General features: G+C 31.8%; 8 protein-coding genes across 8 annotated transcripts in view; 3 read left to right on the top strand and 5 right to left on the bottom strand.

The window, feature by feature from the left end:
* The window catches only part of LOC130894220 (potassium voltage-gated channel protein Shaw), a 122,158-nt gene extending 51,299 nt beyond the window's left edge, over positions 1 to 70,859 (bottom strand). Inside the window, exons 1-7 of the mRNA XM_057800866.1 lie at positions 70,518 to 70,859; positions 16,897 to 17,107; positions 16,681 to 16,798; positions 13,132 to 13,326; positions 12,856 to 13,079; positions 5,033 to 5,558; positions 4,779 to 4,974 (exon numbers count right to left, since the gene is read on the bottom strand). Coding sequence (XP_057656849.1) covers positions 4,779 to 4,974; positions 5,033 to 5,558; positions 12,856 to 13,079; positions 13,132 to 13,326; positions 16,681 to 16,798; positions 16,897 to 17,105 — 1,468 coding nt within the window. The 5' untranslated portion in view covers positions 17,106 to 17,107; positions 70,518 to 70,859. The remainder of the gene's footprint in view (positions 1 to 4,778; positions 4,975 to 5,032; positions 5,559 to 12,855; positions 13,080 to 13,131; positions 13,327 to 16,680; positions 16,799 to 16,896; positions 17,108 to 70,517) is intronic.
* Positions 70,860 to 73,532: 2,673 nt separating this feature from the next.
* On the bottom strand, positions 73,533 to 97,396 carry LOC130894244 (juvenile hormone esterase-like). The gene is made up of 10 exons (XM_057800912.1): positions 96,853 to 97,396; positions 94,747 to 94,954; positions 94,404 to 94,689; positions 94,112 to 94,297; positions 93,841 to 94,031; positions 90,249 to 90,417; positions 89,647 to 89,825; positions 87,232 to 87,385; positions 73,918 to 74,050; positions 73,533 to 73,823 (listed from the first exon to the last, which is right to left on the bottom strand). The coding sequence occupies exons 2-10, from the start codon at positions 94,951 to 94,953 to the stop codon at positions 73,634 to 73,636; spliced, it is 1,695 nt and encodes a 564-aa protein (XP_057656895.1). The 5' UTR covers position 94,954; positions 96,853 to 97,396; the 3' UTR covers positions 73,533 to 73,633.
* An 808-nt stretch (positions 97,397 to 98,204) lies between these two features.
* LOC130893987 (uncharacterized) lies at positions 98,205 to 100,448 on the bottom strand. The gene is made up of 4 exons (XM_057800458.1): positions 100,213 to 100,448; positions 99,147 to 99,362; positions 98,904 to 99,055; positions 98,205 to 98,586 (listed from the first exon to the last, which is right to left on the bottom strand). The coding sequence occupies exons 1-4, from the start codon at positions 100,339 to 100,341 to the stop codon at positions 98,307 to 98,309; spliced, it is 777 nt and encodes a 258-aa protein (XP_057656441.1). The 5' UTR covers positions 100,342 to 100,448; the 3' UTR covers positions 98,205 to 98,306.
* Positions 100,449 to 102,019: 1,571 nt separating this feature from the next.
* LOC130894070 (ubiquinol-cytochrome-c reductase complex assembly factor 1) lies at positions 102,020 to 105,939 on the bottom strand. Its single transcript, XM_057800632.1, has 5 exons — positions 105,698 to 105,939; positions 105,321 to 105,503; positions 105,020 to 105,259; positions 104,763 to 104,957; positions 102,020 to 102,183 (listed from the first exon to the last, which is right to left on the bottom strand). Exons 1-5 carry the CDS (start codon positions 105,746 to 105,748, stop codon positions 102,103 to 102,105), a joined length of 750 nt encoding a protein of 249 aa, XP_057656615.1. The 5' UTR covers positions 105,749 to 105,939; the 3' UTR covers positions 102,020 to 102,102.
* Positions 105,917 to 116,586, top strand: LOC130894069 (uncharacterized). The gene is given in 12 exon segments (XM_057800631.1): positions 105,917 to 105,944; positions 106,493 to 106,615; positions 106,617 to 106,671; positions 107,033 to 107,191; positions 107,906 to 108,205; positions 108,260 to 108,532; positions 109,400 to 109,540; positions 109,599 to 110,085; positions 112,431 to 112,637; positions 112,750 to 112,961; positions 113,022 to 113,351; positions 115,854 to 116,586. Coding segments are annotated over 11 exon segments (2,874 nt in total). The 5' UTR covers positions 105,917 to 105,944; positions 106,493 to 106,499; the 3' UTR covers positions 116,448 to 116,586.
* A 1,833-nt stretch (positions 116,587 to 118,419) lies between these two features.
* Positions 118,420 to 122,170, top strand: LOC130893895 (juvenile hormone esterase-like). The gene is made up of 11 exons (XM_057800336.1): positions 118,420 to 118,721; positions 118,883 to 119,081; positions 119,368 to 119,493; positions 119,551 to 119,710; positions 119,870 to 120,055; positions 120,221 to 120,417; positions 120,469 to 120,637; positions 120,890 to 121,068; positions 121,477 to 121,630; positions 121,730 to 121,865; positions 121,948 to 122,170. The coding sequence occupies exons 2-11, from the start codon at positions 118,884 to 118,886 to the stop codon at positions 122,114 to 122,116; spliced, it is 1,674 nt and encodes a 557-aa protein (XP_057656319.1). The 5' UTR covers positions 118,420 to 118,721; position 118,883; the 3' UTR covers positions 122,117 to 122,170.
* Positions 122,171 to 123,306: 1,136 nt separating this feature from the next.
* On the bottom strand, positions 123,307 to 216,399 carry LOC130893996 (TWiK family of potassium channels protein 7-like). Its single transcript, XM_057800476.1, has 6 exons — positions 216,228 to 216,399; positions 210,160 to 210,370; positions 128,714 to 128,890; positions 124,187 to 124,432; positions 123,823 to 124,126; positions 123,307 to 123,763 (listed from the first exon to the last, which is right to left on the bottom strand). The coding sequence occupies exons 2-6, from the start codon at positions 210,368 to 210,370 to the stop codon at positions 123,364 to 123,366; spliced, it is 1,338 nt and encodes a 445-aa protein (XP_057656459.1). The 5' UTR covers positions 216,228 to 216,399; the 3' UTR covers positions 123,307 to 123,363.
* On the top strand, positions 150,959 to 154,566 carry LOC130893997 (lipase member H-A-like). The gene is made up of 4 exons (XM_057800477.1): positions 150,959 to 151,076; positions 153,193 to 153,591; positions 153,676 to 153,951; positions 154,327 to 154,566. Exons 1-4 carry the CDS (start codon positions 151,013 to 151,015, stop codon positions 154,551 to 154,553), a joined length of 966 nt encoding a protein of 321 aa, XP_057656460.1. The 5' UTR covers positions 150,959 to 151,012; the 3' UTR covers positions 154,554 to 154,566.
* Positions 216,400 to 216,798: the final 399 nt, after the last annotated feature.

Raw genomic sequence — 216,798 nt, 5'->3', positions numbered from 1 at the left:
GTTTTGCAAAATAATCTTTTACAAAAAATTATGTTAATTATACACTTTCGCGGTCACCCGGTTTTTTGGTTAGGTTAGGTTAGGTTAGGTTAGGTTAGGTTAGGTTAGGTTAGGTTAGGTTGGCTCTAGAAAATCGAAAAATGGATGGATTTTAATGATCTTGGTCTCAAAATGTTCCATTTTACGGCGGATTTATAAAAAAAATTAGTAGAAATAACTGGAATAAAAATTTTTCATAGTTTTACTGTTTTAAATCGTAAAAAAAACGGTTTTGCAAAATAATCTTTTACAAAAAATTATGTTAATTATACACTTTCGCGGTCACCCGGTTTTTTGGTTAGGTTAGGTTAGGTTAGGTTGGCTCTAGAAAATCGAAAAATGGATGGATTTTAATGATCTTGGTCTCAAAATGTTCCATTTTACGGCGGATTTATAAAAAAAATTAGTAGAAATAACTGGAATGAAAATTTTTCATAGTTTTACTGTTTTAAATCGTAAAAAAAACGGTTTTGCAAAATAATCTTTTACAAAAAATTATGTTAATTATACACTTTCGCGGTCACCCGGTTTTTTGGTTAGGTTAGGTTAGGTTAGGTTTGGTTAGGTTGGCTCTAGAAAATCGAAAAATGGATGGATTTTAATGATCTTGGTCTCAAAATGTTCCATTTTACGGCGGATTTATAAAAAAAATTAGTAGAAATAACTGGAATGAAAATTTTTCATAGTTTTACTGTTTTAAATCGTAAAAAAAACGGTTTTGCAAAATAATCTTTTACAAAAAATTATGTTAATTATACACTTTCGCGGTCACCCGGTTTTTTGGTTAGGTTAGGTTAGGTTAGGTTGGCTCTAGAAAATCGAAAAATGGATGGATTTTAATGATCTTGGTCTCAAAATGTTCCATTTTACGGCGGATTTATAAAAAAAATTAGTAGAAATAACTGGAATGAAAATTTTTCATAGTTTTACTGTTTTAAATCGTAAAAAAAACGGTTTTGCAAAATAATCTTTTACAAAAAATTATGTTAATTATACACTTTCGCGGTCACCCGGTTTTTTGGTTAGGTTAGGTTAGGTTAGGTTAGGTTAGGTTAGGTTAGGTTAGGTTGGCTCTAGAAAATCGAAAAATGGATGGATTTTAATGATCTTGGTCTCAAAATGTTCCATTTTACGGCGGATTTATAAAAAAAATTAGTAGAAATAACTGGAATGAAAATTTTTCATAGTTTTACTGTTTTAAATCGTAAAAAAAACGGTTTTGCAAAATAATCTTTTACAAAAAATTATGTTAATTATACACTTTCGCGGTCACCCGGTTTTTTGGTTAGGTTAGGTTAGGTTAGGTTAGGTTAGGTTAGGTTAGGTTAGGTTGGCTCTAGAAAATCGAAAAATGGATGGATTTTAATGATCTTGGTCTCAAAATGTTCCATTTTACGGCGGATTTATAAAAAAAATTAGTAGAAATAACTGGAATGAAAATTTTTCATAGTTTTACTGTTTTAAATCGTAAAAAAAAACGGTTTTGCAAAATAATCTTTTACAAAAAATTATGTTAATTATACACTTTCGCGGTCACCCGGTTTTTTGGTTAGGTTAGGTTAGGTTAGGTTAGGTTAGGTTGGCTCTAGAAAATCGAAAAATGGATGGATTTTAATGATCTTGGTCTCAAAATGTTCCATTTTACGGCGGATTTATAAAAAAAATTAGTAGAAATAACTGGAATGAAAATTTTTCATAGTTTTACTGTTTTAAATCGTAAAAAAAACGGTTTTGCAAAATAATCTTTTACAAAAAATTATGTTAATTATACACTTTCGCGGTCACCCGGTTTTTTGGTTAGGTTAGGTTAGGTTAGGTTAGGTTAGGTTGGCTCTAGAAAATCGAAAAATGGATGGATTTTAATGATCTTGGTCTCAAAATGTTCCATTTTACGGCGGATTTATAAAAAAAATTAGTAGAAATAACTGGAATGAAAATTTTTCATAGTTTTACTGTTTTAAATCGTAAAAAAAACGGTTTTGCAAAATAATCTTTTACAAAAAATTATGTTAATTATACACTTTCGCGGTCACCCGGTTTTTTGGTTAGGTTAGGTTAGGTTAGGTTGGCTCTAGAAAATCGAAAAATGGATGGATTTTAATGATCTTGGTCTCAAAATGTTCCATTTTACGGCGGATTTATAAAAAAAATTAGTAGAAATAACTGGAATGAAAATTTTTCATAGTTTTACTGTTTTAAATCGTAAAAAAAACGGTTTTGCAAAATAATCTTTTACAAAAAATTATGTTAATTATACACTTTCGCGGTCACCCGGTTTTTTGGTTAGGTTAGGTTAGGTTAGGTTGGCTCTAGAAAATCGAAAAATGGATGGATTTTAATGATCTTGGTCTCAAAATGTTCCATTTTACGGCGGATTTATAAAAAAAATTAGTAGAAATAACTGGAATGAAAATTTTTCATAGTTTTACTGTTTTAAATCGTAAAAAAAACGGTTTTGCAAAATAATCTTTTACAAAAAATTATGTTAATTATACACTTTCGCGGTCACCCGGTTTTTTGGTTAGGTTAGGTTGGCTCTAGAAAATCGAAAAATGGATGGATTTTAATGATCTTGGTCTCAAAATGTTCCATTTTACGGCGGATTTATAAAAAAAATTAGTAGAAATAACTGGAATGAAAATTTTTCATAGTTTTACTGTTTTAAATCGTAAAAAAAACGGTTTTGCAAAATAATCTTTTACAAAAAATTATGTTAATTATACACTTTCGCGGTCACCCGGTTTTTTGGTTAGGTTAGGTTGGCTCTAGAAAATCGAAAAATGGATGGATTTTAATGATCTTGGTCTCAAAATGTTCCATTTTACGGCGGATTTATAAAAAAAATTAGTAGAAATAACTGGAATGAAAATTTTTCATAGTTTTACTGTTTTAAATCGTAAAAAAAACGGTTTTGCAAAATAATCTTTTACAAAAAATTATGTTAATTATACACTTTCGCGGTCACCCGGTTTTTTGGTTAGGTTAGGTTAGGTTAGGTTGGCTCTAGAAAATCGAAAAATGGATGGATTTTAATGATCTTGGTCTCAAAATGTTCCATTTTACGGCGGATTTATAAAAAAAATTAGTAGAAATAACTGGAATGAAAATTTTTCATAGTTTTACTGTTTTAAATCGTAAAAAAAACGGTTTTGCAAAATAATCTTTTACAAAAAATTATGTTAATTATACACTTTCGCGGTCACCCGGTTTTTTGGTTAGGTTAGGTTAGGTTAGGTTAGGTTAGGTTAGGTTAGGTTAGGTTGGCTCTAGAAAATCGAAAAATGGATGGATTTTAATGATCTTGGTCTCAAAATGTTCCATTTTACGGCGGATTTATAAAAAAAATTAGTAGAAATAACTGGAATGAAAATTTTTCATAGTTTTACTGTTTTAAATCGTAAAAAAAACGGTTTTGCAAAATAATCTTTTACAAAAAATTATGTTAATTATACACTTTCGCGGTCACCCGGTTTTTTGGTTAGGTTAGGTTAGGTTAGGTTAGGTTAGGTTAGGTTAGGTTAGGTTGGCTCTAGAAAATCGAAAAATGGATGGATTTTAATGATCTTGGTCTCAAAATGTTCCATTTTACGGCGGATTTATAAAAAAAATTAGTAGAAATAACTGGAATGAAAATTTCTCATAGTTTTGCTGTTTTAAATCGTAAAAAAACGGTTTTGCAAAATAATCCTTTACAAAAAATTATGTTAATTATACACTTTCGCGGTCACCCGGTTTTTTGGTTAGATTAGGTTAGGTTAGGTTAGGTTGGCTCTAGAAAATCGAAAAATGGATGGATTTTAATGATATTGGTCTCAAAATGTTCCATTTTATGGCGAATTTATATAAAAAAATACGAAAATTAAAAAAAATAAATATTTTTTACAGTTTCATGACTTTAAATGCAAAAAAATGACTTTCTACATATAATCCTTCGTAACTGTTTCTGACGTCGTGGAATCAAGTTCGTATATTTTTTTTCGCAATATACATAAAAAAATGAATATTTTGAAAAAAAAAAGTTTTTCTACTATTTAAGGTTTAAAACTAATAAAAATCGCAAATTCAGCCACTACGCCCGTGTTTTTCATAAATTCGTCGTAAAATGGAACATTTTGAGACCAAAATTATAAAATTTATCTATTTTTCGATTTTTAACGGTCCAAAAACTATTAACATTGAAGAATATAGTACGAAACTATTCATGAAAATTGATTGTTTTCCATCGATTTCATTTTAAGCTATAAAAACTGAAAAAATCATTCTTTTTGGATTTTTTTTTCAAATTGTTCATTAATTTATGTAGAATACAAAAAAAAATTAAAGAACTTTATCTGATAATGAGATAATTTTTTGTAAAAGATTATTTTGCAAAACCGTTTTTTTTTACGATTTAAAACAGTAAAACTATGAGAAATTTTCATTCCAGCTATTTTTAGTAATTTTTTTTATAAATCCGCCGTAAAATGGAACATTTTGAGACCAAGATCATTAAAATCCATCCATTTTTCGATTTTCTAGAGCCAAAAAACAGTTTGATACAAATAAACTTGCAGTCTAAAATATAGTCAAAATTTGAATATTATAAGGAAAAACTCAAATTTAGAATATCCAAAAGTCAAACAAATTGATAAATATTCCGAAGATATGTTATTATGAAGACATACCAATTCGATTATCGTTTTGTCCATGTCAAGTTGGGAGTTTTCTTTTCGAAAGGTATATCAAAAATTGATACTCACCCATTTTTGGAAGCGGCGCTCCCAATTTGTTCTCCATAGGATTATTGGCGGTATTAAGAGAAGGATTTTTTTCTTTGGCCGTTGGACCAATAGAACCAGTTGTTACCGGAACACCAGGTTGACCTGGTAACCGTGGACCTCTCGTCGGTTCCACGGGAAGAACTCTTCGACGTTTTTTCGGGAGTTTTGCTCGAGCCTTAAAACTCGAAGTTAACCGAAACACAAAAAAAAATATGTTTCCAATTGGTACTTACCTGGGTGTGGCTGTAGTACATGGCGAAATTTGATACGATGACTGGTACGGGAAGGGCAATCGTCAATACACCAGCTAAGGCACACAAAGCACCGACAAACATTCCGATGTATGTTTTGGGTACCATATCTCCATAACCGACCGTGGTCATGGTTACCAAAGCCCACCATAAACCCAAAGGTATGCTCTTGAAGTCATTATCTGGATTAGTTTGGATCCGTTCGGCGTAATAAACTAAACTAGCGAAAATCACTATTCCTAATACTAGAAAAAACACCAACAATGTGAGTTCTTTAGCTGACGCTCGGAAAGTTTGTATGAGTATCTTCAAACCTGATGAATGTCGAGTTAATTTAAATAATCTCATTATACGAATAATGGAAAAAAATTCCATTATGTCTGCATTATCCACGTGGGAAGCTATACGTCTTAACACCAAGTCGATGTAGAAGCTGGCGGTTGCTATGTAATCTATGATGTTTACAGATGAGTTGATGAACTCCCATTTGTTGGGACTGGCTATGAATCTGACAGAAAAAAAATTATTTTTCACAAAAAATTCCAGATCAAATGTATCGTTTCCGAAAAAAATCTAATTAGACGCTTTTTTTCGAGAAACTAATTGAACTTTTTGAATTCCTCGTATACAAAAACGTTTTGTACAGAATTTTAGAAGAAACTAAAACAATTTTTGCTTATTTTTTTATTTTTCCACAACAATGAGGCCCCTCGTTGAAATCAGAAATTTTGTTACATAACCTCAAACTCTACGTTATGTAATTCGCTTTATACGATCACGATTAAGCTGTTGTATTTTTTTTGTGATCGTATCAACGTTTTTCTTTCGATTTTTATGTATCACAACGTTGCCATGTCACAATTTTAGATACAATAAATTTAAATAGTGATAGTTGTCAAGAAAAAATTACTCAAATTTTAACCCTGTATATTTCTTTCAATTATGGAACTCAATGAATCTGATATAAACGGTCATTTAGACACATTTTTTCTCAATCGATTCATGTTAAAAATAAATCGATATCTCGAATGGTTTCGGAAATATCGAATTTTTTATACAGACATGTCAAATTTTTTTTGGATTTTTTTAATTTTAGACAACGCTAAAACTATACATTTATTGTGGAGATATGCGAAAATTTATGCAATATATGCAACGTTTCTCTTTTGATTTTCATGTATTACAACGTTGCCATGTCACAATTTTTAATATAATAAATTTAAATAGTGATATTTGTCAAGAAAAAATTACTCAAATTTTAACTCTGTATATTTCTTTCAATTATGGAATTCAATGAATCTGATATAAACGGTCATTTAGACACATGTTTTCTCAATCGATTCATGTCAAAAATAAATCGATATCTCGAATGGTTTCGGAAATATTGGGTTTTTTATACAGGCGTGTCAAATTTTTTTTGGATTTTTTTAATTTTAGACGACGCTGAAACTATACATTTATTGTGGAGATATGCGAAAATTTATGCCATATATGCAACGTTTCTCTTTTGATTTTCATGTATTACAACGTTGCCATGTCACAATTTTTAATATAATAAATTTAAATAGTGATATTTGTCAAGAAAAAATTACTCAAACTTTAACCCTGTATATTTCTTTCAATTATGGAACTCAATGAATCTGATATAAACGGTCATTTAGACACATGTTTTCTCAATCGATTCATGTCAACAATAAATCGATATCTCGAATGGTTTCGGAAATATTGAGTTTTTTATACAGGCATGTCAAATTTTTTTTGGATTTTTTTAATTTTAGACGACGCTGAAACTATACATTTATTGTGGAGATATGCGAAAATTTATGCAATATATGCAACGTTTCTCTTTTGATTTTCATGTATTACAACGTTGCCATGTCACAATTATAAATACAATAAATTTAAATAGTGATATTTGTCAAGAAAAAATTACTCAAACTTTAACCCTGTATATTTCTTTCAATTATGGAACTCAATGAATCTGATATAAACGGTCATTTAGACACATGTTTTCTCAATCGATTGATGTCAAAAATAAAATGATATCTCGAATGGTTTCGGAAATATCGAATTTTTTATACAGACATGTCAAATTTTTTTTGGATTTTTTTAATATTAGACAAGGCTGAAACTATACATTTATTGTGGAGATATGCGAAAATTTATGCCATATATGCAACGTTTCTCTTTTGATTTTCATGTATTACAACGTTGCCATGTCACAATTTTCAATATAATAAATTTAAATAGTGATATTTGTCAAGAAAAAATTACTCAAACTTTAACCCTGTATATTTCTTTCAATTATGGAACTCAATGAATCTGATATAAACGGTCATTTAGACACATGTTTTCTCAATCGATTCATGTCAACAATAAATCGATATCTCGAATGGTTTCGGAAATATTGAGTTTTTTATACAGGCGTGTCAAAGTTTTTTTGGATTTTTTTAATTTTAGACGACGCTGAAACTATACATTTATTGTGGAGATATGCGAAAATTTAGCAATATATGCAACGTTTCTCTTTTGATTTTCATGTATTACAACGTTGCCATGTCACAATTTTTAATATAATAAATTTAAATAGTGATATTTGTCAAGAAAAAATTACTCAAACTTTAACCCTGTATATTTCTTTCAATTATGGAACTCAATGAATCTGATATAAACGGTCATTTAGACACATGTTTTCTCAATCGATTCATGTCAACAATAAATCGATATCTCGAATGGTTTCGGAAATATTGAGTTTTTTATACAGGCGTGTCAAAGTTTTTTTGGATTTTTTTAATTTTAGACGACGCTGAAACTATACATTTATTGTGGAGATATGCGAAAATTTAGCAATATATGCAACGTTTCTCTTTTGATTTTCATGTATTACAACGTTGCCATGTCACAATTTTTAATATAATAAATTTAAATAGTGATATTTGTCAAGAAAAAATTACTCAAACTTTAACCCTGTATATTTCTTTCAATTATGGAACTCAATGAATCTGATATAAACGGTCATTTAGACACATGTTTTCTCAATCGATTGATGTCAAAAATAAAACGATATCTCGAATGGTTTCGGAAATATCGAATTTTTTATACAGACATGTCAAATTTTTTTTGGATTTTTTTAATTTTAGACAACGCTGAAACTATACATTTATTGTGGAGATATGCGAAAATTTAGCAATATATGCAACGTTTCTCTTTTGATTTTCATGTATTACAACGTTGCCATGTCACAATTTTTAATATAATAAATTTAAATAGTGATATTTGTCAAGAAAAAATTACTCAAATTTTAACCCTGTATATTTCTTTCAATTATGGAACTCAATGAATCTGATATAAACGGTCATTTAGACACATGTTTTCTCAATCGATTGATGTCAAAAATAAAATGATATCTCGAATGGTTTCGGAAATATTGAGTTTTTTATACAGGCATGTCAAATTTTTTTTGGATTTTTTTAATTTTAGACGACGCTGAAACTATACATTTATTGTGGAGATATGCGAAAATTTATGCAATATATGCAACGTTTCTCTTTTGATTTTCATGTATTACAACGTTGCCATGTCACAATTTTCAATATAATAAATTTAAATAGTGATATTTGTCAAGAAAAAATTACTCAAACTTTAACCCTGTATATTTCTTTCAATTATAGAACTCAATGAATCTGATATAAACGGTCATTTAGACACATGTTTTCTCAATCGATTCATGTCAACAATAAATCGATATCTCGAATGGTTTCGGAAATATTGAGTTTTTTATACAGGCGTGTCAAAGTTTTTTTGGATTTTTTTAATTTTAGACGACGCTGAAACTATACATTTATTGTGGAGATATGCGAAAATTTAGCAATATATGCAACGTTTCTCTTTTGATTTTCATGTATTACAACGTTGCCATGTCACAATTTTTAATATAATAAATTTAAATAGTGATATTTGTCAAGAAAAAATTACTCAAACTTTAACCCTGTATATTTCTTTCAATTATGGAACTCAATGAATCTGATATAAACGGTCATTTAGACACATGTTTTCTCAATCGATTGATATCAAAAATAAAACGATATCTCGAATGGTTTCGGAAATATCGAATTTTTTATACAGACATGTCAAATTTTTTTTGGATTTTTTTAATTTTAGACAACGCTGAAACTATACATTTATTGTGGAGATATGCGAAAATTTAGCAATATATGCAACGTTTCTCTTTTGATTTTCATGTATTACAACGTTGCCATGTCACAATTTTTAATATAATAAATTTAAATAGTGATATTTGTCAAGAAAAAATTACTCAAACTTTAACCCTGTATATTTCTTTCAATTATGGAACTCAATGAATCTGATATAAACGGTCATTTAGACACATGTTTTCTCAATCGATTGATGTCAAAAATAAAACGATATCTCGAATGGTTTCGGAAATATTGAGTTTTTTATACAGGCGTGTCAAATTTTTTTTGGATTTTTTTAATTTTAGACAACGCTGAAACTATACATTTATTGTGGAGATATGCGAAAATTTATGCAATATATGCAACGTTTCTCTTTTGATTTTCATGTATTACAACGTTGCCATGTCACAATTTTTAATATAATAAATTTAAATAGTGATATTTGTCAAGAAAAAATTACTCAAACTTTAACCCTGTATATTTCTTTCAATTATGGAACTGAATGAATCTGATATAAACGGTCATTTAGACACATGTTTTCTCAATCGATTGATGTCAAAAATAAAACGATATCTCGAATGGTTTCGGAAATATCGAATTTTTTATACAGACATGTCAAATTTTTTTTGGATTTTTTTAATTTTAGACAACGCTGAAACTATACATTTATTGTGGAGATATGCGAAAATTTATGCAATATATGCAACGTTTCTCTTTTGATTTTCATGTATTACAACGTTGCCATGTCACAATTTTTAATATAATAAATTTAAATAGTGATATTTGTCAAGAAAAAATTACTCAAACTTTAACCCTGTATATTTCTTTCAATTATGGAACTCAATGAATCTGATATAAACGGTCATTTAGACACATGTTTTCTCAATCGATTGATGTCAAAAATAAATCGATATCTCGAATGGTTTCGGAAATATTGGGTTTTTTATACAGGCGTGTCAAATTTTTTTTGGATTTTTTTAATTTTAGACGACGCTGAAACTATACATTTATTGTGGAGATATGCGAAAATTCATGCAATATATGCAACGTTTCTCTTTTGATTTTCATGTATTACAACGTTGCCATGTCACAATTTTTAATATAATAAATTTAAATAGTGATATTTGTCAAGAAAAAATTACTCAAACTTTAACCCTGTATATTTCTTTCAATTATGGAACTCAATGAATCTGATATAAACGGTCATTTAGACACATGTTTTCTCAATCGATTCATGTCAAAAATAAATCGATATCTCGAATGGTTTCGGAAATATTGAGTTTTTTATACAGGCATGTCAAATTTTTTTTGGATTTTTTTAATTCTAGACAACGCTGAAACTATACATTTATTGTGAAGATATGCGAAAATTTATGCAATATATGCAACGTTTCTCTTTTGATTTTCATGTATTACAACGTTGTCATGTCACAATTTTTAATACAATAAATTTAAATATTGATATTTTCAAAAAAAAAAGTTACTCAATCTTTAACCCTGTATATTTCTTTCAATTATGGAACTCAATGAATCTGATATAAACGGTCATTTAGACACATGTTTTCTCAATCGATTCATGTCAAAAATAAATCGATATCTCGAATGGTTTCGGAAATATTGAGTTTTTTATACAGGCATGTCAAATTTTTTTTGGATTTTTTTAATTCTAGACAACGCTGAAACTATACATTTATTGTGAAGATATGCGAAAATTTATGCAATATATGCAACGTTTCTCTTTTGATTTTCATGTATTACAACGTTGTCATGTCACAATTTTTAATACAATAAATTTAAATATTGATATTTTCAAAAAAAAAAGTTACTCAAACTTTAACCCTGTATATTTCTTTCAATTATGGAACTCAATGAATCTGATATAAACGGTCATTTAGACACATGTTTTCTCAATCGATTCATGTCAAAAATAAATCGATATCTCGAATGGTTTCGGAAATATTGAGTTTTTTATACAGGCATGTCAAATTTTTTTTGGATTTTTTTAATTCTAGACAACGCTGAAACTATACATTTATTGTGAAGATATGCGAAAATTTATGCAATATATGCAACGTTTCTCTTTTGATTTTCATGTATTACAACGTTGTCATGTCACAATTTTTAATACAATAAATTTAAATATTGATATTTTCAAAAAAAAAAGTTACTCAATCTTTAACCCTGTATATTTCTTTCAATTATGGAACTCAATGAATCTGATATAAACGGTCATTTAGACACATGTTTTCTCAATCGATTCATGTCAACAATAAATCGATATCTCGAATGATTTCGGAAATATTGAATTTTTTATACAGGCTTGTCCAAATTTTTTCGAAAAATGCATACTCTTTGAATTATTGATTTTTTTGTAAAAAATTTGACCCCTGCAGACCCTTATAAATTTTTTTTTTACGAGGATACCCTTAAAGATATGGAAATGATTTCTAATCGCTTGGTTTAAGCAAGGTCAGACGCATTTGAATCTATGTTGGAAAATTTTTCATTTTATACAGGGTGCGTATAAAAAGTGTTCAAAGTTTAACTTCATAAATTTCTTTATTTTTGTAAATAGAACCACCCGGTTTCTTCCATTTGAATGCATTCAGGAGTGAAAAATAAGGCAAATTTACAGAAAACGTTTAATATCTGGATAACGCTAAGTTTCAGTATTTTATAACCGATGAATGGGTTTAATAACCGAGTTTAAAATTTAATTATAGATTTAGGTACCTGAATTTTCATTATAAGCAAATTTGAGGCGTGCTGAATAGAGGGTTTGCGAATTTTTTTGTATAACCCCCCTGGTAGGGCTGAAAAAAAATTTAAAGTGTTTCTTATAATTTTTGAAAAAGTAGAAAAAGTTAGAAGTTTTAGCACTAAAATGGCCCTTTGATTGTAGTGATATTTACAAAGTTATAGGGTGGAATATGAGGGTTGGAATTACCGCTGAAAAACTGCGTTTTTCTCAATATGATTAATATCTTAAATTTTTTTTCGAGAAAACATTTTTGACGAATTAATTTATTTTAAATCCGTAATTTTCATCCCTCAAGCTCCAGCCACCCTAATCTTGTAAATATTAGTGAAACCTGAAAACTTCGAGGGTTATTTTTGTGGAAAATTATGAGATTTACAACTTTGATTCAAGGTTTTTCTATAACTCTCGATTTTTTTTTCGAAATTTAGGAAAAACCGATGGAATGATACCAAAAAAGTTGGACACTTCGACGTAAAAGGAAATTTTTCTAAACGCAGTTAACAAGCATTCGAAATTTGTCTTTTTTGAGTTGATTCTCTTTCGTTTTGGCTCGTAGGAAACAATTTTAGTCAACAAAGTGAAAAAATTATAGGAAATTTCCCGTAATATGGGATTCCAATGGTAGAAAAAGACGCGGTAGGCCTAGGCAAAGACCTAAAGCAGAATCGGACTTATAAACTGACAAGATTAGACAGAAAATAAGCTAAAATTTGTAGATATGAATCAATTGGACTGATCCGCCCCAACTAGAGGATGTAGAAACCTCTGTTTGAGGCGAAATCCTCTATTATAACATGGGGAAACTACATGTAAACGTTGTCGGTGGATGACACGAATAGTTAACTCACCTTACAAAAATTTCGAAAGTGAACCAAGCGTTGCAAATGCATTCGATGTAAAAGAAAGCGATGTGCGCGTCCGTATCGACTTTATCGAAATAATAGTTGGTACCGTTTTCCGGTGTACGCACGCTTACCAACCTGATAGACGGTACTTTCATGTCGGGGTGAGTTTTCAAACAAAACGACAGTATAGAAACGCATATGAAGAATACTGACACAACTCCAATTACCTAAAAAAAAAACTTGTCAGTTTTTGGCGAGTTTTTCAGTTTTTTTGCTTACTTTTGCCGCTGTAGATGAATAAGGTTCATCGAATAACGACCAAATTTTCGGTTTAACTATCTGCCACCAAGATAAAGTCCCTCTATAATAATCTTCTTCGAATCCGAATTTTCTTGCTATTTCTTCGTCGCTAGGTTTTTCTGTATCTAAATCTAACCTATCTAAAACCGCCAAAGTTTCTTGGGTATCCCTGTGCTACAGAAAACACGTTCAAAAACTAGTTCTAAGAGTCAATTCTATACAGGGTGTCCCACGACGAGTTTAAACTATATGGCAAAATACTCATAGTAAAATCATGAAGTCGACTGTAACTTTGTTATTTTGAATAGAACACCCTGTATGTTAATACATTTATGAAATCTACGTGAAATTTCAATACACTTTTGTCTGAAAACTTTTTTCGAAAAATGTATACTTTTTGAGTTATTGATTCTTTTGTAAAAAATTTGACCGTTGCAGACCCTTATAAATTATTTTTTTACGAGAATACCCTCGAAGATATGAAAATGGTTTCTGTTCGGTTGCTTTTAACATGGTCAGACGTATTTGAACCTATGTTGGAAAATTTTTCATTTCATACAGGGTGTGTATAAAAAGTGTTCAAAGTTTAACTCCATAAATATCAAATTTCTTTATTTTTTTAAATAGAATCACCCAGTTTTTTCCATTTTAATGCATTTATTCTGAAGGTATGCGAAAATTTATATAATTTTATGTATTTTGTATCGAAAAATCCGAAAATCATATTAGTTCCCAGATCAAATCTACCGCTTTCCAGAAAATCCAATTTACATCAATTTTCCGCATATAATATTTTTTTTTTTCAGCAACTGATATCCTTTTTGAACCACTCGTATAAAACAAAATGATTCTACATAAATTTAACAGAATCTGAAACAATTTTTTCTTTTTTTTTCACAACAATGAGGTCCCTCATTGAAATCAGAAATTTTTTTACATAACCTCAAACTCTATGTTATATAATTCGCTTTATACGATCACAATTAAGCTGTTGCATTTTTTTTCTGATCGTATCAACGTTTTTCTTTCGATTTTTATGTATCACAACGTTGCCATGTCACAATTTTAGATACAATAAATTTAAATAGTGATATTTGTCAAGAAAAAATTACTCAAACTTTAACCCTGTATATTTCTTTCAATTATGGAACTGAATGAATCTGATATAAACGGTCATTTAGACACATGTTTTCTCAATCGATTCGTGTCAAAAATAAAACGATATCTCGAAATGTTTCGGAAATATCGAATTTTTTATACAGGCGTGTCAAATTTTTTTTGGATTTTTTAATTTTAGACAACGCTGAAACTATACATTTATTGTGAAGATATGCGAAAATTTATGCAATATATGCAACGTTTCTCTTTTGATTTTCATGTATTACAACGTTGCCATGTAACAATGTTAAATACAATAAATTTAAATAGTGATATTTTCAAAAAAAAAAATTACTCAAATTTTAACCCTGTATATTTCTTTCAATTATGGAACTCAATGAATCTGATATAAACGGTCATTTAGACACATGTTTTCTCAATCGATTCATGTCGAAAATAAAACGATATCTCGAATGGTTTCGGAAATATCGAATTTTTTATACAGGCGTGTCAAATTTTTTTTGGATTTTTTAATTTTAGACAACGCTGAAACTATACATTTATTGTGAAGATATGCGAAAATTTATGCAATATATGCAACGTTTCTCTTTTGATTTTCATGTATTACAACGTTGCCATGTCACAATGTTAAATACAATAAATTTAAATAGTGATATTTTCAAAAAAAAAAATTACTCAAATTTTAACCCTGTATATTTCTTTCAATTATGGAACTCAATGAATCTGATATAAACGGTCATTTAGACACATGTTTTCTCAATCGATTCATGTCAAAAATAAAACGATATCTCGAATGGTTTCGGAAATATTGGGTATACAGGCGTGTCAAATTTTTTTCGAAAAATGCATACTCTTTGAGTTATTGATTTTTTTGTAAAAAATTTGACCGTTGCAGACCCTTATAAATTATTTTTTTACGAAGTAACCCTTGAAGATATGAAAATGGTTTCTGGTTGCTTGGTTTAAACAAGGTCAGACGTATTTGAATCTATGTTGGAAAATTTTTCATTTTATACAGGGTGTGTATAAAAAGTGTTCAAAGTTCAACTCTAAAATTTACAGAAAACGTTTAATATCTGGATAACGCTAAGTTTTAGGTATAGGAAAGTATACATGAATTTGCCTTATTTTTTATCTCTGAATGCATTAAAATAGAAAAAACCGGGTGGTTCTATTTAAAAAAATGAAAAAAATTTGATATATATGAATTTAAACTTTGAACACTTTTCATACACACCCTGTATGAAATGAAAAATTTTCCAACATATGTTCAAATACGTCTGACCATGTTAAAAGCAACCGAACAGAAACCATTTTCATATCTTCGAGGGTATTCTCGTAAAAAAATAATTTATAAGGGTCTGCAACGGTCAAATTTTTTACAAAAAAATCAATAACTCAAAAAGTATGCATTTTTCGAAAAAAGTTTTCAGACAAAACTATACTAAAATTTCACGTAGATTTCAAAAATATATTAATATACAGTGTTCTATTCAAAATAACAAAGTTACAGTCGCCTTCCGGTAGAACCGGAAGTCAGCGATCTTTAAAAATATTTTAGTTAAAAATATCGTGTCCGAAAACCCAAACGTAGAAATTTTTGATGATTTTACTATAAGTATTTTGCCATATATAGATAGTTATAACTCATCATGGGACACCCTGTATATATATATATATATATATATATATATATATATATATATATATATATACTACTGGTCAAAAGTTTTTGCCCACCTTGTAGTTTGCGTAACACACAACAAATAAAATAAATACCTGGTATTTAGTCTTCTACCTCCAAACCATCACCGAGCCTCCGCCATACTTGCAAGTTTTAACTTGTCGCACTCACAGACAAAATATAAACTTGCCCTCGTATAACAAATAATTTTTTTGAGACACAGACCCACCATCACTTGACAATATGAAAGAGAAATTTGTTTCATTTTGAAATTTATCGAAGAAATTACGGGGTGGACAAAAACTATTGACCTATAGTGTATATACAGGATGTACCAATATTATGAGAATCTTAAATATATGGGCTATCTTTAGATATTATTAAGAAAAATGATAAGTTACACATTTTAATATTATTTCGTTATATACAGAGTGTTGTATAAGTACGTTACAATCCTCACGTGTTTCTTTTATAGTACATATAAGAAAAAAATTCTTTTCAACCTTAAATTAATTATTTCCTCATTTGTATACGAGGTGTATACGTTTTCTTTAACCTTTTTTTTATAATATCAAATAATTACATAAACTATAATTTTTTTAATTACTTTTAGGACGTTCTGTATGTCTATTTGATAAAAACACATGTATACCGGTTGTCTCACGAAATAAAATAACAGAAATTGTTTTATTCGAACGTTCTAGATGATTTTATATTATAATTACCTGCGTGTAGGTCATCCAACAACAAGGTTCTACTTGATTGGCATCCAATCCCCAAAATTCCAACTCTTCTTCGAACAACGGTCCGCAAACGTCAGATGGATAATGCAATTTACCCGTTCTGTAATTAAAATTTATTTTTTGAATTTACACACATTCGAAATGACCCTCGTATCTACAAGTTACGTAAACAGAAACAAATAGAAGTAGGACTCTTACCGATAATAATTCAAAACTTGCGCAAAAACTCCTGGGTGTCTATCGAAGAAGAATTCGTTGAGTATAGGGTCGTAATTACCTAGGGCTTCTGTAAGCCTCGAAAGTCTGGTGGCAGGTATTTTCTTGAGCGTTGCTTTGTACGTTTCGTGTCGAATACCACCGACGTTGAGAACGACGCGGTTTTCCGCGTCCATGTTACTGGAATTCATTTCTGGAATAAAAAAAAATGTCACTTCTAGTCTGCTATAAACCAACAATGAGGTATTAAAAGTTTTAGCACGTTCCAAATAAATGCATTGCAGAATTACTGATAAACGATGTAAAATACTACACTTGACAAACAAGATTCTTAAAGATCTAAATTTCTTTAAACAATTTTTTTCATTTTGATAACCCGCCAATGTTTTCTCTCCCTTGGGGATTAATTATGAAATGAAAGGAAACGTGTGTTATGCCCACGAGCCAGTGTCAACACAGATGGGCCCGTCGATAGCCTCAAGATAAAATTTTCCATTGTTACGAGCTTGCTATTCTTCTTTTTTTCTATTACGTTCGACTGTATGGATAAAATTTTCTTTTATATTAAAATATAGGTTAGGTTAGGTTTAATATAATCTATACTATTTGTCATTATTCTACAGATTAAAACCTCCCAAAATTTTTCTTTATGCCCGCTCCAGACTCTCACGATACGCCTCCTCGATACAAATCTTGGCGAGTGAACATGAACACTCTCGATTTATTCAGTTGCTCGCTTCGTTTACTGCGAAATGAATAATTCAAGTGACGTTTATACCTTAAAAGGATTTATACTCCACCTTAAATAAAAAAATTTAGTACTTATGTTTGTTCCTTTATACACCTACATATCAAGGAACGATTTGTTTGTGGGATTGTGGCAGTCAAACGTGAAAGTGTACTCTTTTTAATATGTATATTCGGAGCTTTTCAATATGTGGTCGATATATTCTAAAAATCGGAATATATAATATAAAAAGTGTTTGATTGTCACAATCCCACAACAAATACGTTTAAAAACTAGTAGACATGAATTTTTTCCAATTTAACTATATTATTTAATGCTCTACGTATCCGATCTTATGCCCTATTTATTTTATTTTCATACTCGTCCTTTCACTCTGAATTTCCTCAACTTTGTTGCTTGTGTCTCTGTCTTTGGTGAAATATTCTTGATACTCAATCATATTAATTCTTCGTTCAGTTGAATTTTTTACTTGTCTTTCTTTTATATGTTTCTGGTACTAACAGGTACCCCCTCCCCTCTACTCTATATGTCTAATTTTATTTTTATTTTATTAATTTTCGTTTTGTTTTAGTCACTATTATGCCTAGATAATATTCTTCAGTTTAATTGTTGACGTCATATTTTCTTAGAACTTCCATCAACATAATTATTCAAATAACCTTGTATATCTCTATTATAAATACGTATATAATTTGTTTGTCTTTATATATACATCGGTATATTATAATAAAATATTGTAACTATTAGGTATATATGTTGTTTATGTTACATGCATGTCGGTATATTATAACAAAATAGAATGACATACAAAACTTTTATTGCTAATATCTTAAACCATAGATCTATACATATTCTTTTTATATTGTACAAGTATATTTAGGGTTGTGAAACAGTCAATTACCATGTCCGTTGACGTGGTTAACCTAAAATTAATTGCAGTAATTCGATCTGATTGTACCTCGCTGATGAATCTAGCTATTTAGTCCAGTCAAATTAGACTTGTTTCAGAAGAAAATTAATACATGGATGCCACATGTTTTTTCTTGTTCACTACGATTACTCTGAAAAATGAAGGTCATAAATTTTGATGGAATTGTTTGTATCACTATTTAAAGGAACAAAATTAGGTTTTTATTATTTTTTGGAAAAAACTAAGGCTCGAATTAATTTTGTCAATTAATCACGTTAAAACGGCTAAATTTTAGCTTTTCAATTTATTATGTATTGAAAAAATCCATTTTACAACAACATACATACATTTTTCCTCCAAAATGATTTTTCTCAAACCAATTTGACTGGACTAATTAATAATCAGTTGGCAATTGTAATTTGCTATACAACGAATCAAATTTGAATTTAATAACGTCAATCATGCGATTTGAAATTCATCCTTATTTCATTAAATTATTTTAAACTTACATTATATTTATTATTATCGGTATATTGGAAGGAAAACGATTGGCAACATCGTACATTTCTATCTATGACTGTTATGTGGTGGTACGCTTGCGTTTCTACGCCAATTGTAGTTACTGAAAAAATTACCACGTGGCAACGCTGGGTACGAGTATACACGATCTATGGTCATTACTGTGTTTGCATATTTCATGCTAGTTTCAAAGGCATGTGATTAAAGATTTTATTGTTTGGAAGTTGTGGACATTTCAACACAAAGATTATGCTCGGTACAATTCTCATGCATCTTTAATAAAGTTGAGATAAATGGGAAACTGTTGGAAGAAATGTCAACGTCTTTTTTTTTTTAAATAACTTTCGAACTAAACATTTTTAGTGTTTTTTTTTGAGGTATTAAAGTGCTGAAAGTTCAGGGAAAAGTAGGGATTACGATGTTTTTTATACAGGCCAAAATCGGGTGATATCAGATAAATAGTTTACATAAAATAAAGTAGAAACGTACACAAAAGAAATGGAAACGTTATTTAACTCTATTTGAAGAATTTAGCTGTTTTTTTTCCATACTTTAGCATATATGATCGATATCTTAATTTCTATTTTTTCTTCTATTCATAAATTTAGATATGTCGGTCAAAAAATGTATGAGTTATGATTTTTTTTTTAATTTTTCGTTTTTTTACCATTTTCTCAGAATCTACTTATCCAATAAAGATGTTAAACCTCTCATTTTGTAGGTATTTTCATTGTCTAGAACTGATACTAATTAATCATTTCGATTGCTCTAATAAATTTAGAGTTTTGATAGAGAAAATGCATTTTTCGCATTAAATTGATTAAAATACTAGTTTTTTGTCAAAATAACGCAAATTTGCATCAATTCATTTTGGCCTAATCCTGTATACTCTTCTATATGATTCGTATATCAATGAAAAAGATTCTTATTACATTTAAAAAACTGCAAATATGAAAAATAATGAAATAATTTTTATATTCAATCATATTCTAGTGCTGTTTTACAAAGAATAAAAAAACCAGATGCTTCCAATATAAATATGCTTCTGGCTAAATTCCAATTTCGTCCGCTACATCATAATCACTTTGGATTTTATAAAAATATGAAATTGCGTTCCGTTTTGGTTGCCTCGATTTTTCATAAACCTGTTTTCACTTGTACTGCAACGAATTTGACGCTCCAGGTCAAAGAAAAAAAATTAAACACGAAATTTCACAATATCTCCAATCTCTTGCAAAAAAAAACAATTAAGGCCAGCATAGTATGAATGCACTCTTCCGGTAGTTATTGACCCGCCCTCGTATCTAAACTATCAAAATCTTCAAATAATATTGCGTTGTTGCCATATAAAACGAAACAGATTTTTAAAAGAGGTATTTTTATATAACATACCCTGTATAATATTTGAGCATTATTAATAGATAAAAAGAACTTTATTATAGAGAAAATTCTATTCATATTTGTGCTACACTAAGATAAGTCTTTTATTCTTATAGAAACTTTCATACATTGATCAGCTTCTACACGTGAATGGATCAAATATATTTCCGTATGGAGCTTTTATATTTCAAGATACGGTTTCAATGCTTCTTGTATATACGGATTACTTTTTTAGTTTCTCATTCGAATTTGAAATATGATATGGACTTATACCTAGATGTTAGTTTAACAAAAGATGAGAAAATCGAAATTATAGGGAAAAATTCATCGATTTATGAAATATAACTAACACAAATTGTTTTTAGGCTATTAACCCCGAAGACGTCAACTTAACTATGTACATAGTTGCCAGGTCGTGAAAAAAGAAACCAAACAATATCAATAATTTCCAATATAAAATTTTATATTGGAAATTAATCTAAAGCAGTGATTTCAAGATATTGATAATACTTCATATTCTCATAGCTAAATAACTTCAAAATCAATATCCTTTTTATTAAATTACTACAAATGTAGTTTCCTCCATTTTGTTTCACCACAAACTATCTCTTTGTTTATTACAAACTTTTCAATCGATAGGTATTATACTAACTTCCCGTTAATATTTTGGCTTAAATTTTACATTCTCACTTAGTTCTCATGACAATGAGAATATGAATCAATTAAAATATCCAACAATTAAATATTCAATTAATTATAATTAATAAATTAAATTTATTTATATTTGTTCGTTCAGTATTCCGTCCGTCCTATTTGAGTGACCGCATACATTTAGAAAAATTGACCTCCATAATGTTATGGCGAATACAAAAATTCATTTATAAAAAAAAAAACCAAAGCTAAAATTGAAAAATAAGTACAGGATCCGTAACGGTTCTTATACTATATTAGTCGTATGTATGAAATTTATTTGCCCCATAACTCATATTAGTAGTGAAAATGGAAATATTTACGCACACGATAAAGAAACAGTAGCTATATCGTCCAATCTTTGATATGTTTTTGGGTACACTGAACCAATGTTGCCATATTATAACTAAAATTAACGAGAAAATGTAACACAAATACGCTTCCTAATAGAAACTAATTCTTATTCCTTTATAATTAAGTCTAATACTAAAATATAACAGATTTGTTAAATGTATATTGAATTCAATGAAAACGTAAGATTTTTATTTTGAACGTAACAACATGGCAACACTGAAATATAATTAAGAACGCGCGCTAGCGCTGCTAAAAGTTCTCGTGTCTTGTACAGTCTTGTGCAAGAGATTTATCCCAATTCGATTTTGACCTTTACACATTTTATTATGGAAACAAAATAACTAAATTTTGTACCAATTTAAAATACGTACGTTAAATAGATAAGTACGGAGTAAATGATTTGTGAATGGACAAACTTTTTGATGCTAATGTACCAAATGTGTTAAAATGTTAAATCTCTCTTTAGACACAACGCTTCTGCTTGGAACAGAATATCAGTACACATTTTACTATTGATATAGATCAATGGTTGGGTGTGTAATGTACACATTAAGCTTCTAACGTGATTCAGAATATGCAAACTATCAGTTACAAGGTGTTTATTGAAATTGAAGAGGTTTTTGTGTTAATTTGAATTATTTATGATTATCTTCATAATTTTTTACAAATATTTAGTAGAATACATATAAAAATCAACATGGAAACTTTTTAAAATTAAATAAACGTACTACTGGATGTGATAGGGATTTGGTGATTAATGATAATCAGTTGAAATAATAATGTCTCTGTAAACGCTATAGGACGTTTAAATAAATTTTCTAATATACTGAAACTTTAATATCTACAGAGTGCAATGACGAAATAGTACAAAAGGAAATGAAAATGTTGTGGCGTAACTGGTATCATTGAAAAACGATTGTACCATCTTGTTCTATCAAAATGATAAATGATCCATCTGATTGTTATAGCATATCTCATTACGTAACAAAAACTTTATTTTGGATGGTCGCCAGAGCTTTTAACTAAATTAAATCACTCAAGTTTTCTATTTGAATTTAATATTGTTTTCGTGTTAATATCATTTGTTTTCGTAAAAACTTTTTCAGTGAACATCATACAGTGTGGATCGTTTAAATTAGAGAAACGTGAAAAAAATCTGATTTTAACAGTGTTAAATAATAGGGTTATAATATACTTATAGAGTTAGTTATATAAAAGCATTGTTAGGTTGATTTTTTGTTATGAGATAATTGCGTTACTAGGTAGGACAGAGTAGACTGAAGGTCATTCGCTGTAGTTGGATGTAGAAGACTAGAAAAGTTGTTGGTAGCTCCTCAAAGACTGTTCAGTATTTCGCAGTTTCGAGTATATGTGTTTAATTCAAAAACTACCGAACGGATTTTCACGTAGTTTTCACTAATAGATAGAGTGATTCAAAAGGAATATTTTTATGTATGATAAGTCAAGGTTCCGTGGAAATTAGTGGAGATATCTACATTTTATTAAACAAAGATCTATGCAGCCTCGGCGGTTTCGTATATTCGTGTTTAATTCAAAAACAACCGAACGGATTTTCACGTAGTTTTCACTAATAGATAGAGTGATTCAAAAGGAATATTTTTATGTATAATAAGTCAAGGTTCCGTGGAAATTAGTGGAGATATCACATTTTATAAAACAAAGATCTATGCAGCTACGGGGGTTTCGTATATTCGTGTTTAATTCAAAAACAACCGAACGGATTTTCACGTAGTTTTCACTAATAGATAGAGTGATTCAAAAGGAATATTTTTATGTATAATAAGTCAAGGTTCCGTGAAAATTAGTGGAGATATCTACATATTATTAAACAAAGATCTATGCAGCTACGGCGGTTTCGTATATTCGTGTTTAATTCAAAAACTACCGAACGGATTTTCACGTAGTTTTCACTAATAGATAGAGTGATTCAAAAGGAATATTTTTATGTATAATAAGTCAAGGTTCCGTGGAAATTAGTGGAGATATCTACATATTATTAAACAAAGATCTATGCAGCTACGGCGGTTTCGTATATTCGTGTTTAATTCAAAAACTACCGAACGGATTTTCACGTAGTTTTCACTAGTAGATAGAGTGATTCGAAAGGAATATTTTTATGTATGATAAGTCAAGGTTCCGTGGAAATTAGTGGAGATATCACATTTTATAAAACAAAGATCTATGCAGCTACGGCGGTTTCGTATATTCGTGTTTAATTCAAAAACTACCGAACGGATTTTCACGTAGTTTTCACTAATGAATAGAGTGATTCGAAAGGAATATTTTTATGTATAATAAGTCAAGGTTCCGTGGAAATTAGTGGAGATATCACATTTTATAAAACAAAGATCTATGCAGCTACGGCGGTTTCGTATATTCGTGTTTAATTCAAAAACTACCGAACGGATTTTCACGTAGTTTTCACTAATAGATAGAGTAATTCAAAAGGAATATTTTGGTGTATGATAAGTCAAGGTTCCGTGGAAATTAGTGGAGATATCTACATATTATTAAACAAAGATCTATGCAGCTACGGCGGTTTCGTATATTCGTGTTTAATTCAAAAACTACCGAACGTATTTTCACGTAGTTTTCACTAATAGATAGAGTGATTCAAAAGGAATATTTTTATGTATGATAAGTCAAGGTTCCGTGGAAATTAGTGAAGATATCTACATTTTATTAAACAAAGATCTATGCAGCCTCGGCGGTTTCGTATATTCGTGTTTAATTCAAAAACTACCGAACGGATTTTCACGTAGTTTTCACTAATAGATAGAGTGATTCAAAAGGAATATTTTTATGTATAATAAGTCAAGGTTCCGTGAAAATTAGTGGAGATATCTACATATTATTAAACAAAGATCTATGCAGCTACGGCGGTTTCGTATATTCGTGTTTAATTCAAAAACTACCGAACGGATTTTCACGTAGTTTTCACTAATAGATAGAGTGATTCAAAAGGAATATTTTTATGTATAATAAGTCAAGGTTCCGTGGAAATTAGTGGAGATATCTACATATTATTAAACAAAGATCTATGCAGCTACGGCGGTTTCGTATATTCGTGTTTAATTCAAAAACTACCGAACGGATTTTCACGTAGTTTTCACTAATAGATAGAGTGATTCAAAAGGAATATTTTTATGTATAATAAGTCAAGGTTCTGTGGAAATTAGTGGAGATATCTACATATTATTAAACAAAGATCTATGCAGCTTCGGCGGATTCGTATATTCGTGTTTAATTCAAAAACTACCGAACGGATTTTCACGTAGTTTTCACTAGTAGATAGAGTGATTCGAAAGGAATATTTTTATGTATGATAAGTCAAGGTTCCGTGGAAATTAGTGGAGATATCACATTTTATAAAACAAAGATCTATGCAGCTACGGCGGTTTCGTATATTCGTGTTTAATTCAAAAACTACCGAACGGATTTTCACGTAGTTTTCACTAATAAATAGAGTGATTCGAAAGGAATATTTTTATGTATAATAAGTCAAGGTTCCGTGGAAATTAGTGGAGATATCACATTTTATAAAACAAAGATCTATGCAGCTACGGCGGTTTCGTATATTCGTGTTTAATTCAAAAACTACCGAACGGATTTTCACGTAGTTTTCACTAATAAATAGAGTGATTCGAAAGGAATATTTTTATGTATAATAAGTCAAGGTTCCGTGGAAATTAGTGGAGATATCACATTTTATAAAACAAAGATCTATGCAGCTACGGCGGTTTCGTATATTCGTGTTTAATTCAAAAACTACCAAACGGATTTTCACGTAGTTTTCACTAATAGATAGAGTAATTCAAAAGGAATATTTTGGTGTATGATAAGTCAAGGTTCCGTGGAAATTAGTGGAGATATCTACATATTATTAAACAAAGATCTATGCAGCTACGGCGGTTTCGTATATTCGTGTTTAATTCAAAAACTACCGAACGGATTTTCACGTAGTTTTCACTAATAGATAGAGTGATTCAAAAGGAATATTTTTATGTATAATAAGTTAAGGTTCCGTGGAAATTAGTGGAGATATCACATTTTATAAAACAAAGATCTATGCAGCTACGGCGGTTTCGTATATTCGTGTTTAATTCAAAAACTACCGAACGGATTTTCACGTAGTTTTCACTAATAAATAGAGTGATTCGAAAGGAATATTTTTATGTATAATAAGTCAAGGTTCCGTGGAAATTAGTGGAGATATCACATTTTATAAAACAAAGATCTATGCAGCTACGGCGGTTTCGTATATTCGTGTTTAATTCAAAAACTACCGAACGGATTTTCACGTAGTTTTCACTAATAAATAGAGTGATTCGAAAGGAATATTTTTATGTATAATAAGTCAAGGTTCCGTGGAAATTAGTGGAGATATCACATTTTATAAAACAAAGATCTATGCAGCTACGGCGGTTTCGTATATTCGTGTTTAATTCAAAAACTACCGAACGGATTTTCACGTAGTTTTCACTAATAGATAAAGTGATTCAAAAGGAATATTTTGGTGTATGATAAGTCAAGGTTCCGTGGAAATTAGTGGAGATATCTACATATTATTAAACAAAGATCTATGCAGCTACGGCGGTTTCGTATATTCGTGTTTAATTCAAAAACTACCGAACGGATTTTCACGTAGTTTTCACTAATAGATAGAGTGATTCAAAAGGAATATTTTTATGTATAATAAGTCAAGGTTCCGTGGAAATTAGTGGAGATATCACATTTTATAAAACAAAGATCTATGCAGCTACGGCGGTTTCGTATATTCGTGTTTAATTCAAAAACTACCGAACGGATTTTCACGTAGTTTTCACTAATAAATAGAGTGATTCGAAAGGAATATTTTTATGTATAATAAGTCAAGGTTCCGTGGAAATTAGTGGAGATATCTACATTTTATTAAACAAAGATCTATGCAGCTACGGCGGTTTCGTATATTCGTGTTTAATTCAAAAACTACCGAACGGATTTTCACGTAGTTTTCACTAATAAATAGAGTGATTCAAAAGGAATATTTTTATGTATAATAAGTCAAGGTTCCGTGGAAATTAGTGGAGATATCACATTTTATAAAACAAAGATCTATGCAGCTACGGCGGTTTCGTATATTCGTGTTTAATTCAAAAACTACCAAACGGATTTTCACGTAGTTTTCACTAATAAATAGAGTGATTCGAAAGGAATATTTTTATGTATAATAAGTCAAGGTTCCGTGGAAATTAGTGGAGATATCACATTTTATAAAACAAAGATCTATGCAGCTACGGGGGTTTCGTATATTCGTGTTTAATTCAAAAACTACCGAACGGATTTTCACGTAATTTCCACTAGTAGATAGAGTGATTCAAAAAGAATATTTTTATGTATAATAAGTCAAGGTTCTGTGGGAATTAGTGGAGATATCTACATTTTATTAAACAAAGATCTATGCAGCTACGGCGGTTTCGTATATTCGTGTTTAATTCAAAAACTACCGAACGGATTTTCACGTAGTTTTCACTAATAGATAGAGTGATTCAAAAGGAATATTTTTATGTATAATAAGTCAAGGTTCTGTGGAAATTAGTGGAGATATCTACATATTATTAAACAAAGATCTATGCAGCTTCGGCGGATTCGTATATTCGTGTTTAATTCAAAAACTAGCGAACGGATTTTCACGTAATTTCCACTAGTAGATAGAGTGATTCAAAAGGAATATTTTGGTGTATGATAAGTCAAGGTTCCGTGGAAATTAGTGGAGATATCTACATATTATTAAACAAAGATCTATGCAGCTTCGGCGGATTCGTATATTCGTGTTTAATTCAAAAACTACCGAACGGATTTTCACGTAATTTCCACTAGTAGATAGAGTGATTCAAAAGGAATATTTTGGTGTATGATAAGTCAAGGTTCCGTGGAAATTAGTGGAGATATCTACATATTATTAAACAAAGATCTATGCAGCTTCGGCGGATTCGTATATTCGTGTTTAATTCAAAAACTACCGAACGGATTTTCACGTAGTTTTCACTAATAGATAGAGTGATTCAAAAGGAATATTTTTATGTATGATAAGTCAAGGTTCCGTGGAAATTAGTGGAGATATCCACATTTTATTAAACAAAGATCTATGCAGCCTCGGCGGTTTCGTATATTCGTGTTTAATTCAAAAACTACCAAATGGATTTTCACGTAGTTTTCACTAATAGATAGAGTGATTCAAAAGGAATATTTTTATGTATAATAAGTCAAGGTTCCGTGGAAATTAGTGGAGATATCTACATATTATTAAACAAAGATCTATGCAGCTACGGCGGTTTCGTATATTCGTGTTTAATTCAAAAACTACCGAACGGATTTTCACGTAGTTTTCACCAATAGATAGAGTGATTCAAAAGGAATATTTTTATGTATAATAAGTCAAGGTTCTGTGGAAATTAGTGGAGATATCTACATATTATTAAACAAAGATCTATGCAGCTTCGGCGGATTCGTATATTCGTGTTTAATTCAAAAACTACCGAACGGATTTTCACGTAGTTTTCACTAGTAGATAGAGTGATTCGAAAGGAATATTTTTATGTATGATAAGTCAAGGTTCCGTGGAAATTAGTGGAGATATCACATTTTATAAAACAAAGATCTATGCAGCTACGGGGGTTTCGTATATTCGTGTTTAATTCAAAAACTACCGAACGGATTTTCACGTAATTTCCACTAGTAGATAGAGTGATTCAAAAGGAATATTTTTATGTATAATAAGTCAAGGTTCTGTGGAAATTAGTGGAGATATCTACATATTATTAAACAAAGATCTATGCAGCTTCGGCGGATTCGTATATTCGTGTTTAATTCAAAAACTACCGAACGGATTTTCACGTAGTTTTCACTAGTAGATAGAGTGATTCGATAGGAATATTTTTATGTATGATAAGTCAAGGTTCCGTGGAAATTAGTGGAGATATCACATTTTATAAAACAAAGATCTATGCAGCTACGGCGGTTTCGTATATTCGTGTTTAATTCAAAAACTACCGAACGGATTTTCACGTAGTTTTCGCTAATAGATAGAGTGATTCGAAAGGAATATTTTAATGTATAATAAGTCAAGGTTCCGTGGAAATTAGTGGAGATATCACATTTTATAAAACAAAGATCTATGCAGCTACGGCGGTTTCGTATATTCGTGTTTAATTCAAAAACTACCGAACGGATTTTCACGTAATTTCCACTAGTAGATAGAGTGATTCAAAAGGAATATTTTTATGTATAATAAGTCAAGGTTCCGTGGAAATTAGTGGAGATATCACATTTTATAAAACAAAGATCTATGCAGCTACGGCGGTTTCGTATATTCGTGTTTAATTCAAAAACTACCGAACGGATTTTCAAGTAGTTTTCACTAATAGATAGAGTGATTCAAAAGGAATATTTTAATGTATAATAAGTCAAGGTTCCGTGGAAATTAGTGGAGATATCACATTTTATAAAACAAAGATCCATGCAGCTACGGCGGTTTCGTATATTCGTGTTTAATTCAAAAACTACCGAACGGATTTTCACGTAATTTCCACTAGTAGATAGAGTGATTCAAAAGGAATATTTTTATGTATAATAAGTCAAGGTTCCGTGGAAATTAGTGGAGATATCTACATATTATTAAACAAAGATCTATGCAGCTACGGCGGTTTCGTATATTCGTGTTTAATTCAAAAACTACCGAACGGATTTTCACGTAGTTTTCACTAGTAGATAGAGTGATTCGAAAGGAATATTTTTATGTATGATAAGTCAAGGTTCCGTGGAAATTAGTGGAGATATCACATTTTATAAAACAAAGATCTATGCAGCTACGGCGGTTTCGTATATTCGTGTTTAATTCAAAAACTACCGAACGGATTTTCACGTAGTTTTCACTAATGAATAGAGTGATTCGAAAGGAATATTTTTATGTATAATAAGTCAAGGTTCCGTGGAAATTAGTGGAGATATCACATTTTATAAAACAAAGATCTATGCAGCTACGGCGGTTTCGTATATTCGTGTTTAATTCAAAAACTACCGAACGGATTTTCACGTAGTTTTCACTAATAGATAGAGTAATTCAAAAGGAATATTTTGGTGTATGATAAGTCAAGGTTCCGTGGAAATTAGTGGAGATATCTACATATTATTAAACAAAGATCTATGCAGCTACGGCGGTTTCGTATATTCGTGTTTAATTCAAAAACTACCGAACGGATTTTCACGTAGTTTTCACTAATAGATAGAGTGATTCAAAAGGAATATTTTTATGTATGATAAGTCAAGGTTCCGTGGAAATTAGTGAAGATATCTACATTTTATTAAACAAAGATCTATGCAGCCTCGGCGGTTTCGTATATTCGTGTTTAATTCAAAAACTACCGAACGGATTTTCACGAAAATTTCACTAATAGATAGAGTGATTCAAAAGGAATATTTTTATGTATAATAAGTCAAGGTTCCGTGAAAATTAGTGGAGATATCTACATATTATTAAACAAAGATCTATGCAGCTACGGCGGTTTCGTATATTCGTGTTTAATTCAAAAACTACCGAACGGATTTTCACGTAGTTTTCACTAATAGATAGAGTGATTCAAAAGGAATATTTTTATGTATAATAAGTCAAGGTTCCGTGGAAATTAGTGGAGATATCTACATATTATTAAACAAAGATCTATGCAGCTACGGCGGTTTCGTATATTCGTGTTTAATTCAAAAACTACCGAACGGATTTTCACGTAGTTTTCACTAATAGATAGAGTGATTCAAAAGGAATATTTTTATGTATAATATGTCAAGGTTCTGTGGAAATTAGTGGAGATATCTACATATTATTAAACAAAGATCTATGCAGCTTCGGCGGATTCGTATATTCGTGTTTAATTCAAAAACTACCGAACGGATTTTCACGTAGTTTTCACTAGTAGATAGAGTGATTCGAAAGGAATATTTTTATGTATGATAAGTCAAGGTTCCGTGGAAATTAGTGGAGATATCACATTTTATAAAACAAAGATCTATGCAGCTACGGCGGTTTCGTATATTCGTGTTTAATTCAAAAACTACCAAACGGATTTTCACGTAGTTTTCACTAATAGATAGAGTAATTCAAAAGGAATATTTTGGTGTATGATAAGTCAAGGTTCCGTGGAAATTAGTGGAGATATCTACATATTATTAAACAAAGATCTATGCAGCTACGGCGGTTTCGTATATTCGTGTTTAATTCAAAAACTACCGAACGGATTTTCACGTAGTTTTCACTAATAAATAGAGTGATTCGAAAGGAATATTTTTATGTATAATAAGTCAAGGTTCCGTGGAAATTAGTGGAGATATCACATTTTATAAAACAAAGATCTATGCAGCTACGGCGGTTTCGTATATTCGTGTTTAATTCAAAAACTACCAAACGGATTTTCACGTAGTTTTCACTAATAGATAGAGTAATTCAAAAGGAATATTTTGGTGTATGATAAGTCAAGGTTCCGTGGAAATTAGTGGAGATATCTACATATTATTAAACAAAGATCTATGCAGCTACGGCGGTTTCGTATATTCGTGTTTAATTCAAAAACTACCGAACGGATTTTCACGTAGTTTTCACTAATAGATAGAGTGATTCAAAAGGAATATTTTTATGTATAATAAGTTAAGGTTCCGTGGAAATTAGTGGAGATATCACATTTTATAAAACAAAGATCTATGCAGCTACGGCGGTTTCGTATATTCGTGTTTAATTCAAAAACTACCGAACGGATTTTCACGTAGTTTTCACTAATAAATAGAGTGATTCGAAAGGAATATTTTTATGTATAATAAGTCAAGGTTCCGTGGAAATTAGTGGAGATATCACATTTTATAAAACAAAGATCTATGCAGCTACGGCGGTTTCGTATATTCGTGTTTAATTCAAAAACTACCGAACGGATTTTCACGTAGTTTTCACTAATAAATAGAGTGATTCGAAAGGAATATTTTTATGTATAATAAGTCAAGGTTCCGTGGAAATTAGTGGAGATATCACATTTTATAAAACAAAGATCTATGCAGCTACGGCGGTTTCGTATATTCGTGTTTAATTCAAAAACTACCGAACGGATTTTCACGTAGTTTTCACTAATAGATAAAGTGATTCAAAAGGAATATTTTGGTGTATGATAAGTCAAGGTTCCGTGGAAATTAGTGGAGATATCTACATATTATTAAACAAAGATCTATGCAGCTACGGCGGTTTCGTATATTCGTGTTTAATTCAAAAACTACCGAACGGATTTTCACGTAGTTTTCACTAATAGATAGAGTGATTCAAAAGGAATATTTTTATGTATAATAAGTCAAGGTTCCGTGGAAATTAGTGGAGATATCACATTTTATAAAACAAAGATCTATGCAGCTACGGCGGTTTCGTATATTCGTGTTTAATTCAAAAACTACCGAACGGATTTTCACGTAGTTTTCACTAATAAATAGAGTGATTCGAAAGGAATATTTTTATGTATAATAAGTCAAGGTTCCGTGGAAATTAGTGGAGATATCTACATTTTATTAAACAAAGATCTATGCAGCTACGGCGGTTTCGTATATTCGTGTTTAATTCAAAAACTACCGAACGGATTTTCACGTAGTTTTCACTAATAAATAGAGTGATTCAAAAGGAATATTTTTATGTATAATAAGTCAAGGTTCCGTGGAAATTAGTGGAGATATCACATTTTATAAAACAAAGATCTATGCAGCTACGGCGGTTTCGTATATTCGTGTTTAATTCAAAAACTACCAAACGGATTTTCACGTAGTTTTCACTAATAAATAGAGTGATTCGAAAGGAATATTTTTATGTATAATAAGTCAAGGTTCCGTGGAAATTAGTGGAGATATCACATTTTATAAAACAAAGATCTATGCAGCTACGGGGGTTTCGTATATTCGTGTTTAATTCAAAAACTACCGAACGGATTTTCACGTAATTTCCACTAGTAGATAGAGTGATTCAAAAAGAATATTTTTATGTATAATAAGTCAAGGTTCTGTGGGAATTAGTGGAGATATCTACATTTTATTAAACAAAGATCTATGCAGCTACGGCGGTTTCGTATATTCGTGTTTAATTCAAAAACTACCGAACGGATTTTCACGTAGTTTTCACTAATAGATAGAGTGATTCAAAAGGAATATTTTTATGTATAATAAGTCAAGGTTCTGTGGAAATTAGTGGAGATATCTACATATTATTAAACAAAGATCTATGCAGCTTCGGCGGATTCGTATATTCGTGTTTAATTCAAAAACTAGCGAACGGATTTTCACGTAATTTCCACTAGTAGATAGAGTGATTCAAAAGGAATATTTTGGTGTATGATAAGTCAAGGTTCCGTGGAAATTAGTGGAGATATCTACATATTATTAAACAAAGATCTATGCAGCTTCGGCGGATTCGTATATTCGTGTTTAATTCAAAAACTACCGAACGGATTTTCACGTAATTTCCACTAGTAGATAGAGTGATTCAAAAGGAATATTTTGGTGTATGATAAGTCAAGGTTCCGTGGAAATTAGTGGAGATATCTACATATTATTAAACAAAGATCTATGCAGCTTCGGCGGATTCGTATATTCGTGTTTAATTCAAAAACTACCGAACGGATTTTCACGTAGTTTTCACTAATAGATAGAGTGATTCAAAAGGAATATTTTTATGTATGATAAGTCAAGGTTCCGTGGAAATTAGTGGAGATATCCACATTTTATTAAACAAAGATCTATGCAGCCTCGGCGGTTTCGTATATTCGTGTTTAATTCAAAAACTACCAAATGGATTTTCACGTAGTTTTCACTAATAGATAGAGTGATTCAAAAGGAATATTTTTATGTATAATAAGTCAAGGTTCCGTGGAAATTAGTGGAGATATCTACATATTATTAAACAAAGATCTATGCAGCTACGGCGGTTTCGTATATTCGTGTTTAATTCAAAAACTACCGAACGGATTTTCACGTAGTTTTCACCAATAGATAGAGTGATTCAAAAGGAATATTTTTATGTATAATAAGTCAAGGTTCTGTGGAAATTAGTGGAGATATCTACATATTATTAAACAAAGATCTATGCAGCTTCGGCGGATTCGTATATTCGTGTTTAATTCAAAAACTACCGAACGGATTTTCACGTAGTTTTCACTAGTAGATAGAGTGATTCGAAAGGAATATTTTTATGTATGATAAGTCAAGGTTCCGTGGAAATTAGTGGAGATATCACATTTTATAAAACAAAGATCTATGCAGCTACGGGGGTTTCGTATATTCGTGTTTAATTCAAAAACTACCGAACGGATTTTCACGTAATTTCCACTAGTAGATAGAGTGATTCAAAAGGAATATTTTTATGTATAATAAGTCAAGGTTCTGTGGAAATTAGTGGAGATATCTACATATTATTAAACAAAGATCTATGCAGCTTCGGCGGATTCGTATATTCGTGTTTAATTCAAAAACTACCGAACGGATTTTCACGTAGTTTTCACTAGTAGATAGAGTGATTCGATAGGAATATTTTTATGTATGATAAGTCAAGGTTCCGTGGAAATTAGTGGAGATATCACATTTTATAAAACAAAGATCTATGCAGCTACGGCGGTTTCGTATATTCGTGTTTAATTCAAAAACTACCGAACGGATTTTCACGTAGTTTTCGCTAATAGATAGAGTGATTCGAAAGGAATATTTTAATGTATAATAAGTCAAGGTTCCGTGGAAATTAGTGGAGATATCACATTTTATAAAACAAAGATCTATGCAGCTACGGCGGTTTCGTATATTCGTGTTTAATTCAAAAACTACCGAACGGATTTTCACGTAATTTCCACTAGTAGATAGAGTGATTCAAAAGGAATATTTTTATGTATAATAAGTCAAGGTTCCGTGGAAATTAGTGGAGATATCACATTTTATAAAACAAAGATCTATGCAGCTACGGCGGTTTCGTATATTCGTGTTTAATTCAAAAACTACCGAACGGATTTTCAAGTAGTTTTCACTAATAGATAGAGTGATTCAAAAGGAATATTTTAATGTATAATAAGTCAAGGTTCCGTGGAAATTAGTGGAGATATCACATTTTATAAAACAAAGATCCATGCAGCTACGGCGGTTTCGTATATTCGTGTTTAATTCAAAAACTACCGAACGGATTTTCACGTAATTTCCACTAGTAGATAGAGTGATTCAAAAGGAATATTTTTATGTATAATAAGTCAAGGTTTCGTGGAAATTAGTGGAGATATCACATTTTATAAAACAAAGATCTATGCAGCTACGGGGGTTTCGTATATTCGTGTTTAATTCAAAAACTACCAAACGGATTTTCACGTAATTTCCACTAGTAGATAGAGTGATTCAAAAGGAATATTTTTATGTATAATAAGTCAAGGTTCCGTGGAAATTAGTGGAGATATCTACATATTATTAAACAAAGATCTATGCAGCTTCGGCGGATTCGTATATTCGTGTTTAATTCAAAAACTACCGGACGGATTTTCACGTAGTTTTCACTAGTAGATAGAGTGATTCAAAAGGAATATTTTTATGTATGATAAGTCAAGGTTCCGTAGAAATTAGTGGAGATATCTACATTTTATTAAACAAAGATCTATGCAGCTTCGGCGGATTCGTATATTTGTGTTTAATTCTAAAATTACCGAACGGATTTTCACGTAGTTTTCACTAATAGATAGAGTGATTCAAAAGGAATATTTTTATGTATAATAAGTCAAGGTTCCGTGGAAATTAGTGGAGATATCACATTTTATAAAACAAAGATCTATGCAGCTACGGAGGTTTCGTATATTCGTGTTTAATTCAAAAACTACCGAACGGATTTTCACGTAATTTCCACTAGTAGATAGAGTGATTCAAAAGGAATATTTTTATGTATAATAAGTCAAGGTTCCGTGGAAATTAGTGGAGATATCTACATATTATTAAACAAAGATCTATGCAGCTTCGGCGGATTCGTATATTCGTGTTTAATTCAAAAACTACCGAACGGATTTTCACGTAGTTTTCACTAGTAGATAGAGTGATTCAAAAGGAATATTTTTATGTATGATAAGTCAAGGTTCCGTAGAAATTAGTGGAGATATCTACATTTTATTAAACAAAGATCTATGCAGCTTCGGCGGATTCGTATATTCGTGTTTAATTCAAAAACTACCGAACGGATTTTCACGTAGTTGTCACTAGTAGATAGAGTGATTCAAAAGGAATATTTTTATGTATAATAAGTCAAGGTTCCGTGGAAATTAGTGGAGATATCACATTTTATAAAACAAAGATCTATGCAGCTACGGCGGTTTCGTATATTCGTGTTTAATTCAAAAACTACCAAACGCATTTTCACGTAGTTTTCACTAGTAGATAGAGTGATTCAAAAGGAATATTTTTATGTATAATAAGTCAAGGTTCCGTGGAAATTAGTGGAGATATCACATTTTATAAAACAAAGATCTATGCAGCTACGGCGGTTTCGTATATTCGTGTTTAATTCAAAAACTACCGAACGGATTTTCACGTAATTTCCACTAGTAGATAGAGTGATTCAAAAGGAATATTTTGGTGTATGATAAGTCAAGGTTCCGTGGAAATTAGTGGAGATATCACATTTTATAAAACAAAGATCTATGCAGCTACGGGGGTTTCGTATATTCGTGTTTAATTCAAAAACTACCGAACGGATTTTCACGTAATTTCCACTAGTAGATAGTGTGATTCAAAAGGAATATTTTTATGTATAATAAGTCAAGGTTCCGTGGAAATTAGTGGAGATATCTACATATTATTAAACAAAGATCTATGCATCTTCGGCGGATTCGTATATTCGTGTTTAATTCAAAAACTACCGAACGGATTTTCACGTAGTTTTCACTAGTAGATAGAGTGATTCAAAGGGAATATTTTTATGTATAATAAGTCAAGGTTCCGTGGAAATTAGTGGAGATATCACATTTTATAAAACAAAAATCTATGCAGCTACGGCGGTTTCGTATATTCGTGTTTAATTCAAAAACTACCGAACGGATTTTCACGTAGTTTTCACTAGTAGATAGAGTGATTCAAAAGGAATATTTTTATGTATAATAAGTCAAGGTTCCGTGGAAATTAGTGGAGATATCACATTTTATAAAACAAAGATCTATGCAGCTACGGCGGTTTCGTATATTCGAGTTTAATTCAAAAACTACCGAACGGATTTTCACGTAGTTTTCACTAGTAGATAGAGTGATTCAAAAGGAATATTTTTATGTATAAAAAGTCAAGGTTCCGTGGAAATTAGTGAAGATATCACATTTTATAAAACAAAGATCTATGCAGCTACGGCGGTTTCGTATATTCGTGTTTAATTCAAAAACTACCGAACGGATTTTCACGTAGTTTTCACTAGTAGATAGAGTGATTCAGAAGGAATATTTTTATGTATAATAAGTCAAGGTTCCGTGGAAATTAGTGGAGATATCACATTTTATAAAACAAAGATCTATGCAGCTACGGCGGTTTCGTATATTCGTGTTTAATTCAAAAACTACCGAACGGATTTTCACGTAGTTTTCACTAGTAGATAGAGTGATTCAAAAGGAATATTTTTATGTATAAAAAGTCAAGGTTCCGTGGAAATTAGTGGAGATATCACATTTTATAAAACAAAGATCTATGCAGCTACGGCGGTTTCGTATATTCGTGTTTAATTCAAAAACTACCGAACGGATTTTCACGTAGTTTTCACTAGTAGATAGAGTGATTCAAAAGGAATATTTTTATGTATAATAAGTCAAGGTTCCGTGGAAATTAGTGGAGATATCACATATTATCAAACAAAGATCTATGCAGCTTCGGCGGATTCGTATATTCGAGTTTAATTCAAAAACTACCGAACGGATTTTCACGTAGTTTTCACTAGTAGATAGAGTGATTCAAAAGGAATATTTTTATGTATAAAAAGTCAAGGTTCCGTGGAAATTAGTGGAGATATCACATTTTATAAAACAAAGATCTATGCAGCTACGGCGGTTTCGTATATTCGTGTTTAATTCAAAAACTACCGAACGGATTTTCACGTAGTTTTCACTAGTAGATAGAGTGATTCAGAAGGAATATTTTTATGTATAATAAGTCAAGGTTCCGTGGAAATTAGTGGAGATATCACATTTTATAAAACAAAGATCTATGCAGCTACGGCGGTTTCGTATATTCGTGTTTAATTCAAAAACTACCGAACGGATTTTCACGTAGTTTTCACTAGTAGATAGAGTGATTCAAAAGGAATATTTTTATGTATAATAAGTCAAGGTTCCGTGGAAATTAGTGGAGATATCACATTTTATAAAACAAAGATCTATGCAGCTACGGCGGTTTCGTATATTCGTGTTTAATTCAAAAACTACCGAACGGATTTTCACGTAGTTTTCACTAGTAGATAGAGTGATTCAAAAGGAATATTTTTATGTATAATAAGTCAAGGTTCCGTGGAAATTAGTGGAGATATCACATTTTATAAAACAAAGATCTATGCAGCTACGGCGGTTTCGTATATTCGTGTTTAATTCAAAAACTACCGAACGGATTTTCACGTAGTTTTCACTAGTAGATAGAGTGATTCAAAAGGAATATTTTTATGTATAATAAGTCAAGGTTCCGTGGAAATTAGTGGAGATATCACATTTTATAAAACAAAGATCTATGCAGCTACGGCGGTTTCGTATATTCGTGTTTAATTCAAAAACTACCGAACGGATTTTCACGTAGTTTCCACTAATAGATAGAGTGATTCGAAAGGAATATTTTTATGTATGATAAGTCAAGGTTCCGTGGAAATTAGTGGAGATATCACATTTTATAAAACAAAGATCTATGCAGCTACGGGGGTTTCGTATATTCGTGTTTAATTCAAAAACTACCGAACGGATTTTCACGTAGTTTTCACTAATAGATAGAGTGATTCGAAAGGAATATTTTTATGTATAATAAGTCAAGGTTCCGTGGAAATTAGTGGAGATATCTACATTTTATTAAACAAAGATCTATGCAGCTACGGCGGTTTCGTATATTCGTGTTTAATTCAAAAACTACCGAACGGATTTTCACGTAGTTTTCACTAGTAGATAGAGTGATTCAAAAGGAATATTTTTATGTATGATAAGTCAAGGTTCCGTGGAAATTAGTGGAGATATCACATTTTATAAAACAAAGATCTATGCAGCTACGGCGGTTTCGTATATTCGTGTTTAATTCAAAAACTACCGAACGGATTTTCACGTAATTTCCACTAGTAGATAGAGTGATTCAAAAGGAATATTTTTATGTATAATAAGTCAAGCTTCCGTGGAAATTAGTGGAGATATCACATTTTATAAAACAAAGATCTATGCAGCTACGGGGGTTTCGTATATTCGTGTTTAATTCAAAAACTACCGAACGGATTTTCACGTAATTTCCACTAGTAGATAGAGTGATTCAAAAGGAATATTTTTATGTATAATAAGTCAAGGTGCCGTGGAAATTAGTGGAGATATCTACATATTATTAAACAAAGATCTATGCAGCTTCGGCGGATTCGTATATTCGTGTTTAATTCAAAAACTACCGATCGGATTTTCACGTAGTTTTCACTAGTAGATAGAGTGATTCGATAGGAATATTTTTATGTATGATAAGTCAAGGTTCCGTGGAAATTAGTGGAGATATCACATTTTATAAAACAAAGATCTATGCAGCTACGGCGGTTTCGTATATTCGTGTTTAATTCAAAAACTACCGAACGGATTTTCACGTAGTTTTCGCTAATAGATAGAGTGATTCGAAAGGAATATTTTAATGTATAATAAGTCAAGGTTCCGTGGAAATTAGTGGAGATATCACATTTTATAAAACAAAGATCTATGCAGCTACGGCGGTTTCGTATATTCGTGTTTAATTCAAAAACTACCGAACGGATTTTCACGTAATTTCCACTAGTAGATAGAGTGATTCAAAAGGAATATTTTTATGTATAATAAGTCAAGGTTCCGTGGAAATTAGTGGAGATATCACATTTCATAAAACAAAGATCTATGCAGCTACGGCGGTTTCGTATATTCGTGTTTAATTCAAAAACTACCGAACGGATTTTCAAGTAGTTTTCACTAATAGATAGAGTGATTCAAAAGGAATATTTTAATGTATAATAAGTCAAGGTTCCGTGGAAATTAGTGGAGATATCACATTTTATAAAACAAAGATCCATGCAGCTACGGCGGTTTCGTATATTCGTGTTTAATTCAAAAACTACCGAACGGATTTTCACGTAATTTCCACTAGTAGATAGAGTGATTCAAAAGGAATATTTTTATGTATAATAAGTCAAGGTTTCGTGGAAATTAGTGGAGATATCACATTTTATAAAACAAAGATCTATGCAGCTACGGGGGTTTCGTATATTCGTGTTTAATTCAAAAACTACCAAACGGATTTTCACGTAATTTCCACTAGTAGATAGAGTGATTCAAAAGGAATATTTTTATGTATAATAAGTCAAGGTTCCGTGGAAATTAGTGGAGATATCTACATATTATTAAACAAAGATCTATGCAGCTTCGGCGGATTCGTATATTCGTGTTTAATTCAAAAACTACCGGACGGATTTTCACGTAGTTTTCACTAGTAGATAGAGTGATTCAAAAGGAATATTTTTATGTATGATAAGTCAAGGTTCCGTAGAAATTAGTGGAGATATCTACATTTTATTAAACAAAGATCTATGCAGCTTCGGCGGATTCGTATATTTGTGTTTAATTCTAAAATTACCGAACGGATTTTCACGTAGTTTTCACTAATAGATAGAGTGATTCAAAAGGAATATTTTTATGTATAATAAGTCAAGGTTCCGTGGAAATTAGTGGAGATATCACATTTTATAAAACAAAGATCTATGCAGCTACGGAGGTTTCGTATATTCGTGTTTAATTCAAAAACTACCGAACGGATTTTCACGTAATTTCCACTAGTAGATAGAGTGATTCAAAAGGAATATTTTTATGTATAATAAGTCAAGGTTCCGTGGAAATTAGTGGAGATATCTACATATTATTAAACAAAGATCTATGCAGCTTCGGCGGATTCGTATATTCGTGTTTAATTCAAAAACTACCGAACGGATTTTCACGTAGTTTTCACTAGTAGATAGAGTGATTCAAAAGGAATATTTTTATGTATGATAAGTCAAGGTTCCGTAGAAATTAGTGGAGATATCTACATTTTATTAAACAAAGATCTATGCAGCTTCGGCGGATTCGTATATTCGTGTTTAATTCAAAAACTACCGAACGGATTTTCACGTAGTTGTCACTAGTAGATAGAGTGATTCAAAAGGAATATTTTTATGTATAATAAGTCAAGGTTCCGTGGAAATTAGTGGAGATATCACATTTTATAAAACAAAGATCTATGCAGCTACGGCGGTTTCGTATATTCGTGTTTAATTCAAAAACTACCAAACGCATTTTCACGTAGTTTTCACTAGTAGATAGAGTGATTCAAAAGGAATATTTTTATGTATAATAAGTCAAGGTTCCGTGGAAATTAGTGGAGATATCACATTTTATAAAACAAAGATCTATGCAGCTACGGCGGTTTCGTATATTCGTGTTTAATTCAAAAACTACCGAACGGATTTTCACGTAATTTCCACTAGTAGATAGAGTGATTCAAAAGGAATATTTTGGTGTATGATAAGTCAAGGTTCCGTGGAAATTAGTGGAGATATCACATTTTATAAAACAAAGATCTATGCAGCTACGGGGGTTTCGTATATTCGTGTTTAATTCAAAAACTACCGAACGGATTTTCACGTAATTTCCACTAGTAGATAGTGTGATTCAAAAGGAATATTTTTATGTATAATAAGTCAAGGTTCCGTGGAAATTAGTGGAGATATCTACATATTATTAAACAAAGATCTATGCATCTTCGGCGGATTCGTATATTCGTGTTTAATTCAAAAACTACCGAACGGATTTTCACGTAGTTTTCACTAGTAGATAGAGTGATTCAAAGGGAATATTTTTATGTATAATAAGTCAAGGTTCCGTGGAAATTAGTGGAGATATCACATTTTATAAAACAAAAATCTATGCAGCTACGGCGGTTTCGTATATTCGTGTTTAATTCAAAAACTACCGAACGGATTTTCACGTAGTTTTCACTAGTAGATAGAGTGATTCAAAAGGAATATTTTTATGTATAATAAGTCAAGGTTCCGTGGAAATTAGTGGAGATATCACATTTTATAAAACAAAGATCTATGCAGCTACGGCGGTTTCGTATATTCGAGTTTAATTCAAAAACTACCGAACGGATTTTCACGTAGTTTTCACTAGTAGATAGAGTGATTCAAAAGGAATATTTTTATGTATAAAAAGTCAAGGTTCCGTGGAAATTAGTGAAGATATCACATTTTATAAAACAAAGATCTATGCAGCTACGGCGGTTTCGTATATTCGTGTTTAATTCAAAAACTACCGAACGGATTTTCACGTAGTTTTCACTAGTAGATAGAGTGATTCAGAAGGAATATTTTTATGTATAATAAGTCAAGGTTCCGTGGAAATTAGTGGAGATATCACATTTTATAAAACAAAGATCTATGCAGCTACGGCGGTTTCGTATATTCGTGTTTAATTCAAAAACTACCGAACGGATTTTCACGTAGTTTTCACTAGTAGATAGAGTGATTCAAAAGGAATATTTTTATGTATAAAAAGTCAAGGTTCCGTGGAAATTAGTGGAGATATCACATTTTATAAAACAAAGATCTATGCAGCTACGGCGGTTTCGTATATTCGTGTTTAATTCAAAAACTACCGAACGGATTTTCACGTAGTTTTCACTAGTAGATAGAGTGATTCAAAAGGAATATTTTTATGTATAATAAGTCAAGGTTCCGTGGAAATTAGTGGAGATATCACATATTATCAAACAAAGATCTATGCAGCTTCGGCGGATTCGTATATTCGAGTTTAATTCAAAAACTACCGAACGGATTTTCACGTAGTTTTCACTAGTAGATAGAGTGATTCAAAAGGAATATTTTTATGTATAAAAAGTCAAGGTTCCGTGGAAATTAGTGGAGATATCACATTTTATAAAACAAAGATCTATGCAGCTACGGCGGTTTCGTATATTCGTGTTTAATTCAAAAACTACCGAACGGATTTTCACGTAGTTTTCACTAGTAGATAGAGTGATTCAGAAGGAATATTTTTATGTATAATAAGTCAAGGTTCCGTGGAAATTAGTGGAGATATCACATTTTATAAAACAAAGATCTATGCAGCTACGGCGGTTTCGTATATTCGTGTTTAATTCAAAAACTACCGAACGGATTTTCACGTAGTTTTCACTAGTAGATAGAGTGATTCAAAAGGAATATTTTTATGTATAATAAGTCAAGGTTCCGTGGAAATTAGTGGAGATATCACATTTTATAAAACAAAGATCTATGCAGCTACGGCGGTTTCGTATATTCGTGTTTAATTCAAAAACTACCGAACGGATTTTCACGTAGTTTTCACTAGTAGATAGAGTGATTCAAAAGGAATATTTTTATGTATAATAAGTCAAGGTTCCGTGGAAATTAGTGGAGATATCACATTTTATAAAACAAAGATCTATGCAGCTACGGCGGTTTCGTATATTCGTGTTTAATTCAAAAACTACCGAACGGATTTTCACGTAGTTTTCACTAGTAGATAGAGTGATTCAAAAGGAATATTTTTATGTATAATAAGTCAAGGTTCCGTGGAAATTAGTGGAGATATCACATTTTATAAAACAAAGATCTATGCAGCTACGGCGGTTTCGTATATTCGTGTTTAATTCAAAAACTACCGAACGGATTTTCACGTAGTTTCCACTAATAGATAGAGTGATTCGAAAGGAATATTTTTATGTATGATAAGTCAAGGTTCCGTGGAAATTAGTGGAGATATCACATTTTATAAAACAAAGATCTATGCAGCTACGGGGGTTTCGTATATTCGTGTTTAATTCAAAAACTACCGAACGGATTTTCACGTAGTTTTCACTAATAGATAGAGTGATTCGAAAGGAATATTTTTATGTATAATAAGTCAAGGTTCCGTGGAAATTAGTGGAGATATCTACATTTTATTAAACAAAGATCTATGCAGCTACGGCGGTTTCGTATATTCGTGTTTAATTCAAAAACTACCGAACGGATTTTCACGTAGTTTTCACTAGTAGATAGAGTGATTCAAAAGGAATATTTTTATGTATGATAAGTCAAGGTTCCGTGGAAATTAGTGGAGATATCACATTTTATAAAACAAAGATCTATGCAGCTACGGCGGTTTCGTATATTCGTGTTTAATTCAAAAACTACCGAACGGATTTTCACGTAATTTCCACTAGTAGATAGAGTGATTCAAAAGGAATATTTTTATGTATAATAAGTCAAGCTTCCGTGGAAATTAGTGGAGATATCACATTTTATAAAACAAAGATCTATGCAGCTACGGGGGTTTCGTATATTCGTGTTTAATTCAAAAACTACCGAACGGATTTTCACGTAATTTCCACTAGTAGATAGAGTGATTCAAAAGGAATATTTTTATGTATAATAAGTCAAGGTGCCGTGGAAATTAGTGGAGATATCTACATATTATTAAACAAAGATCTATGCAGCTTCGGCGGATTCGTATATTCGTGTTTAATTCAAAAACTACCGATCGGATTTTCACGTAGTTTTCACTAGTAGATAGAGTGATTCAAAAGGAATATTTTTATGTATAATAAGTCAAGGTTCCGTGGAAATTAGTGGAGATATCACATTTTATAAAACAAAGATCTATGCAGCTACGGCGGTTTCGTATATTCGTGTTTAATTCAAAAACTACCGAACGGATTTTCACGTAGTTTTCACTAGTAGATAGAGTGATTCAAAAGGAATATTTTTATGTATAATAAGTCAAGGTTCCGTGGAAATTAGTGGAGATATCACATTTTATAAAACAAAGATCTATGCAGCTACGGCGGTTTCGTATATTCGTGTTTAATTCAAAAACTACCGAACGGATTTTCACGTAGTTTTCACTAGTAGATAGAGTGATTCAAAAGGAATATTTTTATGTATAATAAGTCAAGGTTCCGTGGAAATTAGTGGAGATATCACATTTTATAAAACAAAGATCTATGCAGCTACGGCGGTTTCGTATATTCGTGTTTAATTCAAAAACTACGGAACGGATTTTCACGTAGTTTTCACTAGTAGATAGAGTGATTTAAAAGGAATATTTTTATGTATAATAAGTCAAGGTTCCGTGGAAATTAGTGGAGATATCTACATTTTATTAAACAAAGATCTATGCAGCTACGGCGGTTTCGTATATTCGTGTTTAATTCAAAAACTACCGAACGGATTTTCACGTAGTTTTCACTAATAGATAGAGTGATTTAAAAGGAATATTTTTATGTATAATAAGTCAAGGTTCCGTGGAATTTAGTGGAGATATCACATTTTATAAAACAAAGATCTATGCAGCTACGGCGGTTTCGTATATTCGTGTTTAATTCAAAAACTACCGAACGGATTTTCACGTAGTTTTCACTAGTAGATAGAGTGATCCAAAAGGAATATTTTCATGTATAATAAGTCAAGGTTCCGTGGAAATTAGTGGAGATATCACATTTTATAAAACAAAGATCTATGCAGCTACGGCGGTTTCGTATATTCGTGTTTAATTCAAAAACTACCGAACGGATTTTCACGTAGTTTCCACTAATAGATAGAGTGATTCGAAAGGAATATTTTTATGTATGATAAGTCAAGGTTCCGTGGAAATTAGTGGAGATATCACATTTTATAAAACAAAGATCTATGCAGCTACGGGGGTTTCGTATATTCGTGTTTAATTCAAAAACTACCGAACGGATTTTCACGTAGTTTTCACTAATAGATAGAGTGATTCGAAAGGAATATTTTTATGTATAATAAGTCAAGGTTCCGTGGAAATTAGTGGAGATATCTACATTTTATTAAACAAAGATCTATGCAGCTTCGGCGGTTTCGTATATTCGTGTTTAATTCAAAAACTACCGAACGGATTTTCACGTAGTTTTCACTAATAGATAGAGTGATTCGAAAGGAATATTTTTATGTATAATAAGTCAAGGTTCCATGGAAATTAGTGGAGATGTCTACATTTTATTAAACAAAGATCTATGCAGCTTCGGTGGTTTCGTATATTCGTGTTTAATTCAAAAACTACCGAACGGATTTTCACGTAGTTTTCACTAATAGATAGAGTGATTCAAAAGGAATATTTTGGTGTATGATAAGTCAAGGTTCCGTGGAAATTAGTGGAGATATCTACATATTATTAAACAAAGATCTATGCAGCTTCGGCGGATTCGTATATTCGTGTTTAATTCAAAAACTACCAAACGGATTTTCACGTAGTTTTCACTAATAGATAGAGTGATTCGAAAGGAATATTTTTATGTATAATAAGTCAAGGTTCCGTGGAAATTAGTGGAGATATCTACATTTTATTAAACAAAGATCTATGCAGCTTCGGTGGTTTCGTATATTCGTGTTTAATTCAAAAACTACCGAACGGATTTTCACGTAGTTTTCACTAATAGATAGAGTGATTCAAAAGGAATATTTTTATGTATAATAAGTCAAGGTTCCGTGGAAATTAGTGGAGATATCTACATTTTATTAAACAAAGATCTATGCAGCTTCGGTGGTTTCGTATATTCGTGTTTAATTCAAAAACTACCAAACGGATTTTCACGTAGTTTTCACTAATAGATAGAGTGATTCGAAAGGAATATTTTTATGTATAATAAGTCAAGGTTCCGTGGAAATTAGTGGAGATATCTACATATTATTAAACAAAGATCTATGCAGCTTCGGCGGATTCGTATATTCGTGTTTAATTCAAAAACTACCAAACGGATTTTCACGTAGTTTTCACTAATAGATAGAGTGATTCGAAAGGAATATTTTTATGTATAATAAGTCAAGGTTCCGTGGAAATTAGTGGAGATATCTACATTTTATTAAACAAAGATCTATGCAGCTTCGGTGGTTTCGTATATTCGTGTTTAATTCAAAAACTACCGAACGGATTTTCACGTAGTTTTCACTAATAGATAGAGTGATTCAAAAGGAATATTTTGGTGTATGATAAGTCAAGGTTCCGTGGAAATTAGTGGAGATATCTACATATTATTAAACAAAGATCTATGCAGCTTCGGCGGATTCGTATATTCGTGTTTAATTCAAAAACTACCGAACGGATTTTCACGTAGTTTTCACTAATAGATAGAGTGATTCGAAAGGAATATTTTTATGTATAATAAGTCAAGGTTCCATGGAAATTAGTGGAGATGTCTACATTTTATTAAACAAAGATCTATGCAGCTTCGGTGGTTTCGTATATTCGTGTTTAATTCAAAAACTACCGAACGGATTTTCACGTAGTTTTCACTAATAGATAGAGTGATTCAAAAGGAATATTTTGGTGTATGATAAGTCAAGGTTCCGTGGAAATTAGTGGAGATATCTACATATTATTAAACAAAGATCTATGCAGCTTCGGCGGATTCGTATATTCGTGTTTAATTCAAAAACTACCAAACGGATTTTCACGTAGTTTTCACTAATAGATAGAGTGATTCGAAAGGAATATTTTTATGTATAATAAGTCAAGGTTCCGTGGAAATTAGTGGAGATATCTACATTTTATTAAACAAAGATCTATGCAGCTTCGGTGGTTTCGTATATTCGTGTTTAATTCAAAAACTACCGAACGGATTTTCACGTAGTTTTCACTAATAGATAGAGTGATTCAAAAGGAATATTTTGGTGTATGATAAGTCAAGGTTCCGTGGAAATTAGTGGAGATATCTACATATTATTAAACAAAGATCTATGCAGCTTCGGCGGATTCGTATATTCGTGTTTAATTCAAAAACTACCGAACGGATTTTCACGTAGTTTTCACTAATAGATAGAGTGATTCAAAAGGAAAATTTTTATGTATAAGTCAAGGTTCTGTGGAAATTAGTGGAAATAATCACATATTAGACTCAGGACGAGAAAGAATCTGTGAAAAAAGGACTCTACAACAAACCAAAAGGTGAAAAGGAATGTTAAATTAACGTGAACAGTTTGGTCCGAAGAATATAAAAGTGACTTTCCGTATTTTATAAAAGCTAGGTTAGGTTTCGCGATATCTTTTTTTATAGGTATATTTGTTTGTGGAAATAAAGTTTTTATGTTTTTTTCAATAAAATCTTCTAAATTGAAACATACTTCGCCTACTTTTACGCCCAAATCCAATTTTAATGGCCTACAAACATTCCCGTCTGTCATTCTAAACCCGTTTCTCAAAGTGATAATACATTTAAAAGGAGTTGAGCTTTCAGAAATGGCTTTATCTTCGAGGGAGCTTACTTCGGTATAAAGTATCTACGAGTTCATATACAGAAGCAGCGATTATTTTGATACAATCTTAATCTATTTGTTTATTTTACGTTGTTACAACATTTCATTATGATTAACATCATTCCAGTAATGCTTAAAATTGAAATACAAAATTTCCCATTGTTTCAAATCCTTTTAACATCCGTTTTACGCTCTATTAAATCTGGCAACGTTGATTTAATGTGAGACTCAATCGTAAGATGTGACTCATACTTTGATTAATCTGTTGAACCCGACGGTTGAATCATAATATACTTCAAAAACGTATCGCTATTAACACGATAAACTTTAAAGCTCGAATTTACTAAATATTTACATACAAGATGACAATCCCTGTAGGAAATTTTTACTTCAAGGTTATGTCATCCTACGCTATAAGATTTGAATGAAAAACAACTTACAAACTGTCCCTCGTAAAAGTATGTAACGTGATAACACATATTTTTCTATATGACTAGAAAGATTATGTATGCCGATTAACACCCTGTATAATAAAATTCGATATACATCCAATGCTCCTGCTTCATACTTTGAACTCGCTATTAAATATAAATATATCAACAGAACGCTCTTTCGAAGCTAAAATCAGGAATAAATTCCTGTCAATTATTCATCTGATTATTATTATTCTCTATGTTTATTATCTATGTTATAAAATATGTCAAATTTTATAAATTATATAAACTCGTAATTAGAGTAGATATTGTGTGTTTTTTTGTTCACTGTTTTTAGTATATTATTAAATAATAAAAATATGATCGAATATTTATTAAAAAAATTAACACTTGTTATAAATATTCTCTAATTGATTTTTTATTACAACAGTTCTTGAATGATATCTATTCAATATTTGTGAAAAGACAAAGCAAATAAAAAGGAATTTCCACTTAGGAATCACTCCAGACAAGAGTAAGTGCTTCCCATTATCGTGCATCGGTTATACACACCTCTCACACCGACCGGCAAATTAACCGGACGTACCGAAATTTAATTTAAGTTGATTACAACTTTTTTTTGATTTTATACGTTATTTATTACCAAATTTTGAGGTTTATTGTTATTATAACACTTTTTGCGATCTCATGCTTCTAAAATATTGATCCGATTATTTTTGTTTATGACGACATGACACATTTAGGATAACTTGTAGCGTTAAATCAAGATTTGTTTGATACTAGTAAGCGAGAGAAATTAGAGGAGCTTAGGAACCGGAAATTTCCGGATTAAACAGGATTTTGTTCAACAGATTCGCTCTGCCACTGAAATACTAATTACTCATTTACTAATCCCAAAAAGGTGGGATTCACATAGAAACCGAGTAAATATGTTAGATGAAACTCGCGTATGGAAATGAAAGAGGTTAAGTGCGGGTAAAAATTAAATTATCGCTTTTTATGCTATTATCTAATTAAATATGAATCATAGAAATTAATTTTTCGAATTATCATTCACGAAACGCAACATATGTCAAGTTTAAAACGTTCCGCGTGTCGTTTTATATAAAACGTCAGCTGTCAATATTAGTAATGTGTTCTGTGTCATACCAGACAATAAAAATTTAATATACAAAAATATTTTTTTGGACAGCCGGATTTTTTTACGAGTTCTTAGGCGATATTTTGATTTTATACTAAAAATATATGAAAACAAACTTTGAAATTTCATCTCATCGTGTTAAAAAGACTAATATTGCAATGAAAATCTCTATCAAAAACCCAAACAAAAAGTTGGATATAGTTAATGACTCATTGTCCTTTTTTTTCGACGAAATGACTCATCGATCCGTCCTAGTGAAATCTCGAAAAAAAAAAATACAAGAATAGGGCCATTAACGGAAAGTGTTATGTAATTACTTCAGACTTAGACCGGGCTTATCGTCTAACAGCTTTTCACAGCAGTAAAGACAAAATTGTCCGGTCGAAATAACAAAAATTGACATAGAGATGAATTCCAGTGGACATCTGGAGTTTACCAGATCCCGTAAAACCACATGAGTAACGATTTTACCACACGTCGAAACTTCTAGAAAGTTATTTATAAAAATAAACACAACGAATAATTTTTATTTTCTGCTATGTTTAGTCTAATTTTACCGGACTATTATATGTATCTTTCGAGAGTTCTATTTTATATAAGGCACGTAGTAAGTCAATTTGCTCCTTTTTTACAACGTTTCGAATGTCGAGTAACTATTTTAATCATCAGACTGTATATTACGTAACAACCAAGATTCTAATTTTGTTTGAAGTAAACTAAATAATTAATTAACAAAATTTCTAGGGACTGACTAACGATAAATCATTTGCTCAATGAAACGTTTATTCTGACGGTTCAGTTAGTCTGAGGTGGGTTGAAGTTCACAATAAAATTAAAGATTCATTATACATAACGATAATGTACGAGGGGACTTTGAAAATAGGTCAAATTGAATACTAATAGTTGCTGATAACGATTATATACAAGACAAAGATAATGAAAATATGGGAGGAAATTGACCTCAAGAAGAAAGGGTAAACAACGATGGTCAAATTAAACAGCCAATGATAAGAAAAATACTGATGAAAGAGTTAAATCAGTTCGTAGAGTCTGGATTGAGGATAATTTACGCTGGAAACTCAAAATTATACATATATACAAAATTGTATCCCATAAATTCGATGTTTTGACTGTTCAAAAACGTTTTTATTCGAATTGATGTGTGAGAACTGTTATTATCGTGCTATGGTAGTAAATTTAGTCGTTACTGATGGTGTAAATACTAACGAAACATCATAATAACGAAACTTTTGTATTGATAAATGAATTGAAACTTCCGAGTTCTAATAAAGGTATAGTGTTTCCATCGGAACGAATTGTTTCGATTAAGAAATCAATTTTTCAACTTTCTTATCCCGATATTTCTTTCCGACTGTTTTATTAGATAAAATTTTTCTTCTATCTCCATTTTCATTCATATAGAAATCAATGTTTTCCTTCCTGGAGTGAGGGTCCGTAATGAAAAGTGACATTTCTGCGGCAAGACACGTCGAGTTTATGGTTCAATATGCGACTCCGTAAAAGCAGATGTTAGAATAAAATGAAAATAAGTAATATATGTGTCAGTTGTTGAGAAGAAAAATGAAATATTCAATTGTTTCTATACGAATGTCACGCGGCCGAAAAATTTCGCAAATACCAGCACAAATTTTGATACAAACGACTTCGCAGCAATCGCAGTTCAAATCCTTGCAACAGTTTCTCGATAAAAATGCATTTGCATTTATAGCAATTAGTGAAAGTGCAAAACTTAATTCGGTTCGTAGAGTCTTGATTGATGATTATTTAGGCTTGAGACTAAAAATTAGCACTGCACTTAAAGCGATTAGTGAAAGTGCAAAACTTAATTCGGTTCGTAGAGTCTTGATTGATGATTATTTAGGCTTGAGACTCAAAATTAGCACTGCACTTAAAGCGATTAGTGAAAGTGCAAGACTTAAATCGGTTCGTAGAGTCTTGATTCATGATTATTTAGACTTGAAACTCAAAATTAGCACTGCACTTGAAGCAATTAGTGAAAGTGCAAGACTTAAATCGGTTCGTAGAGTCTTGATTGATGATTATTTAGGCTTGAAACTCAAAATTAGCACTGCACTTGAAGCAATTAGTGAAAGTGCAAGACTTAAATCGGTTCGTAGAGTCTTGATTGATGATTATTTAGGCTTGAAACTCAAAATTAGCACTGCACTTGAAGCAATTAGTGAAAGTGCAAGACTTAAATCGGTTCGTAGAGTCTTGATTGATGATTATTTAGGCTTGAGACTCAAAATTAGCACTGCACTTAAAGCGATTAGTGAAAGTGCAAGACTTAAATCGGTTCGTAGAGTCTTGAATGATGATTATTTAGGCTTGAGACTGAAAATTAGCACTGCACTTAAAGCGATTAGTGAAAGTGCAAAACTTAATTCGGTTCGTAGAGTCTTGATTGATGATTATTTAGGCTTGAGACTCAAAATTAGCACTGCACTTAAAGCGATTAGTGAAAGTGCAAGACTTAAATCGGTTCGTAGAGTCTTGAATGATGATTATTTAGGCTTGAGACTCAAAATTAGCACTGCACTTAAAGCGATTAGTGAAAGTGCAAGACTTAAATCGGTTCGTAGAGTCTTGATTAATGATTATTTAGGCTTGAAACTCAAAATTAGCACTGCACTTGAAGCAATTAGTGAAAGTGCAAGACTTAAATCGGTTCGTAGAGTCTTGATTGATGATTATTTAGACTTGAAACTCAAAATTAGCAGTGCACTTGAAGCAATTAGTGAAAGTGCAAGACTTAAATCGGTTCGTAGAGTCTTGATTGATGATTATTTAGACTTGAAACTCAAAATTAGCACTGCACTTAAAGCGATTAGTGAAAGTGCAAGACTTAAATCGGTTCGTAGAGTCTTGAATGATGATTATTTAGGCTTGAGACTCAAAATTAGCACTGCACTTAAAGCGATTAGTGAAAGTGCAAGACTTAAATCGGTTCGTAGAGTCTTGATTAATGATTATTTAGGCTTGAAACTCAAAATTAGCACTGCACTTGAAGCGATTAGTGAAAGTGCAAGACTTAAATCGGTTCGTAGAGTCTTGATTGATGATTATTTAGACTTGAAACTCAAAATTAGCAGTGCACTTGAAGCAATTAGTGAAAGTGCAAGACTTAAATCGGTTCGTAGAGTCTTGATTGATGATTATTTAGACTTGAAACTCAAAATTAGCACTGCACTTAAAGCGATTAGTGAAAGTGCAAGACTTAAATCGGTTCGTAGAGTCTTGAATGATGATTATTTAGGCTTGAGACTCAAAATTAGCACTGCACTTAAAGCGATTAGTGAAAGTGCAAAACTTAATTCGGTTCGTAGAGTCTTGATTGATGATTATTTAGGCTTGAAACTCAAAATTAGCACTGCACTTGAAGCAATTAGTGAAAGTGCAAGACTTAAATCGGTTCGTAGAGTCTTGATTGATGATTATTTAGGCTTGAAACTAAAAATTAGCACTGCACTTAAAGCGATTAGTGAAAGTGCAAAACTTAATTCGGTTCGTAGAGTCTTGATTGATGATTATTTAGGCTTGAGACTCAAAATTAGCACTGCACTTAAAGCGATTAGTGAAAGTGCAAGACTTAAATCGGTTCGTAGAGTCTTGATTCATGATTATTTAGACTTGAAACTCAAAATTAGCACTGCACTTGAAGCAATTAGTGAAAGTGCAAGACTTAAATCGGTTCGTAGAGTCTTGATTGATGATTATTTAGGCTTGAAACTCAAAATTAGCACTGCACTTGAAGCAATTAGTGAAAGTGCAAGACTTAAATCGGTTCGTAGAGTCTTGATTGATGATTATTTAGGCTTGAAACTCAAAATTAGCACTGCACTTGAAGCAATTAGTGAAAGTGCAAGACTTAAATCGGTTCGTAGAGTCTTGATTGATGATTATTTAGGCTTGAGACTCAAAATTAGCACTGCACTTAAAGCGATTAGTGAAAGTGCAAGACTTAAATCGGTTCGTAGAGTCTTGAATGATGATTATTTAGGCTTGAGACTAAAAATTAGCACTGCACTTAAAGCGATTAGTGAAAGTGCAAAACTTAATTCGGTTCGTAGAGTCTTGATTGATGATTATTTAGGCTTGAGACTCAAAATTAGCACTGCACTTAAAGCGATTAGTGAAAGTGCAAGACTTAAATCGGTTCGTAGAGTCTTGAATGATGATTATTTAGGCTTGAGACTCAAAATTAGCACTGCACTTAAAGCGATTAGTGAAAGTGCAAGACTTAAATCGGTTCGTAGAGTCTTGATTAATGATTATTTAGGCTTGAAACTCAAAATTAGCACTGCACTTGAAGCAATTAGTGAAAGTGCAAGACTTAAATCGGTTCGTAGAGTCTTGATTGATGATTATTTAGACTTGAAACTCAAAATTAGCAGTGCACTTGAAGCAATTAGTGAAAGTGCAAGACTTAAATCGGTTCGTAGAGTCTTGATTGATGATTATTTAGACTTGAAACTCAAAATTAGCACTGCACTTAAAGCGATTAGTGAAAGTGCAAGACTTAAATCGGTTCGTAGAGTCTTGAATGATGATTATTTAGGCTTGAGACTCAAAATTAGCACTGCACTTAAAGCGATTAGTGAAAGTGCAAGACTTAAATCGGTTCGTAGAGTCTTGATTAATGATTATTTAGGCTTGAAACTCAAAATTAGCACTGCACTTGAAGCGATTAGTGAAAGTGCAAGACTTAAATCGGTTCGTAGAGTCTTGATTGATGATTATTTAGACTTGAAACTCAAAATTAGCAGTGCACTTGAAGCAATTAGTGAAAGTGCAAGACTTAAATCGGTTCGTAGAGTCTTGATTGATGATTATTTAGACTTGAAACTCAAAATTAGCACTGCACTTAAAGCGATTAGTGAAAGTGCAAGACTTAAATCGGTTCGTAGAGTCTTGAATGATGATTATTTAGGCTTGAGACTCAAAATTAGCACTGCACTTAAAGCGATTAGTGAAAGTGCAAAACTTAATTCGGTTCGTAGAGTCTTGATTGATGATTATTTAGGCTTGAAACTCAAAATTAGCACTGCACTTGAAGCAATTAGTGAAAGTGCAAGACTTAAATCGGTTCGTAGAGTCTTGATTGATGATTATTTAGGCTTGAAACTAAAAATTAGCACTGCACTTAAAGCGATTAGTGAAAGTGCAAAACTTAATTCGGTTCGTAGAGTCTTGATTGATGATTATTTAGGCTTGAGACTCAAAATTAGCACTGCACTTAAAGCGATTAGTGAAAGTGCAAGACTTAAATCGGTTCGTAGAGTCTTGATTCATGATTATTTAGACTTGAAACTCAAAATTAGCACTGCACTTGAAGCAATTAGTGAAAGTGCAAGACTTAAATCGGTTCGTAGAGTCTTGATTGATGATTATTTAGGCTTGAAACTCAAAATTAGCACTGCACTTGAAGCAATTAGTGAAAGTGCAAGACTTAAATCGGTTCGTAGAGTCTTGATTGATGATTATTTAGGCTTGAAACTCAAAATTAGCACTGCACTTGAAGCAATTAGTGAAAGTGCAAGACTTAAATCGGTTCGTAGAGTCTTGATTGATGATTATTTAGGCTTGAGACTCAAAATTAGCACTGCACTTAAAGCGATTAGTGAAAGTGCAAGACTTAAATCGGTTCGTAGAGTCTTGAATGATGATTATTTAGGCTTGAGACTCAAAATTAGCACTGCACTTAAAGCGATTAGTGAAAGTGCAAAACTTAATTCGGTTCGTAGAGTCTTGATTGATGATTATTTAGGCTTGAGACTCAAAATTAGCACTGCACTTAAAGCGATTAGTGAAAGTGCAAGACTTAAATCGGTTCGTAGAGTCTTGAATGATGATTATTTAGGCTTGAGACTCAAAATTAGCACTGCACTTAAAGCGATTAGTGAAAGTGCAAGACTTAAATCGGTTCGTAGAGTCTTGATTGATGATTATTTAGGCTTGAAACTCAAAATTAGCACTGCACTTGAAGCGATTAGTGAAAGTGCAAGACTTAAATCGGTTCGTAGAGTCTTGATTGATGATTATTTAGACTTGAAACTCAAAATTAGCAGTGCACTTGAAGCAATTAGTGAAAGTGCAAGACTTAAATCGGTTCGTAGAGTCTTGATTGATGATTATTTAGACTTGAAACTCAAAATTAGCACTGCACTTAAAGCGATTAGTGAAAGTGCAAGACTTAAATCGGTTCGTAGAGTCTTGAATGATGATTATTTAGGCTTGAGACTCAAAATTAGCACTGCACTTAAAGCGATTAGTGAAAGTGCAAAACTTAATTCGGTTCGTAGAGTCTTGATTGATGATTATTTAGGCTTGAAACTCAAAATTAGCACTGCACTTGAAGCAATTAGTGAAAGTGCAAGACTTAAATCGGTTCGTAGAGTCTTGATTGATGATTATTTAGGCTTGAAACTAAAAATTAGCACTGCACTTAAAGCGATTAGTGAAAGTGCAAAACTTAATTCGGTTCGTAGAGTCTTGATTGATGATTATTTAGGCTTGAAACTCAAAATTAGCACTGCACTTGAAGCAATTAGTGAAAGTGCAAGACTTAAATCGGTTCGTAGAGTCTTGATTGATGATTATTTAGGCTTGAAACTAAAAATTAGCACTGCACTTAAAGCGATTAGTGAAAGTGCAAAACTTAATTCGGTTCGTAGAGTCTTGATTGATGATTATTTAGGCTTGAGACTCAAAATTAGCACTGCACTTAAAGCGATTAGTGAAAGTGCAAGACTTAAATCGGTTCGTAGAGTCTTGATTCATGATTATTTAGACTTGAAACTCAAAATTAGCACTGCACTTGAAGCAATTAGTGAAAGTGCAAGACTTAAATCGGTTCGTAGAGTCTTGATTGATGATTATTTAGGCTTGAAACTCAAAATTAGCAGTGCACTTGAAGCAATTAGTGAAAGTGCAAGACTTAAATCGGTTCGTAGAGTCTTGATTGATGATTATTTAGACTTGAAACTCAAAATTAGCAGTGCACTTGAAGCAATTAGTGAAAGTGCAAGACTTAAATCGGTTCGTAGAGTCTTGATTGATGATTATTTAGGCTTGAGACTCAAAATTAGCACTGCACTTAAAGCGATTAGTGAAAGTGCAAGACTTAAATCGGTTCGTAGAGTCTTGATTCATGATTATTTAGACTTGAAACTCAAAATTAGCAGTGCACTTGAAGCAATTAGTGAAAGTGCAAGACTTAAATCGGTTCGTAGAGTCTTGATTGATGATTATTTAGACTTGAAACTCAAAATTAGCACTGCACTTAAAGCGATTAGTGAAAGTGCAAGACTTAAATCGGTTCGTAGAGTCTTGAATGATGATTATTTAGGCTTGAGACTCAAAATTAGCACTGCACTTAAAGCGATTAGTGAAAGTGCAAAACTTAATTCGGTTCGTAGAGTCTTGATTGATGATTATTTAGGCTTGAAACTCAAAATTAGCACTGCACTTGAAGCAATTAGTGAAAGTGCAAGACTTAAATCGGTTCGTAGAGTCTTGATTGATGATTATTTAGGCTTGAAACTAAAAATTAGCACTGCACTTAAAGCGATTAGTGAAAGTGCAAAACTTAATTCGGTTCGTAGAGTCTTGATTGATGATTATTTAGGCTTGAGACTCAAAATTAGCACTGCACTTAAAGCGATTAGTGAAAGTGCAAGACTTAAATCGGTTCGTAGAGTCTTGATTGATGATTATTTAGGCTTGAAACTCAAAATTAGCACTGCACTTGAAGCAATTAGTGAAAGTGCAAGACTTAAATCGGTTCGTAGAGTCTTGATTGATGATTATTTAGGCTTGAAACTCAAAATTAGCACTGCACTTGAAGCAATTAGTGAAAGTGCAAGACTTAAATCGGTTCGTAGAGTCTTGATTGATGATTATTTAGGCTTGAGACTCAAAATTAGCACTGCACTTAAAGCGATTAGTGAAAGTGCAAGACTTAAATCGGTTCGTAGAGTCTTGAATGATGATTATTTAGGCTTGAGACTAAAAATTAGCACTGCACTTAAAGCGATTAGTGAAAGTGCAAAACTTAATTCGGTTCGTAGAGTCTTGATTGATGATTATTTAGGCTTGAGACTCAAAATTAGCACTGCACTTAAAGCGATTAGTGAAAGTGCAAGACTTAAATCGGTTCGTAGAGTCTTGAATGATGATTATTTAGGCTTGAGACTCAAAATTAGCACTGCACTTAAAGCGATTAGTGAAAGTGCAAGACTTAAATCGGTTCGTAGAGTCTTGATTGATGATTATTTAGGCTTGAAACTCAAAATTAGCACTGCACTTGAAGCGATTAGTGAAAGTGCAAGACTTAAATCGGTTCGTAGAGTCTTGATTGATGATTATTTAGACTTGAAACTCAAAATTAGCAGTGCACTTGAAGCAATTAGTGAAAGTGCAAGACTTAAATCGGTTCGTAGAGTCTTGATTGATGATTATTTAGACTTGAAACTCAAAATTAGCACTGCACTTAAAGCGATTAGTGAAAGTGCAAGACTTAAATCGGTTCGTAGAGTCTTGAATGATGATTATTTAGGCTTGAGACTCAAAATTAGCACTGCACTTAAAGCGATTAGTGAAAGTGCAAAACTTAATTCGGTTCGTAGAGTCTTGATTGATGATTATTTAGGCTTGAAACTCAAAATTAGCACTGCACTTGAAGCAATTAGTGAAAGTGCAAGACTTAAATCGGTTCGTAGAGTCTTGAATGATGATTATTTAGGCTTGAAACTCAAAATTAGCACTGCACTTGAAGCAATTAGTGAAAGTGCAAGACTTAAATCGGTTCGTAGAGTCTTGAATGATGATTATTTAGGCTTGAAACTCAAAATTAGCACTGCACTTGAAGCGATTAGTGAAAGTGCAAGACTTAAATCGGTTCGTAGAGTCTTGAATGATGATTATTTAGGCTTGAAACTCAAAATTAGCACTGCACTTGAAGCGATTAGTGAAAGTGCAAGACTTAAATCGGTTCGTAGAGTCTTGAATGATGATTATTTAGGCTTGAAACTCAAAATTAGCACTGCACTTGAAGCGATTAGTGAAAGTGCAAGACTTAAATCGGTTCGTAGAGTCTTGATTGATGATTATTTAGGCTTGAAACTCAAAATTAGCAGTGCACTTGAAGCAATTAGTGAAAGTGCTAGACTTAAATCGGTTCGTAGAGTCTTTTTAGTTTTCCATCGAATTTCGCTGTTTTTCCACCTTTCTCAAAAATTTGAGGCTTAGTTCTCAATCAAAAGAAACAAAACCTGCAACGCAGCTGCGACCGCGGACTCACGGTCACGTACAATCGATTGCAAGCTAGTTTCATTCGAATCACCTCGTATACTGCTCTCCCCTGTTATACGTTGCCAAATAGTTGCAAGATTTGGTTAGGTTGTAATCTTGATGAAAATCCTGGTAATTCTCACTTGGAAATCATGTTGTATCAAAAATAGCACTAAAAAGAATCAAAGCTCAGTTCAGCCACTACTTTCGTCAGTTTTAGTTCCATGTGACTTTTTCTTTATTCCGAATCTCAAAAATTACCTTTGGGAATTACCTTTAAGCTACGACGCTGTTTTTGTTCCATTGTGAGCAAATTCGGTACCCATTTTGCGCACAGCTTCATCATGTTCGAATTTTCAGTTAATATGCGATGTACTGCACTTTTTGAAATGTCTACTATGTCGCGCACTTTCAGTTCACCATCATCCTGTACCACTTTCAAACTTGAAACATGTGCTGTACAGGTTATGTTATATTTTCAAGTAACTACCGCCATCTCTAGGTCAGACCAAGTACTTCTGCGAACACCAATAACAAAACAAACTAAGTAGACGTTTTTTTTTTAATTCAACTCAATTAAGTCCCGACCACTCTATTTGCGTTCTGAGGCAGGGTGAAGGATCTGAAGTATTTGGAAATTCAAACCGAAATTCCCTTGGAGAAAAGAAAACGTCAGGAGAACTTCGAGCTGTTCGAGTGAATGAAATTAAACCCTTAAAGAAAAATACAGACCAAATTCTATTTTTTATTATCTAGTATTTGGATAAACACTTTTTATAGGTCTAGGTAGAAATTAAGAACCAAAACAAGTGGATTTGATTGATGAGTGACACTTATAGTTAATTTTTTCAATGTTATCTGTCAAATTTTTATGTATATCTGACAAACAGATTATTCTTAATACTCATTTATAAAGATTTGTCATTGTCACAACGGAATTAGTCCAATTTGTTTATCTGGAAACGATATTCATTAGAAAATTACTCACGTGCGGGAAGCCCTAATCCAGAAAACATTAAATTAGTAGAAAAAATTTAATACAAGTGAATAATTAAGTGTTTAAGTGTAGTGAATAGTTAAGTATTCAAGTGTAGTGAATAATTAAGTGTTCAAGTGTAGTGAATAGTTAAGTGTTCAAGTGTAGTGAATAGTTAAGTGTTCAAGTGTAGTGAATAATTAAGTGTTCAAGTGTAGTGAATAGTTAATTGTTCAAGTGTAGTGAATAGTTAAGTGTTCAAGTGTAGTGAATAGGGCATAAATAAATTAAATATGTATAAATTCATCCCACCGAGTTTGTGATTAACTTTATTTTTATAAAAAAGAAGAAACTTTCGGTATGTATAATGATGTTAACTATCTCAATATAAATTATCGAAGAAAATCACTGCAAAATCAGCGCTCGCTTCATTAAACTACTAGAAATCATATGAGAACCGGCTTATTCGACAAATTATAGATTTTCGTTATAACAGAACCGGGCCGGCTTCACAGTGCATGTCGTGGACGAGTTCGCAACAATATTTTTATAACCACACTACGTATTACGTGGTTTGACATGCCGAAGCGTTTATATTACGTTAGTAAGTATCAATTTCGATTCAATCGATTAAAAATCTTCGAAAAATTCGACAAATTATAGATTTCCGTTATAACAGAACCGGGCCGGCTTCACAGTGCATGTCGTGGACGAGTTCGCAACAATATTTTTAAAACCACACTACTTATTACGTGGTTTGACATGCCGAAGCGTTCATATTACGTTAGTAAGTATCAATTTCGATTCAATCGAATAAAAATCTTCGAAAAATTCGACAAATTATAGATTTCCGTTATAACAGAACCAGGCCGGCTTCACAGTGCATGTCGTGGACTAGTTCGCAACAATATTTTTATAACCACACTACGTATTACGTGGTTTGACATGCCGAAGCGTTTATATTACGTTAGTAAGTATCAATTTTGATTCAATCGATTAAAAATCTTCGAAAAATTCGACAAATTATAGATTTCTGTTATAACAGAACCGGGCCCGGCTTCACAGTGCATGTCGTGGACGAGTTCGCAACAATATTTTTATAACCACACTACGTATTACGTGGTTGGATATGCCCAAGCGTTCATATTACGTTAGTAAGTATCAATTTCGATTCAATCGATTAAAAATCTTCGAAAAATTCGACAAATTATAGATTTCCGTTATAACAGAACCGGGCCCGGCTTCACAGTGCATGTCGTGGACGAGTTCGCAACAATATTTTTAAAACCACACTACTTATTACGTGGTTTGACATGCCGAAGCGTTCATATTACGTTAGTAAGTATCAATTTCGATTCAATCGAATAAAAATCTTCGAAAAATTCGACAAATTATAGATTTCCGTTATAACAGAACCAGGCCGGCTTCACAGTGCATGTCGTGGACTAGTTCGCAACAATATTTTTATAACCACACTACGTATTACGTGGTTTGACATGCCGAAGCGTTTATATTACGTTAGTAAGTATCAATTTTGATTCAATCGATTAAAAATCTTCGAAAAATTCGACAAATTATAGATTTCTGTTATAACAGAACCGGGCCCGGCTTCACAGTGCATGTCGTGGACGAGTTCGCAACAATATTTTTATAACCACACTACGTATTACGTGGTTGGATATGCCCAAGCGTTCATATTACGTTAGTAAGTATCAATTTCGATTCAATCGATTAAAAATCTTCGAAAAATTCGACAAATTATAGATTTCCGTTATAACAGAACCGGGCCCGGCTTCACAGTGCATGTCGTGGACGAGTTCGCAACAATATTTTTAAAACCACACTACGTATTACGTGGTTTGACATGCCGAAGCGTTCATATTACGTTAGTAAGTATCAATTTCGATTCAATCGATTAAAAATCTTCGAAAAATTCGACAAATTATAGATTTCCGTTATAACAGAACCGGGCCGGCTTCACAGTGCATGTCGTGGACGAGTTCGCAACAATATTTTTATAACCACACTACGTATTACGTGGTTTGACATGCCGAAGCGTTTATATTACGTTAGTAAGTATCAATTTCGATTCAATCGATTAAAAATCTTCGAAAAATTCGACAAATTATAGATTTCCGTTATAACAGAACCGGGCCGGCTTCACAGTGCATGTCGTGGACGAGTTCGCAACAATATTTTTAAAACCACACTACGTATTACGTGGTTTGACATGCCGAAGCGTTCATATTACGTTAGTAAGTATCAATTTCGATTCAATCGATTAAAAATCTTCGAAAAATTCGACAAATTATAGATTTCCGTTATAACAGAACCGGGCCGGCTTCACAGTGCATGTCGTGGACTAGTTCGCAACAATATTTTTAAAACCACACTACGTATTACGTGGTTTGACATGCCGAAGCGTTCATATTACGTTAGTAAGTATCAATTTCGATTCAATCGAATAAAAATCTTCGAAAAATTCGACAAATTATAGATTTCCGTTATAACAGAACCGGGCCCGGCTTCACAGTGCATGTCGTGGACGAGTTCGCAACAATATTTTTATAACCACACTACGTATTACGTGGTTTGATATGCCGAAGCGTTCATATTACGTTAGTAAGTATCAATTTCGATTCAATCGAATAAAAATCTTCGAAAAATTCGACAAATTATAGATTTCCGTTATAACAGAACCGGGCCCGGCTTCACAGTGCATGTCGTGGACGAGTTCGCAACAATATTTTTATAACCACACTACGTATTACGTGGTTGGATATGCCCAAGCGTTCATATTACGTTAGTAAGTATCAATTTCGATTCAATCGATTAAAAATCTTCGAAAAATTCGACAAATTATAGATTTCCGTTATAACAGAACCGGGCCCGGCTTCACAGTGCATGTCGTGGACGAGTTCGCAACAATATTTTTATAACCACACTACGTATTACGTGGTTTGATATGCCGAAGCGTTCATATTACGTTAGTAAGTATCAATTTCGATTCAATCGAATAAAAATCTTCGAAAAATTCGACAAATTATAGATTTCCGTTATAACAGAACCGGGCCGGCTTCACAGTGCATGTCGTGGACGAGTTCGCAACAATATTTTTAAAACCACACTACGTATTACGTGGTTTGATATGCCGAAGCGTTCATATTACGTTAGTAAGTATCAATTTCGATTCAATCGAATAAAAATCTTCGAAAAATTCGACAAATTATAGATTTCCGTTATAACAGAACCGGGCCCGGCTTCACAGTGCATGTCGTGGACGAGTTCGCAACAATATTTTTATAACCACACTACGTATTACGTGGTTTGATATGCCGAAGCGTTCATATTACGTTAGTAAGTATCAATTTCGATTCAATCGAATAAAAATCTTCGAAAAATTCGACAAATTATAGATTTCCGTTATAACAGAACCGGGCCGGCTTCACAGTGCATGTCGTGGACGAGTTCGCAACAATATTTTTAAAACCACACTACTTATTACGTGGTTTGACATGCCGAAGCGTTCATATTACGTTAGTATCAATTTCGATTCAATCGAATAAAAATCTTCGAAAAATTCGACAAATTATAGATTTCCGTTATAACAGAACCGGGCCGGCTTCACAGTGCATGTCGTGGACTAGTTCGCAACAATATTTTTATAACCACACTACGTATTACGTGGTTTGACATGCCGAAGCGTTTATATTACGTTAGTAAGTATCAATTTTGATTCAATCGATTAAAAATCTTCGAAAAATTCGACAAATTATAGATTTCCGTTATAACAGAACCGGGCCCGGCTTCACAGTGCATGTCGTGGACGAGTTCGCAACAATATTTTTATAACCACACTACGTATTACGTGGTTTGACATGCCGAAGCGTTTATATTACGTTAGTAAGTATCAATTTTGATTCAATCGATTAAAAATCTTCGAAAAATTCGACAAATTATAGATTTCCGTTATAACAGAACCGGGCCCGGCTTCACAGTGCATGTCGTGGACGAGTTCGCAACAATATTTTTATAACCACACTACGTATTACGTGGTTGGATATGCCCAAGCGTTCATATTACGTTAGTAAGTATCAATTTCGATTCAATCGATTAAAAATCTTCGAAAAATTCGACAAATTATAGATTTCCGTTATAACAGAACCGGGCCGGCTTCACAGTGCATGTCGTGGACGAGTTCGCAACAATATTTTTAAAACCACACTACGTATTACGTGGTTTGACATGCCGAAGCGTTCATATTACGTTAGTAAGTATCAATTTCGATTCAATCGATTAAAAATCTTCGAAAAATTCGACAAATTATAGATTTCCGTTATAACAGAACCGGGCCCGGCTTCACAGTGCATGTCGTGGACGAGTTCGCAACAATATTTTTATAACCACACTACGTATTACGTGGTTTGACATGCCGAAGCGTTTATATTACGTTAGTAAGTATCAATTTTGATTCAATCGATTAAAAATCTTCGAAAAATTCGACAAATTATAGATTTCCGTTATAACAGAACCGGGCCCGGCTTCACAGTGCATGTCGTGGACGAGTTCGCAACAATATTTTTATAACCACACTACGTATTACGTGGTTGGATATGCCCAAGCGTTCATATTACGTTAGTAAGTATCAATTTCGATTCAATCGATTAAAAATCTTCGAAAAATTCGACAAATTATAGATTTCCGTTATAACAGAACCGGACCGGCTTCACAGTGCATGTCGTGGACGAGTTCGCAACAATATTTTTAAAACCACACTACGTATTACGTGGTTTGACATGCCGAAGCGTTCATATTACGTTAGTAAGTATCAATTTCGATTCAATCGATTAAAAATCTTCGAAAAATTCGACAAATTATAGATTTCCGTTATAACAGAACCGGGCCGGCTTCACAGTGCATGTCGTGGACGAGTTCGCAACAATATTTTTAAAACCACACTACGTATTACGTGGTTTGACATGCCGAAGCGTTTATATTACGTTAGTAAGTATCAATTTCGATTCAATCGATTAAAAATCTTCGAAAAATTCGACAAATTATAGATTTCCGTTATAACAGAACCGGGCCGGCTTCACAGTGCATGTCGTGGACTAGTTCGCAACAATATTTTTATAACCACACTACGTATTACGTGGTTTGACATGCCGAAGCGTTTATATTACGTTAGTAAGTATCAATTTCGATTCAATCGATTAAAAATCTTCGACAAATTATAGATTTCCGTTATAACAGAACCGGGCCGGCTTCACAGTGCATGTCGTGGACGAGTTCGCAACAATATTTTTATAACCACACTACGTATTACGTGGTTTGACATGCCGAAGCGTTTATATTACGTTAGTAAGTATCAATTTCGATTCAATCGATTAAAAATCTTCGAAAAATTCGACAAATTATAGATTTCCGTTATAACAGAACCGGGCCGGCTTCACAGTGCATGTCGTGGACGAGTTCGCAACAATATTTTTAAAACCACACTACGTATTACGTGGTTTGACATGCCGAAGCGTTCATATTACGTTAGTAAGTATCAATTTCGATTCAATCGATTAAAAATCTTCGAAAAATTCGACAAATTATAGATTTCCGTTATAACAGAACCGGGCCGGCTTCACAGTGCATGTCGTGGACTAGTTCGCAACAATATTTTTATAACCACACTACGTATTACGTGGTTTGACATGCCGAAGCGTTTATATTACGTTAGTAAGTATCAATTTTGATTCAATCGATTAAAAATCTTCGAAAAATTCGACAAATTATAGATTTCCGTTATAACAGAACCGGGCCCGGCTTCACAGTGCATGTCGTGGACGAGTTCGTAACAATATTCTTATGGAAGATTCAATGTTAGGCTAATAACTCATGGACTGCGCTACTTATTACGTGGTTTGACATGCCGAAGCGTTCATATTACGTTAGTAAGTATCAATTTCGATTCAATCGAATAAAAATCTTCGAAAAATTCGACAAATTATAGATTTCCGTTATAACAGAACCGGGCCGGCTTCACAGTGCATGTCGTGGACTAGTTCGCAACAATATTTTTATAACCACACTACGTATTACGTGGTTTGACATGCCGAAGCGTTTATATTACGTTAGTAAGTATCAATTTTGATTCAATCGATTAAAAATCTTCGAAAAATTCGACAAATTATAGATTTCCGTTATAACAGAACCGGGCCCGGCTTCACAGTGCATGTCGTGGACGAGTTCGTAACAATATTCTTATGGAAGATTCAATGTTAGGCTAATAACTCATGGACTGCGCTACTTATTACGTGGTTTGACATGCCGAAGCGTTCATATTACGTTAGTAAGTATCAATTTCGATTCAATCGAATAAAAATCTTCGAAAAATTCGACAAATTATAGATTTCCGTTATAACAGAACCGGGCCGGCTTCACAGTGCATGTCGTGGACTAGTTCGCAACAATATTTTTATAACCACACTACGTATTACGTGGTTTGACATGCCGAAGCGTTTATATTACGTTAGTAAGTATCAATTTTGATTCAATCGATTAAAAATCTTCGAAAAATTCGACAAATTATAGATTTCCGTTATAACAGAACCGGGCCCGGCTTCACAGTGCATGTCGTGGACGAGTTCGTAACAATATTCTTATGGAAGATTCAATGTTAGGCTAATAACTCATGGACTGCGCTACTTATTACGTGGTTTGACATGCCGAAGCGTTCATATTACGTTAGTAAGTATCAATTTCGATTCAATCGAATAAAAATCTTCGAAAAATTCGACAAATTATAGATTTCCGTTATAACAGAACCGGGCCCGGCTTCACAGTGCATGTCGTGGACGAGTTCGTAACAATATTCTTATGGAAGATTCAATGTTAGGCTAATAACTCATGGACTGCGCTACTTATTACGTGGTTTGACATGCCGAAGCGTTCATATTACGTTAGTAAGTATCAATTTCGATTCAATCGAATAAAAATCTTCGAAAAATTCGACAAATTATAGATTTCCGTTATAACAGAACCGGGCCCGGCTTCACAGTGCATGTCGTGGACGAGTTCGTAACAATATTCTTATGGAAGATTCAATGTTAGGCTAATAACTCATGGACTGCGCTACTTATTACGTGGTTTGACATGCCGAAGCGTTCATATTACGTTAGTAAGTATCAATTTCGATTCAATCGAACAAAAATCTTCGAAAAATTCGACAAATTATAGATTTCCGTTATAACAGAACCGGGCCCGGCTTCACAGTGCATGTCGTGGACGAGTTCGTAACAATATTCTTATGGAAGATTCAATGTTAGGCTAATAACTCATGGACTGCGCTACTTATTACGTGGTTTGACATGCCGAAGCGTTCATATTACGTTAGTAAGTATCAATTTCGATTCAATCGAATAAAAATCTTCGAAAAATTCGACAAATTATAGATTTCCGTTATAACAGAACCGGGCCCGGCTTCACAGTGCATGTCGTGGACGAGTTCGTAACAATATTCTTATGGAAGATTCAATGTTAGGCTAATAACTCATGGACTGCGCTACTTATTACGTGGTTTGACATGCCGAAGCGTTCATATTACGTTAGTAAGTATCAATTTCGATTCAATCGAATAAAAATCTTCGAAAAATTCGACAAATTATAGATTTCCGTTATAACAGAACCGGGCCCGGCTTCACAGTGCATGTCGTGGACGAGTTCGTAACAATATTCTTATGGAAGATTCAATGTTAGGCTAATAACTCATGGACTGCGCTACGTATTACGTGGTTTCAATTAAAAATCTTCAAAAAATTCGGTATATATTTCAACAATACCCTAGAGTGTAGCTGTTCGCTCGTCGTAAAGTTTCTTCATGCATATTTATAAAGGGGTGTTGTTTGTTTATGGAAAATTTACCTTTGTGACATAGGGATGACAGAATTAATTTCGCGAGACGTGGGCAAGCGATTCTGCAATTTTAATTTCATACGATTTCAACGATGGATATAAATTGTTTTGTCCCAACTATTTCTTATGAAATTCGTTCTAAAAGAGGATGTTAGACGCATATATAGATTGAAATTCACTTTATTACGTTTACCTAACACATATTGAACATATGAACATTTAAACTAACTTCATTAACTTACGAGGAGGGTTCCAAAAGTACTTGGTGCATAAAAATTTCGGAAAACGTTGTATTCATTGTTCAATGTAATCTCCTAGTAATTTCATACTCTTTTACCAGCGATGTTTAATAAGTTTTAAACCCAAAATAGCCATTTCTTCAAATCTGGAAACTGGAAATAATCCGAGGAAGCTAAATCTGGCAAATAGGATGCATGAGGTAGCAATTCAAAGTTTAATTCATCAATTTTGGCGATTGAAATAACAGATTTGTGAGTTGCTGCAAGGTCTTGATGATTCAACAATTTTTTCTTAGCCTAATGCGGCCGTTTTGGCTCGATTTTTTCGCTTAAACCTTCACACGATAGATTTTCCTTTTTCAATGGAAATTATCCCTCGCGCATTCCAAAAAAACCATAATTACGACCTTGCCTGCATGTGGAACAGTCTTTGCCTTATTTGGAGCTAGTTTAGTCAACGATATTCAACATTTCTGGAGTCGACACCTCATTTTGTCGACCACTGCGTTGCTGGTCTTCCCAGATCGTACAGTCTCGTCTAAACTTTGCTATTCAATATTATACTGTTGATAAGGAAGGATCAGTCTCATCCAGAGTAGAATCCAGTTCAGCTTTTTATATTGGTTGGGATAATGTCTTTCAAATGTTACGAATTTACTGAAAACGTTCAGTATTGGTACCAAACAAATACTAAACGAGATGGCGTCTTCAAACTTCAAGCAACGACCGCCATCTCTAGGTGAGAGCAGGTACTTCCGTGAACATCCTCGAATGACACTCGAAGCGTTTGGTTTATGTTTTTAATATAAAAAGACATTTTTGGTTGATTCCTTTACTAAATTTCCTTCAAATTTTTGTAATATCTTCGAGGTTCGTGTGAAAACGAAGAAAAAACACATACAAAAAGAAAATATAAAAGAACGAACCGGTAAACATACCAAAAATATGACGATATCGATTCCTTTTTGTTTCCTCGATGTTTTTCATGGTTTTTTCACAATTTTCGTGTTAATTTTTTTGTTGTTTCCTTATCTATTCGAAAATGGATCATTATGTGAGAACGATCGATTATTTTTTACGGAATCCATCATTTCGAAAAGTCGATTACTTCCTGAATCTTTCCCTTCTAATATAGAAACATCTTGTACCAATACAGAGATGTTTAGCTCAATATGAAGCTTCGATTTTCCAAAGAAAAGTAATTTGGGTAATAAGAAGATATTGTGAACCTCAATTTACTTTCTTTTTGCTACGAATTTCATCGCGTCTCTACTTCTACTCGGAAAGTTCGAACCGAAGTAATGAGATTGAAAAGAAACGCTCATATTCCAAAAATTATATTCCACAGTATTAAATTTCACGAAAATAAAATAAAATAAAAAAAATTCATGAATTCTTATCCTAGCATAGAAATAACATCGTCGAAGTTAAATTTTCAATTCGTTTGTCAGATTTGTTGGCTAAAAATAGTCCGATAGGGCCAGATATGGGTTATACGGTGGCTGTTCAATCTCCTTGAAGCATTACGGACTGGAGCATTTTCATTGGTAAACCAGAAGAATATGTCAAGCTTCTAGTTGTGTTTGAACCCTAAAAGTCAGTTTAATCGCAATCCCAAAACTTTTTTGGTACTTTTTGTAGTATTTGCAATCCGTCGAATCACTTGGGTGGGATAAAATTTTTAATATATCTATAAATACGGTAAAATCAACCGAAACAAGCTGCATCCAAGGCTACGTACACTAAAGCGACTTCAGAAACATCGAACAGCCACCATACACCTCTGATTTGGCTTATTTTTCTCTTATACCTCAAATAAATATAAATAATTTTTGATAGGCCCAATCCTTTACAAGATATCACCTTTAAAAGATTGTGATTAACATTGAGTCGTACACGTCTAGATGTGTGGTTCCAGAAGTGTCTGGTTTGACAAAAGATGGCGGTATTTGTTTGAAAATTAACAAAGTACTCAATCTATTAAATATCTGTTTCTAGTTTGAGCCTTAGCATAACCAATATCAAAATTGAATTAGATTCTACTCTGGGTGAGACTGTTCCTTCGTTATCAACAGTAAAGAATCAAAGTTTAGACGAGACTGTACATTAGGGAAGACCAGCAGCACAGTGGACGATCAAATTTCCGTTATTGCAATAGAAAAAATTGATGAATTAAAATTTGAATCTCCAGATCTGGATGGTTAGGTTAGGTTCCAAAATTTTTGTATTATATTTGTATTAATAATACCAATACCAACAGTTTCGATATCAAAGTCATCGTCTTCAGTGATACGGTGAACCAAGTCCTCGAAGACGATAACTAATTGAAACCCCTGTATAATTTTAACGAATGTGACATATCAAAAAAATAATTGGGTGTTATCACCATGGAAACGTTACACAAACAAACCAGTACCTAAAAAAAAATGATAAAACGTCAATTAACTGACCTTTCTTTTTTTATTATTATGCTTTTCGACTTTGTTAAGACCCACCAAACGTCTCATAACAGAACCATTTTAAATTCAACACTTTCACATATGATTAAACGCCGAACATATTTAAAATGGAATATTTCAATCGATTTCCAAAATAACGATGATATTTTGTAAAATTCAATAATTTGTAGGTTAGTATTTCGAGGTATATGCCATGCGGGTTCTCGATTACGGATTACCGTCATAAAAAATACGATAATTTCGGCGAAATGACATGAATTTTCGAATTTGATTCGTTTTGTTATCGGAAAGTGTTTCTATCGGACGACCGAAGCGAACTGAAGCTCAGAAAATACTAAAATAAGGGAAGTTGACGCATTCGGCAACACCCCTTTTCAGCTTGCGTGGAAATTATTGAAACCAACTCCGCGACGAACTTACAGCTCTTGTTATGCATTTCATATTTTTATACAACAAGAAAAGTACTCCTAGAATATTTTTTTATTCTATTATACAGATTGTCTCATCGATTAGAGCAATAAAAAAATACTATATAACGGAGATGAAGCAAAATTTTTCAAATTTTACACAATTAAATGCCAGAATCGAATTCCTCAACAAATTCTGTGCATTTTTTATTTGAGAAATTTCAGTCTATCTCTTCAAATAAGATATAGGGGAGAGTGGGAACTTTGTAATGTAAAAATACATTTAAGTCCGGTTCTGCTCAGCCGATTTTTATAAACTTGATATTGTTTGAAAGAACTTTTGTTCAACAATACAAAATATATAAATTAAAAGCGATTTAATTACCAAAATTTAAATACAAGCATAAAAATTAAAGTTCGTCTTTTAGAAATAAACTAAATTAACATTAAAACAAATCAAACCTTGTATCAATATCTTTTTTTTTACCAGAGATATCTCAAGAAATGTATAAACTACGGAAACTTTTGTTCGAATGTCTATTATACAGATTGTCTCATCGATTAGAGCAATGAAAACATACCATATAAAAGGAAAGGAGCTAAAGCGAAATTTTTCAAAATTTACCCTATTAAGTGATACTTTATATAGAATAATCGAATTTTTAAATAAATTTTACGCATTTTTTATTTGAGAAATTTCAGTCTATCTCTTCAAATAAGATATAGGGGAGAGTGGGAACTTTGTAATGTAAAAATACATTTAAGTCCGGTTCTGCTCAGCCGATTTTTATAAACTTGATATTGTTTGAAAGAACTTTTGTTCAACAATACAAAATATATAAATTCAAAGCGATTTAATTACCAAAATTTAAATACAAGCATAAAAATTAAAGTTCGTCTTTTAGAAATAAACTAAATTAACATTAAAACAAATCAAACCTTGTATCAATATCTTTTTTTTTACCAGAGATATCTCAAGAAATGTATAAACTACGGAAACTTTTGTTCGAATGTCTATTATACAGATTGTCTCATCGATTAGAGCAATGAAAACATACCATATAAAAGGAAAGGAGCTAAAGCGAAATTTTTCAAAATTTATCCCATTAAGTGATCCTTTATATAGAATAATCGAATTCTTGAATAAATTTTACGCATTTTTTATCTGAGAAATTTCAGTCTATCTTTTCAAATAAGATATAGGGGAGAGTGGGAACTTTGTAATGTAAAAATACTTTTAAGTCCGGTTCTGCTCAGCCGATTTTTATAAACTTGATATTGTTTGAAAGAACTTTTGTTCAACAATACAAAATATATAAATTCAAAGCGATTTAATTACCAAAATTTAAATACAAGCATAAAAATTAAAGTTCGTCTTTTAGAAATAAACTAAATTAACATTAAAACAACTCAAACCTTGTATCAATATCTTTTTTTTTACCAGAGATATCTCAAGAAATGTATAAACTACGGAAACTTTTGTTCGAATGTCTATTATACAGATTGTCTCATCGATTAGAGCAATGAAAACATACCATATAAAAGGAAAGGAGCTAAAGCGAAATTTTTCAAAATTTACCCCATTAAGTGATACTTTATATAGAATAATCGAATTTTTAAATAAATTTTACGCATTTTTTATCTGAGAAATTTCAGTCTATCTTTTCAAATAAGATATAGGGGAGAGTGGGAACTTTGTAATGTAAAAATACTTTTAAGTCCGGTTCTGCTCAGCCGATTTTTATAAACTTGATATTGTTTGAAAGAACTTTTGTTCAACAATACAAAATATATAAATTCAAAGCGATTTAATTACCAAAATTTAAATACAAGCATAAAAATTAAAGTTCGTCTTTTAGAAATAAACTAAATTAACATCAAAATAAATCAAACCATGTATCAATCTCTTTTTTTTTACCAGAGATATCTCAAGACTAAATACTCAATACTAAATTGAACGTTTATATGCAAAAATCAAGGTAAAACCACCTCATATGTCGAATAAAAAACCACTGTTTGACCAAGACAATGTACCGATCCACAACTCGATGGCAACGATGGTTGGAACTGGACCAATTGCTTCCTCATCCACCATACAGTCCAGATCTGGCCCCCAGTCGACTCAAATGAAGCAATTGCTGAAATTGAAGCTTGTTTTTGAGACAAAAGACAAATCCTTCTACGAGCACGGCATCCAGAAGTTGGAATGATTGTATGGCTCTTGAAGGAGATGATTGATGAAAATAATCGATTTTTTGCAAAAAAAAACGTGTTTTTCTCAGTTAGTCACACGATTTATTGATATTATACCACCAGGCTAGCGGGAAACCTCCAAAAAGACGCTCGGAAACACGAAAAAGTCACCAGATCAACTTTTTTGTTTCGATGTGCGAAGTCGTAATACCGGGAAAAAATTTGCCAAAATTTCCCGTTCGGCCGGAAATCTTTTCCAGACTTTTCATATTCGGATTCAACGACTTGGAAAACATAGATTTTGGGGGTGGTTTACCCTCGTTTACTTAAACCACTTGAAAATATTTTGTTTGAAGCCGAAAAATTGATGTAGGTGAGAATAATGGAGGAAATTAAAACCAAAAAATCATGTTCGTCAAAATTCGTATTCAAAAAATGCAAAATGATATACAATAACATTATGAACGTTTCGAGAAAATAAGTAATCCATCTTCAATCCACATAAATTCAATGACTATGTTTGTTTTTCTGGTACATACTCAACGGATACAATTTCTCCCATTCGCTATATCTTTCGTTATTAAGTTTGTTAAACATCGTTAATTTATTCCCGATATCCATGTACTTTTGATCGTTTAAATTGAACGGTTCCCATTTGACGTTATCTAATTGTTCAGACGGCGTCGGAATCGGATTCCTAAAAACCAGTGCGAAAATATTAACTACATAGTTTTGGTCCTTCGAGCCGGTAACTCGTCCCTTCTCCTCTTATCATTATTTTTACTACTTACCCGGTTTTAGCGAAATTTGCGTACATCTTAGTTAGTTTAGTAACCATTTCGATTTCCTGGGGGGAAGTTTCAGTAAATAGAGGAAATAATTTGATATAAAACAAGTAAATCAAATCATCGTGGTGAACAATACCTGAAAATCGATGTTTAGATATAAAAAATATTCAAAAAACTTGCTTTACTATAAGACAAACAAAGTTAATCAGGAAAGTTTGCAGGAAATTTAGTCACTATAGAAAATTCTTCAATATTAATGATTCAAATGATTGCCCCAAGCGATGTATTCATTAGAAAATGGATCGTAAAGCTTCAAGACACCATATCAATAATGGATGACCCAAAATCCGGGCATCCAAGATCTTCCAGAACGATCGAAAACGTATAGAGTGTTACTGAGTTTGTTCGTGACAAAAGCTGCAAATATTAGTGATTCAAATGAAGCCCTAAGCGTTCTACTGATTGGAAAATGGATCGTAATGCTTCAAGACACCAGATCAATAATGGATAATCCAAAATCCGGGCATCCAAGATCTTCCAGAACGATCGAAAACGTATAGAGTGTTACTGAGTTTGTTCGTGACAAAAGCTGCAAATATTAGTGATACAAATGATGCTCTAAGCGTTCTATTGATTGAAAAATGTATGGTAAAGCTTCGAGACACCAGATCAATAATGGATAACCCAAAATCCGGGCATCCAAGATCTTCCAGAACGATCGAAAACGTATAGAGTGTTACTGAGTTTGTTCGTGACAAAAGCTGCAAATATTAGTGATTCAAATGAAGCCCTAAGCGTTCTACTGATTGGAAAATGGATCGTAATGCTTCAAGACACCAGATCAATAATGGATAATCCAAAATCCGGGCATCCAAGATCTTCCAGAACGATCGAAAACGTATAGAGTGTTACTGAGTTTGTTCGTGACAAAAGCTGCAAATATTAGTGATACAAATGATGCTCTAAGCGTTCTATTGATTGGAAAATGGATCGTAATGCTTCAAGACACCAGATCAATAATGGATAATCCAAAATCCGGGCATCCAAGATCTTCCAGAACGATCGAAAACGTATAGAGTGTTACTGAGTTTGTTCGTGACAAAAGCTGCAAATATTAGTGATACAAATGATGCTCTAAGCGTTCTATTGATTGGAAAATGGATCGTAATGCTTCAAGACACCAGATCAATAATGGATAATCCAAAATCCGGGCATCCAAGATCTTCCAGAACGATCGAAAACGTATAGAGTGTTACTGAGTTTGTTCGTGACAAAAGCTGCAAATATTAGTGATACAAATGATGCTCTAAGCGTTCTATTGATTGGAAAATGGATCGTAATGCTTCAAGATACCAGATCAATAATGGATAATCCAAAATCCGGGCATCCAAGATCTTCCAGAACGATCGAAAACGTATAGAGTGTTACTGAGTTTGTTCGTGACAAAAGCTGCAAATATTAGTGATACAAATGATGCTCTAAGCGTTCTATTGATTGGAAAATGGATCGTAATGCTTCAAGACACCAGATCAATAATGGATAATCCAAAATCCGGGCATCCAAGATCTTCCAGAACGATCGAAAACGTATAGAGTGTTACTGAGTTTGTTCGTGACAAAAGCTGCAAATATTAGTGATACAAATGATGCTCTAAGCGTTCTATTGATTGGAAAATGGATCGTAATGCTTCAAGACACCAGATCAATAATGGATAATCCAAAATCCGGGCATCCAAGATCTTCCAGAACGATCGAAAACGTATAGAGTGTTACTGAGTTTGTTCGTGACAAAAGCTGCAAATATTAGTGATACAAATGATGCTCTAAGCGTTCTATTGATTGGAAAATGGATCGTAATGCTTCAAGACACCAGATCAATAATGGATAATCCAAAATCCGGGCATCCAAGATCTTCCAGAACGATCGAAAACGTATAGAGTGTTACTGAGTTTGTTCGTGACAAAAGCTGCAAATATTAGTGATACAAATGATGCTCTAAGCGTTCTATTGATTGGAAAATGGATCGTAATGCTTCAAGACACCAGATCAATAATGGATAATCCAAAATCCGGGCATCCAAGATCTTCCAGAACGATCGAAAACGTATAGAGTGTTACTGAGTTTGTTCGTGACAAAAGCTGCAAATATTAGTGATACAAATGATGCTCTAAGCGTTCTATTGATTGGAAAATGGATCGTAATGCTTCAAGACACCAGATCAATAATGGATAATCCAAAATCCGGGCATCCAAGATCTTCCAGAACGATCGAAAACGTATAGAGTGTTACTGAGTTTGTTCGTGACAAAAGCTGCAAATATTAGTGATTCAAATGAAGCCCTAAGCGTTCTACTGATTGGAAAATGGATCGTAATGCTTCAAGACACCAGATCAATAATGGATAATCCAAAATCCGGGCATCCAAGATCTTCCAGAACGATCGAAAACGTATAGAGTGTTACTGAGTTTGTTCGTGACAAAAGCTGCAAATATTAGTGATACAAATGATGCTCTAAGCGTTCTATTGATTGAAAAATGTATGGTAAAGCTTCGAGACACCAGATCAATAATGGATAACCCAAAATCCGGGCATCCAAGATCTTCCAGAACGATCGAAAACGTATAGAGTGTTACTGAGTTTGTTCGTGACAAAAGCTGCAAATATTAGTGATACAAATGATGCTCTAAGCGTTCTACTGATTGGAAAATGGATCGTAATGCTTCAAGACACCAGATCAATAATGGATAATCCAAAATCCGGGCATCCAAGATCTTCCAGAACGATCGAAAACGTATAGAGTGTTACTGAGTTTGTTCGTGACAAAAGCTGCAAATATTAGTGATACAAATGATGCTCTAAGCGTTCTATTGATTGGAAAATGGATCGTAATGCTTCAAGACACCAGATCAATAATGGATAATCCAAAATCCGGGCATCCAAGATCTTCCAGAACGATCGAAAACGTATAGAGTGTTACTGAGTTTGTTCGTGACAAAAGCTGCAAATATTAGTGATACAAATGATGCTCTAAGCGTTCTATTGATTGGAAAATGGATCGTAATGCTTCAAGACACCAGATCAATAATGGATAATCCAAAATCCGGGCATCCAAGATCTTCCAGAACGATCGAAAACGTATAGAGTGTTACTGAGTTTGTTCGTGACAAAAGCTGCAAATATTAGTGATACAAATGATGCTCTAAGCGTTCTATTGATTGGAAAATGGATCGTAATGCTTCAAGACACCAGATCAATAATGGATAATCCAAAATCCGGGCATCCAAGATCTTCCAGAACGATCGAAAACGTATAGAGTGTTACTGAGTTTGTTCGTGACAAAAGCTGCAAATATTAGTGATACAAATGATGCTCTAAGCGTTCTATTGATTGGAAAATGGATCGTAATGCTTCAAGACACCAGATCAATAATGGATAATCCAAAATCCGGGCATCCAAGATCTTCCAGAACGATCGAAAACGTATAGAGTGTTACTGAGTTTGTTCGTGACAAAAGCTGCAAATATTAGTGATACAAATGATGCTCTAAGCGTTCTATTGATTGGAAAATGGATCGTAATGCTTCAAGACACCAGATCAATAATGGATAATCCAAAATCCGGGCATCCAAGATCTTCCAGAACGATCGAAAACGTATAGAGTGTTACTGAGTTTGTTCGTGACAAAAGCTGCAAATATTAGTGATACAAATGATGCTCTAAGCGTTCTATTGATTGGAAAATGGATCGTAATGCTTCAAGACACCAGATCAATAATGGATAATCCAAAATCCGGGCATCCAAGATCTTCCAGAACGATCGAAAACGTATAGAGTGTTACTGAGTTTGTTCGTGACAAAAGCTGCAAATATTAGTGATACAAATGATGCTCTAAGCGTTCTATTGATTGGAAAATGGATCGTAATGCTTCAAGACACCAGATCAATAATGGATAATCCAAAATCCGGGCATCCAAGATCTTCCAGAACGATCGAAAACGTATAGAGTGTTACTGAGTTTGTTCGTGACAAAAGCTGCAAATATTAGTGATACAAATGATGCTCTAAGCGTTCTATTGATTGGAAAATGGATCGTAATGCTTCAAGACACCAGATCAATAATGGATAATCCAAAATCCGGGCATCCAAGATCTTCCAGAACGATCGAAAACGTATAGAGTGTTACTGAGTTTGTTCGTGACAAAAGCTGCAAATATTAGTGATACAAATGATGCTCTAAGCGTTCTATTGATTGGAAAATGGATCGTAATGCTTCAAGACACCAGATCAATAATGGATAATCCAAAATCCGGGCATCCAAGATCTTCCAGAACGATCGAAAACGTATAGAGTGTTACTGAGTTTGTTCGTGACAAAAGCTGCAAATATTAGTGATACAAATGATGCTCTAAGCGTTCTATTGATTGGAAAATGGATCGTAATGCTTCAAGACACCAGATCAATAATGGATAATCCAAAATCCGGGCATCCAAGATCTTCCAGAACGATCGAAAACGTATAGAGTGTTACTGAGTTTGTTCGTGACAAAAGCTGCAAATATTAGTGATACAAATGATGCTCTAAGCGTTCTATTGATTGGAAAATGGATCGTAATGCTTCAAGACACCAGATCAATAATGGATAATCCAAAATCCGGGCATCCAAGATCTTCCAGAACGATCGAAAACGTATAGAGTGTTACTGAGTTTGTTCGTGACAAAAGCTGCAAATATTAGTGATACAAATGATGCTCTAAGCGTTCTATTGATTGGAAAATGGATCGTAATGCTTCAAGACACCAGATCAATAATGGATAATCCAAAATCCGGGCATCCAAGATCTTCCAGAACGATCGAAAACGTATAGAGTGTTACTGAGTTTGTTCGTGACAAAAGCTGCAAATATTAGTGATACAAATGATGCTCTAAGCGTTCTATTGATTGGAAAATGGATCGTAATGCTTCAAGACACCAGATCAATAATGGATAATCCAAAATCCGGGCATCCAAGATCTTCCAGAACGATCGAAAACGTATAGAGTGTTACTGAGTTTGTTCGTGACAAAAGCTGCAAATATTAGTGATACAAATGATGCTCTAAGCGTTCTATTGATTGGAAAATGGATCGTAATGCTTCAAGACACCAGATCAATAATGGATAATCCAAAATCCGGGCATCCAAGATCTTCCAGAACGATCGAAAACGTATAGAGTGTTACTGAGTTTGTTCGTGACAAAAGCTGCAAATATTAGTGATACAAATGATGCTCTAAGCGTTCTATTGATTGGAAAATGGATCGTAATGCTTCAAGACACCAGATCAATAATGGATAATCCAAAATCCGGGCATCCAAGATCTTCCAGAACGATCGAAAACGTATAGAGTGTTACTGAGTTTGTTCGTGACAAAAGCTGCAAATATTAGTGATTCAAATGAAGCCCTAAGCGTTCTACTGATTGGAAAATGGATCGTAATGCTTCAAGACACCAGATCAATAATGGATAATCCAAAATCCGGGCATCCAAGATCTTCCAGAACGATCGAAAACGTATAGAGTGTTACTGAGTTTGTTCGTGACAAAAGCTGCAAATATTAGTGATACAAATGATGCTCTAAGCGTTCTATTGATTGGAAAATGGATCGTAATGCTTCAAGACACCAGATCAATAATGGATAATCCAAAATCCGGGCATCCAAGATCTTCCAGAACGATCGAAAACGTATAGAGTGTTACTGAGTTTGTTCGTGACAAAAGCTGCAAATATTAGTGATACAAATGATGCTCTAAGCGTTCTATTGATTGGAAAATGGATCGTAATGCTTCAAGACACCAGATCAATAATGGATAATCCAAAATCCGGGCATCCAAGATCTTCCAGAACGATCGAAAACGTATAGAGTGTTACTGAGTTTGTTCGTGACAAAAGCTGCAAATATTAGTGATACAAATGATGCTCTAAGCGTTCTATTGATTGGAAAATGGATCGTAATGCTTCAAGACACCAGATCAATAATGGATAATCCAAAATCCGGGCATCCAAGATCTTCCAGAACGATCGAAAACGTATAGAGTGTTACTGAGTTTGTTCGTGACAAAAGCTGCAAATATTAGTGATACAAATGATGCTCTAAGCGTTCTATTGATTGGAAAATGGATCGTAATGCTTCAAGACACCAGATCAATAATGGATAATCCAAAATCCGGGCATCCAAGATCTTCCAGAACGATCGAAAACGTATAGAGTGTTACTGAGTTTGTTCGTGACAAAAGCTGCAAATATTAGTGATACAAATGATGCTCTAAGCGTTCTATTGATTGGAAAATGGATCGTAATGCTTCAAGACACCAGATCAATAATGGATAATCCAAAATCCGGGCATCCAAGATCTTCCAGAACGATCGAAAACGTATAGAGTGTTACTGAGTTTGTTCGTGACAAAAGCTGCAAATATTAGTGATTCAAATGAAGCCCTAAGCGTTCTACTGATTGGAAAATGGATCGTAATGCTTCAAGACACCAGATCAATAATGGATAATCCAAAATCCGGGCATCCAAGATCTTCCAGAACGATCGAAAACGTATAGAGTGTTACTGAGTTTGTTCGTGACAAAAGCTGCAAATATTAGTGATACAAATGATGCTCTAAGCGTTCTATTGATTGAAAAATGTATGGTAAAGCTTCGAGACACCAGATCAATAATGGATAACCCAAAATCCGGGCATCCAAGATCTTCCAGAACGATCGAAAACGTATAGAGTGTTACTGAGTTTGTTCGTGACAAAAGCTGCAAATATTAGTGATACAAATGATGCTCTAAGCGTTCTACTGATTGGAAAATGGATCGTAATGCTTCAAGACACCAGATCAATAATGGATAATCCAAAATCCGGGCATCCAAGATCTTCCAGAACGATCGAAAACGTATAGAGTGTTACTGAGTTTGTTCGTGACAAAAGCTGCAAATATTAGTGATACAAATGATGCTCTAAGCGTTCTATTGATTGGAAAATGGATCGTAATGCTTCAAGACACCAGATCAATAATGGATAATCCAAAATCCGGGCATCCAAGATCTTCCAGAACGATCGAAAACGTATAGAGTGTTACTGAGTTTGTTCGTGACAAAAGCTGCAAATATTAGTGATACAAATGATGCTCTAAGCGTTCTATTGATTGGAAAATGGATCGTAATGCTTCAAGACACCAGATCAATAATGGATAATCCAAAATCCGGGCATCCAAGATCTTCCAGAACGATCGAAAACGTATAGAGTGTTACTGAGTTTGTTCGTGACAAAAGCTGCAAATATTAGTGATACAAATGATGCTCTAAGCGTTCTATTGATTGGAAAATGGATCGTAATGCTTCAAGACACCAGATCAATAATGGATAATCCAAAATCCGGGCATCCAAGATCTTCCAGAACGATCGAAAACGTATAGAGTGTTACTGAGTTTGTTCGTGACAAAAGCTGCAAATATTAGTGATACAAATGATGCTCTAAGCGTTCTATTGATTGGAAAATGGATCGTAATGCTTCAAGACACCAGATCAATAATGGATAATCCAAAATCCGGGCATCCAAGATCTTCCAGAACGATCGAAAACGTATAGAGTGTTACTGAGTTTGTTCGTGACAAAAGCTGCAAATATTAGTGATACAAATGATGCTCTAAGCGTTCTATTGATTGGAAAATGGATCGTAATGCTTCAAGACACCAGATCAATAATGGATAATCCAAAATCCGGGCATCCAAGATCTTCCAGAACGATCGAAAACGTATAGAGTGTTACTGAGTTTGTTCGTGACAAAAGCTGCAAATATTAGTGATACAAATGATGCTCTAAGCGTTCTATTGATTGGAAAATGGATCGTAATGCTTCAAGACACCAGATCAATAATGGATAATCCAAAATCCGGGCATCCAAGATCTTCCAGAACGATCGAAAACGTATAGAGTGTTACTGAGTTTGTTCGTGACAAAAGCTGCAAATATTAGTGATACAAATGATGCTCTAAGCGTTCTATTGATTGGAAAATGGATCGTAATGCTTCAAGACACCAGATCAATAATGGATAATCCAAAATCCGGGCATCCAAGATCTTCCAGAACGATCGAAAACGTATAGAGTGTTACTGAGTTTGTTCGTGACAAAAGCTGCAAATATTAGTGATACAAATGATGCTCTAAGCGTTCTATTGATTGGAAAATGGATCGTAATGCTTCAAGACACCAGATCAATAATGGATAATCCAAAATCCGGGCATCCAAGATCTTCCAGAACGATCGAAAACGTATAGAGTGTTACTGAGTTTGTTCGTGACAAAAGCTGCAAATATTAGTGATACAAATGATGCTCTAAGCGTTCTATTGATTGGAAAATGGATCGTAATGCTTCAAGACACCAGATCAATAATGGATAATCCAAAATCCGGGCATCCAAGATCTTCCAGAACGATCGAAAACGTATAGAGTGTTACTGAGTTTGTTCGTGACAAAAGCTGCAAATATTAGTGATACAAATGATGCTCTAAGCGTTCTATTGATTGGAAAATGGATCGTAATGCTTCAAGACACCAGATCAATAATGGATAATCCAAAATCCGGGCATCCAAGATCTTCCAGAACGATCGAAAACGTATAGAGTGTTACTGAGTTTGTTCGTGACAAAAGCTGCAAATATTAGTGATACAAATGATGCTCTAAGCGTTCTATTGATTGGAAAATGGATCGTAATGCTTCAAGACACCAGATCAATAATGGATAATCCAAAATCCGGGCATCCAAGATCTTCCAGAACGATCGAAAACGTATAGAGTGTTACTGAGTTTGTTCGTGACAAAAGCTGCAAATATTAGTGATACAAATGATGCTCTAAGCGTTCTATTGATTGGAAAATGGATCGTAATGCTTCAAGACACCAGATCAATAATGGATAATCCAAAATCCGGGCATCCAAGATCTTCCAGAACGATCGAAAACGTATAGAGTGTTACTGAGTTTGTTCGTGACAAAAGCTGCAAATATTAGTGATACAAATGATGCTCTAAGCGTTCTATTGATTGGAAAATGGATCGTAATGCTTCAAGACACCAGATCAATAATGGATAATCCAAAATCCGGGCATCCAAGATCTTCCAGAACGATCGAAAACGTATAGAGTGTTACTGAGTTTGTTCGTGACAAAAGCTGCAAATATTAGTGATACAAATGATGCTCTAAGCGTTCTATTGATTGGAAAATGGATCGTAATGCTTCAAGACACCAGATCAATAATGGATAATCCAAAATCCGGGCATCCAAGATCTTCCAGAACGATCGAAAACGTATAGAGTGTTACTGAGTTTGTTCGTGACAAAAGCTGCAAATATTAGTGATTCAAATGAAGCCCTAAGCGTTCTACTGATTGGAAAATGGATCGTAATGCTTCAAGACACCAGATCAATAATGGATAATCCAAAATCCGGGCATCCAAGATCTTCCAGAACGATCGAAAACGTATAGAGTGTTACTGAGTTTGTTCGTGACAAAAGCTGCAAATATTAGTGATACAAATGATGCTCTAAGCGTTCTATTGATTGAAAAATGTATGGTAAAGCTTCGAGACACCAGATCAATAATGGATAACCCAAAATCCGGGCATCCAAGATCTTCCAGAACGATCGAAAACGTATAGAGTGTTACTGAGTTTGTTCGTGACAAAAGCTGCAAATATTAGTGATACAAATGATGCTCTAAGCGTTCTACTGATTGGAAAATGGATCGTAATGCTTCAAGACACCAGATCAATAATGGATAATCCAAAATCCGGGCATCCAAGATCTTCCAGAACGATCGAAAACGTATAGAGTGTTACTGAGTTTGTTCGTGACAAAAGCTGCAAATATTAGTGATACAAATGATGCTCTAAGCGTTCTATTGATTGGAAAATGGATCGTAATGCTTCAAGACACCAGATCAATAATGGATAATCCAAAATCCGGGCATCCAAGATCTTCCAGAACGATCGAAAACGTATAGAGTGTTACTGAGTTTGTTCGTGACAAAAGCTGCAAATATTAGTGATACAAATGATGCTCTAAGCGTTCTATTGATTGGAAAATGGATCGTAATGCTTCAAGACACCAGATCAATAATGGATAATCCAAAATCCGGGCATCCAAGATCTTCCAGAACGATCGAAAACGTATAGAGTGTTACTGAGTTTGTTCGTGACAAAAGCTGCAAATATTAGTGATACAAATGATGCTCTAAGCGTTCTATTGATTGGAAAATGGATCGTAATGCTTCAAGACACCAGATCAATAATGGATAATCCAAAATCCGGGCATCCAAGATCTTCCAGAACGATCGAAAACGTATAGAGTGTTACTGAGTTTGTTCGTGACAAAAGCTGCAAATATTAGTGATACAAATGATGCTCTAAGCGTTCTATTGATTGGAAAATGGATCGTAATGCTTCAAGACACCAGATCAATAATGGATAATCCAAAATCCGGGCATCCAAGATCTTCCAGAACGATCGAAAACGTATAGAGTGTTACTGAGTTTGTTCGTGACAAAAGCTGCAAATATTAGTGATACAAATGATGCTCTAAGCGTTCTATTGATTGGAAAATGGATCGTAATGCTTCAAGACACCAGATCAATAATGGATAATCCAAACTCCGGGCATCCAAGATCTTCCAGAACGATCGAAAACGTATAGAGTGTTACTGAGTTTGTTCGTGACAAAAGCTGCAAATATTAGTGATACAAATGATGCTCTAAGCGTTCTATTGATTGAAAAATGTATGGTAAAGCTTCGAGACACCAGATCAATAATGGATAACCCAAAATCCGGGCATCCAAGATCTTCCAGAACGATCGAAAACGTATAGAGTGTTACTGAGTTTGTTCGTGACAAAAGCTGCAAATATTAGTGATACAAATGATGCTCTAAGCGTTCTATTGATTGGAAAATGGATCGTAATGCTTCAAGACACCAGATCAATAATGGATAATCCAAAATCCGGGCATCCAAGATCTTCCAGAACGATCGAAAACGTATAGAGTGTTACTGAGTTTGTTCGTGACAAAAGCTGCAAATATTAGTGATACAAATGATGCTCTAAGCGTTCTATTGATTGGAAAATGGATCGTAATGCTTCAAGACACCAGATCAATAATGGATAATCCAAAATCCGGGCATCCAAGATCTTCCAGAACGATCGAAAACGTATAGAGTGTTACTGAGTTTGTTCGTGACAAAAGCTGCAAATATTAGTGATACAAATGATGCTCTAAGCGTTCTATTGATTGGAAAATGGATCGTAATGCTTCAAGACACCAGATCAATAATGGATAATCCAAAATCCGGGCATCCAAGATCTTCCAGAACGATCGAAAACGTATAGAGTGTTACTGAGTTTGTTCGTGACAAAAGCTGCAAATATTAGTGATACAAATGATGCTCTAAGCGTTCTATTGATTGGAAAATGGATCGTAATGCTTCAAGACACCAGATCAATAATGGATAATCCAAAATCCGGGCATCCAAGATCTTCCAGAACGATCGAAAACGTATAGAGTGTTACTGAGTTTGTTCGTGACAAAAGCTGCAAATATTAGTGATACAAATGATGCTCTAAGCGTTCTACTGATTGGAAAATGGATCGTAATGCTTCAAGACACCAGATCAATAATGGATAATCCAAAATCCGGGCATCCAAGATCTTCCAGAACGATCGAAAACGTATAGAGTGTTACTGAGTTTGTTCGTGACAAAAGCTGCAAATATTAGTGATACAAATGATGCTCTAAGCGTTCTACTGATTGGAAAATGGATCGTAATGCTTCAAGACACCAGATCAATAATGGATAATCCAAAATCCGGGCATCCAAGATCTTCCAGAACGATCGAAAACGTATAGAGTGTTACTGAGTTTGTTCGTGACAAAAGCTGCAAATATTAGTGATACAAATGATGCTCTAAGCGTTCTACTGATTGGAAAATGGATCGTAATGCTTCAAGACACCAGATCAATAATGGATAATCCAAAATCCGGGCATCCAAGATCTTCCAGAACGATCGAAAACGTATAGAGTGTTACTGAGTTTGTTCGTGACAAAAGCTGCAAATATTAGTGATACAAATGATGCTCTAAGCGTTCTATTGATTGGAAAATGGATCGTAATGCTTCAAGACACCAGATCAATAATGGATAATCCAAAATCCGGGCATCCAAGATCTTCCAGAACGATCGAAAACGTATAGAGTGTTACTGAGTTTGTTCGTGACAAAAGCTGCAAATATTAGTGATACAAATGATGCTCTAAGCGTTCTATTGATTGGAAAATGGATCGTAATGCTTCAAGACACCAGATCAATAATGGATAATCCAAAATCCGGGCATCCAAGATCTTCCAGAACGATCGAAAACGTATAGAGTGTTACTGAGTTTGTTCGTGACAAAAGCTGCAAATATTAGTGATACAAATGATGCTCTAAGCGTTCTATTGATTGGAAAATGGATCGTAATGCTTCAAGACACCAGATCAATAATGGATAACCCAAAATCTCTTTCTCTTTCAGTTTTCTTCATAACTGAAAATACAAGTTTCTATTAACAGATAGTTACTACATCTAACCTATTAATCGAAAACTTTTCACCATTTTCGATATGAGTCAAACCAAACTTTTCTACAAGATAAGATCTTCTATTTTTTCGAGAAAATTCTTTGATGGAGTGGCGAGAAATCCCTTATTGGATCAAATCACTAGAAAACTTCCATTCAACGTTAACTTTAACACTGATTGCTATGCAATAGCTATCCAAGATGTTGGACTTCCATATTTGATTCAGAAAGTATAATAATTGTAAGATATATACTAAAATGAAGAAGAAATGTAATAGTCCAGGATATTCTGAGCTTATAACTGATCTATTGATTTCGTTGCTTTCGGAAAGCTGTCAAAAACCTTCGTTTTCTATTCAACGCGCACCAGTAGCTTCTCTATTAAAGCGGCAACGCTGTTGATACCACAGAAAGGTTCAGGTCCTACAAAGGCCTCTATTGTAGCAATTTTATCCGCTATTTGTGTGTCTCGCTCCTCTAGAAATTGAGCTGATGGTGAGCATATTGTTCGATTGCATGTTGGTGTTTTGCCCAAGCTTCCAGAAGGTTCTCAACATTTAAATCGAATGGTTGCTGCTTCAAATTGTCCGTAGCAAGTAAAAACGGAACAAAATTTTAAGATTGGTAGTAAAAACTCAAAATTTTACGCAATTGGGGTGAAATTATTGATGATCATAATATAATAGAATCGGTTATTACCATAAGGAACTGTGTTATTGCTTTCTGGTGTGTAGAAATGGCTGTAGCGTCCTTGATAATTGAACTGATAATAGTATACAGACGAATTACTGTATTCGGCAAATAATTTAACTGCCCTGTTAACCCCGAATCCGGTGAGAGCGTCCGAATATAACTGAAATAAAGACAAGAAGAAAATGTATTCGAATTTTCGAAACAAAACACGGTGGTTGATCCCCCAAGCGACGGTTGTTGTGATGACTATCGCTTAACATAACTAAATAAATAATTTTTTAATTCATAAATTGATTGAGAGATCAGCCGTTGTATATCAATAATTGGTTTACATATGATTTATAATGTAATACCACAATTATGAAGAGATTTTATAGGTCAGTGAAATTAGACGTTTAACTTGAAACAAATAATTTTTTTATTATTAAAAGAAGAAGAAATGAAAGTGAGTTGGTGCTCAATATCACAGTTATTTTGGCCTTGGTGATTTTTTAAAGAAGCATATGTTTTTCATTAATATTCGAGCAAATTTGAAACCCCGTATATCCAATACCGTGACCCCAACTAGCTCACTGATTTATTTCAATATACAACTAACCTTCAGCAACAATTCTCTAAAATTTTAGCTCAATAATTCAGTTATTTTGGCCTTGGTGATTTTTTAAAGAAGCATATGTTTCTCATTAATATTCGAGCAAATTTGAAACCTCGTATATCCAATACCGTGACCCCAACTAACTTACTGATTTATTTCAACATACAACTAACCTTCAGCAACATTTCTCTGAAATTTCAGCTCAATATACCAGTTATTATGGCCTTGGTGATTTTTTAAAGAAGCATATGTTGTTCATTAATATTCGATCAATTTTGAAACCTCGTATATCCAATACCGTGACCCCAACTAACTTACTGATTTATTTCAATATACAACTAACCTTCAGCAACAATTCTCTAAAATTTTAGCTCAATAATTCAGTTATTTTGGCCTTGGTGATTTTTTAAAGAAGCATATGTTTCTCATTAATATTCGAGCAAATTTGAAACCTCGTATATCCAATACCGTGACCCCAACTAACTTACTGATTTATTTCAACATACAACTAACCTTCAGCAACATTTCTCTGAAATTTCAGCTCAATATACCAGTTATTATGGCCTTGGTGATTTTTTAAAGAAGCATATGTTGTTCATTAATATTCGATCAATTTTGAAACCTCGTATATCCAATACCGTGACCCCAACTAACTTACTGATTTATTTCAATATACAACTAACCTTCAGCAACAATTCTCTAAAATTTTAGCTCAATAATTCAGTTATTTTGGCCTTGGTGATTTTTTAAAGAAGCATATGTTTCTCATTAATATTCGAGCAAATTTGAAACCTCGTATATCCAATACCGTGACCCCAACTAACTTACTGATTTATTTCAACATACAACTAACCTTCAGCAACATTTCTCTGAAATTTCAGCTCAATATACCAGTTATTATGGCCTTGGTGATTTTTTAAAGAAGCATATGTTTTTCATTAATATTCGATCAAATTTGAAACCTCGTATATCCAATACCGTGACCCCAACTAGCTCACTGATTCATTTCAATATACAACTAACCTTCAGCAACAATTCTATAAAATTTTAGCTCAATAATTCAGTTATTTTGGCCTTGGTGATTTTTTAAAGAAGCATATGTTTTTCATTAATATTCGAGCAAATTTGAAACCCCGTATATCCAATACCGTGATCCCAACTAGCTCACTGATTTATTTCAATATACAACTAACCTTCAGCAACAATTCTCTCAAATTTTAGCTCAATAATTCAGTTATTTTGGCCTTGGTGATTTTTTAAAGAAGCATATGTTTTTCATTAATATTCGAGCAAATTTGAAACCCCGTATATCCAATACCGTAACCCCAACTAACTTACTGATTCATTTCAACATACAACTAACCTTCCGCAACAATTTTCGAGAATTTCAGCTCAATATACTAATTATTGTGGTCTTGGTGATTTTTTAAAGAAGTTAGTTTTTCATTAATATTCAACATGTCTCTAAATGTGTTCGTTTACATTTTTTGGTTATATATAATAAATAAAAGTAAAGATAGTTATAGTGAATGAAAATTTAGTAATAAAAATCCTTCACGAGATAATACATATGATCAAAAAAGAACCAAAATTCATCTATCAAGCAATTTCTTAATTGAAATCAGTAACACCATCTTTTGGGGTAATTATAAATCACATATTATAGCTCCATCTATCAGTAAATCTTTTAAAACTCAATCTTAATGTTTTACAAAAATCTGTCATAATTCATGATCAAAATTGAGTATCATAAAACAAGTTTCAAGACGTAAAATATCTACAATTGTGGTAATTCACTATAATTTAATTTATTTCGAAATAAATACCTGTGTCAATTTGGCCAACTGCGTATTATCTACTGGTTTATCATTTAGATAATACGTTTTCAAAGTTTTACTGACTGTTTTCGAAAAATCGGTTTCTCTTTCATACAAAAATGCGATCGGCGCAATTTTTTCAAATTCCTCGTTCATATGTTTCGTTAAAGTTTGATTGTGGATAACATCTACAACATTTGCATCATTATAATAATTTTTTTTCCGCGTTTTGTTATAGTTTGTGACCGAATTTGACCAGGACTGATCACAAAAAAAACTTCCGGAATCATTCTAATGCAAACATTTCAATCCTCGGCTTGCATATATTCAATATTTTTAGTAATTGAGTTTTTATGACTCCAATAAACTCAAAACGAGAGTTTTGGAGTTTTGAAAAACTCACAAGGAGTCAAATCTGATTGAGTGATAACCGTTTGGTATAAAAATCAGTGGCAATTAGTTTGGAGTATGACGCGCTTTATCTTGGTGAAAAACCACATCAAAAAAGGTTGTACCAATTTAGGAATAAAGAAATTATCGATGGGATTTACGCGAGCAGTTTAAATATAATAATCCAGGTCAAATTCGATCAGATCATGATGCATACTCACTAAAAGCGATGTTGCTGAATTCGTCTTTGGTCTGTCCTGTTATGAATGGGATTTTCCTGAACTGTCCGTTGGTTATTAACTGTATAGGATGTGCTGGTAAGAATCTAGGTTGACCAAAATCTTGTTCGATTACCGGAGACCATATCAAAATTGGATCAGTACCAAATTCCTATTAAAAATATACCAACGACGATTTTTTTACAATTTGCAATAATAAAAGAAAATACGTCAAAATGAAACTTATAATACATATTTTCATTAGATCCGATCGTCCAGAACGCGCCGCGTCGGCAACAAAGCCCCGAATTAAGAATTTATTGTACGTTTTTCACATTGGTGGTTTTTCATTAATATTCGAATAAGTTTGAAACCTCGTATATCCTATACCGTAACCCCAACTAATTTACAGATTTTTTTCAACATACAACTAGTCTTCAGCAACAATTCTCTAGAATTTCAGCTCAATATACCAGTTATTGTAGCCTTGGTGATTTTTTTAAGAAGCATATGTTTTTCAGTAATATTCGATCAAATTTGAAACCTCGTATATCCAATACCGTGACCCCAACTAACTTACTGATTTATTTCAACATACAACTATCCTTCAGCAACATTTCTCTAAAATTTTAGCTCAATATACCAGTTATTATGGCCTTGGTGATTTTTTAAAGAAGCATATGTTTTCCATTAATATTTGAACAAGTTTGATACCTCGCATATCCAATACCGTGACCCCAACTAACTTACTGATTTATTCCAACATACTACTAATTTTCAGCAACAATTCTCTAGAATTTCAGCTCAATATACCAGTTATTGTGGCCTTGGTGATTTTTTAAAGAAGCATATGTTTTTCATTAATATTCGAGCAAATTTGAAACCCCGTATATCCAATACCGTGACCCCAACTAAATTACTGATTTATTTCAACATACAACTAACCTTCAGCAACAATTCTCTAGAATTTCAGCTCAATATACCAGTTATTGTAGCCTTGGTGATTTTTTTAAGAAGCATATGTTTTTCAGTAATATTCGATCAAATTTGAAACCTCGTATATCCAATACCGTGACCCCAACTAACTTACTGATTTATTTCAACATACAACTATCCTTCAGCAACATTTCTCTAAAATTTTAGCTCAATATACCAGTTATTATGGCCTTGGTGATTTTTTAAAGAAGCATATGTTTTCCATTAATATTTGAACAAGTTTGATACCTCGCATATCCAATACCGTGACCCCAACTAACTTACTGATTTATTCCAACATACTACTAATTTTCAGCAACAATTCTCTAGAATTTCAGCTCAATATACCAGTTATTGTGGCCTTGGTGATTTTTTAAAGAAGCATATGTTTTTCATTAATATTCGAGCAAATTTGAAACCCCGTATATCCAATACCGTGACCCCAACTAACTTACTGATTTATTTCAACATACAACTAACCTTCAGCAACAATTCTCTAGAATTTCAGCTCAATATACCAGTTATTGTAGCCTTGGTGATTTTTTTAAGAAGCATATGTTTTTCAGTAATATTCGATCAAATTTGAAACCTCGTATATCCAATACCGTGACCTCAACTAACTCACTGATTTATTTCAACATACAACTATTCTTCAGCAACATTTCTCTAAAATTTTAGCTCAATATACCAGTTATTATGGCCTTGGTGATTTTTTAAAGAAGCATATGTTTTCCATTAATATTTGAACAAGTTTGATACCTCGCATATCCAATACCGTGACCCCAACTAACTTACTGATTTATTCCAACATACTACTAATTTTCAGCAACAATTCTCTAGAATTTCAGCTCAATATACCAGTTATTGTGGCCTTGGTGATTTTTTAAAGAAGCCTATGTTTTCCATTAATATTCGAGCAAATTTGAAACCTTGTATATCCAATACCGTGACCCCAACTAACTCACTGATTTATTTCAACATACAACTATCCTTCAGCAACATTTCTCTAAAATTTCAGTTCAATAATCCAGTTATTTTGGCCTTGGTGATTTTTTGAAGAAGCATATGTTGTTCATTAATATTCGAGCAAATTTGAAACCCCGTATATCCAATACCGTGACCTCAACTAACTTACTGATTTATTCCAACATACTACTAATTTTCAGCAACAATTCTCTAGAATTTCAGCTCAATATACCAGTTATTGTGGCCTTGGTGATTTTTTAAAGAAGCCTATGTTTTCCATTAATATTCGAGCAAATTTGAAACCCCGTATATCCAATACCGTGACCCCAACTATCTTACTGATTTATTTCAACATACAACTATCCTTCAGCAACATTTCTCTAAAATTTCAGTTTAATAATCCAGTTATTTTGGCCTTGGTGATTTTTTGAAGAAGCATATGTTGTTCATTAATATTCGAGCAAATTTGAATCCCCGTATATCCAATACCGTGATCTCAACTAACTTACTGATTTATTCCAACATACTACTAATTTTCAGCAACAATTCTCTAGAATTTCAGCTCAATATACCAGTTATTGTGGCCTTGGTGATTTTTTAAAGAAGCCTATGTTTTCCATTAATATTCGAGCAAATTTGAAACCTCGTATATCCAATACCGTGACCTCAACTAACTCACTGATTTATTTCAACATACAACTAACCTTCAGCAACATTTCTCTAAAATTTCAGTTCAATAATCCAGTTATTTTGGCCTTGGTGATTTTTTGAAGAAGCATATGTCGTTCATTAATATTCGAGCAAATTTGAAACCCCGTATATCCAATACCGTGACCTCAACTAACTCACTGATTTATTTCAACATACAACTATCCTTCAGCAACATTTTTCTGAAATTTCAGCTCAATATACCAGTTATTGTGGCCTTGGTGATTTTTTAAAGAAGCCTATGTTTTCCATTAATATTCGAGCAAATTTGAAACCTCGTATATCCAATACCGTGACCCCAACTAACTCACTGATTTATTTCAACATACAACTATCCTTCAGCAACATTTTTCTGAAGTTCCAGCTCAATAATCCAGATAAGAATCATACCATACCATATAAAATTGGATCAGTACCAAATTCCTATAAAAAATATTCCAACAACGATTTTTTTATATAATTCGCAATAAGAGAAGATTTGCAATATTTTCATTAGATTCCGATCGTCCATAACGCACCGCGTCGGCAACAGAGCCCCTTTTTAAGAATTCATGGCACGTTTTCCATGGTTTTGATTTTCGATAGAAAAAACGGATAAAAATTTATGTTTACATCAATAGATTTCTCACACACGCAAATAAAAATTAATAAATCGTACACCAGCATTGCCAGATTTCAAAAATTGTTTTATAACTAACGACGTTTCGTTCCATTTCGGTTTTCATCATTTATGAAAAGAAACAATTATACCGGGTAAGCAATCAAAGTCTGTCAAAAGGCAGCCGACGGTTATAGGGAAGGGAATAGGAAGTGGAAATTTATTAATTTGACCACCAGGATGTCCACATTTAACTTGATTAGATTTCTATTTGTGGGGATTTCGTCTTCGTATGCTAAAACAACTTTTACAACGAAAAAATGTCCGTTAAATCGACTCAGTTTTTACCTTAAATTTAGGAAGCGATTCCCCGAGTTCGTTATAAGGTTTCGTTCTTAAACATTTAATTATATTAGCTGCAGAATCATCCGGACATCCCACCAATCGCGCTTGTTTCTTGGCCAACTCCAATTGGTTCGTAGGTAGAGGCCAGGCTCCTGTAGGCGAACCACTTAAAGCTGCCGCTTTGTGGAACAAGCCTATACGATTAACAAACAACTTTTATTATTTAAATCTACACTAAAATCATCGTCAACTTTTCTATATTCAAATAATTCACCTTGAGACATCGGGGAGACCATATGCAGCACCACGCTCCACGCACCTGTACCATAACCGAGGAGAGTCACTGAATTCGGATCACCACCGAAAGCTTCGATGTTTTGTTTGACCCAATTTAGGGCTTCGACTTGATCTTTCAATCCGTTGTTACCGGGAGCTTCTTTGTCTCCCAAACTTAAGAATCCTAAAAATATATATACAATCGATATTTCTGTGAAGCATTCTTCTTTCCATTAATGGATAACATTAGAAGAAGAAGAGGAAGCAGAAGAAGAAGAAGAATAACTCACCTAACGACCCTACTCTAAATGTTATCGTAACTAAAACAACTTCTTCGTCTAGAAGATAATTTGGTCCAGCCCAAGCGCTAGATCCTCCTAAACTGTAAAAACCTCCGGGGGGAATATAAACGATTACGGGACGTTTTGGTTTTTCACCCTCTGTCGGTAACTTGGTCGTATACACGTTAAGACTAAGACAATCTTCTGATACAGGTTCTGTGGAAGGTTGAGGACAAAGAGGACCATCTTTGGTAGCATCTAAAAGTCCTTCCCATTTTTCTACTCGAACTGGTGGCTTGGAAAAACACATAAATTATTTTCGTTCCATCGACGCCAAAATATTAACATTTACCTTAAATCTGAGTTCGTTGATAGGCGGCTTGGCGTATCTGATCCCTCTAAACGAAAATATTTGTTTACCAAGTCTGGAATGGATCACGGAACCTTTTATTTGACCCAAAGGTGTGTTTATCAATAGTTCTGAAATACTAGTTGGCTGTACAACCGCTATGCAAACGGCACAGCCTAGAAAGAACACCAAACCCAGTTGATGTTTCATACTGAAAAGAATTTGAAACTAATTACATATACAAATAACCTGAAATCATTACGATAATTATAAGAACTTATGATAAATACAGTGATTATGAAAGACCGTATGATGAATACAGTGATTATAAAAGAACTTATGATGGTCCAGCGATTATAAAAGAACATATGAGATTCTTACGGTGATTATAAAAAAACTTATGATGGTCCAGCGATTATAAAAGAACATATGAGATTCTTACGGTGATTATAAAAGAACTTATAATGAATATTATGATTATAAAAGCACTTATGAGGTAATTACGGTGATTATAAAAGAATTTTTGATGATTACAGTGATTATAAAAGAACTTATGATGAATCCAGTGATTCTTACAGTGATTATAAAAAAACTTATGATGAGTATGATGATTATAAACAAACTTATGGTGAATGCAGTCATTATAATATCACTTATGAGGTAATTACGGTGAATATAGAAGAATTTTTGATGAATACAGTGGTTATAAAAGAACTTATAATGAATACAATGATTGTATACGAGCTTAAAGTGAGTATGGTGATTATAAAAGTACTTGTGATGAATACGATGATTATGGCAAAATTTATAATGAGTACGGGGATTAAAAAAGAACTTATGGTGATTATAAAAGAACGTATGAGATTCTTACGGTGATTATAAAAGAACGTATGAGATTCTTACGGTGATTATAAAAGAACGTATGAGATTCTTACGGTGATTATAAAAGAACGTATGAGATTCTTACGGTGATTATAAAAGAACTTATAATGAATATTATGATTATAAAAGCACTTATGAGGTAATTACGGTGATTATAAAAGAATTTTTGATGATTACAGTGATTATAAAAGAACTTATGATGAATCCAGTGATTCTTACAGTGATTATAAAAAAACTTATGATGAGTATGATGATTATAAACAAACTTATGGTGAATGCAGTCATTATAATATCACTTATGAGGTAATTACGGTGAATATAGAAGAATTTTTGATGAATACAGTGGTTATAAAAGAACTTATAATGAATACAATGATTGTATACGAGCTTAAAGTTAGTATGGTGATTATAAAAGTACTAGTGATGAATACGATGATTATGGCAAAATTTATAATGAGTACGGAGATTAAAAAAGAACTTATGGTGATTATAAGCAAACTTATGGTGAATGCAGTAATTATAAAAGCACTTATGAGGTAATTACGGTGATTATAAAATAACTTTTGATGAATACAGTGATTATAAAAGAACTTTTGATGATTACGGTGATTATAGAAGAACTTATGATGAATCCAGTGATTCTTACAGTGATTATTAAAAAAAACTTATGATGAGTATGGTGATTATAAACGAACTTATGGTGAATGCAGTAATTATAATAGCACTTATGAGGTAATTACGGTGATTATAAAAGAATTTTTGGTGAATACAGTGATTATAAAAGAATTTTTGATGATTACAGTGATTATAAAAGAACTTATGATGAATCCAGTGATTCTTACAGTGATTATAAAAAAACTTATGATGAGTATGATGATTATAAACAAACTTATGGTGAATGCAGTCATTATAATATCACTTATGAGGTAATTACGGTGAATATAGAAGAATTTTTGATGAATACAGTGATTATAAAAGAACTTGAGGTAGATATATATATATATATATATATATATATATATATATATATATATATATATATATATATATATATATATATATATATATATCAACAATATTTCTTATGAACGTGATTGTAAGTGTTGTTGTAATGAAGTATTTGAAATATCGAGATGACAGGGTTATTTTTTTGATCTTATGATGCACCTAGGTGTGTGTTTTGTGTTCGTATAGAATATTAAAATCGAACTAAATATATCGACGTACCTTAGTGTTACTTATCCGCACATGGCACGCTTCTCAGTTACACTAAACTAGAATGAAATCAAATTGACGGTTTTACTTTTATAGACTAGGGCAACAATTCTGCGAGTAAATTTATAAATTATGGTGTTTATTTATTTAAATTGATTAAATGGTGTCTCCCAATGCCGTACATCGTTTAACGTAACTAGCAAACAAATAAAACAGTGTGATTTTATTATTTAATAACAATATATTTTATTAACGAGAGGAAGTTGGAAAAAATATGTCGAAATGAAAGATATTTCAGAATAAATGAAAATTCAAAGAGCTAGTCCTATATTATAAACAACAACCTACGTCACAATTCTACGTGCACTGAACATACAAATATATCTATGATCTTCTAAACTTCTATAACGCGCAGAATCGTTCGATTGAGCAGGATATTTGGTGTCGTTTACTCGATGGTGACATCACCGGAACTTGTGACGCGTTACCACAATCAAAACCATCGAATTCGTCTTACCTAACTACAAACATTTCGAGGAATCAAAAATTGACGGCTACTAATAGAGTTGTCAAGTGCATCATCGAAATCGATTTTCTCGTCACCAAACTGTGTCTACACTTATTACGAGACGAACTTGAACGTTTATCATTTGTATTACCACGTAATTTATCGATAATCTCATGAAATTTCAATTAATATTCAATTATCATATCTATTAGAAACTCTTTTCAAATAAATATTTATTTCTTTTAAACTTAAATGAATAATATTTCGGTTCTCCCTGTATATATTACAAATTACGACCTCGGTGAAATAATTTACTCATTTTATGCATGTAAAAAGTATCATCCTAAATTATTTCAAAGAACTAATTCAGTAACTTTCCAAATTGAAATAAATTTATGTAATTTGTTTACACGACTTCTGTAACTCGATTAAATAAATTGAATAATTGATCCCTTTATTACCAGTCAACGTATTTAATATAATAGATAAAATTTACATTTGGCAACCTCGCTTTCATATACGCCAAGTACTAAGCTGTAGAAATCTGTAAAAGAATTGAGTTTACGACGAATATGTTTATGAAATCGACGACAGATGGCTGGAGCTCTTGATCTTATCTAAATTACGAACTAATTTTATAATGAAAATTTTATTATTAGTGATGTGTATTTAAAACTTTTTGATAACAAGACGATCAGAGTTTGAGAACAATATTAAAAAATAAAAATCTAACACGCCATCTATTGATCGACAGTGTTTTTACTGTTCTATTTAGAAGTGAAAGGCCACTTGAAATAAAACACAGACGATATAACTATATTTTATTATTAGGTAGAAGAGGTGAATGAAAAGACAATTTAATTTCGATGTTTTGTATTAAAAAAAAAAGATTATCAATATAAAACCTAAAAAGAATAATATTTAAAAAAAAAACGATTTCTATCTATTCTCCATTTCTCTAATCATCATCGTCAATTATTATAATGTCATTACTTTCTTCTTCTCTATTACAGTTAGAATAGCTGTCGCTGTTATAAGTTGTATAATCAATAATTTTCACTGTATAATTTGGACACCTTTCCCTATTAACGATATAGTATTTTGGATAATTCTTTCCACTATCGGAAATAGTTGTTAACGTTGGAAAATAGTAACCGTAGACAGGAAGTGACAGAGGATGAGGTTTGATGAATATACAAAAATCTTTGAACGTTTGTTTCATTTCAACAAAAGCACAACTGTAAAAAAAGAAGAAGCGTTATAAAAAGAAAACGTAAATGTCGTTACTTCATTTTTTATTATTTAGCTTATTCATTGCTTAGTCTTTATTTCGACCATGAAAGAAATTTCTAGATTTTACTTTGTTTCATCGTTTTCGAATAAATCTTTTACTTATTTCGTTTCATATTTTCGTGCATGAGAAGTTACGTCTGCATCATGTTCGAACAATGTTGCCAGACTTATATGGAAATAAAGAAAATATAAGATTTAATATTAAAATCAAATTATTAATAATAAAATGGATATTAATGAAATTTTAATAAAATTAGCATACCTTAATACATTCACAAAAGTTGTATCTACATATCTGCTATCGGTAAATTGTTCGTTAGTCCAAAATTGTTTTAATTTATATTTAATAACAATTTCGAAATCATTTAATATTACATTATTCTCCTTGGGATAATGTATATCGATTTCCAAATCCTACAATAAGGATATAGAAAATTTCCATTCTCGATAAACATAACCTCAAACATTGAAAATTCCTCGTAATTGGATGTTATAAATAACTTACTGTAAATGTAATTTTAACGTGTTGAGCTTTGAAATAATACGGTTCTGATATATCTCTTAGATTAATCTGTGTTTTCGAGGTAAAATCATGAAGGCACGGTATTTCAAAAATACCGCAAACGCAAAGACTATGACCATTTTCCGTTTCGTAAAACGGCCAATAACCAACATTCGTGTAATACGCAGTCGGTAGAATTTGACTCAAAATATCCATAATCTGAAATACAATTTTATTATAAAAATATTTACGAGAATAGAATTCTAACTTTGAGGTTTCACAATAATCTAATTTCTCATTACATGCTAAACTAAAAAAATTATACGAGATTTAATAATCAACTATAGGCAACTAAACATACACTTGTGTATGGTGAATAGAATAATGTGAAATTAATACTAAATTAACATTTATTAATATTAACGATATTGATAAAAGAAGAAAATGAATGTCAAATTTATGACAGGAACGTTACCTAAAACTGTATATATATATACGATGTTGTCTAAATATACAATATATAATAAATTTCTAATATTAAAATACATTAGGTATAATTGTTACTCAATATTAATGTAAAATAATCAACTATATACTCGTCTCTTATAAATTTAATTAAATTACACATTGTTGAATATTTTAATTGTATTTAAAATCATTTTATACACGGGAAATATTTTTTGATCCGGCAACATAGCTAGACGACTTCTACGTCTACATATTTCATTCTCGGCGCATGCGTGGTGATAGGAAACATATCGAGTGATATTGAAACGTTGTCAGACTTTGAAAATAATAAGGAGAAACGTGAAATAAATAATATATAGAAATCGTGAAAATGTGATTTTAATATTAAGTTTTATAAAGGATAATGATCTACCTAATAATTTCCTTCTTTTTATGATTTTTTATCATGAAATTAAATTTTCTCGCGTCTTTAAATCAGTTACTTTTAGATATGATGATCTCAAATTAAATTTTGAGTATTTAATAGGAAAAATTTTTGTTAAAAACATGGTCGAAATATTTATTTACCATTTGCAGAATGATTTTAAGCCGTAATACTCACCCTATTAGGTCCACAATAAAACAAAAAAGTATTGCAAAGATGTAAAGCCACTTCGAGACCTTCCAATATTAATCTTTGCATTCGCAGCATATCTTCTCTAGAAGCACACCGTCGTTGTACGTGACTCATAGTTAATGAGATATTTATTACGCATTAAAGTTTAGTCCATCTAACACGACAATTGAATTCCAATGCTTTGCACTTCGGTTTTTAATAAACAAATTTTTTTATATAGTACGGTCAATAAATTTATTACTCCGATACGTATTTAACAGATATAAAGTAATTCGATGAACAGGTCTGTTTATAACCATGTTTTGTCTAGACTCTAAACGATCGTGTGAAAATAATTTATACAAAATGCTCGCTAAGCAATTTTTTTTAAAATTAGCTTTTGTTTTATTGAATATATGTTTAATATTAAAAAAAAAATGAGAAAATCATAATTTTTCATTTCAATTCTAATATAAATAATTCCAGCAGCAAATATTATATTTTTATTCAGTTGGTTAGAAAAATATGGCAACAGCGCTTTTTTTTATAAAAATCCGTAACCTATATGAATGCATAAAAGATGTCTGTTATTTCAAAGCCAACTAGAATTAACACGTGATTAGCTTTTACAATCTTTACATTTGTAATAAATATTGTAGCGGCGGAACCAATTCTAAATATATCTAAAGTGTATTTGAAATCATTACTCGTGTATTAGTGGAAATTATATTTTAAACTTTAGCAGTCATGTGGAGTCGATTTTCGGTGTTGTCAGATTTACTGTTGTTTAAAATTCAGCCAGAAACTTCAAGCTTTTTGTTTGAGATTTAATCAATTATATTCATAACTATTTATTAGAAAATGCTTATAACTTTATCACTTGACAGCAAGGAATTGGTAGCATTGCTAAAAGATAACCTAGAAGACGACAATTAAAATAATAAATTCACGTTAATAGATGTCAATCGACATCAAATAAAATAACAATTGACGTATATCGGCTTCAATGGACGTCAATCAACATGAATCGACAAAAATTGACTTAAAATGACCTCAATTGACATAAATCGATGACAATAGATATAAAAATACATTAATTGACAATCGAAATCAATCGGGTTGAAGGATTCGATAAAAATTGACGTGAAATAACCTCAGATGACATGAATTGACGTCAATCGACGTATGTCGACAACCGGAAAAATATTACAACGATGCAAAATATCTCTCTCGTACCTTTACAACTTTTTGAAGTTTATTTTTGTCTTTTTTTATAATAAAAAAAAATTCTACAAAACACGATTTTGAAACGGCTTTTTAAATATCTCGTTCTTTATTAAAAAATCATCTCAACCTAACTGGTTTTATGACCTCGATATATTTGGTTATACAGTATGCAAAAATCTATTTATTCTTCTAAATTTGACGTTAATAGATAAAAACCAATACTAAAACATCTGTTTCTTCTCCTAAACTATACATGTAATAGTACAAAAACATCTTTTTCTTCTTCTAATTCTTGTTATCGTGTTTATACATTGATAGGCGAAGAAACGATTCATTTTCAATAGATCAATAAATTTTATTTGATTATAAATATATTTTTGATAGTTTTGTAATTTTTTTCTAACAGGTTTTTAATAGAACTTGAAAAAAATCGACGGAACTCGCATTTAAATCAAGTAAGGCCGACCCTGTCCAATTTTCCGCTAACCTATAAAAATTAATTTATCATAACAATAACACTTATTTTGTTTATCTTTTTAAACACGAATAGTGCGAGGTGATAAAATATATAGAAAAGTCAAAAGGATAAAACACTATATTTATGAACAATAAATACAAAAAAATATTTACAATCACTGTATTAAATCTATTTTTTTTTTTGTAATGATATTAACTGTTCTCGATCGGTAACCAATTTATCGTATTTGCTTTAAATAAATTATCTTTGGATAAGCTATCCAAAACACACACCTGCAAAAAAAACGAAACAATATCAAACTATTAGTTATTTCAATGTTGCGTTGTTGCCGACTTTATATGTCTGCAAGTATTGGTGTATTGATGTATTCTATAACGATATATTTATATTATATATATATATATATATATATATATATATATATATATATATATATATATATATATATATATATTAGTAAAAACTTATTTTTTATTTTTTAGAGTCAAAATTTTATCAAAAATTTCTATCTATCTACCTATTGTGAAAGGTCTTGTTAAGTATGGCAACGTTACAATCTACAACCAAGATTCTCGTCTGATTCGATTGTTGCGTAGTTGCCGGTTTTATAAGTCGGTAAAAAGTATTTGGAAGAATTCGTTTAAAAAAAAATTTAATTTAGTATGATTGTATAACAAAATAATTATACAAACAGAAAAATTTTTTTGATCAAATTATTTTTTGGTTTATGCGTTCAAGTCCAAATTTTATTAAAAATTTCTATCTATCTATATATTGTGAAAATTTTTGTAAAATATGGCAACGCTACAATATTCAACAAGATTCTCGTTTGGTTCGATTGTTGCGTAGTTGCCGTTTTTATCCGTCTATAAAAAGTATTTGGAAGAATTGGTCTAAAAAAATGGAATTTATATCTATAATGACATATTTATATTATATGCATTAAATATAATTTTTTCAATGAAATTATTTTTCATTGTCCAATTAATTTGAAATTTTATTAAAAATCTGTATATAATCAAATTATATCAATATTGTGAGAATTCTTGTTAAATATGGCAACATTACAATATTCAACAAAAGATTCTCGTTTGAATTGGATTATTTCGTAGTTGCCTGCTATATCTATCTGTAGAAAGTATTTGAAAAAATTTGTTCTAAAAAAGATAGGTTTTAGTATATCCTTTTTAAATCATATAAATCAGAAAACATTTTTTTTGTTTGCGTGGTTGCCGGTTTTATTTGTCTATAAAAAGTATTTGGTGAAATTTATTTAACAACAAAAAGAGTTTGAAATACACCATAACGACAGATTTATATTATATGCATAAGAAAATGTTTTTGATCAAATTATTTTTTCTCAAAGTTGTGAAAATTCTCGTAAGTATGGCGACATATCAAAAGATCTAACAAATGAGGAATAAAAGAAATATAGATGAATTCAACACACTATGACAACACTGTTAAGTTTTAAACTATGACTTTTACTATCATGCGTACATTCTGTTTACAATGTTGCCAAACGATCCAAAAAATCAAAACAGTTCACTACTTAATTAGTATTTATGTAATGTAAGATTTTGTCTATATGTTGCAACCCATTGATATAACCTCAAATTACTTCAAAGTCAATGGTGGTTGAAATATCATGTACATAATATAATGGAAACACAAAATGAGAAACGACTTTAGGAAATTAAAAGAAAAGTATATAGAATAAATAAACTACAGGGAAAGAAACAATTTTGTGATCTTCAGATTATAAAAAAAGGGAATTAAAAAATGATTTATCAAAGTAGAAAAACTTCAGCACCAATTGAAGTAAGTGCTAATTTCTGGTGTTGCAAATATTCTAGTTTATGAGATAAAACGGAATTTCTATTTAATTGAATAATAGTGGAGAAAATTGATGAATTATGATATAAAAACACGAGAAATAGAATAGAATTTAATAGATAACAAATATGCACTCGAAAACTCAAATTACCACCAAATAAACAAGAAATTATTCATTATTTGGTAATTATTAACTTTAATGAACAAACGACATTATATTTGATGAAAAATATATATGTAAAATATACAGGGTTGATGGATATATACTAAAAATGATACAAGCTAAAATTTTCCAAACAAACAGCAAAGTTTCACTAATTTTGGTGTTTTTTCTCATTCCAGTGTTTTAACACGAAATAAATCAATTTTTTTCGTGGTTACTGGCTTGTTTAAATCTTCTTTTCCTTTCTGTATCTATAAGACTATAATCGACACTCTAATTGGTTATTTGGCATTGATATCTGCAGTTATACCATCCAATAGTTATTCGGAGGCACCAGGAGTCGACTTGTGTTCCAAATCAACAAGTATTCTCCACTGTTTTCGTCTCTCTTCCATTGTTTTTCATGTTTCACACTTTCGTTTGATTCATTTGCTCCATATTTTCATCACTTTTCCTTTTTCTTCCTTTTCTTTTATTTATTTCAAACATTTTCCTTTTCTTGGTTTCTCTTCAGTTCACATATACTGTCTCCTCACTGATTTCTTCTTCTCTACACTCCACATTTCCAATCTCCACTATTTTCCTCTCTTTTCCATTGTTTTTCATGTTTCACTCTTCTTCGTTCATCTTGGTTCATTAGTTACATGTTTTCATCATCTTTCTATGTTTCTCTGCTTGGTTCTTCTTCGGTTCACTTATTTATTCTTCTTCTTTCCATTATAAACTCGTCTTGGTGAATTCACTCCACTATTTTTTCTATAAATTCATTCCACTGTTAAGTTTCACTTGTTTTATTTTCATAAGAATCATTGTAAAATTATTTTTTTTAGTAAGGATAATTAGATAATTCACCTGTTTTCTAATATGGCGTACAAATTTATCCAAATTATGCGGATCTACATGTTCCATTTTGTAGAACCGTCTCCATATAGCCCCGGCTAAAACAATATCATCAGATTGGATCCCTTCGTCGTACGCAATGAAAGCGGCTTGCATCTGTTCTGATAATTCTTGTACTTGCGTTTTAAGACTGGACGTATTACCAGGCTGGAACAAGAGATAATTAAACTGTCTGAAAGGAAATTTAGATACACGACATAAAAACTCACCCCTAATTTTTTAATTCTTTGACCCACATCCGCCCACAAGGCTTCAATGATGGAATTCCTGAGAATTTTACCATCTTCACCCTCTGCCATGGCTCTAACAGACAACATCCAAACGTACAATTCAGTTATTGAAAACCAGGAGTAAAACGTATCGGGTAAATCAAATTCTTTAAAATATTCCATATAATCAATTTTATCGGCTATTTCCTCGTATAAAACGTATCCGCGAGCTTTTATTTTCTAAAAATTGATTTATTAAAAAGTTTTTTCGAGATAACGAACGCCGTTAACGAAATCTTACCATACTATCGAAGTTAACAAACGGTACTTTCTTAAGAAATTTTTTGAAAATACTATCTTCTTTTGAAACGTTTTTTACTTCGTAAGTTGAAATAAATTGCACATTTCGTTGGTTATAAACGTTATTATGTAGAATTTTATTACTGCAACATATTCTTGACGCGTTTTTTTGTAATGACCCATACTAAAATCATATCAAAATTAATTTATTAATAATTATTCATTACATTCATATTTTGTCATAATTATAAAAAAAAACAATTCTAAAGTAATGTATAACACAAGAAAAGTATTTACTTTAATAAATATTAAAAAAAAAATATGCTTCGAAAATTTATTTTTAGAAAAATTCTTTACGTAAATCAAGATATAACTTACCAATACAGTTCTGAGCCCCAATACGTGATTAAAAAATTTAATTGTATTCATTTTGATATATGAATTGTATTAAATAATGAATTATTTAAATAAATAAGTTGAAATTAAATTATTATTACATTTGGTATATTATAAGTAGTAACATAACCACACATTTTGATTCAATATTGGAGACGTGGTGCCATCTAGTGAAATTCACATTTTATTTCGTACTAATGGTAATGGTGGTTTGACGATTTTACAGCATGTAAGTAAATTATTAGTTTATTTTGTAATTTTCTTAACAAACCTTGATTTAATATCGTTTTTCGGTTTTTGTCTTTTATATCAATTGTTTATACGTTTATTATACAACTATAAGTATACGAACATTTTTATAATTTAAGGGAGAGACAGACAGCTTCTGATTATGACCTTCTTCACAAACATCATTGTATTTTTCCACAAATAAGTTTCATTATTATATTTCGTACTTACAACTTTCGATAGATAGGTTAGTGAAAAAATTGCCGGTGATATAACCAGAAGAACACCATAATTCATTTAATATATCTTATGCATATGGGAATTTCATTACTAATTCGCGAAACTATTTTTTTAAATATTATAAAATATACTTCTGAAGTAAAATATTCAAAGATTTTATCGTTTACAATACCACATATTACGAGCAGATAGTCGTGGTTTAAACTTATAAAGTTATTTAATTAATTGTTTTAGTTATTAAAATATGGGTTGAACAAGTATTTTATTTGCATAATATATAATATTTAGGTAATATTTGTTTTTATCTAGATAAAACATGACTAATAAGCAGACAAAAAAAGCCAAAAGGCCTCTACAGACCACTCTTGGTAAAGCCCCAGTTTCAAATGAAAAGGTAGAAATTGATTTATCGCTTATCAAAAAACCTATAGAAAAGCATTTATGGTCTACACCAAGTACTAAATTTATTGAAAACAGCTACAGAAGAAGTGAGTACATCCATTTTTATATATTTAAATCCAATTCTACACTGAGAAAAAAATAAATAAAGCCCTAAATCAACTTGGGTTTCGTTAGTTACAAATTCTCATTCTACCAACAACAAAATTGAACAATTTATGAAAGTAAATAAAAAAATAAACTTGTGTACTTTAAGTTTACTTACATTCATGTCATTTTAGTAAATCTATTAAATCAATCGTGGTTTGCTCTTGTGAAGTAATTATTAATCAAAATGATCTTCATATCGTCTTGTTTTAACAGTCTAAATGGTCATTTGTGCTCTAAATGTTAATTTTTTAGAAATAATTAAATGTTCTGTGATATAAATTGAGTCGTACTCTATTTAAGGTGAAAGATTACATCACATACGAATGTGATATAATGTACGAATGCCGTTTATGTAGAAGTATATTCAGAAGTATTGCCAATTTTATATTACACAAAAGGAACTACTGCCATATGAAATATAAGGCGTACCCTTCAAATTGTAGAGAAAGTAACCCAACGGTAAGTTCAATTTGTATCTAAAACATCTTCGCATTAAATTCTTATTTACAATTCGATTTTGAGGACATTTTAATTGAGAAAAATTTGAGCTCACAACAATATTTAGGGCTAAAATATAATTATCAAGCCAGGAAAACTACTATTCTATGTATATATATATATATATATATATATATATATATATATATATATATATATATATATATATATATGTATATATATATATATATATATGTATATATATATATATATATATATATATATATATATATATATATATATATATATATATATATACAAAATTCAACTCGATTCAATTTCAGTGGTCACATCCTTAAAAAATTATATTTAAACAGAAAATATACTGCTAGTTTGTCATTTTTAACAAAATTAAAGTTTTTTATTCATAGTAGTTCTAATGTACCAGCTAGTTATAAAGGAAAGCATGCAGGTGATGGGTGAACCTAAAATAACGAGGCTCAACACCTGTTATTGAAAAATTTAAAGAAAAACAGGAAATCACTCAACTAACTGAACTTGATTGTTATTTTTAACCAAATTATAGTTTCTTACACATAGTAGTTCAAATGTACCATCCTGTTATAGAGGAACAGATTCGTCTTTAGGCATAGTAGTTCAAATATATCATTCTGTTATAATGGAAAAGGTTTATATTTAGACATAGTAGTTCAAATGTACTATTTTGTTATGAAGGAAAAGGTTTATCCGCCTGAGCCTCCGGAAAGTATGCAGTTGATGGGTGAACCTGCAGCGACTAAAGGATTAATACCTGTTATTGAAAAATTGAAAGAAAAACAGGAAATCAAGCAATTAACTCAGGAACTTTTGAGCGCGGATCTATCCGCCCAAAAGAAAAACGAACCTACAGAAAATAGTACCGAAAACAGTATGTTACTGGAAAAGATATCCACCAACAACGCTGCCGTTTTTCAAACAGTATTACATAAGACGCGGCAACGGGAAACAACCAAACCGGAATTTATGAAAAAAGAGGTGAAAATTGAATTTTTTTTAAATCCAAAATTTTTTGTAATCTTTATTTTTTAGGTATTGGAACTGCATAAAATTTTAGATAGCGATAAAGCTGCTTTAGGAGCCGATGGAAAAATCTGTAGTTTCCAAACTGGCAAACTCAACTCCAATTCGATATTACCTAAAAACGAATTGATGTGTAGCGAATGCAACATCAAATTTTCCACAAGGAAAACCCTCAGTTTCCATTTGAAAACCAAACATAATAACAGCAGATTGGTTTACGTTTGCCCGGATTGTAAAGAAACTTATGCCAATGCATGGTCCGTCTACCGACATCTTTTTAAGGTACATATTTATGAATAAAATTGTGTAAATCATATATAATATACAGTATGTTTGAAAAAAGTACTTCTCCAGTCATTGGTATCTCAAAATATTTGGATAAAGATCCCTCAAGCGGTATTAGCAACTTTGAGGGTTAAAAATTTTGTTTATTCTTTCAAAACCCTTAAGAATTGATTAAAAAATTATCTAGAATATACAGGATGTCCGAAAAAAGTACTTCTCCAGGCTTTGGTATCTCAAAGTATGCTCGAAAAAAATTTGATATTGATCGATTTGGTTATATTATAGAAATTGTGTCATTTTTTAAAGATTAAATGAAAAATCCGAATAATTTTTGATTCCTCCAGGTCTTTTTGTTTCAAAATTCTTTGAAAATGTCACTAGAACTCACAATACCATTATTAAGGGGTGAAAAATTCGATTTTTCTTTCCAAAACATTCAGAGTTGGTTTAAAAATTAACTAGAATATACATACAGTATGTATAGAAAAAGTTATATATTGATCGTTGTGGTTATGTTATTGGAATTGTATCATTTTCTGAAGATTAAATGGAAAATTTATACACTTTCTGAGTCCTCCAGACCTTAGTATGTCGAAGCTCAGAGGAAATGTCATTTCGACTAACAAAACAATCATTGGGGGTAGAAAATTGATTGTTGTGGCTATAATACTGTAATTTTATCATTTTTTAAATATTAATTGAATAATCTCGATACTTTTCAACCCTTCCAGGCTTTAGTATTTTGAAATTTCAATAAAATGTCACTTTGAACAACAAAATCATTTTTGGGGGTGAAAAAAGTGACTTAAACAAACAAAACCACCATTTTTTAAAATATTTATGGTTCATTGACTTCTGTGGCAGGTTCATCGGAAATCTTCTGCTCAAGTAAAAAGATTAAGGGAACAAATCTACAACAGTGTAATCAGAAAGGATCAGGAATCTCACAAGAAGGTAGAAAAAAAAGAGTTTTCCAATCAGGATAAAGCAGACGAGGAAAATCAAGTAGATATAACTTAAAACTAAAAATTACCCGAATGTTAATAATTTTTTTCTTCTCCAGTGGTTGAACAACATCGAGGGCGATAACGATTTCCAGATGTGCGGTGGTTGCGGAAAGAGATTCGAAAGGAAAGCGGCCCTACATTCGCACGCCGCTATGTGCATCAAACGTATAGCTGTCTGTAACACCATCAAAGAAAACAACGCCAAGAAAAAAGAAGAATTACCCAAAGATACCAAAACGAAACTGAACAAAATCGAAAAAACCACCGATTCCCATCCCAAAGGAGCCCTAAAACGTAAACCGTACTTACTGAGGACCTACAAACAACCAGTCGAAATCCAAATCACCTGTGATACGAACCTCGCTCATAGAAATAGTGACGAATGTGATTTTTATGATGATAATAGTGTTAAAACTAACTGTGATTATTCGAAAGTTAAAACTCGTAATAACGCGACGGTTTCCGTGAAAAGTGAAGTTATATCATCCAACAATTTATATTCCGATAGTGAAAAAATGGAAACTTTGGAATCTCAGATTAACGGTAACTATTTTAATCAATTTAAACTAAAATTAAGAGTTATTTTATAATATATCAATTACCTCGTATTTTTTTTTCACTCTAGAATTGTGAAAAATCATCAATTCGTTTTTTTTTTACTAAAGGAAATTATGTCAATATTAAAAAAAGTCTTAAGGGTTTCAAATAGTCGTTTTGTATTTTAATTGTTTTCACAATACATAAAATCCCGCACGAAGAGATTTTTTTTCCCAATTTCCAATATTTTAGTATCCTTTAAGGTGCTCAAGCCTGTTAATGAATTGGGAAGGACATCCGTTTTCTGTTATTTCCATTGCTGGCTCGCAGACTCAGTAATTGTGTTCCTCTAACATCCCTATCATCTTGGGGCGATGTTCGAGGTAGCAGTGACCTTTCAGAAGACCTACCATCAGTTTTGTATCGTTTCTAGTCTGGCTCTGGCCCCAAGTATGGAGTTAACACTTTGTTTCTGTTAGCTGGTGTTTTTAGAGTACCCTTGGTTAATGGAGAAAATGTGATTTTGTTTTTTAGAGGGATTATTCTAAACACATATGTTTATAGCTAACAATTCTAACTAAAAAATGGTGTGTCATGTTCCTGGTGGTTTGGAGAGCTTGTCTTTTGGTCCTCAAATGCCCAGTAAAGCTCCTTGCTATATCTTCGTACCGTCTGGGTATCAGAAAAGTACATTTCGAGCTCGTATAAGATTTTTATTGACCCATGATTTGAGGTTATTAATTACCATTCCATCTGCTATGAATATGATCATTATTTTCTATATTTATCAATTCTAGAATCCTGTATTTAATTTCTCTGTCCGGATTATCCTTGCTAAATACCTGATTCATCACTCGTAAGTTGAAGGGAAGGCAGATTTTGTGTTATAACATCTTTTATTGAAAATATATTTTTGAAATTTTAAAGATATACTCTTACTATTAGAACTATTACATTTCAATTCAATTTCAATTTCAAAAAAAAATAATTTTTGGTGAGAATAAAAAAAATTATAAAACAATTTTTGATATAAATTCAGTGAAATCTATTTAAATGAGTCGCGAATATCTCAAAAACTCCAAAGTCTCAGCAGTTTTATATTAAATTTGTTATGCTTCCACATACTCGATGATAGTTTTCTTAATTTAAGGGATGATGTTGAAACGTTTCGATTATAGAGGTTTATTGATGTACCTCCATTTAACTGGACCCCAAATGTCTAAGAAGCTTCTGTTATGGATTATCATAATAAAATTTCAATAAAATTACATCAAATTACCTCCAATAGTAGAAATTTTTGACTTGTATCAACTTTTTCAAAATTTAACTTTTATAATTGTGACTTTGCACCTCAAATCTAGAGAATTTGTACTAAATCTGATATAAAATTCATAACTGGAAGGGAATGTTATCAAATAGCTCCAATTTTCGATTGTGATCTTCCCCAATGTTAAGAATGATATTGAAACATTTCGATTAAAGAGATTTTTTGATGTATCTCCATTTAACTGGGTCCTAGATGTCTGAAAAGCTTCTGTTATTGATATTTTAATAAATATTAATTTCTTTTACATAAAATTACCTCTGTCATTAGAAAATCTTTGACCCTGTTATATTTGATTGACCTTTTCAATTTTAGTAGCCAAAAAAGAAATCAAAAAGGACTTATGAAATGGTATATTAGAAAAAAACTCATCTTAAAAGTTTTTAAATCGAATTTGTTAAACTGTTCTCATCGAAAGTGATATTATTCGAAAGTTTAGTATAAAACATTCAGTTGCTCTTAAGCCCTCCACAAGTCCTGCGTCAGTTAAAAGTTCTATTTACTTGGAGACATGCTCTAACTAAATCATGAAACGCCATAAGGATTACCTTCTGTATGAATCCTTTCAAATTTCCAAGAATGTTTTATTATTTTCTTATTGAGGAGTCTACATGGTGTTCCAATATGAATATAGCATCAAGATTAACACTCGAAGCTCTCTCTCTCTCTCTTTTGGTTTCAATTGCATTTAAATAAATAAATTTTAAGGGATTTTTCTCCCTGCTACAATTGTTTTTAACCCTCCTATTGTACCATTTGATTTTTAATAAGGAAAAAAGTCTCGGTTTTGTGTTAATTTATTGAATGGAAAGAAAATTGTTCTAACTAACAACCATGACTCATTTTATACATTTTTTCATCAATTTTTAGACTGTTTTGTCAATATTTTTATTCTTTATCGACATACTTTTGAATAAATTTACAGATAAGTTAATTAATTAATAATTATGTACGGTTTTTATCGAATTAGGGAAATATAAATCTTCTTGAGGGGTAGTTCGGATAATGTTATTAATTTTTATTTTAGAAATCGAGCGGGATCACAGAATCGAGGTGATAAAAGAAGTTTCCCCTTCACAACTATCGGATACCAGTAGTAAAAATAGCTATAAAAAAGTAGGAAAAAGGGTATCGGATGAAGATATTTCAGACTCACAACAAAGTTATGATTCTAATGAAACTGACAAAGATTCATTGAATAATCAGAACGATACATTGGAATTTCAGTCACCAGGTAAGTTACATATAGATATACCATTTTTTGCTGTTATAATTGTCTAATTCGGGGCCATTTTTACCTGTCACCCCAAAACAGGCCCTGTATTATGAATATCAAATTTTTTCAGGAAAAATCAGTATAAGGAGTTTGGAGGAATTGAGAGGATTCCCTAAGGAAACAATCGATGAAGATACCCCCATTCTTGAACCCTCCAAACCAAATAAAAGTCCAAAAAGTTCCAAAAGGATGATAAAAAGGAAAAGAACACCTTCTTCGGATTCAGATCAGAATAATAAATCGTTCAAACAATCAGATTTCGACGTTCTACTAGACAAACAAGTAATTCTATTCAATTACCTTCAATTTATATAAAATTAAATATTTCCTTTCAAATTTTAGGATTTGAATTTCATGGCTAGGGCGTCTCCGTACATAGATCGAAAAAATTTAACCTGCAAATCCTGCCAGACACAACATCCTTCACTTTCAAAACTACTCTGGCACATGTCCGCTCATTTTTCTTGGTTCCGGTACCAATGTAGCAGATGCTCCTTTGTTTCGTTTGGTAAACCTGAATGTGCCAATCACGCTAAAAGTATTCACGATATTAGAGACGATGAAATAGCCAACGTAGTATTACCCATACCCAACTGGAAAACTCTCCTACTATCGAACGAATTCAAAGAACTTAACAGTTCCAGGGAATTAGGAGGAAAACTCACCGACGAGGTACGTATATTCACTCAAGTGTCCTTAGGACTCCTGTTAATATTCGTAAGCTGATTTTACTTGAACTGATTTCTCCAGTTGATCTTTTCTGGTTGATTATCCCAATAATTAGTTTTACCCATATTTATATTATTTCCTATTGTTCCGTAGCCGGTACCTCATATGGGTTAAGGTCCTACGAAGGATTTTTGTGTCCCTATTTTAGTTATTTCGTTCCGTAATCCATTGCAGGGTAACTTTATTTCTGTCTAGCTTGTTTAATTCCCAAACTAGTTTGGATTTTGTGATATTGGAGCTTAAAGCTTGGCTATCGGACGTGATGTTCTTTTTTATATTAAGCTGAATATGTTTTTCAATATTTTTGTTTGAAAAATGATCGATGTGTTTCACAGGCTTGCAGAGTATCCGGTACACTCCTATTCTTGTTTCTTCCTGCTATTTTATAACCATATTTTGAACCAGTTTCCTTCTACGGCTTGATATAGATGTGGTATTTTGTCCTGAAGTTTCATCAATAATTTAATGACGGTTTGTCCTTGTTATTTCTATTTCTGAACGTCCTGCGTTACTTTTTCATGTATTTTCCACTCGATTTTAACTATTAAAACATAATTTGAGATAATAAAATGATGATATATCATTCGAAATGTTTCACAATGAACGAATTCTTGTTGTATATTGAATAACAAATTTTTCATCTAAAAATCGTGAAATTGTTAAGTTTTTATTGTTTTTAAGCAATTTCCAAAAAAAGAAACAACTCAATTTTTATCTAATTATGATTACTTTTAGTTTTTAAATATGTATTGAATATTACAAACAAATATAAATCAAGTAATCGATGATTATTTACGATATTTTAGTCGTTTTTGTCAATTAGTTATTTCATTATCACTCACAATGTAGCTGGAAAATTTGTTACAGAAAAACGTTGAATAAATTTCTAATTTTTTTCTAAATAGCTTCGACTGCAATATCTTGAATTAAATCTGTGGTATTTATTTTTTAATTATAACCAAATGTTGTATAAACTATTCAATTTACGATTTCCTTTTCAGTATTTACTACAGTCTTTTTACTCTAAAATAGCTGCATTCTTCGCATTCTATTATATGAATTAATTGTTTATCAACTCGTTTTTTATTCGATTTCGACCTTTTTGTTCCTTTTAGATGCTTTTTTCTCTAAATTTATCTTTATAATAACGATATTAATTAGTTGTAATAATACTTTTAGGTTATGATTACTGTCATTAATAATAATCAATCTTGCCAACTTTCCAAACATAAATTTAACTATTCCCGATGTTGCCATATATAATTCTATATCGTGGATGCCTGGAAATAAATATTTTGTTCAAAATTCTTGCGATAATTCATAATCAAATAAATATACTTTAAGCTTATAAAGTCTGTCAACATTAATTCACTAAATCAAATGAATTTTACCGACCTTTGAAATATAGAGTATTTCTTTATATACCTTGCTACGTTTCATATTTTTTCGAAAACAATTAGAAATTAATAATTTTCTAATATAAAGTATTTTTATTCCTATAAAAAACAGTATATTACGTTTTTTACACTACTTAGTTTTGTTTAAAATTATTAAGACAATTCGTTATCGAATAATTGTACTTTGAGGTTATGAAGGTTGTCATTGATAATAATACACTGAAATAGATCAATTTCACCAATCGTCTGAACATAAATTTCACTGTACGCTTGTTGCCACGTTTAATTCATTTTCGGAAATAATTGGAAACACTAAAAAAATAAATTTTCTCAATCGTCTAACAATAAATTTTACTATATGCTATGTTACCAAGTTTAATTATTTTCAGGGTTGTTTCAGAAGATTTTTCAATTTCCATCTTGAAACTTCCTTTTTTTGCTGCTAAATTTTTTAAAATTATCAGGATAACATAAATTCGTTTTCGAATAATTATATTTTTAGGTTATATCTGGTGTCATCAATAATACATTAGAAAAAAACGATTTTACCAATCGTTTAAGAACAAATTTCACTATATGCCATGGTGCCACGTATAACTATTATTCGGGAATGTTTGGAAATATTAAGGCGAAATTTATTTAATATAAAATAGTTTGATTTCTCCGATATAGTAGTTTTTCATCAGATTTTTATATTTTTCATTTTGTTTTAAAATTATTTCCATAACATTAATTCTTTATGAAATAATTATACTTTCAGGTTATAATTGCTGTCATTAATAATACACAGCTTTTCATCAATTACATAAAAATAATTTCACTATATGCCATGTTGCCACTTTTAATTGTGTTTCGGAGATAAAAGGAAATTATTATTTTAAACGAAATTGTTGTGACAAAGTCTGTTTAATAATAATGAATTAACCCTACTATTTTTATTAAAATTGTTCGGATAAAATTTCCTTAAAAAGCAACTAAAACTTTTTTGTGATTACAAAAAAATGTTTTCTCCCTCCCAAAACAGGTTTTTTATAAAAAATCATTCCAGATAAACGTGAACTGCCAAGACGAACCGTCTGCGATTAAAAATAACGAAGAAGACGAATCAACAAATCTTCTAAATACGTTGTTCGTCGATTCGGAATCGGATCAGACGGATCTACAAGACTTGACGGATATTCGTTCGTTTTCTATGCCGAAAACGGACGAGGTATCGATAAAAAACGAAAGTATCGATATCACCGAAGACGATCACGAGAATTTCCAATTGGAAGTACCGGAGGAAATTTACACTTTGGACGTCTTCGAAGTGATAAACATCGACGCCATCGAAGACAAGGCAATTACTTACATAAAAGAAGAAATAGAGGACGTCAACGATGAAAGCGTAGTTCCGAATTGTTCGCGAGTTACACCGACGCCGCCGAACGAAGATTTACGCGGATTCGATAATTTGAATAAGATCCCTTCTAATAACCCTACTAACATCAGACCTACCAGGAATAGAATGCGCAGTATTAAAACCCTCCAAAACGATTTTTTCTACGATCTCGATAGGGCGAACAAACCTCCCGAAAGTGTGAGCAAAACGAACGGACCTGTCAGACAAAAGAAGAACCATCACGTCGTTAAAAAAGAATGAGGTTAGAAAAAAATTTTGTTTTTCGTATTTATTTTTCTTTTCTATATAAATATTTCTTGTTATTGGATACATATTTTGTTAATTTATTTTTTTATCAATTAATGTATTGTTCTTACTAAAATAAAAGTATAATACGGGGTATATTCGTTTTATTATTTTACCTACCTAAAATAATAAACAATGATTTCAAATTTTTGTCGTCCCTTCGTATTATTAAATTGGACGAGATTCATTATTATGGTATAGGCAACATTTAATGCACGAAGTAAAGGCAACATTTAAAACAAAGCTGAGTATAAAGAATTGTCTATCCATGAGATACCCAATTTCGCATTATAGAGAAATTGAGCAATGATGATATTGAACTATTGAATATCACGAGTGAATTTCAAATTCCAATTTTTATGGATATTCTTTTACTCAAAGTGGAAAAAAACTGATTTAAAACTGTAGAAATAGTCGATAAACCTTATAAAGCGGCAACCAACTATACGATTAACTCGTATATTGTATTGCCTACCCTGTAGTGATTTATATATATATAATATATATATATATATATATATATATATATATATATATATATAAAAATATATATATCTACTCGGTTAAATCATAAATTGAGAAAGGAATGATTAATTTATGTTACTCGTATTACGCTCAAGCACCAATTGGCGAATTTGAATTCATTTCATCATTAATAGATCATTATCCAGATAAAAAATTCCTATTCTCGTAATACGAAAGAAGTTGTATAGGCAACATTGATTACATATAGTATAAGGAATTGTCTACTTACCAAATGTTCAATATCGCTTTTTAAAAAGAAGATTTTTATTTTATGAGTAATATCAATAATGGAGTAAAATTGAATTCTGATTATAATGGACTTTCTTGTACTCAAAGAGAAAAAAAGTATTTTGAAACAGTGGAAATAGAAATCCTAATAAAGCGGCAACCAACCAACTATACCACATACTCGTATATTGTATTGCCTAACATCTAGTCATCGATACGCTCTTTAAGTATAATCATAGTTTAAATACTATACAAAAAATCTTTAATTTATGGTAATATTACTATGCAAAAGCACCAATTAGTGAATTAAAATTTTATTGTCATTATTTTCTTAATTAAATAATTTTACCGATATTAATCAAGCAGTTTTTCGAATAGAACAGTTTCAGTGGTTTCATCGTAATAATATGTCAATTGAATAAAGTAGTTTAGGCAACATTGAATACATTAAGTATAAAAAATTGTCTACTCAGATGATCGATTTCATTTTTAAAACAATTAATTTCATTTTATGATTAATTTTTCCAAATGGATTTTGTTTATATATTATATATTTATTCAATAATCATACAAATAAGTATTTAGATTGACAATATTTAACTTAAGTTTTATTTGAACATTGTGATAATAATAATGTGACCCTCAATATGGACTGTTAATTTCACCTCTAGATTACTAGTTTTCATATAAATAATGTTTTTAAACAACAATAAGTTTATACTGTTTATTAATTTTTATCTTGTTCTTTTGGGTTTTTCTAACTTAAACGAATAATTTACAACCGCAAACAAATAATAGAGTTAACCTAGAAACATCTTTGTAAATATTGGTTGGCAGACATCTAAATTTATTCATTGTTATAATCCGGGAGCTTACTTAAAAAACGACCATGAATTGACGCGAGGTGTTTTGTAAATATCGAAAACCACTTTTGATTATTAATAAAATATTGAATTTGTTTTTTTATGTTTTCAAAAGAAAAAACTCATTTATGTTGAAAGTCACCGACGGCAAATCGATCAACAAACAGCGGCATCAAACGGCAACTATGAAAGGTCTTATGTACTTCAATGTTTTTATTTTTGTAACAGCAAATCCCAACGGCAAACGAAAAGTCAAGTTTAAAAATATTACTCATATACTTATGCACTCAGAATATATCAGCTCTTGCACTATGAACGATATATATGTTTAAGCATTTCACTATTTTAAATAAATTCAAAGAATGTAAACTAATTTATTTAAAGATATGTAACAGGTTTTTCCCTTTTTAACGTAAATTCCATAATATTTTTGTTTATAAAAGAACGATACTTATGTGATATTGTCTTGAATTAAAAACTTACTGATTGAAAGGTCAAGCTTTTTCTGAATTTAATCACCGTTCCTACCGTTGATATACTCGAAAAACATAGCATCAAAATATCTATATAACCAAAGTAAATAATTTAATAGTCTGTCTTCATTATATTCCAAGTAAGTATAATTTCTATTTGAATAATTATTATTCTTTTATTATTTATTATAAATTAAATGAAAACCATCAGTTTTCAATTTTCTAGTTTGTTCTTTCAAATTATGGTCACCAATATTCCTTTGAAATACTTATAAATATTCAATTTTATTCCGTGTTCTAGAATGAAAGCTGTACTATTACTATTAAGTATTTTTTTATTCGTAAATGATTCAATATTGGAAGAAACTTCGAAACCAGTAGTCACTACACCTTTAGGAAAAATAAAGGGTACTTTAATTACTTCACGTCTTGGAAAAACTATATTTTCTTTTAGAGGTATACGTTATGCCAAAGCACCAATTGGCGATTTGAGATTTCAGGTAAATATCGCCTCCATAATTTTCTCAGTAAAATATTGTTACAAAAATACGTGTTTCTAGTATGTTTAATAACAATTAATTATTTATCTCTTGTAATAATTATATAGTAACATGAATACTATGTCATATGCAACTTTAAACACATAAAGTATAACAAATTGCCTAACTATCGGTCATAGTTTTCTATATATTTTACCCTTAGTTTACATTTATTAAGTTTAGAATATTATTATGAAGTGGAACTAAACCCTATTGACATTAATACGATTCTTATATTTATAAATAGCCTCCAGTTCCTGTAGAAAAATGGGACGGCGTTTATGACGCAACAAAAGATGGTCCGTCATGTCCTCAACCGACAACTGATCCAATTTCAGAAGATTGTTTGATATTAAATGTTTATTCTACCAAGGTACGAATTATTAAGAAGATATAAGATAAAAAAATTCTTGATAATCCACTATTGCAGCTACCAAACTCAAAAAATAATCCTAAGCGTCCAGTAATAGTGCACATATATCCTGGAGGTTTCTACAGTTCAACTTCGGTTAGTTTTTGGGCAGGTCCTCAATATTTCATGGATCAAGACATCGTTCTCGTCACTTTCAATTATCGAATAGGAAGTTTGGGTAAATTCTATACACTGTATAATGTAGGCAACACTTAATACTTAGTGTATGTATAATAAGTTTTCTGTTATTAAATTTAATTATTTAGATTCTCTTACATTTTAGATTATAAATTTTCATGTTTATTTTATTGATACCGAATTTTATTTTGAAATAAAGGATTCATAAGTACCGGAGATGAAGTAGCGCCAGGAAATAATGGATTGAAAGATCAAGTGGTAGTACTGAAATGGGTACAACAAAATATTGCATCGTTTGGTGGCGATCCGGATTCGGTTACAATACTTGGATACAGCGCTGGTGCTTGGAGTGTAACTTTACATATGGTATCACCGATGTCAGAAGGTAAACTAATATTGTTATCAAATGTAATTTGATAATAAAATTATGTGTATAACTTCGATTATTCTATATTTCGAGCATGCGTATTAAGAACGAAACAGAGACGGACTTAACAAATATTAAAAATAGATGGAGTTGATGAAATTGTGATTATTGAAAGTATTTTAGGACTATTTCACAAAGGTGTCTCTATGAGTGGGACTGTATTTGGTGCTTGGCCGATTCCCGATCATGGCCAGCTAGAACTTGCCAAAAAGCAAGCAAGATTCGTGGGCTGTCCCGAAAATACCACATCAGCAGATATTATTAAATGTTTGAAGACTGTATCGTATCAAGATCTAGCAAATTCACTCGTACAGTTCAGGGTAATAAATGAACATGATTTCTACTAGTTTTTTTCAAGTTTTCAATTTCAGGAATTCGGTTATGATCCAGTTTTAGTATGGTCTCCAGTAGTCGAACCGAACTGTGAACAACAAAGATTCCTTACAGATAATCCTACAAAACTTATAGTCACCGGAAAATTCAAACATATACCGTTTATCACAGGACGTACCACAGACGAATTCAATTATTTCGCTCTAAGTAAGTCAAGTACGACCCTGTGTTTAGATTTTATGATGACGTTATACCATAGAACTAAAAAGTTAAAGTACCTGTCAATATTAATAGCGATCGGAACGTATCAGAATTGTTTAGTAACAGTGTAGAGATGGGAATCACTTTTCGTATATAACATTCAATTATTTTTAAAATAGATTTGTAAAATTAATTCAAAATACATTTTTAATAAAATATGTAGGGTGTGATTAAAATAATATTTTATCGCCGTTCTAGATGTACTTGAAAATGACACCCTCACTCAAGAGATGAATAACGATTTCGATAGAATCGCTCCTATATCATTTCTTTACGAAAGAAACACCGATTTTTCAAAATACGTTAGTAAGAATCTCAGAAAATTCTATTTCCATGATAAAAAAATCGATAAAAGTCAAGAACAAGCTCTTAAAGACGTAAGTATAACAATTATCTCATAGTTTGCTGCACATTTTCACTCTATACAATTAATTTGTTTATTGATACGTATTCATAGTTGATTCTGCTTGTTCTACGGGACAGTCAGACCATTAGGTTAGTTAAGTGTTGCCAGATTTAAAGGAATTCTTTTTATATGTTGGATTTAGTAATATTGCTGCAAAATTGGAGAATTTTGTTTACATTTTAAAGATTGTTATGCAAAAGTATATTAATATTAATTTTATCAACAATTTTTTTTTAAATTAATTGATGCCGTGTAACCATATGAAAAATACTATTTCGCTACGCCACTGATATTAATTACAAATTGAATCTTTTGCCGCATTTTAATATTTATATTTTTTGGAATGTGTGTGGATGAATTAACATTTAATTGTTTTTAGTTGTATGAAGATTCGATAGTTGGTTTTCAAGCTCATAGGGCTGCCAAATTAATTGCCCAATATAACACAAAACCAGTTTATTATTACAGATTCAGTTACAGGGGAAGTTACAGCCATCTTTATCTACCAGGAACCAACGATACAGTACCATATGGTAAATTATATACACATTAAATTATCTATGGTTGTTGTTGTTGTTGTTAGTGCTATAATTTATTATAAAGGATTCGATGATCACTGAATAATATTTCAGGTGTAGTTCATCACGATGACTTAATTTATTTGTTTTACATTTCCAAACTGTTCCCGAAATTTAAGGAAAATTCACCTAAAGAAGTAGAAATGGTGGAAAAACTTACGTTATTGTACGCTAACTTTGCAAAAACTGGGTGAGCATCTATAAACACAATTTACACACTTCAAAGTTTAACATAACCTCTAAATTGGAATTAATATTAATTATAATAATAGCAATCCGACTCCGGAATCATCAACCACATTGAACGAGATAAAATGGCAGCCTTATACTCCACAAGATAGAAAATATTTAGATATTGGTGAAAAATTGATGATGAAGGAAAATCTTCTAGAGAATAGATTCCAAGAATGGGATCGTCTGTATCCAATTAATTATTTATGACGTTGTTACTAATATATTTATTATATTTTGATTGAAATAAAATTGTTTAATTGATTTGTGTGTCTTTATGTAATCACTATCATCAAATATACTTGTCACAAAAAAAACACAATTATATACAGGGTGAGCTACTAATACCTAATAATAATCTACAAATTTCGAACTTTAGAGGAGACACAAAAAACTTATTTGAAAGTTTATTTCTTACTTATAAGCAGATTTTTTTTTTAATTTAACGCTTTCAATTGAAATATGGAATAGCCGATTGATATTCAGCTAAGAAATATTTAAAAATACATAAGTAAGGTGCATTAATTTTTTTTTATTGAATCCAGGCAAATATCTTAGGTCCTTTACATAATAATGACAGGGCAGTTTTCTTTTCAGATAGTAACTATGGGGATTTCATCTTATGTCGTAATTCCTTCTCCATACAAAACGTTGGCAGAGAGTTGCCTTTTCATAATCCTTTTTTTTTGTAGCTCTCAATTGAGTATTCAGGTTATTGACTTTTTTCCTTCATTTTCTTCTAGCTTCCTACCTCCAATTCCCATAGAACAAGATATTCTTTATACAATGCTAAAACAGAAAGATTTTTGTGGTTATTTTATTGGGGGAAATAGGGGCATTTTATGTGTGTCATTGTTTACTTTTAGGAAAAGCTTTTATACTGGAAACATTATTTTTTTCAATCCGTTTTATTAAAAAGTATTAAAATCTTAATGTTTTATCATTATCATCATTATGTTTATGGAGCGGTTTTTTCTCGATTATGTGCGAGTAGAGATGAGAGAGAAAAGCACGTTAAGGTAGTTTTTTGGGGGCGATCGGGGCATATTTTGGTATAATGGCAATTTTAGGTCCTGCGGGAGAATTTTTCTTCTATTATTTGATTAAAATATTTTAAAATTATTTTATTATTATCACAAAGTTTACGAGGCAGAATTTTCTCCATTATATGAGAGATAGTTGCGTTATTGGGGGAGATGGGGGCAAGTTTCTGTGGGTAACGGTTTATTTTCGAGAATGGCTCATATATTGGACAAATTTTCAATTATCTGTCGGTATTTTTTAGCAGGAATATACTGCGTTCTTTCAAATATACAGTGTTGCAAATTTGTTTATCAAGACACAATTGCCGATTTTTTTTTTGTTTAAATCATCATTAGGTGAAAGAAAAAACACGCAAATAATTATAAATAAACTTTTTTTATTTCGAGTACAAATATTCGAATCACAGATATCGATTAATTTTTCATTATGCCCAAATTGTTCGCGATCTGTTTACATTTGAACGCGACCTCTTCTTGCACTAAACTGAAACACATCGCGACCACCACCAACCCCACCAATATGTAAACGCAACACGCTAATAATTGAATTTGAGTATAAAAATCCGAAGTTTGCGGTAAATTATCCCCGATACCGATAGTCGATAACGCTATGAAACAAAAATAGATGGCGTCGATGAAGCTACCGCTTGTCGTCGACGAGAAAGCGAACGCGCCGGCGCACACGTAAGCGACGAAAATCGCGAGGACCAAAAGAGCAGGCACTGACGGTGACGGCTGTAGACCAGACGTCGTTGTATCGTTATCTTGAGATCGCCATATTAGTGGTATTCTAGATGGTGTATCATGGGTGCAACTGAAACAAGAAATTTCAAAAATTTCATGGATACAGTTGATTATTTATATACAACTCACACAACGTGATCGTTTTCATCGGTATCATCGGCTTCTTCTAAATCGGAAGTTACGGCAATACCGACTATCGACGAGTTTCTAATCGGTATACCGTGATGCGCATGCGCAGCACAAACAGGGTTAGTGTTGTCGGCGAGGGTTTGTCGCACCGAACGTCCCCTCGTATTATTAGTTCTGACGGTGGCTAGAAGGGAACGTTTCGGTATATCAGATTGATCGATGTATTGAGTATGGGGATTCGGTCTGAAGTTGACGTGGTTAGGTGTGTTGTTGATTGAAGTCGTCGTTTGGATTGATGCAGTGTCTGAAAAAATTGACGCCGAATAAGACATAATTTTACTACTAAAGTATATATGGAAACTACCTTCATGTGATTTGCAGTAATGTTTTGTCGATGGGCTGGAAGGGGCTTTGTGATAACCTACGGAAGGATTTTTAACTAAGCTGTCGTTTGTTTGACAACATAACTTCGAATAACTTTTTTTTGCACCCGAAGCTAGTAAACTCCCGAAGGCGGAGAGTAGAATCAACATTAGGGGTACTCCAATTACAGCGTACATTATCGTAGCTAATTTACCTAAAGCTGTTTTGGGTGTTAACTTTCCATAACCTAAAAAAAATTCATATCTAAGCTATGAAGGTCATGAAGAGAAGTTTTTCTATTTTTTTTTCCTAAACCATAGGAGACACAAAAAAATTGATTAAATAAAAGTTGTAGATCATTAAATTTTCTACAAAAATTGTAACAATATTTTTTTCTGTTCGAATCACCGTTTACGAGATATGTATGCTAGAAAAATTATTCGGGTCATATGTGAAAAAATTTTTCCATTTTTTTTTAAACGGTCAGAGATATATAAAAATTTATTGAATAAAAGTTGTAGATCATTAAATTCTCTACAAAAACTGTAGCAATAATTTTTTCTGTACGTATCATCGTTTACGAGAAATTATCGCTAGAAAAATTATTCAAGGTCATATATAGAAAAGTTTTTCCAATTTTTTTCGTAAACGGTGAAAGATATGAAACAATGAGTTATATAAAAGTTGTAGACCATCAAATTTTCTATAAAAACTATCAATAATTTTTTCTGTACGTATCACCATTTTCGAGACGATGAATACTACAAAAATTATTCAGGTCATATGCAGAAAAGTTTTTCTCATTTTTTTCTCAAATGTTAAGAGATATAAGAAAATTTATTGAATAAAAGTTGTAGATCATTAAATTCTCTATAAAAAACGTATCAATAATTTTTTCTGTACGTATCACCTTTTACGAGAAATTAACGCTAGAAAAATTATTCAAGGTCATATATAAAAAAGTTTTTCCAATTTTTTCGTAAACGGTGAAAGATATGAAACAATGAGCTATATAAAAGTTGTAGACCATCAAATTTTCTATAAAAACTATCAATAATTTTTTCTGTACGTATCACCATTTCCGAGACGATGAATGTTAGAAAAATTTTTCAGGTCATATGCAGAAAAGTTTTTCTCATTTTTTTCTTAAACGGTAAGAGATATAAGAAAATTTATTAAATAAAAGTTGTAGATCATTAAATTCTCTATAAAAAACGTATCAATAATTTTTTCTGTACGTATCACCTTTTACGAGAAATTAACGCTAGAAAAATTATTCAAGGTCATATATAAAAAAGTTTTTCCAATTTTTTCGTAAACGGTGAAAGATATGAAACAATGAGCTATATAAAAGTTGTAGACCATCAAATTTTCTATAAAAACTATCAGTAATTTTTTCTGTACGTATCACCATTTCCGAGACGATGAATGTTAGAAAAATTTTTCAGGTCATGTGCAGAAAAGTTTTTCTCATTTTTTTCTTAAACGGTAAGAGATATAAGAAAATTTATTAAATAAAAGTTGTAGATCATTAAATTCTCTATAAAAAACGTATCAATAATTTTTTCTGTACGTATCACCTTTTACGAGAAATTAACGCTAGAAAAATTATTCAAGGTCATATATAGAAAAGTTTTTCCAATTTTTTTCGTAAACGGTGAAAGATATGAAACAATGAGTTATATAAAAGTTGTAGACCATCAAATTTTCTATAAAAACTATCAATATTTTTTTCTGTACGTATCACCATTTCCGAGACGATGAATACTACAAAAATTTTTCAGGTCATATGCAGAAAAGTTTTTCTCATTTTTTTCTTAAACGGTAAGAGATATAAGAAAATTTATTAAATAAAAGTTGTAGATCATTAAATTCTCTATAAAAAACGTATCAATAATTTTTTCTGTACGTATCACCTTTTACGAGAAATTAACGCTAGAAAAATTATTCAAGGTCATATATAGAAAAGTTTTTCCAATTTTTTTCGTAAACGGTGAAAGATATGAAACAATGAGTTATATAAAAGTTGTAGACCATCAAATTTTCTATAAAAACTATCAATATTTTTTTCTGTACGTATCACCATTTCCGAGACGATGAATGTTAGAAAAATTTTTCAGGTCATATGCAGAAAAGTTTTTCTCATTTTTTTCTTAAACGGTAAGAGATATAAGAAAATTTATTAGATAAAAGTTGTAGATCATTAAATTCTCTATAAAAAACGTATCAATAATTTTTTCTGTACGTATCACCTTTTACGAGAAATTAACGCTAGAAAAATTATTCAAGGTCATATATAAAAAAGTTTTTCCAATTTTTTCGTAAACGGTGAAAGATATGAAACAATGAGCTATATAAAAGTTGTAGACCATCAAATTTTCTATAAAAACTATCAATAATTTTTTCTGTACGTATCACCATTTCCGAGACGATGAATGTTAGAAAAATTTTTCAGGTCATGTGCAGAAAAGTTTTTCTCATTTTTTTCTTAAACGGTGAGAGATATATGAAAGTTTATCGAATGAAAGTTGTAGACCATTAAATTCTCTATAAAAAATGTATGGAATTTTTTTTCTTTATGAATAACCGTTTACGAGATATGTTGTTTCAAAAAGTTTAGTTCATTTTTCCCAGAATAACTAACAATAATTATATCCAGTAAATCTCCGAACTATTTTTAAATTTGGCAACGTTGTGGGCAAGTTAGTTAAAATTTACCGTAACATATCATGATAATATTTTTTAAAGTGAACATTCCAAATAAAAAAAAAAAGAATTTTTTTAATGTGCTATGAGCAGGACAATTTATTATCACATGTACATGCATTTTATATCTTTCGCACTTAATTAATGCAATAAACTGCATGTAATAAAATATTGTTTACGGCTCTTGCATAGCATTTTATGCTTCGTTCGTGCATTTTTTTTTCTATAATTGTATACTTATACTTTTTTAATAATGTTACTTACTGTAAAGGTTGGAATTCGTTCACTTCGTCGAAAGACTTGTTTTTCGATCTGTTATGTATTGTATAAACCGTAAAAATTGACATATATAAAAAAACATCGTAGCACTACTTTTTTCACACTCCACGTATCTTATATATAACTAAATAGTATTTTATTTATTATTTTACTTTCAACATGAAATATTTCGAAATTTAAAAATATTTGTTTGGTCCGCTGTATTAATTTGATTTGGTCTACTGTAATTACAATTTCATTGATAGCAAAGCAAGCGATTATTCACGTTTTGTTTTAGTAAATAAATTGGTAATTTATTCACTCCAGGTTAAGATTATTCCAATTTAACAACTAAAAAAGAAAAAGTGTTTGATTCCTATCAATAAAATCAAGTACATTTACGTATGAGTTTTATTGTTATACGCGGTAGTATTGTGTATTGCCTAACTAATAGGTCTAGTAAAAACTTTGACACGGTACGTTGTTGATATATTATATTGAACGCTAACTTCACTTTATGTATGCCATTTTGTATAAGAGACATATAACTTTTTCATATAACGTGGATTATTTATGATATTTTTGAATTTGTATTTCGTTAAAACTTTTTCTTTGTCAAACTAGACGAGGCGTTAAAACTTTGTCGAACGTGAACAAACTACCAAATAGTTTTTTGTCGTGAAATTGATTCCCAGATATTTTTTTATGTTCGAAAGTTCCAAATAAATCGAAAGTTGGTTGTAAACAACATTGTAACAAACGTGCTTGAAGAACTCTTATGAAAGAGATAAAAAAGAGGAAGAATAACAGTTACAAACGATGCTAGTATTAAAACTTATGAAACTAATAATTATCATTATTTTTTTTTTCTATTACAAGAAAAGCGTAATTAAAGTGTGAGGTTAGGGAAGAATTTGAGAGTACAGTGGCGTGCAGATATCAATAGATACAAAATTTATCGGTGCCCGTAGGGGTGAGAATCAGTGGCATGTAATTATGAAGGGATTAAAATATATTTCTTGGTTTTCTTTATATAATTCGAAGATATCGATTTCAAAATTTATAATTTTGAAAGGATAAAAATATATTTTTTGTTTTTCTAAATGATTCGAAAAAATAAATTCCAAAAGTACAGTAGCGAGCAGGATAGAAGGGTTAAAAATATATTAATTGTTTCACGTCGAGATAGAACCCTGCATATCCTAAAGGAAAAAATTTGGAGTGTACAGAGGCGTGTATATTTATAAAAATGTTTTATTAATTATTGAAAATGATAAAATTATTTGTCGAATAGGTTAAAAACAATTTTGGGGCCGTTGGAAATAAAAAATAAATAAATTAGTTCAAAAACAATAATCAATTAGCTACCGGGGTCGTTTAAAAACATTCTTTTTGCCTTTTGATTGTGATTTGGCATCACTGTTCACTATACTTGTTTATCTATCAAGTGTCAGCTGTCAATTAAACTATTACGTCATCAAACAATATATTACGGTTTAGAAAGAATGTTAAGGTATTTTTAAAATAATTTTTTCAAATTAATTAGTTATTTTTACATACTCACCGACAGTTGTAAGGATGGTTACGGAGTACAAAAGGGCTTCGCCGAAATTCCAATGCGGAGAATCTACATTTAGAGGATCCGTTAATCTTTTCGATTCCACTACGGCTCTTTCGAAACGTCTCAACTGTTCGGTTACTAATTTTGTCCAATTTTTTTCGTATAATACGTTGAGACGTTCTGTAACAAATAGAAAGAGCCTTAAATAATTCTATAACCACAGTAGAGGAAGTGAACCTCCTAAAAAGTGACTTTTCAGTCAAATCGTCCTCGTATATACGATCAAGCAATCACAATAAAAGACATGAGCATATAAATTCTTAGGTTAGGTTAGGAAGTGAAAAGATACTTTTCTAAATTTTCTAAAAAATATATATATAATAATGAAAAAACCCATACGATTGCAATTACAGTGAAGTGAAATGAAAACGTCATTTAAAATATCTGAATTTCTGTCGAAACATGCAAATTTTATACCATTATTTGACTAAGACTCTGTTAGAAAGCTTTTTAAACATTCCCCCGAGATATCTAATAGCTTCAAGACGGCTTACGAACTGTCTGAAAGCCAAGAATTATTCGGAACACTCAACAGGTCCCCTTGTAAATATTTATATATACTGGTTTGTATCTAAACTACCACCATGCAAATTCACGTTTGCGGATTTGCTTTACTGAGCTATTCTGTAAATGCTATCTCAAGAATATTAATTTAAAACAAGTCGAATTAAATATTTGAATAACGTTCAGTCGATAGTTTTGAAAACATAATTAACAAATTTAATTCAATAATTGAAGTTTTATTATACGTATAATCTATCAAAAAGACTAAAAACTAAATTCCGTTGTCATTTTTCACTACTTTCCCCTACTTGATCCATGTTAACCAAACGAAATTATAACAAATTCCCTAGATAGGCAACACACAATACTACTGCGTACATGTGCTCCCATACGTATAAGTAAAACTATATTTTTATCACTTGAATACAAATTATATAAATTTATTCTTTTAATTGATATTTTTATTACTAATACCAATTAAAAAGTTAGGTTATACTATGTTTACGCAACATTCTCATTAAGAGACATATTAAGTCAAATTTGATATTTAAATAACGTTCAGTGAATGGTTATGAAAATATCATCAACAGCATCGATTCATTGAAACTAATTAAATAATATTAAGTTTTATGCTCTATCTGTTTATATGTATAATCTATCAAAAAGACTTTATTATCGATTATTACATCTATAAAATTAAAATAAAGCTTCTAAAAGGTTAATGATTAAGTTACGTTCTCATTTTTCACTACTCTCCCCTATTTGGTCCAATTTAGCCAACTGTAATTTTTATAATAAATCTACTAGATAGGCAACACACAATGCTGCTGTGAGTATGTGCTCCCATACACTTAAGTGAATACATATTTTTAGACATGTAAAAGCTCAACGGCCCCTGTTATTTTATTATCCATATTATTATAACTACGGTTTTGCGTGGTAAAGTCATGTATATCAAATTTGTCAACACAAAAACACAATAAAGCTGTTTTCGTCTACTTCAATGCCCATTCTAGTGAAGCATGAAAAGAAAACCTGATTAATATTAATGAATGATTTATTTTCGTATTATTATAATGAAATTACTTGTATTAATATGTGAATAATACTTTGTATTGTGAATTATGCGATTAATATTTAATATAATTAAATATCAAATCATTTATTCACTAAAATATCTAAAAACTTATTTATTCAAGAAGATTTAATATACAATTAATCAGGACCTGTGAACTGGAATAGGAGAGGATCAGGACCATTTTCAACGCCATCTATGTTGCCGGTTTATATCTAAAAGCTTACTTTTTGGTGTTTTATTTTTGAATATTTGTCAGTCTGGATTCTAAAACTAAGTTGCAACCGTCATCGAGAAACAACCAAGATTATTGAATGAACGACGACCATCTGGCAAAGGTGTTAGATATTGTTTGTTTATTAGCTATTTGCATTTTTGTCCATCCAAAAGTTATTATTTGTTGCGAATTGTGCTGTCCTGTTTACTTAGTTAATATGAGTAAACGAGTAAAGGCCTGCTGTGTACCAGGATGCACGAATAAGCAAGCGATAAGGTGAGAGTAATATTTAGTATTTATCAACATATTGAAATCAAGTTCAAATCTATACGAGAATAACTCTTTTCTTCCTAACTTTATTAATTTGTATTTAGGAAATCATTTTGTTGAATGGTTAAATATGTTGAATGATTTTATCCTTATTTTACTTTTTTATAGACATTCCATTCCTACGAATGAAGACGTTTGCAGAATTTGGTTGCAAAGAATAAAAAACCCCAAGTTATACAGCAGATACAGTATTATCATCACATAGAATGTGTGATATTCATTTTGAACCAATTTGTAGAAACCCCAATGCCAGGTTGAAAAAAGTTTCACTGCTAACTCTACCTTTACCTGGTAAGTACTTATATTTACTGTGACAATAAACTTCTTATGAATCATAGAGAAAAGTCTTGTCACTCCTTATGTGGCAGGTTCCGTAGCGAAGAAATAATTTAAAAGTCTCAAATGCCACTTGTGCAAAAATATAATATTGTCAAACGAATTAATTAAGGCAAATTCATTAATATATTCTAGGGAACATGAAAAAAATGTTTTATATGCGCCTTCGGCAAAATTCTGATATATTTTTAAAAGTTTTTCTGATTAAATTTTCGAAAGATTGCCCCAGTTAATCAATCCGTTAGGCATAAAGAAACAAATATTTCGTTTGGAGGAAGTTTCCTCCTATTTTGCTCAGATCATAAGGATTATACAAATATGTTTGTAATTATTAGTTTTAACATATGCATCTTTCATTAAATAGGTATTATTAATAAAATTTTGAAGGGCAAAGATCAACAATATAAAGACTATGATGCGATGAATATGGTATATGTTAAATATAAGAAAAGCTGCAATAAAGACAACGGTAATCATTAATTATCCATAGTTATAAAATCAGTTTTTTATATACCATTGGATGTACTATGTACAAACAGAAACATGTTTTTAACACGCCAACATCTCACTGTTGACAGTCCTAAGCCTGCTAAAGCGTGAAGGAAAATTTTTTGTTTGTGGATATAGTTATAAAATGTCAAAAACAAAATAAAAATTATAATACTCATCCTGTGTTTCAATATTCCATCTACCTTTATCTTGTATAAACCATTTATTTGTGAAATTTAGATGGCGGGACTTGGTTGTCACATAAATTGTAAATGAAACTAAAATTTTTTACAAAATACTTCATTTAAATAGCATTTTAATTTCAGGTATTTCTATTTTCTTGTAAACAACAATATTTGAATTTGAAATGTTAGCAAAATTAAAGTATTTCGTATAATACTTTTGTTTCATTCACAATTTGATGCGACAACTAGCTTCGAGCATTTAAAATTACTCGAGTTATTTTTAAATTTCCCGCGAAATTAGCATGTATATGAACCTTAGATCAAATCTTTGATTATAGAAATCTTTTTCTTGGTACGGAGCCAATTCAAGAGATGCTGCTGCTAGGATCGAACTTTGTCATCAAATTTTTATACAGAGTGGCAGATCTATCGAGTATATAATCTTAGCAACTAATTGTCTACACTTCCGATCATAAACGAAGCGTTACGAATGTGAAAACTACATGCTTCTTTTAAACAAACTTCAAATAATTCCAAGCCCTCTTGCCAGATTTAGAAAAAAATATTCAATACTATTATTGAAATTTTTTCGTAATGAAGTGTTTTTTTTTATATACATATCAGTAAATGTTTTTATAATTGTGTAGAACCAAAGACGAAACATCAATTTTTTGTTTGGTTTATTTTGGAATGACTTTCATTCTGTGAATGACTGTTATTGTTTTCTCAATGTCAAAACTTTCACCTTTTGATATATTTTTTTTTTAATTTCGGAAATAATGTACGTACTATAGTGCAAAATTTGATAAGTAAGGCGATTGTGTAAATAAAGTAAATTTTTTAGTTGCCAAAAACGATTTGAGATAAATTTTTATGACTAATTGTGAAAAACGTTTGGCAACACTGTTTATCCAGTAGACAAAAAAGACTGATTTCGTTTCTAGTTTGTACTCTCAACTTAGTTGGGTGTCTATTAATGTCTATTATCAAAATTTTACATGTTGTGAGTATCTGAAACATGAAAAAAACTTACTATAATGTAATAGTTTTAATTTAACTGATACATTTCCATGTAAATATCAGTGTAAACGCAGCTGCTACCAACAAAACACGGCTTAATTTCGAATATGATTTACTGCGTGTTTAAAATTTATTATTATTGCTTAGGTATACATAATTTTGACAAGAAACTATATATTTTTAAGTAGATATAAATATTTTGTCAGTTTTAATGTAATTTGAAATAGGAGTTATCGCATTATAAAGCAGTTTATGAATCATTCGGTGTCGATTTCAATACACTCGATCGTAGCAAAACTAAATAGAAACAAAAGACGATGACACAACAGCTTCTATTTCGTATTCGTACATATATTTATCATATATTCTGTGTATTTACGCTTCATCTCCTACAACGAGCTTCGAATCACCTCGCGGTTCGTAATCGAGTGGGAATATTCGAAATGTCGGATGGAGCGTTGAACTGCAAGAACATGTGGAAATTTCACAAGTGTTTGTGATTATTCTCATAGTTCGGAGGAGAAGTACTTATACTTTTTTTATGTGTATGCAAAATGTGAAATGATAAACAATTTTTTAGTAGAAAATATATTGACGTGGTTGAAAACGTTTTTTTCTTTGCAAATTATGTTCACCACGTTATAGAACGTAAAATTCTCTACAATTTTGATGGCTACAAGTTGTTTGTACGGGCAAAAATGACAGGGAGTAACGGAAAATGATTGGTGGTTACAATATTTTCAAATGAGGGGTTGAAAACGTTTTTTTCATTGGAAATTATGTTTACCACGTTATAGAACGTAAAATTCTCTACAATTTTGATGGCTACAAGTTGTTTGTACGGGCAAAAATGACAGGGAGTAACGGAAAATGATTGGTGGTTACAATATTTTCAAATGAGGGGTTGAAAACGTTTTATTCATTGGAAATTATGTTTACCACGTTATAGAACGTAAAATTCTCTACAATTTTGATGGCTACAAGTTGTTTGTACGGGCAAAAATGACAGGGAGTAACGGAAAATGATTGGTGGTTACAATATTTTCAATTAAGGGGTTGAAAACGTTTTTTTCTTTGGAAATTATGTTCACCACGTTATAGAACGTAAAATTCTCTACAATTTTGATGGCTACAAGTTGTTTGTACGGGCAAAAATGACAGGGAGTAACGGAAAATGATTGGTGATTACAATATTTTCAATTAAGGGGTTGAAAACGTTTTTTTCATTGGAAATTATGTTTACCACGTTATAGAACGTAAAATTCTCTACAATTTTGATGGCTACAAGTTGTTTGTACGGGCAAAAATGACAGGGAGTAACGGAAAATGATTGGTGGTTACAATATTTTCAATTGAGGGGTTGAAAACGTTTTTTTCATTGGAAATTATGTTTACCACGTTATAGAACGTAAAATTCTCTACAATTTTGATGGCTACAAGTTGTTTGTACGGGCAAAAATGACAGGGAGTAACGGAAAATGATTGGTGGTTACAATATTTTCAAATGAGGGGTTGAAAACGTTTTATTCATTGGAAATTATGTTTACCACGTTATAGAACGTAAAATTCTCTACAATTTTGATGGCTACAAGTTGTTTGTACGGGCAAAAATGACAGGGAGTAACGGAAAATGATTGGTGGTTACAATATTTTCAATTGAGGGGTTGAAAACGTTTTTTTCTTTGGAAATTATGTTCACCACGTTATAGAACGTAAAATTCTCTACAATTTTGATGGCTACAAGTTGTTTGTACGGGCAAAAATGACAGGGAGTAACGGAAAATGATTGGTGGTTACAATATTTTCAATTGAGGGGTTGAAAACGTTTTTTTCATTGGAAATTATGTTTACCACGTTATAGAACGTAAAATTCTCTACAATTTTGATGGCTACAAGTTGTTTGTACGGGCAAAAATGACAGGGAGTAACGGAAAATGATTGGTGGTTACAATATTTTCAAATGAGGGGTTGAAAACGTTTTATTCATTGGAAATTATGTTTACCACGTTATAGAACGTAAAATTCTCTACAATTTTGATGGCTACAAGTTGTTTGTACGGGCAAAAATGACAGGGAGTAACGGAAAATGATTGGTGGTTACAATATTTTCAATTAAGGGGTTGAAAACGTTTTTTTCTTTGGAAATTATGTTCACCACGTTATAGAACGTAAAATTCTCTACAATTTTGATGGCTACAAGTTGTTTGTACGGGCAAAAATGACAGGGAGTAACGGAAAATGATTGGTGATTACAATATTTTCAATTAAGGGGTTGAAAACGTTTTTTTCATTGAAAATTATGTTTACCACGTTATAGAACGTAAAATTCTCTACAATTTTGATGGCTACAAGTTGTTTGTACGGGCAAAAATGACAGGGAGTAACGGAAAATGATTGGTGGTTACAATATTTTCAATTGAGGGGTTGAAAACGTTTTTTTCATTGGAAATTATGTTTACCACGTTATAGAACGTAAAATTCTCTACAATTTTGATGGCTACAAGTTGTTTGTACGGGCAAAAATGACAGGGAGTAACGGAAAATGATTGGTGGTTACAATATTTTCAAATGAGGGGTTGAAAACGTTTTATTCATTGGAAATTATGTTTACCACGTTATAGAACGTAAAATTCTCTACAATTTTGATGGCTACAAGTTGTTTGTACGGGCAAAAATGACAGGGAGTAACGGAAAATGATTGGTGGTTACAATATTTTCAAATGAGGGGTTGAAAACGTTTTTTTCTTTGGAAATTATGTTCACCACGTTATAGAACGTAAAATTCTCTACAATTTTGATGGCTACAAGTTGTTTGTACGGGCAAAAATGACAGGGAGTAACGGAAAATGATTGGTGGTTACAATATTTTCAATTGAGGGGTTGAAAACGTTTTTTTCATTGGAAATTATGTTTACCACGTTATAGAACGTAAAATTCTCTACAATTTTGATGGCTACAAGTTGTTTGTACGGGCAAAAATGACAGGGAGTAACGGAAAATGATTGGTGGTTACAATATTTTCAATTGAGGGGTTGAAAACGTTTTTTTCTTTGGAAATTATGTTCACCACGTTATAGAACGTAAAATTCTCTACAATTTTGATGGCTACAAGTTGTTTGTACGAGCAAAAATGACAGGGAGTAACGGAAAATGATTGGTGGTTACAATATTTTCAATTAAGGGGTTGAAAACGTTTTTTTCTTTGGAAATTATGTTCACCACGTTATAGAACGTAAAATTCTCTACAATTTTGATGGCTACAAGTTGTTTGTACGGGCAAAAATGACAGGGAGTAACGGAAAATGATTGGTGGTTACAATATTTTCAATTGAGGGGTTGAAAACGTTTTTTTCATTGGAAATTATGTTTACCACGTTATAGAACGTAAAATTCTCTACAATTTTGATGGCTACAAGTTGTTTGTACGGGCAAAAATGACAGGGAGTAACGGAAAATGATTGGTGGTTACAATATTTTCAAATGAGGGGTTGAAAACGTTTTATTCATTGGAAATTATGTTTACCACGTTATAGAACGTAAAATTCTCTACAATTTTGATGGCTACAAGTTGTTTGTACGGGCAAAAATGACAGGGAGTAACGGAAAATGATTGGTGGTTACAATATTTTCAATTGAGGGGTTGAAAACGTTTTTTTCTTTGGAAATTATGTTCACCACGTTATAGAACGTAAAATTCTCTACAATTTTGATGGCTACAAGTTGTTTGTACGGGCAAAAATGACAGGGAGTAACGGAAAATGATTGGTGGTTACAATATTTTCAATTGAGGGGTTGAAAACGTTTTTTTCATTGGAAATTATGTTTACCACGTTATAGAACGTAAAATTCTCTACAATTTTGATGGCTACAAGTTGTTTGTACGGGCAAAAATGACAGGGAGTAACGGAAAATGATTGGTGGTTACAATATTTTCAAATGAGGGGTTGAAAACGTTTTATTCATTGGAAATTATGTTTACCACGTTATAGAACGTAAAATTCTCTACAATTTTGATGGCTACAAGTTGTTTGTACGGGCAAAAATGACAGGGAGTAACGGAAAATGATTGGTGGTTACAATATTTTCAATTAAGGGGTTGAAAACGTTTTTTTCTTTGGAAATTATGTTCACCACGTTATAGAACGTAAAATTCTCTACAATTTTGATGGCTACAAGTTGTTTGTACGGGCAAAAATGACAGGGAGTAACGGAAAATGATTGGTGATTACAATATTTTCAATTAAGGGGTTGAAAACGTTTTTTTCATTGGAAATTATGTTTACCACGTTATAGAACGTAAAATTCTCTACAATTTTGATGGCTACAAGTTGTTTGTACGGGCAAAAATGACAGGGAGTAACGGAAAATGATTGGTGGTTACAATATTTTCAATTGAGGGGTTGAAAACGTTTTTTTCATTGGAAATTATGTTTACCACGTTATAGAACGTAAAATTCTCTACAATTTTGATGGCTACAAGTTGTTTGTACGGGCAAAAATGACAGGGAGTAACGGAAAATGATTGGTGGTTACAATATTTTCAAATGAGGGGTTGAAAACGTTTTATTCATTGGAAATTATGTTTACCACGTTATAGAACGTAAAATTCTCTACAATTTTGATGGCTACAAGTTGTTTGTACGGGCAAAAATGACAGGGAGTAACGGAAAATGATTGGTGGTTACAATATTTTCAAATGAGGGGTTGAAAACGTTTTTTTCTTTGGAAATTATGTTCACCACGTTATAGAACGTAAAATTCTCTACAATTTTGATGGCTACAAGTTGTTTGTACGGGCAAAAATGACAGGGAGTAACGGAAAATGATTGGTGGTTACAATATTTTCAATTGAGGGGTTGAAAACGTTTTTTTCATTGGAAATTATGTTTACCACGTTATAGAACGTAAAATTCTCTACAATTTTGATGGCTACAAGTTGTTTGTACGGGCAAAAATGACAGGGAGTAACGGAAAATGATTGGTGGTTACAATATTTTCAATTGAGGGGTTGAAAACGTTTTTTTCTTTGGAAATTATGTTCACCACGTTATAGAACGTAAAATTCTCTACAATTTTGATGGCTACAAGTTGTTTGTACGAGCAAAAATGACAGGGAGTAACGGAAAATGATTGGTGGTTACAATATTTTCAATTAAGGGGTTGAAAACGTTTTTTTCTTTGGAAATTATGTTCACCACGTTATAGAACGTAAAATTCTCTACAATTTTGATGGCTACAAGTTGTTTGTACGGGCAAAAATGACAGGGAGTAACGGAAAATGATTGGTGGTTACAATATTTTCAATTGAGGGGTTGAAAACGTTTTTTTCTTTGGAAATTATGTTCACCACGTTATAGAACGTAAAATTCTCTACAATTTTGATGGCTACAAGTTGTTTGTACGGGCAAAAATGACAGGGAGTAACGGAAAATGATTGGTGGTTACAATATTTTCAATTGAGGGGTTGAAAACGTTTTTTTCTTTGGAAATTATGTTCACCACGTTATAGAACGTAAAATTCTCTACAATTTTGATGGCTACAAGTTGTTTGTACGGGCAAAAATGACAGGGAGTAACGGAAAATGATTGGTGGTTACAATATTTTCAATTGAGGGGTTGAAAACGTTTTTTTCTTTGGAAATTATGTTCACCACGTTATAGAACGTAAAATTCTCTACAATTTTGATGGCTACAAGTTGTTTGTACGAGCAAAAATGACAGGGAGTAACGGAAAATGATTGGTGGTTACAATATTTTCAATTAAGGGGTTGAAAACGTTTTTTTCTTTGGAAATTATGTTCACCACGTTATAGAACGTAAAATTCTCTACAATTTTGATGGCTACAAGTTGTTTGTACGGGCAAAAATGACAGGGAGTAACGGAAAATGATTGGTGGTTACAATATTTTCAATTGAGGGGTTGAAAACGTTTTTTTCTTTGGAAATTATGTTCACCACGTTATAGAACGTAAAATTCTCTACAATTTTGATGGCTACAAGTTGTTTGTACGGGCAAAAATGACAGGGAGTAACGGAAAATGATTGGTGGTTACAATATTTTCAATAAAGGGGTTGAAAACGTTTTTTTCTTTGGAAATTATGTTCACCACGTTATAGAACGTAAAATTCTCTACAATTTTGATACCTACAAGTTTTTTGTATGAGCAAAAATAACAAAGATATTTGTCAGATAATTTAGGAAAATTATTATTACATATTTACAATTAGGTATTATGAAAGTTTTTTTCAAAATCTAGTTTTACCTTGTTATAAACGATAAATTTCCCCATAATTTTGATCTAAACAAGTTTTTTGTATGAGAAAAAACGACAGAAATATTTATTAGAGAATTTGGGGGTTGAGATATTTTCAATTAGGGACGGAGGTAATTTATTGTTTGCGAAAAAAAATTTTCATTTTTCGACTCATCCTCCCTAACATTCATAAATAGTGGTTGGAAAAGCAAAAATATCGATATTCAGACTACGTAACTCGTCTGAGTTAAATGCATAGGCATTCGGTAACTTTCAGAATACCCTCGTAATCATAACACAATATCAAGTATTTATTTTGGAAAATTTAAGCAACGATAACGTGTCATCGTATTCCTTTATATAAAAAAACAATTCAGAATCTCATATATTTCGACAGTATCTACTCTTTCTGCTCCATTAATTCAAATGAAAATTAGTCTCATTTTCGTTAGAGTTTCATTAATTTTCCCGATTAATTCTCCTACTTATCGAAATTGCGTCTGTTGTTCGTTTTATTTTTATTAAACTATGCATCCCAAGGATGATTCTAAATTTCATCTGAATAATTTTCTGCCAAATATTGCCAAGAAAATTGCCAAGAAACTTTTGTAAGGTTAGGTTAGGTTTTTTGATAAAAATAATGCATTTGCAAACTTTTCTCACAGAAACTCTTCTGCGCATGCGTCAATCATCATGACATTTCATACACAGATAGATCTTGATGAGATCAATCGAACAAAGTTATCCATGATTCGATATCTGTTGGCCTTCCTGGGATAATGGCCACTTCCGGTATTTCCGGAAGTAAATGTTTCCGCATAAAATATATTTGACAAATCGATTTCTCGTAGTCTATGTACAGATGATAGTCGTGGGGAAGCTTATCAATCTCTTACCATCGATTTTTTTATATACAGGATGGATTTATAGTAATAACGAAAAGCAGTCAAAAAAGAATCTTTATATACGAGGTATGTTCACAAGTAAAAAGTTCCGTTTAGTTGTAAATACTTATACAGGGTGTCCTACAACGAGTTATACCTATCTGTATAGGGCAAAATACTTATAGTAAAATCATGAAAATTTCTACGTTTGGGTTTTAAGATACGATCTTTTTAACTAAAATATTTTCAAAAATGACTAACTGCCCGTTCTACCGGAAGTCGATTGTAACTTTGTTATTTTCAGTATAACATCCTGTATATCAGTACATTTTTGAAATCTATGTGATATTTTAGTATACTTTTGTCTAAAAACTTTTTTCGAAAAATGCATACTTTTTGAGTTATTAATTTTTTTGTAAAAAATTTGACCCTTGCAGACGCTTATAAATTATTTTTTTACGACGATACCCTTAACGATATAAAAATGGTTTTTATTCGGTTATTGTTAACAAGGTCAGATGTATTTTAATCTAGGTCCAAAAATTTCTCATTTTATACAGGGTGTGTATAGAAAGTGTTCAAAGTTTAACTTCATAAATATCAAATTTCCTCATTTTTTTGAATAGAACCACCCGGTTTTTCCTATTTTAATGCATTCAGGGATAAAAAATAAGGTAAATTCGTGTATACTTTCTTATACTTAAAATGGCTCGTTCTCAATTTAATAACGAATAAATAAAATTTAGACTACACCTACATCTCTAAAAATAATACAGAAAACGGTAAGGTTTAGGTATAGGAAAGTAAACGTGCATTTTTTACTCCTGAATGCATTAAAATAGAAAAAAACGGGTGATTCTATTTGAAAAAATGAAGAAATTTGATATTTATGAAGTTAAACTTTGATCACTTTTTATACACACCCTATATATAATGAGAAATTTTTCAATATAGATTCAAATACGTTTAACCTTGCTTAAAGCAACCCAATAGAAACCATTTTCATATTTTTAAGGGTATCCTCGTAAAAAAATAATTTATAAGGGTCTGCAATGGTCAATTTTTTTACAAAAAAATTAATAACTCAAAAAGTATGCATTTTTCGAAAAAAGTTTTCAGACAAAAGTATACTAAAATTTTACGTAGATTCAAAAATGTATCAGTATATAGGGTGTTCTGTTTAAAGTAACAAAGTTACAGTCGACTTCCGGTAGTACCGGAAGTTAGTCATGTAACCTAACCTAACCTAACCAAACGTTTACAGATACAGAAAAATTATTTTTTATACGAAAATCTGCGAGTTGTTAATGAACTGATTTCAAAATAGATACTCCTTTTAAGTAATAAATCGTATATTCCAAAATTGAATAGAAATTTTTACTGAAACATATTTTCTTTAACCGATATAACCTCACAAGTTGTCAATAACATCTGGTACAAATCCGGTTGAAAAAGCGTTCACGGAAAATAAGTCGGACATCGTCGGAATCGTAAATCGACATCATCAATATCGAACTTTACCTCTACAAATAATATCAATCAAATGATAACATGACAGACAACCGAACAGGCACCGGTAATTGATTGCTTTCCGACTTGTTGATACTGACTTGTACCTAGAATGGAAAAAAAGCGAAACTTATCGAACGTATCGAACTCATTGAACATCGTTGGGAAAAGTTTTCTTTGTTAGGCCAAGTACTTCTGGGATTATCCTTGTAAAAGTCGAGATGTTTATGTTTTTAATCCTTCTACTTAGAAACCTCTCATATTTAGACAATTCCCGAACAATTTATTAGAAACAGGAACCTCAATTAACGTTATCTTAATGAGCAATCTTATATTCAACGTTCCTCAGATCATCGTGAACCGTTTTCCTTTGTTTCAAAGTTTTTTGGTTTAAACTTTAGACAAACACAAAAAAAATCCATATCTTAATCAAGTTTATTTACAAAATGACTCCAAAAAACAGACGCTGGTTCAAACTTTGTTTTTAACCACCTACCTCAAGTTCAACTAAGTTATAAAACTAAAAAAAAAAAACATTATTTGATACAAAAACTATCATGTATAATTTTTACGTCACTATTTTTATTAATTTCACGTTACTAATTTATGAAATTCAATAATTCTAACAAATATTTATTTTCGTTTTATTTGCCCATGATAATTTATAACAGTCGAACATTAACATTTGGTGTAATTGTTTCCATAATCGCCGAGTATAGGTTGAAACATGAACTATTCACACTCCTACTACCACAAGATGTTAAATAACCACAGTCACATAATATAAATCAGCCCGAAACGTTGCCGATTTTAAGTTTAAGTCGTATGACTGAAGTTAGGTTAGATACAGAAAATAATTTATTTTTATATTATTGTGTATTACAAAAAAACTGTATACAATGTGGCCTCGTCTTGAATTTAATATGAATACAATGATTCTTATTATCCCTACTTTACCATTAATACTATACATAGGTATAGAAAATATTGAATCATTATAATAATTTATCGAATTTAATAAATAAATTCTTCATTCTATAGTAAATATGATTGAAAAATAATCACAAAGCTTTGTTAGTTTTCTAAACATTAAAATACTAGACTTCTGTTTTGTCGAGACAATGCGGCAACATTGCTAACAATAGTTCGTTGTCGAACAAATTATGACTATTGGTGCTACAACCGCCATCCATACAGCGTCTATCGCTGGGTATTAACTTAATACGAGATATTCGCATTGATCATGATTAATTCATTCTAGCTTTTAAATCAATTCAAATTGCAATGTCATAATTCAATCAAGAAATAATTTTAAAACAAAATTGTTATAACACAATGTTTTACAGCAAGAATTTAGAGAACCAGATTATTTTATATATACGTATAGCAAACCTCAAAATTATTGTTTTGTTTCACGTATATTTATTTCCTAGTATAGAATATATTTAAAAAATTTCTATTTCGTTATTTTATATCAAGTTTCTTTTAAAATAAGCTTTTATATAACGATTTATTTGGAAACGATAAAATCAAAGATGGCGACGTGACGTCACTTATAATACATCGTAGTACTGAGCCGAAAATATTCCACCAAAAAAAATTGTATAAACCATTCAATTTAACACTCGAGACTGTTTCGGAAGTTATACCCCTACTAAAAAGTATATATTTCCATACAACAAGTTCTAAAACGGAAATTAGTCTGCAACATAATGTAATATCGATGAAATAAGAAAAACAAAACAATAATCGGCATTGGTGTCTATCCAAGTTGCGGACTTCAAAGGGTTCTCTACTAAGTAATTAAATTTTGATAAATATATATATATATATATATATATATATATATATATATATATATATATATATATATATATATATATATATATATATATATCTGGCGTATTACTAGATACAAAGTGGGAACATATTATTAGATGATATTTACTAGATATTACACCAGAGACTCTCAAACTGTTTTAGGAACGATTCAATTTTACATATTTATTCCGGATATTTCCTTATTTGTAAGATAAAGACTCTTTGTGGTCGAAATTCACCTCTACATTGTTGTTTGAGATGATTTTTGGAATTAAGATGATTTTTTATTTGATATAGAGCACGTAAAATCAAATTTGAAAAACAACAGAAGAACTAAAGGTTTCCCTTGACATAACATTCGATAATTCGTGTCATTAATAAAAAAAAACACATATTTATACCAAAAAAATCGATTTTATCGTCACCGTGGACCAGATCTGGACTATAAGGTGGATTAGGAAGCAATTCGAAGTGTAATTCGTTCAATTCAACCAGTGGATATTCCATGTTTATCCCAATATACTGAAGCTATAAATTTCCCAACTGACTATTTGTGTGTTTGGACGTGGTTTCCTGGAATAACCACCTCAATTGGTTGACCAGAACGTTCACCGTCATCGATGTCGATGTTCGACCACGTTTAAATCCAACAAATGGTTGTTTTCAATAAATCAGAGTCCAGATCACAGTTTTGAAGCCTTTGTTGAGCTTGTACAGTATTTTTTAGCAAGAATCAATGATTAAATAACGCAAATTTCATTTCCTGGGACGTTTTTTCTATTAAGTTCCCTCTATTCCAAATCTCCGATCCTCCCCATGTGACTTCAGTAGCAGATTTAAAGCGGGATAACCAACTGATGCTTCAGATATTATATTCTTGGATGTAATCCTCGGAGACGGAAGTGATAAATGACATTTCAATATATTTGAATGGAAATTTTCTTTCTAAAGGAAACTGTGACTAATATATATATTTTTTTCTTTGAAAAAGTTTTATCTAGTGGAAAGAATCTTCGAATTTATCATGTGACTTCACATTAGAACGAATCTCAATAAAATAAATCAGTTTTCAACTTTAGAAATTACCGCTCGATGAAATTTCGAAAACAAAAAATAAATTTTAGTTTAGTTTTTAACCCACCCTGTATACGGACGGTCGTTATATGTCGTTATAGTTTGAAACTAGAACTTACTACGCTAAATAAATAATTATTCATCGATTAGTAATTATATACAGGGTGTATATACATCTTTCCTATTTTTATTTATAAAAAAAATTGTTTTCTATTAAATGATCTTTCGATAACCCTCCAGACGACGTCAGTGGTTTTATGAATCTTAATTGGCAAGGACCTGCCATAAATTTTATTCCCTTATCCTTTATTAGATATGAATCCGAGGTAACTGAAGTTTATAAATCTCGCTCGGAATCTTCTTGTTGGAGAAGTCTCAAAAGTTAATTTTAATTAAGATTTTCGTTTATCGCGTTTGTCGTTTTAATGGAGAGTCAACCAGTTTCATTCTAAAGTCATTAAGTCGATAATTTAACTCATAAACAGGAAATATTTGTTGATTCATGTTGTAAACCTTTTAATACCGAAATAATTATTATAAAGTAACCGTTCCACTGGATTCCACCTCTACTAATTAGAATCGGAATACATAAATATCAAAATAAGTGTAAAAACTATGTCATTTGAACCCTTATAGAGATAAAAACACAAACTACAGAAATAATTTGTTTCCTAAAAACGAGTTAATTTAGTTAAAAACAATATTATAGGATAACAAAGTAACGCAATTTATAGTCAGACTTGAGCCCGAGACCGTTTGAATGCAAGACGACGACCTAACCGCGCGACTGTAACCGCATTTTTGTTACAAACTATTTTAATTCAATAATATTGGTGATAATATAATAAAACAATTTATTTTACACAATACACAAAATCCAAGTAAATTTTCCTAGCATTTAAGAAAATAATTTCTTTAAGCTTCATACGTAGAAAAATGGTTAATTTGAAATTGTGGATACCCCGAATGCCCTAACCTAACTCCGACCCTGTTCGTTTCTAATGTTGCTTCACGCGATATTAAGAGTTTGACCAATTTTTTTTTATCGAATCGTGTATTGTAATTAAAAGTGAGAAAAAGTTTACGAAATTTCAAGTTAATACATTGATTAGTTAAAAACATTCACGGTAGGCAATTCACTAAACACACACAAGCGAATATGGTGACGCGATGTTGCCACCTTTCGAATTTAAACATTTCATTACAAATTCTCGATTTAGGAAGTTATTTATTGTAAAATATATAAATATGATATTTATATAAAAATTTCCGTATTATTTCTGAGGCACTATAATAAAGAAACATCGGAGTTTATTTATAAAAGAGGGATATAAAAAGTGTCTTTGACCTGTCGGAAGTTGTGGTTCCGCCATTTTTTATCATTTAAGATATCTTTTATCAATGTTACCAACCTTTTAGTTGGTAACGTTCCTTTGATAACTAATTGAAATATACTGTAGGACCGTCATTAAAATTTTACGTTGAAAAAGTTAGATGTGTCTTTCCAAGCCCACTGTATACATATTCGAGTTTTAACTCACTAGATAATAAAACGTACTTGACTCAGTATCCCCATCTCTTTTACATTTAATCAAATTGATTTATTACTTTTTGTTTAAAGTCTATTTTCAGTTGATTCTGTTATATGTCCCGTTCCCTATGGTCCCTAATGTAGAAAAATATAAGGACTAAAATAGAATGGGCTAATAAATATACTACCACTAATAGTTATCTAGTAATTTGGCTTCTTACTGCCGAGTTAATTAAAATAACCCAAGTGGAAAATTGAATTCCTCAGAGAATTCATGGTTAGATAAAGAGAAATAAATAGATTACCTCCAGGACATTTTATAATGACTCATATTAAACAAATAACAAAGTAGAAATGATTTTTATACTACATATAAAAAAATTTAGGTATTTTATAAACGAATTGGCAACCCTGTCAGTTCTGTCTACAGCGCTCTAACAATGTCTATCGCGATATAGAGATGGACACGGAAAATACTAAAGTTACTAAATAACCAAATTAATAATTTTAATAAAAAAAAATAAAAAAATGAATATGGCAAACTTAAAATTAGGATTAGATTCGAGATATTGATATCAATATAATGAAAATCTCTAAAATAAAAATTAACCGCTTGGTGTAATCAAATTTTGTAGTTGATTGTGATAATAAAAAATTTAACATGTATAATGAAGAATTATAATCTGTTTAAATCAATTATTCACAAAACATATATATCCATTTATATCAATATCAATGATAAATACACATTATCAGAAGTATAAACGTATCTATGTATTCAATATACATTGTGTGCGAATAAGGAAAAAATCGTTCATAATTAAATGTTTTTCCACCCAAAGACAACTGTTATTTTTTAATCGAAATAAGTTCAAGTAGAAGCTCCCAACTCTATACTAGTGCATTCGTTCATTACAATCGACGTTATTAATAAATTTTAGAATGTAGAAATTTCAAATTTGCATTAAGAATGTGACTGTTGATTTCTGAATAACGGAATGTTGGGAAATAATAACGAAAACTGAAGAAAAGAGTAAAATATAACTGCTAAATAAGCTCATATTCCTTGGAAGAATGTCTTTAGAATTCTAAATCAAAACGAGACTTAAAATACAGTGAGATCTGCACGACTTTTTGTATATCTTAAATTTTATGCATCTAGAATATCGATGCACCCGGTATATTTTAAATTGGTAGTAATGAAACACCACCGTACGTTGTTTATGACAGTTTGATATCAGGAGTGCAGCCATGTTGAATGTTATTATCGTAATTGGGAATCGAATGGCGGTTATTGATGATGATGCAAAATGCCGTTAAATGCAACCTCATCGGAGGAGGAAATTAAATTTTTTAAATAGATTTGTTATGTAAATAAATAGAAACTACCACACACGATTTGATATAATCTAAAAAAATTGACTTGAATAAAAATTATGTAAAGGTCATAGAGATATATGTAATATCTCTATGGTAAAGGTAGATAGAAAGTTGAGATAACAACGAACGCCATCTCGTACGGAGTAGATAAACTAGACTGTATTATTGTTGAGGTACTACCATTGTTTTCATTTTTGACACTACATGCCACTATAATTTAGGAGTCGAATAACCTTGATATTGTTTACAAACAGTGGCGTACATATTTATTATTAATTAAGGTAAATATACATATTTTTTTTGTTATAGTAACAATATTAATATTTTTAAAGTGGTAAAATATAAATATCTACGCGGTATTGTGTCTAAATAAGTATTCTTGTTAACAAGCTTTGTGTTCAGTCGTCAGAAGGACTAGAATAGGACAATGACGTCCTTATCATTGTATACAGTGCTTATCTCGACAATTTCCTTTTCGACATACATTACGAGCGTTTGGTCAAGTGGTTTTTATGAATTTTAGCGTTGAAAGTGAACGATGAAAAGTGGAAATATTTCTAGGAAAACCGTAAAATAGAGAGTGTGGAGATATCTCGATGGATATGAACGTTTAGAGAAGCATTGAGATTTGTAAGGCATCAAGTTTATGAAAAAAATATGGCTATATATTTCTAAAAAGAGTACATAGACAAATAAATAGTCAAAAAAGGTTAATTGAAATTTCCAATTAATTTGTTATATGAATTTTTATGACGTTCCTCGTAGCAACAAAAATGAAAACTAATAATCGGAGGTCAATACGGATAGTTAGAATATTAGATTTATTTAACATGTCCTGATTCCGCAAAATATAAAATTCATTTCCAATTATTTTTGCTGTATCTACAATTTCAATTTACTCGTTTGAAACGGAAACAAAAATTTAATTACATAGTTGTAGCCAATCTAATAAATTGTAACATAAAAACAATTATCATTCGTTCGTTTTTAATTTAGTTTCTAGTGACTGTTTTTCAAAGTTTTTGCTCCATGAATTTTTATCTTGTTTGTGAGATACACGCAGAAAAAAACACAGATTTAATTGCATATTTTCACAAGGGAATACGGTCTTCTGTTCATCATCTACTAGTTTAAACATAAATTTTAAAAAAGAAAATAAATGTTCGCGGCAGTCAACGTGTTGAAAGAATCATATCGTGCTTTACAACCATCGTGAATTAACCACCATTTGTAACCACGATTATTTCGATCAAGCTTACTTCTTATTCTGAATATAATTTGTTGTTTGTTTGACAACTAGGTTATAAATTGTTTCAAGTACAATCTATTGCGGTCGACACGCAACACTTAATAATTCATCAGAATATTAACAATATTGTGACTTAATTCTCTACCTCATTATTTTTTCACTCGGAAGGACAATGTAAGATAACGTACCCATTAATTTGATATATGTATCGAGATAATGTAGTATAAACAAATATACAAAAAATACTTACTTGAATTTTTTTCGTAAGTTAATCAATTCCATGTTTAAATTTGGTAACTTTTTAATCGAAATAATAACACATTAAATAACACTACTTTCTCACTTCATAATACTACAGTTAAAACATAAATTTTCAAGTTGGTGATGACGGATTTCGTTAAATACACCAGTGTTGCCGGCTCTCAATAAATAAACATTTTAGTATTTATTATTTATAATACAATGAAATATTTATAGCCCGGCTTTAAATTATCTACTCATTTATCGTTTGTATTGTAATATATCTTAGTTTGACGGTTTCATTTTTGAAGATGATTTGAAAGCTTTGTTGTCGGTGGCTGCACCTCCAACGTAACGAATAAATAAATTCGATAACATGAAAGTTATTTATGGTATTTTTATACACCCAAACAACATTTTTTGATACATGTTTTAACTGGAATAATAACACAGTAAACAACACAAATATTTCATTACTTTCTCAGTTCATATACAGTTAAAACTTCAATCTTTAAGTTGGTAATGACAGATTTCGTGTTTCCTGTTCTCGTGAAAAAAACTTTCGTATTTATTATTTATAATACAATAAAATATTCATTGATATAAGATTTAATTTTAGTAAAAATAAATAATATTATCAGGAACTATATATACCAAAATAGAATCTGGTTATTTTGGTGAGAAATTAAATTCATATTTATATATATATTTAGAGTTTTATGTAAAACCGGCAACATCTGAATCATATATGATATTTCTTCTCCCATTAGTAATAAAGAGGGAAAAATGTTTTTTCCTCCTGTTATTGTGGAGTGTATTTAATTCATTTTAATTGGGTTACATTTTGTGGATTATTTCTTGTGGATTTTCCTAAACCCGCTGTCTTTATGATTGCGTCGCGGGATCGTTTCTCGAGAGCAACTAGTAATAAATTATATGAAAATATCTTACAGAAAATGGCGGTCGATGAAACGGAAAACTCATTCTGTAGTGTAACGCTTTTTTTTAATAATAAATCAGTGAAACTGGTAAATAAGTTTGTTAAAAACATTGAGTTTATAATGAAATACTCAAAAGAAAAATTGATTGTTAAAAAAGTGGATTTACCATAAACATTAGTGATTGTTTTTAAAAATGTGATCGAGATTTATGAAGGGTATGTATTATTTTATTTATTTCACTTTAAACATTTATATATATATACCGGGTGTTTGTTGTAGTTGTTTTGTTTTACATTATATGTACTTAACCATATTTTAAACGATCAGTAATATATTTTTTTACCAAAAAGAAAGGAAACCGTGAGCTTTCCGCATCGATAGGCCTTAGGGTGCAAACTATTACGATTTTTATCTCGTAAAATGGACCTACATCGAGTTTCTTTACTGAACGGAATTTTATGTTTGCTAAAAGACATTTTACTTATGGTAAATACATTTTATCGGAATTCAATCCTAGACTATGCATACCAAATAAGGGAGAGAGAAATATTTTCGATTTATTGCTACTTGTCTCTTATTTAGTTGCCGAAAGATTTACTGGGAAACAAAATCAATGGGTTTTTATGTATTTTTTATTTATTTTGCAATCTAGATCTTAATATGATACAAAAAAAGATGTTGATACATAAAAATGTGGATCTTAAGTGATCTATTTTATTTACACTAATTTTGAGGACCTTCAAAGAACGTACTCTGTTGTAAATAAATACTTAGATCAAATTTTTTGTTAATAGGTTCCTTATTAAGTGTACTTTGCAATAGTGGAATCAAATTTGGGAGCTTCGGTTCAGAATCGTGAAATATGGTTTAAAAGGCGTGTTTACAAATGTTTTTTTCATACAATCTTCAATTTTAGGTTATAATGTCATAATATGTCTCCTCTATTGATAATTTTTCGCAAAAGTTTACTTCATTTTGTAAAAGAATATTCGTGGTAGAAATCCGCGGTTAAATAATTGTCTATCTCTATTCAGGCAATCTTTATCTCTCTTAGTTTCGCGCATATCAATAAAATTTTATTCTTGTTTTGTTATTTTGATAACCATAACATCAGGGTCAAAATAATATATTTTTTATAACGAATTATTAGTTATATAACGTTGGAAATATTTTGTCCAGTTCATATAGTGATTCTATATAATCATGTGTATCCGTATATTTATCTATGTAACAATCGTTTCACAATTTTGTTGGTGCCATGTTGAAGGTAGGAAGTGGAGCATAATGATTTTCATAGTAAAATATACAGTGTGATATATTTAGTTTGAATAAAAGACATACGAAATAAGTTAATTTTCGATTTTAACCAACAATAAATCATAAACATTGAAATATTTAAGACAAATAAACAAAAATCAATTAATTTTTAGAATATTCAATTGTATTAACGTATATTAATCGATTTTTATCATTCTCTATTAGTTTATCACGGTGTCATTTGAACTACTATACGTATACCATGTGAATGGGTCAATGAAACTGGTTTATTTGAACTACTATACGGTCATTTGTTTTCTATCAAGTTGTAGAATGGTTATTTGATTCACGTTCAACTGCTTTCTGTCGAGTTGTCTACGGGTTATTTGAACTACTGTATGTTTTTATGTTTTATTTTATTTAGTCTAGAATTCTAGAACTAGTAATAACTGATTCGTAATCAAGTATGAACTGAATCGATGTGGGATTAAAAGTTTAGTATCTCGTTTTGTTTCGTGTAAACTCGACAACAATCGAGTATTAATTCGTGAATTAAAAGATAAAATCAAAATTTTGTATTTATGAAGTTACTGTGTTGTTAGTAGATTTTCATAAAATTAAAATTAATATGGTTGGTAAGTTTTATTTAATACAATGAGGTTACGAAAATAGTTTTATTAGATCAATGATTAAGATTAGATAATTAATATTCAGATATCGTTCATGTATTCAAGGTCGTATCTAATTATATTAAAAACTCAATAGATATATAGTGAGTGATTTTTCGAGGCAATTTCAGGAAGAATTCTAATTTAATATAGAACTCTATCAAATAAATTTCTTATAGTAGACAATAATAGATATATTAGAGCCGTATAATTCCTCTCAACGGCTGTATTTTGGATGACCTCCCCAAAAACTTCGATCCCTTGACATTGACAAGGAACAATTTTTGTAGCAAATATACTAATATTGGACGTCCTGCTTCCTTTTATACGTCATCATACTTTAGAAGTCCTCAATCGTTTCAAAAATCGATTTTCGTAAATAGAGATAAGTCACAAGGTGATAGATCAGGCTATTAGGGTGGCTGTAGTAACACTAGAAGTTAAAAATTGTAACTGTCGCCTCAATAGACACAATCTGCTAGATTTAGAAGATAATGCGACGTGTAGATTTCTTTGTAGAGTCTAAAAGCTACATTCAGGACTTTTTGAAAAGAGATCGGTTGTAAACAGGAATACTCAGGTCAATCTTGAATCTAATTCCCATAAACTTGTTGGCGCTTTATCCAAAATATATTGTTGAGTTTCGACAAGAAGAAAAAGTCACAGGGAATCGGATCTGGTTGAAAATTTGGCGTTCGTTCGAAAAATCATTCACGATCATGTTTTACCGTCTCCTATTCACATGCTTACTTTATTGAAACACTTTTACGAGTATTTAGTAGATTTTTTATCAAAAACCAGGTGTTTTTCGACGAATGAACTTTTTTTTGTTATATAAATCTGAGTCATTTTAATTAATTTATTAATTAGAGTGGATGGGGAGTTTGTACTGAATTTCGTTTCTAAATTTAAGCCTGTATGCTTCTTATACATGACACTGAATGAATCTAATATACGAGGATGGTTCCAAAATTACCTGGTCATATGTTTGAAGACGTTTTAAGGCTACATCGTTGTGTGATACTAGATTCTAATCTGTGTGAATTTGCTTCTTCGTTATCAACAGTAAATTATTGAGTAGCAAAGTTTAGACGAGACTGAACGATCTGGGAAGACCAGCAACGTAGTGGTCGACCAAATGAGGTGACGACTTCAAAGATGCTGAATGAATGAATATGGTACAACTGAAAATTTTAACTGTGGACAAGATGGGTGCCGCGTTTGGAACAAAAACAGCGTTTTACATCGAGTGTTTCGCTATATTTAACCCCTCGGATGATTTTCGGTTCCTGGACTTGAAAAATGGATATTTAGAGGAGCTCGACGATTCTTATTATAAAAACAGTGTATGGAGCTATATAATTATTTCTTTTTTGGACCAGGTACTTCTGGAACTATCCTCGTTTATATATCTATACATTTAAGAAGTGATGGTAATTTTTTTTTCCTAATTTTAAGATGAGGACGTCAAGGCGAATTACCGCAAATTACCAAAAGTTGATTTTTCCGTGGCTAATGCTAATAAAGATGATATTTTATACACTTTATTCACCAATTCGGAACCTACCACGGGGAAAAAATTAAGAGAAGATAATTCTAACGTTGAAATAATTGAAAAAAACATAACTACCGTTTTGATATTTCACGGTTGGACAACCGATGATAATTCGCCGTGGTTTAGACCACTCAGAGACGAATTTTTCAAAATTGGAAAACACAATATTATTTTCGTTAACTGGAGTAGAGCCGGGAACCAAAGTTACTCCATATCGTGTGCTAATGTTAAACTAGTCGGAATGTATTTAGCTCAATTTCTAATTGCATCTAAAGTCGATTTAGATAAGGTCCATCTGATAGGTGAGTCAAAAAGGCAACAAAACCTCATCAATCTCACGTAATATCAAATTTTCAAAACCTTCTCTGGTTAATTATACATCGTAGGTCATTCTTTGGGATCCCAATTAACCTCGTACATAGGAAAATCCGTGATATCTTTGGCTGATAAGAAAATTGGAAGGATCACTGCTTTGGATCCTGCCGGACCGATGTGGAGCCGCATGCTCGAGACGGAACGACTCAATAAAAACGACGCCGATTTCGTCGACGTCATACATACTGATATACAGATGTACGGGTTTACTGCGCCATGTGGAGACGTCGATTTTTACCCAAACGGGGGTTCGCATCAACCTGGTTGTCCTTCTAGACAATCGGATGGTGAGTTTTCGTAATAAACGGTCATAAACATAATTAACACTTTGACTTTGAGTTTGTTCGATATTTTTTGATATAATCCATCATTATTATCGAAAACGGGGTTGTGGTCATCGTAATCGACTACAATTTCATCTGTAGGAGATCTCGACTTGTACGCAGATGCTAATTACACGCACGTACTCGCGAATCCGATTGACTGCGCCAGTTATATTTTCGTTTTCGATATTAAACTCAAAATTACGATACTTTTACAGAGTTGAATGAACAGAATTAATTTCACAAGCCAAAATATGATCTTTTTGCGTATTAGTTTTTAGAATATTCTAGATTTTTTTCGTGTAACTAGCAGTTATGTTAATTAAACGTGTTTTTTAGACAATTGTAGTCATGCTAGATCGACATTGTACTTTATAGAGTCATTAACAACGAAAGTATTTGCAAAAGAAGCATCTTTTGAAGAAGACGAAACTTTTGAAGTCACCATTAGAGTAAAAGATGATGGAAAAGAAGTGGTATTTGGTCGACATGTTAATACTACAATGGAAGGTGTATATTATTTGAAAACAAATTCTCAAAAGCCTTTTTTGAATATTGAAAAATAAAAGTTTGAAAGTTTTTGTCATTTTTTTTCCAAAAAACACAACGCGTATTGAAATCATCGTTTTTTTAAGTGAAAGTGGGAAAGTGTATAGTGGAAAAGAGTGTTAAATATCACATCACAAAATATTATCATATTTTTGATACTTGGGTCCGGTTCTAACGTGGAAATTTGACATTATAGTCCTTAAAATGATCCTAAAATAAAAACAAACACAGAGCGCGTATTGAAATCATCGTTTTTTGAGGTGAAAGTGAAAAGTGTTTAGTGGAAAAGAGTGTTAAATATCACATCACAAAATATTATCATATTTTTGATACTTGGGTCCGGTTCTAACGTGGAAATTTGACATTATAGTCCTTAAAATGATCCTAAAATAAAAACAAACACAGAACGCGTATTGAAATCATCGTTTTTTGAAGTGAAAGTGAAAAGTGTTTAGTGGAAAAGAGTGTTAAATATCACATCACAAAATATTATCATATTTTTGATACTTGGGTCCGGTTCTAACGTGGAAATTTGACATTATAGTCCTTAAAATGATCCTAAAATAAAAACAAACACAGAGCGCGTATTGAAATCATCGTTTTTTGAGGTGAAAGTGAAAAGTGTTTAGTGGAAAAGAGTGTTAAATATCACATCACAAAATATTATCATATTTTTGATACTTGGGTCCGGTTCTAACGTGGAAATTTGACATTATAGTCCTTAAAATGATCCTAAAATAAAAACAAACACAGAACGCGTATTGAAATCATCGTTTTTTTAAGTGAAAGTGAAAAGTGTTTAGTGGAAAGGAGTGTTAAATATCACATCACAAAATATTATCATATTTTTGATACTTGGGTCCGGTTCTAACGTGGAAATTTGACATTATAGTCCTTAAAATGATCCTAAAATAAAAACAAACACAGAACGCGTATTGAAATCATCGTTTTTTGAAGTGAAAGTGAAAAGTGTTTAGTGGAAAAGAGTGTTAAATATCACATCACAAAATATTATCATATTTTTGATACTTGGGTCCGGTTCTAACGTAGAAATTTGACATTATAGTCCTTAAAATGATCCTAAAATAAAAACAAACACAGAACGCGTATTGAAATCATCGTTTTTAGAAGTGAAAGTGAAAAGTGTTTAGTGGAAAAGAGTGTTAAATATCACATCACAAAATATTATCATATTTTTGATACTTGGGTCCGGTTCTAACGTGGAAATTTGACATTATAGTCCTTAAAATGATCCTAAAATAAAAACAAACACAGAACGCGTATTGAAATCATCGTTTTTTGAAGTGAAAGTGAAAAGTGTTTAGTGGAAAAGAGTGTTAAATATCACATCACAAAATATTATCATATTTTTGATACTTGGGTCCGGTTCTAACGTGGAAATTTGACATTATAGTCCTTAAAATGATCCTAAAATAAAAACAAACACAGAACGCGTATTGAAATCATCGTTTTTTTAAGTGAAAGTGGGAAAGTGTATAGTGGAAAAGAGTGTTAAATATCACATCACAAAATATTATCATATTTTTGATACTTGGGTCCGGTTCTAACGTGGAAATTTGACATTATAGTCCTTAAAATGATCCTAAAATAAAAACAAACACAGAACGCGTATTGAAATCATCGTTTTTTGAAGTGAAAGTGAAAAGTGTTTAGTGGAAAAGAGTGTTAAATATCACATCACAAAATATTATCATATTTTTGATACTTGGGTCCGGTTCTAACGTGGAAATTTGACATTATAGTCCTAAAAATGATCCTAAAATAAAAACAAACACAGAACGCGTATTGAAATCATCGTTTTTTTAAGTGAAAGTGAAAAGTGTTTAGTGGAAAAGAGTGTTAAATATCTCATCACAAAATATTATCATATTTTTGATACTTGGGTCCGGTTCTAACGTGGAAATTTGACATTATAGTCCTTAAAATGATCCTAAAATAAAAACAAACACAGAACGCGTATTGAAATCATCGTTTTTTGAAGTGAAAGTGAAAAGTGTTTAGTGGAAAAGAGTGTTAAATATCACATCACAAAATATTATCATATTTTTGATACTTGGGTCCGGTTCTAACGTGGAAATTTGACATTATAGTCCTTAAAATGATCCTAAAATAAAAACAAACACAGAACGCGTATTGAAATCATCGTTTTTTTAAGTGAAAGTGGGAAAGTGTATAGTGGAAAAGAGTGTTAAATATCACATCACAAAATATTATCATATTTTTGATACTTGGGTCCGGTTCTAACGTGGAAATTTGACATTATAGTCCTTAAAATGATCCTAAAATAAAAACAAACACAGAACGCGTATTGAAATCATCGTTTTTTGAAGTGAAAGTGAAAAGTGTTTAGTGGAAAAGAGTGTTAAATATCACATCACAAAATATTATCATATTTTTGATACTTGGGTCCGGTTCTAACGTGGAAATTTGACATTATAGTCCTAAAAATGATCCTAAAATAAAAACAAACACAGAACGCGTATTGAAATCATCGTTTTTTTAAGTGAAAGTGAAAAGTGTTTAGTGGAAAAGAGTGTTAAATATCACATCACAAAATATTATCATATTTTTGATACTTGGGTCCGGTTCTAACTTGAAAATTTGACATTGTAGTCCTAAAAATGATCCTAAAATAAAAACAAACACAGAACGCGTATTGAAATCATCGTTTTTTTAAGTGAAAGTGAAAAGTGTTTAGTGGAAAAGAGTGTTAAATATCACATCACAAAATATTATCATATTTTTGATACTTGGGTCCGGTTCTAACGTGGAAATTTGACATTATAGTCCTTAAAATGATCCTAAAATAAAAACAAACACAGAACGCGTATTGAAATCATCGTTTTTTGAAGTAAAAGTGAAAAGTGTTTAGTGGAAAAGAGTGTTAAATATCACATCACAAAATATTATCATATTTTTGATACTTGGGTCCGGTTCTAACGTGGAAATTTGACATTATAGTCCTTAAAATGATCCTAAAATAAAAACAAACACAGAACGCGTATTGAAATCATCGTTTTTTTAAGTGAAAGTGAAAAGTGTTTAGTGGAAAAGAGTGTTAAATATCACATCACAAAATATTATCATATTTTTGATACTTGGGTCCGGTTCTAACGTGGAAATATGACATTGTAGTCCTAAAAATGATCCTAAAATCAAGAAGATGAAATACTATATTCGAATTTTGAGTCTTCTGGGCTAACACTGAATGATTAGAAACCGAAATACCACCACTGAAACCAGTGTTTTCCTGGGGGAATATTGGTGGAAGAAGACCAATAAAATTACCCTTAACATCTCCAGAGCTCACACCTACAAATTTTTCCCATGGACTTACTTAAGATTAAAAATTTATGTAGACGAACAGGTATTGTTAGTGAAATTCACGATTCGCATTAAGTATTGGTTAATCATCCACCGTATTTACCAGATCTACACCACATCGACTTTTTCTTGTTTCCCAATCTTAAAATTTCACATACAGATGACACATTTTTCACGAGTCGTACTTCACCAAAGTCCGATATCCTTGGCTTGAACTCTTTGATATCGTTAGGCAGGTTTTGGGGTTTGTCCGGGTGTTTAAACAGCGCTGTGGTCCGCAATTTCGTCCTCCTCCACACACCAGCGGCACTCAGAGTCATCTGTGATGCCCCTGGTGTCTTGTTTGTACATTAGATGAGCCTCATATACCAGATCAAACCAGAAGAAACGGTAAAAAGCAAGCATACGAGAAGAGGTGTTCCTCCCGTGTGGAGATGCTTGTGGATATTGATATTGAACGTCTGTAGGTTGTATTGATCGTGAAAGACGTGCCTTGGTAACTGATTCCACAAGATCCCCAATAAATTCACGATATGGGAGTATTGCAGACGAACTTGGTGTTCATGAACCACGTCTGGAAATACGATTCTAACTAGGATTATATTAGACAGCTAGGTAGAGCATTTGCCTTGGTGAAATCGGTTAAAACAGCTTCTGGTCAACTCTAGATCGCCTATAAGCCGATAAGTGCTTCGAGAGCTGAGCAAAGATGAACGAATCTGGGCTTGGAATTCGGAATTCCACCAAATAGCGATTGGGAAATTATCTAGGATGCTGAGGAACTTTTCTGGAAGAAGTTTTTCGTGTTGTGTCGCTAGTAGTCGAAGAGGGAGTTTCCTCTTGGGCTAATGGTGATCCAGGAGTGAGTGGAATTGTTTGAATCGATGGTACGAATCACATAGAGGCCTTGGAGGTCGTTCCCAATGGGCGTTGGTGTCAACTGGGGCTGAATCAACACTCGTAATTAACAGTACCCGAGATGGACAAGATTTAATAGCTCGTATACAAAATGTATTATTTCAAGCAACGCCTACTCGGTTTTGCTATAAATTTTCCAATTAATACTTTAAGATATTCTGGTGAATATTAAGAGACATCTCGAAAGTTAAATTATATCCCGTTCCAACCGGCAATTTTCGAGTAATTTGTAAAAAAAAAACGTGAACGGTAGAGAAAGCGCATACTCCCAGTTAAAGTAATTAAGAGACTGAAGTGCCAATTTAGGCAAAACATTAGACAGATAAAACTTCCACGTCCTCCTCTGTTGATGGGTTCCTCTGGGAAATCTCAAAGACATAATTTGGTATAGAGAGTGAACAGATTTAGATATTTTCAGTCATTGTGCTCGATTGATAAAGTAGAACGTGTAAAACGTAGATGACGATAAAATTCTATCTTGAATATTCGTTGTCTCAGATGAAATTGAGGAAAATTCAAAAATGATGGGAAACGAATTCTTTTATAGAAAATTTCCTTAGAAAAATATCCATTTACAACAAAATTATTTGGAATAAACAAAAGTTTAAAAAATAATATAAAATAACACTAATCAATACAATACAATACATACGAGGGAGGTTCAACCACCGCACCATATTTTTTTAAGTCTGGAAACAGAAAATAATCCGAAGGGTCTAAATCTGTCGAATAGAGTGCACTTTTTTCTTGTTTTCTTCGCTCAAATGTTGAAATAAGTTGGAATAATACTCGCCATTAAATTAACATCTTAAAAAAACAAGAAAACATCAGATCATATCCATTGAGATGAGAAACACCCTCTTTACAATCCCGATTTGTCTCCATGCGACAATTATTTATTTGGTAATGCATCTAAAAGTGTGTAAAGCTTTATAATTTACGATTTATATTTGAATCACCCTCCTATATACATTTCCGCAGACATTTATACTAATACCATGTGTATATTAACTATTTTAATTTTATCTTTTTATATTATAATTTTCACTATACGTTCTTAATTCTTATTGTTTGTTATCAATAGAATAAATAGCCGCAAGCAATGCCATCTGTATATCTCAATTGTAAATATAAGCAATCGATATTTCTGTAGTTATACAGGAAACTGTAAAATATTTATTTGTATAGAGATGCGTATTTCTACTTATCACTTACGTCAGTTAAAAAGTAACAGTTTTGTGAATAAAGTACATTTAATTTTCGATAAAAAACAAAGTACTCCCTGGATAGTTTGCGAAAAAACTATGACAAATCGAATTAGTTCAGAAATTAAAGTAATTCGATGCTTAACGTAATATTATAAATTTAAAGATATAATATCGTATTTTTCACTATACGTTCTTAATTCTTATTGTTTGTTATCAATAGAATAAATAACCGCAAGCTATGCCATCTATATATCTCAATTGTAAATATAAGCAATCGATATGTCTATAGTTATACAGGAAACTGTAAAATATTTATTGGTATAGAGATGCGTATTTCTACTTATCACTTACGTCAGTTAAAAAGTAACAGTTTTGTGAACAAAATACGTTTGATTTTCGATAAAAAAACTAAGTACCCCTTGGATAGTTTGCGAAAAAACTATGACAAATCGAATTAGTTCAGAAATTGAAGTAATTCGATGGTTAAAGTAATATTATGAATTCAAAGATATAATATCGTATTTTTCACTATACGTTCTTAATTCTTATTGTTTGTTATCAATAGAATAAATAACCGCAAGCTATGCCATCTATATATCTCAATTGTAAATATAAGCAATCGATATGTCTATAGTTATACAGGAAACTGTAAAATATTTATTGGTATAGAGATGCGTATTTCTACTTATCACTTACGTCAGTTAAAAAGTAACAGTTTTGTGAACAAAATACGTTTGATTTTCGATAAAAAAACTAAGTACCCCTTGGATAGTTTGCGAAAAAACTATGACAAATCGAATTAGTTCAGAAATTGATGTAATTCGATGGTTAAAGTAATATTATGAATTCAAAGATATAATATCGTATTTTTCACTATACGTTCTTAATTCTTATTGTTTGTTATCAATAGAATAAATAACCGCAAGCTATGCCATCTATATATCTCAATTGTAAATCTAAGCAATCGATATTTCTATAGTTATACAGGAAACTGTAAAATATTTATTGGTATAGAGATGCGTATTTCTACTTATCACTTACGTCAGTTAAAAAGTAACAGTTTTGTGAATAAAGTACATTTAATTTTCGATAAAAAACAAAGTACCCCTTGGATAGTTTGCGAAAAAACTATGACAAATCGAATTAGTTCGGAAATTGAAGTAATTCGATGGTTAAAGTAATATTATGAATTCAAAGATATAATATCGTATTTTTCACTATACGTTCTTATTAATTCTTATTGTTTGTTATCAATAGAATAAATAAGCGCAAGCTATGCCATCTATATATCTCAATTGTAAATATAAGCAATCGATATGTCTATAGTTATACAGGAAACTGTAAAATATTTATTGGTATAGAGATGCGTATTTCTACTTATCACTTACGTCAGTTAAAAAGTAACAGTTTTGTGAACAAAATACGTTTGATTTTCGATAAAAAAACTAAGTACCCCTTGGATAGTTTGCGAAAAAACTATGACAAATCGAATTAGTTCAGAAATTGAAGTAATTCGATGGTTAAAGTAATATTATGAATTCAAAGATATAATATCGTATTTTTCACTATACGTTCTTATTAATTCTTATTGTTTGTTATCAATAGAATAAATAACCGCAAGCTATGCCATCTGTATATCTCAATTGTAAATCTAAGCAATCGATATTTCTATAGTTATACAGGAAACTAAAATATTTATTGGTATAGAGATGCGTATTTCTACTTATCACTTACGTCAGTTAAAAAGTAACAGTTTTGTGAACAAAATACGTTTGATTTTCGATAAAAAAACTAAGTACCCCTTGGATAGTTTGCGAAAAAACTATGACAAATCGAATTAGTTCAGAAATTGATGTAATTCGATGGTTAAAGTAATATTATGAATTCAAAGATATAATATCGTATTTTTCACTATACGTTCTTAATTCTTATTGTTTGTTATCAATAGAATAAATAACCGCAAGCTATGCCATCTGTATATCTCAATTGTAAATCTAAGCAATCGATATTTCTATAGTTATACAGGAAACTGTAAAATATTTATTGGTATAGAGATGCGTATTTCTACTTATCACTTACGTCAGTTAAAAAGTAACAGTTTTGTGAACAAAATACGTTTGATTTTCGATAAAAAAACTAAGTACCCCTTGGATAGTTTGCGAAAAAACTATGACAAATCGAATTAGTTCAGAAATTGAAGTAATTCGATGGTTAAAGTAATATTATGAATTCAAAGATATAATATCGTATTTTTCACTATACGTTCTTATTAATTCTTATTGTTTGTTATCAATAGAATAAATAAGCGCAAGCTATGCCATCTATATATCTCAATTGTAAATATAAGCAATCGATATGTCTATAGTTATACAGGAAACTGTAAAATATTTATTGGTATAGAGATGCGTATTTCTACTTATCACTTACGTCAGTTAAAAAGTAACAGTTTTGTGAACGAAGTACGTTTGATTTTCAATGAAAATAATTAAGTAAACTTACGACAAATTGAATTAATTCAATAATTGTTTGGTTAATGTAAGATTATAAATCCACGGAAATGAAAAATATCAAGTAAACGACGTATATATATATAACCAAGAAAACACTTCCATATTTATACGTACATTTATATGTTTCCAACCGCGGATTGTTTACAGAAAAAAAGATGAAATAGCACCTTTTGGGATCACTTGTTGAATTCACTAAACGAATTTACATCGTACTTCAAAAGAGAATGATTTATATCGTAGGTAGAATTTCCTTTCCGTGTAGAAAGAATATAAATGCGATTTTCACTAGTCGAATCCGGAATATTGTTTGTTTATTCAAATTTCTCGAAGATAACGATGTTCACCGTTACAATCGCCTAAAAAATAACCTTTCGTAGTAATAAACTAGTAAGTAGGAGAGTTGCTAATAGATGGCGTCGACGACTAATTGGAATTTTCACGCTTTTAATTTATTTAGATAAATTTTTCTAAAAGGTTTGTTTGTATGTTAATAACAATATAAAATTTGACACTAGAGATACTTTTCAAAATATCTTTTTGAAGTAAATTGTTTCATAAAGAATAAAAAAATTGTAAACATTCAAAGTTACTATGTTGCCAAGCTTAATTCTAGCAATGATAAGTTTTTAATTTGAAATTGTAATATTGATTTTATAGTATAAAATGTATTACTAAGGGAAAATTCACATACAAAAAAGGATAAAAAGTATTCTATTTTTGTATTATTACGATTCTAGTGTAGAGAGAAATCTACGACTTGCTATTACGTCAAAGAGTACATCAAAATGGACGATGCACATTATCGTATAAATTTTATAGTTGAAGAAATCGTTATTTGTGGTTTTACTGTAAACTTATTTACAGTAATTTTGTTTTTTAAGTTATTAGAGGGTTTTATAGAAATATTTTTCTTCTTTCTACTATTTTATCTCGATTTTTCGATGAAACGAAATTTGCTAACCATTGTCGTAAAAAAAATTAATCAATCGCTAAGGAATTACATGGAATTGAATTACTTTTTTTCATTGAAAGAATTTGTTCGATAGAGGTGGGATTATTCCATTTTCTCTTTTGATGTTAAATAAAAGAATCATATTTTGGTTAATGATGTTCGATAAATCCCCAGCCCCAACATAAACAGGAAGACTGTTCAAAGACGTAAATCATATTAAGGGGTATTAAAAGGGATTTCCGCTACTCTCTCGAAATATTTTGCTGATGATGATTATTTTTGTTCGGATATATATATTTCTGTATTTTAACTTATTTATATAAAAACAAATTATCTATTTCGTCAGTGTAATTGTTAACTTGGCAACACTGTCATATCTACGTAACTGGTTAGGTTAGAAGAATCTAGAAATGTTTCTGTTCAAGGTTATTTGACTTATAAAGTACGAGAGATAACTGACAAAATAAAAAGAAGAAATTGAAACCTAAAATATTAGTGTAGTGTACGGTTATGTTAATTTAGTTTTCATGCTTGAAAGCATTAGATGTCTTAAAATAAATACAAAAAGTCCTTTAAAGTTTGAATTTATAGTGTTAAATTGTCGAGATATATACGCGGTAGATGAGATTTCAAAATATATAACGACTTGAAAGAAAGTAATCAAGAAATTCAATGTTTTGATGTCGGTGACTCATTACTTCATTTCTAAAAAATTCCAATTTTGGACTTGTACATCTAATTTAAATTTATTTTGAAAAGTATTTGATTATGAAAATTCCGTTTAAAATATACAGTGGGAAATACGAACTATAAATAGTTTTATTTAATTGTGATTTGAACTTTTAGTTACTTGTGATTCGAGTAGGTCAAATTGGACTAAATATAAAGGTAAGGTAGTTATAACAAAATCCATGATGGAATGGCTTGTACGTAGAATGTGATTAATGAAGTTTATTATACCTTTATTGTTTCCTCCGGCTTAATACGATGCAATTTAATTGTTGATTGGATTGTTTGGATTTTATTAATGTTCAATTAAACTGGTTTACATGTGGATACCATCAATATAGTCGATAATAATCTTTACTTTTGTTCCCCTGTAGAGATGGGAAGGTATATTATTATATTCAGTTATGAATTGGAACGAAATCTTTGCGAGCTAGATCATGAGCGTTTCCGTAGTGGAATTGTGGCAAAAATTAAACAACTGTACTAAATTTAATATATTTCTGAGCTTTCCATCATTTATGTATTCATTATCTAGATAGAAATCGTTGTCGTTTTATTGGTTAGAATTTAAATAACATTAAATTTTAATTGGCTATATCTTTATGGAATAAGCTGAATATTGGTTCGATTATAAATGACATTGAATTTAATAGGTTAGTTCGTTATGACAAAGTGAATTTTATAGCTTAGGTAACGTTAATTGGATGGCGACGGTGTTGAATTTCTTTTTTTAAAATCTAAAAAATTACACTAGGCTTATTTAAATTAGTTTTCTTACGATTGCATTGATTATTTTGGGTAATATATGTGGTTTCTAGAAAAAGAGGTTTTTGTAGTTTTTTTCAGTCGTCAAAACTTTGTGTCTATAATGGATATAATTTTCTGTCTCTCTCTCTGGATAGTCAAAATGTTTTGTTTAAAGGGTTATCGTCGCTGCAAATGTCATAAACAGTCTAGAAACTGTTCTTTGAAAACGTCTCTGCTTGTTTCTTGGTAATCTTCAGGGAAATCGTCTTCCAAATAGAGAAAATACGAAACAAATGACACCACTTAGTTGGTAAACTTTTGATAAGCCCTTGTCATTGGATTTCGGTTTTCTCCACGAATTCTTTCAAACTTGGCAACCGTGGTATCAATATCTGTTTGAGTTTGAAATTGAATATGAGCTTGGTTTAGGAGGTTATCGATTTCATCATATAATTGGGGTTTTGAAGTGGTTTTACATGATTTTACGAGACTTGACATTGTTTTTTACTATTTTTTTTGTTAATCGTTTTTTTTTCTTCAATTTTATGTGTATGTGGTTTTTTTTAAACAACATCGTAAATATGAAATCTCAATTTATCCATTATAAAGTATTTATAGAGACTATTTGATGCATATGTTACTTTTCGTTAAATTAAATAAAGATTTATTTGAACATCATCGGTATTATAAACTGAAAATATACGAATAATTTAATGTTCCCTCGTATATATTTTAATATTGGTTAGTGCTCATTGAGTATCTCTGGTTTATGACTATTCTGTGTTTTTTCTCCGTTATTTTCAATCAAACGCAGAAACTCATTGGGACATATTCTTTGATGTTGTTAATTAAATTCTATTCAAAAGACTTTACAAACAATACGTTCGATTTAGTTGGTTTTAAATAACTTTTTTCGAACGACTAGATTTTCCTCATAAAGATTTAGATGAGCAGCTATAAAATCTCTTTTTAATGTAAACTTCAATAATATTGAAATGGAAGTTTTTCATTTAGATCGGTGATTTCCAAAGTTGACTGACATTTTCTGTTCCTGTCCAAATTTTTCTTTATTAACCTTGAGTTATTACCCATTAAAATACACTCATGTACAAAAAAATCGACTCAGACGATACCCTTGAATCGTAAGTCACTGGTGAAACAAACTGAACACGAAATTGTATTATAACAGAAAAAAAAACAGAAAAAGAAACAGAAAAAACCAAAAATAAAACAAGAAAATGTATCCCTAAACCTGAAAAGAACTGTAGGACGACACCCCTTGAATCGTAAGTCACTGGCAAAACAAACTGAACACGAAATTGTATTATAACAAAAAAAAAAAAAAAACCGAAAAATAAACAGAAAAACCCAAAAATAAAACAAGAAAATGTATCCTTAAACCTGAAAACAACTGTAGGATGGCGAATAAACTGAACACGAAATTGTTTTATAACAAAAAAAAAAACAAAAAAAAACAGAAAAAACCAAAAATAAAACAAGAAAATTTATCCCCAAACCTGAAAAGAACTGTAGGACGACATCCCTTGAATCGTTAGTCACTGGCAAAACAAACTAAACACGAAATTGTATTATAACAAAAAAAAAACAAAAAAACCGAAAAAAAAACAGAAAAAACCAAAAATAAAACAAGAAAATTTATCCCCAAACCTGAAAAGAACTGTAGGACGACACCCCTTGAATCGTAAGTCACTGGCAAAACAAACTGAACACGAAATTGTATTATAACAAAAAAAAAAAACAAAAAAACCGAAAAATAAACAGAAAAACCCAAAAATAAAACAAGAAAATGTATCCCTAAACCTGAAAAGAACTGTAGGACGACACCCCTTGAATCGTAAGTCACTGGCAAAACAAACTGAACACGAAATTGTATTATAACAAAAAAAAAAACAAAAAAACCGAAAAATAAACAGAAAAACCCAAAAATAAAACAAGAAAATGTATCCTTAAACCTGAAAACAACTGTAGGATGGCGAATAAACTGAACACGAAATTGTTTTATAACAAAAAAAAACAAAAAAAACAGAAAAAACCAAAAATAAAACAAGAAAATTTATCCCCAAACCTGAAAAGAACTGTAGGACGACATCCCTTGAATCGTTAGTCACTGGCAAAACAAACTAAACACGAAATTGTATTATAACAAAAAAAAAACAAAAAAACCGAAAAAAAAACAGAAAAAACCAAAAATAAAACAAGAAAATTTATCCCCAAACCTGAAAAGAACTGTAGGACGACACCCCTTGAATCGTAAGTCACTGGCAAAACAAACTGAACACGAAATTGTATTATAACAAAAAAAAAAAAACAAAAAAACCGAAAAATAAACAGAAAAACCCAAAAATAAAACAAGAAAATGTATCCCTAAACCTGAAAAGAACTGTAGGACGACACCCCTTGAATCGTAAGTCACTGGCAAAACAAACTGAACACGAAATTGTATTATAACAAAAAAAAAACAAAAAAACCGAAAAATAAACAGAAAAACCCAAAAATAAAACAAGAAAATGTATCCTTAAACCTGAAAACAACTGTAGGATGGCGAATAAACTGAACACGAAATTGTTTTATAACAAAAAAAAACAAAAAAAAACGAAAAAAAAAACAGAAAAAACCAAAAATAAAACAAGAAAATTTATCCCCAAACCTGAAAAGAACTGTAGGACGACATCCCTTGAATCGTTAGTCACTGGCAAAACAAACTAAACACGAAATTGTATTATAACAAAAAAAAAACAAAAAAACCGAAAAAAAAACAGAAAAAACCAAAAATAAAACAAGAAAATTTATCCCCAAACCTGAAAAGAACTGTAGGACGACACCCCTTGAATCGTAAGTCACTGGCAAAACAAACTGAACACGAAATTGTATTATAACAAAAAAAAACAAAAAAACCGAAAAATAAACAGAAAAACCCAAAAATAAAACAAGAAAATGTATCCCTAAACCTGAAAAGAACTGTAGGACGACACCCCTTGAATCGTAAGTCACTGGCAAAACAAACTGAACACGAAATTGTATTATAACAAAAAAAAAAACAAAAAAACCGAAAAATAAACAGAAAAACCCAAAAATAAAACAAGAAAATGTATCCTTAAACCTGAAAACAACTGTAGGATGGCGAATAAACTGAACACGAAATTGTTTTATAACAAAAAAAAACGAAAAAAAAAACAGAAAAAACCAAAAATAAAACAAGAAAATGTATCCCTAAATCTGAAAACAACTGTAGGACGGCGAATAAACTGAACACGAAATTGTATTATAACAAAAAAAAACAAAAAAACCGAAAAATACACAGAAAAACCCAAAAATAAAACAAGAAAATGTATCCCTAAACCTGAAAACAACTGTAGGACGGCGAATAAACTGAACACGAAATCGTATTATAACAAAAAAAACAGAGCTGCTCAAGCGGTCACCCTATGGCGACGAGGTCATATAGTCAGCGAGAATCGGGCAGTGCGTTGAACCTGAATCGTTACCAAGAGATTGGTAACTTTCATCGAAGGTGCGATTCCAGAAAATACATTCCGGTAATCCAAGAAAGTTGTACATTGTTGAGAAATCAAGCCCTCCTTGGGGTTCAAGTTCAACAAGAACCTATAGAAACACGAAGAGTTGCCGGGCAGTTAGGAGAAGACTTAAGGTAGTTAACCTTGAGCCAAATAGATCAGATAGTATCCTCAAATCAACCCCGGCGAAAGCAGATTGTGCCTGCATGGTAATGAGTCTAACCGACGTCCAATGGGACTCCATTTTCAGACGAAAGTAGATTGTCGAGTCTATATAAGACCTGGAGAAAGATTCGCTTTTGGAGGAACCTCCTGGATGGATAGATAAACGATTGGAAGCTGTTATTGTGGTCAAAGGAGGAACCATTGAAACTGATGGCTTTGAGATGCTAAAATCAGAAGAAGAATTAGACGTTCGATCGTTAGTGTACGATTTGAAACGACTTTTTGCTCACTAGTTTACTTTGGAATGATTTGATCATTATTTCACGATGTATTACCATTTTATAGTGACGTATAATGACATAGAAGACTATGGAAATAAAGATAAAAAATATATTATTAAAAAACTGCTGAAACAGCGATGAAAATTCACATTCCAAAGTAGATGAATACGCGTTTCAAAATGAAAAGTTTTATTCTTTGTTACTGAAATCGTTTATATATATATATATATATATATATATATATATATATATATATACCGCGGTTGGTTTGTATCTAATGAAATTTTTGCTTTAGCGCCTCGCCTCAAAACGACCTCTACTAGCTGATTCATGTCCATTGTCAAAACTCTTTTATATTTTTTCAAAAATGAATTGCGAAATTGTTTTTTATAAATTCAATTCGACAACATCGATAATATATTTCATTACGGATAAACTCATACGTAAAGGCCTCGTATCTTCATGTACGCGTCAGTGACAAGTCTAAACAAGTTTCACATTAATATTGAACTCGTATTAGATCTCGAACCATCACTCAGTAGAGTTGTTTCGAAAAATTAGTTATAAAATTGAGAAGAACGGAACGGAGGTTGTTTCAAAAATTGAAAATCGTTTCTGCTCGATGTAACAACCTTAGTTACGAAGATGTCTTTCTGGTTTTATTTGAAGAAGACGACCGAGAGGCGTTTGATTGCAATCTCAACACACCACCGTCGATGAAACAAAAGTTGTTGAAGGTGAAGATCCACTTGATTCTTCTGTATGAAGCGGAGATCTGGCCAGAAACCTTGAGGATTGATAATACTGATACTCAGGTACAGACACCTCAGTATATCTACCATAACTTGAGTCGTTTTTCGTTTTTAATCACTACAGAAGGCTGTTGGACGACAATCAACTAAAGGAACCATTCGACAGATCCCACAACTGGATGTAATATCATCTTATCACCACAAATTAAATGACAGTAGATGATAATTTAAATCAAAGAGGAAACTTGATGTCATCGACTGTTGAGGCAACGTAATCCTCGAGGAAGTTACCTACTACTAGATGCATTATCACCCTAGTCCTTGGTTTGATTAAAATAACAGAAGATGGCGATTTGAAGCAAAGAGGAAACTTGATGTGATCGACTGTTGACACAGCGTAATCCTCGAGGAAGTTACCTACTACTAGATGTATTATCACATTAGTTCTTGGTTTGATTGAAATAACAGAAGATGGTGATTTGAAGCAAAGAGGAATCTTCATGTGATCGACTGTTGAGGCAGCGTAATCCTCGAGGTAGTTACCTACTACTAGATGTATTATCACATTAGTTCTTGGTTTGATTGAAATAACAGAAGATGGTGATTTGAAGCAAAGAGGAATCTTCATGTGATCGACTGTTGAGGCAGCGTAATCCTCGAGGTAGTTACCTACTACTAGATGTATTATCACATTAGTTCTTGGTTTGATTGAAATAACAGAAGATGGTGATTTGAAGCAAAGAGGAATCTTGATGTGATCGACTGTTGAGGCAGCGTAATCCTCGAGGAAGTTACCTACTACTAGATGTATTATCACCCTAGTCCTTGGTTTGATTGAAATAACAGAAGATGGTGATTTGAAGCAAAGAGGAATCTTGATGTGATCGACTGTTGAGGCAGCGTAATCCTCGAGGAAGTTACCTACTACTAGATGTATTATCATCCTAGTTCTGGGTTTGATTAAAATAACAGAAGATGGTGATTTGAAGCAAAGAGGAAACTTGATGTGATCGACTGTTGAGGCAGCGTAATCCTCGAGGAAGTTACCTACTACTAGATGTATTATCATCCTAGTTCTGGGTTTGATTAAAATAACAGAAGATGGTGATTTGAAGCAAAGAGGAAACTTGATGTGATCGACTGTTGAGGCAGCGTAATCCTCGAGGAAGTTACCTACTACTAGATGTATTATCATCCTAGTTCTGGGTTTGATTAAAATAACAGAAGATGGTGATTTGAAGCAAAGAGGAAACTTGATGTGATCGACTGTTGAGGCAGCGTAATCCTCGAGGAAGTTACCTACTACTAGATGTATTATCACCCTAGTCCTTGGTTTGATTGAAATAACAGAAGATGGTGATTTGAAGCAAAGAGGAATCTTGATGTGATCGACTGTTGAGGCAGCGTAATCCTCGAGGAAGTTACCTACTACTAGATGTATTATCATCCTAGTTCTGGGTTTGATTAAAATAACAGAAGATGGTGATTTGAAGCAAAGAGGAAACTTGATGTGATCGACTGTTGAGGCAGCGTAATCCTCGAGGAAGTTACCTACTACTAGATGTATTATCACCCTAGTCCTTGGTTTGATTGAAATAACAGAAGATGGTGATTTGAAGCAAAGAGGAATCTTGATGTGATCGACTGTTGAGGCAGCGTAATCCTCGAGGAAGTTACCTACTACTAGATGTATTATCATCCTAGTTCTGGGTTTGATTAAAATAACAGAAGATGGTGATTTGAAGCAAAGAGGAAACTTGATGTGATCGACTGTTGAGGCAGCGTAATCCTCGAGGAAGTTACCTACTACTAGATGTATTATCATCCTAGTTCTGGGTTTGATTAAAATAACAGAAGATGGTGATTTGAAGCAAAGAGGAAACTTGATGTGATCGACTGTTGAGGCAGCGTAATCCTCGAGGTAGTTACCTACTACTAGATGTATTATCACATTAGTTCTTGGTTTGATTGAAATAACAGAAGATGGTGATTTGAAGCAAAGAGGAATCTTGATGTGATCGACTGTTGAGGCAGCGTAATCCTCGAGGAAGTTACCTACTACTAGATGTATTATCACATTAGTTCTTGGTTTGATTGAAATAACAGAAGATGGTGATTTGAAGCAAAGAGGAAACTTGATGTGATCGACTGTTGAGGCAGCGTAATCCTCGAGGAAGTTACCTACTACTAGATGTATTATCATCCTAGTTCTGGGTTTGATTAAAATAACAGAAGATGGTGATTTGAAGCAAAGAGGAAACTTGATGTGATCGACTGTTGAGGCAGCGTAATCCTCGAGGAAGTTACCTACTACTAGATGTATTATCATCCTAGTTCTGGGTTTGATTAAAATAACAGAAGATGGTGATTTGAAGCAAAGAGGAAACTTGATGTGATCGACTGTTGAGGCAGCGTAATCCTCGAGGAAGTTACCTACTACTAGATGTATTATCACCCTAGTCCTTGGTTTGATTGAAATAACAGAAGATGGTGATTTGAAGCAAAGAGGAATCTTGATGTGATCGACTGTTGAGGCAGCGTAATCCTCGAGGAAGTTACCTACTACTAGATGTATTATCATCCTAGTTCTGGGTTTGATTAAAATAACAGAAGATGGTGATTTGAAGCAAAGAGGAAACTTGATGTGATCGACTGTTGAGGCAGCGTAATCCTCGAGGAAGTTACCTACTACTAGATGTATTATCACCCTAGTCCTTGGTTTGATTGAAATAACAGAAGATGGTGATTTGAAGCAAAGAGGAATCTTGATGTGATCGACTGTTGAGGCAGCGTAATCCTCGAGGAAGTTACCTACTACTAGATGTATTATCATCCTAGTTCTGGGTTTGATTAAAATAACAGAAGATGGTGATTTGAAGCAAAGAGGAAACTTGATGTGATCGACTGTTGAGGCAGCGTAATCCTCGAGGAAGTTACCTACTACTAGATGTATTATCATCCTAGTTCTGGGTTTGATTAAAATAACAGAAGATGGTGATTTGAAGCAAAGAGGAAACTTGATGTGATCGACTGTTGAGGCAGCGTAATCCTCGAGGAAGTTACCTACTACTAGATGTATTATCACCCTAGTCCTTGGTTTGATTGAAATAACAGAAGATGGTGATTTGAAGCAAAGAGGAATCTTGATGTGATCGACTGTTGAGGCAGCGTAATCCTCGAGGAAGTTACCTACTACTAGATGTATTATCATCCTAGTTCTGGGTTTGATTAAAATAACAGAAGATGGTGATTTGAAGCAAAGAGGAAACTTGATGTGATCGACTGTTGAGGCAGCGTAATCCTCGAGGAAGTTACCTACTACTAGATGTATTATCACCCTAGTCCTTGGTTTGATTGAAATAACAGAAGATGGTGATTTGAAGCAAAGAGGAATCTTGATGTGATCGACTGTTGAGGCAGCGTAATCCTCGAGGAAGTTACCTACTACTAGATGTATTATCATCCTAGTTCTGGGTTTGATTAAAATAACAGAAGATGGTGATTTGAAGCAAAGAGGAAACTTGATGTGATCGACTGTTGAGGCAGCGTAATCCTCGAGGAAGTTACCTACTACTAGATGTATTATCATCCTAGTTCTGGGTTTGATTAAAATAACAGAAGATGGTGATTTGAAGCAAAGAGGAAACTTGATGTGATCGACTGTTGAGGCAGCGTAATCCTCGAGGAAGTTACCTACTACTAGATGTATTATCATCCTAGTTCTGGGTTTGATTAAAATAACAGAAGATGGTGATTTGAAGCAAAGAGGAAACTTGATGTGATCGACTGTTGAGGCAGCGTAATCCTCGAGGAAGTTACCTACTACTAGATGTATTATCACCCTAGTCCTTGGTTTGATTGAAATAACAGAAGATGGTGATTTGAAGCAAAGAGGAATCTTGATGTGATCGACTGTTGAGGCAGCGTAATCCTCGAGGAAGTTACCTACTACTAGATGTATTATCACATTAGTTCTTGGTTTGATTGAAATAACAGAAGATGGTGATTTGAAGCAAAGAGGAATCTTGATGTGATCGACTGTTGAGGCAGCGTAATCCTCGAGGAAGTTACCTACTACTAGATGTATTATCACATTAGTTCTTGGTTTGATTGAAATAACAGAAGATGGTGATTTGAAGCAAAGAGGAATCTTGATGTGATCGACTGTTGAGGCAGCGTAATCCTCGAGGAAGTTACCTACTACTAGATGTATTATCACATTAGTTCTTGGTTTGATTGAAATAACAGAAGATGGTGATTTGAAGCAAAGAGGAAACTTGGTGTGATCGACTGTTGAGGCAGCGTAATCCTCGAGGAAGTTACCTACTACTAGATGTATTATCACCCTAGTCCTTGGTTTGATTGAAATAACAGAAGATGGTGATTTGAAGCAAAGAGGAATCTTGATGTGATCGACTGTTGAGGCAGCGTAATCCTCGAGGAAGTTACCTACTACTAGATGTATTATCATCCTAGTTCTGGGTTTGATTAAAATAACAGAAGATGGTGATTTGAAGCAAAGAGGAATCTTGATGTGATCGACTGTTGAGGCAGCGTAATCCTCGAGGTAGTTACCTACTACTAGATGTATTATCACATTAGTTCTTGGTTTGATTGAAATAACAGAAGATGGTGATTTGAAGCAAAGAGGAATCTTCATGTGATCGACTGTTGAGGCAGCGTAATCCTCGAGGAAGTTACCTACTACTAGATGTATTATCATCCTAGTTCTTGGTTTGATTGAAATAACAGAAGATGGTGATTTGAAGCAAAGAGGAATCTTCATGTGATCGACTGTTGAGGCAGCGTAATCCTCGAGGAAGTTACCTACTACTAGATGTATTATCATCCTAGTTCTGGGTTTGATTAAAATAACAGAAGATGGTGATTTGAAGCAAAGAGGAATCTTGATGTGATCGACTGTTGAGGCAGCGTAATCCTCGAGGAAGTTACCTACTACTAGATGTATTATCACATTAGTTCTTGGTTTGATTGAAATAACAGAAGATGGTGATTTGAAGCAAAGAGGAATCTTCATGTGATCGACTGTTGAGGCAGCGTAATCCTCGAGGAAGTTACCTACTACTAGATGTATTATCACCCTAGTCCTTGGTTTGATTGAAATAACAGAAGATGGTGATTTGAAGCAAAGAGGAATCTTCATGTGATCGACTGTTGAGGCAGCGTAATCCTCGAGGTAGTTACCTACTACTAGATGTATTATCACATTAGTTCTTGGTTTGATTGAAATAACAGAAGATGGTGATTTGAAGCAAAGAGGAATCTTCATGTGATCGACTGTTGAGGCAGCGTAATCCTCGAGGAAGTTACCTACTACTAGATGTATTATCACCCTAGTCCTTGGTTTGATTGAAATAACAGAAGATGGTGATTTGAAGCAAAGAGGAATCTTCATGTGATCGACTGTTGAGGCAGCGTAATCCTCGAGGTAGTTACCTACTACTAGATGTATTATCACATTAGTTCTTGGTTTGATTGAAATAACAGAAGATGGTGATTTGAAGCAAAGAGGAATCTTCATGTGATCGACTGTTGAGGCAGCGTAATCCTCGAGGAAGTTACCTACTACTAGATGTATTATCACCCTAGTTCTGGGATTGATTAAAATAACAGAAGATGGTGATTTGAAGCAAAGAGGAATCTTGATGTGATCGACTGTTGAGGCAGCGTAATCCTCGAGGAAGTTACCTACTACTAGATGTATTATCACCCTACTTCCTGGTTGAATGAAGATGACGAAATGGCAATTTAGATCGATTGATTTGATTGAAATAAATAGCAAAATGCATTAACTTCTAATGTAATATATTTCCAAACATTTCCACGGAAATTTTCTCATTTCAAACGTCAACATATCACTAGAAAACCATCGCTTTATCTACTATAAATGCTAGCGAAAGTTCCTGAAGACAAAATGGCGAATAATTTAATTATATTTTGTTGATAGACGATTTGAACGAAAAGTGTCAAATATCCTGATTGTTTTTCTTTGTTTTCGAATAGTTCCGTAATCTCATCATTTTACTAAATATTTTGTCGGGTCTACCGAATAAAACTCTATTAGTAACAAACGTCTTCTGAAAAAAAATCTATTTTTATTAATGAGTTTAGATTAGATACGAGTCTTTTTTGTAAGGCTTCTGGTTAATAATATCAAGTTTCTGATGTCTTATAAATGACAGATTTTAAGTCGAATAATCCCCTATTTCCTGTATATTGAATTCGTAGCAACTTGGGGTGGATGATATGGGAAATTCGTACTTAAATCAGTCTGTAAATTCACTTTTGTTTAACAATGTATGTATCAATTTTTTTGGCATACACTTTATATCTGTGAGAAGTTTGTAGATCCCTATTTGAATCAAATTTTCGATTATTTAACCTCAAAATCTCGAAATAAAAAAATCCACGCCAACTCCACAAAATTTTACAAATTGTCTACTAGTAGGAAAGTTTCTAATCAAATTTATCTTATAAATCCCCATATGGGCAACTTTACAAACATTTTTATATTAGAAAAGTTGCACTAAAGAAACTTTGTTAGGGTTTCGTTTGAATTTTACCGAAAACAAACATTTTATATAACGAAAAACTTGTACAACGCTTTTTTTAATTATCTTACATCATTTCCTATTATTTTCGAATTCTAGATGTGATCATAAAAGATTCAAACCTTCTATTGAATATCGAGTGCAACCAAAAAAAAATTTTGTCACAATTTTGACACCTGAAGATGCTATATGCTAGCAGATAGCACCACGAAGATCCCAGCACTACACCTGGGTGTGTATGGAATAGATTATCCATTATTATCCACAACAACTCAATCGAGTCGATGTCTGGCGACTATGATGGCCGAATCTTACTTCCAACTCCTTCCAAATACTCTTCACGCAGTTTCAAGGAATTCCTGGGATCGTTATCATGTTTGAAGATGAATTTTCTACCAATTAAGCGCTGACCACAACGCACTCCATTTTCCTTTAATAGTTTTTTTTTGGAAAATCCCAAATAATACCAAAACAACCCCAAAATCACATGTTTTGCTTAAAAAAATAGCACGTTGATGCGGGACTAAACTACAATCATAAACACCGAAGAAATAATTTACAGTTAAACTTGCTAGTTCTCGAGTGATTTTGAAATTCAAAAAAAAAAAATGGTTTTGGCGTGATAACTTTTGACCGGTAGTGTATAACTAACCGAACTGCGAGTTTTTTTTTCAGTGTATTAGAACAAACAATCCGACTGTATACTTGATATATAGAAAATAAACAAATACAGTCGAAAATAGGTCTAGCGAAAATGTGAATTTGTTTTATTATTTGTCACGTTGTCAAGTTTTTTCTTTAGAAAACTCACGCACTTTCATTTTTCACGCTCCGTCGACAAATACAAGCGATAGAAATATAAATAATACTATAAAGTATGAAAAATTGTTGTCGCTTTAATATTTTATCAAAATCGACAAAAAATAAACATTTTTTTAGGGTAATAGAGCGAATATTGATCGTACACTGTCAACAACAATGAAATTAGTACCAATTTGTTCTTAAATGAGTCTAAAACGATGTTGAGCTCACCGCACGTCTTTAGTACTCATAATGGCTCTGATATAAGTGGACAATTTTTAAATCGCCGTCATTTCTTTTTGTAACGCGCTTACGTCACCAATTCCGATCAATCAGGGCCAAAATCAAGACAATCTAATATCAAAAACATATAAAAGTGTTTGAGAAATGAGAAACTGAAAAAATTTCTATTCTAATCAATTCTACATGTATGTATGGAAATATTTATCTGTGGAAATGAAAATTTCACGTTATCTTCACATAAAACAGTCAAAAAAATAATTATTTTCGAATAATTTACTATTTATCCCATTTTTTTTTCAGTTTTTTTACGTTTAAATATAAAATCTAGTCCACTGATAAAGACCGTGAAGTCAGTCCTGTTTTAATTTGAAAATAAAATTTGGCAGATACCATTTAAATTGTCCTAATAAGGCTTTTTCGGTTGTTTACGTTATTCTAGAGATCTCAAGAATTCGAAAGATCTAGAATGTGATTATAATATATAAAACGGGAGATCCATCTGGACTATATCTTAGATAGACGTACCACCATGACGAAATTCTGCAAACTGATTGTTAACAATCTTGTGTGATGGTGTTTCATTACCGAAATTTCGATAATGCAATTTCTAAGAAGGTTTTTTCGTTTGTTGACGTTATTCTAGAGATCTCAAGAATTCGAAAGATCTAGAATGTGATTTTAATATATAAAACGGAAGTTTCATCACCAAAATTTCGATAATGCAATTTCTAAGAAGGTTTTTTCGTTTGTTGACGTTATTCTAGAGATCTCAAGAATTCGAAAGATCTAGGATGTGATTTTAATATATAAAACGGAAGTTTCATCACCAAAATTTCGATAATGCAATTTCTAAGAAGGTTTTTTCGTTTGTTGACGTTATTCTAGAGATCTCAAGAATTCGAAAGATCTAGGATGTGATTTTAATATATAAAACGGAAGTTTCATCACCAAAATTTCGATAATGCAATTTCTAAGAAGGTTTTTTCGTTTGTTGACGTTATTCTAGAGATCTCAAGAATTCGAAAGATCTAGGATGTGATTTTAATATATAAAACGGAAGTTTCATCACCAAAATTTCGATAATGCAATTTCTAAGAAGGTTTTTTCGTTTGTTGACGTTATTCTAGAGATCTCAAGAATTCGAAAGATCTAGGATGTGATTTTAATATATAAAACGGAAGTTTCATCACCAAAATTTCGATAATGCAATTTCTAAGAAGGTTTTTTCGTTTGTTGACGTTATTCTAGAGATCTCAAGAATTCGAAAGATCTAGAATGTGATTTTAATATATAAAACGGAAGTTTCATCACCAAAATTTCGATAATGCAATTTCTAAGAAGGTTTTTTCGTTTGTTGACGTTATTCTAGAGATCTCAAGAATTCGAAAGATCTAGGATGTAATTTTAATATATAAAACGGAAGTTTCATCACCAAAATTTCGATAATGCAATTTCTAAGAAGGTTTTTTCGTTTGTTGACGTTATTCTAGAGATCTCAAGAATTCGAAAGATCTAGAATGTGATTTTAATATATAAAACGGAAGTTTCATCACCAAAATTTCGATAATGCAATTTCTAAGAAGGTTTTTTCGTTTGTTGACGTTATTCTAGAGATCTCAAGAATTCGAAAGATCTAGGATGTAATTTTAATATATAAAACGGAAGTTTCATCACCAAAATTTCGATAATGCAATTTCTAAGAAGGTTTTTTCGTTTGTTGACGTTATTCTAGAGATCTCAAGAATTCGAAAGATCTAGAATGTAATTTTAATATATAAAACGGAAGTTTCATTACCAAAATTTCGATAATGCAATTTCTAAGAAGGTTTTTTCGTTTGTTGACGTTATTCTAGAGATCTCAAGAATTCGAAAGATCTAGGATGTAATTTTAATATATAAAACGGAAGTTTCATCACCAAAATTTCGATAATGCAATTTCTAAGAAGGTTTTTTCGTTTGTTGACGTTATTCTAGAGATCTCAAGAATTCGAAAGATCTAGAATGTAATTTTAATATATAAAACGGAAGTTTCATTACCAAAATTTCGATAATGCAATTTCTAAGAAGGTTTTTTCGTTTGTTGACGTTATTCTAGAGATCTCAAGAATTCGAAAGATCTAGGATGTGATTTTAATATATAAAACGGAAGTTTCATCACCAAAATTTCGATAATGCAATTTCTAAGAAGGTTTTTTCGTTTGTTGACGTTATTCTAGAGATCTCAAGAATTCGAAAGATCTAGAATGTGATTTTAATATATAAAACGGAAGTTTCATCACCAAAATTTCGATAATGCAATTTCTAAGAAGGTTTTTTCGTTTGTTGACGTTATTCTAGAGATCTCAAGAATTCGAAAGATCTAGGATGTAATTTTAATATATAAAACGGAAGTTTCATCACCAAAATTTCGATAATGCAATTTCTAAGAAGGTTTTTTCGTTTGTTGACGTTATTCTAGAGATCTCAAGAATTCGAAAGATCTAGAATGTGATTTTAATATATAAAACGGAAGTTTCATCACCAAAATTTCGATAATGCAATTTCTAAGAAGGTTTTTTCGTTTGTTGACGTTATTCTAGAGATCTCAAGAATTCGAAAGATCTAGGATGTAATTTTAATATATAAAACGGAAGTTTCATCACCAAAATTTCGATAATGCAATTTCTAAGAAGGTTTTTTCGTTTGTTGACGTTATTCTAGAGATCTCAAGAATTCGAAAGATCTAGAATGTAATTTTAATATATAAAACGGAAGTTTCATTACCAAAATTTCGATAATGCAATTTCTAAGAAGGTTTTTTCGTTTGTTGACGTTATTCTAGAGATCTCAAGAATTCGAAAGATCTAGGATGTGATTTTAATATATAAAACGGAAGTTTCATCACCAAAATTTCGATAATGCAATTTCTAAGAAGGTTTTTTCGTTTGTTGACGTTATTCTAGAGATCTCAAGAATTCGAAAGATCTAGAATGTGATTTTAATATATAAAACGGAAGTTTCATCACCAAAATTTCGATAATGCAATTTCTAAGAAGGTTTTTTCGTTTGTTGACGTTATTCTAGAGATCTCAAGAATTCGAAAGATCTAGGATGTAATTTTAATATATAAAACGGAAGTTTCATCACCAAAATTTCGATAATGCAATTTCTAAGAAGGTTTTTTCGTTTGTTGACGTTATTCTAGAGATCTCAAGAATTCGAAAGATCTAGAATGTAATTTTAATATATAAAACGGAAGTTTCATTACCAAAATTTCGATAATGCAATTTCTAAGAAGGTTTTTTCGTTTGTTGACGTTATTCTAGAGATCTCAAGAATTCGAAAGATCTAGGATGTAATTTTAATATATAAAACGGAAGTTTCATCACCAAAATTTCGATAATGCAATTTCTAAGAAGGTTTTTTCGTTTGTTGACGTTATTCTAGAGATCTCAAGAATTCGAAAGATCTAGAATGTAATTTTAATATATAAAACGGAAGTTTCATCACCAAAATTTCGATAATGCAATTTCTAAGAAGGTTTTTTCGTTTGTTGACGTTATTCTAGAGATCTCAAGAATTCGAAAGATCTAGGATGTAATTTTAATATATAAAACGGAAGTTTCATCACCAAAATTTCGATAATGCAATTTCTAAGAAGGTTTTTTCGTTTGTTGACGTTATTCTAGAGATCTCAAGAATTCGAAAGATCTAGAATGTAATTTTAATATATAAAACGGAAGTTTCATCACCAAAATTTCGATAATGCAATTTCTAAGAAGGTTTTTTCGTTTGTTGACGTTATTCTAGAGATCTCAAGAATTCGAAAGATCTAGAATGTAATTTTAATATATAAAACGGAAGTTTCATTACCAAAATTTCGATAATGCAATTTCTAAGAAGGTTTTTTCGTTTGTTGACGTTATTCTAGAGATCTCAAGAATTCGAAAGATCTAGGATGTAATTTTAATATATAAAACGGAAGTTTCATCACCAAAATTTCGATAATGCAATTTCTAAGAAGGTTTTTTCGTTTGTTGACGTTATTCTAGAGATCTCAAGAATTCGAAAGATCTAAAATGTGATTTTAATATATAAAACGGAAGTTTCATCACCAAAATTTCGATAATGCAATTTCTAAGAAGGTTTTTTCGGTTGTTTACGTTATTCTAGAGATCTCGAGAATTCGAAAGATCTAGAATGTGATTTTAATATATAAAACGGAAGTTTCATCACCAAAATTTCGATAATGCAATTTCTAAGAAGGTTTTTTCGTTTGTTGACGTTATTCTAGAGATCTCAAGAATTCGAAAGATCTAAAATGTGATTTTAATATATAAAACGGAAGTTTCATCACCAAAATTTCGATAATGCAATTTCTAAGAAGGTTTTTTCGTTTGTTGACGTTATTCTAGAGATCTCAAGAATTCGAAAGATCTAGAATGTAATTTTAATATATAAAACGGAAGTTTCATCACCAAAATTTCGATAATGCAATTTCTAAGAAGGTTTTTTCGTTTGTTGACGTTATTCTAGAGATCTCAAGAATTCGAAAGATCTAAAATGTGATTTTAATATATAAAACGGAAGTTTCATCACCAAAATTTCGATAATGCAATTTCTAAGAAGGTTTTTTCGGTTGTTTACGTTATTCTAGAGATCTCGAGAATTCGAAAGATCTGGAATGTGATTTTAATATATAAAACGGAAGTTTCATCACCAAAATTTCGAAAATGCAATTTCTAAGAAGGTTTTTTCGTTTGTTGACGTTATTCTAGAGATCTCAAGAATTCGAAAGATCTAAAATGTGATTTTAATATATAAAACGGAAGTTTCATCACCAAAATTTCGATAATGCAATTTCTAAGAAGGTTTTTTCGTTTGTTGACGTTATTCTAGAGATCTCAAGAATTCGAAAGATCTAGGATGTGATTTTAATATATAAAACGGAAGTTTCATCACCAAAATTTCGATAATGCAATTTCTAAGAAGGTTTTTTCGTTTGTTGACGTTATTCTAGAGATCTCAAGAATTCGAAAGATCTAGGATGTGATTTTAATATATAAAACGGAAGTTTCATCACCAAAATTTCGATAATGCAATTTCTAAGAAGGTTTTTTCGTTTGTTGACGTTATTCTAGAGATCTCAAGAATTCGAAAGATCTAAAATGTGATTTTAATATATAAAACGGAAGTTTCATCACCAAAATTTCGATAATGCAATTTCTAAGAAGGTTTTTTCGTTTGTTGACGTTATTCTAGAGATCTCAAGAATTCGAAAGATCTAGGATGTGATTTTAATATATAAAACGGAAGTTTCATCACCAAAATTTCGATAATGCAATTTCTAAGAAGGTTTTTTCGTTTGTTGACGTTATTCTAGAGATCTCAAGAATTCGAAAGATCTAAAATGTGATTTTAATATATAAAACGGAAGTTTCATCACCAAAATTTCGATAATGCAATTTCTAAGAAGGTTTTTTCGTTTGTTGACGTTATTCTAGAGATCTCAAGAATTCGAAAGATCTAGAATGTGATTTTAATATATAAAACGGAAGTTTCATCACCAAAATTTCGAAAATGCAATTTCTAAGAAGGTTTTTTCGTTTGTTGACGTTATTCTAGAGATCTCAAGAATTCGAAAGATCTAAAATGTGATTTTAATATATAAAACGGAAGTTTCATCACCAAAATTTCGATAATGCAATTTCTAAGAAGGTTTTTTCGTTTGTTGACGTTATTCTAGAGATCTCAAGAATTCGAAAGATCTAGGATGTGATTTTAATATATAAAACGGAAGTTTCATCACCAAAATTTCGATAATGCAATTTCTAAGAAGGTTTTTTCGGTTGTTTACGTTATTCTAGAGATCTCGAGAATTCGAAAGATCTGGAATGTGATTTTAATATATAAAACGGAAGTTTCATCACCAAAATTTCGAAAATGCAATTTCTAAGAAGGTTTTTTCGTTTGTTGACGTTATTCTAGAGATCTCAAGAATTCGAAAGATCTAAAATGTGATTTTAATATATAAAACGGAAGTTTCATCACCAAAATTTCGATAATGCAATTTCTAAGAAGGTTTTTTCGTTTGTTGACGTTATTCTAGAGATCTCAAGAATTCGAAAGATCTAGGATGTGATTTTAATATATAAAACGGAAGTTTCATCACCAAAATTTCGATAATGCAATTTCTAAGAAGGTTTTTTCGTTTGTTGACGTTATTCTAGAGATCTCAAGAATTCGAAAGATCTAGGATGTGATTTTAATATATAAAACGGAAGTTTCATCACCAAAATTTCGATAATGCAATTTCTAAGAAGGTTTTTTCGTTTGTTGACGTTATTCTAGAGATCTCAAGAATTCGAAAGATCTAAAATGTGATTTTAATATATAAAACGGAAGTTTCATCACCAAAATTTCGATAATGCAATTTCTAAGAAGGTTTTTTCGTTTGTTAACGTTATTCTAGAGATCTCAAGAATTCGAAAGATCTAGGATGTGATTTTAATATATAAAACGGAAGTTTCATCACCAAAATTTCGATAATGCAATTTCTAAGAAGGTTTTTTCGTTTGTTGACGTTATTCTAGAGATCTCAAGAATTCGAAAGATCTAAAATGTGATTTTAATATATAAAACGGAAGTTTCATCACCAAAATTTCGATAATGCAATTTCTAAGAAGGTTTTTTCGTTTGTTGACGTTATTCTAGAGATCTCAAGAATTCGAAAGATCTAGAATGTGATTTTAATATATAAAACGGAAGTTTCATCACCAAAATTTCGAAAATGCAATTTCTAAGAAGGTTTTTTCGTTTGTTGACGTTATTCTAGAGATCTCAAGAATTCGAAAGATCTAGAATGTGATTTTAATATATAAAACGGAAGTTTCATCACCAAAATTTCGATAATGCAATTTCTAAGAAGGTTTTTTCGTTTGTTGACGTTATTCTAGAGATCTCAAGAATTCGAAAGATCTAGGATGTGATTTTAATATATAAAACGGAAGTTTCATCACCAAAATTTCGATAATGCAATTTCTAAGAAGGTTTTTTCGTTTGTTGACGTTATTCTAGAGATCTCAAGAATTCGAAAGATCTAGAATGTGATTTTAATATATAAAACGGAAGTTTCATCACCAAAATTTCGAAAATGCAATTTCTAAGAAGGTTTTTTCGTTTGTTGACGTTATTCTAGAGATCTCAAGAATTCGAAAGATCTAAAATGTGATTTTAATATATAAAACGGAAGTTTCATCACCAAAATTTCGATAATGCAATTTCTAAGAAGGTTTTTTCGTTTGTTGACGTTATTCTAGAGATCTCAAGAATTCGAAAGATCTAGGATGTGATTTTAATATATAAAACGGAAGTTTCATCACCAAAATTTCGATAATGCAATTTCTAAGAAGGTTTTTTCGTTTGTTGACGTTATTCTAGAGATCTCAAGAATTCGAAAGATCTAGGATGTAATTTTAATATATAAAACGGAAGTTTCATCACCAAAATTTCGATAATGCAATTTCTAAGAAGGTTTTTTCGTTTGTTGACGTTATTCTAGAGATCTCAAGAATTCGAAAGATCTAAAATGTGATTTTAATATATAAAACGGAAGTTTCATCACCAAAATTTCGATAATGCAATTTCTAAGAAGGTTTTTTCGTTTGTTGACGTTATTCTAGAGATCTCAAGAATTCGAAAGATCTAGGATGTGATTTTAATATATAAAACGGAAGTTTCATCACCAAAATTTCGATAATGCAATTTCTAAGAAGGTTTTTTCGTTTGTTGACGTTATTCTAGAGATCTCAAGAATTCGAAAGATCTAGGATGTGATTTTAATATATAAAACGGAAGTTTCATCACCAAAATTTCGATAATGCAATTTCTAAGAAGGTTTTTTCGTTTGTTGACGTTATTCTAGAGATCTCAAGAATTCGAAAGATCTAAAATGTGATTTTAATATATAAAACGGAAGTTTCATCACCAAAATTTCGATAATGCAATTTCTAAGAAGGTTTTTTCGTTTGTTGACGTTATTCTAGAGATCTCAAGAATTCGAAAGATCTAGGATGTGATTTTAATATATAAAACGGAAGTTTCATCACCAAAATTTCGATAATGCAATTTCTAAGAAGGTTTTTTCGTTTGTTGACGTTATTCTAGAGATCTCAAGAATTCGAAAGATCTAGGATGTGATTTTAATATATAAAACGGAAGTTTCATCACCAAAATTTCGATAATGCAATTTCTAAGAAGGTTTTTTCGTTTGTTGACGTTATTCTAGAGATCTCAAGAATTCGAAAGATCTAAAATGTGATTTTAATATATAAAACGGAAGTTTCATCACCAAAATTTCGATAATGCAATTTCTAAGAAGGTTTTTTCGTTTGTTGACGTTATTCTAGAGATCTCAAGAATTCGAAAGATCTAGGATGTGATTTTAATATATAAAACGGAAGTTTCATCACCAAAATTTCGATAATGCAATTTCTAAGAAGGTTTTTTCGTTTGTTGACGTTATTCTAGAGATCTCAAGAATTCGAAAGATCTAGGATGTGATTTTAATATATAAAACGGAAGTTTCATCACCAAAATTTCGATAATGCAATTTCTAAGAAGGTTTTTTCGTTTGTTGACGTTATTCTAGAGATCTCAAGAATTCGAAAGATCTAAAATGTGATTTTAATATATAAAACGGAAGTTTCATCACCAAAATTTCGATAATGCAATTTCTAAGAAGGTTTTTTCGTTTGTTGACGTTATTCTAGAGATCTCAAGAATTCGAAAGATCTAGGATGTGATTTTAATATATAAAACGGAAGTTTCATCACCAAAATTTCGATAATGCAATTTCTAAGAAGGTTTTTTCGTTTGTTGACGTTATTCTAGAGATCTCAAGAATTCGAAAGATCTAGGATGTGATTTTAATATATAAAACGGAAGTTTCATCACCAAAATTTCGATAATGCAATTTCTAAGAAGGTTTTTTCGTTTGTTGACGTTATTCTAGAGATCTCAAGAATTCGAAAGATCTAGGATGTGATTTTAATATATAAAACGGAAGTTTCATCACCAAAATTTCGATAATGCAATTTCTAAGAAGGTTTTTTCGTTTGTTGACGTTATTCTAGAGATCTCAAGAATTCGAAAGATCTAGGATGTGATTTTAATATATAAAACGGAAGTTTCATCACCAAAATTTCGATAATGCAATTTCTAAGAAGGTTTTTTCGTTTGTTGACGTTATTCTAGAGATCTCAAGAATTCGAAAGATCTAGGATGTGATTTTAATATATAAAACGGAAGTTTCATCACCAAAATTTCGATAATGCAATTTCTAAGAAGGTTTTTTCGTTTGTTGACGTTATTCTAGAGATCTCAAGAATTCGAAAGATCTAGGATGTAATTTTAATATATAAAACGGAAGTTTCATCACCAAAATTTCGATAATGCAATTTCTAAGAAGGTTTTTTCGTTTGTTGACGTTATTCTAGAGATCTCAAGAATTCGAAAGATCTAAAATGTGATTTTAATATATAAAACGGAAGTTTCATCACCAAAATTTCGATAATGCAATTTCTAAGAAGGTTTTTTCGTTTGTTGACGTTATTCTAGAGATCTCAAGAATTCGAAAGATCTAGGATGTGATTTTAATATATAAAACGGAAGTTTCATCACCAAAATTTCGATAATGCAATTTCTAAGAAGGTTTTTTCGTTTGTTGACGTTATTCTAGAGATCTCAAGAATTCGAAAGATCTAGGATGTGATTTTAATATATAAAACGGAAGTTTCATCACCAAAATTTCGATAATGCAATTTCTAAGAAGGTTTTTTCGTTTGTTGACGTTATTCTAGAGATCTCAAGAATTCGAAAGATCTAAAATGTGATTTTAATATATAAAACGGAAGTTTCATCACCAAAATTTCGATAATGCAATTTCTAAGAAGGTTTTTTCGTTTGTTGACGTTATTCTAGAGATCTCAAGAATTCGAAAGATCTAGGATGTAATTTTAATATATAAAACGGAAGTTTCATCACCAAAATTTCGATAATGCAATTTCTAAGAAGGTTTTTTCGTTTGTTGACGTTATTCTAGAGATCTCAAGAATTCGAAAGATCTAAAATGTGATTTTAATATATAAAACGGAAGTTTCATCACCAAAATTTCGATAATGCAATTTCTAAGAAGGTTTTTTCGTTTGTTGACGTTATTCTAGAGATCTCAAGAATTCGAAAGATCTAGGATGTAATTTTAATATATAAAACGGAAGTTTCATCACCAAAATTTCGATAATGCAATTTCTAAGAAGGTTTTTTCGTTTGTTGACGTTATTCTAGAGATCTCAAGAATTCGAAAGATCTAAAATGTGATTTTAATATATAAAACGGAAGTTTCATCACCAAAATTTCGATAATGCAATTTCTAAGAAGGTTTTTTCGTTTGTTGACGTTATTCTAGAGATCTCAAGAATTCGAAAGATCTAGGATGTGATTTTAATATATAAAACGGAAGTTTCATCACCAAAATTTCGATAATGCAATTTCTAAGAAGGTTTTTTCGTTTGTTGACGTTATTCTAGAGATCTCAAGAATTCGAAAGATCTAGGATGTGATTTTAATATATAAAACGGAAGTTTCATCACCAAAATTTCGATAATGCAATTTCTAAGAAGGTTTTTTCGTTTGTTGACGTTATTCTAGAGATCTCAAGAATTCGAAAGATCTAAAATGTGATTTTAATATATAAAACGGAAGTTTCATCACCAAAATTTCGATAATGCAATTTCTAAGAAGGTTTTTTCGTTTGTTGACGTTATTCTAGAGATCTCAAGAATTCGAAAGATCTAGGATGTGATTTTAATATATAAAACGGAAGTTTCATCACCAAAATTTCGATAATGCAATTTCTAAGAAGGTTTTTTCGTTTGTTGACGTTATTCTAGAGATCTCAAGAATTCGAAAGATCTAGGATGTGATTTTAATATATAAAACGGAAGTTTCATCACCAAAATTTCGATAATGCAATTTCTAAGAAGGTTTTTTCGTTTGTTGACGTTATTCTAGAGATCTCAAGAATTCGAAAGATCTAAAATGTGATTTTAATATATAAAACGGAAGTTTCATCACCAAAATTTCGATAATGCAATTTCTAAGAAGGTTTTTTCGTTTGTTGACGTTATTCTAGAGATCTCAAGAATTCGAAAGATCTAGGATGTGATTTTAATATATAAAACGGAAGTTTCATCACCAAAATTTCGATAATGCAATTTCTAAGAAGGTTTTTTCGTTTGTTGACGTTATTCTAGAGATCTCAAGAATTCGAAAGATCTAGGATGTGATTTTAATATATAAAACGGAAGTTTCATCACCAAAATTTCGATAATGCAATTTCTAAGAAGGTTTTTTCGTTTGTTGACGTTATTCTAGAGATCTCAAGAATTCGAAAGATCTAGGATGTAATTTTAATATATAAAACGGAAGTTTCATCACCAAAATTTCGATAATGCAATTTCTAAGAAGGTTTTTTCGTTTGTTGACGTTATTCTAGAGATCTCAAGAATTCGAAAGATCTAAAATGTGATTTTAATATATAAAACGGAAGTTTCATCACCAAAATTTCGATAATGCAATTTCTAAGAAGGTTTTTTCGTTTGTTGACGTTATTCTAGAGATCTCAAGAATTCGAAAGATCTAGGATGTAATTTTAATATATAAAACGGAAGTTTCATCACCAAAATTTCGATAATGCAATTTCTAAGAAGGTTTTTTCGTTTGTTGACGTTATTCTAGAGATCTCAAGAATTCGAAAGATCTAAAATGTGATTTTAATATATAAAACGGAAGTTTCATCACCAAAATTTCGATAATGCAATTTCTAAGAAGGTTTTTTCGGTTGTTTACGTTATTCTAGAGATCTCGAGAATTCGAAAGATCTAGAATGTGATTTTAATATATAAAACGGAAGTTTCATCACCAAAATTTCGATAATGCAATTTCTAAGAAGGTTTTTTCGTTTGTTGACGTTATTCTAGAGATCTCAAGAATTCGAAAGATCTAGGATGTAATTTTAATATATAAAACGGAAGTTTCATCACCAAAATTTCGATAATGCAATTTCTAAGAAGGTTTTTTCGTTTGTTGACGTTATTCTAGAGATCTCAAGAATTCGAAAGATCTAGGATGTAATTTTAATATATAAAACGGAAGTTTCATCACCAAAATTTCGATAATGCAATTTCTAAGAAGGTTTTTTCGTTTGTTGACGTTATTCTAGAGATCTCAAGAATTCGAAAGATCTAAAATGTGATTTTAATATATAAAACGGAAGTTTCATCACCAAAATTTCGATAATGCAATTTCTAAGAAGGTTTTTTCGTTTGTTGACGTTATTCTAGAGATCTCAAGAATTCGAAAGATCTAAAATGTGATTTTAATATATAAAACGGAAGTTTCATCACCAAAATTTCGATAATGCAATTTCTAAGAAGGTTTTTTCGTTTGTTGACGTTATTCTAGAGATCTCAAGAATTCGAAAGATCTAGGATGTAATTTTAATATATAAAACGGAAGTTTCATCACCAAAATTTCGATAATGCAATTTCTAAGAAGGTTTTTTCGTTTGTTGACGTTATTCTAGAGATCTCAAGAATTCGAAAGATCTAAAATGTGATTTTAATATATAAAACGGAAGTTTCATCACCAAAATTTCGATAATGCAATTTCTAAGAAGGTTTTTTCGGTTGTTTACGTTATTCTAGAGATCTCGAGAATTCGAAAGATCTAGAATGTGATTTTAATATATAAAACGGAAGTTTCATCACCAAAATTTCGATAATGCAATTTCTAAGAAGGTTTTTTCGTTTGTTGACGTTATTCTAGAGATCTCAAGAATTCGAAAGATCTAGGATGTAATTTTAATATATAAAACGGAAGTTTCATCACCAAAATTTCGATAATGCAATTTCTAAGAAGGTTTTTTCGTTTGTTGACGTTATTCTAGAGATCTCAAGAATTCGAAAGATCTAAAATGTGATTTTAATATATAAAACGGAAGTTTCATCACCAAAATTTCGATAATGCAATTTCTAAGAAGGTTTTTTCGGTTGTTTACAATATTCTAGAGATCTCGAGAATTCGAAAGATCTAGAATGTGATTTTAATATATAAAACGGAAGTTTCATCACCAAAATTTCGATAATGCAATTTCTAAGAAGGTTTTTTCGTTTGTTGACGTTATTCTAGAGATCTCAAGAATTCGAAAGATCTAAAATGTGATTTTAATATATAAAACGGAAGTTTCATCACCAAAATTTCGATAATGCAATTTCTAAGAAGGTTTTTTCGTTTGTTGACGTTATTCTAGAGATCTCAAGAATTCGAAAGATCTAGAATGTGATTTTAATATATAAAACGGAAGTTTCATCACCAAAATTTCGATAATGCAATTTCTAAGAAGGTTTTTTCGTTTGTTGACGTTATTCTAGAGATCTCAAGAATTCGAAAGATCTAGGATGTAATTTTAATATATAAAACGGAAGTTTCATCACCAAAATTTCGATAATGCAATTTCTAAGAAGGTTTTTTCGTTTGTTGACGTTATTCTAGAGATCTCAAGAATTCGAAAGATCTAAAATGTGATTTTAATATATAAAACGGAAGTTTCATCACCAAAATTTCGATAATGCAATTTCTAAGAAGGTTTTTTCGTTTGTTGACGTTATTCTAGAGATCTCAAGAATTCGAAAGATCTAGAATGTAATTTTAATATATAAAACGGAAGTTTCATCACCAAAATTTCGATAATGCAATTTCTAAGAAGGTTTTTTCGTTTGTTGACGTTATTCTAGAGATCTCAAGAATTCGAAAGATCTAAAATGTGATTTTAATATATAAAACGGAAGTTTCATCACCAAAATTTCGATAATGCAATTTCTAAGAAGGTTTTTTCGTTTGTTGACGTTATTCTAGAGATCTCAAGAATTCGAAAGATCTAAAATGTGATTTTAATATATAAAACGGAAGTTTCATCACCAAAATTTCGATAATGCAATTTCTAAGAAGGTTTTTTCGGTTGTTTACGTTATTCTACAGATCTCGAGAATTCGAAAGATCTAGAATGTGATTTTAATATATAAAACGGAAATTTCATCACCAAAATTTCGATAATGCAATTTCTAAGAAGGTTTTTTCGGTTGTTTACGTTATTCTAGAGATCTCGAGAATTCGAAAGATCTAGAATGTGATTTTAATATATAAAACGGAAGTTTCATCACCAAAATTTCGATAATGCAATTTCTAAGAAGGTTTTTTCGGTTGTTTACGTTATTCTAGAGATCTCGAGAATTCGAAAGATCTAGAATGTGATTTTAATATATAAAACGGAAGTTTCATCACCAAAATTTCGATAATGCAATTTCTAAGAAGGTTTTTTCGGTTGTTTACGTTATTCTAGAGATCTCGAGAATTCGAAAGATCTAAAATGTGATTTTAATATATAAAACGGAAGTTTCATCACCAAAATTTCGATAATGCAATTTCTAAGAAGGTTTTTTCGGTTGTTTACGTTATTCTAGAGATCTCGAGAATTCGAAAGATCTAGAATGTGATTTTAATATATAAAACGGAAGTTTCATCACCAAAATTTCGATAATGCAATTTCTAAGAAGGTTTTTTCGTTTGTTGACGTTATTCTAGAGATCTCAAGAATTCGAAAGATCTAAAATGTGATTTTAATATATAAAACGGAAGTTTCATCACCAAAATTTCGATAATGCAATTTCTAAGAAGGTTTTTTCGTTTGTTAACGTTATTCTAGAGATCTCAAGAATTCGAAAGATCTAGGATGTAATTTTAATATATAAAACGGAAGTTTCATCACCAAAATTTCGATAATGCAATTTCTAAGAAGGTTTTTTCGTTTGTTAACGTTATTCTAGAGATCTCAAGAATTCGAAAGATCTAGGATGTAATTTTAATATATAAAACGGAAGTTTCATCACCAAAATTTCGATAATGCAATTTCTAAGAAGGTTTTTTCGTTTGTTGACGTTATTCTAGAGATCTCAAGAATTCGAAAGATCTAAAATGTGATTTTAATATATAAAACGGAAGTTTCATCACCAAAATTTCGATAATGCAATTTCTAAGAAGGTTTTTTCGTTTGTTAACGTTATTCTAGAGATCTCAAGAATTCGAAAGATCTAGGATGTAATTTTAATATATAAAACGGAAGTTTCATCACCAAAATTTCGATAATGCAATTTCTAAGAAGGTTTTTTCGGTTGTTTACGTTATTCTAGAGATCTCGAGAATTCGAAAGATCTAGAATGTGATTTTAATATATAAAACGGAAGTTTCATCACCAAAATTTCGATAATGCAATTTCTAAGAAGGTTTTTTCGTTTGTTAACGTTATTCTAGAGATCTCAAGAATTCGAAAGATCTAGGATGTAATTTTAATATATAAAACGGAAGTTTCATCACCAAAATTTCGATAATGCAATTTCTAAGAAGGTTTTTTCGTTTGTTGACGTTATTCTAGAGATCTCAAGAATTCGAAAGATCTAAAATGTGATTTTAATATATAAAACGGAAGTTTCATCACCAAAATTTCGATAATGCAATTTCTAAGAAGGTTTTTTCGTTTGTTGACGTTATTCTAGAGATCACAAGAATTCGAAAGATCTAGGATGTAATTTTAATATATAAAACGGAAGTTTCATCACCAAAATTTCGATAATACAATTTCTAAGAAGGTTTTTTCGTTTGTTGACGTTATTCTAGAGATCTCAAGAATTCGAAAGATCTAAAATGTGATTTTAATATATAAAACGGAAGTTTCATCACCAAAATTTCGATAATGCAATTTCTAAGAAGGTTTTTTCGTTTGTTGACGTTATTCTAGAGATCTCAAGAATTCGAAAGATCTAAAATGTGATTTTAATATATAAAACGGAAGTTTCATCACCAAAATTTCGATAATGCAATTTCTAAGAAGGTTTTTTCGTTTGTTGACGTTATTCTAGAGATCTCAAGAATTCGAAAGATCTAGAATGTAATTTTAATATATAAAACGGAAGTTTCATCACCAAAATTTCGATAATGCAATTTCTAAGAAGGTTTTTTCGTTTGTTGACGTTATTCTAGAGATCTCAAGAATTCGAAAGATCTAGGATGTAATTTTAATATATAAAACGGAAGTTTCATCACCAAAATTTCGATAATGCAATTTCTAAGAAGGTTTTTTCGTTTGTTGACGTTATTCTAGAGATCTCAAGAATTCGAAAGATCTAGAATGTAATTTTAATATATAAAACGGAAGTTTCATCACCAAAATTTCGATAATGCAATTTCTAAGAAGGTTTTTTCGTTTGTTGACGTTATTCTAGAGATCTCAAGAATTCGAAAGATCTAGGATGTAATTTTAATATATAAAACGGAAGTTTCATCACCAAAATTTCGATAATGCAATTTCTAAGAAGGTTTTTTCGTTTGTTGACGTTATTCTAGAGATCTCAAGAATTCGAAAGATCTAGAATGTAATTTTAATATATAAAACGGAAGTTTCATCACCAAAATTTCGATAATGCAATTTCTAAGAAGGTTTTTTCGTTTGTTGACGTTATTCTAGAGATCTCAAGAATTCGAAAGATCTAGGATGTAATTTTAATATATAAAACGGAAGTTTCATCACCAAAATTTCGATAATGCAATTTCTAAGAAGGTTTTTTCGTTTGTTGACGTTATTCTAGAGATCTCAAGAATTCGAAAGATCTAAAATGTGATTTTAATATATAAAACGGAAGTTTCATCACCAAAATTTCGATAATGCAATTTCTAAGAAGGTTTTTTCGTTTGTTGACGTTATTCTAGAGATCTCAAGAATTCGAAAGATCTAGAATGTAATTTTAATATATAAAACGGAAGTTTCATCACCAAAATTTCGATAATGCAATTTCTAAGAAGGTTTTTTCGTTTGTTGACGTTATTCTAGAGATCTCAAGAATTCGAAAGATCTAGGATGTAATTTTAATATATAAAACGGAAGTTTCATCACCAAAATTTCGATAATGCAATTTCTAAGAAGGTTTTTTCGTTTGTTGACGTTATTCTAGAGATCTCAAGAATTCGAAAGATCTAAAATGTGATTTTAATATATAAAACGGAAGTTTCATCACCAAAATTTCGATAATGCAATTTCTAAGAAGGTTTTTTCGTTTGTTGACGTTATTCTAGAGATCTCAAGAATTCGAAAGATCTAGAATGTAATTTTAATATATAAAACGGAAGTTTCATTACCAAAATTTCGATAATGCAATTTCTAAGAAGGTTTTTTCGTTTGTTGACGTTATTCTAGAGATCTCAAGAATTCGAAAGATCTAGAATGTGATTTTAATATATAAAACGGAAGTTTCATCACCAAAATTTCGATAATGCAATTTCTAAGAAGGTTTTTTCGTTTGTTGACGTTATTCTAGAGATCTCAAGAATTCGAAAGATCTAAAATGTGATTTTAATATATAAAACGGAAGTTTCATCACCAAAATTTCGATAATGCAATTTCTAAGAAGGTTTTTTCGTTTGTTGACGTTATTCTAGAGATCTCAAGAATTCGAAAGATCTAAAATGTGATTTTAATATATAAAACGGAAGTTTCATCACCAAAATTTCGATAATGCAATTTCTAAGAAGGTTTTTTCGTTTGTTGACGTTATTCTAGAGATCTCAAGAATTCGAAAGATCTAGGATGTAATTTTAATATATAAAACGGAAGTTTCATCACCAAAATTTCGATAATGCAATTTCTAAGAAGGTTTTTTCGTTTGTTGACGTTATTCTAGAGATCTCAAGAATTCGAAAGATCTAGGATGTAATTTTAATATATAAAACGGAAGTTTCATCACCAAAATTTCGATAATGCAATTTCTAAGAAGGTTTTTTCGTTTGTTGACGTTATTCTAGAGATCTCAAGAATTCGAAAGATCTAAAATGTGATTTTAATATATAAAACGGAAGTTTCATCACCAAAATTTCGATAATGCAATTTCTAAGAAGGTTTTTTCGTTTGTTGACGTTATTCTAGAGATCTCAAGAATTCGAAAGATCTAGGATGTAATTTTAATATATAAAACGGAAGTTTCATCACCAAAATTTCGATAATGCAATTTCTAAGAAGGTTTTTTCGTTTGTTGACGTTATTCTAGAGATCTCAAGAATTCGAAAGATCTAGGATGTAATTTTAATATATAAAACGGAAGTTTCATCACCAAAATTTCGATAATGCAATTTCTAAGAAGGTTTTTTCGTTTGTTGACGTTATTCTAGAGATCTCAAGAATTCGAAAGATCTAGGATGTAATTTTAATATATAAAACGGAAGTTTCATCACCAAAATTTCGATAATGCAATTTCTAAGAAGGTTTTTTCGGTTGTTTACGTTATTCTAGAGATCTCGAGAATTCGAATGATCTAGAATGTGATTTTAATATATAAAACGGAAGTTTCATCACCAAAATTTCGATAATGCAATTTCTAAGAAGGTTTTTTCGTTTGTTGACGTTATTCTAGAGATCTCGAGAATTCGAAAGATCTAGAATGTGATTATAATATATAAAACGGAAACGAAACTTTTTTTGAACTTACACACACATAAGCGTGAAATTTTGAACAGTTGAAATGAAACGGGACAGTATCTTTTCGGTAACGAAAAACTGTTGGAAAACGGAAGATTTCTTTGAAAATATTCACTAAATAACAATTTTTTCAATAATTTAACGTTTTAACAAAAATCAGTTCCTGTTTTTTGCATTTATAAGATTGACAGATAATTTTTAGTGGATTTGGTATTGCACAGTTGAATTCTCTCCATTAGTAATATGTCATTGTAGAAAGACATCCATTCAACATGTACGTTATTTACGTCGTAATGTCCCAGAATTTACATCGTTTATCACGTACCCTCTCAGTCCTTAGTCGTCGTTGAAGACGCGAATGTTTTGAATAATAATCGTTAGGAAAGGTGTGTGTGATTATTCAGTATTACAAAAGGGAAATACAGGACATCATAATTCAAATATTTAAAGGATTAACAGCAATAACAATAAGATTTAATATCTATACACAGACCCTGTGACAGTTAATTCCATAAAATATGATATTTATTTCGAAATACATTAAAATTCAAATGGTAACGTTATATTTAAAAAGAAAATAATAAATCGACGAGCTTATTTTGAATATTTATTGATTTCGTTTATAAAAAGTTTAGCAAGATACGAAGAGTGGCTATTAAATAACGAAACTAGCGTTTAAGCAACTACCGCCATCTCGATGTCAGGCCAGGTACTTCTGGAACCATCCTCGTAAGTACAGATTACCAAACATCGTAATTGATGTTAATACTTACAAAAACGTCGATTGACATCACGCTTTTCAGAGGATATGTAATTCAATATTCGTCGAGGCACTAGCCAGGAAAGTAGTTGATTTCTCTTTTGAAGAACGGTAAAATATATTTTCGAAATTATTTCAAAATTGAATAGTAGGAATCGTTCATTTTTTTATATTGTACACACTTCATTTACCATCGGAATCTATATTATCGGGGAGTAAGCTAGATTTTTACCTGAACGAATTAGAATTCGCTGGGGAATAATCACATGAACCAAATAGCGATGCTATTTGACGTTGTCTTCTGCTCAGGTCTCAAACTCGAACGAGGGTTGTTAAACCGCTCTGATGAGACGTAATAACGTCGAAACTAGTCAGTGGCTACAACCCCCCCCCCTTGAAACTGCGAGCAATCGATAATAATCGATTATAATTTCTTACTCGTAACTGAATACATTCTATTGGTAAATATACGACACAAAAAAGTTCGATATTCCAAAGAAAAAAATAGGAAAACGTGTTATCCAAATGAAAAATTAATATAACTCGTGGAAATGTTGTCGGTTCGGAAAAAGGCCATCTGATATTTGTATGTACCTTTCCCGGAGTGGACAAATTTTACTGAAAGAACGACAAAATGTCTGATTTATTAAACCCCAAATCGAATACGATAGCGAGGGACTGTCGTTCCTTTAGAAAACCAGTTGAAACTTGTTTACTTGGGATTTTTAAGAAGGAACCTCACGTTTTGAATACAAAAAGTAATCTCGAGTATATATCAGTCGATATTATTAAAATTTTGATGGTTTAACGAGATCAGTTCACTGCATCAACAACTTTTAGGAACTGATTGAATTTTCTTAATTAGCTGTAACTTTTTTGATCAAAATTGCATACTGAATAAATTTATTATATCCCTTTGAAAGTTGGGGGCTCGATTTAATGCGCACTTAAGTCATTAGAGGAATTTACATGAACATAAACTGGACATTCTGTTCATTGTCAACTGTTGGTCTTGTCGGCTGTTGTTCACAGTTGGTGGACGGTCCTTCAAAACCCTTCAAACTACCAAAAATCCATATCCTTTATAAAGCGAATCAAGCATCTTGCCTTGAACATTTCAAGGCTCGCCTAAAAGTTTGAACCTCGCACGTAATGGCGGCCAAAAGGCCAGTGACCAATCGAATTTCGTGTCTGTTTAATTGAAGCAGTTGATTGGTAAGTGAAGAAGACTAACAGGTGTTTTTGATCCATCTATGCTTAGAGCTACGTTGTTCGCCTAACCACCAATGGGTTTTGAGCCCAACCAATGTCGAAGTGAATACGTTGGACCTGATCTGTCGGCTCTGCAGATTGAGATAACAAATCTTTCGACGTTCGTCTGTTTTGTTGGACGAAAAATGCAGCAGAATACGAGAATTTATGGAAAATAGCGACACGTCTTTCCATTTTAAAACTTATGAATAGAAAGCTAACAAGTATTTTAACAATAAAAAATTTATATCAAATAGAAAAATGTAACGAATCATCTTTATTAAATTTTGAGTTGAATGAACATCAGATTGAAGCGACTCTTGTCAATTTCCACTGCCATTTTCGTTAGACTCTAATTCTCTCCTTGGAAATCTACCGTCGAATCAGCGATTCTTCGGAAGAAAAAGAAAATTTCCCTCAGCATTGACGTATATAACAGCTTTTATTAATGGATTTTTATTATCTGAGACACCGTTTGATAAGGAGCGTCTCTAAAGTCCAATCCAATGTTTACTGTGATAAAATCATTGTAAAATATTATCGTACTTCTTTGGAATTTCGTTATGGATCTAATAGATCAAGATCTGGACTAAACGGTGGATCTAGTACGAATTTAATACCACCAATCCGACTAGAATTTTTTCCTCACTTCTTTAAAACATTATAAGGATCTTATTAGGTTAAAACAAGCTCGCGAAATGAGTCCTTAAACCGGTCCTGTCCAGCTATAATGAAATTTTAAAATTAGGCGAATTCGCACGGCGCCTTTCATCTATTTTTCATGTAGCGCAGTAGGTTTTGTTTTAAATAAATAATCGTAGTGAAAATAATTATTTAAATGATATTTATAAGTAAATTAGTGTAAGTTAAGTGTAAATAAATTAAGAACGTAATAGCCAGTGTTTATCAATTCACTCCACGATTGGAAGGAGTGGAGATAAATACGAAAAACGTTCCGTAAGGAACCTCTTATATTGAAAAGAAAAATATTTTTACTTGCAACGCGTTAATAGCTTGCCTACGTCACCAGCGCCGATAAATTAGGGACAAAATCAAGACAATCTATCATCAAAAACATATAAAAGTGTTTAAGAACTAAAAAACTAAAAAAATTTATAATAATTCGAAAGTACAAACGTCTTCTATTTTAGATATGACGTATATAATCCATTCTACAATGTTTGTATGGAAATATTTATCTATGGAAATGGAAATTTCAAGTTATCTTCACATAAACAGTCAAAAAAATAATTATTTTCGAATAATTTACTATTTATCCTATTTTTTTTAAGTTCAAATATAAATATAAAAACTCGTCTACTGATATAGTCCGTGAAGCCAGTCCTGTTTTATTACAGTCTGTGTAAAGTAAAGCATTTTACAACAAAAAATAAATCAGTTGCGTTATTTGTGTTTAACAAGTGAATGACCATGAACTTGGAAAATCTCATCGAATTTCGGTGATCCATGAACAGGCGTTTGAGCAAAAAATTGAAATATGGGGCTTAAACTAATGGAGCTGAAATCCTAACGTGTATAACCGAACAAAGAAACCCCGAATTATCGTTTTTGTTTATGTAGATTTATAAAAAAAATCTACCAGGGGATAATAATATACGAGGGTTACCTTTCAAGTTTTCTCAATCGAATAATAGATGACGTAGTTAAACAGAAAATTACTGTCCAAAACGGCGATTTTTTAATATAATGAGATCGGTAACATTTGGAATAAACCTCGTATGTTATATTAACGAAAGTTATTTTTGGTTGTTTACTTTTATAATTAATTGTTTCGGTACATTATTTATAAATGCTGAGGTTATTGTATAAATGATGGAAATTAAGCGAATGAAAATAATTAAAACCAAATTTCATTTCTTGAACTCGTGCTAATTAATATTTAGATCGAGCTAATTGAAAATTCTACGAAATTTCGACTTTTACAACTTCAAATACAACACGAAGAAAGTATGAAGAAAAGCAAACATTAAAAACTAATTTCAAAAAGAGCTACTGAACTTTTGACGGTTTCTGTTATTTATATTGTCGTCGAAATAACCTTCGACAATTGGATTGATTTCCACTATCCAACTAAGGCATAATATCTACCAGGATGCAAAAAATTCTAAACACAATCAAAAACTGGAGTAATGGAAATCAATTGTCATTCAAACCCGATAAAACAATTTAATGATGGTTATGTTGTCATACAAGTGTCAAAATGTCATCATCGCACGAAAATTTTCATAATTCAACTCCATTTTTGATCAAAAATAAATGTTTCATCATCCCAAGTACGTTCAACGTTTAAACTGTCAAACTTCATAGTTTGACAGATTTGACATATCCACATCAGTGTTGCCATATTTAAAAGCAACCCACGTATACGGAATGTTATGTATTTACAGATGACCACAGCAAAGGTCTTTGTATCCATATCTCTCATTAAAACTCAAAATTATCAAAGCGTCGAAGCAGTTGTCGATAACGCGGTAGACAACGACAAGTTATAATTGGATGTGAATAATTCGAGCTCGACTGGTTTTGGTGTAAGGTGTTAGGTGTAACTCCTAATTAATTGTTATTTGCTGTTTCCGAGTTCGGAAAATATAACGCACATTACACAGAGTGTTTAAAGTTGTTTTCTATTCAAGGTTAATTTGATTTTACATCTAGTAGATGAACGGCCTTGTCCAGATAATAATAACCTTCGCCAAAAGGTCGATTCATCCACATCTGGAATTATCTTGTATTGTACCAGTTACCGAGCGTTATTGCCAAGAAGTATGTAAATATCTATGTTCCCTGTTCCCATCAACTCCTCAGGGTTCAGTTTCAAGTCCAAATCTTGTTTTTGTTCCACGAATTAATGGTAAATCCACTACCAAAGACAAGTTCTGGTCTGATGTGTACGTGTTCTGTTCCTTGGTCCACATACTGACGGTTGTACGAGTCGTATAATCGCTTTGGTTTGCCTTTCTGAAGGTCTTGTAGGCTGCACCTTTTCGAATCTATCTTCAAATTACGAAAACAACTATTCACTATTTAATTAATAAGTCGATTGGGGGATACCCAAACTCTTTAGTGTCTTATCATTAGTAATTGAATCCCACATAGGTGAAGCATAGAAGATCTGAGATTGAGCAACAGATACCAAGATACGTCTCTTGGAAGCTTTTGGGCCACCTACATTGGACATAAGATTGGATTAGGCGTCCAAGTCCAAGCACAACTTCTGTCTTCTTTTTGTTGAACAATTTGATACCATCAGAATTCCTAGATTTGTTTTATTTCTATTTAAATTTTTTATCTGAGGTATATTGTTCCAGTTTAGCTAGTATCATATCTAAGAGACGTTTAGGTCGATAAGAAGAGGCTTTTGATTGATTTCTACTATTCATTACTAGAAATTATTTGGAAAATGTAATCTGCGGTTTTTCTAAAGAGCAAACAACTACTTTCCTGGCTAATATCTCGACGAACATTGAATTAAATCTCTGAAAAGCGTTATGTCCACCAATTCCTGGCTAATACCTCGACGAACATTGAATTAAATCTCTGAAAAGCGTTATGTCCACCAGTATGTTCCAGTTTAGCTAGTATCATATCTAAGAGACGTTTATGTCGATAAGAAGAGGCTTTTGAATGATTTCTACTATTAATTACTAGAAATTATTTGGAAAATGTAATCTGCGGTTTTTCTAAAGAGCAAACAACTACTTTCCTGGCTAATATCTCGACGAACATTGAATTAAATCTCTGAAAAGCGTTATGTCCACCAGTTCCTGGGTAATACCTCGACGAATATTGAATTAAATCTCTGAAAAGCGTTATGCCCACCAATATGTTCCAGTTTAGCTAGTATCATATCTAAGAGACGTTTAGGTCGATAAGAAGAAGCTTTTGAATGATTCTACTATTCATTACTAGAAATTATTTGGAAACTGTAATCTGCGGTTTTTCTAAAGAGCAAACAACTACTTTCCTGGCTAATATCTCGACGAACATTGAATTAAATCTCTGAAAAGCGTTATGTCCACCAGTTCCTAGCTAATACCTCGACGAACATTGAATTAAATCTCTGAAAAGCGTTATGTCCACCAGTTCCTGGCTAATACCTCGACGAACATTGAATTAAATCTCTGAAAAACGTTATGTCCACCAATTCCTGGCTAATACCTCGACGAACATTGAATTAAATCTCTGAAAAGCGTTATGTCCACCAGTATGTTCCAGTTTAGCTAGTATCATATCTAAGAGACGTTTAGGTCGATAAGAAGAGGCTTTTGATTGATTTCTACTATTCATTACTAGAAATTATTTGGAAAATGTAATCTGCGGTTTTTCTAAAGAGCAAACAACTACTTTCCTGGCTAATATCTCGACGAACATTGAATTAAATCTCTGAAAAACGTTATGTCCACCAATTCCTGGCTAATACCTCGACGAACATTGAATTAAATCTCTGAAAAGCGTTATGTCCACCAGTTCCTGGCTAATACCTCGACGAACATTGAATTAAATCTCTGAAAAACGTTATGTCCACCAATTCCTGGCTAATACCTCGACGAACATTGAATTAAATCTCTGAAAAGCGTTATGTCCACCAGTATGTTCCAGTTTAGCTAGTATCATATCTAAGAGACGTTTAGGTCGATAAGAAGAGGCTTTTGATTGATTTCTACTATTCATTACTAGAAATTATTTGGAAAATGTAATCTGCGGTTTTTCTAAAGAGCAAACAACTACTTTCCTGGCTAATATCTCGACGAACATTGAATTAAATCTCTGAAAAACGTTATGTCCACCAATTCCTGGCTAATACCTCGACGAACATTGAATTAAATCTCTGAAAAGCGTTATGTCCACCAGTTCCTGGCTAATACCTCGACGAACATTGAATTAAATCTCTGAAAAACGTTATGTCCACCAATTCCTGGCTAATACCTCGACGAACATTGAATTAAATCTCTGAAAAGCGTTATGTCCACCAGTTCCTGGCTAATACCTCGACGAACATTGAATTAAATCTCTGAAAAACGTTATGTCCACCAATTCCTGGCTAATACCTCGACGAACATTGAATTAAATCTCTGAAAAGCGTTATGTCCACCAGTTCCTGGCTAATACCTCGACGAACATTGAATTAAATCTCTGAAAAACGTTATGTCCACCAATTCCTGGCTAATACCTCGACGAACATTGAATTAAATCTCTGAAAAGCGTTATGTCCACCAGTTCCTGGCTAATACCTCGACGAACATTGAATTAAATCTCTGAAAAACGTTATGTCCACCAATTCCTGGCTAATACCTCGACGAACATTGAATTAAATCTCTGAAAAGCGTTATGTCCACCAGTTCCTGGCTAATACCTCGACGAACATTGAATTAAATCTCTGAAAAACGTTATGTCCACCAATTCCTGGCTAATACCTCGACGAACATTGAATTAAATCTCTGAAAAGCGTTATGTCCACCAGTTCCTGGCTAATACCTCGACGAACATTGAATTAAATCTCTGAAAAACGTTATGTCCACCAATTCCTGGCTAATACCTCGACGAACATTGAATTAAATCTCTGAAAAGCGTTATGTCCACCAGTTCCTGGCTAATACCTCGACGAACATTGAATTAAATCTCTGAAAAACGTTATGTCCACCAATTCCTGGCTAATACCTCGACGAACATTGAATTAAATCTCTGAAAAGCGTTATGTCCACCAGTTCCTGGCTAATACCTCGACGAACATTGAATTAAATCTCTGAAAAACGTTATGTCCACCAATTCCTGGCTAATACCTCGACGAACATTGAATTAAATCTCTGAAAAGCGTTATGTCCACCAGTTCCTGGCTAATACCTCGACGAACATTGAATTAAATCTCTGAAAAACGTTATGTCCACCAGTATGTTCCAGTTTAGCTAGTATCATAACTAAGAGACGTTTAGGTCGATAAGAAGAAGCTTTTAAATGATTTCTATTATTCACTTCTAGAAATTATTTCGAAAGAGCAAACAACTACTTTCCTGGCTAATACATTCTTTTAGGTAAGCAGATTTCCGGTTGATATTCCTGTCAAAGCTTAACTGCCATCTATGGGAATGAAAATAACTATTTTCTATAGTTAATAGAGGAGAATATTATGTTGTTATTTATAGTTATGTGGAACGGAAACCTTGCTTTTGAGAGAACGCGTTTCTGTATACTGATGTGATTGTATTTAATCGGTATTACATATATATTTAGTTATATATTGATTACCAACTACCAGCATATCCCATTGCAACGAGAATTGAATAAATATGTTCGCGTCTTGGGTAAATATAGGTAAATGCAGTGGGAAGAGACATCTAGCGTTCACAATACATAATATTTATAATTGTCTATTAGTCCATTACCATTTTATTTTATTTAAAAAAAAATTGAAATATATAATTGGATTTGTAAATTCTACATTGATACTCAGCTTTTAAATTCCCCCGGGAATTTATTTCTGGACACAAAAAATAATCCGAAGGGACTAAATCTGTCGAATAGGGTGCCTGAGGTATCGCCATGATCTTACCTGGAGATGGAACGGTCTTTGCCTTCTTTGGAGTCGATTCTCCTTTCACCCACGTTGCATCCATTGTTATAAAATGAACCATTTCATGTCGACGATCGTCCAGGTGGATTTTCTTCAACATTTCTGGAATCGTCACCTCAAATGATCGACCACAGCGATGTTGTTTCTGTGTATACAAATGATGGTGTACCATTCAGAATTGACCGTTCTACGTTGCTCTAATGGAACGGTAGCATCATGTCAAGTTGTTCCGAAGTACCATCCGACCTATTTGCTTCGTGAGCGAACAATTTATTTCTATTTGGTATGTCTCGAAAGACCCAAACAATCAAGTGTTGTTTAATCTCGAGTTCACATACATGGATTAAACTATTACAAACAAAAGATTGAAAGAAAGAGGGAAGAAAAAATTACTTACTATTGTAAGCGACCTCAACGTCTTACTTAAGCGATTCTATATATCCTTTAAACACTTGAAGTTCCATTAACTTATCAAATCACTTATTTTTGTTTAACGACCATAAATATATTTGATTATAGCTGTATACAATAGGATTAGTATTTAAGTGAGCTTATACGCGCATAGAATGTTCTAAATAGCCTTGACATCCAACGATTTATTTATATTTTATGTTATTAAATAAAAAGTTCTTTCAAAGTTATGAATTCAGTTATTTACATCGTGCCTTTTTCATTTTTCGTATAAGGAGAAGTTTTTAAAACAAATTAGTCGATAAGCCCCGATACAAAACGGAGTTTTTTCTCGTAAAAAATGAAAGTTTTTAATCGTATATGATCACGTTGGATAATTAGAGACGTGGTTTTTCTTAATTAGACCCTTTTCCTTAATACCAGCAATAAAGATTTGGAAGGGCACTATAATTCACGCCAATCTGGATAATCCTAGAGGGAGTCCTTCGTAAACACATGCTCTTGATTAATTGATGGGTATTGCGGAAAAATTGTGTCCGCTTTCAGACAGAATTTGCCGTTATATACAAATTTTCTATATACGAGGTTTGGCTATTAAATAACGAGACTGTTCGCCTAGAGGGCGCCCTAGACGTGTCTATGCACGTCCAAAACACGTTTCCATCACTATTATAGTATTTGTGCAGTAGCGATTTGAAACGAACATGTTTTTTTTATCGTTAAATTGAAAAAAAACTCCGACTGAGTGCTATAAATTGTAGCATGAAGCCCAGATCGCTCTGAGAGTGTTTGAATTCCGGAAACAGTGACCAAAATCAACAAAATTGTACGTGCAGATTGTCGAATGAGCATCCGGACGATTGCTGAGGTTGTAAACGCCGATAAAGAAACGGTTAGAAAAATTCTGTGCAAAAAAATCTGCGTCAACGGGTCTGTTCATATTTCTCGTTTCGTTATCTAATAGCCAGACCTCGTAACTCAAAAATAGTTGGATAGAACATATGTATAATACACGACAGTAGACGTAAATGTAGTTTCGACGTGTTATTTATGTTTTTGTATGTATTTAATCTCATAAATGATAAAACAACCTTCCATAAATCCCGAGAGACATCTGTCTACAAAAAACAACAACTACAGCGGCTATATAGTTAGTCCCTTAGCTTGGTCTTGGATCTCGATTTAAGGTTATTCGCTCTGCATGGAGAAATAACAAGATAAGGTCCTTCAAATGACCACACTCGCTTAGTTTAGATAAGCAACTTTCTCTAATTACAAACCATATAATTCCAAGTAAGTTGGATATTTGAAGGAGGCTCGTAATTAGATTTAACAAGATTCGAATGTAGTCGAGATTTCAAACTAGTTAATTAAATTAACAATTTAATTACAATAATTAACTAAGAAGTGTTAAAAAAAAACAGAGAAACCAATCAGTGTTTCGCAACGATAGTCTGTACTAAGACAACTGTTGAACGGAAGTCAGCCATAATCAATCACTTAAACGTATTCGATTGCTAGGGATACCATGGATGGTTATGGAAGGAATTGACGCAATGTCAGTCACTTCTAGAGAAAGATTCAAAAGAATACGAACTAACTAAACGTCTTATTGCATATTGAACTTAAATTAGCATCAAATCCACGAAAATCAATCACTCGAGGTATTGATGGACAATCAAAGTAGTTTTGAAACTATGATATAGTAAAACAAAAGTTTCTGCCACTCTCCGATTGACAATCTTCGAAATCTCGATTCGTTGATATCTCGTACGCCTTAATAACAATCAATCACGATGATTTATTAACCATTTTCCATATTTCTCGATACGTCAATTAATTTAATTGAGTTCAATTAACTCCCGAAGAATTCGCCTGTTTGTAACACCAAATTAGCAAAGGGAAAGGAAATAATTAGTTATTTAAGTGTAATAAAACTGTTTTGTCACTTCTTGAAACATCCTTTTCCTTATAGAAGTTTCTTAATCCGACTGGCATGACGTAATAACTAAAGCAGCGGGAATCCCCGAGCTCTACTTGTAATCGTTACAGAGTCGGATTTGAAATTACATAATAGAATATAAACGTCACTTAATAAGTCGTGTGATTGACTTTGACAGATGGCTCCGACTTTGACAAATCCATATGACGTTTGACGTAGTACAAACTTTCAAAAGACTATGTGTGAAATTTCATGATTTGTCAGAATGTTCGCGCGTTAATTTATAAAAAAAATGCTGTCCAAGCTTCCAAAGTTTTATCAGGACTCTGCTTAATGGAAAGGAACTATTTTTTATTGGTTTGCTGAATTTAAACAAACACCAATGATGGTGAACGTTTTTGTCGTCGAATTGAAGTGATTACTCCACAAATTCGTTATATCGAATCAGATTTTTAGCGTCGATAATGGATGTATCATGGAACCATCATTACCCTCTGGTATTAAAACGATCATCATTCAAGTGGACTACAGTTGGTGAACTAGGTCCAAAGACAAAACAGTCAGTTGGGAAGGTTATGGCTTCAGTATTTTGGAGTGCGCGTGGAATATTGTTCATTCTATTTCTAAATGAGGGTTTTTGGGCAGTTTTTATGCAAAAATCAAGAAAAAACCACCTCATAAGTCGAAGAAAAAACCACTATTTGACCAAGATAATGTACCGATTAACAAGTCGATGTTAACGATCATTCATCCACCATATAGTCCAGATCTAGCTCCCAGTTGACTCAAATGAAGCAATTGCTGAAATTGAAGCTAGGCAAAAGACAAGCACGGTATCCAGATGTTGGAGAAGCGTTGGAATGATTGTATAGATCTTGAAGGACATGATTGATGAAAAAAAATAATCGAATTATGACAAATTTTTCTTATTCACGCGATTTATTGAGTGATATGTTAATCGTGGTAATAAAGATCCCCGACTCTTTTTTAGGAATTAAATAAGGGCGAGGAAATATTTTTAGAAACAGTTCATCTTGGTCGGAATGACGGAAAAGTCATTGCGCGAAAATGAAATTGTACTTGTAGGGAATATTAAACGTATTTACCGAATTTCATCAGAACGTTAGGACGGGCCATTTTCGCGTTTTCGAGGTGTCTTTCCGTAAAACGGCACTTCGAAAAAGCGACTGAGAAAAATTATGTTCTGTATTAAGAAGGATGAGTAAGAACCGGAAATTTTTTCCGGAATTTCCGCAGACTCATTGTTTTTTTATGAATTTTTATTTAGTTCGCCATCCTTTACTTCATTTTTATGATGAAACTTGATGTCGTTTCGTAGCTTTTCTTATTAAAAAAAAATGGTCAAGATCGTAGTTTTTTAAACAGAAAATACTGTGACCCAAATGATTTCTTGTAATCCCCTTCTTGGGGAACCCGCTGCTTACCCCCGATCTCGTTTCAAAAAGTCCAAAATGTGGAATAGCTGAAGCTTCCAGACGTCTTCGTCTTCTACATAAGCGCTCTCTGGACCTCTTACTTGATACAGCGATTCTTCTCTGGTTATAGTTTCCCAGAAGAATTTTCGCCTGCTTCATCCCCCTAATAATAATTGGTCTTGGTCTTATCTACCATAGTTTCCAATGTTTTTTCTATTGTTCTGTGACTGATACCAGGTCCTACGAAGGGCTGCTAACAGTGATTTCAACGGTATCCTGGAGTTCTAGTAGTTAGTAGTTGTGCCATCCGTTTGGAGGTTGTCCTATTTACTTCTCTCGCGTCTAATACTCTTTTCACAGCCTCGCGTGGAGTATCCAGGTTCCAAGAAGGGCTGATAGCAGTGATTTCAACGGTATCCCGGAGTTCTAGTAGTTGGTAGTTGTGCCATCCGTTTGGAGGTTGTTCTATCTACTTCTCTCGCGTCTAATACTCTTTTGACAGCCTCGCGTGGAGTATCCAGGTTCCAAGAAGGGCTGATAGCAGTGATTTCAACGGTATCCTGGAGTTCTAGTAGTTGGTAGTTGTGCCATCCGTTTGGAGGTTGTTCTATCTACTTCTCTCGCGTCTAATACTCTTTTCACAGCCTCGCGTGGAGTATCCAGGTTCCAAGAAGGGCTGATAGCAGTGATTTCAACGGTATCCTGGAGTTCTAGTAGTTCGTAGTTGTGCCATCCGTTTGGAGGTTGTCCTATCTACTAATCTCGCGTCTAATACCCTTTTGACAGCCTCGCGTGGAAAATTGCTAAATCTTCCGCTTCTTTCCATGGCCTTCCCTTCTTTTTAAGAATTTTTTCTTCCCAGCACTGTACTGTCCATCTTTTATGACGGCCCCACAATCCAAGCTTCTCCCTTTTTGTAAATTTTTGTTATCATAATCTTATTTTCGCGCCAAATACACATTACTAAGAATTGAATCTTGTTTTTGATCATGAAATACTTGAAATTCATCCTCATCCATGGTAGTTATCCCCACGCGATAGGGATAAGTACTCCAGGTAAGGAAATGGCATTTCTTGGAAGGTCTTCGGGACGCAATTCTCTTAATCGTAGTGAATCGATTCAACTTTTTTTATTCAAATTTATCATGGAAACGATACAATTAATAATTATTACGACGTTTCCGACTAAACAGCTATCAATTGATAAATGTTTCGACGTTTTCCTAACAATCTACACCCCATTAAAACAAATGATTTCGATCGACTTCGGAAAATAAACAGAACATATATAAATGGCCCCCTTCATCAATTTCTCCGAGCTGTTTCGAGGATATTGATAGTAAAAGAGGAAACGGCAACGTCGCATTCGTTAACATAAGACAAAGCTTCCGTTGGCGTTCGACAAGTATACGGGGGAAAGATACAAATTATCTGGTTGTCAAACTCGATGAGAAGCTCGAGTTTACTTTGTGTCATATTTCATCAAGAATCCGTCATTTTAATGACGGACAGCTCCGCTAAGAATGATTATTAGTTAATAGACGGTAAAACGAAAACTGCAGGAAAATAATCTGATCCCTAAAACATCTAAGATTGCTCCAAAACAAAATGCAATTCCTTCAACATTAGAACATCAGTTATAATGTAAACTCTGTACGTTAAATCAACTAATTAAAATTTCCCCTAAGTGATCATTCAATTTTACATAATTTCGTCAATTTTTAATGAAGTAATTACCAACGTATCCAATTAAATTTTATTCATAGAAATAAGTAGAAAAGGAAAAATTAATTTGAAATACTGGTAATTAGAGTCAAAAAAAAAGAATAGTTTGAGTGATGATATTCAAGAAAACTTACCCGTTATAAGCCACAATTCTTTCAAACATTCTTCGCGGTTCTTTTGGAAATCCACTGGAGCGTCGTGGTCGTCTCCACCTTCGATTGTTCTAAACAAAACAGCACCGAAAAGTGCGTAAACAGTCATCACTAGGAACAAACTAATCCTACCACATAAAACTGAAACGATACAACGTCTCGTGGTCGACATGGAATTATTACTGTCATTCATCTGAAAAAAGAAGAAGAACCGATAGATATAGATGACCCGGATACGACTATGGATTGTTAGTTGACAAGATCTCATAAAAGTAGACGCCATTTGATTTCAAATGACGTGAATCTACATCAATAGACATCAATCGACAAGATTTGACGAAACTAGTCGCCAATTGACCTCAAATGATATGAGTCGACGTCAAAAGACATCAATCATCAAAACCAAGCGACAATTTACTTCAGTGGATTGTTAATCGACAATATCTGACCAAAGTAGACGCCAATTGACTTAAAATGACATGAATGGACAAAAATCGACTTCAATAGACATCAATTAGTATTCATCGATAAGTTCTGACAAAAGTAGACTCCAATTGTTTTCAAATGACATGAATCGATATCAATCGACGTCAAAAGACATCAATCATCATTATCAAGTGACAATTACTTAAATAGATTATCAATCGATAAGATCTGACAAAAGTAGATGCCAATTGACCTCAAATGGCTTGAATTGACATCAATCGAGATCAAAAGGCATCAATCATCATTATTAAATGACAATTGATTTCAATATATTGTTAATCGACAAGATCTGACAAAAGAAGACGTCAATTGACAAGATTTGACAAACCTAGACGCTCATTGACCTCAAATGACATGAATCGACATCATTCGATGTCAAAAGACATGATTCATCATTATCAAGTGACAATTGACTTAAATAGATTGTTAATCGATAAGATCTGACAAAAGTAGACGCCAATTGACCTCAAATGACATGAGTCGACGTCAAAAGACATCAGTCATCAAAACCAAGCGACAATTGACTTCAGTGGATTCTAAATCGACAATATCTGACCAAAGTAGACGCCAATTGACCTCAAATGACATGAATTGACGTCAAAAGACATCAATCATCAAAACCAAGTGACAATTGACTTCAGTGGATTGTTAATCGACAATATCTGACCAAAGTAGACGCCAATTGACCTCAAATGACATGAATCGACAAAAATCGACTTCAATAGACATCAATTAGTATTCATCGATAAGTTCTGACAAAAGTAGACGCCAATTGACTTCAAATGACATGAATCGATATCAATCGACGTCAAAAGACATCAATCATCATTATCAAGTAACAATTACTTAAATAGATTATTAATCGATAAGATCTGACAAAAGTAGATGCCAATTGACCTCAAATGACTTGAATTGACATCAATCGAGATCAAAAGGCATCAATCATCATTATTAAATGACAATTGACTTAAATAGATTGTTAATCGATAAGATCTGACAAAAGTAGACGCCAATTGACCTCAAATGACATGAATTGATGCGAATCGACCTCAGTAGACATCAGAAGATATCAAATAACATAAAGTGAAAATCGATTTAAACGTAAAACTGCCAAAAATCGTAGCAAACCCAGTAGAACATCAGTTTGAAGCAAATAGTGAACGTACATCAGAACCAAGCAGATTTACTGAGCGATATACCAAAAGAATATAGGAGAAAGGACGGAGGAATTAGATAGAAAAGGATTTAAGGACGTGAGGATTCACCATAACGTAAAGTTTACTACTTTACCTGCTCAACCAATATCAGGTGATAAGAATTCAATGGGTAAAATATGATTTGAAAATAACGAAATACCGAAAATAATCGAAGAGTTGTAAGGACAATATTTACACAGGATACGTCTTAATTGAGAGAAAAAACGTGTTGCCGGTTCATTTCTCATCGAGTTTTCACACGAATCAAATTTCAGATGTAGAAAATAACGCAAGTAACATAATTCGTTTAAAGCCAAAGTAAAGGTAACGATGATGCTTTTAAAACTTGCTTTTTCGTAATTCAATTACCGTTAACCTAGGAGAAAGTATCTGGAAATCACTTACCATGTACGCTACCTGAATATTTTCATCGTTTATCACTTTACAAAACTCGCGAAAAAATTTATTTTATGCCAGAAAAATGAAAATTTTCACTAATTGTCGATTAATGCAATTAATAATAAACAGATTGCCTTAAATAAAAGCCTCAATAATAATTCAGTTTTTTTTTTGGTTATTTTTCCTTAATCTCCGTTGATTTTATTCTGTTTTTGTATTTCCAGTACCCAGATGGTTCCAGAAATACCTGCCCTGACCTAGAGATGGCGGAAGTTGCTTTAAAATATAACATAACCTATACAGCATATGTTTCAAGTTTGAAGACGCCATCTTGTTTAGTTTGACAGCCATTATTTGTGAAAAATTAGTCATCGTGAACCAAAATAAAAGCTGAATTGGAACAGCCAAATATTGGGTAACAAAGTTTAAACGAAATGAGTTGATGAATGCTTCCATAGCCAAGGGTCTTTAATATCACACCCAACCAAACTGAAGACCAAAATAATGGACTGAAAAAGAAGAATCGGTTCCAAAGAAGGCAAAGGCTGTCCCATCTGCAGGCGTCGATTTTTTGGGATAATTTTCATTGATTAGCAAAATTTTTACCAAAATTGATGAATTAAACTTTGAATCGCTACCTCATACGCCAGATTTTGCCCCCTCAAATTATTTTGGGAAAGTGTATGGAGCTAAAAGGAGATTACATCGAAAACTGAATATATTTTTTTTGTTGGACGAGGTACTGTTGGAACCACCCTCGTAATACTGAATATCTGAATATTTTAAATTAAAATAAACAAATGTGTTTTTTTTTTCAAATTATTATCTTATTAACATAATCACTCCATTCAGTTATCTTTATATCGTTTTATTTTTGTACGAAAATGTTTTTTTTTATCTCGAGTCTTGTGTCTCAATTATCTAGTTTGATTGATAAGTCTATTAATGAATTTTTTTAATTTTCGAGATTAATCTCATTCAAAAATTGCACTTTATCGATTTGAGTTAATCAAAATTTTTTAGATACGAAAATTTACGTCGTAAAATATTTTTTTTTTCAAAATTTTTGTACTTTGAGACCACCCTCATTCCTTTTTTGTCTAGTTTTCTACTTCTATCGCCATATCCGTCTGTTCATTTTCTTTAGATGCTTATACTACGAGGTCATGTACAAAAGCACTTTATCCTACTGAGTTTAAGGTATTATATCTAATTTTAACTTTTCTCAGTTGTCTTTTTGATGCTTTATTTATATCGTTCATTATTATTATAATCAACAAAGGGCTCATTACGTCTTTCTGTCTTATTCCATCTTTTATTACGAAGCTTTTAGATGCTAAGTTGTTTTTGATAAAATCCTTGTCGTTGGCGAGTAGACTTTTGATTTACATTACTCTTTCGATTCTATTTCTCTATTCCGACTGTCCCAAACTGTTATAGCTTTTTGTTTTTGTTTTTCTGTACGTAATCTTTGTTGTTTTGCGTATTTCTTGTTGTTTCACGTAATCCTTGTTGTTGGTAAACAGATTTTTTATTCCCATCGGTGTTTCAGGTACATTTGTCTGTTTCAAACTATCCTAAATTGTTGTTTCTTCATGTTTTTGTTTTCTGTACGTAATCTTTGTCATTTTGCGTATTCCTTGTTGTTTTACGTAATCCTTGTTGTTGGTAAACAGATTTTTTATTCCCATCGGTGTTTCAGGTACATTTATCTGTTTCAAACTATCCCAAATTGTTGTTTCTTCATGTTTTTGTTTTCTGTACGTAATCTTTGTTGTTTTACGTATTCCTTGTTGTTTTACGTAATCCTTGTTGTTGGTAAACAGATTGTTTATTCCCATCGGTGTTTCAAGTACATTTATCTGTTTCAAACTATCCCAAATTGTTGTTTCTTCATGTTTTTGTTTTTCTTTAAGTAATCTTTGTTGTTTTGCGTATTCCTTGTTGTTTCACGTAATCCTTGTTGTTGGTAAACAGATTTTTTATTCCCAGGTACATTTATCTGTTTCAAACTATCCTAAATTGTTGTTTCTTCATGTTTTTGTTTTCTGTACGTAATCTTTGTTATTTTGCGTATTCCTTGTTGTTTTACGTAATCCTTGTTGTTGGTAAACAGATTTTTTATTCCCATCGGTGTTTCAGGTACCTTTGTCTGTTTCAAACTATCCCAAATTGTTGTTTCTTCATGTTTTTGTTTTCTGTACGTAATCTTTGTTGTTTTACGTATTCCTTGTTGTTTTACGTAATCCTTGTTGTTGGTAAACAGATTGTTTATTCCCATCGGTGTTTCAAGTACATTTATCTGTTTCAAACTATCCCAAATTGTTGTTTCTTCATGTTTTTGTTTTTCTTTAAGTAATCTTTGTTGTTTTGCGTATTCCTTGTTGTTTCACGTAATCCTTGTTGTTGGTAAACAGATTTTTTATTCCCAGGTACATTTATCTGTTTCAAACTATTCCAAATTGTTGTTTCTTCATGTTTTTGTTTTTCTGTACGTAATCTTTGTTGTTTTGCGTATTTCTTGTTGTTTCACGTAATCCTTGTTGTTGGTAAACAGATTTTTTATTCCCATCGGTGTTTCAGGTACATTTGTCTGTTTCAAACTATCCTAAATTGTTGTTTCTTCATGTTTTTGTTTTCTGTACGTAATCTTTGTTATTTTGCGTATTCCTTGTTGTTTCACGTAATCCTTGTTGTTGGTAAACAGATTTTTTATTCCCAGGTACATTTATCTGTTTCAAACTATTCCAAATTGTTGTTTCTTCATGTTTTTGTTTTTCTGTACGTAATCTTTGTTGTTTTGCGTATTTCTTGTTGTTTCACGTAATCCTTGTTGTTGGTAAACAGATTTTTTATTCCCATCGGTGTTTCAGGTACATTTGTCTGTTTCAAACTATCCTAAATTGTTGTTTCTTCATGTTTTTGTTTTCTGTACGTAATCTTTGTTATTTTGCGTATTCCTTGTTGTTTTACGTAATCCTTGTTGTTGGTAAACAGATTGTTTATTCCCATCGGTGTTTCAGGTACATTTATCTGTTTCAAACTATCCCAAATTGTTGTTTCTTCATGTTTTTGTTTTTCTTTAAGTAATCTTTGTTGTTTTGCGTATTCCTTGTTGTTTCACGTAATCCTTGTTGTTGGTAAACAGATTTTTTATTCCCATCGGTGTTTCAGGTACATTTGTCTGTTTCAAACTATCCCAAATTGTTGTTTCTTCATGTTTTTGGTTTTCTGTACGTAATCTTTGTTATTTTGCGTATTCCATGTTGTTTTACGTAATCCTTGTTGTTGGTAAACAGATTGTTTATTCCCATCGGTGTTTCAGGTACATTTGTCTGTTTCAAACTATCCCAAATTGTTGTTTCTTCATGTTTTTGTTTTCTGTACGTAATCTTTGTTATTTTGCGTATTCCTTGTTGTTTTACGTAATCCTTGTTGTTGGTAAACAGATTTTTTATTCCCATCGGTGTTTCAGGTACATTTGTCTGTTTCAAACTATCCCAAATTGTTGTTTCTTCATGTTTTTGGTTTTCTGTACGTAATCTTTGTTATTTTGCGTATTCCTTGTTGTTTTACGTAATCCTTGTTGTTGGTAAACAGATTGTTTATTCCCATCGGTGTTTCAGGTACATTTGTCTGTTTCAAACTATCCCAAATTGTTGTTTCTTCATGTTTTTGTTTTCTGTACGTAATCTTTGTTATTTTGCGTATTCCTTGTTGTTTTACGTAATCCTTGTTGTTGGTAAACAGATTTTTTATTCCCATCGGTGTTTCAGGTACATTTTTTGTTATATATTGAAATCAGAACTTCCGTTTACGAATTTTCAAGGACATTGGCCGTTTTTTGTTAATTTAATATATATTGTACAAGGTTTTATACTAAAACATGATGAAACGTCAGATAAAAATTCAAAATAAAATCAGTTTTGGAACATCCTTTATGTAAAAAAATTCAATAAATAAACTAACCTCTAATCTGTATAAATCCAATTTTCACTTCCACTAAAAGTTTATATACATTATTTATTCAAAATCGTATCTATATATCAAATAAACTGATTTTTCATCGATGTTTGGTTACGTGAATCTCGGTCTGAATTTTCCGCGGAAAACCACCCACCAGCCGCATGTTCGATAAACGACTGCCAGTGGAAAGGAGGGTTTCCAATGTCGAGGATCCGTTTGAAATTATGTGCACCCTCTGCGCGTGGCAGTTGAAAGCGATTTTTCCGCGTTTCCCTTTATTTTTCTATTATTATTAAACACATTCTCGTTATTATTATACAGGGTGTACCGTATAGGAATCGGCGCAGAAAAGGGGAGACCAAAATATGACCATCGAGGGCAATTTAGCTCTATAAAAAGCTGCAGTTATGGGGCTTCAAAGTGGGGTTCATCATTTCGAAAAAAAAATAATTTATTCGCAATATTTTATATTCAAAATATCCAAATTTGTATGAAAATGCTTAGAGTATTAAATAGATGCGATCAAACCACTCTGGGAGGTAAATTAGCGGCGACCTAACCTTAAAATCTAACA

Source organism: Diorhabda carinulata, chromosome 5 (genome assembly GCF_026250575.1).
Source record: "Diorhabda carinulata isolate Delta chromosome 5, icDioCari1.1, whole genome shotgun sequence".
Classification (NCBI taxonomy): domain Eukaryota; kingdom Metazoa; phylum Arthropoda; class Insecta; order Coleoptera; family Chrysomelidae; genus Diorhabda; species Diorhabda carinulata.
The sequence above is the reverse complement of the archived record's forward strand: the minus strand, read 5'-3'. Positions and strand labels throughout refer to the sequence as shown.

Coding starts and splice junctions, on each gene's coding strand:
- LOC130893895 (XM_057800336.1), top strand. CDS start 118,884: ATGAAAGCTGTACTATTACTATTAAGTATTTTTTTATTCGTAAATGAT. Junction 120,638..120,889: donor ATTCAATTATTTCGCTCTAA/GTAAGTCAAGTA, acceptor TCGCCGTTCTAG/ATGTACTTGAAAATGACACC. Junction 121,631..121,729: donor CAACGATACAGTACCATATG/GTAAATTATATA, acceptor ATAATATTTCAG/GTGTAGTTCATCACGATGAC.
- LOC130894070 (XM_057800632.1), bottom strand. CDS start 105,748: ATGAATACAATTAAATTTTTTAATCACGTATTGGGGCTCAGAACTGTA. Junction 105,504..105,697: donor TGGGGCTCAGAACTGTATTG/GTAAGTTATATC, acceptor ATATGATTTTAG/TATGGGTCATTACAAAAAAA. Junction 104,958..105,019: donor AAAGAATTAAAAAATTAGGG/GTGAGTTTTTAT, acceptor CTCTTGTTCCAG/CCTGGTAATACGTCCAGTCT.
- LOC130894244 (XM_057800912.1), bottom strand. CDS start 94,953: ATGAAACATCAACTGGGTTTGGTGTTCTTTCTAGGCTGTGCCGTTTGC. Junction 89,826..90,248: donor ATTCAGCAACATCGCTTTTA/GTGAGTATGCAT, acceptor CAAATGTTGTAG/ATGTTATCCACAATCAAACT. Junction 74,051..87,231: donor CAATAACACAGTTCCTTATG/GTAATAACCGAT, acceptor ATCGATTTTCAG/GTATTGTTCACCACGATGAT.
- LOC130893997 (XM_057800477.1), top strand. CDS start 151,013: ATGTGTATCCGTATATTTATCTATGTAACAATCGTTTCACAATTTTGT. Junction 151,077..153,192: donor TTGTTGGTGCCATGTTGAAG/GTAGGAAGTGGA, acceptor CCTAATTTTAAG/ATGAGGACGTCAAGGCGAAT. Junction 153,592..153,675: donor AGATAAGGTCCATCTGATAG/GTGAGTCAAAAA, acceptor TATACATCGTAG/GTCATTCTTTGGGATCCCAA.
- LOC130893996 (XM_057800476.1), bottom strand. CDS start 210,370: ATGAATGACAGTAATAATTCCATGTCGACCACGAGACGTTGTATCGTT. Junction 128,891..210,159: donor AGAATTGTGGCTTATAACGG/GTAAGTTTTCTT, acceptor TATTTGTTACAG/AACGTCTCAACGTATTATAC. Junction 123,764..123,822: donor GATGAAAACGATCACGTTGT/GTGAGTTGTATA, acceptor TTCTTGTTTCAG/TTGCACCCATGATACACCAT.
- LOC130893987 (XM_057800458.1), bottom strand. CDS start 100,341: ATGAGTCACGTACAACGACGGTGTGCTTCTAGAGAAGATATGCTGCGA. Junction 99,363..100,212: donor TTTATTGTGGACCTAATAGG/GTGAGTATTACG, acceptor ATTGTATTTCAG/ATTATGGATATTTTGAGTCA. Junction 99,056..99,146: donor ACGTTAAAATTACATTTACA/GTAAGTTATTTA, acceptor TCCTTATTGTAG/GATTTGGAAATCGATATACA.